General features: G+C 37.2%; 28 protein-coding genes, 1 long non-coding RNA gene and 1 pseudogene across 48 annotated transcripts; 16 read left to right on the top strand and 14 right to left on the bottom strand.

Moving 5' to 3' along the window:
• Positions 1-4318: 4318 nt before the first annotated feature.
• LOC119980343 (O-fucosyltransferase 30) lies at positions 4319-6903 on the bottom strand. Its single transcript, XM_038823007.1, has 2 exons — positions 6457-6903; positions 4319-6096 (listed from the first exon to the last, which is right to left on the bottom strand). The coding sequence occupies exons 1-2, from the start codon at positions 6879-6881 to the stop codon at positions 5013-5015; spliced, it is 1509 nt and encodes a 502-aa protein (XP_038678935.1). The 5' UTR covers positions 6882-6903; the 3' UTR covers positions 4319-5012.
• Positions 6904-8140: 1237 nt separating this feature from the next.
• On the bottom strand, positions 8141-11004 carry LOC119981258 (transcription factor MYBS3-like). Its single transcript, XM_038824313.1, has 3 exons — positions 10549-11004; positions 9346-9554; positions 8141-8949 (listed from the first exon to the last, which is right to left on the bottom strand). The coding sequence occupies exons 1-3, from the start codon at positions 10820-10822 to the stop codon at positions 8419-8421; spliced, it is 1014 nt and encodes a 337-aa protein (XP_038680241.1). The 5' UTR covers positions 10823-11004; the 3' UTR covers positions 8141-8418.
• Positions 11005-14374: 3370 nt separating this feature from the next.
• LOC119981139 (E3 ubiquitin-protein ligase HOS1-like) lies at positions 14375-21213 on the bottom strand. Its single transcript, XM_038824173.1, has 10 exons — positions 20905-21213; positions 20249-20639; positions 19851-19985; positions 19541-19716; positions 18803-19207; positions 18565-18723; positions 17205-17702; positions 16174-16308; positions 15065-15780; positions 14375-14916 (listed from the first exon to the last, which is right to left on the bottom strand). Exons 1-10 carry the CDS (start codon positions 21013-21015, stop codon positions 14745-14747), a joined length of 2898 nt encoding a protein of 965 aa, XP_038680101.1. The 5' UTR covers positions 21016-21213; the 3' UTR covers positions 14375-14744.
• Positions 21214-24518: 3305 nt separating this feature from the next.
• Positions 24519-28417, top strand: LOC119980240 (phosphatidylglycerophosphate phosphatase PTPMT1-like). The gene is made up of 6 exons (XM_038822859.1): positions 24519-25171; positions 25828-25950; positions 26234-26327; positions 27232-27314; positions 27414-27503; positions 27838-28417. The coding sequence occupies exons 1-6, from the start codon at positions 24953-24955 to the stop codon at positions 28225-28227; spliced, it is 999 nt and encodes a 332-aa protein (XP_038678787.1). The 5' UTR covers positions 24519-24952; the 3' UTR covers positions 28228-28417.
• Positions 28418-29837: 1420 nt separating this feature from the next.
• LOC119980359 lies at positions 29838-32445 on the top strand. The gene is made up of 3 exons (XM_038823032.1): positions 29838-30993; positions 31204-31752; positions 31844-32445. The coding sequence occupies exons 1-3, from the start codon at positions 30013-30015 to the stop codon at positions 31952-31954; spliced, it is 1641 nt and encodes a 546-aa protein (XP_038678960.1). The 5' UTR covers positions 29838-30012; the 3' UTR covers positions 31955-32445.
• Positions 32446-40643: 8198 nt separating this feature from the next.
• Positions 40644-44795, top strand: LOC119980877 (trihelix transcription factor GTL1-like). 3 transcript variants are annotated; one of them, XM_038823704.1, is made up of 4 exons: positions 40652-40818; positions 40968-41665; positions 42191-43820; positions 43959-44795. In XM_038823704.1, exons 2-4 carry the CDS (start codon positions 41295-41297, stop codon positions 44244-44246), a joined length of 2289 nt encoding a protein of 762 aa, XP_038679632.1. In that variant the 5' UTR covers positions 40652-40818; positions 40968-41294; the 3' UTR covers positions 44247-44795. The 3 variants fall into 3 exon arrangements, with proteins under 3 accessions (XP_038679633.1, XP_038679631.1, XP_038679632.1); XM_038823705.1 differs by having other exon boundaries at positions 40644-41665; positions 43963-44122; XM_038823703.1 differs by having other exon boundaries at positions 40651-41665.
• Positions 44796-47786: 2991 nt separating this feature from the next.
• On the bottom strand, positions 47787-51362 carry LOC119980878 (probable methyltransferase PMT18). Its single transcript, XM_038823706.1, has 6 exons — positions 50869-51362; positions 49549-50254; positions 49256-49466; positions 48858-49155; positions 48237-48704; positions 47787-48141 (listed from the first exon to the last, which is right to left on the bottom strand). The coding sequence occupies exons 2-6, from the start codon at positions 50236-50238 to the stop codon at positions 47907-47909; spliced, it is 1902 nt and encodes a 633-aa protein (XP_038679634.1). The 5' UTR covers positions 50239-50254; positions 50869-51362; the 3' UTR covers positions 47787-47906.
• A 2617-nt stretch (positions 51363-53979) lies between these two features.
• LOC119981403 (RING-H2 finger protein ATL79-like) lies at positions 53980-54833 on the top strand. Its single transcript, XM_038824495.1, has one exon. The coding sequence runs from the start codon at positions 54260-54262 to the stop codon at positions 54533-54535; it is 276 nt and encodes a 91-aa protein (XP_038680423.1). The 5' UTR covers positions 53980-54259; the 3' UTR covers positions 54536-54833.
• A 2617-nt stretch (positions 54834-57450) lies between these two features.
• Positions 57451-58912, top strand: LOC119981423. The gene is made up of 4 exons (XR_005464116.1): positions 57451-57608; positions 57725-57795; positions 57898-57940; positions 58577-58912. It is a non-coding gene; the product is annotated as an uncharacterized LOC119981423 (long non-coding RNA).
• Positions 58913-60111: 1199 nt separating this feature from the next.
• Positions 60112-66327, top strand: LOC119981321. Of its 5 annotated transcripts, none has more exons than XM_038824405.1 (3): positions 60115-60326; positions 63521-63813; positions 64768-64967. In XM_038824405.1, the coding sequence occupies exons 1-3, from the start codon at positions 60285-60287 to the stop codon at positions 64796-64798; spliced, it is 366 nt and encodes a 121-aa protein (XP_038680333.1). In that variant the 5' UTR covers positions 60115-60284; the 3' UTR covers positions 64799-64967. The 5 variants fall into 5 exon arrangements, with proteins under 5 accessions (XP_038680331.1, XP_038680333.1, XP_038680335.1 ...); XM_038824407.1 differs by lacking the exon at positions 64768-64967 and adding an exon at positions 64974-65218 and having other exon boundaries at positions 60116-60326; XM_038824404.1 differs by lacking the exon at positions 64768-64967 and adding an exon at positions 65227-66327 and having other exon boundaries at positions 60122-60326.
• Positions 66328-66987: 660 nt separating this feature from the next.
• Positions 66988-70029, top strand: LOC119981317 (probable cinnamyl alcohol dehydrogenase 1). Of its 2 annotated transcripts, none has more exons than XM_038824396.1 (7): positions 66988-67186; positions 67770-67864; positions 68341-68454; positions 68535-68765; positions 69042-69327; positions 69424-69574; positions 69678-70029. In XM_038824396.1, exons 2-7 carry the CDS (start codon positions 67776-67778, stop codon positions 69872-69874), a joined length of 1068 nt encoding a protein of 355 aa, XP_038680324.1. In that variant the 5' UTR covers positions 66988-67186; positions 67770-67775; the 3' UTR covers positions 69875-70029. The 2 variants fall into 2 exon arrangements, with proteins under 2 accessions (XP_038680324.1, XP_038680323.1); XM_038824395.1 differs by having other exon boundaries at positions 66989-67194.
• Positions 70030-70156: 127 nt separating this feature from the next.
• LOC119980772 lies at positions 70157-72438 on the bottom strand. The gene is made up of 4 exons (XM_038823567.1): positions 71838-72438; positions 71428-71699; positions 70803-70850; positions 70157-70339 (listed from the first exon to the last, which is right to left on the bottom strand). Exons 1-4 carry the CDS (start codon positions 72436-72438, stop codon positions 70157-70159), a joined length of 1104 nt encoding a protein of 367 aa, XP_038679495.1.
• A 665-nt stretch (positions 72439-73103) lies between these two features.
• Positions 73104-76215, top strand: LOC119981319 (probable cinnamyl alcohol dehydrogenase 1). Of its 2 annotated transcripts, none has more exons than XM_038824401.1 (7): positions 73104-73354; positions 73923-74020; positions 74506-74619; positions 74700-74930; positions 75206-75491; positions 75598-75748; positions 75851-76215. In XM_038824401.1, the coding sequence occupies exons 2-7, from the start codon at positions 73932-73934 to the stop codon at positions 76045-76047; spliced, it is 1068 nt and encodes a 355-aa protein (XP_038680329.1). In that variant the 5' UTR covers positions 73104-73354; positions 73923-73931; the 3' UTR covers positions 76048-76215. The 2 variants fall into 2 exon arrangements, with proteins under 2 accessions (XP_038680329.1, XP_038680328.1); XM_038824400.1 differs by having other exon boundaries at positions 73104-73356; positions 73926-74020.
• Positions 76216-76953: 738 nt separating this feature from the next.
• Positions 76954-80120, top strand: LOC119981318 (probable cinnamyl alcohol dehydrogenase 1). Of its 3 annotated transcripts, none has more exons than XM_038824397.1 (7): positions 76954-77113; positions 77724-77818; positions 78293-78406; positions 78487-78717; positions 78993-79278; positions 79385-79535; positions 79639-80120. In XM_038824397.1, exons 2-7 carry the CDS (start codon positions 77730-77732, stop codon positions 79833-79835), a joined length of 1068 nt encoding a protein of 355 aa, XP_038680325.1. In that variant the 5' UTR covers positions 76954-77113; positions 77724-77729; the 3' UTR covers positions 79836-80120. The 3 variants fall into 3 exon arrangements, with proteins under 3 accessions (XP_038680325.1, XP_038680327.1, XP_038680326.1); XM_038824399.1 differs by having other exon boundaries at positions 76963-77103; XM_038824398.1 differs by lacking the exon at positions 76954-77113 and adding an exon at positions 77128-77242.
• Positions 80121-95250: 15130 nt separating this feature from the next.
• On the bottom strand, positions 95251-96496 carry LOC119980771 (annotated as a pseudogene).
• A 328-nt stretch (positions 96497-96824) lies between these two features.
• On the bottom strand, positions 96825-98895 carry LOC119981496 (60S ribosomal protein L9-like). The gene is made up of 3 exons (XM_038824642.1): positions 98433-98895; positions 97537-97659; positions 96825-97170 (listed from the first exon to the last, which is right to left on the bottom strand). Exons 1-3 carry the CDS (start codon positions 98802-98804, stop codon positions 97084-97086), a joined length of 582 nt encoding a protein of 193 aa, XP_038680570.1. The 5' UTR covers positions 98805-98895; the 3' UTR covers positions 96825-97083.
• Positions 98896-99581: 686 nt separating this feature from the next.
• Positions 99582-107835, bottom strand: LOC119980551 (nuclear pore complex protein NUP98A-like). Of its 3 annotated transcripts, none has more exons than XM_038823291.1 (13): positions 107661-107835; positions 107141-107189; positions 106241-106534; positions 104354-105109; positions 103983-104207; positions 103216-103880; positions 103046-103133; positions 102905-102965; positions 102656-102794; positions 102329-102445; positions 102029-102206; positions 101193-101234; positions 99582-100580 (listed from the first exon to the last, which is right to left on the bottom strand). In XM_038823291.1, the coding sequence occupies exons 2-13, from the start codon at positions 107157-107159 to the stop codon at positions 99904-99906; spliced, it is 3261 nt and encodes a 1086-aa protein (XP_038679219.1). In that variant the 5' UTR covers positions 107160-107189; positions 107661-107835; the 3' UTR covers positions 99582-99903. The 3 variants fall into 3 exon arrangements, with proteins under 3 accessions (XP_038679219.1, XP_038679218.1, XP_038679220.1); XM_038823290.1 differs by having other exon boundaries at positions 99582-100589; positions 107661-107834; XM_038823292.1 differs by lacking the exon at positions 101193-101234 and having other exon boundaries at positions 99582-100589.
• Positions 107836-119300: 11465 nt separating this feature from the next.
• On the top strand, positions 119301-120995 carry LOC119980795 (WAT1-related protein At3g30340). 2 transcript variants are annotated; one of them, XM_038823588.1, is made up of 7 exons: positions 119301-119556; positions 119665-119727; positions 119861-119977; positions 120078-120347; positions 120432-120489; positions 120564-120715; positions 120794-120995. In XM_038823588.1, exons 1-7 carry the CDS (start codon positions 119360-119362, stop codon positions 120960-120962), a joined length of 1026 nt encoding a protein of 341 aa, XP_038679516.1. In that variant the 5' UTR covers positions 119301-119359; the 3' UTR covers positions 120963-120995. The 2 variants fall into 2 exon arrangements, with proteins under 2 accessions (XP_038679516.1, XP_038679515.1); XM_038823587.1 differs by having other exon boundaries at positions 120078-120489.
• Positions 120996-121361: 366 nt separating this feature from the next.
• LOC119980770 lies at positions 121362-121826 on the bottom strand. The gene has a single exon (XM_038823566.1). It carries the CDS (start codon positions 121824-121826, stop codon positions 121362-121364), a length of 465 nt encoding a protein of 154 aa, XP_038679494.1.
• A 1367-nt stretch (positions 121827-123193) lies between these two features.
• LOC119981186 lies at positions 123194-123765 on the top strand. The gene has a single exon (XM_038824239.1). It carries the CDS (start codon positions 123429-123431, stop codon positions 123600-123602), a length of 174 nt encoding a protein of 57 aa, XP_038680167.1. The 5' UTR covers positions 123194-123428; the 3' UTR covers positions 123603-123765.
• A 3491-nt stretch (positions 123766-127256) lies between these two features.
• On the top strand, positions 127257-128947 carry LOC119980828 (heavy metal-associated isoprenylated plant protein 30-like). Its single transcript, XM_038823624.1, has 3 exons — positions 127257-127634; positions 128246-128321; positions 128570-128947. Exons 1-3 carry the CDS (start codon positions 127464-127466, stop codon positions 128890-128892), a joined length of 570 nt encoding a protein of 189 aa, XP_038679552.1. The 5' UTR covers positions 127257-127463; the 3' UTR covers positions 128893-128947.
• Positions 128948-152113: 23166 nt separating this feature from the next.
• LOC119980434 (B3 domain-containing transcription factor NGA1-like) lies at positions 152114-153660 on the bottom strand. The gene has a single exon (XM_038823132.1). It carries the CDS (start codon positions 153387-153389, stop codon positions 152172-152174), a length of 1218 nt encoding a protein of 405 aa, XP_038679060.1. The 5' UTR covers positions 153390-153660; the 3' UTR covers positions 152114-152171.
• An 8526-nt stretch (positions 153661-162186) lies between these two features.
• LOC119980326 (caffeic acid 3-O-methyltransferase) lies at positions 162187-164429 on the top strand. Its single transcript, XM_038822990.1, is given in 5 exon segments — positions 162187-162705; positions 163258-163273; positions 163276-163570; positions 163661-163725; positions 163980-164429. Coding segments are annotated over 5 exon segments (1071 nt in total). The 5' UTR covers positions 162187-162307; the 3' UTR covers positions 164277-164429.
• Positions 164430-164739: 310 nt separating this feature from the next.
• Positions 164740-167446, bottom strand: LOC119980211 (metal tolerance protein 1-like). Of its 2 annotated transcripts, none has more exons than XM_038822824.1 (2): positions 167289-167446; positions 164740-166254 (listed from the first exon to the last, which is right to left on the bottom strand). In XM_038822824.1, the coding sequence occupies exon 2, from the start codon at positions 166252-166254 to the stop codon at positions 164995-164997; it is 1260 nt and encodes a 419-aa protein (XP_038678752.1). In that variant the 5' UTR covers positions 167289-167446; the 3' UTR covers positions 164740-164994. The 2 variants fall into 2 exon arrangements, with proteins under 2 accessions (XP_038678752.1, XP_038678753.1); XM_038822825.1 differs by lacking the exon at positions 167289-167446 and adding an exon at positions 167158-167243.
• A 5589-nt stretch (positions 167447-173035) lies between these two features.
• Positions 173036-173689, top strand: LOC119980769 (agamous-like MADS-box protein AGL62). Its single transcript, XM_038823564.1, has 2 exons — positions 173036-173353; positions 173441-173689. The coding sequence occupies exons 1-2, from the start codon at positions 173036-173038 to the stop codon at positions 173687-173689; spliced, it is 567 nt and encodes a 188-aa protein (XP_038679492.1).
• A 1568-nt stretch (positions 173690-175257) lies between these two features.
• LOC119981464 (alcohol dehydrogenase-like 3) lies at positions 175258-179109 on the top strand. Of its 4 annotated transcripts, none has more exons than XM_038824587.1 (12): positions 175258-175343; positions 175586-176273; positions 176543-176691; positions 176808-176944; positions 177036-177085; positions 177166-177494; positions 177595-177677; positions 178033-178108; positions 178200-178261; positions 178348-178443; positions 178532-178693; positions 178793-179109. In XM_038824587.1, exons 3-12 carry the CDS (start codon positions 176658-176660, stop codon positions 178901-178903), a joined length of 1140 nt encoding a protein of 379 aa, XP_038680515.1. In that variant the 5' UTR covers positions 175258-175343; positions 175586-176273; positions 176543-176657; the 3' UTR covers positions 178904-179109. The 4 variants fall into 4 exon arrangements, with proteins under 4 accessions (XP_038680515.1, XP_038680517.1, XP_038680513.1 ...); XM_038824589.1 differs by having other exon boundaries at positions 175258-175359; positions 176808-176881; XM_038824585.1 differs by having other exon boundaries at positions 175258-175359.
• Positions 179110-184032: 4923 nt separating this feature from the next.
• Positions 184033-186013, bottom strand: LOC119981463 (NAC domain-containing protein 12-like). The gene is made up of 3 exons (XM_038824584.1): positions 185718-186013; positions 185368-185639; positions 184033-185095 (listed from the first exon to the last, which is right to left on the bottom strand). Exons 1-3 carry the CDS (start codon positions 185899-185901, stop codon positions 184409-184411), a joined length of 1143 nt encoding a protein of 380 aa, XP_038680512.1. The 5' UTR covers positions 185902-186013; the 3' UTR covers positions 184033-184408.
• A 12072-nt stretch (positions 186014-198085) lies between these two features.
• LOC119981465 lies at positions 198086-198964 on the bottom strand. The gene has a single exon (XM_038824590.1). It carries the CDS (start codon positions 198906-198908, stop codon positions 198261-198263), a length of 648 nt encoding a protein of 215 aa, XP_038680518.1. The 5' UTR covers positions 198909-198964; the 3' UTR covers positions 198086-198260.
• A 6097-nt stretch (positions 198965-205061) lies between these two features.
• On the top strand, positions 205062-207743 carry LOC119981462 (alcohol dehydrogenase-like 3). Its single transcript, XM_038824583.1, has 10 exons — positions 205062-205402; positions 205508-205644; positions 205740-205789; positions 205873-206201; positions 206305-206387; positions 206565-206640; positions 206739-206800; positions 206895-206990; positions 207242-207403; positions 207511-207743. The coding sequence occupies exons 1-10, from the start codon at positions 205369-205371 to the stop codon at positions 207667-207669; spliced, it is 1188 nt and encodes a 395-aa protein (XP_038680511.1). The 5' UTR covers positions 205062-205368; the 3' UTR covers positions 207670-207743.
• A 402-nt stretch (positions 207744-208145) lies between these two features.
• Positions 208146-212617, bottom strand: LOC119981490 (polyadenylate-binding protein-interacting protein 11-like). Of its 3 annotated transcripts, none has more exons than XM_038824629.1 (11): positions 212458-212617; positions 211656-212216; positions 211099-211206; positions 210964-211008; positions 210800-210872; positions 210577-210689; positions 210416-210475; positions 210268-210315; positions 210106-210174; positions 208607-208668; positions 208146-208502 (listed from the first exon to the last, which is right to left on the bottom strand). In XM_038824629.1, exons 2-11 carry the CDS (start codon positions 212175-212177, stop codon positions 208445-208447), a joined length of 1158 nt encoding a protein of 385 aa, XP_038680557.1. In that variant the 5' UTR covers positions 212178-212216; positions 212458-212617; the 3' UTR covers positions 208146-208444. The 3 variants fall into 3 exon arrangements, with proteins under 3 accessions (XP_038680557.1, XP_038680560.1, XP_038680558.1); XM_038824632.1 differs by having other exon boundaries at positions 211099-211203; XM_038824630.1 differs by having other exon boundaries at positions 212328-212465.
• Between the last annotated feature and the right edge of the window lie 3653 nt (positions 212618-216270).

Genomic DNA, 216270 nt, shown 5'->3' with positions numbered 1-216270 from the left:
CTTCCTGGAAGTCGTTGGGAGAGGATAACTCTCAGCTCCCAAGATATATCACAACCACGCTCAAGGCATTTGATCCTATCACGACACTCCATGAACTATAATATCAAATAGTCAAGGAAAAACTTCATCTTTATCACCCGTTGACCACTACATAAAAGAGGTTAAGTCAACCTACGGTACACATGATACTTTGCAATCGTCGAAGTGTCCCCATGTCATGAAGAGCCGCCCTCTTCATGAATCTAACAATATAAAAATTAAATTAATTAAAGAAAAGACATTAAAAATACGAATGGTCCTAAACCATTAAATGTAAGGTGGGTCAAAGGGTTTTTTTTTTTTTTAAGATACAATAGTTGAATATGTGATCCCACGGTCAAGAGTTTACAAACTCTTTATTTTTAATTTTTTGAAATTTCTTAAAAAATATTTTATAGCTTAAAAATAAAGGGAAAAAAAAAAGAGAGAGACTACTATTTTTCTAAAAGAACACCATCATGCCCCAATTTGTATAACCGTAAACAAGACCCCCAAAGCGTGTTGAATATATTAATACATGCATAATGCATGACGAAATTATTGTGTTGAATATATTAATACATGCGTCATTCATGACAAAATTGTCTTCACAACCTTTATAGTGGTCCCTTCATGGAATATGACATGAAAAAAATACTTTTTGGTTGTACATAAATATATTTTCTGAATAAAGGGTCGCAAATAAATATTTCAGTGTCAAATCTGATAGTTCTATTTAGTATTTGCGTCGTTATTGCCCAATGTATGGTCAAAAGCTTCTATATATCAATTTCCACTAGCGAAATATGTCTTTAGTCGTTTTCCTCGAGGTTGTATATGTGTGTATATATATACATATAGACTACGGGTCTCACCTACGGACGACCGTATTACTCCCAACATAAGTGTGGGGCCCGCGGGTTGGCGACCCAACCCTTGTGACTGGAAAAAGTGAAACCTGCATGTTTTAAATATACACAGGCCCGTATAGAAGCCTCTCCTCCAATATATATGACAATTCTCACACGCGGCATCCCGTAAGATTAATTAAGATTCACTTTCATCCATTCATTAAAACAATAGTCTGGCCCACACCAAGATAAGGTTGGTAGTCAAGATGGCTAAAAGTGGATCCCGCACTTCAAAAATTTTATGGGATCCCGCATGTGAGAACTCATCTATAGTTATATATATATATTTCTTTGTGGATCAAAAGTATGAATCAATTTTGTAGATTTTTTTTTAAACCATAAATGTGATGGGTCCCATAATAAATGTGTGACCCTCACTTATGTTAGGAGTTAGATTACCCAATGTTTACCGTGGGCACGATAACTGGTATACAAGAGGTGAGTCCTTCCTAGTCCTCTCGTACTAGGAAAAGATCCTCTCAATGCTCTAATGCCCACACCGGATATGGATCGAATTGTCTCACAACGTTTTGAACCTAGCTCACGTACCGCTTTAATGGCGAACAACTCAACCCTTGGAACATAGTACAACCCCAGGTGGAGAAGAGTTGACATCGAGGTGTCAAACCTTCTCGTCAATGTGAGCTGTTGGGGAAGATTAACATGTTATCCCTAGAGTAACTTTTATCCGTAGAGCGACGGCCCTTCCACTCGGCATCGTCGAATCACTAAGGTCGACTTTCATCCCTGTTCGACGGGTGGGTCTTGCAGTCAAGCTCCTTTATGCCTTTACACTCGAGGGTCAATCTCCGTTCGGCTTGAGAAAATCTTTGCACTCTGCTACCTTTTGGGAGGCTTATGCCCCATGGAAACTGTTTACCTGAGACTGTCCATTGGCCCGTAGGTCCTGACACATGGTTAGAATTCTAGCTCTTCTAGAGTGGTGTCTCATTGATGGCTCGAGTCCCCCGGAAGGAGGCTTTCTTTGCCCTCCAGCTAAGCTGTGCAGGAAAGGCCCAAAGCCAATCCCAGGGAACAGTGAAGCTGCATAGGGTCTTTCTGTCCAGGTGCAAGTAGTCTGCATCTTCACAGACATGTCTATTTCATCGAGCTTCTCTCCGAGATAGTACCCAGATTGTTACGCTTTTCGTGCGGGTCATAACTTACCCGACAAGGAATTTCGCTACCTTAGGACCATTATAATTACGGCCACCGTTCACCGAAGCTTCGGTAGTTGGCTCCCCTGTCATTAGGTCACCACCTTCCTTGGCCTTCAAGTACTGGGCAGGCGTCAACCCCCATACACGGTCTTACGACTTTGCGAATACTTGTGTTTTTGGGAAACTGTCGCCCAGGTCTGGTCACTATGACTCCCTTTGTGAGGAGATACCCCTTCTCCCAAAGTTACAGGATTATTTTGCTGAGTTCCTTAGAGAGAGTTGTCTCGCGCCCCTAAGTATTCTCTACCTACCCACCTGTGTTGGTTTTGGGTATAGGTACCCTTTTGTTGAAGGTCGTTCGAGCTTTTCCTAGGAGTATGGCATGGGTTACTTTAGCGCCTGGTACTCGAACATTGGCTCGAGGCATTTTCTCTACCCTTTCTTACCCCAAAAAATTAAGGACACCTTGCGTCATTGAACCGATAACCATCTTTCGACCAACCTAGCCTCCTCCGTCCCTCGGGATCAACAAGGGGCAGTACAAGAATATTCACTTGTTGTCCATCGACTACGCCTTTCGGCCTGATCTTAGGCCCTGACTCACTCTCCATGAACGAACCTTGCAGAGGAACCCTTAGGTTTTCGGGGCATTGAATTCTCACCAATGTTTGCATTACTCAAGCCGACATTCTCGCTTCCGCTTCGTCCACCACTGCTTGCTCGAGAATATATATATTTGGGTATGTATGAGAATGCTACAAACTCATGAAAAATCTTTGGGTCCATTTGGCGCACAATTTTGACAGTAATATATATGGTAGATAATAAAGGGTAGTAGATATGGTTCTTGAAATATTGATAGGTGTTTGGTTGTACTTTTGTTAGTAGCATAAATGGTGTTAAAATAGTTGTGTAAATTACGTGTAGGGGTATTATACATTAAAGTTGAAACACATTAAAATAAATGGTAAAATAAATAAATAATAATTAATAAAAATTAAAATAAATATATTATCAGCAATTACTTTTCAAATAATTTTTAATAATTTTTATTTAAAGAATTAAATTATCAACTAATCCAAACTAAAAATGTGGGGTAAAAAAGTTTGAGAGAGAATGATGGTATTAAAGTGAGGGTTAAAAAAAGAAAATTGTTGCAAATTGTCTCCAAATTGTCCCATATAATACCATTTGAAAATTGACAATATATTATTGTCTAGAAATTGTCTCTGTTTTTGGGATGAAAAATTATTGTTTATTTATGGTTTACAATTTATTGTTAAAAGACAATAATAATATAATATATGATGCATCAAATGGACCATTTTATCTCCAATTATCATGGAGTTGAAACTGTCAAATTATCAATGCATTTGTAAAAGTGATCACTTGAGTATTGGTAAAATCGTAAGAAATGGCCGGCATTTACCCAGTGAAGCAGCATCTTTAGGGTTTTTTGGGTTCTGTGAGCCAATGACACGGGCATGCATCCTAAGAAGGGTTAACCTATGTTATGATGTTACATTTAAATAAATAGCTAAAATCAGTGCTGGTATTGCGGCAAAGTAGCCAAAGTTGCTGCTTCGACCCCAGGGCGATAAGGGCACCATTTTTTTTAAAAAAAATTTTACATCCAATATTAGTTCACTAGTCCAAAATCATCCTTACATGAAAATAAACCCACAAAAACCCTAACAATAAAGACCAAATTTCATATTTACATTTTGGTGTAAACTTATTGATCACTTTTGATATAAAAATTATGTGAGTAACGTCTTGTAAATTTTTTTATTTTTTGCAGTGAGACATCACTACCATAGTAGTCACTATGGTAGTTAAGAGTTGGCTAAAATTGTTTGTGTACTTAGGAGTTGTTCATCGATAATATCATTTTCAACTAAATGCTCCATTATAAATAGCACTAAAAGAATTTTCCCGAGCAGCCCCCACAAGTTTTTTGGGTGGCTTAATGTGATATCATTTTAAGATTAGCTCACCCTAACATTATTTTCTAGCTCCGCCCCTGATTGTACCTGCAGCTAGAAACCACTTTCATTTATAAAAAAAATCATGGGTTACAGTCTCAAAGATGATAGGTTTGCAGTTTGCATAAGGAAACTTGGCTTCTACTCAACTGGAGTAGAAAAAGAGAACCCAAAGGCAGAGGGAAAATGTAATAATAAGCAAAACAGATAGAGCATTTGAACAAGCACTTTAGGAAAAATGCAATTACAACTTCTGCCAAGGTAGTTTCCATCAGGATATATATTGCAATAAGCTCACCATTTGCCGAGCATGGTGGAAATCTTCATAAAAATGACACAGGTATCAGTACATCACATACACAGAAAATAATCAACGCCCTAGTTATGGTGCTGTTGTGCATCTGACAAAAACTAATCACTCTCCTAACTCTCCACATATGAGCAATTTTACATCCACAACTTCATTAACTGGTTAGATACATAAATTATCTGGGCATCAACAAAAGAAATACACCCGAGAGACAGCAAATCTACCTGTCAAAGCCGGTAAGAAGTAACCACCACTTTTCCTCGTATATGTGATATTAAGACAACCTGTAACCTTGGCCAAGTTGGAACTTACACGGAAAAGTCCTCCGAGAAACATGATGCTCAATCTTTTTTATGGAGGAGATAATTGAGAATGATGATTGCATGCGACCGTAGATACCATCACCTTACACAGAAATAGCAGTGCTTAGATTCATCAATCTTGCACGGTAGAATAGTATAAATAAATGCGTCCAAACTCCTCAACATTTGACATCTGAAGAGAACTCAATGAATCAGAATTCATCATGACCAAATACAAAGGTCATGCTGCGGTCAAGCTATTAGTCTCGTGGAATGAATGAAGTAACTCAGGAAGATTCCTTTAGATCCTTAGGCTTCTGCTAGGATCATGATACCGTCACGCTATGAGTTGAACATACATCAAACTTTCTCATCAGCTCTATATTCTCAGCAACTGTCGAACCAGCAGTTCCAACAAAACCAAGTGAAGCACAACTGCATATGGCTTCCTCTATATACAGAAGTACGTCTGGAAGTTTTTGAGCTGCACAAGGTTTCTTTTGCTTGTCAACCCTATCAAGAGTTCTTCGAAAAGACTGAGACCTCAAGCCATGTCCTGCAGCTGCAATTTTTCTGGCTGTTTGAATTACAAACTCGTCATCTTCTTTCAAAGAATACAACTTGAAACTCTCTGAATCTCTGGCCAAATCCCCCAAGTAACTACCAGTCCAATTACCCTCAGGAAGATCAGTCATCACAAAAATACGAATAGGTCGAGAACCCCTTTGCCTTAAGGATTCCAGCATTTGTTTTAAGTTTATAAAAGTAGCCTTCCAGTGGTTCTTGAACTGCCCATCTAACAACCTAAGCTGAGCACAAAGGAAAGGAACCTTTATGGTTTCTAATGCAAATTTCTTCCCTGCATTTACAACTTCAGGGACAAATGGAAGAAATTTAATGTTTTCAATCAAAGACTGTACCAATGGATCCCTTCGAGCTTCATGGATATCAATATATAGCTCTGACCCTTTGTAAGGGGCTGTGAAAAGGCTTCCAAATGCCAAAACTGCAGCTGATTCAGCTACAGAACCAGGTCCAAGGGTCTTAAACACATCTTGCCGTTTCCTAACATATGAGATGTGTTTTTTCGACTTGAGTTGTTCATCAGGTTGAAATGAATCTAATACTGCATCCCCTTCGCCATTTTGGTATGTCCAGACAGTAGTTCTGCAATCTTCATCCAACGCATACAAGCAATTGTCTATGTTACCATAGATCCCAGAAAGTAGATTCCCACACTGTTTTAAGCTTTCAAACAAAGAAGACTGGGAATCAAATTCATTTAAGCAAACAAAATCAATATCTGCAACACACCACATGGATGCAAAAACCCTGAAATCAATGGTTTTAACAACAGCCGAGGGAGATCCTAAAGATGAAATATCAATTATGTCAGCAAAGGAGATGTACCTGCAATAGAGGGTAAAAAACAAAACCTTAAAATCCCATACAATTCCACAGCATAAACATGAAACAATGCAATGCAAGAATGACGTCCCAAACAACGAACTTAATATAACAAACTAGGTGGCCTTGCTCTACAAAAATAAAATTTCTCAATTTCTTCTCTCAAAATTTTCTCACCAAGCAATCACAGAAAAAATGAACTACATTACACAGACTTAAGAATTTATGTAGAACAGTAGAATAAATTTGAACAATAGATAACCAGAATTCTATGATGGGAAAAAAAAAAGAGCTCAAAAGGGGATTCGAAAAATTATAGGGAGACCGCATATTTAGAGAGAAAAAGAGACCAGACCCACTAACCTCCCAGCCCGTAGGAGCTCAATAACGTGATCCCAAACAGAAAGGCGAATCTCTTTGGGACCCAATACCCTAAACTTAGGGCAACTGCCAAGAGCAACAGCATGATGATCAAGAATCGGTGGTACAATCAATGTCCGGTTCAATATACCCGCCATCAACAGAGCATTCTTGAACTCCGAGAGCTGGTTGTTGAATCCACTGTGCGGAGCGTACAACATGAATTTCTCTCTCGCTGTTGAGATTTTGGCCCGGCATTGTGGCGGTTGATTGTCGGTTAATCGGATTGAAAAGAGAGACTTGGGGATTTGATTGTAGGATACGATGAAGAAGAAGAGGATGAGAGAAGAGATTGAGACGAGTATGAGCGAAGATCTACGTTGGTAGGGTTTTCTTTTGGCTCTGTTGAGATTAAAAAGGTTTTTCATGCTTGTAGTTTCTATCCGTCTTCTCTTCCTCTCAGAACTTCCGAACTAGTGGAAATGCTTCTGACTACTTTGGGCCTCACAAGCGTGGGCTTACTCAATCTTTGGGCCTAATTTAATAATATTAATTATTAGGACTCTAAACCTTAAATTTTTCTTTGGATCTATTGAGTAGTTTTGGCCCTTTTAGAATGGGCTCCCTCTATCTATAATTCGGCCTTTTAGACGGGCCCATTTATTTGGTAGCCGCCTTAGTTCTAGTTTCTTAAAAGAGAACAATGGGCAGCTAATTGTATTTTAGACGGAACTCACGATGTCTAACTTATTAGTTTATATTCCGTACAAAAATGAATTTTTAGTAAATTTGTATCCATGAATAATAGCCCACAAATCACACATAAAGTAAAATATTTTTTTAATACGCACTAGAAAACTTATATCCCTACACAATATCCCGCAAATCATGCATATTAGACAGACACATGAAAATTTCACATAAGAATTTGATAGGAATCGAACTTCTAATCTCTAAATAGGAAAGAGTCTCTCCGAACCGTTAGGCTTAAAATTGATTCCTAAAGCCGTCATACTTGGTTAGGCTAAGAATTAATGTGTTGACATTCGGAGCTCATTTGGACCAATTGATTGGAGGTTAGGAAGCACAGATACCTCTAAAATGGCGGCATCCCGATATCGAACACTATTTGGAGACTGACTTGGCTTGGACACATGTCAGGCAATGTCCCTTTTTAAAAAAAAAATAGACACGCCATGAGATGTTATGGACACTTTAGGACATGTCACTCATGCTTAGTGTTGCTAGCTTGTCTCTTGACGGGCTAGAAATGGTGGCAATGATAATTGATAAAGATGAATCACATGAAAATGAAAAGCATGACATAGAGGTGCACAATCTTTTCTTTACTTCACGATTTTTTAGTTATGCTGATAATTGTCTTCACTGTTTAAGAATCATCTTGCTATTTTTTCGCTTGTCGCAATGATGATAAAATGAAACAAAAGGTAACAAGATTGATGAGATTTCTAATCTCATTCTAGTTTTAACTTTGTGTTTGAATTTTATTATAATATTGTCATAATAGAGAAGTATTTGTTTATGTTAATTTCTAATATATAACTTAGATATATATTTATGTACAAGTGTCCTTGTTGTGTCCAAATTTTGAAATTCCCGTGTCAAAATATTAGTGTCATATTCCGTATCTGTTCTTCCTAGACTGGAGGTATTTTATACACAAAAATGAACATAAAGCGCAAACACCTTCCTTAAACAAGGGTTAGCATAACATTGAAAGTGTTAAGAATTCAAATAATTTCTAATTAAGTTCATACAGCCCTAAAAGCTGACTGAAACAAACTAAATTACCCTAAAATAAGACTACCTTATTAAGATGATTCCACAAACAAACATATGACTCAACCAAGACTCTGCACAAGCTAGTCTCTAATATAAACAGATCCTGTAGAGCTTACAAGCACTGACCTAAGTTGTACTCTTAATCCCAGCAGAAGCAGCCTTTCAAGCTGCATGGATTGGGCTGCCGCTCGAATTCATGCCCGAAGTATTTGAGGCTGGATTAGCATGGAAAGCCGACTGCCTAGAGGAACCTTCATGCAATTTTAGTGATAAAGAGGAGGATCCAGCACTACCAATAGAGTCGCCTAGACTAAGTTTCGACATGCCAATCAGCTCATCAACATTAATTGGGCTCTTTGAGTGGACGGCTGTTGGCTTCAGCACCTCATGTGTCTCCTGCTTAGGTGGCTCTGCACTGAAACCTGGCCAATATGGAACTGAATATGGGAAGAATGGGGAGAAATAAGCAGGATTTATCACTGGATAAGCAGGTTGTGAGCCTTCTAGTTTTGGAATAGTAGGTTCCCCATCATTGTCGTTGGAATTAGTAGAATGCATCGACTCACAATCGTCATCCAAAGGATGGGGAGGAGGAGCAGCAGCAACCGGAGGCAAAGGGTTTTCATTTTGTCCTTCAGCCAGGGGATGGTCGACTGAGTAAAATTCCTGAGACGCCATTGGAGTGTCGACTGACTGCAAATTGTGATGGAAAGCAAGGACGAGGATAAGGAATACCAACAATGGATACAAAAACACTTCACAACATAGTTACAGATATTAAAGTGTGGCAAGAAAGTTAAGTAAGAAATTGCTCAAATTCACAGTAAATGCCATTAAAGTGAACCAACTCAATCAAATAGAGACAATCCATGGAAAGATAGGCTTGTCCACGTTATATGAACTGCAGCGCCAGTAATTCATTTCAATTAACTGGGAAAACAGGACACCAGAGACACCACGGTTTTCTCCCAAGGAAAGGAGGAAAGCTTCTGCAGCATGCCAAATGCATGGGAGGCAGCAAGAGAGGAGGGCATTTATGTATGATATATCTGTACAAGTATGGAATGCAAGAAGGATCTGGGTGCTTACTGAATCTGCTACAATATCAAACAGGCTGGAACGTCTTTTCCTCCTAGACATATTTGTTTGCCTGATGAAATATTTCTGAGCATGGCTGGCCACTTGAGTAGGTGTCCTTGACATGACATAATTGCGTGCAATTCCACGCCAATCGCCTTTCCCAAGCTTCTGCAGCCCAAGTAGAAACATCCTATGCTCATCTTCAGTCCATGGAACACCTGCACAACAAGTTATAGCCCATAAAGTAAGTGAACTGCAATCAATCATGAATTAAATCTTAGCATTCATTAAATTGACCAGCTCCTGATTATAAATCTCAATTGCAAGTTTGCAACACCAAGTCAGAGATGACATGGCAACAGTATCTCTTAGCTATCTTTCTCATGTACATAATACTTCTTCTTTTTTCCACTTCTTACTGGATGACAATACCATGAGAACAAAGTATTCTAGTCTCTAGATAATTTGACTGCTTTAAGGTGCCATACCTTCTCACACGCCATCAAATGAAAGATGCCTTGAGGACTGCTTTCAGACCTTGGAAACTCTTACATTCCATTAGAGAGACTAAGCTGATAATATTTGTCTACCAGCCATGTTTGTTTGTTTTCAGATCCAAACAAACATCTTGCATCTTTTCCCAATCTCATATCAACTCAGAACCAAAAACAACAGTAATTAACCCCATATAAGCAATTAACAACATTTATCAACCACAATTCCCATATGACCAATTTATAAACAATTATATTCATCCCATGACCTAATTAATTGACTTGAAAAACTTTTTTTTTCTTTATGAAACAAGGGAAGCCCTGCGCAAACACAACTAAACGTTAGATACTTAAAACGGCCCCTCACCCCCACCAAAGAAGGGCAACCCATAGGCCATAGGGAACAAACACAGGCTTCCTTACCTATATATCTAGAAAGGACAAATGGCCTAAGCTATAAAAGCAGTGATTACTTTATTAGACTCTTTCAATAAACTATACCAGTTTCAATTTCCAATCCAATCCCTTACTATATTTTAAGGAAACAAACAGTAATGATAGCTCAAAACTGAGAAGGCCAAGTTTCCAAAAATATATTTAACGCGAATCATGTAGATTCAGATGTGAATAAAATGATTGATCACATAAACAATCAAAGCTCTCTCAAATTCAAACCAAACACCACAAATGAGAATACACCAGAAACAAATCACCGAACCTTTTTTTCTTTCACGGCTCGTTGAAGACCCAGGAACGAAATCCTCAGACGTATATCCATCGGCGGCGGAGCCGTGATCAGGGGTCTCGCTAGGAGAATTGGATCCATTAGCGAGCGAATTGGTTGACCCGGTATAGTGGCTGAGATTGCCCATGCTAGCACTCTTTCGAATCGACCCGTCAGTGAGTCTGACCCCGAAGAGCTTGACCCCGCGGTTCGGGCATGTCCGTGAGTTATGCCCGTTGTGGCTGCAATGCGAGCACCGCCGCGTCATATCAACCGAATCGGAGCAAATTCGGATTCTCTCGTCAGATACCAATAAAGTTTCGAACTTTCAACGACCCGGATCAAGTGACCCCCAGTTGGGTCCTCGCTGGTCTCTGCTCCTCAGTTTCTTCAGATGTATGAGAGAGAGAGAGAGAGAGAGAGAGAGAGAGAGGAGGAAAGAGCGATGAAATTGAAATGAAACGTTATAAATTAAAATACCCAAACTTACGTTTTATGGATAATGGGAATACATTAGTTGTGTTCGTGTTTAATCTAAGCAAATATTAATTTTGATTTCTAGCCGTCGATTTTTTGTCGACAAATCATGATCTTGTCATAATTTATCTACAAATAGGGTGACCAAAAATTGGTTTCGAAATGATTATGGTTTGGATAACATCACGTTTTATGATATATTTATATGTTCGGCCCAACCCGGATTCAATTTCTTTTTTTTTTTGAAGAGAATGTCATAGACCTCATTGTATTAGATCAATAAATTGAATAATTGAGGCCCGTAGACACTTGGAGCACCTTAAAGGTAGAATACAACCTATAAACTAAAAAAATAAGAACAAAATAATAAAACACAAATGCTAAACCGAACATTGCCAGACATTACTGGACGACACCAGATTACACCAGACACCGTCGAACCACTGTCCAACGAGCCGACTCTACTGGTCTAAGTTGGATAACAAAAACTAAATAGAAAAAAAAAAAAAAAAAACACAGATTACAACTTAGATCTACAACCAGATCTTGGCAACTCTGCAAACGAGATAGACCAAACCCCCTCATAACTGAAATCTTATTACTAAAATTCTGAATTAATGTCGTCGGAACACCGAAAACATCGATGATCGAAGATCCGCGACAACTGAATGAGATTGAAATCCGGAGAAGAGAATCCCTGCAAAATCCTTATTCAAATCACGAAAACATAACCAAAAAAAAAAAGATCTGAGTGAAGAAAGGTCATATCTAACCAATGGGAGGAAAAGAAGAGGAAAGAAGGGGGGAAGAGGGGAGGAAAGAGGCAGAGAAGAGGAAAGGGGGAGAAGGAGAGAGAGAAGATGGGGAAAGAAGGAAGAGGAGATGGAGGCAGGAAGAGAAAGAAAGAAGGAGAGGGGAAGAAGAAGGGGGACGGGAGGGGGCGCCAGAGCTGGGAGAGGAGGAGTCTAGAGGAGGACATACTTAATTAACCAAACCCAAATTGATTTAAATCTGGAGAAGTAAATCAGACAACAACTTAATAAGGGCCAAGGTCCTAACAAGTGTTTGGGCCCGTATCCAATTTTAAACTAGATAAAAATTTTGAATTTGGATCCGAATTTTAAACATATAACTTATGTTCAAACTTGATGAAATTTCGATCGAACAAATTTCATTCAGATCAGATAGAATTTTGGTACTCCTAATCTACGAAGGAAAGGTTAGACCGTCAAATGCGAGTTGGGGGCCACCACCGACCGTGTAAAAGGCGTTATTTTTATTTAAAGATGCCTTCCTTATCTATTCTCTCTCTATGGATAAGATTTTTATATATTTGAAATAACAAAAAAAAAAGTAATAAACATGTCATATTTTTTTTTGAACCAAACACACACACACAGCAATAAACATGTTATAGAAAGTAAGCAATTGAACAAAAAAAAATATTTGGTAAATATTATGATCGAAATGGAAATATTATTATAAGCATATCACAATACAATTTTTGTCTTGATGTTTGCAATTTTGTCACCACACTTAACCAATAAAAATAGTAAAATGCCACCTAATAATTTCATAAAAAGTAAAACATCATTTATGTTCTTTTTTATGTCCTAAAAAAAGGGAGGGGAAAAAAAAGGCGTGGTCAACCCTGTCTAACAATTGGATGGAAAAGAGGGTAACTGAATAAGGTCGGACACGTGTAGCCGTGTAGGGTCGAGAGTTTCCTGAAAAAATAACACAATCTCGGTCTGAATCCACATGTGTTATATGGATCGTCCACGTGGCTATGACGCATATTCGTATATAATTGCTGCTTCTTATTTTTTTCCCCCTATGGTTTGTATATAATTGCTTCTCTTTTTATGGCAAAGAAGGTCCATTGATTACGGGTTTGCCCGTTTAAGGTGTTGGATTGGGAGGGGTTGGAGAGTGTTGGAATTTTTAACTATAATATTTTGTTTTTGTTTTGAGATGTAGAGAAGTTTTATCCCAACGTTCCTGAACACCTGAAACAGTCAAGGGTTGAAAGGTGTTCGGGATGAACACCTCCTAACCTAACACCCCTGAACGATTCAAACGGATAAAACCCTAACTAAGAGGTACATTTGGTATCCCATTACAACCAGGTACGTCTTTGATCACGTGTCGAGCAGATTTTCGATAGCACACCTCGACTTTTCTTCAATTGTAATTCTGAAGTACCCTTATAATGTGCCCTAATCTTGAAATTGAAGGCACACATATGTATACTAGGCATATACCCGGAGCAACATTCTTCGAGACATTCGACCGTGTGGACAACGTTAATGTTCTTCCTTGATGTCGTAAACCCATAAATAAGGGCGGTCACAACAATGGGTGTTCTTCGACACGCGTCTCTCTGACTCTCGCTTGCTTTACCAACTTTGTCTTTTCTTTTTTCTTTCGTCTCCTTTTGACCACCTCACAATTTGATTTGACATTTGTTTCCAACTTTTACCTTAATACTTGTCACTCTCTCAAATTCAAATATGAATAAAGATGATGATGGTGATTCGCATTCTGCCTTTTCGTTTAAAAAAATATATATTTTTTGGTTACCAAGATATTATTTTTTGATTTTTGATCACCCTAAAATATTTTTCCCAAAACTCGTTACTCAAAGAATATAAAATTAAAGTAGGGGTCACTCAAATACCCGAAAAAATTAAAATAAATGCCAAAGTGGGTAAATTATCATTTTGGTCACCCAAATATATACTTTTCCCTATTTTGATCATCCTAAAATATATTTTTTTAAATAATGTTTGAGACCTCCAAAAAGTGACCCCCAAAAGATCCTCATTTAATGTGAAGTGTTGGATATGAAGTGGGTCCTATATGTGTGTTTTTAATCAATGACTATTTTAATGCCACATAGATTTGAAGGAATTTTAGGGATCAAATTTTGAGTGACTCTAACATTGTCCTTTTTTTTATCAAACTCTTCACTCAAAGAACATAACTTTAAAACAGAGACCACTTTGCCACAGTTAACATGGACGCTGGAATGAATACTTAGCAGTCCACATAAATTTAAAAAAAAAAGAAGACGACAAACTAAACATAAATTATGACATGGCTTTACCAAGCCATAATTTATGCCTCCAAAATTTAGTATGAATTCTTCATGCTCTTTTTGTTTACTTCTTTCACACATTTTTGTTTATCTTAATATTATTTGGAAATTTTAAAAAAAAAACCCAGTACCTTTGTAGATGCTTATTTTGTTAGAGCAATGCCCTTTCAGGCCCAGAAGCCAGAGAGCAATAACAAACCGCCACAAATCAACTACTAGGCAATAAGTTAAAACATAATGAACTTGATTAGACTTTCTCTAGATTTCAGCATTACTTCAAACAATACAAAAACGTGGTCAGTTCTTCCTGAGTTGATACATTCAACTCCTTTTAATCTGCATTTTACCAATGTGATGGCAGGAACAGAGAACAGGCCAAAAGCTATCAGATGTCCAAAAGGGACACACAAAAACTATAATTGGAAAGAAAGTATGCTCATATGAATAACTTCACAAGATGTGGCAACTTTAGAAGCGCATCCATCACATGAAGGAAGTTATGAGACTCTCACTTACACCTTGAAGTTTTCCTCCTTAATGTCATTACTTGGGGGTTGTGTGAGAACACAATATCAGAAATAATTTTGAAGTAAAAATGGGAAAACTGCAAGCCTCATCTTCGAGCGAACCTTCTTCTTGTTCTGCTTCTTGGAGTTGTATGAGAAGCTACACCAATGGCTCTCTCAAGACTCTGAGCCTCCTCCTCATCACTGGTTTCATCAGATCTCCATCTTGGACCACCATTTGCGTTCCCATCCTCACCGGCAGATCCCTTCTCGCCATAGCTAATTTCAGGAAATAACCATATGCATTGAGAAGGAAAAAAAATTTCAAAAAAAGAGAGAGAAACTACCAAAATGTTCTCAAACTTGCTTATAACCATGGGAGCATATGAGAAAATGAAATAGAATGATGAAGAGGTGAAGTTCTCACCTCCATGAAATATCTGTTGCATCATCTGCTGGGACCACATTCCAGCGTCTATCATCTTTATCTAGTTGAACCTTTTTAGAAGATGCATTTGGGCGTGCAGAATCTTTTAGAAGGCCATTATTGCTGCTTGGTGTAGACGCGAGATTCGCCACAACTCTTCGTGGATAGGGAGTACTGGTACTTTGGAATTTGCTTTGAGAGCCAGGTTCTTCAACTGATGGTGAGCGTTTATCGAATGGTATGCCACGAAATTTGCTACTTGGAAGAACTCTTGATGAACTTTTCTTGATATCAGCGAAGGGTGTGACATTCACAGGACTAAACCGTTTAAGTCCAGGGGTAGACATTTCATTGTTCATGAAATTATTGCCAATGCCAACTTCATTCTTCAGACCTCTTTCTTCATCAGTAAATAATCTTTCATAAAGAATTGAAGGAGAACCAGAGCTGCGGAGTTCAAGTGGGTTGCTGACAGGCAAATGTTGTCTAATTGGACTAGCAGAAGATGATAGTTTCAATGAAGTAGTATGGTCTCCTCGTAGAATAAGAGAGGAATGATTTGAAGATGGAATCAATAGACTGCTTGGTTTTGGTTCTTGAGGCTCGGAAAGAGCAGATGTTACAGGCACTTTACCATAATCAACATCAACCCCAGTTGATTCACCAGCATTCACTTGATGCTCCTGGACTTCTGGCAACAACTTCATACACTTGTCCTGTCAAAAACAATCCAATTAATTTAGCAAGTGCTTTTTTAGCTAGATTTTCTTCGCTGAATAGAACTATGTACGAGCAATGCACGCATCCACCACTGGTACGGAAGAAGTCTACTTCCATCAACCATGAAATAAAATTCACTCACAAGAAACATATTAGGAATTAAACATCCTCCAAACATACTTTGCTCGAGTGCTCTCAAGCCATGTGTAATGAGTGTTTGGGAAAGAGTTGTGTGTTTTTGCTAAAAGCCTAAAACCAAGTGAACATTGCTCTAAACATTGAAATTCCATATCCTTAAAGCTAATGGCTTGTGCAGGAAGCATAATATGATTTAGTTCTTTTTTGGGAAAATAAGTACTCAAGGTGGTATCTAAGTTGAGACCACTTACAACCAACCCTGCTCTCCAGTGGATAACTGATGTCATTCTGGAAACTATCTCCGTGGCTGAATTCCTTGAGATGAAGTCCTGCTCCACACTTTGAAGTTTACGATCAACTTGGCATGCCTCAACATATCTGTAGCGCTGAAATAATGAACAAAGACACGTTTGCAATTTGTCAATAAAGCCAGACTTGATCTTCTTCTTTTTTCCTTTTTTGCCAAATAAAATTTGAAAAAAGGAAACAACAAGCTCATGGAAGTATATTTAATTATTCACAGATCAAAGTGGAAGGATTAGGATATAGAATTTTTTCTATAATGCAAAGGAAAAGAAAATTTGAAATCAGCCACAGAGAGGATGTAGTCTACAAGAACCACCAATTCAAGTGGTTGGACCTCAAGGAGACTGATCTAAATCTCCCCATCCTAAAAAGGGCAAAAGTGAAAAAGGTTGAACCGTCAAACAATTAAAACAAAAGGAGTTTTTAAGAACACATGACAAATTAATGTTAAGAGTTATCCCATTAGAATGGTATGAAATGCAAGCCATATTAATGTTACAGGCCTCTTACGATCAGATAGTAGTCTGATACATCGGACAAGATTCAATATTATGTCTTAGATATACAGTGGATAAATCCCAGAAAAAGAAAAATAACAATGCAGCATTTCCCTAGATCCATCAATTTTGATGATGATTGTTGGAGAATGCACACCCCAAGTCCCACATGGAAAAAACGAGAGTGTGTCTGACTTTATATACAAGTGGATGGACCCAAGCTCATGAGCTATAGCTTTTGAGGTAAGATAGGCCGTCCATCCACTCGTGTCCAAAAGCCCATTTTAGGCCCATGTAATGGGCTCACCCCCAGTCCAATTTCACAAATTCACAACAATGGATCTGAAAAATAATACTCCGCAACCATCAACAGTAGAACTAGAATCATAATTCAACACTTTACTCAATTATCTGCCTACCTAAGAATTGCATCTCCATGAGGAGACGCTGTTATAGAACGATCAGGAGTTGGTAGTTACCTGTAGATAAAACACAACAAGAAGACTTCCTGTTGTAGTTGAAGGGTCATCAATAGCATGATTCAACAAACATTCATGGAGATATTTCTCCTCTTCTGAGTTCCAAGGCATTTCTATGATTCGATCAACCAAATTCCTTCGGATACAGAGGCAACAGATTTCAGTCACCAATATGTTCATCCATTCTAACCAGCTCCTGCTACCATCTTTTAATTCATTGGAGGGGTCACCAGATGATGCATACTTCAGCTTCATTTCTCTAACTTTGGTGCAGAGCATTCTCTGATGCATAAAAGCTTCAGTTAGAAGTCCACACTCCACCCTCAACCGAACACCAGTGACAGCCTCATCCAGAGTAACCAACTGTGATCCACCATCACGCCCAGACCATCGCAAGACCATGAGAGCAGTCTCAGGCATATGCCTCTCTAACAGAACTTGTGCAATCTTAGGGTGAGTAGCTGGGCCACATATCTCGGGAAGAATGTCACAAGCTTCCTATGCAACAGATTTTTGAGTCAAACAATTAGCACAATATCACACATTCAACCAACATTCTCTGAACTAGCAACCCAGTCACTAATCCTCCCTCAAAATAGTCAAAATTACTCGATTCAAATATTTTGAACTTGACAAATTCTAAGTTCTTCTAGCCAAACCTTGGTCAGTTCAGTTCTATTAAGAATAATCACTTAACCATACCAAAAAAAAATTCTCATTTCTTTTGTTTTGGTTAAACCAAAAGAATACACTGATAACAAATCAGGATTTTTTTTCTTCTTTAGCAGCAAAAAAGAGAGAATTGGATTAAACAACGCCAGGGGGTGTGAAATCAGGATGTCAAAACATACCAAAAATATAAAAAACTTCGAGCTAGACAAATGACACCTCTTAACAGTGAGTTAGAAACACGACTAATTTCATCCTTTCTTCTTCTTCTTTTTTTTTTTAAATTATGATTATGAGTAGATAATTCATATTTCTGTTAATGTAGCTTATGGTAAAAGCATTTTTTTTTTAATGTTATAATGTCGAATAACAAAGCCACAGGAGTCCATTATAACAACTCCTCGCTGCACAAGGAAAAACTCTGTAGGCAAGCAAAGATGTTGATTTGATAGCCATTCAGAAGGACAAAACCTGATTACAGACATACCAACAATGACATAAGGAGTTACATACCACATGAATGATAAGTTTTCTATCTCCTTAAACACTACTCACAATTATGAGCCCTCGAAACTTGTAGAATTCTGGATGAAGCTTTACCAGAATATAGTTAAATCTAACGCATTAACCAAAACCAACATGCAAAATGGGTTCAAATTCCAAAACCTCTCAATTCTCACGCAGAAGTTACCTGCAGAGCTTTATCTGTGTGGTCATCCAGTAGATAAAATGCAAAAGATTCAAGTAAGAAATGCCTAGAAACACCAAAGTTGGCGGCAAAGTCATCGACAATGTCTCTCCATTCTTCATCTTGCAATGTATAATGTCGATCAAAGAGGTAATAGAGAAACTGAGAGCAATTAAGGAAATAAAATGAAGATCAAACAAAACTAAGAATCCAAAATGGAAGTGAAAAAGATAAAGGATACAATTGCTTGCTTTGCGATCACCAAATCAGAGCTCCCATGTAGAAAAAGTATGTCAACAGCTGCTCTAAGATTTTCAAAAGGATAGCATCCCGACACTCCCTCTATCTGAGACCTCAAAAATAAAGAGTCCCCATCTTTCTGCAGGACAGCAAGAGCTGATTCCTCTCCCATTTCCTGCACATGCCCCAGGTCTACCTCAAGATTCACCAGAGCATCTTCAATGAACAGGGAACCTTCCCTTCTATCAGGCTCTTCTGCATGGCTTACTGCATCATACCACGAACGTTTTATGGCAGCTGATTTCCTCTCACGGACAAGAGATTCCCATGATTCAAAGTTAGTATAGCGAGACCTCACATTCTCCAAAAAATGATGTCTTATGCACCACATCATGATCTCGATATGCTGAAGATCAAAATCAGCAAGAAAAGAATATGATTATGGACCAAATGAATACATAGGGGCCATAGAAACCTAGCAGTAATAAGTAAAACCTAATTATTATTTAGTACACTCATGAATCTAATGATTAATTACTGAAATAAGGCTTGAAGTAATACGAAAAAAGTTGACAATTCATTGTATACTACATTTATATGGGACCTAATTGCTTTAAATTTATCTTACATCAAGGATTTGCGTGATTGTTCAAAAAAGACAACAAAATTAAAGAACATGAATCATAATAGCTAGATATAGTCGTGCATCAAAAAGTTAATTCTTCTTCAAAAATCTAACCTGCTTTGTCTTTAATATGCTCTCGTGGAGATGCTGCAAATCATCAAGCTTTGCTGAAATAGAATTCTTAAAAGAAGCCCCCAGAACTTCAAGTATGTTGGATATGCCAGCCAGATGTACCGAAAATTTAAGAAGTGAACTCAATCTAGAATTCATTTCTTCTACTTCAAGATTATCTAATGGAGCATGGTTAAGTAAATGGCAATGCGCATATGTTTAAACTAAGGGAAAAAAGAGAACAAAAAAAAAATTGTACAAAGACAAACTAAAATAGGCTTCTCAAGTCAAATGTTTCAAGTTTCAAGGATACATATTTGTTGGAGCTCCTTGATGATGCTTCTGAATGTCAGCTTGCACCAATCCTTGACAACCACTTCATCCAGCAAGAAAGCAATGACAGGATCACTAGAGACAGCATTTTCGTCCATGCAAACATCTGTAACATCTGTTTTCTCCTGTTAAAGATAACTTCAACATCCAATATTTATAAATGAAAAATAAACTACGATAAAGGTGAAAAATAGACTTATGATAAAGTTTCAAAACCTAGTGCTATACTGCTACACAAAGAAATAGTAATGACATAATTTGGAAGTTCTTTCTCAGGATATCCCTATTATTGCTCCTAGTGCTATACTGCTATTCAATCAGTTCACTTGCATAATTCATCACGGAATATATCACCCATTAATGCAGAAAAAAGGATACAGTGGCAAATCAAAGAAGTCAAGCCATTCTCCAAAGCAACATCAAAAATTGAATAGAGACGTTCAACATCAGCAATTGATTCATTCTCCAAATCTTCTGTCTCTTGAAACCTCTCCTCGAGCCTCCTAGAAATGAGCCCAGCCTGTATGCACTCGTAGTAAAGTCGGAGTCGAAGCCTATCACTGGTCTTTGGTATTGGGATTCTACAAATTGGGCAAACATCACACCGCTGACTGCACTCCGCACACAATGAGGCATGCCCACATGAGTTCAACACATCCTTTACATCACGCCCACAGCTTCTCAGATCCCTTGTCGCCCTACAGCGCTCAACTTTTGCTTCCTTGCAAAGGTCAATCAAATCAATAGATGCTAAGTGTTCCAGTGCATCCTGCAATTCGAATTAGCAGCAGCTTTGAATTGCCATTGACAAAAGAATAATGGAGACGTAAAACAGAGAGAGTATTATCAAGAACGCTAACTGCGTTTTTGTTTGATTCTTCAAATGCCCCATTAATACATTACTTGAGAATAAAAACAACTAGTTCTGTGTTTGGGGAAAAATAATACTGGTCCTAAAACCCTAAAAGCAGCAACTAGGGTTTTAGAACTCGATGCTTCTGTAAGCAAATCTAGACAGCAATAAGTTCGCGCACCTGTACGGCGGGGTTGCTGTAGTCGGGGGGCGGCGGTGCCGATCTAGGATTGGCGCCTGAATCGGCAGAGCTCCAGGGAGACATCGTACCGTTCATTCCCTTTCGCTCCATTGAAGGCTTGTTTAACGTTAGAGGAGCAAACAATGGAAGTTAACTTCAAATTAAACAACAGAGATGCGAATGAGTAAAAATGAAAGAGGGACTGAGCGAGCGAGCATTCAAATTGGAATTTGGGGATTCCGTTTACAAATCATGAGGGCAGGGCATACGCGAGCGGCTCGGGTCCGGAGAAAAGTTGGGCCGAGCTTTAACCTTTAGAGACTACTTGGGCCATGATAGACCTAGACTGTGACTTGGTCTAGGTCTATCAAAGCATGATAATTGGCATTTGGAAAACTTTAGTCACACCCCACCTTTTACTAAAGACACCTCAATTTGAGTTGACCATCCCTTGTAAAACTGAGTTGACGGGGTGTCTTTAGTAAAAAGTGGGGTGTGACTAAAGTTTTCCTTGGCATTTTCAAGGGAGGGATTATGGACTTACTCGTCATGCTTGGTTAGGGCAACTGTAATGGTGCCCCATTTGCTGGGCCAACGAAAATGTTGGTTAGGTCCTACCTCAATTACACAAAAAATAAGCAAATCACGTCTCATAATATAGTCACATCAGCAAAAAAACACTTCTCCCAATACAGCCACATCAGCAAAACATAAATTTCTATATATTATCCCTTTCCACCCAACATAGAGGTCAACAACATTTCATGCCTCCATGTTGTCTCCAACAAAACTACATCAAAACATACAATCTCAATACAGCCACATCAGCAAAACACGTCTCTCAATACAATCACATCAGCAAAACACATTTTCTAATACAGCCACATCAACAAAAGACAACGTCTTTGTTGACCCAACAACAATCTACCATTGCAAGTGCCCTTAGAATGACTGTTCTTAGATTAACTTTTTCGCAAGTTGGTCTAGTTATATAAACGGGTTTTGTACATCCCTAGACTGTGAGTGGCCTTTTGAGATTGAGCCCCGTGTGTGTGGATGGGCCCTGTGTAAGAATTGGACTGGGCTATTGTAAGTTCTGTTCTACCGCAAGTCTACAATTGGCCAATTGGACTGGGCTATTGTAAGTTCTATTATCCCATAGATAACTTTAGTCACATCCTGATTTTTTTCTAAAAACACTCCGTCAACTGATTTTTACAATGGATGGTCAACTTAGATTGGGGTGTCTTTAGAAAAAATCGGGGTGTGACTAAAGCTACCCTTATCCCATACTTGCATGAACCTTAACGTGCAATATGATGAGTGGAATAGGATTCAGCTGCTGTAAAAACAAATTCTTAAGTAGGGAATACTAACGCATGGAACAAGCAGCTATTATCCCATCGAACAGCTTAGCTTGGCTTTCGTTTAGGCAGTCATTGAATATGGTTACTTTCTTTCTGATATCTATATGGTACTGTGATTATCTTCATATTTTGTGCAATGGTACGCCTTGGTAATGTCAATGCAGTGTCGTTTTAATAACAGTGCACCAGGTCCTTTACAATTGTGCTGCAGTTTGGCTCCTTCTTCCTAATGGAAATCCTCCAGCTAGGTCCAGATTCTGTCCACTCTGCTGGACCTGGTGTGTCCGTCACTCCATTCTGCATGGCATTTCTTTTCTTGACCATCTTCGTTGGTTTTTAGGTTGAAAAAACGTGTTGGTTAGGAGAAGGTTCAGTTTCAGTCTCACAGAACTCAATATTGCCTTCTCTGGATTAACATATGACCCGACTTCTCAATAGGTACTCAATATGTAGAGTTTGTTGGCTCTTTGGCATACGCATTGGTTGTGTGAGAGGGTATCAACCTTTGTTTATATGTCACTCGATTGGGTTAATGTCAATCCGAGATAAAATCTTTCACGCAGTTTGAATTTCACTATATATACTGAAGTCTTCATATTTCGTTTACAAGCTTTGGTCATCAATTTCGTCATGGTGCATGAGTTTTTTTTCAACTAAAACAAAATATATTGGATTCAATATACATACATCATCATGTAATATATTACTTATTTGATCAATAATGTATTCAATGGAGATTTATTTCAAATTTAAAAAGTAAACAAATGGGAATGAAAATGATATATGGTGTGGAATTAGTGGAGAGTAGTTAAATTGCATTGCTTGTGAAAGAGAATACCACCTGCTTACACCATGGATTTTGATTTTCTTTCTGGTCAATGAATTTATGTAAACAAAAGTCAAAAATTTTTAGCATGACAAATACTTCTTGGTCAAAAAAAAAAACATAATTTATCTCATAAATTTGAAATATACATGCTAATTATTCTTAAGCAAACCTACTACCAAGAACTTAAATAAGGTGAATCATGAGAACCATGAGTAGTTCAGATGACACTTATGTATGTAGGACTGTCCAAATTAACCGCTTGGACCTAATCGACCGACCACACTGATTGATTGGTCGATTATTGTCAAAGATATGTTAGTGAGGACCGACCGAAATCCTGAAAAAATCGATCAAACCGCCAATAACTGAGATTAGTCGATCACATTTATGAAAAAAAAAAAAAAAAACCGATCGAAATTGATCGTGGACACCCTTACATGTATGCTGTATCTCAGGGGCACTTACAATGGTAAAGTGTCATTGGACCAACAAAGATGTTATCTTTTGTTGATGTGACTGTATTGTGAAACGTGTTTTGCTTATGTGACTGTAGTGTGAAAAGTGTTTTGCTGATGTGGATGTATTGACATTTTATATTTTGGTATAGTTTTGTTGTAGATAATATAGAGGAATGAAATGTTATTGACCTACATGTTGGGTGAGAATAGAAAGTGTATAGAAATATGTGTTTTACTGATGTGGCTGTATTGAAATATGTGTTTTGCTGATGTGACTGTATTAGAATAAGTGTTTGATTAACTTTTTGTGTAATAGAGATGAGATTCAAGATTAATTTTGTTGGGGACACTGTGCCCTCATACAAGTCTCGAAATTGAAGCCTTTCCGATCACTCCCATATGCTTTTGGAAAAAAGAATAAACCATCTGATGACACGTGGCGCATGTTCAACCCATATTACCCAATCCAATGATAACTACCCGTTAGAGCAACTCCAGTGGTAAAAACTATATCAAGCACTTCAAAATCATTCTCTCTCTTCTACTCTCTCCTACGTGGCATAACTTAATTGGGTGAGTGGGTCCCACAATATACACTATTCATCAACACTTCATACTTTTCAACACTTCATATTCTTCTTTATTTTCTCTCTCTTACTTTTTATCATTTCTTTCTTATTTTTCATCATCTCTCTTCCTTTTCATCACCTCTCTCTTCCTTTTTATCATCTTTTTCTTCCTTTTCATCCTCTCTCTTCACTATTCATCAACTATATACATACTTCATATTTCAAGTGTCATTTTTAACAACAACCTATATTTCAAGTGTCATTATCAAGAAAGTATATTTTCAAGTCTCCATTGTAGAACTCTAGTTCCATAAAGTTCAGTTTTCAACACTTGAAAATGTGTTATCAAGTGTCATTGGACATGCTACTATCTTTGCCTCCGGTGTCAAGAACTGTTATTTAGTTATTTGCATTCAGGGCTCCCTCTCTTTCAGTATTCGAGAGTTTGTTGAGCAAAAATTGGAGGAGTCTCTCATCTGAAGGCAACTCGAATTCTAGGGTTAGGGTTTTAAATTATTCTCTTTCATCTCCAAATCCAAATCCCGGAAGCGATTCATTACTAATCCCTGTTCCTCTCATCGCATCCGCCTCTTTGACCGACTTTTTTGTTTTTCAAAACATAATCCTGATTTTCCATATGAATCAGTTTCGAAATTTATTACGTGTTTTTCTTGTAATTAATCGTAGGTTTTCTTTGTCGATTTCGCGGGTGACTTAGGGTTTATGTGATTGGGATGTAAAAATTTGTTTCTTTTTTTTGTATATGGTTGGGTGATCGCTTGCAATTGGGTTTTTCTTTTTTGACTTCTGTCTTAAGTTGGGGCTATGTATATTGAGGAATTGAAAGGGGAGAGTGATTGGGGGGAAGGTCAAACTTCTTCTCATAAGGACGAGAGCTTTAACAGCAGAAGCATCATTCCCTCCGGTACAAAAAGGGTTTTGATTGGAGGAGGCGCTCGTGCTCTGTTTTACCCCACTCTCCTTTACAATGTTGTTAGGAATAAGATGCAGGCTGAGTTCCGTTGGTGGGATAGAGTCCATGAGGTATACTTTTATTAGCCTCTTTTTTTTTATAATAATTTGCAATAGCTTTATTTTGTGTGGGAATGTTTGGATGGTGTTTGTCATGAGTTTCTGTATGATTGAGAGGGTTTATTCTTCATATTATTATATATTTAGTTATGTTATAATTATTTATGAATTATCTTTCTATTTGCGTATCAATTGTTGGCATGGTATGCTTAATAACTGTATAGACGTATAGTATATGTCATTTAGTTTAGATATAGTTTTTTATGTCCTTATGGGATCATCGTGGTGTGTGAAATTTTAACATTGTCTTATCTTATCTCAATAAGAGATGGATGCTTTATTGATGGGCATACCTTGTAATGTTTAAGGAGGAAAAGGTTAAGGTTATGTCGAATTATATAATTATCTTCTTTTATATGATTGTGTGATTTTCATTATGTGTGAAGTTAATATAATTATTTAGAAAGGATTTTACGAGATAGTTCAATATATATGTGTATATTTATTTGGAACAGTTTTATGGCTCATAGTTCACTATGGTATGCAAGTCTGTCCAATTTAGAATGGTTAAGGGTTACAAAGTTGGCCTTATTGACAAATGGGATATGAAAACACTGTTTTTTCAGTGTTGCCCAGAATTTTATTTTTTCTAATATCTTCATTTTCAGTTTGTATTGTTGGGCGCTGTTCCATTCCCTACTGATGTTCCTCGCCTTAAGGAACTCGGTGTTCACGGAGTTATCACACTGAATGAGCCTTACGAAACATTGGTTCCGACATCGCTATATCGTGTAAGAAAAATTTTATTGTTTGCAGTATTGCATGCATTTCTGCTCTTTATGTAGAATGTTTGACTTGTATACTAGATGCCACTAATAAGTTGAAACACATCCGTCAATTAATATTTCAGCCTTCCCCCTTGAAGCTTTACCATATACAGTCATGCTTTTTTTTTCTTTGGCTTTTTTTATGCATCCTTTTGCATCAGTTTTCTATATTATATTGTTATTTTGGCTGCTATGCCATGTTGTTATTGAATTTCTCATTGTTTTTGATAAAAAAAATATTTGGCAGGCTTATGACATTGACCACTTGGTGATCCCTACAAGAGATTACTGCTTTGCACCATCCCTGAGTGATATATGCAAAGCTGTTGATTTTATTCACAGTAAGTACTCCCTTCAAATTGTATGTACTTGTTATGAAGTCTTTCTTAAATGCTAGTCAGAAACAAGTACCTTCCATCTATATGAGCTTTCTTAAATGCTAGTCAGAAACAAGTACCTTCCATCTATATGAGAGTACTTGTGACTTGATGTTTGATTGGAGGGAATCCTGACATTTGCTTAACATACAGATTTATGGTGCTTAATATGCCCCGTTGGGATCTGTCGCTCATATTCATAAGGCAATAAGTTTGAAATCAGTTTCCTTTCAGTACAAATTTTTTGAAATTAGTTAAACCTGAATATTTGGCTTGACAACTTGTGATATTCAATATTTGTTATGCAACTAATTTGAGGTGGTTTTCTCCTGTAACTGAATTTAATAACTGGAATGAGATTATTTTGGACAGTCTGTTTAGGTGTTTTTTTTTCACGAAATAAGTATAAAAAGGAAATAGCAGAAGGTAAAGTAGGAACATATGAGGGTAAAATTTTCTTGTTGGAGGTTCAAATGCTGCTTAAAACATTTTCTTTCAGTGAAACTGAATCCAATTTTGGAGGATTTTCCAGTGATAAGGTGCTATTAAAGCAATTATGTTGTGGTTTTTGCGCCTATCCTTGTATTTTTTAGTTGTAGCCTTTTACGGTTTTACCTCCTCGAGTATGGAAAGGTGCATACTCAGATGTCATTTAGGTTAACATTTTGAATGATAATAATGTTGATACTTGCAATATACAAATAAAATTTAGTTACATCTGCAGTAAAAGCAATTTTTTCCGCATAGCTTTTCTGTGTGCTCTCTTATACGAAGGGAAGTTCTATTTACTTTTTCCTATTCTGAATTTAATTTTCAGTTTTTTAATATATATCTGATGTGCATTGTTGCTCCTTTTGTCATTCTGAAGAAAATGAATCATCTGGGCAATTGACTTACGTCCATTGTAAAGCTGGTCGGGGGCGCAGTACAACTATTGTCCTCTGTTATCTGGTCAGTCCTCAAAAAAAAAGGCGAAGGAACAAAATATCTCGTCATTTTATTTGATTTCTTGATGATTCTCTTGGTTTTCTGAGAACTTCCTCTCTATAGGTCCAACACCAGCAAATGACTCCTGAGGGTGCATATCAGTATGTGAGGTCAATACGGCCGAGGGTGCTTTTGGCATCATCCCAGTGGCAGGTATCATCGGATGAGGCTTTTCACTTGGGTAGTGGTAGTCATTGCAATGTTTTGTGGACTTCATTATAGAATGTGATTTGCAGCTGCCATCACATGTTTATTGAATGATAATATGTGTCATAGGAATTTCCAAACATCATCTTGATGTTGCTATTAATTTTCTCTGGAAATTACCCACCAAAATGAAAACCTGTTTTTGCTAACTTCTAATTGGGTCATATTATTTTGAAGATTGGTCCATTTAGGTGGTCTTAACCAGTTTAGTCTGTCTAAGCAATAGTTATAGTTATTTTACCTTAGCTCTGCTGTAACCTGTAATTGGTTGCAATTTCAGGCTGTTCAGGAATATTACCATCTTAAGGTGAAGATTGGCGGTCTGCACGACACAATATCTGATATAATTCTGGAAACTCCACCTGCAGCATCTTCGCAGGATATTATGGCATTTGATGATGGCTCTGTAGTCGTTATAAGCGAAGCAGATCTTGATGGTTATAACCCGTGTATGGGGGCAGGTGCCATGGGAAGCGAGATATGGACGGACTTGAGCGCGATTTACCGTGTTAGAGTTGTTGGTAAGGCAGCCATTACTGGGATCTCCTGTCTGTGGCTCCGCTGCGGAACCCACCAAAAGATTCCCCAAGAGAAACTAGATATAGATACCAGCTGCTCAATGAGTGCTGATCGCCTTGGAGGTATTAGTGTGGACATCCATGTATATTGAGAAGGCAAATAGCTACTTGGGAGGCGCTTGACAAGTTTTTCGCTTGCCTTGCTGTTATCTTTGTAAAAGTTCAAATAATGTTGTAGCTGGCAGAACTAAAAGCTCCTTTCGTTCAATCCATCGTAAATGAAGTTGATTTCTTTCTTGAATCTCAATGGAAGAAATACGAGTCCTCTAGATGTATTAAGTATGCTTTCTGTTGAAGTCCCGTGACTGCACTTCTTCTGGTTTTGGGTCACTCTGTGAGGAAATCCACTCAGTCTAGTGTTGCTCCCCCTTGGTGTGCTTGCTCTCTGTGCACATGCCTTGTCCACCAAGAATGGCGCAACATATGTTTTCATATCACTTTACGTCTTTACGGTAGTGGAACTTACCTGCATCATCTAGGGTTTTCAGCCCAATCCAGTTCTCTTTGTAAAGCTTTTTGTGCATCTAGGGTTTTCAGCCCAATTCATTTCTCTTTGTAAAGCTTTTGTCTCTGCAAAAATCAAAAGAAAATTAAGATAAGATAACCGGGGAAAAAAAGGGAAGAAGCTTTGTCTGTAAAATTTAATCACAGTAAAAGAAAATAGATCAGATAACAAAGGGAAAAATGGGAAGAAGGGAGGGGTAGGATGTCAAAAATACTCATATCCGTCAGGTATCCGCATAACCGACCCCAATACGGACGGGTATGCCTTGCCTTGTTAATTAATGGGTATGGATATTTTAATGGGGAAAATAACCACTAGAAAGCTCAAGAACCAAAATATATTATTATAGGCCCAATTGATTAGTCTCTTTAAAAAAAAATATCATATCATATCCTTGTTAGGATATGGATAAAAGGATATGATAAATTTGTATGGGATACTAGTCAAATCCAATGAAAAGATGGAGAATATATCCTACATAAACTACAAAACAATATATACATTCTCCCTCTATAAATAGAGGAAGTTGTACAGATTAAGAGACACTACAAACATCACAACAAACATAACAAATCCCTCGTTCATTATTTGGAATTTGTGTGATGAAATCGTAGAATGTAGTTTGGTACTAGGTTATCGACCTTAGACGGTCTTGGTCTTTTGTGAGTGTTAGATTCAGTATAGTTGCTGACCTCAATGGAGATCGCCTTTCCCTTACACTACATCCTACGCCCTGTAAGAGCACCATCACTCTCATGCCGGTCCCTCCACCACTATCATTGACTTGGTTTCCTTGTTGATTTTTGGCTTCTACGCTTTCTTAGCCTAGTTTTCTCGACATGAGTCATTTCGATGAGGGAGATCTCTTCGTCAAAAAAGCGAGAGAGGAAAGTGTCTCTATTTGGTAATATTAGAGAGAAAAAGAAACTGATTATTTTTTGGCTTTTAAAATATCAGCCATTAGATTTAGATAATAGATACAATAGCATTAGATAATAGTGGGCCACATGGCACAGCAGCCACACAAAAAATCCATTTGGATATGGCATTGGGCTAAGCAGGAATTTGGATATGAAAGTGGGCTACAAAAGAATTGGGCTTTACCCTCGAATAACCCATCAGTACTTTACCATATGAGTGGGTGACAACTGACAACTGACGAGCGTCTCGAACTATCAACGTCAAGTCGTTTTCTTTTCTTGCGACAAACAAACGGAAAGAAACCACACGCTGCGTTTCGATTCTCAAAGGAAGAATAGAATAGAATAGATCGCAACTCCTCGTCCTTTTTGCCTTTTTGCGCTCTACTTTCCACACTCGTAGTCCAGCCACTTTTGGTCTCTCCGGTGGCGGAAATGACCGTTGGGGGGCCATGGGGATTAACGCCACCTTGCCTTACCATTCTATCTCCGCTGATTCCGGCTCTCCTGCCGTGAATAACTCCGGTTCCCGATCCCCGCTCTCTCCTTATCGACCGAGGAATCGACGATGGCGTCAGAGTCGTACGGCCACCGCTGTTGTGGCGGTGGCGGCTCTTCTTCTCTCCACCACCGCCTGGCTCTCGCTTGTCTTCTTCGACACCACTGCCCATTGTTGGCATCGTTTTAAGCATTGGGAGGGTAGCCCTAATCGTCTCCCCTGGTTCAGGGATCACCGTCATTTGCCTTCTTTTAATCGTCGGAGCCCTATTGCGCCGTCGCCGCCACCTCCTTTGCCTCGCAATCCCAGCCTGTCTGAATGGGAGTTACGGGAGGAGTTGTCGCTGAAGCATATAGTATTTGGGATTGCTGGATCGTCGCAGCTGTGGAAACGGCGCAAGGAATTTTTGAGGTTGTGGTGGCGTTCGAAGGACATGCGTGGCCACGTCTGGTTGCACGAGCAAGCGCCTCTCGAGGACGGTGATGACACGCTGCCCCCTGTCATGGTCTCAGAGGACACTGCCCGGTTTCGCTACACCAACCCCACGGGTCACCCTTCGGGGCTCCGGATATCTCGCATTATATCTGAGTCATTTCGTCTAGATTTGCCTAACGTTCGTTGGTTCGTCCTTGGGGACGACGACACCATCGTCAATGCGGATAATCTGGTGGCCGTTTTAAGTAAGTATGATCCTTCTGAGATGATGTATATTGGTGGACCGTCTGAGAGTCACTCTGCCAACACCTACTTCAGTCATTCAATGGCGTTTGGGGGTGGTGGGATCGCCATCAGCCGCCCACTGGCTGAGGCACTGTCCAATATGCAGGACGAATGCATTGAAAGGTACCCTAAGTTCTATGGAAGTGACGATAGACTTCATGCCTGCATTTCTGAGATTGGCATTCCTCTCACCAGAGAAAATGGTTTCCACCAGGTCTTTCTTCTATTTTCCTACATTATATGCACAATGTATTGCCTATCATTAATCAATTACTTCCCAGTTCTGCCTTTTGCATATTTACTTCTATTCGAATTCCTAATCTTTCTATTATTTTAAGCTGTTTATTTAGAAGACTCTTATTATGGAATGCTAAAAGTTTTCATCTATCTTTTTTTTGCCTATTTTGTTGATTTGTTTATGCAGTGGGACATTAGGGGTAATGCGCACGGTCTTCTATCTTCTCATCCTATTGCACCCTTTGTCTCAATTCACCATATCGAGGCTATTGATCCTTTTTATCCTGGCTTGAGCTCTTTGGACAGCTTAAAACTCTTTACAAAAGCTATGAAAGTTGAACCCAGGAGCTTTTTGCAGCAATCTATTTGTTATGATCACGCACAGGGTTTAACATTTTCTGTCTCGCTTGGTTATGTGGTTCAAGTGTTCCTAGGCATTGTTCTTCCCCGTGAGTTGGAGCGCTCAGAGAAGACTTACTCTGCTTGGAACAAAAACAGTCAACGGAAAGAATTTGATTTTGACACCAGGGATCCTTACAAATCCATTTGTAAAATCCCCACCCTCTTTTTCTTGAAAGATGTAAAAAGAGAACATAATGCTACAGTGGGCTTGTATGTGCGGGGTGGAGGCAATGATTTAAAAAGAAAGGTTTTCTGCTTTCCACGTTCACCTCCTTTGCCTTATGTGCAGAGTATCAAAGTTATTGGGTATCCTCTGAGGAAGAATTGGTATTTGGTGTGTTACTCTCGCTTGTTTGTCTTCCATTGCTACAAAAAGGAAAATAAACTTCATTTCAGTTAATTGTATCTTGAACACTCTTGGACAGGTACCACGTCGACTATGTTGCAAACAAGATCAAACTAGTGATGAACACCTCATGTTAACAGTTGGGCAGTGTGACGAAGGCTCTTTCACTTCTGTTGTTAATGCTGTGTGAAGGTTGGGTGGATTGTTGGCACTTAAAATTATTTTGGAGCTGCGTGCGAATTTGAAGGAGAGCATCGACTCTTTTATGCTTTCCATTCTTTATCAAGTGACTTCATCCATCTTAGAACTGTTGTTTATCAATTGACATTCAGCATTTTGGAAGCCTTGCTTATGGATTGCAGAAATGAGGTGGCCTTATCATGAGCATTTGGGTTGAAACAGAGCATGCAGACCTTTAGCTAAGAGATTGCATTCTTTGCCTTCTTTTTTGTACAGAAGGTAAATAATTATGCCGGTGAACTGAAAGGAGAGTACTTTTTTTTACCTCTGCCCCTTGGCATCTGTTTCTGTTAACTAAGTTTTTGTGTTCATAGCCTTTTACATCATTTATTCTTTTTATTAACTTTTAACCTTACCAATTATTTCCTTGTATCACTTCTGAAATGCTGGTTAGTTGATGAAAGAGAGAAAAACATGAATGCATATCGAGGCAGGAATCCCTATTGTGTTGTGCTGCTGATTTAGCTTAGTTTTAAATTTAATTGAAGTCACATTGTTATAATTTTAGTGTTGTCTTTGGCAACCCTCTTTTAGGTTTTCCTTAATCTCGGGCTTTACCTTTACATGCTGTAGTGAAGTTTTCCTTGAGAGTTTCCTTGAGAAATGACATAAAGATCATGTAACTCCTGTCAGTGTTGTTAAGGTCAGGCGAATGAAGTACTGAACAGAGACAAGGATAAGAAAGTGCACCAGCAGCAGTAGATTTTTGTAGGATCCAAAAATTATCTTAAATTGATGAAAACGCACAAACAATTCAAGATAAGTAATTCTATAATAATTATTTACAACTTGTGTTCAGGAACCATAGAAGAAATACTTACTGCAGTCAATATTTAGACTTAGGCCTGAAAATCATAGACATGCATAAGTTGATCCTTCTCAGGTTGGGGATAGACATTTTTGAACATAGAGTAAGCAGCATCTGACACTTACTGAACATTTTTCAGTCCCCTTCCATATCGTTTCTGTTTTGTCTCTGTTTTTACCACATAGGTCATCATTATCTGCAGTTCATCAAGCATCAAAATCTAGGTAATCATAATTCTTCTAGGGAGATTGTAAAGACTTAACTGAGCAGAATTTGGGCTCCTTCCTGAGCCTTTGATTTATCGGCAAATGTAGTTTTCTTATGGTTAGTTTCTTATCACAATGTGTTGAGTTGGCTCGGCTTTTAAATATAGGCTCTTATTGTAAAGTTAGAGTAGGCCAACTTGTTCCCATGGAAAGGTCAATGAAAGCGACAAGGCATAGGGATGATTTAGGTTATTTTTATTGATATACTGTTACTGATGGAATACAATGAGAAAAGTCAGCAAGGCTTTTGGTTCGAGCTCCTAAGATTTAAGCAAACAGGATAAGATGATGACAGAGTCTTTTCACGTTCAAAATTAGAGATTCTTGACTTATTTTTTTTGATATGTTAAAGTTGGCTTTCTGAAGTTGAAGTTGTTCGGAAAGAAGCCAATTCCTGATTCCTCTCCTAACTGAAGTCACTGGAGATATGCCTGACATGGCGGTTTCAGAATTAATTATGGAATTCAGTTCTAGACTAGTCAATCCTTATGCATGCATCTGTTTATGATTCAATAGTTGTAGTTCATCATAAGTGGTTGACTTTCATGGAGTTACTTCATCGTTTGAAATACTAGTTTGAGGATTAAGATTTGATGCTTAACGTGCTAGAGGCTATTATAAGAGATCAATATTAGTTGTTAGTCAATAGAGTCCTGCTCACTCGACACCCCCCCCTCGTCCTCCTCCTCCCGCACTGCTCTCTCTCTCTCTCTCATGACAATAGTAGAAGATGGTGTTAAAACTTCTGCTTTTCTGGCTTGTTCTAGTTCGTACAGCTGTTTGAATACTTTTCGAGAAGGGGAATCTGAATTTGTCAAAAATTAAGAATAATGATTAAAGTAGACATTTGCTGTGGTAGTTTTGAATTGTCCGCAGGAGTGTCTTGTTGTTGTTCTTTCTATATACTTATTTATTGCTAATTTTGCTTTCCAAGTTTTAAGTGTTTGGCATGGTGCTATCTTGTTGCATAGTACCCTGTATTTAGATTGCTTCACATTCTTGATCCTTGACAAATCAGCCTGTGAACTGGTAATGTATGAAATTGATTAGGATTTGACTACGGATTATATTTAGGATTTTTTTTTTAAATTTCAAAACATCTGGCATTAGTGAAATGAGCCAATGAGTGTTGAAGTGTCTAAGAATTAGCTGATTAGGATTTGACTAAGAATTATTTATTTATTTATTTTTAATTTGAAAACATCTGGCATTAGTGCAGTGGGTGTTAAGTGTCTAAGAATTGGCTGCCTTCTATCAACCAGTGGCTTCCCCCCATCTTTCTGCAGATATTCTAGTTTTCCCCGACTCATTTCACTTTTAAAATCTGTACACAGGATGGAGAAGTTTTGGAGTAGCTATTAGCTACTCTTTATATATAGTCTTCAGCACCACATGCATTGAACATCTAGATATTGGTAATGTCCATTAAATAGGCAAAAAGTAAATAAATGCAAGGGCTTTTTGTTGCAAGCACTCATTTTTGTATTATATAGTAATGATTGTTTTGGCTCTACAGTAGCCACCTCATTGTGGAGAAATGAGCTGCATAGCCTTTTCCTGTTTTTGTTACCAGCACTTATTTATGATGCTTTGATGTTTACGTGCCCTTTGAGTAGTGTCTTCAAAGTCCATACCTACTATTAAGGTTGATAACTGTTCCTAACATGTATTCTGTATACTTTCCTTTACGTGTTTATAGATCTGAAGATAAAATTTTCATTTATATATTTTTTTTTCTCATTCATTACTGAAGAAAGATATAGATATTATTTCTTTTTTAGTGGATTGTAATATTGTATTATGATATATGTCAATTATGCACCTAATACATGATATATATTATCTTTCTTGGTCTACTTACGATGATGGGGAATGGGGCCATATATATAGGCGGACCTTGCTGCATAAGTACAATATTGATATCTCTCAACATCACAATTTATGAGCATTTGAATATTTAACTACTATAATATTTATGTCCATTAACTTGTGACTGTGTTCTGGTATTTCTATTTCTTCACTAATGCTGGTTCTCTACTCTGATTTAACTTGTTTCAGCATCATTGACTATTTTGTTAAATCTTTATCCTTGTTTAAGTATGTCTTGGAACTTTTTTACAAGTACATATAAATGTAGGACACAGATTTTTTTGCTTACAATCTTTGCAAGGGTCCATATTAATTAGTCATTGCTTCCACTGTAGGGTAAATGGTGTAGACATATTGATTATCCTCTCTGAATTAGCAGCTTTTATTGACTGATATACTCTCTTTTGACTTGAGTTATCTGACTGACCGTGGTGACCCTGGTCCAAAAGAAAAAGACCTTATGTAATTGAAGGTTCGGGTCAACTAGAGAAAACCTTGAACAATGTTTGTGTTATCCCATAAGGCTTTGTGGTGGTCATGTAATGTGAATCTCTGGAGACTTGCTTGCTAATGTAGGATTAGTGCACTTTTTGTTTCTAGGTTGACATTTTGCCTGATATCTTCAGCTCCACTAGTTTGATCTGAATGAATCTTATGGAGGTCAAAACTCATATGGGAAGATCCTTTTTGGTATGGTGGTTGAGATCTTCTATGTTGGGGAATCTCTCTGGCTAATCTTCAATTAAGATTATTAACCCAAGATCCCCAGTTTTAAGTTTTAACATTTGTGTAAACTTGCAGGGAAGTTGTGGAATCTGATCAGTTCACATGGGGATGCTCATTAAACATTGATTAGTGCATTAGATATTTGATTAGTTTTGCATGGTCTCTGCATATAGAATAGAATCAATCAGCTTAGCTAAGATCCCGGTCAAGGTTTGCACAGATCTTGCTTATCTGGAGAAAAAGAAAAGAAAAGCTGTGGAGCTCATCATAATAGAGTTAACTGTTCTCTTCTTTGTTCTATTTTAGCTTTGCATGAGTTTGTAAGTTGTGGGGTGTCAATGTGATGAATTGTACATTAGCCTTTAATTTTATGGATTTATTCTTAATCAATTTCACTATGTCTGCACTTTCATATCCTAACTTGTTAATATATTGAGAACCACAAATAACTCATATGGCACTCAATTATGTGGTATCTCATAGATGTCTCGAGTTCGAGTCTCCCATCCTCTCCCCCAGTCAGGTAATTGGTGTTTTCAATATTTGGTGGTCTTCTTGATAGATTGGATGCTCAATCATGAAACTTTTATACCCCACCATGGAAGAGTGAGAAGTGAGAATATACACGCATATGTATATTTATCATGTAGGTGTATATTATTTTAATATATATATATATATATATATATATTATATAGATAAAAGATGGAAAAGACGGCGGTGAAGTGCGCATGTGCAAAAGCATATAACGGTGAGCCTGTTTGGGGGTTGGAGGTTCCACTTCCACAAAAAGCTAGAGAAGCGCTACGCACGTTCCAACACCTCATATTCTGGGGACCTCTCTGACAGCCTGTGCCAATCTGTTCTTGTCTCTCTCCTTTTCTTTTCCATTTTTTTTTAAAAAATATTATTATATAGCTTGTCTATATATGTACATATATAGATATATAGATAGATATGTGTGTGAGTACTGACTATGATTGATCTGAATACCCTAGTACATGTGTGATTAAGAGAGTAAAGCCATTGCCTTTTGTTTATTGTTTTTTCATTTTCATGGTTAGGTATGGTAGAGGCGGCTAGCATTAATGTAAAATTTAAGCATGATCATGACCTAAATGGAATTTGGTTGCCTATGACATACAAAATCCAGTTCATAAACTCATGGGGTGAGTGCAATGGCATGGAACAATAATTAAGCAGTATATACCCAATCACATGGAACAATAAATTGGTTGAAGAGGCAAGTTGTTTTAAATAAGATGAATTTTTATTTACACTCCACCGTTTATTAAGTACATCCTAAAAACATTGATTTACAGATAACCCATCTTGACCTTACCATTTCCTTCCTCATTCGGTTTCTCCTTTTTCCATTCCTTCTCCCCCTATCATCATCTCCTTCTCAACCCTTCTTTTCCATTCCGTCTTCCCCCTACCATCATCTCGTTCTCAACCCAGTCAAGATAAGATCTCAACTCACCATCTGGGAAGATATATTTTCATTACTTGACTGATTTACAGGATTCTTTGATACATCAGCACATGAGGTATTTAAACTGTTTTCCATTTCTTTCGGAGGATTGATTGTCTCCTTTATGTCTGTTTTTCTGAACCCGGCATCTTCTCCCTCAATGTTCTCAGTATCATCATCATAAACAAAGTTTGTCTCAAGCATTACAGATCTGCCACCCACAAGGAAATGCAAAAACAGATGAAATTGACTTTGTAACTTACCTTGTGGAGATTTCTTGTTTTCTTTTCCGAATCTTCTCCAAAACAGATAAAATAATTGGCTTTGTAACAAGAGGTGCGGGTTTTCCGAATCTTCTCCATTACAAGTAATCTTCCATCCGTCGATTTCCGTGCTTCAATTTAATTAATATGTTCAGACCAGTTTTGATGAAGAAGTGTAATAAATCTGGGCCCCCTTGGCCTCCCCCTAAAAGACCTATTAAGGGGAGAGATGGCTTGCTTCTATATACAAGCACTTTGCCTGGTTTTTAACCGATGTGGGACATAAGTCCTAACACTCCCCCGCACTCGTGGACTGAGTATCAAAGCCCAAGGCCCAACGAGTGGACTTTTTATCGGGGACGAGCGCACACCTGCTCCGATACCATGTAATAAATCTTGGCCCCCTTGGGCCTCCCCCTAAAAGGCCTATTAAGGGGAGAGAGGGCTTGCTTCTATATACAGACACTTTGTCTGGTTTTAACCGATGTGGGACATAAGTCCTAACAAGAAGATGAACCCCAATTCCTCTCTAGGGTTTAATGAAGAAGATGAACCTACTTTGTTTTTTGTTTTTTAATTTTTAATTTTCATTAATCTATCTCAGTCGTTGATGAGATCCAACGACTGAGATTGTGGGGTGCAGTTTATTAAATTTAAAAAAAAAACACAAATTGGGGTGTTCTCATAATTGTTATATTTTTTATTGGAGTTTATTTAGAACAAAATGTACAATAAATTATGGGGTGTAAATAATATTCATCTTAAATAAAGCAATCTGGCTCGGGATCTAAATTGATTTGATAATTTTATAAAAATAATGTAATTAATCAACAAAAGAAAAATAAAAGAAAGAAGATCGAGTTGTGTTAGTTACCACTCTTAAGAGAGTAGATCTTTTACTCTTCAATTTCAGCCAACGTAGTCTGTGGTTTAAAAACTAACCATGGTTAAATTTAACCGGAGTAGATGTTCTGATTCCTCCAATGATAATCTACTGCAAGGCTAGTAGTAGGCTTATTTTCGCGACAAATTTAAAAAAAAAAACTTAAAAACAATAAATGTAATGTTTTCCAGTAGTGTTAGGTAACTCATGAGAGTTCAAGTCTTTTAAACTAAATTTTAGAACGTTTTAACTCTCAAAATACTTGTAAGATTTTTAAAAAAATTACATATTCAGAATCAACGCGCATAAAGCTATTTCTAATAAGATCCATTGTCGATGAGTTTTGTCAGGTGGATCTTAATTTCATTGTTTTTTTTTCAATGGAATTTCAAAAACAAGGGATTCAGAACTAAAACAATAAATTCTAGACTCTGCTTTAAAAAACAATGAAATCTATATTAAAACAATAAATTTTGGACAACGAATTCTATGATAAAAGCATGGAATAAAATTATTTCATTGATTAAATCAATTGAATAAACTTGTTGGACTACATGTTATTTTCGAATGTTTTTAACGTTTAGATCATTATTATGTATTTTTAGGGGAAAAAGTGAATCCGTTCGCAAAATATTGATATAAATATGAAGTATTTTCTATCGTTGGATTAAATACCTATTTGACATTTTCAATATATTTTGTTTTTTCCCCTTAAAAAAACACATGAATGCTCATCTATGCACTAAATCCTTCCCAAGTTGTGGTATCGAGGTTGCTCCTGCTCGAAATATTACATAATAAATAATAAATACTTGCACGAAAAAGAAGGGGGGACAGAATTCAAGGCATCTCGTGGCCGGGAAAGAAAGCACGTGGACCAGTTGGACTTTGACACGTCAATAAATGCTCGAATGTTAGCTGGATACATCTCGTTTGTTATTATCTTCACCCACGCCGTTAATCCCCTCAAATATTTTCCTTCAAATAATCCCTAAAATACACACATATATATATATATATACAAAGTCTATTACATCATATAGGGCTCTTTTGGTAAAACTTATGTTGGATTTGTTTGGTAAATTTTATATTTGGAAAAAAGAAGAAGATGGTATATAAGCTATCAAATAAATTATCAAACTTTTGGTGATATTTTTAAAAATGACCGTAACTTGTACTTAATAATTTTACGATACATTAGTATACTTTCGAAAGGAACTTACATTTTTTTAGCGTATATAAAAAAAATAGTGTATATACTTTCCCTTTGTGAATCATTATTAAAAATGTGTTGCCTCATTTGTGAAATATTTTTGAAAAGGATGTGATTTTATCTTTGTTTCCCTTGTTGCTAACAAGAAGAAAAGAAAATTAAAGACTGGTTTGGTTATAAGAGAAAAGATTGAGAGATCGTATCTCCTTTCAAGATAAATTTGGTTTTGAATAAGGTGTGAAAAGTCTTGTTATATCTCAATTCCTTGCAAGTATATAATTAAATTACATATTCCTCTCAATCTTTTTCTTCTACGAAGGATTGGATAGACATCAATATAGAAGAAAGATAATTGATTTTTTTTTCAGTAAAGTACAGATACCTTGTGTGGATGACGGGAAAAAAATGTCGTACATGATCAGCACGATAGGAGACACAAAGATAAAAGATAACACAAAGATAAAAGATCTCACGGAAAAATATGCGTAGGTCAATCCAGGAAATCAAATCAAGCGAAAAGGAAGACGACATGGGATTTACACAAATCCCAATGTCTCGTGATTCTTGAAATCTCAACTTCGAGTCATGAATTCCAAAATCCAAAAAAATCTTGAAGGTATGACAATCTCAACAAATATACCAAACTCTTATAAAAGGAGCCATCAAACTTAAACGAGGTTTTCTCTAACATTTGCAACATTTAGTTCTCCTAATTATATTGGAGAAATTAAGTTTCTGGCTTCAGCGTCAGAGTATCAATAAACCATAAAAGGTTGCCCTCCTTTGTTCTTGCAGTTCTAGATATTTGCCATCCACATCACTTTGTTTGGGTCTAACTGCTGCTGTATAAGTCGCGCAAAAATTGCATCGACACCTTGAGTGATTGTCTAGATTATTTTGAGTGATTATATGCATCAAGAGAATCCCTCTTGATGAGCAGGGTTTCTTTCATGTTAAATGAAGGATTTTTGTTCTTGGAATAAAAAGGAATTCAGATACTTTTAAATTTTTGTGATGGATTATGAATTGTGAAGTTTTAACCATAGGATATAATGGACGGTGTAGATGTACATGTTTTAGAAAGTGTTTTACGGAAAACATTTGAGGGGATCCAAACCCTTCACACACAAACAGTACACACACTCTCTCTCTCTCTTAATCATCCTCCTCCTCATATCGTCATCTCCATTCATCTCTGTCTGTCTGTTTCTCTCTCCGTACATTTATCATATTGTTCTCTCTCCTCCACAACCTCTCTCACCCTCACCTTTTCGGACAGTACAGGGGTGCAGTGGTGGAGTTGACGATCATGGTAGTGGTGATTATTCTCTTATTCTTATTCTGCTAATCCCTCTCTCTCTCTCTCTCTCTCTTCTCTTTTGCTTCTTTACTGCTGGAATTCTTCTTCTTCTTCTACAAACCTATGTAAAGATTAAATCTTTTTTATTTTTTATTTATCAGAATAAAGAAATCAAATCTGAAGAGGAGATGCTGCAGCACTAACTGATAGGAATTCTCTTTCTAGTTCTCTTTTATCTTTCTTTCCAGTTGTTTAAACGTCCCCTTCTTTTTCTTTCCTTTTGTCAACAACCTATTCATCTTTCACCAATCTTTGCCTTCCCCCACCATTTCTCATCAACCAAACAGTCCTCTCAGGGTGTGTGTAGAGCCAAAAAAAAAAAAAAAACCCAATTGGTATCAGAGTCAAGCATGAAGAGAAAGCTTGTTCAGCTCCACCCCAAGTTACACTTGATTAGAACCAGAATTGTTCATTGAGGAAAAGGATTGATGCAACAAGGAGGAGGATTACAATTCCCATATGGGTTGTCTACATCGATGGCTGAGATCGCTCCTCCTGCAACCACAAGTTCTGACACCCACTTGATGCAACAGCCAGTGGAAGCTGCCTCACCCATCAGCAGCAGACCACCTGCAGAAGCCAATTTGGATGAGCTTATGGGGTTGGCAACATCAGATGGGGCAGATGAGGGTGCACTAGAAGGCGATAGAGGCGGCGGTGGTGGAGGAGGTAGTGGTGGTGGTGGTGGCAATAGGTGGCCAAGACAAGAAACATTGGCACTAATCGAGATTAGAACTGATATGGATACTGCCTTTCGTGATGCCACCGTCAAAGGCCCTCTGTGGGAAGATGTTTCCAGGTAATTAAAAAGATGTAAACTTTGACAACACCCACCTCATATTTCTTCTTCTAAATACACTGTCAAGGTTTGCTAATGTGGGTGGAACAGTACTATCAGTGTAAATTTTGTCGGGTATTCTTCATTTTTCTGTCAATTCTGTGCAAATGCACATGGTTTCTTCACCCTTCTATCCTTTCCTCAATCACAAATCACGAGTTTCGCATCTTTTCTCGTTAATTTTGCTTTCTCCAAATCCAGAAAATGGCCTTGATCCGTTGCATGACTTTCTCCCAATTCCCTTCATCATCTTACTTTATTACTTCCAATGAAAAATTGAAAATCCCGAGAGAGAATTTCAGTCTGATTCAGTGATTCTCTCTCTCCTTCTACAGTTACACTAACTCTTTTTTTTTTATATATATAAAATCAAACTAAGCTTTTCTTGCATTGGTCATTTATAGATGTGTGATTATTAGTATTAGTACTTTCTTTCTTTCCTTTTCTTTTCGATGAATTGAAGTGCTGTCTGCATCGTGAATATAGAAAACTAGCGGAGCTTGGATACAGAAGAAGTGCCAAAAAATGCAAAGAGAAGTTCGAGAACGTTCACAAATACCACAAGCGAAAAAAGGAAGGCCGAGCCGGTCGTCAAGATGGCAAGAGCTATAAATTCTTCCAACAGCTGGAAGCTCTCCACAATACCACCACCGCAACTGCCTCCACCAGCACCCACGTGTCAGCTTCGCAAGCAATGCCGGTTACCGCCACCGCCTCCGCTAGCCTTGATGTCTCTCCTGTCTCTATAGGAATCCCAATGCCGATCCCATCAGTTAGAATTACTCAACCACCTCCACAACCACCACCTACTACTTCTGCCCAGGTCTCTTTCAATGTGTTTCCTCATAATTTGAGTGCCGCCATGCCGTTGCCGCCCACGTCGCTCACTGGATCTGCAGCTCCGCCTCCGGCTGTTACGACTGGTGGTACAAATGTTGGAATTAGCTTTTCATCGAACAGTTGGTCTTCTTCTTCTCAGGGTACTGAAGATGATGACGACGACGACGATGATAACGACCAGGATGAATCTGAAGGACAACCACAGTTGAATTCAACTGGCAGAGGCCGCAAACGGAAGAGGCGGTCCGGTGGTGGCGGCAGTACGAGGATGATGGAGTTCTTTGAGAAATTAATGAGACAGGTGATGCAGAAACAGGAGGCGATGCAGAAAAGGTTTTTGGAGGTTATTGAGAGGAGAGAGCAAGATAAGATCATCAGAGAAGAAGCTTGGAAGAGACAAGAAACAGCAAGATTGAGTCGAGAACACGAGCTGATGGCTCAAGAGCGAGCCATCTCTTCTTCCAGAGACGCTGCTATTGTGTCCTTTCTACATAAACTTACCGGGCAGACCATCCAATTGCCTCAACCTGTCACCATCCCCGCATTCACTCCGCCGCCACCACAACCTGTGCCGGCAATCCACGTGACCCCATCAATGCCGCCACAGTCAGTACCTCCACAACAACCACCACAAAGCAATCAGCAGAAGCCGCGGCAGCAGCACTCCCAACCCATTTCGTCAGAAGTAGTAATGGCAGAACCAGAGCAGCAAATTCCACCCCAGGATGTTAGTGGTGGTGGGAATTACGAACCCATCTCATCGAGATGGCCAAAAACGGAGGTTCTTGCGCTAATCAATTTGAGAAGTGGGCTGGAGTCAAAGTACCAAGAGGCGGGTACAAAAGGTCCACTTTGGGAAGAGATTTCAGTAGGGATGACGAGGTTGGGCTACAAGAGGAGTTCCAAGAGATGCAAGGAAAAATGGGAAAACATCAACAAATACTTCAAGAAAGTCAAGGAGAGTAATAAGAAACGCCTGGAAGACTCCAAGACTTGCCCTTACTACCATCAACTCGACGCACTTTACAGGAAAAAAGTACTCAACAGCACCAGCGGAGGAGGCAGTATGAGCACCAGTGGCACTGCAGAACAGTGGCAGCAGCAGGAGAGCACAGACATTGAGCCTTTTCCAGCAACAAGACCGAGCAATGTACCAGTATTAACACCAGCAGAGCAAGCCTCGCCGGAGTCGCAAAACAAAAATGTGCAGGCAAGTAATGTAGGCTTGCCAAGTAGTCTTTTTGAAGAAGGAAATGGAGGAGGAGCAACGAAGGAGGTAAGTTCTGTAATTTTCAACCAATTCATCGTCCCAATTAGCTAAACAGTATTTTACACTTGCTAGCTTAATTAATTTTTGTGGTTAGATTGAGGCTTGCACCACTCATATTGATTAATGTTTGTTTTCATATTGAAGCCAGAAGACACTGTGAAGGAGTTACTGGAGAGGCAAGCGGGGTCGACACAACAACAGCAGCAATCCGATCAGCGGCAGCGACAACAGTTGACAGTTGATGACTATGAGAAGATAGAGGAAGGTGCTGATAGTGACAATACTGAAGATATTGAAGATGATGAGGATGATGAATTAGAAGTGGAGAGGAAGATGGATTACAAGATAGAGTTTCAAAGACAAAACGCAGGCGGCGGCGCCTCTAATGGAGGAGGAAATGGAGCACCCTCCTTTATGGCCATGGTTCAATAGAAGCAGCATCATCAACAATGGTGGCATTTATAGCAGAAACAGCAGCTCCAGAGCGTACCATATGTACCTACACCTGTTGTTCAGAAGCTCAAACAACCTTACATTCGTCATTTATACTTCTCATTTTCTTCTTTCTTTTTGCTTTTGCTGTCTTTTATCATCTGTCAATTGTTCTTCTCCGTCCACTTCTTTATTTTTCTTCTCTTGATGATCAATCAGATCATTCCTTTGATCAATTTGTTGATTAATTTGTTGGTGAATAAAGTACCTTCTTTCTATGAACAATGGGAAGGATTGGTTTAAGAGTAGATGGAACAAGCGTTGGCAGAACTAGCAGCAACATCCTCAATGAGAAAGAACAAGCCTGGAAAAAGACATGGCAGAAGGGAACAGAAAAATAATTCAATGTCTGTACATAGGGTGTGCTTGGATCAATAAATCATTATTATTTATCATTTTCTTTTAGTAATCATCAATGCCTTCTTTATTGTTTGTTATATATGTTGTTGAAATCAATGAATGAAAGCATCTTGGATCATAAGGTTTTTATTTATCTTTGATCATGTTGGATCAGTAATCTTTCTATTTAATTTCCACTTGGTTATTATTTATATATGGCTGCCGTTATAGAAAATTAATACCTTGACTCCTTAAGGCAGTCAATATTAAGAGCTGTGGTGATAACTCATTAGCTTTAATTACAGATTATATGTGTCTTTATGATATATGTCACTGGTAATTAAGAACTACAAATGCTCTAATTAAGTGTACTTCAATATTGTTTAATTCCTTTAACACATTCTTAAATTTTTGCATACTGTGAATAAAGTTAGTAGGGTTGTCAGGATGAAGGTATGAAAGAGAAAATTGGGAGGGTAAGCCAAGGAATGTAACAATGGGTTGTTGGCGGAGATGATGAACTGGATCGTGATAATTCTTAACGCAACCGGGAAATCATGAGTTCAACTTCAATGAGTGTTTCCATTATTGCAGTTTGCAAGATGGGTGATGCAATATGAATGCATCAATTATTTTTTGAATACTCATATTGCATCAATGGGCCCTTACTCATCCAAGCGTATGTGAATGTTACTTGCGTTATCTTCCCGTACTGAATTGTGGCGCAAATCTTAATTGGTCCATGGGGTTACGGGATTTTCCATGTAACCCGAAATTTACCAATTAATTGTTAGGTGGGTAGTTTGGTAGGTTTCACGCTACCAAAAAAGAAGGTAATCCATGGAATGTGAAACCTGCAAATTGACAAGTAGCAATACAAATGGTCTCCCATTAACTCTTAGCACATAACTTTTGCCAACTAGCATCAACATGTGTTGTTATCAGCAAAGCCTTCCCCCATGTGCATGCCTTATGTTTTCTACCCTCCTAGCTTTTTCTTATTCCAAGGGTTCCGTACCATTCATGTTCTGCTATTCTTATGTATATCTACTAATCTATGTGAGGATTTTCTATTGGGTCACTTTTGTATGATGAGACTAAAGATGTGCATATATACTATAATATATGGGTGTAACAAAGTGTGTAATAATTTATGAGGTTGTGCACATGGAGAAGAGTAGCCTGGCTGCTAGCTAGTGATATGAGGATTTGTATATAAATTAAGGATGGCCACAGGCTGTCTCTCTTTCAATTAATCTATACATTAAAACCCATTTCAATGATTTAATTTTAAAAGAGTTGATAAAGACTAGAAGGAATACATGCATTGATATGCATGTGTTTTGTGTCCTCTCTTTTACTTTGTTTAGAGTCTAGATTCTAGAAGCACTGCAAAACATGATGGGTCTAATGATTTTCAAAACTTTAACACAGTTGTAACGACAATCAAGGTAGCCTAGAACCACTTGGCAACTAGTTGGTTATCTCTCGGAATTTAGGCATATCACACTTGAGGTCGGGAGTCCGAACTAACGAGTTGTGATATTTCTTTATGGAATAATGGTTTTATGAGCTTATCTCACTTTTAGGCTCCTACTCATACAGGTTTCGGCACAGTCTTATACGTCGCCAACATGGTGTATACTATTCTGATGGCTTGAAATGTACGCCCACTCAATTGTTCAAAAGACTGCATGCTGGGTTGGATGATTTCTCGATTAAAACAAGAAATCAAAGTAACATGGCCTTGGAGGGCAAAAAATCTACAATTGAACTGCACGTCCTTGTAAGTACAAGACCACAATCGACAAACTACAACACGACAGACTCTGGGTTCTACTAAGCTAGTTTAGGACTCTTCTTACGTACAAGGCCCACATTAAGACTCTTGGGCTGAAAAACAAGCAAGGACTCACTAGGCACTAGATAGAGAGCGTAGAAGCAATTTGCTATTAAAACATACTGAAAGAATCTGGTCATAAGCCCAGAAGAAACTGGAGGGGAGGATTCTTTTGAGTTTTTTTTTATTACCAAAATAACACTCTTGCTATTGATTACTATTGATCATGCCTAACACCAACTTAGAATCCACCTCAACAACAACCCTCTTAAAACCCAAATCTCGAACCTGTCGTAACCCAATCAACACACCCCATAACTCGGCATAAGGCACAAAACATAGCCCGATATTCATAGTGAAGCCAGCTACCTAGTTCCCAACACTATCACGGATCCAACCTCTGATGGAAGCGCAATTTAGGTTAGCCCGAAAAACACCATCGGTATTAATTTTCACCCAACCATCATCTGGAAGAATCCACCTAACCACCTTCTCAACCTTAAGCCTCTTCATACCAGCCAACCTACCCACCACATTGTCTGTCAACATGAGACTCTTCACATTATGCAGAATAACATGTATGAGATGTAAAGGCACAACAAAATCCTCCTCAAAAAGACACTTATTCCTCTATTGCCATAACAACCAGCAAGTCACTCCAAAGACAATAGCCCACGGAGGTCCATAAGAGGTATTCACACGGAAAGAAAGATTAGTAAGAATCCAGTCCTTAGTAGTAGCATTAAAAAACTGACTATCAACCATGTGCAGACCGATACTAACATCAATAAAAACATACAAAATATCATATGGTCCGGTAGTCCATGTGGCGGGAGTAGTAGATGTACTAGACTAATCTCATGTCAGTTGTGAGGGATGCATTGTAAAGTCAGCAACACGGGGAACATTGCTAAAGTGTCATTGCTATTGGCGTGACCGAGCAAAAAAACAATAACGCCATTCACACTAGCGTGATTATAAAAACACTACACTAGTCATTCCATTAACATTGTGCTGAAGTGCTATTTTAGTAATAAATTTTGAACCACTGTTATACTAATATTAATTATGGCAAGGGTGCTATTTTGTAAAAAAAAACTCGATTCCCTGTCTTGATAGACAAAGAAAAACATGAAGAGGCTTTGCTTCCACTAGAGCTAAAAGGCCTCAAACAGAAGACAAGGAAACATAATTTGAGTTACGATATCTAATTAGTAACAATTTAAGAGGTTTGTGTAAGAATCTAGCATCATAGGCTCAAACTACTGAATGAACATTAGCACCAGAATTATAATGGTTAATTTGAAACTTGAAAGGAAATCTTAATTTTCATTTCAGCATCTTAAAAGAATACATGACTTAATTAGTAAACCTATCCTCTTCCCATTTAGTAGGAAAAGTATCCTTAGTTCAAAAATCTACTACTGTTGTTCTTGTGATTTTTGAGGTTCAGCAGTCCAATATGTTTTGACAGCAACAAGAATTTTCTCTGGATTAAAAGGCCCACTTTCATGGTCCATAATCTGGCTCTTCCATCTCATACCATCTGTTATACTCTTGATCTTCACAAGGATCTCTACTGTATCCCTGAACACAACTGTCCCTTCTGGCCTCAGGATTCTGTCCATCTCCAGCAAAATGTAGGTGATATCGCACCTACGATACAAAAACATCGATCCCACTCACACATTCAACCTCTCAGAAATTAAGATATTGATCATTGCAAGTATCAAACCATCTCAGATTCTTACCTGTCCTGATATATACTGAATACATTGCCTGCATGGATGAGATCATAGGTTCTTGGATAAGTTGAGAAGGCCTCACACCAGTCCTGATACGTACCGATGAATCCTCTTTCATAGATTATGCCTAGTGTGTCTTTTTCTGATTTTGCAGGAACTACATTCATAACCCACAGAGGATATTTTGCGAGAGCTGCAGCGAATCCACCAAGGTTAGCATTCATGTCCATAACATTCCTGTATCGTCCTTGGGTTAAGGGACTAACAATATGCTTGTAATGAGACACCCTCTCCTTCCACACTTGGTTATCCTCCTGGAATTTCTCAGCAGTTATGCCTGGTATTGAGCCACTGCTAATCCTTGGAGGCACCGCAAATGCACGTTCCGGCCATTTCTCCACTGCACCACCAGCAACTTCCTCTTCACTGCTTACCTCTGGCAATGGTGTGATGCAAGTTTCCATGTCTCTGTACCTTTTTTATTAGTAGAGGTCAGGCTTTAGGTTATCCGATAAGTAACAATTTGAATCCGCAAATTATGTTCCAACTAATTTGTTAAGGATCTGATGATTGTAACATAAATAAGTAATGTATCATAGTGTGATGGGACAAGGTAAGAGAAAGTACCAAGCTGCATCTGAATTATCAGACTTGCAAATGTGAGGTGTTTTGTAGACATTCCTGCTCTTAATGCACTGAATGTGGTTGATGGGCTTTTGCCAAATTGAAAGGTCATCCTTCTCAATTACTTTCTTCCAGCACAGGCGTTTCGCGACATTTTCAATGGCATCCTGCTCTTCTTTCAAATCTTCTTGTGTTCTTTCCCAGCCTCTCCAGTATTTCTTCCAGCGAATGGGAGGTCCGGAGAGTATCCAGTAGCCTCCAGGCCTTAAAACTCTGTCCACTTCAATGAGATACATACCATCTGTTTGAAAATTAAACAAAGTCTCAGCTGACATGGATAACATTTCTGCACCTCATTGATGAATAAGAAAATGAGGCAATGGTTTCTGAAAGCAACTTACCATACTTATGCCAAGGTATTAGGCAACGGGAACAGTGAGCCATGTCGAAAGCCCTGGCGGGATAGGGAATTCTCTGTGAAGCCATGATGCCAATCATGGCAGGAACTCCTCTCTCCAATGCAAATTGGACCTGTGCTTCATGGGTATCCCTTGGTGCAAAGGACATTGCTACAATGTTTCTCTTCAACAGGTATGCACCCCAACTTGCAACCTTAAACACCCAGAAACCAATTCAGGTAAATAAGATCTCTGCAGTATAAAGGACGAATTCATGGCCTATTCTATATACTTACGCCACAGCCTGTGTCAATGGCAGTTCTGATGCTTCCGTCCGTAAGAGGGATTAGCTTGTTAATGTCATCGATGTAAGCATCGGCTCCACGAGGGAACATAGTGCCTCCTCCAGGGAATCTGAATCTGTCACCTTCCACTTGAATCCAATTCTGAACAGCTTTCTCAATGCTAAGCTCCTTGTGGGGAATATTGTCATACCAAACATAGTCACGGCTCTGAGGCCATTTGAAAGGGTTCTTATACTTCGGCGGTGCAGGAATCAAGCAGAGGAGGAGTTCCTCCTTTTTGGGGCAATGTCTTTCTCTGTATTTCAACATGTTTCGATCAAATTTCCTCCCTCTAACTGGATCTTGGCAAGGAGTGTATTCACTGTATTTTATATCACATGGTGGGAACTTCTGTGCTTCACTGGTTCTATTAATCTCCACCCTATGATGGCTTTCAAAGTCCAATTCAACTGGCAACAACGAAAACGTCGTCGAAGACGACGAGGATTGATCCTCATTTGTGGACATTCCAGGCTGACAACCTATTCTGTTGTAGACCTCAGATGGGTTGGTGGGTGCAGTACTACCCTGCCAAGCTCCCAATATGTAGAACACTATGCAGAGGCCACTCACGCCCAGGATCCATGTGACTCGCTTCCTCTGGTTTTCTAACTGTTGATTCTTTGGAGATCCACCAGCCATTGAAGTTTATTTCAACCTGCCAGTGTTAACAATGATGTCATATCAGATTGGATACGGAGGATGCTGTTGTTACAGATGAAGATGTTGAAATAATATCTCAAAAGTTGCCGAAGGTTTTCAACTTTTTTTTTATCGCAGTAAGACTTTTGTGTCTTCAATTTGTCATTGGGAATGGAGAAGAGACAACAAGTGCTCAATCCCAAGTGCGGAAAGGAGAAACAAATGTGTAAAACTAGAATATGTTTGATCAATGAACACAGAAAAACAGAGCAATGGACAGAAAGGAAACAAAAAGACAAGAACTTGAAGAGGCTGAAGCAAGTACAAAAACCATATTTGAACTGTTATGAACAACAGAGCAGCACAACATATCAACACCGCAGAACAGAAGAAAAGAAATGAAGAAAGAAGGAAAAAAAAATTCTCTTCTTCTTCTTTTTTCCTCTCTTTTTGAACATTCTTTTCTTCTGATTAGCTCAACTCAAGAACCCAGAAAAAGAACAACCTTTATACCTGATCTGCAGAGAGTCCACAGAGAGAGCACCTGGCTAGTACTAAAAGGCTACAAGCAAATGGATTCGAAAAACATTCAAAATAACATTTTAGAGAGAGAGAGAGAGAGAAGCATACCTGAAACAATTGATCAAAGCTTCCTGAATTTCAAGATACAAGTTTTAGTTTTACTGAAAAAAAACATGGGAATTGTTGGGTAATTGGGTTTTTTATTATTAATTTTCAAATAATAAAATGAACAAGAACTTGGGTTGGGTACTAAGACAAACGTAAAAGGATCTAGGAAAAGTTGCAGCAGACTTGAAGGCTGAGAGAGAAGGGAGAGAAGGGAGTTATAAAAAGAGTTATTAATCGTATATAGTAAAATATAAAAATGGTTTACAAAATTACAAGTCAGGAATGGTGGAAAGTCTCCGCCATTACTGGTGACTGAGATTTGAGTAGTGATATTTATTTCTTTTTGTGTTATATATACATATATATATACCAAGAAAAGAAACCAAATACCAAAGAAAAAGAGGTAGAAGAAGATAGAGAGGAGAGGGAAGGGAAGGGTTGGATTTGGTCTAAGAAAAGACAGGGCAAGTGGCAGAAGCAGAGCATGTACAGGAGAATGACCAGCCTCTTTTCACTCCCCTCCTATATCTTCCAAAAAAGAGGAGGATTTTTTTTTTTGAAAAATGAAAATAGGAAAGCCAGAGACATTGTTTATTTAGTGGGTAAATCTCCTTCTGTAGATGTAGACCATAGTTATGCTATGATGGGTTGGATTAGGAACCTAAAAAGCAGGGGAAAGATAGTGAAAAAATTGACAACAATGAATTCTTTTTGCTAGTATGGAAAGACAAAGGAGACTAGAGAGTAGAGAGCCACTGAGCCGCATCTAATAAAGAAGCCAAAAGAGACATTAAAGGCCGTATATTTTTCAATGTTTGTAATTACCATGTAGTCTGACAGAAAGCTGTGTATACAATAATAAAAAAGGAATATGGATTCTTATTAATTTAAAATTACCACACAAAAAAAAGATATAGACAAATAAAGGGTGTGAAAATACAACGGTCTTATGAATTTCAGTATTTTTATATCATACATCTCAAATATTAAAATGGATACACATGATTTTATATGAATCATGTGTGGATGTATGAGATCTACAATTTTACATGAATAATGTGCACTTATCTCATCATTTGGGATAACTTTGGAGTTGGGATTCTTTCTATGTTGGATGGAAGTGTACATGTCAATTGAAAAGGAAACGGGAGTTGGGTGGAGAAGTGGATCTCTGTCTCTAAAGTCAAAAGGATATTGCCTTGTCGTTTCTCTTCTAAAAGACTAATTGTCAACCAATTAGTTACAGAACTTTACCTAAGAAATTCATCATTATGTTCATGGGAACTCATGCCCATGCAGTACAAACTTGTCTTGTTGTCTATCTCGTGACAGATAAGAGTGGAGAGAAACAAAACCACGCAGTAGTAGTACCTTCAATCGTCAAACAAAAAAGCTACGGATCTCAGTTATCAGTTGGAAGAGAGACGGAGAAAGATCTACGTTGAGAGAATCGTGATTGTTGGGAGAGGAGCATCTAACCCTAGGTTAAACATTGGTTGAGAGAGGATGAGTTGAAGTGATTAAGTGGGACCCATATTTTTTCCAGATCAGCCTGTCAACTAAGCACTGGGATAAAAACATGCAAACTCCACCTCATGGGATATTAACTAAGCACTGGGATATTAACTAGGACACATCTAATTGGGATCCGTAGCTTTTTTGATCATCAAAACATGCAAACTCCACCTCATGTAATGTCTGCTTTTTCTTAAGAATGAAAATTTCCTATATCACTTTGAGATTACCAATTGACATGGATAATATCTCAAATGGTTTGTAACAGTCTTATGTCACCTGCTTCTTCTATGTTTATGGATAGACCATTACAAGGTTGGGTATCACATGGACCCTAACCCATATGGTCCATGTGGGTGCTGGTCGGGGAGTGTTAGAATGAAAATGTCCAACATTGTTGAGAGAGTATCAAGTGATGTGGTTTATAAGTTAAGCCTGATATGTCAACACTTGAGGATCCTTTTAATAAGGATAAAGTCGTGCCGACCTTAGACCCAAAGCGACCAATAGCTCAAGTGATTTGGGTCAAATTTCTATATATCCTTTCTTCCTTCTACTTCTCACTTACTTCTTCAAATTACCTATGAATAGGAATTTCCATCTCATAACAAAAATACTCCCATAAACCTCACGTTTGATTGATTAAGAGCTATTATATTGTTTTATTTTGGATAAGCTTGGATGTGGGCTCATGAACAATTAGAATAAAATTCATACAGACCACGGAATCAATGAGAGGATTGTTTGCACCACCACAAACCCTAAACGCAAAAGCATTATTCCATGAAGAACAAACATATTCCATAAAGCAAAAGAAGAAAAAAGAGGAACAGAACCTACCTCACTGCATGCCTTTCTTTATCTAAGCTTACCCTAACAACTCAGACCTAACATAAGGATTTCTCTTACGTATTAGCCCAACCCACTGAGAAGAATACTGACTACTACATAGTTAAGTTGGACAAGATTGGCGGCCCATCATTCTCACTAAGGTGGTTGGGCTTTTGATGAGTAAAGTAGCCCAGGATTATTAAGCCGAACGAGGCTCCTCGTATTCGTATACTGGCCCAGTCCAGTAAGTAATGTACCAGCTGAAGAAATAAGAATGGTCCCATTCCCATAGAACAGTAACAAGTGATAGTGCTGTTGCCTTGGATTCAAGGCAAAGCAATTCTTAATTCCAGTTAGTTGTTCAGAATTTTCTCATGTTTTTTTTGTCTGGTCTGGTAGCAGAAAGTTCAAGTGGTTCCTAGCGATGCAGTGTGTCAATTCAGTAGGTACAAATATTGGATGTCTCCATTAATTAACGTGGGCCTTGTGGGCCTCAAGAATTAATCATAATAAGACTGCAGGAGTCGAGAAGAAGTGTACTTTTCTCTCCAACATACCTCACCCAATAATACAACCCAAAAAAAAAAAGTTCACTATTTTGGGGCTTCTTCAAAGCTTATCCTTCTGCAAATCCCATCACTATTTTTTTACACAAATTCAAAAAGGGCCGCCAAGTTGTTTGCTTTTTTCTTTTTATCTGTTAAGAGTTGGATTTATCTCAATATAGTTTCTCAATCTTATCATGGATAATAATAATGTAAACAATAGCTCTGTCAAATGGCATATAAAACATGGTAGAGCCACCGTTGCACTCTCTGCCTGTCTCTTCTAATAAGCAGCTAAGTAAGCAAAAGCCAGAACCAAATGCGGCCAGAGCCAGAGCCAGATACAGTGGCAGCTCCATTGCCACCATGTGCTCTTCATCATTCTATTCACAACACTGATATGTGCTCTGGTTCTCAATGCTGGAATCCGCTGCTTCTTGCGTCGTAGCAGGGAGCCTAACAGAAGGGAAGAAGATAGGGGAAAACCAGACCTGGAGGCCATGGGAGCAACCTTGGTGGTGGCTGCAACCTTGGTGTTTTCAGCTGGGATGAAGTTGGCAGGGACAGAGGTAGAGTGTGCTATTTGCTTGTCAGAGTTTGCGGAAGGTGAGGGGATTCAGGTTTTGGGAAGGTGTAAGCATGGTTTCCATATGCAATGTATTCAGAAATGGTTGTCTTCCCAGTCTTCTTGTCCCACTTGTCGTCGGAGTTGTCTCGCCGCCTCCTCTTCATCTTCGGAAGAAACTGATACCTGCTGCCCAGATGCAGATACATAGTGGTGTCAGATAGAGCACCATTACGCATCTTTGAAGGCATGTCTTCACAAATCAATAGTTGTCTTTAGGTATCAAGTTTTTTCCTTCCTCACCTACGACTACAAGCTATCCCCAGATTCTTTTTTTTTTCCTCTTGATTTGTATACAAATCCTTTGAAGCATTTGAGGCTTGATGAAGATGTGCGCAATATATTAGTTAGATAGAAAGAGACATTCAAGCAACAGTATTGGCAATACCCTCCTTTCCACCATGTCAGGCAACTACGAGTAATCGAAAAAACAAAACAGGCCAAACATATATATGGTAAACTAGATAGTCAAAGAACTTAAAAGCAAATTTGCTAGCTGAAAACTATATAGAATTCCAGTAGTCTGTATCATTTAATTGCAGAAAAGCTCAGGTGGAAATAAATCTTCAGAGTCACAAGCAGCCAATACAAGATATGCCAAAATGGTAACTAAAAACAACATGTATTCAAGGCACTCAGCTGCTGGGGAAGCAAAGCAAACTTGGTGTCATGATGACAACAAGAGGACAGCAAGTAAGGCTTGTGAGGCCAGACAACTTACAAGGCTGATATCCACAGTTGCATTCAGGGAAAACCAACCACATGATTCCAATCTAATTTGTTAAAAATGCAATTGCTAAATGCCAAAGTAAGTTCAGCAGAAACAGAAAATGAGAAGTTATCTCATGCAGCCAACAACAGAACTACTTAGCACATAGAAAAAGAAGAAATAGATCAAAAAGTTTGAGAGTCCCAACGTATCACAGACATCAGTTTGCATGCAACGGTACTAATGATCCATAAAAATAAATCAAATAATGCAAAATATTGTGCTTAAATTAGTAGTTCATAAACAGGAGTTGGCAGAATCTGAATCATGAAAGCGGCAAACATAAACCACAGATTGTTAGAAAACAAGATCAGGTTTTCTATTACCATGACGCCAGAGAGATACAACACCAAGTTATATAGTTCATGTATGCATTAAAGTTAGATGAGCTTTGAATCAGACTTGGGATAGAGTTCTCCCCAGCTTTATTTGGATGTTGACAATCCTCTTTTCTTGGGCAAAAGAATAAAATGTACAACTGGCTCAAGCTATTATGAAATGTGTTTGATTTGTGGACAATAAATGTCCCGTAAGTAATCCCATTTACCTGAAATGCAGCTCTGTTTGTTGCCATTGCCTTCAGAAAGTAGATGTCTCTCGAAGGACACTGTTCATCATTCCAACGCAGTCTACCTCTGTTGAATGAATCAATGCAACTATAGTTCTCCAATATCAAAATGAACCAATGAAACCAATAGTGTTAATACAGTTCGTCTAAACTTGAACTCGAGGCCTGGCAAAAACAGGGAATGCTCAAAAGAAAACATTTTTAAAATGCATTATAAAGAATAACTAGGGTAAGGAAAACTTACAGGTGGGGCAAAGGAAGCATCAATTATGTATCTTACCCCATTTTCAGTTGACTGCAAAAGCCCCAGAAGCTTTAACATTACAAAAGCTGCACGCGATAGACAGGAAGGAACTTCTCGCATTATATGGGTTTTCACTCCCCGGGATCTGTAGCACTTAACATTGAAAGGAACAAAAAAAAGATTATTAGGTAAAGTGGATAGTGGAAGAATAAATTATGACAAAAATCTTCAAAGGATTTAAGCATGTAAGATATTATTATGGAAGCAAGAATTTAACCAATGTTATACGTTTGCCTAAAATATATTTATACAAACAAGAAAAGGTAAAGAATAGCCAAGTACATTCAAATACTACACAAGATCGTTGTGTTCAATAAACAATCTTCAATCTGAAGTTCTGGATGCTATAATCATAAACCAACCATGAGAAAGCAGCAAGTTCAGAAAGACATACGTGACAAAGACCTGAAATTCGTACATTGGGGATGCATCTCTAAATCATGAAATTCGTATGCCGAGGATGCATCACATTGGTCACATTGGTGGTTAATTAGTTTATCATATAATAACTGGAAGCATTCATGCATGAGAAAAAAAAACATACAAGCGAAAGAAAGTGAGCAGAATACCAAGAACAAAACAAAATCCTTCTTTTGAAAGAGCCTGAGCGGTTGCAGCACCCAAACCAGAGGTAGCCTGCAAATAAAAAGCAAGCACGAGAATAATATATATTTTTAATTATAATTCATATCACCAGTGTCGATGTAAACGGGCCTAATAGCCCCTCTCATCTGAGGAAGGCAACGAGAATAAGCATCGATCTTCTGTCCAAAGAGACATGGCACAAACAACTGGAGGTATGAGGTTAAGAGAGACATTGTCCACAACACTGCCATTATCAAGAATTCCATTGAGCAGATGAAGTTCACAGCCTCCAACAACCCCTCCATTGCCATCCTTATGTTTGTCAACCTATAACGACGACAAGTTTGGATTACCCAAACACAAAGACTAACTCATTTGTAGCAAGAAATCATCTGTAAGAGATATGAGAAACTCAGTGGGTGTTGAGGGGCATAAAGATATAAGATAACAATAATAAGAATTGGGCAAACAAGGTAAGTAAAAGCATTGTGGCCACGTTCATACCAAATGCAATACAGAGTTTTTTATTCTGATTCTGAAGGTAAAGATTATTCAACACTATGTCATCTAAGAAAACGTCTCTCACTTCAAGAGGAACGCATATCCTTGTAAAACATTACCAGAAGGCAACTTGAGCAACAAATCAAATATGTCAATTGTGAAAACTCAAATTAAAAAAAATAAAAAATAAAAAAAAATGGTGAAGTGTCCGGACACCTCAAGCAAATTTTGAGCAGTTTTACACTCTGTCTCGATTTGTTCATAAAGTGTCCAGACACTTTATGAGCCGTCCGAACACTCGACGATAAATTTCGTTTTAAAACACATTGAGACAGATCTGGGTTATTATTTCTCACACATTTGACAGAGAGAACGCCAAGAGAGAGAGAGAACTAGAGAGAGAAGAAGGATTTTGGTGTGAATCAAGGAGAAAGGAGCTTGAATTGAAGCTTTTGGACTTTCTAAAGCTTGGATTGCAAGATCTTCACAAGATTGAGGTAAGATTTCCATGGATTTAAAGCTAGGATTTATGGGTTTTGTGGGATTTCGTGAAATTGGAGGTTTTGGGGTAAAAGCTTGTTGAGTAATCAAAGTTTATGTATATTGATGCTAGATTTGAGCTTGGATTGAAGTGTGGAGATAGGAGGAGTGGTGGTTGTGCTAAGGTTTGAAGAATTTGTCAAGGTGAGTAGTTTACCTTGAAATTTTGAGATGAATGTGAGTAGTTGGTTTGGAAAATAATAATTTTGGGGTGTAAATTGAGTTGTAAATGTGTGTATGGTTTAGGTTGATTGGGCATGGAAGAGTTGTGGTGTTTGGCTAAAACGAGGTAGGGATTTTCTTAACCCTAAATTTCGAACACTTTGGCTACCCGAATTATGATTAATTTCATTTGTTTCCGCCTTATTGTCCAAGGGGAAACAAACCTTTGCATGTATACTATTGTGCGTGAAATACCCTTGTTGTTAAATGATTATATGTGAGGCATTACCCTTGGACTCTCGATCACCTATCGAGTAGTCAATGCTCTTTATCATATGTTTGAATGAAATCGGGCGCAAATGAATTTAGTTGCATAATATTAATGTGTGATGTTGCATTTGTGCATGGTGGAAGTGGTGGTTTGGATTTTGGTACGTACGTCAACGTATACTAGTGGTTCCGGTTATTTGGCTCTAGTGACACGGTTGATGGTACTTGTGTGAACATGCACTAGTGGTTCCGGTTAATTGGCTCTAGTGGCATGGTATGGAGTATTTGTGAGAGCATGTGCTAGTGGTTTCGACTAATTGGCTCTAGCGACATGGCTCGGTTAGATGTACGGAATTGCATTTGTTTGACAACGTGGCATATTGTTGCATTGCGTTATTGCTTTATAATATTCCGGACTGTTTTCTTACTTAATACTCCTATTTGATATCCCTACTGAGCCTCCTGCTCACCGTTTTATTTTTCCCCTCCTCAGGTGATATAGGTACTAGCACTAGTGCTCCGACTACGGATCAGCAGGGAGGAGCGTGACGCGGATGGCCTGGACTTGTAGTGGTTTGTTGTTTTATTTTTGTGTGGTGTTTGATTAGTCTTTGGCTAAATTGTATATTGGGATATATACGTAATGTGTGGGATGAATGATGATTTTGGATGGTTAGACTTGATGCCTTGGTATGTATGTGTGTATGATGATTTATGTTTGGGATGATATGGCCGGAGGCCCTGGATATTTAGTTTGGTGGTATGGGCATTTGTTGGTTTTAAATTGCTATGTTTTATGCAGGAGGCATTCTCTGATATACGGGGAGGTGCTGCCGAATTCTTGTTTAACATTGTGTTGGTTTAATGGTGAATAAATGTTATTTGAGTCTTTGTTTTAAGTGACGGCACGTGGGTGCACACACGTGTTGCTAATAAGTCACGTTCCTGGGGCGGGGCGTGACATCAATAATGCACCGTAATGCTCTATGACAAGAATGCAAGTTTAGTTATTGAAGTAGTGCTCTGCTAACATTTCTTAAATGTCAGGGAAAACAAAATAAAAATCTATCAACCAAATTGGTGCAGAACTTCCTTCCTTTACAATTTTGAAGTTCGTTTAAAAAGGAACAGGAGACAATATAGTTAATTTCTTTTACTGCAAAAAACTATGTAATCAACACTCCTATGCCAACAAAATGATGCAGTATAAATACGTAGATGACAAATTACTGAAAAAAAAAAACTTTAATTGCTGTTTAAGTCCAATTTTGGGCAAATTCAACGCAAAATCTAAGCCATTGGAAAGAGCAGGAAATTCAAAAAATCAGTAAATAATGAAACAGAAATCAATAATAACATTTACAGAGATGAAAGCGAATAGGTATAGAAAAAGGAGCAGAGAAAAGTAAGGACCAGTACTCAAAATAGAATCGCTAATGGCTGTGGTGAGTCGTGGGTGCCGTGTCGTAAGGTTCACGAGTACTCGCACCGTGACTACTTCAAGCCAAGACAAGGCCATTCATTTATTTTTATTTTTCGAAAGTTATTGGAAACTACATTTGGTCACGTGAGCGTACGTGCTTCTTTTAGATGGGTCGGAGTTTCTGGGGTTCAAGGCTCCAGCTTTGCGAAAACCCTTGAAAGGTTTGAGTCTTTAAGAGTGTGTTTGGATTGAGAGATTTGGAGGGAAGGGAAAGGAAGAGAAATAGAGTTTCCTTCCAATTCCCTTGTTTGGATAGTTTATTAAAAATTAAGGGGAGAGATTTGAGGGGATTTGGGAGGAAGATTTCATTAAATTTTTGTTAAAATTCTTTCTCTCCAAAATGGAGTTATTTGGAGGGAATGAATTACTAATTGAGTCTTTTGTAAGTTAAATATCTATTTTACCCTTATACGAAATATTTTAATATAAAAATAAAGACAAATTAATAAATTAAAAAAATTTCATTTCCTTCTTTTCTTTATCTATCCAAACATGGGAGAGAGAAAAATAGTCCCCCTTCCCCTCCCTTTCCTTCTCTCCCCCTCCCCTCCCTTCTCTTCCCTTTCCCCCAAATCCCTCAATCCAAACACACTTTAGGAGACCGAGACAGTCGGGGTCTCTGCCTTTCTGGGGTTCAAGGCTCCAGCTTTGCGGAGACCCTTGAAAGGTTTGAGTCTTTGAGAGAGACTGAGACACTGTAGAAGCATAGAGACCCACGATGTGGATTGGTGGTCTTCGCGGCGGTGGTGGTAATGGATCTACCGGTCACGAGTCTGTTTAAGTGGCTTTGACTTAAGCGACGTCGTCTTTTGTTAGTATCTCTTTGTTGCTTCCTGGAACTGCAGCCATCAGATGAGAAGAAGCAATGAAGGGCTGCGATTACTTTATGTTGTATATGTATTGTTGTTGCTTTGTAGGTTAAGTTGTTGTTGAAGTTATTCCTGTGTTAGGGTTGTTTTGGAGAGCCGCCTCTCTCTAAAGGGCGTTACCTGTGGTCACTTGCTTGGAGGGACCCTGGATCTGTTCTTGTTATGTACTTGGAGTTCATTCAGTCATATATAGATATCCTCAGTTCTGGTTGGAGTTAACTGTGTTGGTCTTATTTATCTCCTGGTTACTTGCTCATTTATAGTTGTGTGACAAATTGGTATCAGAGGAACCTTCTTGCTCATGGTTAAGACGAGAGCGATGACGGACGATGACTCTCCTTCCACTATCCTGGCGGCTATTACAGCTCTCACAGCCCGTTTTGAAGCCCGTTTCGAGGTTCAGAACGCAGCGATTCAATCCCTCCACGAGCGCCTTGCTCCAGCTCAGGCACCTCCGGCACCAGCCCCACCACCACCACCAGACCCAGCCTTAGTAGTTCCTGCTCTTGAGCGTGGGAGGAATGAGAATGCTGGACATGTGGCTTGGCAGAACCGCAACCCACGGTTGGATTTTCCGAAGTTCTCCGGTAATGACCCAACAGAGTGGCTCCAACGAGCTAGTCAATACTTCCTTTATTATCAGACCCCGATGGAACAGAGAGCCCTGATCGCTCTTTATCATATGGAGGGCCGTGCGGCGATTTGGGGCCGGGAATTCCAAGTTTCTGGCCAACTACCGTCTTGGACTGATTTCGTTAGTGCGTTGCGTACTCGCTTTGGCCCCGGATTATTTGAGGACCCCCTGGAGGAGTTAATGCGACTCCGTCAGACTGGCTCGGTGGATGAGTATTGCCTTAAGTTTGAAGAATTGGTTGTCAAGGTCCAAGGGTTGACAGCAGCCCATAAGTTGAGTTGTTTCTTGGGGGGTTTGAAGGAGGAAATTCGGTTACCAGTTAAAATGTTGATGCCCCAATCAATTTTGGCAGCCCAAGCTTTAGCCAGGATGCAAGAAGAAACTCTTCAGATCACGCAGCGACAGTTTCGTCACCCACAGTTGGGAGCAATGCTGCATCACCATCACTATCAATCCGAACTCAGTGTGGGGTCCCTTACACCGGCTTTGCCCGCGCCTCCTGCAGTATTATCACTCCCCTACCCAGGTTATGGAATGCATCCGACACCTCCTACAACCACCCGTTCCCCCGTCACCTCCGAGTTACCCAAACCAAGTTTTTTGTCAAAAGGGCCTCCAGTCCAGAGAATTACAGACCAGCAAATACGCGAGAAGAAACGGAGGGGGTTATGTTATAGCTGTGATGCTAAATGGTCTCCGGGTCACCAGTGTCCAAACCCCAAACTCTTTTACATCGAGACTCAGGCGGATAACTTTTCTCTGGCTGAAATGGGTGGGAAGGCAGAAACGGTGGCCATTGCCGAAGGAAATGAGGTCTCTATTAGTGCTATGCCGGGGTCCTCCACCCAAGATCCTGAAATTTCTTTGCATGCACTGTCGGGGTCTTCCTCACCGCGTACCATGAGAGTGGTTGGACGGATTGGGCAGCCCATGCGTGGGTAGGAACGGGCCCCTTGCCTGCGTGAAGGCCTTGGCCACAGCCGGCCCATTAGGTGGGTGTCGGTTGGGCTTTGGTTGTAAGGAGATCCTTATCATTTGGTATCGGAGCCACCCAGCTGGGCGGCTGTGGGTTATGCATTGTGCTCCTCTGTCCCGGTATGGGCCGGGCGGGGCTGCGTTCACGGAAGGGGCGACCTGTCTTAGGGACAGCGTGGGCCAACGTGGGCGTTGGCCTTGTAAGAGCGGGGGTATGTTACGTGCATAAATCCCACATCGTCCAGATGTGGGAGTGAAGTGCAGAATATAAGGGGGAGGTATGGGCCTCCCCTTGCAACCAAGGTTTTCACAAGGGATTGGGCAGCCCATGAGTGGGTAGGAACGGGCCCCTTGCCTGCGTGAAGGCCTTGGCCACAGCCGGCCCATTAGGTGGGTGTCGGTTGGGCTTTGGTTGTAAGGAGATCCTTATCATTGTGGACAAGGTGTTTTTTGAGGGGGATGAATTGTCTTGGTTGGTGGGCTGAGTTTGACTTAGGCCTCACCTGGTAGACTTAGGCCTAATCTAGTGAGATGAATTGGTGTTTGGGTTATATCTAATTAGGCCCATCATGAGGAAGTATTAAATCAGGGTAGAAACTACGCCAATGGAAAAAGAGGAATTTAGACTGTGTTGCTTCGTTACATCTTGGAGACCGCCGATCTCGAATCTGGCAACCATCGTTGAGTGTTGTTTGCTTGAGTTATACTTGGGTGTGTAACAAATTGGTATCAGAGGCTACACTTAACCGGCCCTTTGGGCCAGGCCCAGGGACCCTGGAAAGGCCATGGAGAAGGCTACCTGTCGGGTTGGTGCCCTGTTGAGGGGCCAACAGCGGCAGAGTGAAGCTGCCATGGTGCTCGACCAACGTGGGCGTTGGTCTTGAAGGGGTGGGCTCTGTCATACATCCCACATCGGTTAGGTGGGAGAAGAGGTGCTAGTTTATAAGCGCGGTCTCTTCTCAACCTACCAGCCAAGGTTTTCGGGCCAGCCTAGAGATGGGCTCGGTCCTGGGCCTTGGTTACAGCCGGCCCGTAAGGGTGTCGGTTGGGCTTTGGTTGGCAAGAGGGTTGGGCCGTGACAATTGTCATGGCCCAAGGTAGAACTCACCCTAGAAAACCGGCTTGCTAAGGGAGGGTGCCTTGATCCATTTAAACCAGCACTCCACACCTCATTTGTTCGATGTGGGATGTGTAACAAACCACCACGCTTCCGCGACCGCGACCACGCGGTCAGGTTGTGCGCTAGCTTTACTAGCCCCGGGCGAACACTGCCATCCCGGCGTCCCCCACACACACGCCCCACGGCCCGAAGACCATGGTGGCCACAAAGCCCACAGGCCCAAACTTGGGCTTCGATACCAATTGTCATGGCCCAAGGTAGAACTCACCCTAGAAAACCGGCTTGCTAAGGGAGGGTGCCTTGATCCATTTAAACCAGCACTCCACACCTCATTTGTTCGATGTGGGATGTGTAACACCGGTATAGCGAAAGAAAGTATTGGTACGATATTTCTCTCGGGACGAGCCGTGAACGTGAGGAAGAGACCCACGATGTGGATTGGTGGTCTTCGCGGCGGTGGTGGTAATGGATCTACCGGTATAGCGAAAGAAAGTATTGGTACGATATTTCTCTCGGGACGAGCCGTGAACGTGAGGAAGATAAATCCGAAGGTACCTATACAAGAAGCTAACTCTATTGCCCAATCATCTACGGAGTCATCAAGCAGCACGGCCCTCTCACCGTCTCTGACACCTGGATTCAAGCCAAGGTTTTCTCAATCTCTCTCTACACAGACAAAAACCCATATCATTATCATTACAACTTTCATGTTTCCATGTTTCTTGTTGATTTATTTTCGGATAATGTAGACAAGTATTGCAATTAGAACTGGATATAGTGTATCAAAATGATTATTACTGGATGAGGCTTAATAAGAGCTTTTGTTAGTGATAGAAATCAATTGATCTAATCTTGTTTTGGTTATTTGTGAAGTCGAATTGGGGGTAGTTGAGCTATGTTGCTAACTGCGATTCACTAACCGCAAAAGAACTAATCAGTCTAATCTACAATGAAAGTTGTGTTCTTTTACAGAATCTGCGCTGAATGTATTTGTTGGATTTTCAATTTTGCGTTTCTTTGATAGCAAGTGTCTATGATTCTTGCTATTTACTTAGGTTTTGATTCTCATAGTTCTTTTTGATACTAAGTCGGATGAAAATTGCTTCTGGCACTTATGGTAGGGACTAGCAAAGGGCAGCTAACTTGAATTCCTTGGCCTGTCTTAATCATAACCTCTACTATGCATACTCCTTGTCGCTAAAACGCCCAAGTTTGCTGTAAACTTTTGGCACAGGGTTGTCGTAATTTGTAAACTATGTCAAATGCATTGGATTCCTATTTGTAGTGATTGAATTCCATCTATTATTTCACATTAGAATCAGAATGTTCAATTGAACTATGAGCCATGTCTATCAGTGCTCCTAAGATCTGTGGTGTTAATAGTTTTGTGGTTTCCTTGTTATATAAATTGGCAGTGCTCCTAAGATCTGGCTACCCTTGTTTTAGAATAAGTTCCAGTGCTTGATGATTTGGATAACATTTTGTTGATCTCAATGATAAAGTGATTCAGCATGAGGAAAAATACATGTGCTATGTTTCTATACAATTTTCTTTCATTGAAATCCTGATAGACGTGATTGGGTTTTCATCATTTTGGTGACAGAATGCGAGCCATTTGGACAACAATTCTATGAATGAGTAATGACATCCTAGTTTTTTTAATGGACAGACCTTCTATACCCTCAACATTACATTTTGTCTTAATGACTTGAATTGATGTTGACTTTTGGATTTTCTCTTTTGATGTATAAATATTGTTGGGAAATATATGCCTTAAAATTTGGCCTCAGATTCTGCATGTTGATGCAGGTGCACCTCGAGCATGTAGAATATAGAATAATCACTTGTAAGTCATAGAAGCGATTGGTATCTTGTCCCACTTATAATCACGGGTTGTTCACTTGTTTGTCAGCATCCTCTGTGATTTAATCATCCCTCGTGAAGAGGATTGAGGGAGGAATTGAATATGAAGATTACAAGAGAAGAATGAAATACTAAAGTCACTTTCTTTATTCAGACATATGTTTTCATGTTGCTTATTAGATTTTCCTTGACATAACAGGATTCTAGCATTAGTGGACTGCAAAGCAAAACACGTATGATGATAATGCTCAAATGGAATATAAATTGCAGAATGATGAAGAAGAAGCTATTTTTCAGATGTTATGGAATGAAGGTGGTAACAACCTCATTTTTGTGATCCCTACATTGGGGATGAGAAGAATCGGTAAAACAACTTTAGCACAGCTAGTCTACAAGATTCGAAAGTAAAGGACTATTTCGACATCAAAGTATGGGTATGTGTTCTAAAATTTTTGATGTTATCATCTTAATGAGAACAATTATGTGTTAGATAGATCCAGAGATTCGAACATTGGGATGATCAGCAAATATCCCCATGTTTGAATCTCTAGATCTACATAACACATAATTGTTCTCGTTAAGATGATAACATCACAAATTTCCAGAAAATACATGTCCATACTTTGATATCGAAATAGCCCTTTACTTTTGAATCATTGTAGACTAGCTGTGCTAAGGTAGTCTTACCGATTCCTCCCATCCCCAATATAGGGATCACAGTAATGGAGTTGTTACCACCTTCATTCCTCAGCAACATCTGAAAACTAGCTTCTTTTTCATCATTCATGCTCAGATGGCATTACTTGAAGACCCTCAAACTGAGCAATCAAACAGTCAAGGAGTAAATAAACTGCGGATTAGGAAGCCCTCCATTAAGAGGAGGGAAAAAGCTGAGTAAGAAGTCTTCAGGCAAGGGGAAAAAGTGAACTTGAGAAGATACGTGCAGTCTCCGCCGGTCCTCAAGTTCAGTGAATGTTTTTGCTCCATTTTGTTGCTATTTGGGCTTCATTCTGACTTCCGAGATGTCTGAACACCATTGTTAGGCTCTTGGTTATATAGGCCTCTTCCTATTTTGTTTTAGAAGGTTGTAGCATGTTTTTGTGTATTAGTGACTTTCCATAGTCTATTAACAAGAGTCGGGTGGAGCTGTGCAAAAGCATTAATAATCTTTGTATTGCCTTTAGTTGTCTTGGATGTTCATGTACACATTTTAGAACATGTAATGAATTTGAAACAATTGCTCTGAAATTCTCCAAATCTCCTCAAGAAATGTACTCATTTTCATTTAGGGTGCATTTGAGTTTCTGCTTCTTTTGTATGAGGCGTTTGATTGACAAGTTTGCAGAATCAAAAGGACCCTTAGCCACTGATTCTATCATTAATTTTTAGACTCTCTTGGTTTGTCTTCTCATAGGTACATTTCTTCAAGATCCTGGGCAATACAACAAAATGAGCAACTGTTGGTTTAGTAACTCAGATCTATTGCTGTCATTGGTTGAAGCCTATATCCTCAAATTGCTATAATGTTGATCAGGAAATGTGAAAAGTGAACCATTTGAGGTCTTGACATATGCTGATGCGTAATCAATAGAAGGTGAACCATTTGAGGTTTTGACATATGCTAATGCGTAATCAATAGAAGACGAAGACATGCAATTTTTTTATAGATCTGTTTTTTTGATAAACAAAACAAGTGGGAATGCGGGATAATGTAAATATTTATCTGGCTTTTTGGAGGAAAATGAGAGATTTGACATTGTTTGGAGCCCAGAAAGTCTCAGTCTCTTAATAATTGGCTTGGTTGGAGTGTGCGAAATTGTCAGCAAATACATCATGGAGCGGCTCAAAAGTCTCTGGAATACTATAGGCAAAACTCGCGACCGAGGATTATAATATGCTGGATAATTGATTTTCTGACGACTTTTTGGTGCGATTGTGTAGTCGATCCAGAACAATAATATAAAACACCGCTATTGAAAAAAGTCCGAGCAGGGACTTTTTCTCTTCGTCTTCATCCTTCCGTGGATCAGTACTACTCATCCTTTCGTGGGTCAGTCCAGTACTATAAATAATCTATCAGGCTTAAAACAAAAGGCTATCGGTAGAATCAAGAACTCCATCTGGGTATCTGCTGAAGTTCATCTCTGCCTTGCTGAAAGGTAAAAAGGTGATGGTTTTCTTGCTCTTTCGTTTAAAATCCGAATATTTTGTGCTGCTATTTCCTTGTGTTTCTATGATTCCGTATCCGGTCACTGCATTAACCTCGTTCAGTCTGTGACCGACGTTTGGCTCTCTTGTTGGTTTCTTTTCCTTCTGCCTAGCGAACAAATCACAGAAATTTTAATTGGGTGATGCTTGTGTGATCTATTGATCCTTTGTATATTGCCATCAACACCATCAAAAGTATGATCCTGGCTATTAATCTCGTTCTGGCTATGAATTATGTAATTTATATGCTAAGTTGATTGTAGTGGATTCACCCTAAATTGTTTGGAATTAAGGCTTTGATAATAATGCTTTGTTAACTGTGCTTTTGAGATTGAGCTTGTGCCTGGGCTATATTTTGCAGTAGTATAGTGTCTCTTGAGGTTGTTACTTCTCCTATCATCTTATTCTGCTTAATGTGAAGAAAGAAAAAGGTTAAATAGCTCATGTGAGGGAGAAGGATGCTTGATTCTTCAAATTTCTTTCAACTCCATGGGGTTTTACACCCTGATACTCATGTTATTTTTGAATGACCAGTTAATAATGAGCTCTGAGAGTGCAAATGAGGACTGCCTAGCATGGGCCGCAAGAGATACATCTGGAGTTCTTTCACCTTACAAGTTCAGCCGCAGGTATAGTTAATAATTTTATCTTCGAGAAAAAAAAATAAATGGAATTTATCTTCAAGAGGGAAAAGAAATCAGAGAATTTTGGTTTTCTTTATGTTGGACCTTTCTATGTGATCTGTTATACACATCAGTTAGTTTTATGTTAGTTTTCTATGAAAAGTGCTACACTGTCTCTCCTTTTTAGCACTATTTTAACTTCTAGTGTTGAAAATGAAATTACTTTGCAAGATTAGTGAACCTTTCTGAAAACGATGTGTTTATTTAAGGGAAAATAAGATTTCTGCGTTGTCGATGAGTTCATCTTGAGAGCCTCAATATTAGATTTCAAGAATGGATCCTTTTTAGTTGTTGAAATTAAGGCTGGGCTCATCAACTTTCAGAAATCATGAGATAGTTAAGGAAAATAGTATTCCATGTGTTATGATTGGTTATATAGTGATATAATGTATTATAAAGCTAATTTGGGGAAATTGGATCAGGGCTCTTGGAAGTGATGATGTCTCACTAAAAATTACCCACTGCGGAGTTTGTTATGCTGATGTTGTTTGGACTAGGAATAAGCTTGGAAACTCCAAGTATCCGGTGGTTCCAGGGTAAGTGGTCTCTGATTTTATATCTTGATATACTTTTGCATCATCTTGAGCTTATCCATCAATGATTTTATCTATTACAGACATGAGATCGTGGGAATTGTGAAAGAGGTTGGTTCCAATGTTAAGGGCTTCAAGGTTGGTGATCGTATCGGAGTAGGCACTTATGTCAACTCATGCAGAAGCTGCGAGTACTGTAATGATTTGCAAGAAGTTTGCTGTGTAAAATTTCCAACTCTCACCTTTAATGCCATTGATGTGGATGGTACTGTTACTAAAGGAGGATACTCCAGTTACATTGTAGTTCATGAGAGGTATGTATTCTGTTGTTATGCTTATCATTTTTTTTTATCCAACAGCTTTAGAATTTTTTGGATTTTCAAATCAAGTACATTTCTTTTTTGAATAAAGTACATTGCTTTGATGAATCTTTATTGGGTCATTGGTAGTGACAGCATAAATATTTGATGCCATAATTTTCCATGTTAATGGTTTATGATGTGACGCTAACGACTAGTTAACTTGAAAATCGAAAGATTTAACCAACTTTTGCTGCAACTGAAAATACAAATTGGGTGCCGAGTTTACAGGTACTGCTTCAGGATTGCCAATGGCTATCCATCGGAGTTAGCAGCACCTTTACTTTGTGCAGGAATCACTGTTTACTCTCCCATGATTCGCCATAAGATGAATCAACCTGGTAAGTCTTTAGGAGTGATTGGGCTCGGTGGTCTTGGTCACATGGCTGTGAAGTTTGGGAAGGCTTTTGGACTGAAAGTAACGGTTCTCAGCACGAGCGTAACCAAGAAAGAAGAAGCTCTGACTCTGCTTGGTGCAGACAAATTTGTGGTTACATCTGACCAACAACAGCTGATGGTAACAATGCATAGGGCTTCGAAATAATTAGTTTACTACAATCACATAGCAAAAGATAATTTGATTTTCAATTGGCATGTATGATCTTGGGTGCAGGCCGAAGCTCAATCATTAGACTTTATCATTGACACGGCATCTGGTGATCACCCATTTGATCCATATATGATGCTGTTGAAAACTTTTGGTGTTTATGTTCTCGTTGGGTTCCCAAGTGAAGTCAAATTCAACCCTGGAAGCCTTGTTATGGGTACATCAGAAATATCTACACTTTCAGCTCACTCTGAAAAAATAATGAGAATTTGGTTGTTCTGTGGACCCTGCATAATTCATCTTACTTAACCTTCTGGCAGGTATGAAAACTGTATCTGGTAGCTCAACAGGTGGTACAAAAGACACACAAGAAATGTTGGACTTCTGCGCTGCTCATAAAATTTATCCGAAGGTAGAGGTAATTTCGATTCAGTACATAAATGAAGCTCTTGAGCGGTTGATAAAGAAGGATGTGAAGTATCGATTCGTGATTGATATTGAGAACTCCTTGAAATGACTTCATGAGCGGTACTTTGAGTTTTTGAGCTGATTTTCTGTCATGTTACTGGTTTGGCTGTTCCAAAGTGACCTTAAATAAATGTATGCATGATTTTCATTCCAATGTAAACAAAATGTTGTTCAATAATATGTTGAGTGGGTTTGCTTTCTTAATCTTTGAGTTGATTCATGTCATTTATATTGTTTCCCTTCAATATTCTTCATATTTGAAGCAGAATCAACTGAGCAAATAATTTCAATGCCTGTTTCTGCCAATGATTTAATGAAAAAGTGCTAAAGATCATGAGCATGGTAATGAAGGTTTTTCCATTCGCTGGTGGTTGTAGCATGGTAGGGAAGGTTTTGTCCAATTCTCTGGTTGTCGATTGACAATGGCATCTTTCTTTTTGCCCCACAACACACAGTAAATTCCCACAATAATAACAAATGCTCCTATCAAGCTGGAAATCGCGACATTGTTTACCTGCCCAAATGAAAAGTGAATCATTTGACATATGCTATTGCATAATCAATAGACGACGAAGAAATGTAATTTTTTTATGGATTTTTTCTTTTGACCAACAGAACAAGTGGGATAATGTAGACATCATCCGGTAACTTTTGAGCAAAATTAGAGATTTGACATTATTGGCTGGAGCGTGAGAAATTGTCAGCAAATACATCAAGCGACTCAAAAGTTCCTGGATTACTATAGGCAAATCGGTGAGGATTATTGTCGTCTTCTTCTAAAAAATTTGAGTCTATTATCACTCTATCATTTAACTCTCGACCTAACGTAACCCTCCTCCTTTATTCAATTTAAGAGCAGCTCTAGCGGCTACACTAAAGCCATACTGTATCCCATTTTGGTGGAGCATTCATCAAAAAGTTCAAAAAAAAACCCACAACAGTTCCTCTATTTAACAAGACGCAGCCCTCTATAATACCGTGATGCTACAGTGGTCCGCTAGAGGTGGCGGAGCATTGTAGATCCTCTAAACAATTTTTTAAGATAAAATAATAAGAGTTATGAACCATCCAATTATATTCTACCCAATTATTTTTTATAGTTATCCAAAATTTTCTTTGTTTGTCAAGCTTGGTGGATAAATAAACTTGTTTTTAGTCTAATAAACAACGTTTTTTTTTATATTTATATTTCCTATTTAACCGATTAAACCTTAAAACAAATAACAAATTTTTATTAAATTAAAATTACTTAAAAGTTACACTTTTCTAATAAAATAATTAAAATATAATGTAAAGAGTACAAACTACGATTCACTATAAATATTCCATAAATGCTCAATAAGATCACTTTGGAGCTGAGAATGAACTTGTCTATCTCTGATTTGAAAATGTTGATCTATGAAATTCTGAAGTTTATATGCATGGTCTTCTGACACTTCTATTGGTGGAGGACTTTCATCGATTTGATCATATATGAAGGATATATTTGGTTGAAGGTGTAGATGTCGCTCGTCTTCAACGATCATGTTGTGCAATATGACACATGCAAGCATAATCTCTTTTAAGTGTTTCTGTCTCAAAGTAACGAGAAGGGCCACATACAACTGCGAATCGAGATTGTAGTACTCCAAATGCACGTTCCACATCTTTTCTGACACTTTCTTGACACCTTGCAAAATGTTTGGCCTTCATAGTTTGTGGTAGCTGGATCGATTTCACGAACGTAGCCCAGGAAGGATATATACCATCAGCTAGGTAGTGTCCCATTGTATAGTTATGACCATTGATTGAATAATTAACTATAGGGGCACTCCCTTGAGTTAGTTCAGAAAAAACATGGGATCGTTCTAACACATTGATGTCGTTATGGGACCCTGGTAGTCCAAAAAATACGTGCCATATCCATAGATCATATGATGCAACGGCTTCTAAAATAATTGTTGGTTCATGACAATGTCCAGTGTACATACATTTCCAAGTAATCGGACAATTCTTTCACTTCCAATTCATACAATCTATACTTCCTAGCATCCCAGGAAATCCACGAGTTTTGTTTAATGCTAGTAGTAGTTCAATATCGTTGTTCTTGGGAGACCTCAAATACTCAGGACCAAAGATAGAAATAACTGCTTTTGTAAAATATTTCACACTCTCAATAGCAGTACTTTCTGAAATTATTACATATTCGTCCATGAAATTTGCAGCAACTCCGGAAGCAAGAATCCTCAATGCTGCAGTTATCTTTTGAAGAGAAGATAGCCCCAGTCTACCGGCTGCATCTCTTCGTTGTCGAAAATATGGTTCATGCATTTCTATTGCGGATTGAATGCGAAGAAATAGAGCTCGATTCATGCGAAACCTCCTTCTAAACATAGCATCATTATAGACTAGTGATTCTGCAAAATAATCGTTGAAAATGAGTTCATGATCTTGCAGTCGATTACGATTAATGACCGAATGTTGTCGATGAGAACCGATACGTGATGTTGATCCTCGCTCGAATCGTTTTCTTTCATACTCCAAAAATAAAAGATCTTCAAACTCATCCTCAAAGGACAAGTTTGAGGATGAATCATCGTAAAATTTTTGTATACGCTTGAAAAGAGAATTCATTGTAAAAATATAATATAATGAAGAAAGTTGGGAGAGTTGTAAATGAAGTTATGAGACACTAGTTCTTTTATAGTAAAAGTATGTGACGGTTGAAAAGTAATGTTTAAAATATTGACCATTAGAATATGCCGTTAGAATATTATGATCATTTAAAATATGCTTTGAAATATTCTGATCCTTTACAATATGCCATTAGAATATTTTAGACCATTCGAATATCTTGTAAATATAGCCGTTCGATATATGATCGTTGGAATTTTGAGTGTTGAGAATATAGCCGTTCGAATAAACTTTTAGACTAAATTGAAAAAATCAAAATTTCTTATAAAATATATATTTAATATATTATTTTATTTTAAAAATGATATTGTCAAAAATATATTTGTTATTATATAATGTAATTGATAAAAATTAAACATAAACGACTTTAAAAGTGATTGGAGAAATGAATATTTTAAATTATAGAAGATGGTTTAAATGAACTGTTGTGGAGTGCTATTGAATTGTGATTCTGTAAAACTATAAAATGACTCATTTTACTATATTTTAGAGAATATATTAAGATGAGCTCCTATTGATACTCTAACACTAACAATAAATACAAATGGAATAAATTTGACAAAACTTTACATTAATTATCCACCTACCATAACCCTCCTTCTTTATGCAGACTTAGGACCACTCCAAGCGCTGGCAGGATTATAGACTAATATGTTGGATGGTATAAAACACAGCCATTCAAAACTTCATAGTCCGAACACGGACTTTCTCTCTTCAACTTCATCCTTTCGTGGATCAGTGCTACTACTGGTACAATAAATACTCTATCAGGTTTAAAAGAAGGCTGTCGGTAGAATCAAAGAACTCCATTTGGGTATCTGCTAAACTTCATCTCTGCCTTGCTGAAACGTAAAAAAGGTAATGGCTTTCTTGCTCTTTCATTTAAAGTTCTGAATATTTTCCTTGTGTTTTTATGGTTTCGTATCCTCTCTCTGTATTTGCCTACTTCAGTCTGTGACCGACGTTTGGCTCTCTTGGTGGTTTCTTTTCCTTCTGTATAGCGAACGAATTACAGAAATTTTCATTGGGTGGTACTTGTGTGATCTATTGATCCTTTGTATATTGCCATCAACACCATGAAAAGTATGATCCTGGATATTTATATCGTTTTGGCTATGAATTCTGTAATCTGTTTCATATATGCTATGTTGATTTTAGTGGATTCACCCTAAATTGTTTGGACTTTGGAATTAAGGCGCTGAAGATGATGTATTGTTAACTTTACTTTTGAGATTGAGCTTGTGGCTGGGCTATATTTTGCAGTAGCATAATGTCTCTTGTGGTTGTTACTTATCTTATTCTGCTTAATGTGAAAAAAAAAAGTTAAGTAGTTTATGTGAGGGAGAATGATGCTTGCAATCTTCAAAATTTCCTTTTACTCCATAGGGATTTACACCCTGATACTCATGTTCTTTTTGAATGACAAGTTAATAATGAGCTCTGAGAGTGCAAGTGAGGACTGTCTAGCATGGGCCGCAAGAGATACATCTGGAGTTCTTTCACCTTACAAGTTCAGCCGCAGGTATAGTTAATAATTTTATCTTCGAGAAAAAAAAATAAATTGAATTTATCTTCAAGAGGGAAAAGAAATCAGAGAATTTCGGTTTTCTTTATGTTAGACCTTTCTATGTGATCTGTTATACACATCAGTTAGTTTTATGTTAGTTTTCTATGAAAAGTGCTACACTGTCTCTCCTTTTTAGCACTATTTTTACTTCTAGTGTTGAAATTTGAAAACGAAATTACTTTGCAAGATTAGTAAACCTTTCTGGAAACGATGTGTTTATTTAAGGGAAAATAAGATTTCTGCGTTGTCGATGAGTTCATCTTTGAGAGCCTCAATATTAGATTTCAAGAATGGATCCTTTTTAGTTGTTAAAAATTATGGCTGGGCTCATCAACTTTCAGAAATCATGAGATAGTTAAGGAAAATAGTATTCCATGTGTTATGATTGGTTATATAGTGATATAATGTGTCATAGAACTAATTTGGGGAAATTGGATCAGGGCTCTTGGAAGTGATGATGTCTCACTAAAAATTACACACTGCGGAGTTTGTTATGCCGATGTTGTTTTGCCTAGGAATAAGATTGGAGACTCCAAGTATCCAGTGGTTCCAGGGTAAGTGGTCTCTGATTTTATATCTTGATATACTTTTGCATCATCTTGAGCTTATCCATCAATGATTTTATCTATTACAGACATGAGATCGTGGGACTTGTGAAAGAGGTTGGTTCCAATGTTAAGGGCTTCAAGGTTGGTGATCGTGTCGGAGTAGGCACTTATGTCAACTCATGCAGAAACTGCGAGTACTGTAATGATTTGCAAGAAGTTTGCTGTGTAAAATTTCCAACATTCACCTTTAATGCCATTGATGTGGATGGTACTGTTACTAAAGGAGGATACTCCAGTTACATTGTAGTTCATGAGAGGTATGTATTCTGTTGTTATGCTTATCATTTTTTTTATCCAACAGCTTTAGAATTTTTTGGATTTTCAAATCAAGTACATTTCTTTTTTGAATAAAGTACATTGCTTTGATGAATCTTTATTGGGTCATTGGTAGTGACAGCATAAATATTTGATGCCATAATTTTCCATGTTAACGGTGGATGATGTGACGCTAACGACTAGTTAACTTGAAAATCAAAAGATTTAACCAACTTTTGCTGCAACTGAAAATACAAATTGGGTGCCGAGTTTACAGGTACTGCTTCAGGATTGCCAACGGCTATCCCTCGGAGTTAGCAGCACCTTTGCTTTGTGCAGGAATCACTGTTTACTCTCCCATGATTCGCCATAAGATGAATCAACCTGGTAAGTCTTTAGGAGTGATTGGGCTCGGTGGTCTTGGTCACATGGCTGTGAAGTTTGGGAAGGCTTTTGGACTGAAAGTAACGATTCTCAGTACGAGCGTAACCAAGAAAGAAGAAGCTCTGACTCTGCTTGGTGCAGACAAATTTGTGGTTACATCTGACCAACAACAGCTGATGGTAACAATGCATTGGGCTTTGAAAAATTAGTTTACTACAATCACGTAGCAAAAGTTCTGAAACTGATAATTTGATTTTCAATTGGCATGTATGATCTTGGGTGCAGGCCGAGGCTCAATCATTAGACTTTATCATTGACACGGCATCTGGTGATCACCCATTTGATCCATATATGATGCTGTTGAAAACTTTCGGTGTTTATGTTCTCGTTGGGTTCCCAAGTGAAGTCAAATTCAACCCTGGAAGCCTTGTTATGGGTACTTCAGAAATATCTACACTTTCAGCTCACTCTGAAAAATAATGAGAATTTGGTTGTTCTATGGACCCTGCATAATTCATCTTACTTAACCTTCTGGCAGGTATGAAAACCGTATCTGGTAGCGCAGCAGGTGGTACAAAAGACACACAAGAAATGCTGGACTTCTGCGCTGCTCATAAAATTTATCCGAAGGTAGAGGTAATTCCGATTCAGTACATAAATGAAGCTCTTGAGCGGTTGATAAAGAAGGATGTGAAGTATCGATTCGTGATTGATATTGAGAACTCGTTGAAATGACTTCATGGAAATTTTCAACCAGCGGTACTTACAGTTTTTGAGCTGATTTTCTGTCATGTTACTGGTTTGGCTGTTCCAAATTGACCTTAAGTAAATGTATGCATGATTTTCATTCCAATGTGAACAAGATGTTGTTCAATAATATGTTGAGTGGGTTTGCTTTCTTAATCTTTGAGTTGATTCATGTCATTTCTATTGTTTCCTTTCAATATTCTTCATATTTGAAGCAGAATCAACTGAGCAAATAATTTCAATGCCTGTTTCTGCCAATGATTTAATGAAAAAGTGCTAAAGATCATGAGCATGGTTGTGAAGGTTTTTCCCGTTCTCTTGTTGTCGATTGACAATGGCATCTTTCTTTTTGCCTCACAGCAGCAAGTCCAGTCCCACAATAATACCTGCCCAAATGAAAAGTAAATCATTTGACATATGCTATTACATTATCAATAGAGTACGAAGAAATGTAATTTTTTATAGATTTTTTTCTTTTGATTAACTGAACAAGTGGGATAATGTAGACATCATCTGGTAACTTTCGAGCAAAATGAGAGATTTGACATTATTGGCTGTAGCGTGCGAAATTGTCAGCAGTGACGGAGGATTATTTTCGTCTTCTCTCGAGCATTCATCCTCAACATTTGAGTTGTCTATCACTCTATCATTAACTCTCAACCTAACGTAACCTTCCTTCTTTATCCAACCTGAGATTGGCTGTAAGTGTAGGTGGAATAAGTTTGAGAAAACTTTATATTAATCGTAGACCACTAACAACCCTTCTCCTTTATCCAATAAATTTGACAAAACCCTTCTCCTTTATTCGAGGTGGGTCCCACTGCAAGCGCTGGCAGGATTATAGTCATATATATGTTGGGTAGTATAAAACGCAACTATTCAAACTTCAACGTCCGAGCTCGGACTTTCTCTCTTCATCTTCGTCCTTTCGTGGATCAGTGCTACTACTTGTACAATAAATACTCTATCAGGTTTAAAAGATGGCTATCGGTAGAATCAAAGAACTCCATCTGGGTATCTGTTTCATCTCTGCCTGGCTGAAAGGTACAAAAAGGTGATGGCTTTCTTGCTCTTTCATTTAAAATCTGAATATTTTGTGCTTCTATTTCCTTGTGTTTTTATGGTTTCGTATCCTGTCTCCGTGTTTGCCTACTTCAGTCTGTGACCGACGTTTGGCTCTCTTGTCGGTTTCTTTTCCTTCTGCATAGCGAACAAATCACAGAAATTTTCATTGGGTGATACTTGTGTGATCTATTGATCCTTTGTATATTGCCATCAACACCATGAAAAATATGATCCTGGATATTTATCTCGTTTTGGCTATGAATTCTGTAATCTGTTTCATATATGCTATGTTGATTTTAGTGGATTCACCCTAAATTGTTTGGAATTAAGGCGCTGAAGATGATGTATTGTTAACTGTGCTTTTGAGGTTGAGCTTGTGGCTGGGCTATATTTTGCATTAGTATAATGTCTCTTGTGGTTGTTACTTCTCCTATCATCTTAGTCTGCTTAATGTGAAAAAAAAAAAGTTAAGTAGTTTATGTGAGGGAGAAAAGTTAAGTAGTTTATGTGAGGGAGAATGATGCTTGCAATCTTAAAAATTTTCCTTTTACTCCGTAGGGTTTTACACCCTGATACTCCTGTTCTTTTTGAATGACCAGTTAATAATGAGCTCTGAGAGTGCAAATGAGGACTGCCTAGCATGGGCCGCAAGAGATACATCTGGAGTTCTTTCACCTTACAAGTTCAGCCGCAGGTATACTTAATAATTTTATCTTTGAGAAAAAAAAAATGGAATTTATGTTCAAGAGGGAAAAGAAATCAGAGAATTTCGGTTTTCTTTATGTTAGACCTTTCTATGTGATCTGTTATACACATCAGCTAGTTTTATGTTAGTTTTCTATGAAAAGTTCTACACTGTCTCTCCTTTTTTGCACTATTTTAGCTTCTAGTGTTGAAAATGAAATTACTTTGCAAGATTAGTGAACCTTTCTGGAAACGATGTGTTTATTTAAGGGAAAATAAGATTTCTGCATTGTCGATGAGTTCATCTTGAGAGCCTCAATATTAGATTTCAAGAATGGATCCTTTTTAGTTGTTGAAAATTAAGGCTGGGCTCATCAACTTTCAGAAATCATGAGATAGTTAAGGAAAATAGTATTGCATGTGTTATGATTGGTTATATAGTGATATAATGTATCATAGAGCTAATTTGGGGAAATTGGATCAGGGCTCTTGGAAGTGATGATGTCTCACTAAAAATTACACACTGCGGAGTTTGTCATGCTGATGTCCTTTGGACTAGGAATATGTTTGGAGACTCCAAGTATCCGGTGGTTCCAGGGTAAGTGGTCTCTGATTTTATATCTTGATATACTTTTGCATCATCTTGAGCTTATCCATCAATGATTTTATCTATTACAGACATGAGATCGTGGGAATTGTGAAAGAGGTTGGTTCCAATGTTAAGGGCTTCAAGGTTGGTGATCGTATCGGAGTAGGCACTTATGTCAACTCATGCAGAAGCTGCGAGTACTGTAATGATTTGCAAGAAGTTTGCTGTGTAAAATTTCCAACTCTCACCTTTAATGCCATTGATGTGGATGGTACTGTTACTAAAGGAGGATACTCCAGTTACATTGTAGTTCATGAAAGGTATGTATTCTGTTGTTATGCTTATCATTTTTTTTATCCAACAGCTTTAGAATTTTTTGGATTTTCAAATCAAGTACATTTCTTTTTTGAATAAAGTACATTGCTTTGATGAGTCTTTATTGGGTCATTGGTAGTGACAGCATAAATATTTGATTCCATAATTTTCAATGTTAATGGTTTATGATGTGACGCTAACGACTAGTTAACTTGAAAATCAAAAGATTTAACCAACTTTTGCTGCAACTGAAAATACAAATTGGGTACCGAGTTTACAGGTACTGCTTCAGGATTGCCAATGGCTATCCATCGGAGTTAGCAGCACCTTTGCTTTGTGCAGGAATCACTGTTTACTCTCCCATGATTCGCCATAAGATGAATCAACCTGGTAAGTCTTTAGGAGTTATTGGGCTCGGTGGTCTTGGTCACATGGCTGTGAAGTTTGGCAAGGCTTTTGGGCTGAAAGTAACGGTTCTCAGTACGAGCGTAACCAAGAAAGAAGAAGCTGTGGCTCTGCTTGGTGCAGACAAATTTGTGGTTACATCTGACCAACAACAGCTGATGGTAACAATGCATTGGGCTTTGAAAAATTAGTTTACTACAATCACATAGCAAAAGTTCTGAAACTGATAATTTGATTTTCAATTGGCATGTATGATCTTGGGTGCAGGCCGAAGCTCAATCATTAGACTTTATCATTGACACGGCATCTGGTGATCACCCATTTGATCCGTATATGATGCTGTTGAAAACTTTTGGTGTATATGTTCTTGTTGGGTTCCCAAGTGAAGTCAAATTCAACCCTGGAAGCCTTGTTTTTGGTACTTCAGAAATATCTACACTTTCAGCTCACTCTGAAAAAATAATGAGAATTTGGTTGTTCTATGGACCCTGCATAATTCATCTTACTTAATCTTCTGGCAGGTATGAAAACCGTATCTGGTAGCGCAACAGGTGGTACAAAAGACACACAAGAAATGTTGGACTTCTGCGCTGCTCATAAAATTTATCCGAATGTAGAGGTAATTCCAATTCAGTACATAAATGAAGCTCTTGAGCGGTCGATTAAGAAGGATGTGAAGTACCGATTCGTGATTGATATTGAGAACTCCTTGAAATGACTTCATGGACCAGGCAATTGTTCTCTTCTAAATATATGCACAAGTAATCATCAAATTGGAGAACATATATTAAATCAGCTCATGTAGGAATTGGTATTGATTATGGGTGGATGTTATAGATTTACTTATGTTGAACCAGCTGTACTTTGAGTTTTTGAGTTGATTTTCTGTCGTGTGAATGGTTTGGCTGATCCAAAGCGACCTTAAATAAATATATGCTTGGTTTTCATTCCTATGTAAACTAAATGTTGTTCAATAATATATGGAGTGGGTTTGCTTTTTTAATCTTTGAGTTGATTCATGTCATTTATATTGTTTCCCTTCAATATTCTTCATATTTGAAACATAGTCAACTTAGCAAATAATTTCAATGCTTGTTTCTGCCAATGATTTAATGAAGAAGTGCTAAAGATCATGAGCATGGTATGTGTTATGCTGCCTGTGCAATCTACTAACTGCTAACATAGTGTGAAGTTGTTTGGTTGCTCTATGAATTCATATGAAGAATTAGTTGGAACTGATCATCACTGGAAAGAGAAGTTACAATGACGCGAACGCTGATAAGGAGAATGCGTTCCTGGGATATCGTTTATAGAAGAAATCTCCAGCGGTTTAGTATCAGTAGTGAATGTTTTCCCATTCTCTGGTTGTCGATTGACAATGTCATCTTTCTTTTTGCCCCGCAACACACAGTAAAGTCCCACAATAATATCAAATGCTTCTATCAAGCTGGAAATCGCAACGTTTTGAACACGGTCAGAGCTATGTTTCTTTAGGAATGACCGACACCAAAGTGTGTGTGTGTACTTACCCCAAGTGTAGGGTATCGTCAAGTAATAAACCGGTGAGTCCGGTATCGATCCACGAGGAAGCAATGCAAATTTGAAGTGAATGATATGTAAATGACTAGCTAACACTAATAAACACAATGAATATCAAATAAAAGCAAGTAAAAGAAATGGGCCGAATGACTCGGTAGCATGAGCGATTTTGTAATCAAAGTAAGCACAAATTGGATTTAAAACAATTAATTAAAAACCTAGTCTCTAATCCGTCCCGGTGGCTACTCGGTTCTCATACTCAAGGTATCATTGCAAACACACACAACCATACACAATGCATTGTGTGATACTATCAATCATGCATATGCAAAAAGAATTAGGATATAAGACTTCAATTCATACATGTAGGCCATCGGGTCTCTTAATCTACGATGAACACAAAGGGATAAGCACCTAATATTATGAATTAATATTCCCCCTTGGGGCTTGGCTTGGCTAACACCCTAGTTTCACACTCAAAGATCAATTAACCATAACTCTCCCATGCACATTCCTAATTTAACCCAAAACCCCATCATCAATACACATAATTAATAGCTATGCAATGAAAAACTCAATTAATTAAGGAAATCATGCAATGGGTTTAACAATTCTCAATCGAACGCATTAGATGCAATCCCTAGACTAGACAATCCAAGAATACAAGCAAATATGTCATTCCCATAGATCCAATCACACAACTATCACGAAATTAAAAGAGAGAAATCGAAGCTACGATTCTTTGAGCATACCTTAAGTAATCGAAACCGAGTACCCACCGTTTGGGACTAGAAACTAGAAAGAGAACTTAGCCACTCATGATTGTTGCAAAAAACATCCAATCTATTGTCATCTAAATCAGAGTTTATACAAAATCAAGAGAAAGCACCAAAAACAACAAAGAAAACTTCGAGAGAGAAACTAGATCTACACTACTCCTATGGTGGCTTCATGTTGGAGAAGTGAATGAATAATTCATTAAATCTCAACCTTGCAATATGTAGCCGTTGCACTTGCATTATTTTCCAAGTCTAGCTTTGCAAGATTTGAGTTGTCATGTGCACTTGCAGCCATCTTTGACCATTTGATTAAACTTGCACCAAATCTTGACCTTGGTATCTCCAACAATTTTGTCATCTTTGACCATTTGATCAAACTTGCACCAAATCTTGGCATTGGTATCTCCAACAATTTCCTTTTAAATGTGTAGCAACTTGCAGCCATCTTTGACTCCAAAAATCAAGTAAGATCTTCTTTTAAGTCAAAAATTGCAAGCAAGAATGTTGTCTTATGCACAACCATTGGATTCACCTTTAAATGATCATCTTAACCCTTCAAGTCTTGTTGTAATCTAATCCATTCATAAAACAATTCAATCTCGGCCATAGATTAGTGTACCGTTGGAGCTTGTAGTCTTCAAGAATATCTTCATAATCTAAGTCCCGACACCTCACAGCAAAAAGTGTCCAATTCAGTCATTTAAGCCCGATTTCCTACAGAACCAACGGGAAACATGTATAAGGGTAAAATTACTTTATTTAAACACAAATGAATTACTATAAGCACTAGAACCTCCTAATTAGATAGTATTAGGACCTCAAAATAGAGGTCCGGTCACACCCCCCAACTTAGACGTTGCTAGTCCCTAGCAATGCAAACACTTCTAAAAATAAAATCCTAACTTACTGACGTAGGCATCACGGTTGCATTTAGCGCATGCAACAAGCCTTTAAACCCCTAGGTCACCCTAGTGGACGAGTTGTAGTCTCGTGAGGGCTTATCAGAGCGATACCCACAAACACTTACCAAGGGATCCACTATTACTTTGAAAGCACCATAAATTATTCTTAAGTTCTCACATGCAAGAAATAGAGCTAATCCCCCAATTCCCACGTTAGTCGAAAACATGCAAACTCTTTGGAAAATCAATCTCAATCCCCTTAAAAATGACCAAGAACATTTTATACTATGAAAAATATATGTGCAATCAAACTAGCAATCAAACTAGACAACTCAACACATTCACACAAGCAAAACCTTGTTATGGACCCTTTTGGTGTTCATAAATTCCCAATCCCAAATGTACACAAAAACATGAAATCATTGTGCTAAGTGAATGACTTACACAATTGAATTAAATGTATGTGTTTATGAAAGATAATTTTGGATGGGCATAGCTTTGAGAAAGAAATCACCTACAAGAGCAACTAATGCATTCACCAACTCACTTGCTTACCTTGGATCAAATTCATCAAAAGGTTAACTGGGTTGTAATGTGGTCATGGGACAAGGTAGGAAGAATTTGGAACTAGGTGACAAGTTGCAAGGTTAAGTTCAAACATGTGAGCTAAATTCTCATTTTGTCACCCCTTCCATTGTACCACAATTTCAAAGACTTCTCCTTCTTTACACACAAAAGATTCTTTATTGCATACTTTTTTTTTTTTCTTTTTCTTTTTCCTTTTTTTTTTTTTTTTTTTTTTTTTTGAGAATAAACAACATTTATACAACAACCCTCAATTTTTTTTCAACATAAGAAAGGGTAATATCACTACCGACTTATCTTTTTCAAGCTCATACTCAACCTTGCAACCAAAGGTGGGAAGTATTTAAGGAAGTGGTTCACACAAGGCTTGTAAGTGAACTAAAAAGGCTTAAAGAAATTTAGGGCTTATAATCACTCACAAATGAATAGGATAAGCTCAAATCTCTCAACCTAGTGAATCTTTCAATCCTAAGTTCACAAGCAAGTGGCAAAATACAAAAATCACACTTCTCAGTAATCAAATGTAATGTTTACAAAGCTATTGAAGAACACGCGCTAAGATGTCAAATGAATATCAATGAAAAGAATCACCCAAAACCCAATGTATATCAATGAAGAATGGCTCAAAGGAATGAGAAGGGTAAAAAGGTAATTTTTCAGACAAAAGGATCCAAAAACGCAGTCATACAAATGCTTCAATGCCAAGATGTCTGCTCAACTACACAATTTTGATATCAAACTAGGTCCCAATCATCCAAAGAAAGATTGATTACAATTATCCCACTCAATTGCATGTATCAACTTCACAAAAGAAACCAAGAAACCTACTCTACACTTGCACGTTTGAACAAGAATAATAAATTAACGTTCAAATTGGTAGTGAATCTCAAAAGCGTCTATCCATCCCCTCCTAAAGTCCATCTAGCATGTATGAACAACAAAGCACAACACAATAGGATAGAGGGTAGGAAATCATACCATACTCTTCAAAAGTGGTTGGAATCATGAGAAACGAAGCATATCCTGAAAAAGTTAATACCAACCACACTATCCAAGCATGACACAACAAGACTTTTTATTTTTATTTTTATTTTTATTTTTTTTTCAAAATTTTCAAATTTTTGATATTCACAAAAGCACACCAAAATAAAGCAAGTTTCACAATGAATTCACAATTCCCTCACCCCCCAACTTAAATGAGATATTGTCCCCAATGTCAAGAATGGAAAACAAGGCAAGAACAAATTGTGAAATGCATTGTGAACATACAAAAACACACCAAAATTAAAGGGTAAGAAAATCAAAACATAACACACAACCATGTCACAATTCTCACCCCCCAACTTGAATAAGTGCACAAGGAGCAAAAATTGTGAAATGGATTTTGAGTATACGAGACACACAAAAATAAAAGTGATCTCTAAACCAATCCTAAACATATATGTACAAAAGTGGATCGACCATAACACAAAAGAGGGATGGGATCCTTGAGATCCCAAGAACATCCTCAAAATCACTACTCCCACTTTGAGGAACATGACGAACCACACATGATTCGGTCCCCTTTTCCCCAAACTCACCTAAAAAGAATTGTAATCGTGGTTTGGGATGCCACACTTTTCTAATTTTGGTAAAAAATTTCTGTGCAAAGTAGCATTTAGAGGACTTTTTAAATCCACTTGGCAAAGGTATTTTTTTTGGTTTTTGAGGATGCACTTGGTATGATTCAACTTTGAGTGGGGAAGGCTCTAAAGCTCCTAAAAGAGAGGACAAAAATCCCACACCGTAAATAGTTAAGGATTTCAAAACTCCTTTCATAGCATCTCCCTCAATCAAAAGTTTACTACCTTTCTCAACCAATGCTAGTATAACCTCAATTGAATCATGTGCAAGTGTCAACTTTAATTTGTCCTCAACATGAGAGTGAATATAAAGCTTAGGGACGTACTCAATTTCCCTCCCAAGGTCTAACTTGTTCCCCTCTTTTCTCACTTTATTTTCCTCTTTCTCTTCATTTCTCTTCTCTTCGCTCTTTTCCTCAACCTTTTCAACTTGATAATTGTCCTTGTCTCGACATGATCTATCTCCAACTATAACATTTTTCACCTCACCACCCACTTCTTCTACTAATTTCTCATCCTCACTTACCTTAGGAGTCATGGTATTGTCAATTACTATCCCACTCCTTGAGGTAATAATGGGTTGTTCTTGTTCTTGCACATTCAACCCCTCACTTGAAGTTTCGAATTGAAATTCTAATGTTTGAGTGATCTTTGTCAATTGGCTTCTTAAATCTTCCAAGGCTCTATTGGTTTGCTCACGAAATTCAAATCTCCTTTGATTAACCTCCAATTGAGCTTCCATGAATATTTGAAGTGTATCCTCAAGTGATCTCTCTTGGGGTGGGGTGCATGGTTGGTAAGATGGTGGAGCTATACATTGGTGTGAAGATTGTGCTTGCCTAAAGGGTTGGTGACCGACACCAAAGTGTGTGTGTACTTACCCCAAGTGTAGGGTATCGTCAAGTAATAAACCGGTGAGTCCGGTATCGATCCACGAGGAAGCAATGCAAATTTGAAGTGAATGATATGCAAATGACTAGCTAACACTAATAAACACAATGAATATCAAATAAAAGCAAGTAAAAGAAATGGGCCGAATGACTCGGTAGCATGAGCGATTTTGTAATCAAAGTAAGCACAAATTGGATTTAAAACAATTGATTAAAAACCTAGTCTCTAATCCGTCCCGGTGACTACTCGGTTCTCATACTCAAGGTATCATTGCAAACACACACAACCATACACAATGCATTGTGTGATACTATCAATCATGCATATGCAAAGAGAATTGGGTTATAAGACTTCAATTCATACATGTAGGCCATCGGGTCTCTTAATCTACGATGAACGCAAAGGGATAAGCACCTAATATTATGAATTAATATTCCCCCTTGGGGCTTGGCTTGGCTAACACCCTAGTTTCACACTCAAAGATCAATTAACCATAACTCTCCCATGCACATTCCTAATTTAACCCAAAACCCCATCATCAATACACATAATTAATAGCTATGCAATGGAAAACTCAATTAATTAAGGAAATCATGCAATGGGTTTAACAATTCTCAATCTAACACATTAGATGCAATCCCTAGACTAGACAATCCAAGAATACAATCAAATATGTCATTCTCATATATCCAATCACACAACTATCACGAAATTAAAAGAGAACGATCGAAACTACGACCCTTTGAGCATACCTTGAGTAATCGAAACCTTGTATCCACCTTTCGGGATTAGAAACTAGAGAAGAGAACTACCCACTCATGATTGTTGCAATAAACATCCAATCTATTGTCATCTAAATCAGAGTTTATACAAAATCAAGAGAAAGCACCAAAAACAACAAAGAAAACTTAGAGAGAGAAACTAGATCTACACTACTCCTATGGTGGCTTCATGTTGGAGAAGTGAATGAATAATTCATTAAATCTCAACCTTGCAATATGTAGCCGTTGCACTTGCATTATTTTCCAAGTCTAGCTTTGCAAGATTTGAGTTGTCATGTGCACTTGCAGCCATCTTTGACCATTTGATTAAACTTGCACCAAATCTTGACCTTGGTATCTCCAACAATTTTGTCATCTTTGACCATTTGATCAAACTTGCACCAAATCTTGGCATTGGTATCTCCAACAATTTCCTTTTAAATGTGTAGCAACTTGCAGCCATCTTTGACTCCAAAAATCAAGTAAGATCTTCTTTTAAGTCAAAAATTGCAAGCAAGAATGTTGTCTTATGCACAACCATTGGATTCACCTTTAAATGATCGTCTTAACCCTTCAAGTCTTGTTGTAATCTAATCCATTCATAAAACAATTCAATCTCGGCCATAGATTAGTGTACCGTTGGAGCTTGTAGTCTTCAAGAATATCTTCATAATCTAAGTCCCGACACCTCACAGCAAAAAGTGCCCAAAGAGTGCTCCAACTTGCCCAATTCAGTCATTTAAGCCCGATTTCCTGCAGAACCAACGGGAAACATGTATAAGGGTAAAATTACTTTATTTAAACACAAATGAATTACTATAAGCACTAGAACCTCCTAATTAGATAGTATTAGGACCTCAAAATAGAGGTCCGGTCACACCCCCCAACTTAGACGTTGCTAGTCCCTAGCAATGCAAACACTTCTAAAACTAAAATTTGCTAAATAAAATCCTAACTCACTGACGTAGGCATCACGGTTGCATTTAGCGCATGCAACAAGCCTTTAAACCCCTAGGTCACCCTAGTGGACGAGTTGTAGTCTCGTGAGGGCTTATCAGAGCGATACCCACAAACACTTACCAAGGGATCCACTATTACTTTGAAAGCACCATAAATTATTCTTAAGTTCTCACATGCAAGAAATAGAGCTAATCCCCCAATTCCCCCGCTAGTCGAAAACATGCAAAATCTTTAGACAACCAATCTCAATCCCCTCAAAGATGACTAAGAAAATTTTATAATATGTAAAATATATGTGCAATCAAGCAAGACAACTCAACACATTCACACAAGTAAAACCTTGTTACGGAACCTTTTGGTGTTCATAAATCCCCAATCCCAAATGTACACAAAAATGTAAAAACATTGTGCTAAGTGAATGACTTACACAATTGGATTAAATGTATGTGTTTATAAAAGATAATTTGGATGGGCATAGCTTTGAGAAAGAAATCACCTACAAGAACAATTAATGCATCCGCCAACTCGCTTGCTTACCTTGAATCAAATTCATCAAAAGGTTAAATGGTTTGCAATGTGGCTAAGGGACAAGGTAGGAAGAATTTGGAACTAGGTGACAAGTTGCAAGGTTAAGTTCAAACATGTGAGCTAAATTCTCATTTTGTCACCCCTTCCATTGTACCACAATTTCAAAGACTTCTCCTTCTTTACACACAAAAGATTCTTTATTGCATACATTTTTTTTTCTTTTTGTTTTTCCACTTTTTTTTTTTTTTTTTTTTTTTTTTTTTAGAATAAACAACATTTATACAACAACCCTCAATTTTTTTTCAACATAAGAAAGGGTAATATCACTACCAACTTATTTTTTTTCAAGCTCCTACTCAACCTTTCAACCAAAGGTGGGAAGTATTTAAGGAAGTGGTTCACACAAGGCTTGTAAGTGAACTAAAAAGGCTTAAAGAAATTTAGGCTTATAATCACTCACAAATGAATAGGCTAGGCTCAAATCTCTCAACCTAATGAATCATTCAATCCTAAGTTCACAAGCAAGTGGCAAATACAAAAATCACACTTCTCAGTAATCAAATGTAATGGGTGCAAAGCTATTGAAGAACACGCGCATAAGATGTCAAATGAATATCAATGAAAAACATCACCTGAAACCCAATGTGTATCAATGAAGAATGGCTCAAAAGAATGAGAAGGGATAAAAGGTAGTTTTTCAGGCAAAAGAATCCAAAAACGCAGTCATACAAATGCTTCAATGCCAAGATGTCTGCTTAACTACACAATTTTATATCAAACTAGGTCTCAATCATCCCAAGAAATATTGATTATAATTATCCCACTCAATCACATGCATCGATTTCACAAAAGAAACCAAGGAACCTACTCTACACTTGCACGTGTGAACAAGAATAAGAAATTAACAATCAAATTGGTAGTGAATCCCAAAAGCATCTACCATTCCCTTCCTAAAGTCCATCTAGCATGTATGAACAACAAAGCACAACACAATAGGATAGAGGGTAGGAAATCATACCATACTCTTCAAAAGTGATCGGAATCATGAGAAACGAAGCATATCCTGAAAAAGTTAATACCAACCACACTATCCAAGCATGACACAACAAGAAAATTTTTTTTTTTTTTTTTTTTCAAATTTTTGATATTCACAAAAGCACACCAAAATAAAGCAAGTTTCACAATGAATTCACAATTCCCTCACCCCCCAACTTAAATGAGATATTGTCCCCAATGTCAAGAATGAAAAACAAGGCAAGAACAAATTGTGAAATGCATTGGAACATACAAAAACACACCAAAATTGAAATCAAATCAAAACTAATCACAACCATACTATGGTACAAGGGTGGAGTCTAACCATGACACATGGGAGAATTGGGATCCTTGAGATCCCAAGAACATCCTCATAATCACTACTCCCATGTTGAGGAACATGACGGACCACGCATGATTCGGTCCCTTTTTCCCGAAACTCACATGGAAAAAATTGTAATTGGGATTTGGGACGCCATACTTTTTTAATTTCTGTAAAAAATTTCTGTGCAAAGTAGCATTTAGAGGACTTTGTAAATCCACTTGGTAAAGGTATTTTTTTTGGTTTTTGAGGATGCACTTGGTATGATTCAACTTTGAGTGGGGAAGGCTCTAAAGCTCCTAAAAGAGAGGACAAAAATCCCACACCGTAAATAGTTAAGGATTTCAAAACTCCTTTCATAGCATCTCCCTCAATCAAAAGTTTACTACCTTTCTCAACCAATGCTAGTACAACCTCAATTGAATCATGTGCAAGTGTCAACTTTAATTTGTCCTCAACATGAGAGTGAATATAAAGCTTAGGGATGTACTCAATTGCCCTCCCAAGGTGTAACTCATTCCCTTTTGGTCTCACTTTGTTCTCCTCTTTCTCTTCATTTCTCTTCTCTTCGCTCTTTTCCTCAACATTTTCAACTTGATAATTGTCCTTGTCTCGACATGATCTATCTCCAACTATAACATTTTTCACCTCACCACCCACTTCTTCCACTAATTTCTCATCCTCACTTACCTTAGGAGTCATGGTATTGTCAATTACTATCCCACTCCTTGAGGTAATGATGGGTTGTTCTTGTTCTTGCACATTCAACCCCCCACTTGAAGTTTCGAATTGAGATTCTAATGTTTGAGTGATCTTTGTCAATTGGCTTCTTAAATCTTCCAATGCTCTATTGGTTTGCTCACGAAATTCAAATCTCCTTTGATTAACCTCCAATTGAGCTTCCATGAATATTTGAAGCGTATCCTCAAGTGATCTCTCTTGGGGTGGGGTGTATGGTTGGTAAGATGGTGGAGCTATACATTGGTGTGAAGATTGTGCTTGCCTGAAGGGTTGGTACTCATGTGCATGAATGTAGTCAAAAGGAGGAGGTGCATGTAAATTTTGTCCGAAGGGAGCATATTGTGTCACTTGTGGCATTTGATAATACATAGGTGGGTAGACATTTTGTGGGGCAAATTGCGCCGCATTGTCTTGTTGAAGTGGTTGAGGTGCATTTTGCAAAGCATGCTCAACTTGAACATTTTGCAAATTTTGGGCATTGTCAATTTGGACATCTTGCCCTTGCACCGGATTCATCAACTCATCAATATTCACATGTTGCAAAAGACGACGCAATGCATCAAGATTCATATCACCCCCACGTACACTCCCCGCATCACTCACATTTATATCACCACCTATCCCATCTCTATTAGACCCATGCCCACTAACATTATCTCTAGGTTGAGACATGATGGCAAGGAACAATAGCAAGTAACACACAAAAGTAGCAATCAACCACGTCAAGTAACACAAGATTTTTTTTTTTTTTTTTTTCAATTAATGAACAACCAAGAACAATATTAAGCAATAACAAGAGCAAGGATAGGAATAGAGCAACAATCAACCTTAGGAACAATAACACACCAAGATGTAGCAAGTAGTGATAAAAATAAAAATGCACAAAGCTCTCTCAAGCAACGTATCACTACCAAGCAGCAAACAAGGTGGCATCCATCGCCCACAGGAATCTAAGTTAGCCCCATCCGCCAAGTTCTCCTCACAAAAATATTTTTTATTTTTTATTTTTTTTTATTTTTTTTTTTTTAGCAACTACACTAAATCGACTACACTACAAAGCAAGTAAAAGGGAGGAACGAAGTTACCCTTGAAGCGTGACCGTGCTCCTTCCTTATTTGATGGTGTTTAATAGCATAAAGCTAGCATCTACAAGCCACCCAGCTCCTTCTTTGACACTCGCATCCCCGGCAACGGCGCCAAAAACTTGACCGACACCAAAGTGTGTGTGTACTTACCCCAAGTGTAGGGTATCGTCAAGTAATAAACCGGTGAGTCCGGTATCGATCCACGAGGAAGCAATGCAAATTTGAAGTGAATGATATGCAAATGACTAGCTAACACTAATAAACACAATGAATATCAAATAAAAGCAAGTAAAAGAAATGGGCCGAATGACTCGGTAGCATGAGCGATTTTGTAATCAAAGTAAGCACAAATTGGATTTAAAACAATTGATTAAAAACCTAGTCTCTAATCCGTCCCGGTGACTACTCGGTTCTCATACTCAAGGTATCATTGCAAACACACACAACCATACACAATGCATTGTGTGATACTATCAATCATGCATATGCAAAGAGAATTGGGTTATAAGACTTCAATTCATACATGTAGGCCATCGGGTCTCTTAATCTACGATGAACGCAAAGGGATAAGCACCTAATATTATGAATTAATATTCCCCCTTGGGGCTTGGCTTGGCTAACACCCTAGTTTCACACTCAAAGATCAATTAACCATAACTCTCCCATGCACATTCCTAATTTAACCCAAAACCCCATCATCAATACACATAATTAATAGCTATGCAATGGAAAACTCAATTAATTAAGGAAATCATGCAATGGGTTTAACAATTCTCAATCTAACACATTAGATGCAATCCCTAGACTAGACAATCCAAGAATACAATCAAATATGTCATTCTCATATATCCAATCACACAACTATCACGAAATTAAAAGAGAACGATCGAAACTACGACCCTTTGAGCATACCTTGAGTAATCGAAACCTTGTATCCACCTTTCGGGATTAGAAACTAGAGAAGAGAACTACCCACTCATGATTGTTGCAATAAACATCCAATCTATTGTCATCTAAATCAGAGTTTATACAAAATCAAGAGAAAGCACCAAAAACAACAAAGAAAACTTAGAGAGAGAAACTAGATCTACACTACTCCTATGGTGGCTTCATGTTGGAGAAGTGAATGAATAATTCATTAAATCTCAACCTTGCAATATGTAGCCGTTGCACTTGCATTATTTTCCAAGTCTAGCTTTGCAAGATTTGAGTTGTCATGTGCACTTGCAGCCATCTTTGACCATTTGATTAAACTTGCACCAAATCTTGACCTTGGTATCTCCAACAATTTTGTCATCTTTGACCATTTGATCAAACTTGCACCAAATCTTGGCATTGGTATCTCCAACAATTTCCTTTTAAATGTGTAGCAACTTGCAGCCATCTTTGACTCCAAAAATCAAGTAAGATCTTCTTTTAAGTCAAAAATTGCAAGCAAGAATGTTGTCTTATGCACAACCATTGGATTCACCTTTAAATGATCGTCTTAACCCTTCAAGTCTTGTTGTAATCTAATCCATTCATAAAACAATTCAATCTCGGCCATAGATTAGTGTACCGTTGGAGCTTGTAGTCTTCAAGAATATCTTCATAATCTAAGTCCCGACACCTCACAGCAAAAAGTGCCCAAAGAGTGCTCCAACTTGCCCAATTCAGTCATTTAAGCCCGATTTCCTGCAGAACCAACGGGAAACATGTATAAGGGTAAAATTACTTTATTTAAACACAAATGAATTACTATAAGCACTAGAACCTCCTAATTAGATAGTATTAGGACCTCAAAATAGAGGTCCGGTCAGTTGGTACTCATGTGCATGAATGTAGTCAAAAGGAGGAGGTGCATGTAAATTTTGTCCGAAGGGAGCATATTGTGGCACTTGTGGCATTTGATAATACATAGGTGGGTAGACACTTTGTGGGGCAAATTGCGCCGCATTGTCTTGTTGAAGTGGTTGAGGTGCATTTTGCAAAGCATGCTCAACTTGAACATTTTGCAAATTTTGGGCATTGCCAATTTGGACATCTTGCCCTTGCACCGGATTCATCAACTCATCAATATTCACATGTTGCAAAAGACGACGCAATGCATCAAGATTCATATCACCCCCACGTACACTCCCCGCATCACTCACATTTATATCACCACCTATCCCATCTCTATTAGACTCATGCCCACTAACATTATCTCTAGGTTGAGACATGATGGCAAGGAACAATAGCAAGTAACACACAAAAGTAGCAATCAACCACGTCAAGTAACACAAGATTTTTTTTTTTTTTTTTTTCAATTAATGAACAACCAAGAACAATATTAAGCAAGAACAAGAGCAAGGATAGGAATAGAGCAACAATCAACCTTAGGAACAATAACACACCAAGATGTAGCAAGTAGTGATAAAAATAAAAATGCACAAAGCTCTCTCAAACAACGTATCACTACCAAGCAGCAAACAAGGTGGCATCCATCGCCCATAGGAATCTAAGTTAGCCCCATCCGCCAAGTTCTCCTCACAAAATTTTTTTTTTTTTTTTTTTTTCAGCAACTACACTAAATCGACTACACTACAAAGCAAGTAAAAGGGAGGAACTAAGTTACCCTTGAAGCGTGACCGTGCTCCTTCCTTATTTGATGGTGTTTAATAGCATAAAGCTAGCATCTACAAGCCACCCAACTCCGTCTTTGACACTCGCTTCCCCGGCAACGGCGCCAAAAACTTGACCGACACCAAAGTGTGTGTGTGTACTTACCCCAAGTGTAGGGTATCGTCAAGTAATAAACCGGTGAGTCCGGTATCGATCCACGAGGAAGCAATGCAAATTTGAAGTGAATGATATGTAAATGACTAGCTAACACTAATAAACACAATGAATATCAAATAAAAGCAAGTAAAAGAAATGGGCCGAATGACTCGGTAGCATGAGCGATTTTGTAATCAAAGTAAGCACAAATTGGATTTAAAACAATTAATTAAAAACCTAGTCTCTAATCCGTCCCGGTGGCTACTCGGTTCTCATACTCAAGGTATCATTGCAAACACACACAACCATACACAATGCATTGTGTGATACTATCAATCATGCATATGCAAAGAGAATTAGGATATAAGACTTCAATTCATACATGTAGGCCATCGGGTCTCTTAATCTACGATGAACACAAAGGGATAAGCACCTAATATTATGAATTAATATTCCCCCTTGGGGCTTGGCTTGGCTAACACCCTAGTTTCACACTCAAAGATCAATTAACCATAACTCTCCCATGCACATTCCTAATTTAACCCAAAACCCCATCATCAATACACATAATTAATAGCTATGCAATGAAAAACTCAATTAATTAAGGAAATCATGCAATGGGTTTAACAATTCTCAATCGAACGCATTAGATGCAATCCCTAGACTAGACAATCCAAGAATACAAGCAAATATGTCATTCCCATAGATCCAATCACACAACTATCACGAAATTAAAAGAGAGAAATCGAAGCTACGATTCTTTGAGCATACCTTAAGTAATCGAAACCGAGTACCCACCGTTTGGGACTAGAAACTAGAAAGAGAACTTAGCCACTCATGATTGTTGCAAAAAACATCCAATCTATTGTCATCTAAATCAGAGTTTATACAAAATCAAGAGAAAGCACCAAAAACAACAAAGAAAACTTCGAGAGAGAAACTAGATCTACACTACTCCTATGGTGGCTTCATGTTGGAGAAGTGAATGAATAATTCATTAAATCTCAACCTTGCAATATGTAGCCGTTGCACTTGCATTATTTTCCAAGTCTAGCTTTGCAAGATTTGAGTTGTCATGTGCACTTGCAGCCATCTTTGACCATTTGATTAAACTTGCACCAAATCTTGACCTTGGTATCTCCAACAATTTTGTCATCTTTGACCATTTGATCAAACTTGCACCAAATCTTGGCATTGGTATCTCCAACAATTTCCTTTTAAATGTGTAACAACTTGCAGCCATCTTTGACTCCAAAAATCAAGTAAGATCTTCTTTTAAGTCAAAAATTGCAAGCAAGAATGTTGTCTTATGCACAACCATTGGATTCACCTTTAAATGATCATCTTAACCCTTCAAGTCTTGTTGTAATCTAATCCATTCATAAAACAATTCAATCTCGGCCATAGATTAGTGTACCGTTGGAGCTTGTAGTCTTCAAGAATATCTTCATAATCTAAGTCCCGACACCTCACAGCAAAAAGTGTCCAATTCAGTCATTTAAGCCCGATTTCCTACAGAACCAACGGGAAACATGTATAAGGGTAAAATTACTTTATTTAAACACAAATGAATTACTATAAACACTAGAACCTCCTAATTAGATAGTATTAGGACCTCAAAATAGAGGTCCGGTCAAGGAACAAAGAACTATGGCCTATGTAGTTACTAACAGTCAGACTGTGAAAGGCAAAAAGCAATGAGAAATATTGTTTACCTGCCCAAATGAAGCTGCTCCGCAAATGCAATCGCTGAGAACAATCCGACGACAATAAGTAGTATTGGACTGAACATTGCCGCAAAAAACTGGCCCCTCAGTACTGATACACCATGTTTGGAGATAGTATACTAAGGATGAGATCACTACTCCCTGAAACAGATGAAGTGAAATTAAGAAGAAAACAAACTACGACAGGAAAAACGTCGTCCAGCAGCACCACCGAGGCAACGATAGAACACTCGCGCAGTATATGATGGTCAGGAGCTGCACATTCCACTCCAGCTTCCATAAGGAAGGATTTCTTCCAAAAATCAAGGCAAGGAAAGAAGATTGCAATGATGCAAAGAAGCAAATCAAGGTGTTCAATGATAAACGAGCCGGACAAGCTTTGTAGACCACAGCCTGTTAGGGCCTGTTCCATAAACATAAACAACTATGAAACAGGCTGCAATTGCATGCTTAGATATAATCATTCAATCACCTGCAGAATTAGCCACGCACTCCATGCTATGTAACTGGTCAGGATAAGTGCAGAACCTATAATCCAGTTTTCTTTACAACGCTTCATTTCGCCAACGGACGCGCTGGAGCTGTAAAAGTTTATTAGTGGCCTAGCCTCCAAGCGTTTCAACAGGAATCCTCTTTACCAGAAAGTGAAGATAAGTGAACCAGACTGCAAATGACTGTACCCAACACCTTCGCTTGACCTCTTGCACTTGTAAGCTATTTGAACAAGCACGCTTGACCTCTTGCACTTGTAAGCTATTTGAACAAGCACCATCGCCACGTATGAAGAACAGGCTTCCATGTCTACACAGCTTGACCAAAAGCTCTCATGTTCTAAATAGTAGGGAAGGATCAATCCCCACCAAGTCTTTGACAACCACCTTTTCACTTTCTACCTTATGTTGGTTAAGGGAGGATGACTACATTAACACTAATACTAATGGGATTAACAATCAGCCCAGCAATATATGACGAACTGGATAGACTGTATCCCACAGCCTGTGAATGACATTTCCATATAAAGTAAAAACAATTAAGCTTGAAAAGCTTTAAAGAATGCTTTACTCGTTTACATAGAACTATTTAATCACCTGCAGAATCAGCCAAACACTCACAAGCCACAAACATTCCAACCCACCAAGTCTCCGATTATTTTTTGCAAGCATTGCCTCCAAGGATGCACTTTGAGCATCAAGAGGCAAATAGAGAACGCTTCAGTGCAATTATCATATTCATCAGTTGCATCCAGAACAAGAGCACGTCTGCCTTTCAATTGTAGAGTAGCCACTAACTATTCCCAACTACATTAAAGACCTAATTTATACAAATCCATCACATTTATCACTGGATCATAACAACCTCTTACATCCAAAAATACCCAACACAGAAATAATCCCTTATCGCTCAGTAGTGCAGAAAACTAAATCTACGATACTTAAGTACACCAATGGTCTCTAGAAATTGGAATAATAGCTACAAGGACTGATTCTGCCATGAACCTCCAAAACCTTGGTCAATATTTCACGTGAACAGTACCCAAAACAAGTAGCTCAAAAGTAGCAAACACAAGGCAACATAATTACTGCTAATAAAATGCTACTGGCAAATATCCAATATTTCCTGCTGCCAAAATCCCATACAAGCAAACAAGAAAAAACATTCTCACACTCCAGCTTTAAAATCAAAATGACAAAAGGATAAAAAGGAAAATTGAACTTCCACATTGATATATTCTCCTCTTAATTATACTCAATCATTCCTCTTCCGCTATCTTGCCTCTCTCACTGACGTAGATACCATCAAGGAACTTTCTGATATCTTTGTTCTTCACATGGCATTTCTGTCCAAAACATTAAAGCACAACAATCAGGACATGAAAACATGATGATAACAACGTATTCACATTGAAAAAGGTGATTTTAACTTTCAGTCATGCCAAAAACATATCAAAATGTGTCAGTGAACACAAATATGAGGGTTTTTTTAAGACGGGGAAACTCTCCAAGGTTGGGCAGCCTCATTAGACTCACCTAGCACAGTAAACCACAAATAATTACAACTACCTATAAGCCACTAGCATAAGTGAAACCCAAATGGGCTGGGCCAGGGGATTCAAGTGCAAGACCTCCGAGTTGTACAGCTAGTCTTTGAAACCCCCTCCATCACCACTGGCACAAACACATAAACACAAAGGAAAGAAAATTACCTGGTTTATCAGGGCAGCTGATCGTGAGACAAGCTCAATATCATTCCCATCCAATACAAGCTCATCCTTGATCTTCTCGGACCGAACAACTGTCACACCTTCAAGCATATCCACCTTACGTACCTGATATTCCAAGCATAATAACACAATCCAAATCAGTCAACAAGACACATCTACTAAGTCGACCATCCACATTTGTCTAGATAGCTCGTAGTGCAATTTATTATGGCATTAGCTCACAGAAACTAAGTTAAACATAAATTCACATTAACCAAAGAAAATTAGGTTTAACTCCCTATACTGCAACATGATTACTAGTCATGAGATTATCCATAACTATAATATGGTCAAATTATATCCTCCGATTTATATTAAAATGACAATTTCACAATCAACCTTGTTTCTACAGATTATTATCTTACAACATAATTTTAGAATGATCATCCTATCAGTAAGGTATGGAATGGGCATATAGTATCGTAGTTGTAAAATTAATCTATCATTGCAATATAAATCAGAGTATAGATAGCCAAATATTAAATGATAATGACTCCATTCAACAGATGCTTTAACGGGCATTTAGCAGAAGTAACAAAATCAAGAAGGTGCGACATACTTTAATAAAAAGATAATTGCTTTTACAATACACTTGATTTATTGACTATAGCCATCTTAACTTAACGTTCGCAAATCCATTTCCAACATTTAACCTTAACAGTTCGAGCAGTTGGAGATTAAGAAGATTTGAGAGCATGAATGAGTCCTCTCGTACCCTACATTATCATGAACACAAATGACGAAAATTTCCATTGAACATGAAACGGATTTCTGAAATTGAAATTCACGCAGAATCCAAATGAATATTCAAAGGCATTGCATTGTTAAAATTTGAATACCTTCTTTTCTCCAAGGAAATTACGGATCTCGATGGATCGGTTAGAGTTAGCGATGGAGGCGTTGATGGGAAAATGAGCGTACACAAAGCGCATCTTGTAGCGGTATCCCTTGGTGACGCCGGTAATGAGGTTCTCGACGTGGCTGAGGGCAGTGCGGATGGCAGCACTTGTCTTGCGAGAACCGAACCAGGCGTCGATCTTGAGTTTCCTCTTTCCTTCCTCGTCGGTGATTAGCTGGAAATCCAGGTTGAGGTGCTTAAAGTTGCGAACCAGCTTGCCCCTGGGTCCCTCAACCTCTATCACCTTCGCGTTCACCTTGATCTTCACCCCCTCCGGTATGCCCATCGTCTCCGACGAAAGTATGGTCTTCATGGCGGCGGCTGCTGCGTCCTCTCACAAACTCACAGAATTCTCACTGCCCTTGCCGCTTGAAAAACCCTACGACCGCTTCGCTCCTCTATTTAAGCAAACCCTATTTAATGGTTCTTCACCTACAACCCTGAAATATCATTGGGTATTTGGGTGGGTTCAAAACAGCCCACAGTGAGGCCTGCAAAACATTAAGCCCAACCCAAACTCTAGCTGTTAAACCAAGCCCACAAACGTGTATGCTTAGTCATGCTCATAACTCATAATTTTTTTTTTTATTTTGACTGGGAAGGCCCAGTTTAATGGCCACTCTGTGACCCCCGGGTCAGTTTAACCCATGGATGGCCACCCCGTGTGCATAGTAGGCCACCAATTTAATCCTGAGCCAAAGCCTAATGTGCAAATAAGATTAGGTCAAAATCTAGAATAAAGCTCTTAACCTTTTCCAGGAAGCGAGCTCATGCCATCGACTCTTGGTTCATGGAAGCCAAAAAATACCAAGGAATTACGTCCTACTAGTTCGAACACTCGACTTGAGAGATCTTTCACCTCTAACTAAGCATGATGATATAACCACTAGGCTAATGCCAAGTTATTAAATCCACTTTTTTACCCATTCAAAGGTTTGGATTTCACTTTTGTTCTTACAGTTCTTCCTATCGTTTTACAATTTTTCTCCTGTTTTCTCTTCATTTACCTCAGTTTTATTAATTAATCTAGTATGAAGAGAACATACTGAATTGAGATATTGAAACATGCAAGAGGAATTTCAAAGGCATATGTAAATAAGTCCGCCCTTAGAACAGACTGAATTTCGAATATTGGTTTGTCCAACAAACTTTCGGCTCATCCACTACAAACTTCAAACCAAACTTCAAATATACCAGAAATGATGAATCCCACGAAAAAAAAAGCACCAGAGAAAACCCCACAACATATAAAATTTTACAACAAAGGAGGGTTTGGATTAGGCAAAGGTGTACAGTAATAATGTAATATGACGCAGTTTGGCGATCACAAAACAAAACCCTTGAAACCATGCATCACACATATTTTCTTTCAACACCAACTACCATTTAAGGCATCAAGATAACCCCTTTCCTTAGCAAACTGAGGTTGTTTGAGTACACCAGTCATCTCCATCATCGTCAAGTTTGTACGTACTGAAGTGGTTGACCCGGAACTTCCACTCCCCTTTTTTGGCATCGTAGGACACAAACTCTGCACCTTGGTCCTCAGCCTTCCTCCTAAGCATCTCCTTGTATTTCTCAATCTTAGGCCCTTCTATATACTGTTGCCCGGTCTTTTTCTCAAAGCATTTTATGTTGAGAAGGGTTATCTCAGCAGGCTTATTGAGACCTTGCCCAACAGGCGGTTTCTTGCTTTCATCCATATATACAATCACCTCACGGTTATTGAACTGAATCAAGGCCTCAAGATCAAGTCGCCTCACATCTGTCTCACCCAAGAATTTGATGCTGCCATAACCATGCCGTCCAACTGCAAAGTCCTTCACATGCCTGCAGAACCCTGGTTTAGCCCTTTCCTTGGCAGCCAATTCCTGGATCCGAGGCTCTGTGTAGTAATCAGAACGCCGAAGCTTTGGCATTAATGCCTCAATATCAGCCCCATGTTCATACACAATTGCAGCCTCACCAGCTCTGTGACCACTAAGTGTCGTATATGCATCCTCCTTCTGAACAGAATGATCATCATGGACTCCATTAGGTTTCTGGTTGACTGTACGATAAACTTGCTCCTTCACAATGCCATCTTCAACTGGATTGTCTGCAACAGGTGCAAATCAGAACAAATATTGATCAAAAGCACAAATAGTAGCAAATGGAGTCGAAATTAACACCAAAATTTTCAAATTGCTTGTTAGTTTTTTATTAGAAAAAAAATGAAGGTGAAAGTAATGGATACAGTTAGTTCCCTTTTATGTTATGATCATCAAGAGTGAACGTATAAACTAGAGAAATGTATTCACGCAATTGGTAATTGCATCAGAGGGCGACACCAGAAACTTTTTTCCTTTACAATCACAGGAAACTCCATCTCTAGCTCGAAAAGCATGAAATGGTAATTTTGACTATACTAGCCGATAAAAGAGGATGAAAGCACGAACTTTCTGTTGCACTAACATGTCCGATTCCGAGGAACTCCACCAAATGGTCATTTTAAAAGCTATACAATAATAAGCAGGACCTCTTTTTAACAAGTGAACCCAACTACTTGTGTTTTTTTCCACTTCACCTTTTCCCATTACTAGAAGGACAGAGGGTCTTGCTCAGCATTAAGATTCCCTAAATGAGAAACAAGTCTTCTCTTGCAACATAAACAGAGAAAAAAGCTCAGAGGAATGGAGTATGTATTAATAAATAGTCTTACTGTCTCCATCAGCAGGAATATTTGCCTCTCCAGAAGTTTTGCCTACATAAGGAAATTATTTAAAAAGTCAGTCTGTGATATTAGGTGATTGGGCAGTTTGAAAATACTCCGACACAATATATTCACAAACAACAAACATCTGCATATAACTATATGCATGGTAATCATTCAAAGGATTAAGTTATCTGGAATGATACATGATCTCATAATAGCATATTCACCAGCTTATGGATGTGCAAATTTACAATGAAAAGTTTTACCAAAATCCTCTAAGCCCAGAAACCTTTAACTACTAAAACACTCCCTTTATTTTAGAAAATTTTCAGAAACAACACACAACACAGCCCAAAATCCTCTCTACAAAGCGTGTTGAGTCCATATCATTTTATAGTCACTTCCATCAAACTCATTTTTGGTCTCCCTTTTATTTTTATTTTTTATAATCTTTTACTTGAACTTTAACTCTTCTTACTGTAGAATCACTATCCCTCCAATGTAAATACTCAGACGAACTCAAACTATTTTCTCCTTTGATTCCAGCTTCCCCCACCTTATATCATATCATCATCATCAACCGAGCCTTCATCCCAAAAGTTTGCGGTCGGCTACATCATTCCTTGTGTTATTGTACGTCCGACGCAACATTCTCATTTCTGCTACTTCATTCTTTGGGTATATACCCTCTTAATAGTACAATATTCATTTTTGTATATCATTGTGGGGCATATAAAATGGTACTAACTGAGTACTAACTGACAGCGAGTTTATGCACTAGTTAAGAAAATATTCTTTCTTATTCACATGCAGTCGATGGCACTAGCGGGAGATCTAATTACCATTTTCATGCACTGGGGTAGACCTATCCTTCAAGGGAGAAGCTTTCTCCGCATTAGACCTCGAAGGCCACTGGTCTATGGGACGAATAACCAACGCTCTTGGATTTTCCCTGGGAATGAGAAAAGCATCTGCCTTTGGCGTGCTTGCTGTTTCTTCATCATCATCGAAAAATGGAACCTGCATAAACCAACCACCCAAATGGAATATTAAAAAGACCAACATATGAACCTACAAATGCCCAAATAATGATAGACAGAAACGTCATGATGATTTTCACCAGAAGTAGGCATTTTTCTCACCTTTGGACCATCATTCTTAGACTGATATTTCCTTGCAGGCCACCTAATCCGCCTTTGTGAAAGGTGTCGAGAAGTCAATAAGGATGATATTCTCACAGGAGCAGGCTTTTCAACTACCTGATAGAAAACAAAGTCGAAATCGCAAACAACGAACCATTAGATTCCTTTCATAAGTCAAAAGTAAAATTTTAACTTTTTAAGTTCAGAAAAAAGATCAATAGCAAATTAGCAACCATAAAACGATACGAACAGCCCTCAGCAAACTAAACTAAATCATCTCAATGCAGAAGAATAGACAAAGCAAAAATTCAGACAGGTAATACTTACAGGCATGGTTGAAATTCCATATCGAACGGAAGGGGCAGCTCCAGCTTGACCAATTGACATTTGGGGCATGGCAGGAAGTGTTCCAAATGGATTAGTAATGGGTGCCGGTTGCATGACAGTTGAGCCTTGTGTGGCAGAACTGTAAAGGCAAGCACGACAGTTTTTTAATATAATTAATATCCAGTTCCATAAAAATAGCATAAAAAATAAGCATGCAAAGTGAGCAGGGACAACAAGAGGGAGACATACAACTGTCCCAAATTACTCTGACCAAAAAGGTTTGATGTGCCACCAAATCCACTTGCATTAGCTACAAAGGCAATATAGTAAAATTTAAAGGATATCATTAGTTTGAAAATAGTACAATCAAACACATTAAACCAAAATTACCTGCTCGTGTCTGGCCAAAGTTGCTGAAGCCAAAAGCACCAGCAGTCGGTGCAGGCTGAGCTGGTTGAAAAGGCGTTGAAATAGAAGGCTACAGATAGAGACAATAAAAACCAATTTAATTAATGTGTCAACATGAAACCCTAATATCCAGGGCAAAGCGAGGTATTTACAGTTGTTTGGCCAAAACCCATTGGGCTGCTTGAAGGAATCATTGATGGAGCGCTTGCGAAAAAGCTTCCCCCAAAACCACTAGAACCGAATCCACCCTGCTGACCAAAGGAAGGGGCAGTACTCTGTCCAAAGGAAGGGGTAGTACTCTGTCCAAAAGCCGACCCCGTCTGTCCAAGTGAAGGTGTGATGGACGGGAATAGGGGAGATGTCTGAGTGTTACCGAAATTAATGCTGGAGCCGAACCCTGGGGTTGTCGCCTGAGATGTAGAACCAAATATTGATGGTGTCTGAGATGTAGAACCAAAGATGGAAGGGGATGACCCAAATGTCGATGAGCTTGATGATCCAAAAACTGATGGAGATGGACCAGACCCAAATACGGATGTTGCTGTTGTCCCAAATACAGATGAGGTTGTTGAAAAAGGGTTGGGAGAAGAAGAAGGACCAAAAGGTGAAGAACCGAATGCAGGAGTGGATGAGCTTCCAAAGCCTTGACCACCAAAACCAGGAGGTTTTGAAGCAAATAAGTTGGAGGAAGTCGAGCTAGAAAATGGATTTGCAGATGTTTGACCAAATGTTGATGATGAAGCAAAAGGACTGGACTGTGGAGCCAGAGCACCAAAGCCAACCCCAGCAGCAGGTTGACCAGCAGGGAGTGGTCCACCTGAAATTTGAGATTATAACACAAAAAATCAGTCAACAACTCAACATACGCAACTGGCTAAATAATTCTATAATCTTCGAGAAAATATTTAATAAGAATTACCTTTATCTCCCACTTGATAGTCTTCCCATCTCAACTCCTCATGGCTTTTATCTTTGTAGACAGGCATGGCTGATATCGACTCCAACTTCCCAGCAGGCTGTGTACCACTACTGTCTGTCTCAGTTGTTGGCGTATAAGGGGCTACCCTGCTTCCCACGCGTGGAGTTCCACCGGCAGACTGCACAAAGGTACTGCTCCCAAATGCTGATGTTGTAGCCTGTGTTCCTGCAACACAACTCATGTTTGGATACAATTAAACGACCAGTAATATTATTTTTTTTTTCTTTTTTCCCTGTTTAGAAGGAAGTAAAGCCTCCACCCAATAAAAATTATCTTGAGAACAGCCAATTATATAAATCAAACAAACTTACCAAACGGGGAACTCTGAGCTCCATAAGGAGCAGTAGCAGTTCCAAAGGGGCTACTACCAAATGCCGAAGCTGATTGCCCAAATGCAGGGGAGGACCCAAAGCTGAAGGATGGGGTACTTGAAGCCCCAAAAGCGGGAGTGCTTGAAGCCCCAAAAGCGGGAGTGCCCGAGGCCCCAAAAGCGGGAGTGCCCGAGGCTCCAAAAGCGGGAGTGCCAGGGGCCCCAAAAGCGGGAGTGCCCGAGGCCCCAAAAGCAGGGGTTCCCGACGCCCCAAAAGCGGGGGTGCTTGAGGCCCCAAAAGCAGGTGCGCCCGGAGCCCCAAAAGCAGGGGTTCCTGAAGCACCAAATGCAGGAGTTCCCGGAGAACCAAATGCAGGAGAGCTTGAAGCACCAAATGCTCCCCCAGATCCGAACATTGGAGAATTTGACACACCAAATGCAGAACCAGTGCTGCCAAATGCTGGAGTTGATGTTGAACCAAAGGCCGGAGTGCTAGTGGCACCAAATGCCGGAGTGCTAGTGGCGCCAAAGGCAGGGGTGCTAGCTGCACCAAAAGCAGGGGTGCTCGTGGTACCAAATCCAGGGGAGCTCGTGGCACCAAAAGCACCCTGACTTGATGCACCAAAGGGTGAGGAAGAACCAAATACACTACTGCCAAATGTAGGCTGAGACTGCTGGGTTGCGCTTCCAAAAGGAGTTGTTTGAGCAGCAGAGCCAAAACCACCAAAAGCAGGCTTCTGACCAAAAACAGAAGATCCTACAAGGGGAAAATATAGTAGGGTGAATGACATTGAGCTATGAGCGCAGATTACCAACGAAGAGGTTCACAAGATAACATAACTTTTTATGCTATAAGGTATGCCCATTATTAGATGATAAGTTTATCTGCCCGAATTTAACACCATCAAAAATGGAAAAACTACAAATAATATATTATTGTCATCAAAGACACATCTGTGTCCCCAAGAAGCTAAAAAAATCAAAAAAAGAAGCAAGAAAACTATAAAGAGAAATTAAATAAACAAGTTTCAATGACTAGAAGTAAAATAAGAATTAGCCAGAGGAAGAACAAAAGTTTCCTCCAGTAATTAACTAGTTCTCTTCGAATATATTTTTACCGGGCAGGAAAACCTAACAGCCCTCTAAATCCCACCTGAGCAACACCAGGACGTATGCCAAACATATCTTTGCAATTTAAGGACACGTGACCAGTATTCATATTAAACAATATAAGAATTAAGAACACATCCTTTCCTATAACACATGGTATATCTCTCTCTCTCTCTCTTAATGTTGCTTTATCACCTTCCACCCTTGTTTGATATGAACAAATGATCAAATTTATATTTGTCATAGAACCAACCAAAATTACTTTAATATATAGAAAGAAATATCGTGGTTGAATTTTCCTGATCTGAAGAGTTAAGTATGTACCCAACTCGTTATTGTAACAAAACTAGCAGTCCGTACAAGAAAGTAGTCACAAAAACACGATTGAGTCGTAATTCCTTTGTTCTAAAAGTCAGTCAAAATACTTTTTCTCATATCAGCCAACTAAATTATCCAATAAACATCTCAACATTAAATCCATATCATCTTAATAACATAATAAACTATCCACAAAAGCAAACATTATCCTGCCATAAATGCCAAAATGCCTGAGCAAAAATTGAAATTGCAATTAAATTGGAATTATAGCGCACTGCGCACACAAGAGTTCGATATATTAAAACCTAAACAAACTTAAATGAGTTATGAAAATTCCCAAAACTAGAGATTACGAACTATAACCCCTTTCTCAATGTCAAAAATATCCAAGAATTAGCAAGACACAAAAAAACACAGCTGAATTTGATATAACGTATTACTGATCTATAAACATACATACCACCAAAGGATGCCGATGAACTACCAAAAGCCGGGGTAGAAGAAGCTCCAAAAGCAGGTGTTGAAAAGGGAGAAGATGAAGCACCAAATGCCGTTGTCGAAGAGAAGGGTGAAGAAGATTGGGTAGGCCCAAACACACCAGTTGAAGTGCCCCCAAAAATGGAACTACCTGTTTGTGAACCAAATGGTGTTGTGCTGCCAAAAGGTTTGGGAGCAAAAGGATTATTACTCGCACCACTGTTTTGCCCAAAGACGGACTGCGTCCCGAATGGGCTAGTAGATGACTGCCCAAAAGCTGTTAAAGGAATTCCACTTATTTATTAGTATTTAAAAAATATATAAAATATTGAACCATACAATATGAAACCAATCCATAAAAATAATATCTTAATCGATTACCCAATCTCAGGCTGTCTTTGAAAAACATAGATCAATTTCCAGACCCAAAGTAAGAACCATGAAATTATGTTCCAAACGATTATATGCAGTGGAAAACTTTTTTTTTTAAAAAAAAACATGAACTTGCATAATCGTCTACATATTCTAGATGAGATACAATCACCATAAAGACAACAACGTGTAAGAATATGAAGCAAAATATACACTCTACCATGGAATGTGTTGTGCACAAAACAAAAAATTAACAATCTCTTAAACAGCAATGACTTCATTTCCATTAAAAAATCACAAATTTTCAGAATTAAAAAAAAAAAAAGTTAACCATCTTAAGTATAACATGGTTGTCAGAATGTGGATACGTAAAGAAAAAGAAAGCAATAGCAAATTCAAAGCTGTAACAAGAAAACTGGTTAATTAATACAAAATTTCCTCAGGAGAAAAAGTATATGCAAGCAACTAAGGAATCAAATAACAGCATGTGCTCGATAAAATAAACACTTACGGGTATTCGAACCAAACATTGTTCCGCACAATTCTTCAACCAATCAACCCTGAATAAAAAGTGAAACAGAAGCAAGACTGTAAGCATAATGAGGAAACAAAAAAAAAAAAAAAAAAGGAAGAAAAATAGACGCACATATGTATATGAATGCATGAATCCTCAGTCGAAAACAATTGTTAAAAGCCACCATACCAGCTAAGTAAAATTTGAGGCAAAACACAACACAACGCTAATTGTCACAGTAAGTATTCCACATTATCCAAAATCAAAATAACATAAAATCCACACTTACGAACAAACACCAGCACGACATATACATACAGATTTATATTCGAATCTAAGTTTATATGAGTAGCAGGTGAAATATCCTATCGGAGGCAATCTGAATAGCTCCGCGTATCGGATGAGCAATTCTTAAACTTCTTCAAAAATTAGGGAGATCAATTGCAAAACACGAAGAACCTCTTCATGCACCGGAATGGCAAAAAGAAACGACAAATGTTTAGGGTTTTCTCGATACCTGCAACTGATAATTTAACAATTAGGATTACTGAAGGAGCTTGTAGTCGATCTGAATCTTCATCGGAAACCAAAAGCGAGTGATAGAGATCGAGAATGAGAGAGGAAATTAACTCCACGCACGTAAAGAGCTACTTTTGGTGACTTGACTATAAGGGTAGGACTGAACCGTAGAGGATTTCTCATTTGAGCCGCGTAGCGTTATATTTAAGTCTGCTCATATATTTACTAAAAAGTCCTAAACTCAATAAATAATAAATAATTACATTAATTATAATAATTCTTAAAGAAACAAATAAATAAATAATAGTAGTATTATAGTAATAATAATTTAGTATTCATTTTTTGCATTACGTGTCGTAATAATAATTAATTAATTAATTAATCCATTCCTACCGACCCAAATAAATTTGATGTGAGACTTCAATAGTTCAATGTCGCATTTAAAGCTCATCCGATTAACATTTAAAATAAATATGCGAGTATCCTAAGGTAATGGTTAAAGATTCACTAATGTTAGGTGTTATGTACAATCTCTCACTTAATTTTTTAAATTTAAAATAAATATTTTAATAGAATTTTTTTTATATTCCAAATTACTTTTATGTCGTTTATTCAATGCCCAAATGATATTCGATAGCATTTCCCTTTAAAAAATGATGGTGTCCTCTTTTAATTGGATTTAATTCGGGTTACATTACATCGTTAATAAATATTTAATATAGTTTAAATATAGAAATTATCAAGGGAAAAAAAAAAAGAGATTCAAAGTACTATAATTATAAAGGCAATTTCACGGTGTTAATTAAATTGATTTTAATAAGACTTGTGGTAGCTAGTGTTCTAATAGCACTTGATCATAAAAGTGTTATGATTTTTTTAGTGTATTTATATGCTTGTAAAATTTTGAAAATGGTAATTTATGCATCTATTACTAATTACTTTACTTATCAAAAAAAAAAATTTCACAAAATGCTTATTCACAAGTGAAACCCAACAGGGAACATCCACTTTTCTTCATTATTTCTTGACATGGCAGGAGTCTTGGGCCGTTCTTATCAAGTCCATACTTGACCGCACAAGGCCCATTTGTGTTTAAATTAATTAGTATTCAGAGTAATCTTTCATGCAAACGTAATAAGGCCCACATGTCCTTGTCTAGCATCACATCCGGCGATTACGAATTTAACGATCAAACTCGAATATGGGAAATATATGAAAACAAAAATAAACAAGATGCAAAATTTAACGAGGTTTGACACATTTTGTCTACGTCCTCATAGGAATAACAACGAAAATTTTCACTGATATAAAGAAGATTTATAGAAAAAAAGAAAGAAGATGAGCTCTTGAACTCAAGAACTAACCATCAAATTTCTTTTCTCTCATATTCTCACACTCTCACAGCTCAAATTCCTCTCTTCCGGCCACACATAGAAAGTTGCACCAATCTTAACTCTTATAGGCTACACGAAACATAAGAGAAAGAAACTCTAATTCGTTTTGGGTTTCTAAATCAAAACCTAATAAGAATTTTACTGATTTTACAACTTTAAAATGAGATGTCCCGATGTAGATCGATTGACTTATCTAGTCACTCGATAGATGATAGGTATGATAATACCTATTGTTTTTGGTAGAAATCTCCCCCTCTTAAGCTTCCTTTTGATAAATAATTAGTGTATTTATGTGTTGATTTGTATTTTGATAGGTTGATTGCGGTTTGGATGAAAAGCGACAGAAAATGGGCTGAATTGAAGGAAATGTCCACCGATCTTCGTGTGTTCAAATACTTATAACTTTTTGTCATGTTATCAGAATCGAGCAAAATAAAAGGCATTGGAAACTAGACATCTCAAGCTTTCCGTAGACGCTAAAATCGTGCAAATCAGACGTCGTATGGAGATTTTGGAATCATTCCACTCCTAGGCGCAATATTTGTGCATGCCCAGAATCACTCCTGCACGCCCAGTCCAGGAGATGGACTTGAAATTGAAGTGGTGCACGCCTAGGATTGCGCCTAGGCGTGAATTCAACACGCCTAGGCGCACAAAGCAATTTTCTGGATGTCTTAATTCGCGAATTGCTCGAGCCGCAAGGGACTTTTTGACTTCGAACTGATTTTCTGGAGAGCGAAACCAGAGGGGGAAGGCGACTCTTGGAGCTAGGAGGAGAGATTCTTCAGCTCAACTTGGATTTACTCAACTAATTGGGTTTGTTCATGATTTTTTCATCTCTCCTCTTGTGTTTTTCTCTCATTATGTGTAACTAAACCTCTTTTGCCAAGGCTAGGATGAAGCCTTGGGTTTGATGACTTTGTTTATGACTTGATTTACATATATATGAGTTGATTTGGGTATAAATCTTGTGTTTCTATGTTTGATTGCAATTTCTTCATGCTTGTGGTGTTTGGCCAACACTTTAGGTTTTTGGATGAAATTGTTTGGAGAATTTGCTTAGACAATAATATGTCAAGTAGATTATGCTTCTTGAAACACTTGATTATGAATGTGTCTCCCTTTAATTAGGTGACAATTTGTATGAATTCTAATCTCCATAGAACTCCATGAATTCCTATGCATGTTTAGACCAATAAGATGGCTAGAATGTATTTAGGAATATCCGACCTAGACCAATAAGATGGCTAGTAATCGATTTTAGGGAGATTTGGCTTAAGTGCGCTAAAACCGACTTAGGTACGGATTCGTTATGCCCGAATTAGCAAATATGTGTGTGAATTTGTGTCATTGCAAGTCATTACCCAAGGGGGATTCCAAAGCCTTGGTGTTCATCTCATTCATCTCATTTGCATTAGTTACATCTTTATTCTAAGAAAATACCAAAAACACTTTGCTATTTGCTTGTCTTAGTTTAATTACCCAACCAAACAATCTTGAGTTGAACTTTACTTTTGTTTGCATTGTCCATACATACATACAAATATACATTTGGATTAGATATAACACCGTCCCTGTGGATTCGACCCTTGCTTATCATTGTGCTGTAGTCGCCGACTAGTACACTTGCTAGTAAGGTTAATTTAGACCCAACAATAGACTTCATCACTGACTTGAGGAGCACAACATCAAACGAGGTCGGCCGATTGACAATCCCAGTCGATTGACCGACTATGCCTCTATCTGACTTCCCTAGCCTTCAACTCTTGAGTCAAACTTCACAAATCTCCACCTTTGATCAAAGTTGAGTGTGACAGACACAAAATCAAACAGCAAAACAAACACGACGGTCTACTCTAAATTCTTCGTTCTTTATTGAGGACATACTTCATAATGTTGCTTTCTCCAACACAATCTCAAACTGTAGAGATTAACTACAACCAAGTCCAAACACCTTTTGAACTTGTCTGCCGGTTCCACAACATCAATCGATGTACTGACAAAACTCGAATATAGAAAATATATAGAAACAAAAGAGAAAGAAGACACAAGATTTAACGAGGTTTGGCACACCTTGTCTAAGTTCTTGGGCAAAGAACAACGAAGAATTTCACTAATATGAAGAAGATTTTATAGAAAAAAGATAAGTTCTTGAACTCAAGAACTAATCACTAAATCTCTTTTCTGTTGGACTCTCACACCTCAAAACCCTCTCTTCCGACCACACATAGAAAGTGGCACCAATCTTAAATCTTATAAGCTACACGAAACATAGGCAAAAAAAACTCTAATTTGTTTTGGGTTTCTAACTTGAAACCTAATAAGAATTCTACTTATTTTACAACTTTAAAACGAGAGGTCCCAATGTGGATCGATCGACTTATCTAGTCCCCCGATCGACTTTACCACTCACTTGAGGTGCATAGTATCAAACGAGGTTGATTGATCGACAATCCCAATCGATCGATCGATTATGCCTCTGTCTAACTTCCGCAACCTTCAACTCTTGAGCCAAACTCACTTACATGTCATTAAATTTGAATGTGTAGTTAGAGCTTTGCTTAAATTCTATTTTGAACAATTTCATTCCCATCTGTTGCTCTCGCATATGATATGAGAGGAGTGGACGGGATGATAACCATGACGACGTATTTAATATGGAGAAAATAACCCTCCTCCCCACTTGAACATATAACCTCCCAGAGGTGGAAAAGTGACTACCCAAATGTTTGGATGGCATCAAACGTAGGCATGTTAAACAAAGACTATTATTGATGGAAAGCTCAGCCCACCAGTATGATATTGTAGGCCCCGGACCATCTTAGCCCAAGAATCATTTTAAAACGTGTCATGCTAGTTAAGGAAGGGCTTGCCTATATAAAGCACTTCACAAGCCCTCACCCAAGCGATGTGGGACAAAGGGTCTGTCACATGAATTCACGTCAATTCCCTCACTCTGCACAAGCACAAATGGTCTATCACATGAATTCACATCAATTCCCTCACTCTGCATAAGCACGGGGCTTATGCCTACTCCAATACCATATGATGAAAAGCACAACCCACCAGCATGATATTGTCGGCCCTGGACCATCTCAGCCCACGACGCACAACCCACCAGCATGATATTGTAGGCCCTGGACCATCTCAGCCAAGGAACCATTTTAAAACGTGTCATGCTAGTTAAGGAAGGGCTTGCCAAAGGGTCTGTCACATGAATTCACGTCAATTCCCTCACTTTGCACATGCACAAAGGGTCTGTCACGGGCTTATGCCTACTCCAATACCATATGATGAAAAGCCCAACCTACCAGCATGATATTGTAGGCTCTAGGCCATCTTTGGCTAAGAATCACTTTAAAACGCATCATGCTAGTTAAGGAAGGACTTGTCCATATAAAGCACTTCACAAGCCCTCACCCAAACGATGTGGGACAAAGGGTCTGTCACATGAATTCACATCACCTATGGCACAACTACAGTAGCCGTATGTACCATAAGAACCCTCGCCATTCCAGCTTGTATAGGTAAAAATAATTCGCATAGTTACATCTTCCACCAAAGCTGAAAGCTGGTATATATATGTATATTTAATCCAATAACAAAAAGGAATAGAAGCAATTCCCATGTGTTATTGTATATTCAGTCCCTTGTTTTGATTTCTAGTTGGTGTTTTATAGTGTTCTTAAAAATCATGGCAAATACAACGACTAGTTATACCCAGACAGAGATAATAACAATGGAGGAAGAAGCAAACAATACAGGGCAATGACTATTGGTTTCTTGGTCACAATACTAGACAAGAAGAACAAGTACAAAATGACCTCTCGTTTGATTCATATGTTAATTTTATTGGCGTTCTATTGCATCAGTAAAATCTGAAAAGTATTATCAATTGTTGACAATGAGTGACAGAGGTATACTACAGTTGTGAAGTGGGGAATTTAAAGCTGTTGGCGATGTAAACAACATGACCTGCTATATCTAAGAGTCAAAATGTTGTCATCTTCTACAATGTCTGTATATGGAAGGCAAAAGATTCTTGATGTTGAGATCACCATTATATAAAAAACCAGCACCTCAGTTTTTTCATAAGGTTCGATAAGGTGAAAGGAAGTTGGAGTCGTTGAAAATGGGGGCGGAACCAAGTGAAGCTAAGCGTGGAAAGAGGAAGTCTTCGTCGAGAGGACACCAAAAGTTCATTGGTGTAAGGCAAAGACCGTCGGGGAGATGGGTTGCGGAGATTAAGGATTCTCTGCAGAAGGTTAGGCTCTGGCTTGGAACATTTGACACTGCAGAAGAAGCAGCAAGGGCTTATGATGACGCTGCTCGTGCCTTGCGTGGCGCTAATGCTCGAACAAACTTTGAATTGCCTCAGCCCGCGACGAGTGCTAGCAGAGTCAGCGTTAACATCGAGCCTTTTTCGTTTGAGGATTTTTGTAGAGGAGGAGGGACTGAGGGAGATGGACTTCTTGGTGCTCTTAAGGCTAAGTTACATGATGGGAAGCCGTCTTCGTGTGTGATTTCATCTAATAATAATACTAATTCTATCAAGCAAGTTCCAATTCAATTCAACAATAGTGCTAATAATAGTACAAAGAAGGAGGTACTATCATCACCAATCATGAATCCTGTTCAGGTTTCTACGAGTTTGGTGTCCGCGGGCAAGGAAGTACGTGTGGGAGAACATAGCCATAATCATGATCATAGTCATAGTCAGAATCAGAATTGCAGCGGTGGTGATCAGTTGGTGGTAGGTCATGGTGGGTTGCAATGGCAAAATCCGGCGCAAACTATACCGCTATGGTCTAATGAACCAGTACAGGAAGTTACATGGGGTATGATGAACCATGTTTCTGACGGTGGATTGTTATGGCCACTCTCAGGAGCAACGACACCAGCAGCAGCACCACCACCACTGGCACAAGCACCAGTTGATTTACACTATTCGGATCAGTGCACGATCGGAGAGTTGATAATGAACAATAGAATTGGAAAGTTGAATACAGTGAACATGCCAATGGCTCAGCAAAGTGTTGGTACCACAGAAGGGTTTTGGCTTTCTGATCAGCAACAAATTATGCACTGTGAGAATAATGGCTGGGTTGGCACAAATGGGTATTGGGATCCTTACCTTTACGCGTCTTCTGTGTTAGGTTGATACTAGGCAATCTCAGAGATCAATAATAATGATTTCTGGGATTCTTTTCTTTCTCATGTTTTCTTGTAATTTTTGGAAATGTTCAGATGATTCTTTTTCTAATCCCCCAGAAGTGCTCAAGTTTGGTCATAGATGTTTTAATAGAAATCCTCAGAGTATGCAAATTCTTGTCAGTATAATCGACATGATTGTATCCCTTTCTTTATACCACTATATATGTTCACATGATTGTCTGCGCTGTGCCTAAGGCCTGCACCGTTTTATCCTTAAAAATGGTCATTTAGTGTCTGAGGTTGAATTTCATCTATAAGAAACATCACTTGGCTTTCACCAAGCGACGTGGGATTTTTAGTCTTCATAGAAAATTGCAAAATGGAAAGCCTTGATTGAACCAAGTGGTAGCTTCACTTATATGTTCATTGTCAAGTTGCTGTGTGTTCTAGTGGCTGCTTTTAGTTGTTTGTTCTTGGTAGATGGACCATTGTTGGTCTTTTGTTGTTTGTTCATTTACTTGTTTTGTTATGCTGTTGCTGTTTGTTATGTATTTTTAGTAGTTGTCTTGTCTAGTGTTTGGTGAGGGTAAACAACATTCGTGCACAAGACTCCCGCAGTATTTCTGGCGTCATTATATGTCACTATCTCCTGGAAATAACTATAATCAATGTGTTCCTAGAAATCATCGTTGAACACAAACCAAAATACAAGGTTGAAGAATATTACTAGGATCAAGTTCATGCTGCTAAATTAAAAATCATGAAAAGTGACCACCATTGCATAGTTTTTTCCACCACTGAGTATTTACTTCCAAGGCTGAGTTACATCTGTCAAAAAAAAACAAGAGAAGGAAACAAGTTTATTGGCCTGTCTATTCCTATCTTGGACCATAGGGTAAGAGATAAGGGTGAGCTGACAATAAATTTATAAAAAAATATGTTTCCTGAGTTGTATCTGACTCATACGAAAACAAATGATTAAGGCTAATCAACTTTAACTTGAAAAATAACATTGGAATCCACCAAATAGAAGAAATCAATCTCAAGTTTTGATTAATTTCTCGAAAGACAAAAGATAATGAGCCTTAGAATCCTAAAGAAAAACACGAAAAATATGAAGTTACGAAAAATATTCCTAAAACTTTAGTGGTTCATTTGAGACCCTAAACAATGGAATTTGACAAAAAAAATAGAATGGGGCAAGTGGTTTAGCAATATTCATGACAACCACGTCTAAACGAGTCTCCCAATCAAGTTTCGTGCAATTCTGATAACGTGACTTTTCAACCCTACTAGTCGATTTTTTGTAATTACTCTTGCTACTAGGCCTACATTAGCATCAAAGTGATTACCTCTAGAGAATTGCCATCATTAGATCTTTATCTGTACTTAACATTAAAAGGAAACTAGATTATTTATCCGACTAAGTGTTATCATAATTGTAGTCACTATTGATAAGTTCTGCTTCTGAAATATGCGTTACATTCATGTACTACTACTTGCCAAAAGGATTCATTGCTGAGATATGTTGGAATATTGGGTCAAGTTTGTCCAATATGGGCTTGACCTAAACAATTAATATTCGCCCAATACATATTGTAGGATAAGAGATAAGATTCTATCTGAACTACGGATATGAATTAAAGGTAGTATTTAAGTCCTATTGAATGATGCAAAAGGACTAGTCGAATTCTCTTAAGCAGTTCTGGTTGGATTGGCACTCTCCTTACTATAAATAGTTTATAGAGGGTTTGTAGAGAGTTAGAGATGCACATCCTCTGGTTTTCTCTCCCTCTATTCCTACTCCATTATTGGTGAGATCGAGTTATTGATCTTCTTTTGCATATCAAGCTTCTTTGTGTTGTGAATTATTCAGTTTAGGTGTTGTCTGATACTAAATCCGAGACCTGGGTGTACCTACTAGCAAGAAGATAGTTTCTACCTGTGAATTTCTTGTTGTTCTTATTTATGTAGTGGTCAAAAACTGCCTTTGACCACTTCAACATTCAACACAACCGGTCCTAATCAGCAAACATTAGTCAAAGAGCCCATATAGACCTATGCCCAAATGGGCCCATAGGCGCTCAAGCCCATGAGCGATTAGACTCATGACCAGAACCTCAGGCGGTCAAGCCCTATACCATTAGGTTCAAAGGTGGTCATCAAACATAGACCATGTTCGCCTTAGGTACAATTGTCCAGTCCCACACTCTCATATCGTATTCATACATGTACACGATTACCCCATGATTTCGTACAATCAAACCACGATATCTCTGCTCTAACCTAGCCGCCTAGGGCAACGACTATCTACCTCTTTGTCAAACCGATCACAATGAATCAAACCTGAAATCATTGCTTGACATCGAGCCACCTGCCCACTGTACAATCTTGTCATTGACCAACCAAAATACAACACGTGTCCTGACACCCAACAACCACCTTCCCATGACCACCTGTAAACATGTACCCTTGTACTACTCCTCAGACCTGGTCGCCCAAGACCATTATAGAAACTCCCATTGATTGGTTTACTCACTTGTTCACGAAATATTGAATCTCTCTCCCCTTTCATCTTCAACCTAGAAGCTTTTATACCATATTTACATCCCAAACCTTGCACACCTAGCACATTCTCCATCTTATCTTGCACACTGATCTTATCATCCTCACATACTGACTTGATCGTCAGAGGCTCTTTGGTAGGCACCCCATCGATGCCTCATTCTTCGATCACCCACCTTGCTGTGTTCACAGGCTTGCATGTACAAGGCCCAAGAATAATATTGTTGACTGTTCAATAATTGTAGATTTGGGTATCTACAATTTCCCAACATGATACACACACTATGCAGTAAGCAATCAAGGAGAGAGAATCTTGGACCATGAAGAAATTGTGAATCCTGAACCACGAAAAAAGGAGAGAAAGGCAAAAGAGATCAAATTTATTTCATATCAGTGTAGTTCCCCCAAGGAAGCAGATTGTGTGATGTCTATTCATTTCAGTTTTCAAGGAAATAGAAGAAAGTAGGGATGTAGTGAAAGTTCTTGAGAAAGAATGGTTGTGGTTATTGTCAGTTGGCATATAGAATTTCAAGCATATGAGTGTGGAAAAAGCTAGAAATCATAACATCTTTCATCTCCAACACAAATTACGGAATAGCTAGTCAGTGCATAAAACACTATACCAGCTTATCAATCAACAAAGCGGTAGCTAGCTTTATCACAAAAGCACCGACAGGATAAGAGATTATTGATTGTACCTCACCATTGATGTTCCTTGTATCCTCCTTTTGGTTGGTTTTTTTTTAAAGTTTTCTAGAGATTATTAAGTGTGCTTTTGTATATAATTTTAGTATTGATGTTGGGTTCATGTGTTTCTGAGAAATTGAGCTTAAAATGAACAAAACAGATGGAAAGTTTAAAGGACAAAAAAGAACAAGTTTTGAAGACTATCGGAATTTCCAGTCAATATATACATCAACAATACTGTTCGCTTTGGGTTATCCGGTTTCTGTGGATCCCAGGAGGTCACTCATCCTAATAGTTACAAAATGATGTTTTCTTCCAGAAAAACTCGTTGTTGATGGTTAGGAACTGAAATTATCTATATATGTTGACAAAGACATTTGAGTTGAAATGTTTTTGCGCAACTGAGACATTATTTTGGCTCTAACTTTCTCATACAACATTGGATTTCAGTGAATCAAGTTGCGTTCAATAGATAACTTCATTATCTACAACTTTCTATTGAATAATAGTTTTAATATTCTTACGTTTGGGGGGTCAAATCGAGCATACAAGATAGATGACAGAGCTGGATGGATGAATATTTGACGACATCTCATGCACCTGGGAGAGCATCTTTCTTTGGAGGGGAGTCAGTTAAATGGCTTTCAAATGTTGAGTATGGTTGGAAGAATATCTTAAGGATTACAAGAAAAAATGGTAATTCCCTTTCTAGATAAGGCTGCATATACAAGTTAAAGGGACGGTTGGAAAAAAAAACTTTGCCTCGCTTTGTTGAAATAGAAGATCGACTGGCTTTCTTAAGATTTGACTTGTTGTTCTTGCTTCCCATATTCTATACGCCTGCTGCCGCATTTGCTTCAAGGACAAATATTTGATGCTATCAGCGTATAGTGTATAATGAATCACTTGACGATAGCCTAATTGGTTATCTCTTCGGATTTAAGGTGTACCACGCTCGAGGTCGGGAGTGCAAGCCAACCAACTGAGATATTTCCTCATGGAATCTTTGTTCCGTTGGCTTGTCCAATTCCAGGCTCCTACCCACATGAGCACACTCAGCTCTTCGAACCACATACTGGGCTGATTGGTTTCTTGGATAAAAAAAAAGGGTACAGTGTGTAATGGAGCAGGAAGACCATCAATGTATAGGCACTTCCACTCAAAAGATGCCGATGAGGTAATAAGCTTTTTGCGGCAAGATTGATTGGAAGCCAGGAAAAAAGTTAAAGAGTGGCATAAATAAAAGACCCATTATTGCAAATGGGAAACTCATGGCCAATGTGGACGAGATCATGCATTTTGATGCTTCAGAATTTCGCATTAGCCTGGAAAAACAGATTCCCAAATAATTTCATTTCTGTCGAGAGGATCAGTCAATAAAAATGCAAATAGTAAAAGTATATATTAAACTAATGTCAAAGTTGGTTGCTTAAAGCATCCACTTATTCCGAATTCAGTTTAAACGTGCATGTATTATGTGTGTTTTTGCGGCAAGATTGATTGGAAGCCAGGAAAAAAGTTAAAGAGTGGCATAAATAAAAGACCCATTATTGCAAATGGGAAACTCATGGCCAATGTGGACGAGATCATGCATTTTGATGCTTCAGAATTTCGCATTAGCCTGGAAAAACAGATTCCCAAATAATTTCTTTTCTGTCGAGAGGATCAGTCAATAAAAATGCAAATAGTAAAAGTATATATTAAACTAATGTCAAAGTTGGTTGCTTAAAGCATCCACTTATTCCGAATTCAGTTTAAACGTGCATGTATTATGTGTGTGTATATATATATATATATATGATGGTCTCTGCTGTGCTGCATAAGTAACATAAGAGAATTCTTAGCAAATATATAGAGCTGTAGGAGAGGCCTTTCTGTGCCTCCGAGAGCAGTTTGGATGGCTAATACAAATACAAAGGGCTGTGATGAATGGAAACTTTTTATGGTAATGATAGCAATCGACTTAGCATTTGCTATTTTGAACATTCTTCTACAGAAAGTCCTTGATCAAGGCCTTAATCACTTGGTACTTATCACATACCGGCTGTCGGTTGCTACCGTTTTCCTAGCACCAGTGAGCTACTTCTTGGAAAGGTAGGATTACTCGTATTCCTCCTCGAAGTTATTTCTTGATTCGGGAAGTTATCTCTTTACTTTATGATTGAACAATTTCAGGTCTCATAATTGTTTTCTTGCTTGCAGGAAGAGGAGACCGAAGCTCACACTTAGAATACTGTGTTACCTCTTCTTCAGTGCGATTGTTGGGTTAGTAATTTCGCTTCTGCTAATACTCTCTGAATTTGTTCTCTGTATTCCCTTTTCTCTACAGGCGAACAAGCGATACATATTGCATGTTCCCAACTCCGCCCACTAAATAAGAGTGAAATTCTTTTCATAGGACATCACTGGCTCAATACTTCTTCCTTCTTGGAGTTCAATACACATCTGCTACATTCTCTTGCGCCTTCAACAACATGGTTCCTGTGGTCACATTCATGATGGCATTGCCATTCGGGTATGAACAAACGACTCGCTCCTCATTTTCATGGCACTGTCAAAGAAAATTGAAAGTTTACGTATGCTAATTATGTTGTTATCTCCTCATTATATTTCAGTTTCGAGACTCTGAACATAAAAAACAGCAGTGGGAGAGCCAAAGTCCTTGGCACACTAATCAGTGTTGGCGGCGCCATGATGCTGACTTTGTACAAAGGAATGCCTTTGTTCAACCATCCACATTCACAATCCTTTTCTCCAATCAATCATGGCCTCGAGTTGGGCTCGAGTAAGAGGATACGGAGATGGACAGTTGGGTGTGTTGCTTTAATTGCTGGAACCGTTCTGTGGTCTTCATGGTTTCTCATACAGTCATTTATAAGCAGAAGGTACCCCTGCCAGTATTCCAGCACTACCATTATGTCCTTCTTCGGGGCCCTTCAGTCGGCTTTAATAAGTTTGTGTACAAGCAGGAAACTTTCTGTCTGGGTTTTGAAGGGAAAATTAGAAACCTTAACCGTCCTCTATGCAGTAAGTCCATGTTCCTTACCGCATTGCTTCTTTGTAAGTTTTCGACAAACAATGTACTCTTCTTGGTTATGCAGGGAATGGTTGGATCGGGATTGTGCTTCGTGGGGATGTCGTGGTGTGTCCGGAAAAGAGGTCCAGTCTTCACTGCAGCATTTAGCCCTCTAATTCAGATAATGGCAGGAATGATAGATATTCCTCTGCTGCATGAAGAACTACACCTTGGAAGGTGATTTCTTTTAACTTCTGTCATTGCTTCCAATTGCCTTCTGTTGCTAATTATCTCTATTTGCATTTTAATGGACAGTGTTTTGGGATCTATGATTGTGATTATCGGAATGTACATTCTTCTGTGGGGTAGGAAAAAAGAAATGCCGGATTTCGCAGAAAAACTAACCCAAGAAGCAGTAGAAATCAAGGGACAGGAGGCAGAGCTGCCAGTTGCTTCAGTCTCTTCTGATTCAAGGTGTTCTTGAAGGTCAAGAAGTTCATTTCAAAGCAATTACTTTTTTTTTGTAAGTAAACGGAACAGGGGATTCGAACTTGAGTATCACCAAGTCGAGTATATGTCATAACCACCACGGCTGAGGGGTTGTTGGCAATTAACTATATCCCCTCTTATTGATCATCCATTTTTGTATTTTGGCAGTTTTTTAAGAAGTTTCCATTGCTATAACTCACAATATCTCCTCTTTAACAAAACCATTATTCTATTTTCGTATAGAATAGATAATTCAAGGAGAGTTGATAAGAATTGAAGCACATTCTACATAACATTGCAAATTCACTTATTAACCTCAACACTTCAGACAAAATAAAAACATAAACAACAAACCAAACCCAGAGTCACTTGATAATTGCCTTATTTCATATCTTCAATCAGAATGGCCAGTATGCTGATCACTTTTGAAAGCCTCATTGTCCTTCTTCTTGCCTTTCTTCCCATTCCTCTCCGTCTTACGACCACCGTGCTCCTGCTCAAAGATATCGGAGACCTCCATATGAACACCAGGATCATTAGTGCTATAGCTGCTATCCATCATAATTGAATTGTTCACAGCTTGAAAGTTGCTGTTCACATAAGTATTCATTGGTTCAGGCTGATCACCCAGCGACGAGTCCTTGTCGTCCTGCAGTTCACTTCTCATGGTTGCACCAGTATTTGTTCCAGCAAGTGTGACGATTTTCACTCCATGCCCATCTTCTTCCTCATGATGCTGGTGGCTTGAACCAGGCTTGTGAAGACCAGAAATGTGGTCAGTTATTGCGGAGACCATGTCCTTGACCCCCCGATCGAAGTTTTTGGGCTTTTCGGTGTCGGATTGTGTTGTTGGAGCCATTGTTTTGTGGATACGAAGATGAGATTCTGCAAATGGTGAGTTAGAACAGATGGAGTTGGATGGTTTGGAGTTTTGGGGGGGTAGATTTGCATTTTAAGAGGAGATAAAAGATGGGGTTTGGAATAAATTAAAAGGCAAAAGGAATGACTTCCTGGCAATGCAAGAATTTAAACCATTTTTTTGAAAGATGAAGAGATTGCTTGATAATTGGTTCATCTTCTAATCCAATCTTGTGCCTTTTGTGACTCTTACTCTTTCCCCTCTGTCACTTATAAACTAATATACATACATTATCGCGTAATAAGGGCTAAACCTGGATTAGTTCGATTTTGATATTGAAAAACACAAGTAGGATTGACCATATTCATATGACCTTGTACATCTCCGAAAACGACCTTGATATTTGAACCCATCCCTCTCCTGACAGCAAAAACCTTTATCCCATACATCTTTCCGTCAAATCCGTTGCGTCAAACCTTATTTCTGATACATGATACTTGCACCCATCATGTCCCCATCACCAAACGAGGTGACCAGCCCTAGGACTGTTAGCCTCTATCACAAATGACACTCTCTCTAACGGTAACATGAACCAAAGGCTGTTATAAAGAGAAAATATTCAGTGGTTTCTCCACACCAAGTCATTTTGCTGACGTGGTGTGCATGCACCACTAAATGATAGCTTTGTCTAGCGTAAATTGCATTTTCATAACCATGCCTAAATTTAAGTGGATATCCTGTAACATGCTGAACCACCTTTTGTTTTCTCCGTCTATGTAGCCCTGTTCCCATGTTGTGCGCAATAATGAAAACATCATCAGGAGATTATATATATATATGTATGGCTTGCATTTGTCTTTCAAAATTGTCCTTGTCCTTGTCCTAGTTCAAAGTGTAATGGTGCCTGAATTAGACTAGTTCTGCTCTTCACACAGTTTACTCGGTAATGTGTTTGGGGTGTTCTTGGGCTCTCGTCATTCAATAGTGGGCCTACGCTGATTAGTTGGGTGAGCCCGATTAAAGACCGCGGTTGTTAAACAAGCCCGGCCCATATCGTGCTCATCTGGTCCACGGTTGCAGACAGGAGTGCTAGTGAAGCAGTTGAGTCGGAGCAAACCAACCTAGTTACAACTTACAAAACAAACAAACATAAATTTGTTGTCCATTTGCACATAAAAAACAATAAAAAAACAAGCGAAGTCTTAAAAGTGAAAATGATGGCATAAATTAATCAATAATGAAAATGAAAGGTAAGAAGAGGATAAGGATAAGAGAGAAAGCACATTGCATAGTAGTTTCCATCTTTTCCTATGGGCTCCATACCATATAGATCCAAAGCCTGAGCAAACCATGACACATGGAAACCGAATCCGCACACTGAAATTGCTACTTTTCCTTTGGGGTGGTAAGTGTTTTATAGATTATTTTTCTTTTTGTAGAAAACCAGAGTGGTGGGCTAGAGGTTTTGAAGTTTGATGGTTGTTGAACGATCAATCGAGAAAGATTCAGAGAAACCAGACCCACTTGGACCTCTTTGACTCTTTCCTTTCACATATATATATATAAGTAGAAAAGCACGGAACAGAAGTGAATTAAAGAGAGATGATATTGGTGGCAATGTTAGCGGAGCTATTGGAAGAGTACACGGCGTTGCTGGCGAGGGTGCTGGAGCATATTGTGCAAGACGCTCCTTTCCCAAGGAGGGTTCGTTTTCTCATTAGGCGTAGCCTTCCTTTTGCTTCTCATCCTCCTCTGCTTCGTGTCCCTGCAACCTAAACCCTAAACTAAACCCCCATCCCTTTACAACCCTCTTGTCCTCTTCTTCTTCTTCTTAGTGTAACTTTTGTATTTGTAGAGGCTTGCATTTGTTTCTTTAATTTGGGTGTAAATTCTTTCTGTTGAATAAATCCAATCAAGTCAATTTTACTTTGTGATGAAATTGTTTTTCAATTTCCCACTTAAATTCGCTTTGGTTTTTGATCCAAATTCATGTCTCTAATCATTCTAATCAAGAGATAAGACATTAGTTTCATTAAAGAGAGAGAGACAAAGGCATTATTGGTGGTATGCTTTTTGTCTAGTTAGTCGTCAACTTAATGGTTCTTGCCGAACGAACTTAACTTCATTACATTTTAAGCCCGTTTAGGAACTCATCAGGCCCATAAAAATGGGATGAAGTTAAGGAAGTCCAGCGGGCCCAGTAATTTGAAGCTTTTGAGGTGGGTTTGTCTTGTCCCATACAACTGAAAAGCCCATTGAAACCAAGTTTTGAAAACCAGACCGGTTATCGAACCGAAAATTTTTATCTATTCAAGGTTTAATGGTACAACCGTCCATTGAAACCAAGTTTTGAAAATTGGACCGGTTATCGAACCAAAATTTTTTATCCATTCAAGGTTTAATGGTACAATCGCGGTTCGAACCGGTCAATATAATAAATTATTAGATATATTTGTTAAATATAAATAATAATTAGAATATTTTTACAACCCCATAATACTCACAATAATATAAAATATTTTGAACAAATATACGAATATATGTTTTGCTATTTTTTTGGTTGGAGAAAAATTATGTAGGAGAGGTTGGAAGAAATAATTAGGGGGAAATTAGGGGAAAGGACAATATAGTAGTTATATATTTAAGGAAGGACAAGGTGGGAAAAACATTAGAAAAAAGTATATTTGTATTGTGTTGACAAAAATACCCCTAAATATATCTCAAAAATCCATCTATAGTCGTCACACGTGTGATGTCATTCTTCTTCTTCTTCCTCCTTTTTTTTTTCTCCCTCTTCTTCTCTCTTCTTCTTCCTTCATGTCAACAACCGAAAATTTACCATCCGATCACCATTTTCGACGAACAAACTACTGAAATAAATCTCTAGGTCAGCTCGATCAAAGTCCAATCATCACTAGCCATCAATTATCACTTGATTCGCCAAAAAAGTTTCTTGAAAAAGAGCTAGATCCGGCCAATACGGCCAACTCCGATGACCATCAACACCACCAATCAACTCCACGGACCCAGACGCATCACCTTTGAGGTTTTATTGTTTTTTTGAACTTTTTTTTTTTCTTCGAAAATTGGATCTGAATCTGCAGATAATATATTTGTTTCATATATGTTCTTATATGTTATCTGTTTTAGAGCTTCAAACAGATAACATTTCATTAAAAACAGATAACATTTCAATAAGATAGATAACATTATGACAGATATCAAATTATGTGAAATAGATAACATATCACCTGCAGTTTGCAACAAGAATCAGAAAAAAAAAAATACAAAAAATCACCACAGAAACTTTCGAAAATAATTATTGATGACAAATCGAAGGAAAACTACAAGTTCCATGGTGAATATGATCAGATCTAGAAATTCAAACACCGAGAATATCCAAAATCAATAGGATCGCAAGGTGAATCATTATAGAAATTCAAAATTGATGCAAGATTCATATTAGAAAATTAATTTCACGAAGAAAATTGGAAAGAAAAAATATTCCCTGCAACTATAGTCGTGAACGAGGAGCTTTCGTAAGTGAGAGAGGAATTTCTATAAACTTTATGATTAATTTTTAAAATTTAAATAATTAAACTGAGGTTATTTTAGTCATTTAAAAAAATTAGGATAAGAGTTTGTCCTTTTTGGAATATTAGTTTAAAGTACATAGACTTTATGGAATAAGAGTTTTAAGAATGTCCTTATTGGAACAAAGCTCTCCCATAAAGGACTTATATTTAATTTTCCCAATAATTAATAGAATTATATGTATATTCCAATCAATTTTTAGTTTAATAATTAATTTACTAATTCAATACGTTTTCTCGTTTTATCGACATTTTATAAATTAACATTTTTATTATTTTAATAACTTTAATAGTTGAAATATGTGTGTACATATAGTTTTAAAGCTCATTATAATATATAGTAACTACATACTTACCAAAAAACAAAAATTAAATACACTTTTGAAAAATATAATATATTCAATTAATGTCTTAATACACTTTTGAAAAATATAGAAGTCAAAAGTTGGCTCATTTTTTTAGATAATTAAAAAATTAACATAAATATTGTAGAAATATTATCAGAATCAGAGGTGCATATAGGTGGATGAATTAATTAAAGTAATTAAGAATCAAAAACATTTCCATTAAGTGAGAATAATTAGGTAAGCATGAAATTCCTCTGACGTATGAACATATAAAAAGAAAAATAAATCAATGTGTAGAACATATGCGTCGTATATATCTATAACAAACAGAAGAATAATTAACATTTTATATAATAGATATGTAAAGAGTAATGTGTCGATAATACTCTTTTGATCAGATGTAATTATATGGGCCATAAGGCCCATATGATGACTATAACTATACTAATATTATACTGATAAAAAAAATCAAAATCCTCTTTTGGTAAACTTTTTATTTTTTAAAAACAATAATGATTGTAGCTAGTATCCCAATTATCTCAGATATTTAAATTGTACGCACATGATTTCATCGAATTCACTTAGATCTTATGCGTTTAACTCGATCAACAGTCAAAATCTTTATCGTTTTCGTTCTTTAAAAATATAGGAAGAAGAAAAAAGACTAAAAACATGCAAGTTTATATCTATTATTCTATTTTGTATCTGGACCAACTAGAAATTCTCATATTCTTTAGTATTGGTGCGGTTGTTGCCGGAGAATATATATAATACCCTAATATGTATATATAATATATAGTGCATTGTTCCTATTCTATTGTTATTATTATTATATATATATATAGAAAAAACATCCAAAATTTTTATATTGTCAAAGCTGCTATTTAGAGAACCCAAAGGTTCCTTTCTTAATGCCTTGGAGCAAAAAATATGTTAAAAGAAAAATAGAGAATTAATTTATCTTATCTATAAGTAGCTTATTCAAAGCCTGACAAATAGCAATGTGTGGGAATATTAACTTTGTCAAGGACGAACAACAGGGTTTGTGTAGTGATTTTCAAAGAGAGAGAGAGAACTAGATCATAAAAAAAAAAAAAGATCTTTTTTCAGAATATATGTACTCCCTTTGCATCAAAACCTAATTAGATAGCTTTCCTTAAGCCCATCCATATCCCCATAAGCCAGATATTCCTTTTAAGTGCATGTCTACATGTACATGTCAGCAACAACATATCTATATATATATATATATATATATATAAAAGAATTCTCATATGTGCACCAACTATACGCATCAATTTTGGGCACTTGAGATCCAATGACGGTAATAAAACACAACAAAAGTGGGCACCACAAATTTGCTGTGGGACCCACTACATCTATGATTGAAAAACAAGTGCGTAAATTGTTGAGTATAGTTGGTGCGCATGTGAGAATTTCTTTATATATATATAGAAACACATATATGTAGATATCTTAGCCTAGCTTTACCCACATTAGAAGCATCAATTGATAAGTGTTGATCAGAGAGATACCATTCTCCCCGCCAAAAGGGGGTACTTGATTATAAGCACCAAGAAACTTAGGCATATCAACTCATCACTCATGAATTTAATTACTTGTTCTCTCTCCTTCTCTCTATTTACCTTGTCTTGCTATAGTCTTCATATATTTTTTAAGGGGAGTTAGTATCATCCATGGCTCCTAGTACTATTATAACGAGAACGTTTGGTGCTATTGTATCTGCCATAGCTTACTACTGCTGTTACTTTCGCTTTCCAAACAAAACCACCCAAAAAAGCAGCAGCAGCAGCATCAACCACCACCTCCACAACATGCCCAAGCAGGGTCGTCCACTTTCTTTGCAGGTTCACTTTCATCATCATCATTGTATATATATATATATTTCCTTCCTTTCATTTTCGTACTCAATTGTTTAGGTCTCTTTTGTTTGGATTGAGCTTCACCATGCTTTCTATGTTGAAACAATTTGAGACCTCTCTCTCTCTATATATATATAGAAAGATGCTCACCCACGGGCATCCGTTTTTCCTAAGTCAAGAGTTTAACTTTTGGTTTTGTTATGCGGCACACTGTTTTGAGCCTCACAACAAAGAGTGAAAAAGTGTTGCCCGTAACTTTGTAAGTTACAAAGTTACGGGCGTGCGTATGGAAGCTGCTCTCATATACATATATATGACTCTAATGAACCGAAATTAGGGTTTTGTTGATATTATTCGTTTAATTTGATCAAGTTTGGCCGGAGGAAATATTGTTAGGAATCTTAATTAGGTTTTGATTTAAAGCAAACAGGGTTCTTCTTATCTACTATAAGACTATAACATCCTTGTTAAGAAGTATAAAGGTATGATAAAAAAGAGCAAAAAGGAACAAAAGGAATAAACAGAAAGTTCAATGAAAAATTAACCTTAATAACACTTTGCTTTGTATGCACCCTTAATTTGTTCAAACTTTACAGACTGTGGAGCTCAAAGTCAGGATGTGCTGCCCCGGCTGCGAAAGGGTTGTAAAAAACGCCATCTACAAGCTTAGAAGTATGTACCTAAATTATAAGTATGACCCAGTATGGAGTTGTATGAGTACAACTTATAGTTCACAAGTTCAATTCCTGAAAACAGTCCCTCCACATATTATGTGGTGGTAAGATCTGCGTACATCACACATGCCCCCGATCCCGCTCACAATAGGAGTCATATTCCTACATTTTAGAGGGAAAAAAAATAGTTACAAGATTTTATTCGTTTTTCTCATAAGAAATTAATAATTTTATTGTATCAATTAGGGATTGATTCAGTGGAGGTGGACTTAGAGATGGAGAGGGTGACGGTGGTGGGGTACGTGGACCATAACAAGGTGTTGAAGGCGGTGAGGAGGGCAGGGAAGAGGGCTGAGTTCTGGCCATACCCTGACCCACCTTTGTACTTCACATCTGCTGAAAACTATTTCAAGGATACAACTAAAGAGTTCAAAAAGAGTTACAATTATTATCGCCATGGCTACAACATCGGTCACCGCCACGGAAATATTCCGATCAATCGCCGGGGAGACGACACGATTAGCAACATGTTCAACGACGACAACGTTAATGCTTGCTGTCTCATGTAATAATCTTACCAATTAGATGCCTACCATCATCAAATATTTATGATTGTTCTTGTCATACTGTATATATATGTGTGTGTATATATAAAGCATTTGTATTGGTAATAAGTGGGGGAGAGGAGGAGGTAGTGGGGGCGATAACTGTCTCTTCCTTCCAAATATTGAAAAGTGGGTGTGGGTAGTTTTTTGAGAGAAGGCGGAGAGAATAGTTGGGAGAATGAAAGGATAGAGAGTAAAGATAGAGTAGACTAACAAATTTTCATCGCAAAGAAAGAGTCCTTGGAATTACTGTTACATTGAATATATTCCCACTCTCCTACAATCAGCATATACATTAAAAGCTTGAAAATTAAGCTTTTAATTTGCACATATTTGTTTCAATAATATGGGCATAGGGTGGGTTTCTCCCCTGGATCTCCATTTGGAGATGATTTGGTTTCAAGACTGGTGTATGATTGGCGGTCCATCAACACACATTCTGGATTTCAAGCAACAAGTTTAAGCATAGATAGACATGATTTCGATAGATCTGGATCTACCTCGATATATGTTTGGAGGATTGTCCAAATTGACAGACGTATGATCTATATGTGCAAATTAAAAGATCAATGTATATATATATGCTGATTGTGGGAGAGTGGGAATAGATTCAATGGAACAGTCATTCCAAGGACTCTTTCTTTGCATGTAGATCTAGAATCAACAAGTTAAATATCTCAGGCTACATTTATATAACAATCTTCTTTGGAGTGGATTGAGAATCGTATAATTTTGAAGAATCATTCATCTGAACAACTGGTAGGTACTGAGCTGTGTGCTTGCTGGAACCTATATTGGAAAAAGTTTATGGAAAGGAAAAACAGTTAATTGAGGAACTGTGGCCTCTGAACAACTAAGAAGTTGAACAATGAAATTGGTTAGATGCCTTTATTGATATCTCGTGCACCTTAAAAAGGTGTAACAATAACTGACAATCTTTAAGAGCAGTGAAAATAGGAAAATAATAACCACTAACAATAATACTCCTACTAATTAGCAACTACCAGAAGTGGACTATGACTCCTGTTTATTAGGAACTAATAGCTGACTGAATCAACACAACAACTTGCGCACGTAACAACTCTCCCCCCTAAAAATTGGCCTTGTCCTCAAGGCCACAGAACTGCTCTTTCATCACGCTTAGATCTTCCCAAGTAGCCTCAGCCGAAGATAAACCACACCAATGAATAAGAACTTCATCTTTTCCCTTTCGAACTCGTCGATCCAGAATAACTTGTGGCGTTGGGAGGAGAGACTCATCATCTTCTCTTGTCATGGGCAGCTCTGTCTGAACCTGAGTATGCTCTCCAATTTTTTTCTTCAATAGGGACACATGGAAAACAGGATGAATTCGGGAATTTCGAGGCAAATTCAACTCATACGCCACTGCACCAACTCTCCTAACAACTTCAAATGGCCCATAGTATCTTGGTGACAGCTTCACATTCTTCCGTAGGGAGAGTGAAACTTGCCGATATGGTTGAAGCCTTAAATAAACCCAATCACCTTCCACAAATTCTCTCTCTCGATGGCTACTGTCATAAACCTTCTTCATTCTTGCTTGAGCTTCTTGAATAGTAGTCCGCAACTCCTGAATTACTTGATCTCGTGCCATCATCTCCTTCTCTACAGCGTCCACCTTGGCCATGCCTGGAATGTAAGACAATAGAGTAGGGGGTGGTCTGCCATATAGCACTTCAAAGGGTGTAGTTCTGATTGTGGAATGTAAACTCGTATTGTAGCAATACTCAGCCCAAGATAACCACATACTCCACTCCTTAGGCTTTGAACTTGTAAAGCACCTCAAATACATTTCAAGTGTGCGATTGACAGCCTCAGTTTGACCATCCGTTTGAGGATGATAACCTGAACTAAAGTTGAAACGAGTGCCATTCAGCTTAAATAACTCCGACCAAAACAAACTGGTGAAGGTTGAATCACGGTCACAAACAATAGACCTTGGCATTCCATGTAACTTAAAAATGTTGTCAAAAAAAATTTGAGCAACGCCAACAGCAGTGTAAGGATGAGATAATGAAAGGAAATGTGCATACTTGGAGAGCCTATCAACGACAACTAGAACTGTAGTTTTACCCTTGGACATGGGCAAGCCGTCAATGAAATCCATGGATATGTCCTCCCAAACCTGCATTGGAACTGGAAGTGGTTGTAATAGACCTGCAGGAGCAAGTTGTTCTGACTTATGCCTCTGACACACATCACAAGCTGCAATGAATTCCCTGACTTTGCGTCGCATTCCTGTCCAATAAAAGGCTGCTCTAATTCTTTGGAAAGTCTTATGATATCCCTCATGAGTGCTGTTGTGGAATTCTCCCAGAATATCATTAATCAAAGAAGAATTTTCAGGAAGATAAATTCTGTCCTTGAAAATGATAATGCCATTGCTAAGTTTCCATGGCCCCAATGCTTCGCCCTCCTTGATGCGTTGGATCAGAGTTTGCAAATCTGAGCTGGATTGTATCTCTTCCTTAATGGCTTCTACAAAATCAGGGATGGGTTGACTAACAGCTGCAAGTTTCATTGCCCCTTCCACAGCTTCTTTTCGGATTTCTTCTCTTCTGGAGAGAGCATCTGCAACAATGTTTTCCTTGCCACTTCTATACTCAATGACAAAATCAAAACCCATCAATTTATAAAGCCATCTCTGTTGAGCTATGGTGGTAATAGTTTGAACCCACAAATATTTCAAACTTCGTTGATCAGTTCGAACCACAAATTGCCGACCCATCAAATATGGACGCCATTTTTGTACTGCCAATACCAATGCCAGAATCTCCTTCTCATATGTAGACAACAACAAATTTCTTCCTTGCAAAGCTTGACTAAAAAATGCTATTGGTCGATCTTGCAGCAAGACAGCTCCAATACCTGAACCACTCGCGTCGCATTCAACAATAAATTGTTTGGAGAAATCAGGTAACGCTAATACCGGAGCTTGAGTCATGGCTTCCTTCAATTGGACAAATGAATTTTCAGCTGCTGGTGTCCAAAGGAAAGAATCTTTCTTCAGCAATTGAGTGAGTGGGGCAGCTATTTTTCCAAAATTCTGAATGAATTTTCTATAGTAACCCGTCAACCCCAAGAATCCCCGCAATGCTTTTAAAGAGGTTGGTTTGGGCCAGCTCATCATCACCTCAACCTTCTCCGGGTCTACTGCCACTCCTGAAGCTGAAATGATATGCCCCAGATAATGGATTTGGCTTCTACCAAATTCACACTTTTCTTGCTTAACAAAAAGTTCGTTAGACTTCAAAACAGAGAATACAGCCTCCAAATGTTGCATATGTTCATTCCATGATTTGCTATATACTAAAATATCATCAAAGAAAACTAGGACGAATTTCCGTAAATAAGCTTGGAAGACCTGGTTCATGAGAGCTTGAAATGATGAAGGTGCGTTGGTAAGGCCAAATGGCATGACCAGAAACTCGTAATGGCCATGATGAGTTCGAAACGCAGTCTTTTCAATATCGCCGGGGTGGACTCGAATTTGATGAAATCTAGAGCGGAGATCTAGCTTTGAAAAATATATAGCCCCATTCAGCTCATCTAGAAGTTCATCAATGACAGGGATTGGAAACTTATCCTTGATAGTAATGCTATTCAATGCCCGATAATCGACACACATTCTCCATGATCCGTCATGCTTTTTCACTAAAATCACTGGAGAAGAATATGGGCTGTTGCTTGGTCGGATAACCCCTGTAGACAACATCTCAGCCACCAGCTTTTCAATTTCTGTTTTCTGAAAATGAGGGTACCGATAAGGCTTAACAGAGATTGGCCCTTGATTAGGCTGCAAGGGAATTTTGTGATCGTGCAAGCGCCGAGGTGGTAGACCATTGGGTTTCGCCAACACGCCTCTATATTTTTCAAGTAATTGTTTCACATCTGAAGGAGGCTCCTGTTCATGTGTCATCCCATTTAAAGGATATAATTTCAATAGTATGCCCTTGTCTCTACTGGCTCCATTTAAGATTTGTATGTTGCTGATAACTTGGTTCTCCGAAATTGTTAAACCGCGTAATAACACTTCTTTTCCATCCAAAGTGAACTTCATCTGTAGTTTGGAGAAATCCCACTCAATGGGACCCAAGGTGCTCAACCACTGAGTACCTAGGACAACATCATAGCCTTCAAGGGGAAGTATATAAAAATCTACTACTATTGGAGTACCTTGCAGGTTTAGCTGAACATGTGAGCATTTTCCAGAGCTGGCCAATCTATCCCCTGAAGCTACCATTACTTCCAAGCTGCCAAGAGAATTCGGTTGCAATCCAAGCCTCCTTGCTACTCGTTGACACACAAAGTTGTGTGTACTTCCCGAATCAATAAGCACACTGACTGATTTACTCCCCAGACTCCCCATAACTCGCATTGTATCTGATGTGCGAGTTCCTAAAATAGCATGTAATGAAATCTCAGGTGTTCGATCTTCTGTATCTCCATCAATCTCCATTTCTTCATCACCGTCACTATCCCCTTGGGTGGCCTGAATAAGGAATAACTTCTTGCAGCGATGTCCTGGTACAAACCGTTCATTACACCGGAAACAAAGGCCCTTCCTCTTCCTTTCATTCATCTCCTCTATTGTCAATTTCTTTACTGGTGGCACGTAATTACTAGTATTGGCAGCTGTGCTTCGAAACGGCAAACCGGTGCTTGAAGTAGTGCCTTGTTTCTTTGAATGAGACAACTCTCTGGCTTCATAGAGTCGGGCTAATCCAATTGCAGAGGACAAGGTGCTAGGCCTGTTAGCTTGCACATCAGTTCGGATGGAGTCTCGAAGCCCACTGATAAAGCAACTTACTTGTCTAGCTTGCGGTATGGGACCGACCTTAGCTAACAACTTCTCAAATTTGGATTGGTAATCTTGCACCGAACCAGTCTGTTGCAACCTAATGAGTTCCCCAAAGAAATCAAGGAAATTATTAGGTCCATACCGAACATCAAGCCCTTCCTTGAAGCTCTCCCAAGATACATCATTTACTTCCTGCTTCAAAAGCTGGAACCATAATTGGGCATCTCCCTCAAGATGAAAAGACGCAAGGGAAACACGATCCGTCCAGGGTGTGTCATGAAGTTCAAAAAATTGTTCCACTCGGCATAACCAGCTTGTAGGATCCTCGCTGCCATTATAGCGAGGGAAATCAATCTTCACCGTTTTGGGCACAAAGGAGCTGTTGGAGCGTTCTTCATTGGGGCTAATTCTTTTGCCTCGACCAGCATTGGTAGAGGTTTCAGCATAAGTTTGGGATGCGTCACGGCTGGCCTGGGCTGCAATTCCCTCCACTCGAGTGCTTAGCTTCTCTAGCATATCCGTAATTTGCTTCATTTGGGACTCCATTGATTTCTCCAGATTTTCCACCCTTTCGTCCATTGCCAGGCTCCGATACCACTTTGGTAGGTACTGAGCTGTGTGCTTGCTGGAACCTATATTGGAAAAAGTTTATGGAAAGGAAAAACAGTTAATTGAGGAACTGTGGCCTCTGAACAACTAAGAAGTTGAACAATGAAATTGGTTAGATGCCTTTATTGATATCTCGTGCACCTTAAAAAGGTGTAACAATAACTGACAATCTTTAAGAGCAGTGAAAATAGGAAAATAATAACCACTAACAATAATACTCCTACTAATTAGCAACTACCAGAAGTGGACTATGACTCCTGTTTATTAGGAACTAATAGCTGACTGAATCAACACAACAACTTGCGCACGTAACAACAACACTAAATATCAACTACAGATGGATAAATTAATATATATATGTATATATATATATATGAGGAATTTTTTTACGAGTTCCTAAAATGAGATCCTAACTTTTAGGGTTCAAAACTTCTAAAAACTTTTAAAAAAAACTGAAAAAAATATATTTGAATGTTGTTCAGTTTTACGAATCCAACGATAGTTTTTGTTCGAAACAAAAATCAAATTCAACATGAAAAGTGCATAATTCTGGATCGTTAAATATAAAACAAAAAACATTTCATATATTTTTCAGGTTGCATTTGATTTTTGTTTCGAACAAAAAAAATATCGTCGGTCTCATAACTATTGAGTTTATATATATATATATATATATATATATATATATATATATATATAAGAGTTTTAATTCATAATTAAACATGAACTGAAGGGTTGGGCAGTGGTCAAAGTTTTGGGAATTGTGCCCTAGACCCAAGTTCAAATCCTACTATATTATATATATATATATATATATATATATATATAAAAAGATGGGCATTGGGGCTCTTTGGGCCTTTGATTTCTTCACAATTTATTATTTTTCCTTTCTTTTATTTAATAAAACTGAAAAATATTTTTCTGTATTTATTTAAATCGAAACATTGCGATGATACTTAGAGTCGCATCTTCTATTTTTTTGGTGAAGGGATGTATTTTTCGAGTTTTATAAAAGGGAAGAACGAGTCTGTGAGATATACAATTGAGAAAAACAGAGAAAAAATACTTGCAATTCTTGATGTTCTTGTGTGTAAAGAATATTGATAGAGGTTTTGGGTTGTTTTATTCTGGGACGACATTGTTGTGTACTGCTAGCACAAAATTTAGAGGCAGAGCCACTAAATTGTCCTAAAGAGAGCGGCCTAGTTCGTGACTCAATCATCTTGTCAAATTTGATTCGTTTTGTTCTTATTTGTAGATTTTTGAGGTAATATCAATCAGTTTAATGTGTTACTGTTTCAACAATAACAATGATCAAAATACAAATATGAAAGTATTTTGAACCCTAAAAGTGAATTCTTAAAACCAGGACCTCATCTTAAGATCTCATTTTAGAATCTCATTGGAATATATATATATATATGAGGAATTCTTCTATATGGAACAAAAGTGTGAATAAACTTTGTGTTTTCAACCATAGATGCAGTGTGTTCTATAACAAATATGTGGCACCCACTTTTATCGTATTTTATTACAATTATTGGATTTTGTGTTCACATTTGGTCACATACGATAATATATATATATATATATATTCAATGCTTTGTGGAGGGTGGGTCCTTCATAATAGGTTTACTTCGTTTAGAAGAAAATAGAGAAGTTGATTAGGGATATCATAAAAAAAAATCTTTGGAATCAGAAGTTCTTCATTGGATACGGTTTTGAATTTTCATATTCTATATGGACCCCACTTCGTAAAACAAATTACAATGTTACGTCCTTCTCAAGGATTTCCTACTTTGTTTTTGTAGTTATCCTGCCACGAAAAGCAACATGAACCCCCAGTGACCACCTCCACCTTGTTTTGGACTTTTAGTTTAGGTAGCTCATTTTCACCATGGCCCTTGTTTTTACACAATTTGCTAAACTTAGTCCATTTTCAAATTTTATTTTTCGTATGTACCCCATATATCTTTCATATGTAATATTGATTCGCTTTGTTGAAAAAATTAAAATTTTTGTTAATTTACAATATTATGTGCTCTTATTTTGTTAGAGTGTTATTGTTTAATTATTGAAGTACCAGGCTGTTTTATATTTAGGAGAATTTACCCATAAGGAAAAAATGGGAGAAGTTTGTTTCAATAAGGACATGTCAGAAAAAAACTTTTGAACTAAAGTAAAAAGTTACAAATCCAAAAATTCAAATATATCATAAATAATTCGAAAAATTCCTCAAAATTCATCATAGGACATGTCGATTATGTGATGACAATTGAAAGATAATAACAAAATCTACAAGTCTCGTGGTGAAGATGAACGTATCCATATTTGATGACATCAAATAGGCATGTGAAAAACAAAAAACGGAAAGAAATATAGGATAAAAAGTTGTTCACCATCGATCGGATCTCATTCTCTCTCCATTTCTCTTTATGAAAGTTTAGATTTACAAGTCATTTGGGGAAGATGAAGATATTTTAGACAATAAAACAAGTTATTTTAATTTTTTGTCATTTATGAAATAGTGTTTTAAATTTTATGTACTTATTGAAACAAAACTTATTTGGCTGTCTTCATTGGTACAAAACTTTTAATCGAGGGATTTATCTGTAATTTTCTTTTATTAGAGTGCATAATTATTTAATTTACAATAAATATGGTTGAAAATTAGCCTTTTCCCTCATTGCACCTTTTCATTTGACCCTCACAGTACTTCCCGCTATTTACTATGAAAAAAATTCATAATAATTTTAAATACTTATGGTGAGTAAAAGTTGGCCAATTAAATTTTAAAATTATAAATTCGGATTAAGATAAAAAAATAAATTTAAATTGGAGGGAAATTTTAAGCAATATGTGATAGATTAAGGACTCCAGCGTAAAACAAGGATAGGAAAAATAAGCGATTAAAATTCTACTACCTCTCGATCGCTCTGTATTCTCTCCGACACCAAAGGGTAGTCGGAGATGACGAAGCACCCAATTCCTTGTTGTAAGTCAAAGATTAGTTTGAGATTTCAGAGTTGGGGTTATGTAAAGAATGGAGAAGGAAGTAACAAAATTGGGTATGAGTAAATCATCTTCATAATTACCATATTCACGACTGTACCATCGGCTATATCCGTCACCTTTAACAGCTCTCAGACCCATCAAAATTGGGGTTTCAATCTACTGGGTACGTACTACGATTGTAAGTATTATGATGATCAGATTGAGCCACAATATTCGCTTTAGGAATGTCACCGCTCCATATAATTGAACCATTGGTTAGTGAACTAGATTTATGTTTTGATGCAAGAGTTATGATGTAAATTCTATTTCCGCATTTAAATTGAGTTTTCTTTACATTACATCATAGAATGCATATACTAAAATGTCTATATTGATTACAATTATGTTTTACCTGGTTAGAGTTAAGATAATCAAACAAGAATAAGATGGGTAGTTAAGATTCTCTGATCTAGTCAATTTATTTATACCTATCGGTACAACGTCTCCCAACACACGTAAAATATGGTAGACATTATATCGAATAAAATGAAGAATTCCAAATAATCCCTGAAATCGATTTCGTATACAAGTCTAGGATCCAATGTTCTTCATGGATCAACATGGCCCACTCCATGACTAAATGTATTATATTTTTTGGAAAATGACATATTAATACCACTTTCAAAACTATTGGACATCTAGGTCCACTCCAAAAAATTTTATCCCTCATAAGTCCATTTTTATTTTTTATAATATTTAAATCATTTAAATTTTATCTTATTCATTTTCTGACCTTTTTCAAAGAGGATTAAATCTAATATGGTTTTCTCTCTTGTTATATGATACATCTCTCTTATCTCACTACATATTCTCTTTCTACTGCATCTCTCTCTTATCACAATAACTTTCTCTCTCCTACTGCGTCTCTCTCTCATCACAATAACTTTCTCTCTCCTACATAATCTCTCTCTCTCTCCACTATATCTCTCTTTACTAAGTCGTTCTCTCTCTCTCTCTCATCTCTTTTTTATGGCTGTCGTTTTGGTCCAAATATGATTGGGCATTATGTGTCTCTATGAGGGGAGTCTAATGGTGATGGTGGTATTGCAAATTGTCGTCAAAATTGGCCGGATTTGAATTTTTTTCCAAATTATAACACTGGCCGACCAATGTTACTGTTTTGAAACACTAACATTGGTAACCTGGGCGACCAATGTTACTGTTTTGAAATAGTAACATTGACCGACCAATGTTACTATTTTAAAATGACCATATCTGGTGGCCGTTTTGGACCGTACTTGACTGGGCATTGTGCGTATCAGTGAGGGGATTCTAATGGTAGTGGTGGTATGACGAACCCCGCTAAAATCGACTGAATCTGAAGTTTTTTCTAAATAGTAACATTGGCCAACCAATGTTACTGTTTTGAAATAGTAACATTGGTAACATTGGCCGACCAATGTAACCAATGTTACTGTTTTAAAACGACCATATCCGATGGTTGTTTTGGGCCGTACCTGACTGGGTATTGTGTGCTTCAATGAGGGGAGTCCAACTGTGATGGTGGTATGGTGAACCGCCACCGAAATAGATCAGATCTGAAGTTTTTTCCAAACAATAACGCTAGCTGACCACTGTTACTGTTTTGAAACAATAACATTGACCGATAAAAAGTCTTACCTTTTTTTGGTTTTTTTTTAAAAAAAAAGTACGTTGTTTTCCCACGACTCTCTTTTCCTTCAATACGGAAATCAAGTGACAAAGTTCATGTGAGTATAGAATTTCATTGGCTAAAGTTTATTGATGAAAATCATCCCCGATATTTTCAAAGTGAAGGATGAACATGGAGATGATGACTTGATGGATAAGACAAGGGTAAAAAAGTAATTAACATACTAATGGTACCTTAGAGGGATAAAGTTTTTTGGACTAGACTTAAATGTTCAAAAGTTTCACAAGTGGTACCGGCTTGGAATTTTCCCTATATTCTTCACCGGTTATAGAATATTCAATTTTGTTTCCATAACACTCATTAACTATGACCTCAAGAGTGAGATGGGTAGTTAAGATTCTCTAGTCTAGTAAATTTATTTAGACCTATAGGTATAACGTCTCCTAACACACGGAAAATATGGTAGGCATTATATTCAATGCAATGAAAGAATTTCAAATAATCCCTCCAATGGATTTCGTATACAAGTCCAGGGTCCAATGTTTTTCGTGGATCAACATGACTCGCTACATGACTAAAACAAAATTGGTGATCAAGTTAAATTTACACTTTTTAATAAAGCAGCAATACCATAATCTTGTGCACACTGTTATGTATCCTACATGACACCAAATACCATGCCTGGCAGCAAAAAGAGCTCTAATTTATGTCATTCACATCATATGCGGAATCACTATCATATCACAATGAGATACTGATAACATCGACATCATTAATAACTACTCATAAAACTCGTATTGGAAACCAAAGAATCAACTGCTATTGATGCCACATGTGACTAATGACCATTATAGTTTCGAGTTCATTGTCGTTCTTCTTCACTCTTGAAAGACTTTCCATTAATTATTTTCCTACTAAAAACTCTAGCCACCTTTTCACATGTTCTCTTCCATCTCGTTGGCACATTAGACAATCCATAATCAGAAAAACCTTAATGCTTCGACCATTACTCTTCGTGTTTCTCTTCAATCAATTTCATATACAAGTCCGAGATCCAATGCTCTTCATGGATCAACATGCCACACTTCATGACTAACTGCAGTAAATTCTTTATCGATTGCAGAATTGATAATGTTGTTCTCAAAATCATCTATAATAAATGAGCAACAATGTTGTTCTCAAAATCATCTATAATAAATGAGCAACGCTAAAACATGCGCATATGCCATTGAGATTGTCTAAATTATATTAAATTTGACTATCCGTGGATCAATATCCAGTATGAAGATGAAATACAACAACACCAACACCTAATATATCAACCGAATGATCACGATTAGAAAATTTTATAATTCTTGGAGAGGATGAATTCCAAAATAATGTTTCTGGAAACTTAATTTTTGTCGTTGGGTTTAGATCAAATCTTATATAATCTAGAATATAACCACCTGAAATTCGATCGACCATGTGCAAGGTATAACTCTACATTAATACTTGACTTTTCTAGATATTTTTAGACAATCTTAATCCTTGAAGTTTGCATGAACTAATGGATCATGTTTGTCATTATTAAGAAGAAAAAGAAACTACGGTTATTGTTTAATGTACTCACAAATAGCATTATTGTGTTCCCAATTGAACTTGTTTTCTACAAAACCCTATTAAGACCAAAAACAACATGGACACTATTTATCAATTAAACTACCTATGAAATACAGCTTATCAATCTCACAATTCCATTAACATTTCAACCTTTTCACAATACGTTTGTATACATACATATAGATATATAGGTAAACAACTCCCCACAGTGGACAGGAACGGGTACCAAGGACAAACATCCTGTAGTACCCGGTTTTCGTCCGGCCCAAAAAAAATAATAATAAAAAAATAAAAAAAATAAAAAAAATAAAAAAAATAAAAAAATTAATTAATTAAATTAAAAAAATACAATAATAATAATAATAATTCAAAAGCCCGTTCTGGAGCCCGTAATTTCACAAAAAATTCAAAGCTTGTTTCTTGGACCCATAAGCATACAAAAATCCTAAAGCCTATTTCTTGGACCATAAGCCCATAAAAATTCCAACCAAAGCCCAATATAACTAAACCCTAGAAAATATCTAAAAATAGGACATTTAAATAAATAATAAACAAAAGAAAATCCTTAAGAGAGAAAGGTGGTTCCTTTATTAGGGTTTCACAAAAATAAGGAAAAGACAAAAATGTAAGTCTTGAGGGTTTTAGAGAATGAGAGGTAAATAGGGTTTTTGGGGGCATTTTGGGATTTTTTGAAATAAAGATAAGTTAAAAGGGAGAGGGTAGCCGAAGTGAAGAAGGGAGGAGAAAAAACAAAAAAAATTGTGAGAGGGGAGAAAAGGAGAGACTAAGGCGGCACAAGAGAGGGGAAAAAAAGAAAAACAAAAAAGAGAGAGAGCAAGAAAAGGGGAAGCAAATCGGCAGAGCAAAAAGAAAAAGGGTTTTAGAGAATTGGAGAGAAAAAGCAAGGGGGGCCGCCGCACAAGAGGGTAAAAGAGAAAACAGAGAAGATAAAGGAACAAAGGGAAGTGTTATTGGGGAAGATTCGGCCGTTACGCAACCTTGAGAACAAAGAGAGAAAGAGGGTTTCGTTTGTTCCTATTTTATTTCTCTGAGAAGGTAATAATCGGCTATTTCTTTGCTAAGTTTTACTATTTTCTGAATATTATGGTGCATGTTCTTGGATTGCTTCTTGGTTTCTGTTTCTGGGTGTGATTTTCTTGGCTTAGGATTATGTTGCTTGCTATGTTGATATCCGGTGTTGGTTTTCTTAGCATGAGTCTTGTTCGCTTACTATGTCGAATTGGGGTTTTTGATGCCTGGTAGATGTCTGGGTTTGATGTTTCTTTTAACTCATGACGTTTTATTTGCATATGTGTTGATGCCGGGACTGTTCTATGTTCCAATAGATGGGTTTGAATGTTAAGAATCGCGTTTCATTTTTCAGGTCTATTTTACTCATATGCTGGTATTGATTTATACCTTGAAGAATATCCGATATTGATTTGTCTAATATGAAGTGCTGATTGGATCATTGTGTTGTTGCCGAGTGTTTGATATAAGACTTTGATATTTGATTTTGAAGCTACTGATTACTTCTTGCATTGATACTGGTTCGGATCTGGTTTGTTTATGATTGTGAGATCTGGTTCTGCTCATTGGTATTGATATTCGGTTGTGACATCTGTTTTTTCCTTGATTCTTCTGAGTGGTGACGCAGAAGTAGTGAGAAATAGGCCAGGTTTTTATCTTGGTATGAATCTGATTTGAAAATTGGTATTGGTACATAATATGAAATTTGGTGTTGATATATGCGGATGTAGATATACATGTGGGTATTTAATTTTAACCTTTCTCTTGTTGATTTTTGAATATGGACCGGGCTCGACTCTACTTGGGCTGGATTTGACTTCGTTTGGGGCCGGAGAGTCCATTGAGAGATTGAACCGGGTTTGAGCAATTAACGGGCTCCATGGGCCATATTTATATTTGTACTTTTATCTTTATATTCTATTATTTGTATATATTTTTATTTGGCATGTATATCCTTGTAAATGTAAGCCATGTAATAGGGTAGTGGAAATAATGAAAAGTAGTATAAAGTAGTATAGTTTAGTTTCATTTATTTTTAACATGATTAGTATGTATGTTTAGGGGTTTAGTTTTACCAATCCATCAATTCAATAATCACGTTTTTACCAACTCTTCATAAAAACAAATTAATGGATATTACATTAAAGTCAACTAGGAGGAGGACTTGATGACATTCAGCTCCTGCCTAGACTTTAATAGTGCTATTCTTATTTAAACAAAATGTAAATGGTAATTTAATTTATTAGATACCTAAATTAAAGTTCATTAGGAGGAGGACTTGATGACATTCAGCTCCTGCCTAGGCTTTAATTATGTTATCTTTTCAAATTAAAGTGTCATTTGTATTTCTAAACATAATGATAAATTAATTTACTAGATACCTAAATTAAAGTTCATTAGGAGGAGGACTTGATGACATTCAGCTCCTGCCTAGGCTTTAATTATGTTATCTTTTCAAATTAAAGTGTCATTTGTATTTCTAAACATAATGATAAATTAATTTACTAGATATCTAAATTAAAGTTCATTAGGAGGAGGACTTGATGACATTCAGCTCCTGCCTAGACTTTAATTATGTTATCTTTTCAAATTAAAGTGTCATTTGTATTTCTAAACATAATGATAAATTAATTTACTAGATACCCAAATTAAAGTTCATTAGGAGGAGGACTTGATGACATTCAGCTCCTGCCTATGCTTTAAATATGTTATCTTTTCAAATCAAAATATCATTTATATTGGACAATCAACTTTTCAAGAAAAAGCACATAGATCAATCTAGGTAACCTTTTAGGGAGTTGTGGGGTGCCTAACACCTTCCACACACTCAATAGACCCCCTTACCTATTCTCTGGTTCGTAGACCATTTTTAGTGTCCAATTGCACTTATATCAATTGGTGGCGACTCTAAACATTTTTTTTTCATCCTTTCATCGCCGGTCCGCGTCGTGACCCCGGTTGCGACACATCCACTTAGACTTCTCCAAATTGATGATTCGATCTTGACTCAATTCTTACTTCTGGGACTTGAAACTCCAAATTCCCCTTTGATTTTTCAATGGGTTACAAGCATGAATAGGATAGAGTAAAAAATTCTTAAACAATCATATCTTTGAAACCATAAGGGGAATCAAGTCTGAAATTACTTTGGGGGTGTTCTTAGTGTCTCGGCTTGTACTAGAAGAATGGAGAGGGAAAAGTGAAGATGATGTGGAGAAGGACTGATTTGGAAATTGGGTAGGTAATAATTTTTAAATAACATTATTTTGTTTTAAAATTATTTCAAAGTTTTACAAAATTTATTTAATATTTGTTTTGTGCCGATTTAAGTAGAAGATTTTTTAAAAATTATTTAAATCAAATAAAAGTATTTTGATTTAATTAAAATTCTTCGTAGACCTTAAACAATATTTTTAGAAAAATAAATTATTTTCTAAACTAGTTTTTATATCGTTTCAGGTGCATGAAAAATTATTGAAAATTCATGCATCATGATTGATGATTGGTTGATTGACTGGTTGACTTGGATGGATAATGATTGTGGAGTTGGTTGGATTATGATCATAACGCGCATTATTGTTGTTGTCTGGCTGATTGTGAATTGTTGTTGTTGGTTGGATCATTGAGTTGTGAATTGTTGTTTGTTGTTTCATATATAGTATTTGAATATAGTGATTGAGCTACTTTGCGATGGTTGAGTGCTAACTACATACCACCTTGAGATGTTAGTCTGAAATTAGCTCCCCTATATTCGTTGCTACCCAAATGATGATACATGGTATTTCTTGACTCTTCAGGTTAATCGGTTGAAACTTTAAAAATTATTGTCACGTGTTGATGCACAGATCGATTATGATAACACTACTCTGAATTACTTATCTCCTCGGTCTATCAGTGAACTCTCTCTCTCCGAGACTTGCATTTTCAATTTAAATACTGTTTTTTAAGATTTGAAGTTGCAAGGGCCCAGTTTTCTCGTACAGATTGTGGACCATTGATTGTTGGGTTGGGCCGTTTTGCCAATGGGCTTCAGGTCAAGAAATTGTTTGCTATAGCCTAAAGGTTATATATTAGGACCATGTCTACCTAGAGCATAATTTATTTATTTATTTATTTTTTGCAGGAGAGAGTGGTACCACACGAAACATCACGAGATTAGAGGGTTGAGTACCCCAGTTGGGAAGTACAAGGACAGGCCACGTAGCCCATTCGCCCACAACAAGGACAAAAGTGACTAGTCATGGTGATGTAGGGTGGGGGACCTTTAAAGCTTTGGCCAATTTGACAGCCCTACATATTATGCTTTGCAATGAAAATTTGTTTTCTAATGTAAGAATTGCCCTAACAAAAAGGAAAATGACCCTATTCATACATGTTAGAGTGACCACACTGAATTCCAGATGTGAATGCTCAAAAGCATTGGTCCATATCTATGGCTCTGTTTCTGGTCCATACCCACTAACTATGACCACATCAGCAGCCAAACCAGACCAAAATTGTTGTGTTAGGATTCCTAATCTGACCCAAAGTTTCCTTCTTATCCCAACTTGACCGCCCAGATAAACCTATTCAGATAGATATAAAGTACTGATAGGGACAAGAGTTCGATCATTGCATCATGTGTGGGACACGTGGAGCTCATAAATTCTTGTGCATCCAACTCAGTCGATCGTCATGATAACTAGGATACCAACTGAAGCGATAAAGATCATTTCCTTTGGATAAAATACATAATCACTAATGAATTTTTTTTTTACAAATTGTGCATATTTAGTTGGAGAGAAGACAGCAATATTGGAGTAGAGAGAGAGAGAGAGAGAGAGAGAGAGAGACAGAAAAGGAGGTGTGTAAGGCAAGAGGGATGGGCAACTACTGATGAGTGTGGGTGTGAGAATTGGGATTTGATTCCTTAGCACAAATCAGGGTATGCTCAGCATTGAATAAGGGAGAACCAAAGCTATGTGACAAAAACCCAGGTGGGGTTTCTCATAATATTTGCAGTCAGTCACTAGTCACATATAGGCAGCCAAGCAGGCCCACCCTACCATTGCCACCAAGCTTAAATCACTTTTTCTTCTTCTTCTTCTTCACATTTATTGAGTTGCATTAACATAACATAATGCAATATACACAGAAATAGAATCATAAATCAGAGTATTTCACATAAATGTGTCTTCACGGCTAAATTTGTTGTGTGTTATGGCAGCCCATGACCTGTAACTGTCACACACACATATACATATACATATATATATGTAAATATAATGGCAGTAGTTTTTATGGGATCTGCTGTCCCCCTTTTGCACTGTCATTGTTAAATGCCCTGTATCATTACAGTGTAACCGTCTAGCTAGCTTTATTTTTTTTTTCCTCATTTATTCAGCTTTATCACTTTTGTTGTTCTTATCTACTACTTCAACTGATCTCTTCTTCTATTGTTTCTTTTACTGTTGTTGCTTCTTTTCTCTTCTTTCTGCATGAAACATGAAATAAAAGTAATCTACACGTACCATATGCACTGTTTAATCAAATCACAGCCGTTGGTTTTCTTTTTTAACTTGTAAAGCAAAGCAAGTAAGCGTGCCACACTGTTACTACGTACCCTATCTCTCTCTCTCTCTCTCTTTCTTTTCTTTTCTCTCTCTCTCTCTCATGTTTTCTTTGATTTTTCATCATGAGTAACCAAAGCAAAATAGGTTTTGAAATAAAGTAATGAATAAGAAGACTTTGCCCTAATATATCCAAAGCAAAGATGGACAGATAGTGAGTGATAGAGAGAGAAGGGGATCACGGGAAATTTGGAGCATTAGAAAAACCAAAGGGAGAGAGGAAGGGGGGGGGGGGTAGAGAAAATATCAAACGTGGTCCATGCAAGTATTATAGAGGGGACTTCATGTACATATTCCACGCGTGACGCGTCCTCTATCAATAATGAACACACGTACACACACACTTTCTTTCTTTTTTTTCCCGTGGAACCACCCAGCCGAGCACGTCCTTCGAACAGTTGAATAGGCGTAAATCTCGGGACACCAAAATAGTCCACACCACACTGATGACAGGTAAGACTGGACCAAAACCTATGTGGGAGAATGAGGCTCCTAACCCCTTCCCGGAAGTGTGCAGACCCACGAAACCAAAAAAAAAAAACCCGAAGAAAATACTTTTAACGGGTTCGAACTTCCGATTCTAGCGTCATCCGCCTTAAGACTAGAGATATAACCAACTGAGTTATTGCTCCATGGTTGACACCCTTTCTTTTTATCATCATCACTGATTACGCCTAATAATTAACCCTAAAACTTCTATTTGTATGAACTTTCTAGGGTGGGGACTAATTAAATTTTCTAGTTCTGGTTATGGAGTTGTGGTCTTGTTTGGTTCATTGTATTGTGTTTTGTCCTTATTTACTACATATAGTTACGTGCATTCATTAAAATTAATCAAGGAATATCAGTACTAGTGCACGCATGTACATTAACAAACAAAGATTTGGTGTTTATTAATTAATTACCACACTAACTTACAAAGAATAATAAATATAATATAAGCAACCCACATGTGTACATGTACATAGAACCACCGGTTCTTTATTTACCATTTTTGGGCAAGCCAAAATGGGTTGGTTTAGTCCTTCACAACCTGTATATACCCAACACAAGTATAAGTGTATATATATATATAGGGTTTAGGTTAAGCACCTAACTAGTAGCTATTTGTCCCCATCGACATAGAACAAAAAAGAAATAAGTAATAAACTAAGATTCGGGTTTATTAGAAAACACCACATAATTGGGAAAGGGAGGGGGAGGGGAGTTCATTGAGGCATTTCGTCGAACGGTTTAAACTGGCCATGTGTAGGGCTCGGCATCGGGCCGGGCCGGGCCGGGCCGGCCCTACTTTTTTGGGCCCAGGCCCGGCCCCGGCCCAGGCCCGGTCTAGTTGTTCGGGCCTCGGGCCGGGCTCGGGCCGGGCCAAACTAAGAATAAGAGGCCCAGGCCCGGCCCGGCGCATAAATCTCGGGCTTCGGGCCCGGGACTCGGGCCGGGCTCTCACGGCCCGTCACTATTCATCTTCTTTGAAAATTATAAAATTAATTTGTTCATCATAGGATTCGAACTCAAGACGTTTAGATAGGAGAGTAATGAACTAACCAACAAGCCAAAGCCACTTTCATGTTATACTTTTTAACTAATTAAATTATTATCTTTACATACCACCTGTTATATTTTTAACACAATTAAATAATTTTAGTTTTACTTAATGAGTATTGATTTTAAATTTTATATTATACACATCTATAGTTTTAAATAGTTTAATTTTATACTTATTTTATAAAATATTAGGATTTTAAGATTTTATCAACATTTATGAGTAGATAGTCATATTATGGCTTTAAGGTTAGTGCTTAGGTTTAGGGTTTAGGATTTAAGATATTTAGGGTTTAGGGTTAAGGGTTTAGGGTTTAGGGCCTTTAGGATTTTGGGGTTTAGGGTTTTGGGGTGTATAATATATATATATATACATACACATACATTGCAATAATATATATATACATACACATATATATTATATATTATATATTATATATACATATATATTACATATATATATGTATGTATATATATGCAGACAGTGCATGCACTGTCTGCATATGTATATATATATACAAATACACAGACAGTGTGCACTGTCTGTGTATGTATATATATATGTATGTGTGTGTATGTATATATATATATGTAAATATATACATATTATATACATATAAAAATAAATAATGTCGGGCTTGGGTCGGGCTCGGGCTCGGGCCGGGCCAAAATTGGCCCGAGGTATCGGGCTTCGGGCCGGGCCCGGCCCAAAAAATGAGGCCCAGGCCCGCCCAAGAGATCGGGCCGGGCTGCCCAGGCCCGGTCTACTTTCGGGCCGGGCCGGGCTTTGGCCCGCGGGCCCGGGCCGGGCTCGGGCCGGGCCTAGGCCCGCGGGCCAAATGGTGAGCCCTAGCCATGTGAATTGTCGGTAAGGCAAGACATGTTGGCTAAGGATATGGACCACAGAGAGAGAGAGTTTCTAATTACATTGAAAGTAGTTCATGGGTTTTGGGATTTCACAAAAGATATCGTTAGAGTTGTCTGGTGACTTTAGTCGATCTGTTGTGTCCAAAATGTATATATAGAATAGACCCCATACTATATCAATATCTATAGATATATATTATTTATTATTGATTGAAAGGTCTCTTTCCGGCTGAATATATGGCTGCAAGACTATAGATTCTAGATGCTACATATTATGACAGTATATATGTGTAGGCCCTAATCTAATGAATCTGTAATTCTATGTATATCTATAATCTATATAGTCGTGCATTACATTGCGTCCGTGGAAAGATGTGTCAATATATCTATATATATATATATATATACACATGAGAAGGGTGAGGTTATATGTTGCTGCGATTGTTGCAGTGGGTTGTCTTTGTAAAGGATGACAACCCAACAACTATAATGATTATTTTTTTTTATCATTTTGACACACATTGAGATTAGTTTTCTTTCTGTTTTTCTCTACCAGTTCCAAGGTCTACAAAGGCTGCTGCTTAATCACTTTATTCAAAGGACGGTTCATAGCCAGTGGTAACATTGATTGTAGCAGGTGATCATTACCAACAACTATTGTTTTTCTTTGTAAATAATACTTCTTCATTTTCATTTGAAATTTAGTCAAGGAAACTTAATATATAGATGTATTCTTTTCAACTCTTGTGGATTAATTGATGCTGATTGATCATGTGAAGGTTGGCACAAATTTTCTTCGAGCATGCCTAAAACTAGCTAACTTGCTTTTATTGCGTGGATTAATCAAATTGAGTTTCGGTAGACGAAATATATATTTTCCTATGTTTAGGAGTTTCAACCAACCATTGAGTAATAGCTTAATTGATAAATCTGTTTGAGTCAAATCATATGAACTCGAGACGTACTTGTTTGTTCGATTCTCACTAGAATCAATACCCTAAAGATCACGTATCGGGTTTTGGTCAAACTTATCACGTTTTCAGTAAAAAATCGTTCTTGGTTAAAAATAAAAGGAGTTCCAATGAATTTTTGTGCATGGTTTAAAATGTACATATATATAGGTTACCAGATATAATTAAGTACATGGTTAATTTAAATATCCAAATAAAAAGTTTCGAGTATATGAACCAATGAATTTTTGTGCATGGTTTAAAATGTACATATATATAGGTTACCAGATATAATTAAGTACATGGTTAATTTAATATCCAAATAAAAAGTTTCGAGTATATGTTCATATCCAATCTAACAAATGAAATTACCACAAAAGGTATATACTAGAGTGTGTGTGTATATATATATATGTATGTATTAAATCTAATAAACGATCCTTCCCATGCTGTATTTTCAAATTGTAATCCAATAGAGACTGTAATCCACATATACTAATTAATCTAGAAATTAGAAAGTAGTGCAAAACATATACCTCTACAAAGTTACAATTCATTGCAATAATTAGTACAGTACTGTAAAACCTACATACATACATACATACATACATACATACATATATCAGAATTTAGGAGCTCGAATGCCAGAACTTGACAGCGAAAAATCAAATGCAGCAAATGAAACTTTAAAAATATCACACATATACAACACTAAAGGGAAGAAAAAGAGCAGAGCTCATCAACACATGTAAAAGATAAAAAAAAGATAGATAAGTTCCTGCATATATATTGATCTTGTTCAAGAATAGTTAACTTGAAACAGAAATAGTAACTGGGAAGATGAAATATCATGTAAACCTGTATGAATGATAACCTTACATTTATACATATACATGTGTTTATATATATGTATATATATATGCTCTTAGAATCCAAATCAACTAAAGCTGTTAATTAACATGTGGATTCATTTCTATCTATATATACACCAAAACGTGTATTATATTTCAAGTGCACAAATACTTACTTTATCATTGGTACTGAAAAAACAAACTACTTTCCTTAACAAATACGTACGCACTGAAGAAAAAAAGTACTGAACCATTGTAGAAAGCATGTAAAAATTATGATCATCCAGAATTTTTTTTTTGCTAGAGAGGACTGTAGTTGGGGTGGAATATTGATGATGATCAACGTATGTGTCCAACATAGAGTGTTGTGTATTTTATTTCAGGAAATGATCTCACGTCCCACACTTGAACTTATGATCTCGTGGACGTGGGAAAATAAGTACCCAAGTACCATCTAATATAGTATAGTTGATCACTTGAATACTCACTTTTGCACCTCCATGAGGTATTGGGTTCAATTGGGGGATACGAGATCATTTCCTGAAATAAAAAACACAATAATTTACGTTGGACATATATATCGATCATCTTCCGTATTCCGCCCCAACAACAATACCTTGAGAAAGATGGAGAAGAAGTTTAGTACATAATTACAAAACGATGGCGCTCCCTGATCGGCATGCATGTATATTTTGCTTAAACAAGCATATGACTAGTGAAAAACATTCTTCAGAAAATCATAACATCTATCCATGTGATGCTGCTGTTACCAATAACGGCTTTGTTAAAAACAAAGCAAGCATTATTACAAACAGCGACATTGTGCTATTTTTCTAATAAATTCGTAGTGGGTGTTATATGCCTAATTAAATAAATTATACAAAAGTGTTATTTTCAAAAAAAGCTCCAAACACAATTAACGTAAAGTTGGGATCAAATGGCTTAGGAAGGGATTGTCGCCAACAAACCATTAATATGGTTATATAGTTGCTATATATATAGAGAGTCGTCTTCAAAATGGATAGATGGTATATGTATAGAACAAAGCTTCAAAAGGTTTGGTTCAACACACAAGAAAACTTAATTGAAATCAAACATATATAAATAAGGACCATGCAATATACATTACTATCCACTTTTATCAAAACACAAACAAATTAAGAAGGAACGTGTATTTTATCACCCAAGTACTCCTAATCAAGCAATTCCATATCCTATTCTTTGTGAGGGCTTCAAATTATTTTCCATAGAAGTTGCTCCCAACAAGTAATAAATAAACACTTCATAATAAACAAGAGAAGTCCAAACTCCAAAGAGGGTTTAAAGAGACAAAGAAAATAAACTCTGACCTTAATTTTTAAAGCTTCTGAACCTTTGGAACCTGCTGGGGAATTCCCAACGAAGCTAGCAGCGACAACAACCACCACCTACCAATGCATAAAACAAACACAAATACCATCCAAAACATAGATTTTAAAGAAATTTCATCAGTCACTCACAATTGCTAGAATAAACCATAGCTTCCCATCATATATATATATATATAGATATATATATATATATATATAGATAATTAAAGAGGAAAATCTCAAAATTAGCCAAATTAACTCTATATGTAACTAATTATGTGAAATTTAAAATAAAATAAAATAATATCATATATTAGTAAAATTGTTTATACACATTTGGGTAGCTCTAGATATCCAAATTCAAGGAACCAGAAGTAGCACTACTCCCTTTGTTGACAAATTCAATAGTATTAGGACTAGCCATGGTGGCGGCCGCTTGTAGTGGCGTGCCATTGTAGAGCCTGAGTTGTTGATGAGTTAAAATCGAGTTTACTATTGTGTTTGTAGGCGGCGGAGCAGCATGAGATATTGAAGTGGAGGACAAGATGTCATCGTCTCTGATGGTAGTAGTAGTCTCCATGTTAACCCCAAACAGCCTCAGCCTCTTGGCTGCCGCTTTCCCTTGGACCACCGGCACCGACTCGTACACCATTGGCTCCACCTCATGATTATGATTATGAATATGCTGACGCTGATGATCATGATCATGATCTTGCTGCCCCCATTGCATTCTCATCATTCCACCCTGTACTCCTACTCCTCCAGATCTCATGTAAACCCCTCCAGGGCTACATCCGTAATTATACCCGTATCCGCCTCCACCACCACCAGTGGAGGAGCAGTACTGATTTTGATACAGGTGGTTGTGGTTGTGGTGGTGGTCCCGGGGCGTAGGTGGCATCAGCTGACGAGGAGGAGGAGGGGGCATCAATAACGGACTCCAAGGAATTGACCGAAAATGAGTGATTTGGTTGTTGGCGTGAAGAGGCAGGTGGGGATGAGTTTCTTGTTGATGAGGGCGGCGGCGCCAGTCGATGTAGAGCTGGTCTTTACCTAATTCACCAACGCCACGCTGGAACGAGACAATGTCACCGGCGTCGAGCTTCTTCTCCTTCACAAACCGGCTCCATCCTTTGGTCATAACGTAGCTCTGGCTGCTATTCCAGTAGGAGTACCTGAATCTCCACGGCTTACCGTTCCGGTCCTCGAAATTCAACAAAAGCCCCTTCTCGTTGGTCCTCGAATCGAGCGGGAAGTACTTCTCCGCGTGTTGTTTGGGAATCACTAGCCGATTCAGCTTACCCACATCACTCGGTGTCACAACTTTGTCAAACATGTGTTCCTTCTCAGTCGGAGGCGGTGGTGGTTGTGGTGGTGAGAGTTCCATAAGATCCTCTTCCGGGTCATACTTGTTTGCCAACCAAGAACCCATTTGGGAATTCAAAGAAGAAGACGAAGCAGATGATGAGGAGAAGGACGTGTATGAGGAATTAGACGGAATCATGAGCTTACCTTTACTAATAGCACCCATTTGCTCTTCTTCTTCTTCTTCAACAAAATCCATGGATTTTCAATCCAGTTTCATTACTGGATCTAGAAAGAGAGAAAGAAAAGCAACACCTTTTGATTTGTACTTGTTCTTCTGATTAGAATGACGCGGTCGGTGCCTGCCTGATCTTTTGTTCGGGTTCTTTGACCAGGATGCATGACTCAAAACACAACCCTCTCACATTCACTCCATAAACGTTTCAAAAAAGATTTCAAATTCTTCTTGCTTGCTTTGACTCTTGAAGTGAGAGAGTTGTAGCTATAGACAGAGAGAGAAAGAGAGAGAGTGTGTGTAAAAATCTTGCATATGGTGGTAGCACCCGGGAAGCTTCTGAAGTTAGGCAAGTTTGCTTTTTTCTTCCTTTTTTTTTTTTTTTCTCCTTCTGAATAAATTATTAGTTATGATAAGGATCTTAACAGTTTATATCTAAGTTATCTCAACTGTTGAGTGATACTCACAAGATTTCATGTGAATCAAGTATCCCGGTTATCCCAATTGTTGAGTGATACGCACAATATTTCATGTGAATCAAGTGTCTCAGTTATCCCAGCAGTTGAGTGATACGCGCAAGATTTCACATGAATCATGTGGAACATGTGTGGAGACCACAAATTCACTCACATCATGTACGTCCAATAACTCAACAGCTACGATAACTGGGATCTCAAAGACCATGAATTCACTTGAATTGATCTGTACATCTAACTCAATAGTTAGGATAATTGAGATCCCAATTATTGAGATATTGATCATTTTCTTTGTAGTTGGGAGATTAGATTAGATTATAAGGTAGTAGGGACCTCAAGTAACATCTGGTTGTGGCTCATGTGAGCTTGTCATTGTCATCATCCTGGGGGGTATTCTATTTCTAAATAAAGTAGTTGTTAATGAAGACGTAACATTAAAAATGGCATCTAAATTTTAAATTAGGGTTTTGACTTTGCTTTGCCTATGTGCATGAATGTGATCCCTGTAATATTTAATTGGTACGGACCACCCTCCTACTCTGTGGTGCCCAACCAGATGTGTAAAATAATGAGCATTTCAGAGAATTCAGATGAGAGAGGTACCCTATATATATAAGACTTCCCTTTGCAGGGACCTTAATTTATTAAATTTAACAACCAAACCAAATGCACACATATATATTGTTTTGTTTTTTGCATATAGTAAAAAAAATATTCTTTCTATGTAACCACAACCATTTAATTTGACACATTTTTTATGGTACAAAAGTGGTTCATTCACTTCATTTTATATATGTAATTAATGTTCTCCAAAATCGATAACCACCCATTTGTCTTGTATTTAAATCAATTAATTAGAAACAAATTGTTTGACTTTTTCTTTTTTTTGGGTGTGAGTGGACATTTTAATGTGTAATTTAATTTTATTACTTCTTAGAATGCATAACCCTCCTACTTTTGTTTTATATCTTTCTCCAGTAGTGTTAGATAGTCCATATAGTGATAACCCATGTGAGTCTAAGTCTTTGAAATGAAATTTTAAAACGATTTAACTTTCAAAATACATGATAAAAAATTTTTAAAAAATTTACATATTCAGAATCAGTGCATAAAATTCCTTCTAACAAGATCCATTATTGATAAGTTTTGTCGGGTAAATCTTAATTCCATTGTTTTTTTCAATGGAATTTCAAAAACAAATGAATTCATAAGTAAACTAATGAATTCTAAACTGTGATTTTAAAAAACAATAAAATCTATATTAAAACAATAAATTTTGAATAATGAATTCTGAGATGAAAGAGTGAAAATAAAACTATTATATTGATTAAATCAATGAAATAAACTTGTTGGACTCCCATGGGCTACCAAACAGATGGGTTACATGTCATTTTCGATCTTTCTCAGCTATTAAGCTCTATATCACTCATTTAATGCTATTAATTATGATATCCCCTCTTTCTTCTTCTTCTTTCTTTCTCTCTTTCTTTTAGCTTATTTAATCTGTTCCATCTTCCACAACATGCTTTGTTTTTGTTGTGCATTTTGCTAGTTGGTTAATAACACTTGCATCAGTAGCTCTGTTTGATATATATATGTACATATTGTATACACACTTTGAAACCTAACTTCCTCATTTAATATCACTTTGAAATTCATGAAATAATGTAAACAATGAGTAATAAAAGAAGAAAGAAACTAATATTTTAATACGATAGAGATTAGAATAGATACTCTGATGTGGGTCCTTTTGCATAAAGATGATGTAAATTATTTAAGCAGGGGTGACCTTCAACATGACCATAGAGTACTTAAATGCTGTGAAATGTTTGGTTTAAAACATAACTATAGTTCAAAGGACGAGTCTATCACTAAAACCCAACAGGATATCAGTTGACAATGAATCCTTCTCCACTGGTATTTATGAGCGCGTAAAGTACTCCTCTCAATCTATGCAGAAAAAATATGCACAAAATTTCATGGGTCTTGAACCGTATGCCATTCAAATACAAAATTTAGTCCAGGATTCCAATTCTATCTAATCACATCTAAGTCATATGGGGAGCATAATAATATTCAGCAATAATCGAGACCTATGGGGCATCTCAAATATTGTAGCCTACTCGGTCCATCATACTATATTAGTCATTGTTCCTCTACGATTGCTAACATAGATTTGTTACTTTTATACAACATATATATATATATATATATATATATATATATATATATATATATATATATAGACACACACAGTGATGCGTCCCTTCATGACTTACATGTGAGATTCTGCGTCTTCCTTAACCAGTCACCATCCACCAGCCTTTAATCTCCTCCAATTCACATACTCTCATATATATATATATATAGGTAGGAAAATATACGTTTTAAATTGGCATGTACAATAAATACCCTAATTAATATATATCAACTGGCAAATAAATTAAGATTCGTCAACAAGAATTTTCGGAATACATGGCAGATTCATGATACATTAACAATAATTAATTCATCAATTTAAAAATGTTTATGATTAATTTTTCCCAATTTGAGTCTAAACGTTTGTGAGTTGTCCTAATTGCGTCACATCTCCCCTAATTGGATGACGTTCATATTAATGTAATTATCCAACATGGAATTAAGTGTACTATGATTATAGTGTAAGTGAATAATTATTGATACTTAATGATTTGTTTGACTTTTTTGATAATGTAAATGCATGTTAAGACTCAAACTTAATAGTTTGCTTGATTAATTTAATTTTCTTTATAGCAAAAGTAGCATTAGTTCGGAAAAAAGTGTGGCTGTAATTAGCCCCAAATCACTCCAAATAATTTTTAAATTTTTTGTTATTAAGATTTAAGGATTGCAAAATGATTTAGTATTTAGGATTTAGATTAGTATTTAGAATTTAGGATTTATGATTTAGAATATGAGATTTACAAGGCATTTGGTTCATAATTGTGTGAGGTGAGTATGAGATGAGAAGGAGATGAGTGCGAGGTGGGTGTGAGATGAGCATGGTCATGTTTGGTATAAAATAAAGAGTAAGCATGAGTGTGAGAATATTAATAGTACAATTTTCATGGTACCCTTTTTTCTTTATAGAAAACAAAATATTATTTATAACAAGTGTAAAACAGTCTTTTACACATCAAAACTCATTCTCCATTGTGGAGAATAACCAATCTCACCAAAATAGTAAGAATGGCTATTCTTCACAAGGGAGAATAGAGGGTGGAATGAATTTGAGATTCCACCCTCCAAAACTCAATCGAATAAGAGAATATATTAATCTCACCCTCATTTCCCCTCAAAACACCAACCAAATGCCTCATTATTATTTCATATTTAGGATTTACGGGGCATTTGGTTCATATATATTTGAGATGAGGAGGATATGAGTGCGAGGTGAGTGAGATGAGTATGGGATGAGCATGGTCATGTTTGGTATAAAATAAAGAGTGAGTATGAGTGTGAGAATATTAATAGTACAATTTCTATATTACCCTTTTTTTCTTTTTAAAAAATAAAACAATATTTTATGACAAGGGTAAAAGAATTTTTTACACATCAAAACTCATTTTCCCTTATAGAGAATAGTCATTCTCACCATTTTGGTGAGCTTGACTATTATTCACAAAGAGATATTAGAAGGTGAAATGAGTTCGAAATTCTACCTTCCAAAACTCAACCAAACAAAAAAATATCTCATCTCACCCTCATTCCCCCTCAAAACACCAATCAAATGCCTCGCTAGGGTTTAGGGAGATTTGGGGTAATTACGGCCCCAATCCCCATTAGTTCTCGAATCTCAAGAAACGCAGCAACCAACTTGTTTTGTTTGCTCTTCACTCCGTCTTGTTGTTATCACTTTAAAGTTTAAACGAAGCTTTTCCCCATGTTAATTAAAGCCATGATTACGACACAATCAAATACACTTTTTATGATTTTGAAGCACCAACTTCTTCAGGGAAATATATATATATATATATATATATATATATATATATATATATATATATATATGTATGTATAAATATAAAATCCTTGTCATCACGACAAACTACACAAATTTATTGCAACTTTAATCACACTAGCTTTCACTAACTTCCAAAATCATGTCCTAATCCTCCATATGTTCTTATATGAATTGACACACATACACACATATATAAAATTGCCAACACCAAACAAGCTGGTGGTCTACTTGCAGCTAGCCATGTTCTTTAGAGCTATACATACAAACATATATATATATACACACACACACACACACACACACACATATCCAACTTTCATCTTTGGTTGAAAGTATTATTAAAATTGAACAACAATGAAACTGCCCATCCTATCTATCAATGGCAACTCTATGCATAATACTTATATATATATATATATATATATATTATGTTTATGTGTGTGTGGGTCTTTTTTAATATGTAGAAAAATCATCATAAAATATTAATGATCGTGAAATATGATCCATATATAGAGAATTTACATACTTTTATAAACCTTTTTTTCTTTATTTTTTTTTTGTCGCGTTTGATGCAAATGAACACCGACACTAACATTTGAATTTTAGGTTCAAGGACAATTAGCAAGGAAAAGAGACAGAAAAATGGACCCAAGAATTGGGCAATCAATCGTTAGGAGAGTGAGATCGAACGACTAAAGAAGTAACAACATCGCTACAGTTTCAGAGACCTAACGCTCGAACACCCCACATATATAGGAGATTGAGCGACCAAACAAATGTAGCATCGCCAACATTCTAGGAACTTAGCTGCTCGAACACCATGCATGGGAGATCGAGCGGCTGAACAGATAAGGCATCACTAATATTCCAAGAGCCTAGCAGCTCGAACACCCTGTGGAGGAGATTGAGTGACTGGAAAATCTGCAAGGCAAATCTCTATTCATGTGATCGATAGTCTGTGGAGCCGATCGAGCGATTTTAACCCAGAACATTATTTGACCTTGCTCCGTTTCGTGAGAAATAACCCAAATCGTGTGGGTCCAAGCCAAAACGACAGTACACATTGAAAAAAATGACCTAGGCTACTTTGAGGGTATAAAAGGATGATGCTAGGATTTTGGAGAGTTTTTATCTTGAATTCCACATTAAGTAGGCAGCAGCCAAGAACATTGAAGAATGAGATAGAAGAGGGATTTTGCGGGTTTTAGTGTCTCTCTCTATGTATTTATGAGTTTTTGTTCTTGTGTTGTTTTCTCGTATTTAATGACTGTGAGGAACTAATCCTCTAATTAGGGTCCTAACGTAACTCAAAACATCATGATTCAATAAATTTGGTTTTTGCTTCACATGACTTATATGCTTTGTTTATTATCTATGATTGAATATTGTCAACAATTGAATAGAAATTAAGGGTTAGTAAGCCAAGGGAGTTTTTGTAGCCACACAATGAGCTTTTTCCCAACTTACCCTATTGGCAAGTAGAAAATTTCTGTGTGCGCAGGCTAACGCCCGAGTTTAAGCCCATATTGAATATCCAAAGGGTAAGCTTATATAGTGTTATTCTTGGTTACCAAAAAAAAGCCAAGGAAGTTGAATTGAATAGGTGGCAGTAAAGTTAGGTACCCTAACTAGTATCTTTGATTGCTTAATTCACATCTTTGATTTGAAATTAATATCTTTTTTTGGATAAACTAACGAAATTAATACTTTAGGTTTAATTCACATGGTCCATGTCATTTAATTTTCAAACCCCAATTTATTCGATTCTCCAAATAATGTAGAAATTAATCATAATTGGTAATCAAATATTTGTCGATCAATTTTTCGTGGGATGATAATTGACTCATTCACTTTAGTACTAGTTCGACTTGTGTACTTGCAATATATTCACAACAAAATAACAGAGGAGCATCTAATTAATGGTTGATTTAGAAACTTATTTTGGAATTAATTAGAGCATGAAAATGAGAGACAAAGAAAAAAAAAGGGAGAGAAAGAAAGAAAGAAATTTACATTGTGAAGATTGGTATTTCCATGATTTCAATCAAACCTCATGTGCCAAGAGGGATGGGCTAGCTAGTGTACCATATATCTTGTCTCACTTTTTAGAGTCACTAAAGGACCCTTCCTATTGTAATCTCTTTTCCATGAAAGTGCAATTAATAGTGCCTCTTTAGGCTTACCAAATTCATGAGAAAAACACATCATACCAGTGGTGCATACTATGTATTACAAATTGATCTTAATAATTTTATAAATGTAGCGTTGGTAAAAGTTGCTTCTTCGCAAGGGCAAAAACCCATAAAATACAAGATTTGTTCATGTTCGGTCTGCATGGATTGAGAAAAACTTTATGCCTCACATACATTTACGGAGAAGGGTTCATTGCCAATTAGTACCCTATTGAGGTTGTGGTAACAGACTCGCACTTTGGACAATAATCATGCCTCAAACTGCACATTCCACAACGAGTGAGTACTCTTATGATCACGCCCTAAGAAGATTTGCTACATTGGTTGCTCATACTCATCATTTTTTCTTAAAAAATGTACCATTAATGTTGGTCACAAATTTTCACATTAAAATTCATTTCGTTTAGTTAAAATTCCTTTTGTTGCTTGTTATAACTTCTTTGGTTTCAAGTACAATTAATGTTGGTCACAAATTTTCACATTAAAATTCATTTCATCTCATTAAAATTTATTTTGTCGCCTGTTACAACGTCTTTGGTTTCAAGAAAAAAAAAATAACATGGAACACAAGTGAATAGTAAAACTTGTTGTGGCATGATAGGTCTAGGAGTAGGAGGGACCAAACGCCAGGTGGACCACCAAGCACACCCTACCACCCGTATCCTTGCTTTTCCGGCTATATTTGTCTTTTCCTATTCGTCGTCTTTTTCCGTCTGTGTATTCTGGACTCAAAATCTTTGTTGGGCTCAATATAGAGTCTAAAAAGGACTGTCTGGATCTTCTGACAGAAATATTATGGGCCTGGACTGTAAATATTTGGGCTGAAGACAAAGAGGAGCAAGTAGTAGGTAGCAGCAATGGACTCGTGGATCAGGATTGCCTATGTCAACCGAGGATTTCATGGACCAGTTCAAGACTCAGCTTGCACAAGCCTACGTACAGGAGTTCCTCGATGTTGCCTTTCTTTCTCTCTTTTGCTTTCTCGTTCTTGGTTCATGATTTCTCTCAGTACTGATGAAAACCCTTATACATGTTTCTGCATGTCATCTGCATGTATTAGTGTTTGAGATGAGCAAGTTCTGGGCTTTAACTTTCCTGTGTTTGATTTAGCGTGTTTGCTGCAGTAGACAAGCTGTCTATAGGAGTGTTCGTTAATCTATGCTTTTGTGGGTTTTCCAGTGTTTTGGCATTTGAATGGGCATGCATGATGAGCAATGATCGATATACAAGAGAGAGCGTGCCTCATGGAGCTGTGGTGATCTGCAACAAGGAAAGAATTAATGTCAATCCCAACATTCTACTGTCCATCTCCTCATGCTGTGATTATCGGTCCGGCGCAAACTTGGTCGATGAGGATCATCCAGCTGTGTACAGTGGCTTCACATATGGAGACTGGTACTATGAGAAGTTTTGGAACAAAGGATTAGCTACTGAATGCCGCTTGGACATGTTCAAATTAAACTTCTGCTGTGTGAACATATGATATGGATTTCTTGATTGTTTCCTTTCCATTGATCTGTACATAAATTTTTCTTTGAAGATTAAAATAACATGTGATTAATTCCGTTTTTGAACGGAATTGATAGAGCAGTGTTTGACTTAAACTCTAGAGGGGAATTGCTTTGAACTTGTTGATCGTCAATGTACGCCAAATTTGACAAGTTAACAATGGGTGGGTACCCTTCTAATTAAGGAATATTGAAATTGTCTTCATTTAAGGTATTCTATACCAAAATCGTTTTCATTTAAGATATTCTATACCAAAATCATTCTAAAACCGTTTAAAAAATCATTTAAAATTTCAAAACCAAAACCATTCCATAACCATTGAGTATCTGTTTACCATTTAATTTTTAATATTTTTTTTATTTTTCATTAATAGTTGGATAACCGTTAAATCTACAAATTCGAAGCCTAATCCGTCCTAAACCTAAACCCGAAATCTAAATCATGCATTAAAACATAACACAATAATCTAAAACAAGTCCACAATAATCTAAATTTTTTTATTAAATGATACAGGTACTTTAAACCCGACATCAAAAATCAAAACCAATTCGAAACCGTGAGGGGTTTGACATATACTATTTTTTTTTTTACCATCCCGACCAACTCCTTCGTTGATTAGTCCAACCCGTGTTAAAAAAGGATTTCTTGAGGAAGTTGAACCGGAAGGTTGATGGCTTTGAAAAGTAGTGTCTTGTGAAGAGGTTTAAATTTCCGCAATCAGGTTTCTAATCATCATCAACGCCCAACCTTTGATTCTGTTCCGATAACATTAAAAAAACCCAGATGAATTCCAACGAAGGCGAAAGCCATATCCAAGAGTATGCGCTGCAGTTGGCGAGTGCATCGGTGCTTCCCATGGCAATGAAAGCAGCAATTGAGCTAGGTGTGTTTGAAATCATAAAAGAAGCAGGCCCTGAAGCCTTTCTTTCCACATCCCAGATTGCCACCAAACTTCCCATCAAAGACGACAACCCGGATTCCCCTGTTTTGCTCGACCATATCCTCTGACTTCTTGTCAGCCATTCTGTTCTCACTTGCTCTGTTTCCACCAGTAATGGTCAGGTTCACAGGCTCTATGGCTTGGCCCCGGTTGCCAAATATTTCATTCGAAGCAGCAACGGCGGAGGATCATTGGCAACTATTCTTCAGTTGATTCAGGATAGGGCCATGATTAATACATGGTAAGTGGTAACAAACACAGAGTATATCAAGTTCATGTTACTGACCACGGGGGATAGCCTCGTTAGTTATTATATGGCAGGGCTTAAGGTGGTTGGATCCCTTAGGTCCGGAGTTTGAACCAGTGGGAGATATCTCCCTCGGGTTTTTCTGAGTTCCATAGGGCAAGGGCCGATGACACGACCCTACTTCCTTGGAAGGGGTTAATAACCTCATTTTGCGCATTGAGTTTCGACCCATGATTAAATTGATGGCCTACTGTGAGCACGGGGTGGTTATATGTTAAGAACAAATATCCCATATCGGTTGGGTATATCCCAACCGATAGGTTTATATGAGCAAAACCCACCATTACATGTCAATTAGGCCTTTTCATGGGTTTTAGTGACTTGGGCCTAGGGCTCAGTTGCTGAACCTATGAAGAACAAACCTGTAACGGTAATCCGATATATCCATTGGAATTGGAATCTCAAAGCAATTCCCATGTATGGGGTCTGGATTTTCTCAACAAAAGAAGTTCATGTTACTATAAGTTGTCGTTGGTATTTTTTTAGGTACCACCTAAAAGATATGCAGTTCTTGAAGGTGGGCTGCCCTTTACAAAGGCATATGGGATGACAGCAGTCGAGTATGTCGGAAAGGATGCTAGGTTAGGCGAAGTGTTCAAAACCTCCATGACAGACTACAATCTTTTGTTCATGGAGAGAGTCCTGGAGATTTACAAGGGTTTTGAAGGTCTAAAGTGTTTGGTGGATGTTGGTGGAGGAGATGGTTCTATCCTTAACATGATCATTTCCAAGCACCCAACTTTGAAGGGTATCAACTTTGATTTGCCACAAGTTATTGAGAAATCACCTGCTTTTCCTGGTAGATAACTATTTACTGCTCTGCATAACTGAATTCAATAGACTACATGAAGTTCAAAAGTCTTACCAGTTTAAATGAGCTTGATTGCAGAAGTTGACAATGTTCCTGGAGATATGTTTGTAAGCATTCCAAATGGCGATGCCATCTTCATGAAGGTAAAAACAATAGACTCACTTGTCCCAAACTTGACTATCGTTATACGATATTGTCCGTTTTCCCAAGCCAACCCATCACCAGGGCTTTTCAGGTTTCACGACTTCGAATCACTTACCATGAACTTATAATAACCAGTCATTGTGAGACTTTTCTCAACATGAAAACTGGTTTTTCACTTCGCAACCAAACAACTTCTATACTTCCTTGTCTGCATAGAATTCCTACTAACACACAAATTCTGGTGGTGTAACAGTGGATACTCCATACTTGGGATGATGAAGACTGCTTGAAGATACTTAAGAACTGCTATAAAGCACTGCCACTAAATGGGAAAGCGATCGTAGTGGATATGGTAATACCAGAAGCCTCCGAAGCTACTCTATCCCTCAGAAGCTTATATCAGTTTCATCTATTCATGATGAACATGAACCCCAAAGGAAAGGAGAGGACAGAGAGAGAGTTTGAAATCCTGGGCAAAGCAGCAGGATTTTCTAACATCCAAGTCGCATGTTCAGCTTTTAATTTTTCAGTTGTGGAGCTCCACAAGTAAATTCAATTAACATCTTCCTACTAGATGTAATACAGTGAAAAGAAAATAAATAAGACCAACAAGGTTTTTCTCCTGAACCTTGCACAGTCATCTGTACTTAGTGTTATAAAGAGAGAGAGCTCTGCTCCCAGGATTACTTTTGGTCACTCGTTATTGATTTCTGTCTTTGTTCAATGACCTAATCTATTATTCTGAGAAACTAATGTGCAAAAAGAATCCAACCAAAACAATGCCACCAATACCCCTAAACAGAATAAGGCACCAACTCAATTATCTTAAGAAACAAGATATCTTCCCCATTCATATTTTTCAACAAAAAATTATATCCATGAATGAACTACCAGCAAATTTCAGTAAAACTCAAACTACAACTTGCCTTTTCATAATATACAAATCCAGTATAAGTATCAAGTTAGAATGGCCTCAATCACGCTTCACCGTATCAAACAGGCTAGTGATGGAAAAGATCAATATAAAAACTGCCTTTATTTGAAAGACAAGAACCACGTAAGGATAAGTAAAGAAAGAAAACTGACTTGCTAGATATAAAAAGAAGGAACTTCTAAAACAACCCAATATGTATCTATTGATGAAATATAAACCAGCTGAATATATAGATGATGAGATCTAACCTTTCGAAAGAACAAGAACAGAAACATAAACAGAGCCCCAAAGAAAATACATCCAGTGTAATATCACTGAAATTCTCTCTCCTGATCTATTGGCGCTCTATTTGAATTGTCACATGACTAATATTGTATTCTCTTCGAATGTAGTCAATAACCTTGTCTAATACCATGTCAGCATCAGCTTCGGGCTTTATTTTCACATGACAAGCCAACAACACTTTCCCAACAGTTATTGCCCAAATGTGCAATTCATGAATGGCAACAACCTCATCCATCTCACATAGACCTTTCTCGAGTCTGGTGGCATCAATCTCTCTGGGCGTGCTCTCCATCAAAACCCCTAAAATGTTCCGCAACATCCTGATGGTTGTACCCAACACGACCACTGAGAATAAGAGAGTGCATATTAGATCAATGATCTTCCACTGGGGCTTATACCATATAATTGCTCCACCGATCATCACCCCCACACTTTGAATCGAATCCCCCAATACATGAAGATAAGCCCCTTGTACATTGATGTTCTGCTGCTTCTTCTGCTTTGGTCCACTGTTGGAATTATTTTCTACCTCTGAACAAGTCCCAAGCAATGGTTCACTATGATCTGCTTCGTGTGCATGGTGATGATGCTCACGATTTGCAGCTTCAATTGACCCGTGGTTATGTGTGTGATCCTGATCCTCATGGCTATGACCATGATCGCTATGGCCATGCCCATGATTATTCCCACCATGTCCATGATTGTGATCATGCTCATGACCGTGCGCATGACCATGATCGTGACCGTGCGCATGACCGTGATCGTGACCCAATAAAAGTGCCATGGCAATATTAACCACTAACCCAAATGCAGAAACGAGAAACATGAGAAAGCCCTGAACTTCGCCTGTCTGATGGATTAGTCTAGCAATAGCTTCATAAACAAGGATTCCAGTAAGAAGCCAAATCAACTGGATGGAAACAAGAGCCCCAAGTATTTCAATCCTGAAGAAGCCATAAGATTGGCGGGGTGTTGCCTCCCATCCTGATGCCCAAAGTGAAAACAAGGATATCGCAAAGGCAGCAACATCTGACAATAAGTGAGCAGCATCTGTCAAAATTGCAAGACTATTGGCTTTGATTCCTCCAACAACTTCTACACTCATGAAGATGACACAAAGCACAACTGCAATCAAAAGTTTTCTCATAGAGGCTGCACGTTCTTTTGCATCTTTAGAGCTGGATTTGGCATCTGAGAATCCACATGGTGCTTCCCCACAGATCTTATTCCCTCCCAGGCTTGGTCCCATAGGTGGAACATCTCCACACACCTCAATTATGTGCCCATGTTCAGAAATTTGAGCCTCCATCTAAATTCGGCAGCAATAACACACATGAACATAAATGTTGATCTAGAGCATTTAGGAGAATGGAAGCATACTTTTCTTACAATAAATGTTTTGAAATGTAAGAATTATCACAGACATTAGCAATTTGCACATAACATGAGGTCCCGAAAAATCATTGTCAAGAAAAGAACAAATACATAAAAACAAAGTACGATATCATATAAATAGGCTAATCATCCCCTCCCATCTAATGACATCCCCGCCCATCTAATCATATCATTACACTTCACTGTAATAAGAGAATAAAGACAAGACTTGTTTTTCTAGTTTAAGAGTAAAAGAACAGTCGACATAATAGTAAGTTCATCAAAGAACAAAGAAACAATTGCGAGCATCAATTGCTTGACAAGCTCCATAAGGGATATTCTTTCAGATTGATGATGATCAAGAATATCCTAGTAATACAATTATTTGTGATTCAAAACAAACTATTTCTTAAGCAACCGACAGAATAGCACCGAACCCATCGAACAGTCAATGATGAAACTTAGAAGATACTAGATATTAAAATACAACAGAGGAAAAGCCTCCAATACAATGCGCTACTCAAGGATACCGATCCTTCAAACCGTAATGAACTCACAATCCCGCAGAAAACCATAAACCCAGAATCCACCATAAACACAGAAAAAATTCACAAATAAAGCAATTCAATAAATAAATAATAGAGATAAAATTAAAGTGCAAATCCAGTCTTCTCTACATAAAGAAGACAAAACCCAAGAGGTAAACGGAAAAATCACGAGACCCATCAAGCAATATCACGTCAGAAACATGGGCAACACTTAAAAAGACAAAAAAGAAAAAGCAATCAAACACGAAGTGCGTGTACGTTTTATAATCTCAACAAATACGAAAACTTACAGCTAAAAGGGAGAAAGGATTCTCTTTTACGAACTGGGTATCTTGAAAAAAGCCATTGCAATTTAAAAAGCATTCAAACACAGTAAACAATAGTTCACAAAAAAAGTAGAAGATTTGAAATAGGAAAGTACCTGTAGTTCGCGTAGCAGCCACTACAGGAGCCGATTTGTTGACTGTTGTTCTCTTCGGTCGTTCTGTCTCTTCTTCTTAACGGGTTCTTTCACAAGGAGATTCTCTCCTTTAAAAAGTTGTTTCCTTATTATTGATCACCGATCATGGTAAACGTTAAACTACCAATGATGGAGCTCTGACTTTACCTTTCTATCCCCTTTCGGTGAGTCACTGACCACCTGTCTACTTGGCTTTTTGGGCCAAAACTTAAAACTTTCCTATTTCAGTTGGGAGAATTTTTATTTCCTTAATACCTGGGGAGTTGGAGTTTTTTTTAGTATACTTTTAATTACCAAAAATAACATATATTTATTTTTATTTATCAAAATAACATAATACCTTACCGACAGTAGGAAGAATTCTCACATACGCATTAACTATGCGTATCAACTTTACGTACTTCAAATCTAAATGTTATACTAAAGCATAACAAAAATAGGGATCACACATTTGTTGAGGGATCCGCTGCACCTACATTAAAAAATAAATACATAAAATTAGTGCATATATGAGAATTCTTGATAATCGTAGTATGAAAAAAAAAATTAAAAATATATTAGTACGAAAAAAACTCGAGGGGTTGAGCTGGGCTCATACAAATAAAGTCATTCTCCATCCCACCCCTAAACTTTTGTACTTTTTGTGTCGACTAATCATTCCATTATAAATTTGAAAGCAAATTTGGAGCATGCTTGGTAATAGTAGGGTGTACAGGGTTGGTTTCAATCAATTTTTTGATATAAATTTAATCGATCAATCGGTCGATTATTGATGGTTTGATCGATTTTTTTGGTTTTTCAATCGGTCCTCATTAGTATAAGTTTACAATAACCGACCAATCGATCGGTTTGGTTTGACTCAATTTTTTTGGTCAATCCTATATAATACTATAGGACAATCAGATGGGAGCATTAAATTAAAATGGCTTTTGATAAAGTGAGTTACTATTTGTTGTAATCTATTTGGATTTCTGGTAATCACTTACTTATTATTTGCAACTACGTAACTTTTGAAAAAGTAATCATTATTTAGATATGTTGTTTTCCTTCTGTTCTTGTGTCGAATAAGAAATGTTTCAAGTGGTTTCTTCACCACATCATTTTTCATTGAGGTGAAATATGGATCTTCTCATTCATTTGTCGTGGATTCTTCACCACATCTTGTGTGTTTCAATGACACATATCTGATGCACAGTGATAAGGCTCCTAGATCTGGTGGAGATTAGTCCTTTTTTTATGAAGGGAAAGTCATTAACCTAGATCCAGTTTACTTGTGTTATTTCTATTTTATGTTTGTTGTTTAGTTTGCTTGGGTTCATCCTGGGACAATGTCGTTTTAGTTTGTTTGGTTTCATCCCAGAACAGTGTTGTCATCCCGATGTTTTTCATTGTTTGTTTTTTTGTTGTTCTTGAGTCCTAACATCTACTTTCTTTGGTTTCAGTGTGTAACGTCTTAGGATGTTATCGTGACGTTAGATCTAACTTTATTTTCATGGAATGAATGATTGGGACTTAATACATTTTTGATAAGTACCCTTTTTGTGCTTGAGAAACAACACATCATTGTCCACATGAATTTTCAACTTCTAAATTGATGATGTTGATGAAGCTGATTAATTTGTAGAATATTTTTGAGGACTCATTATTTGTTAGGCATGGATAACAGATTCCAACAGAAACTAGTGGGCGGTGCATGATTGCTTCTTTTGGCTAAAGCATATAGGGCCATTACCATAATCCAGGAAGATTCACATTCTCCTTTTCCCAGCTTTCTATCCAAAAAAAAAAAATCTAATTCCATTATTGCTTGTCTTGTATCATCCATGTGCTTTAGAGTAGTTGGATCTATTGGGTAAAAAAGCCTGTTTGGCAACAGAATCAATCATCACTATCAAAAAGCTAAGACGCATAGAGTTTAACCATGAATTACCTTGTATAAATTTTGAAGGCCAAGACAAGAAGCTAAACAGCTCTTCCACATGATAATTACCAATACTCTTTGCTGCATTGATTTCAAATACAATAATGCAAAAATCTAACACGTACAGTCCACACTTATTGAGTTTGACATAACTTGACTCACAAGTGTAGGGAGTGTAAGAAACCAAAGCCCCACATCAAAAGATTGTGGACAAACAATCTAGCTTATAAGCACATGCCCCTCACCTTTTCACAAAGAGACACTTTTTCTAATAAAAGGATAAATCCAGGTGGATCCGATGTATTTAGGGAAACAGAATAACCCAAATCAGACAATACCTTTAGTGGATTGGGTTGGGCCAAATTATAAGATTAGGATAATGGATTAGTTGAAATACATAAATTTACTTCTCCTTATGTCTTATGAGTCATGCTGGAGCTTCAAACCAATTCACTCAAGCTCTGACGATATGAATATAGCCATTGAGTTTGCGCTATTAAATCTTAGAGGAGTCGAATCAACAGTTCTGAAGATAACGAAGAACAGGACTGTTATATCCTAGATGAGTCGAGCCAACAGAATTTTGATACACCGATTCTGAAAATAACGAAGAAGTGTAGAGGGCTCGAATCTCTTTGAATAGAGCGAGATACATGTTCCTCAGTCTACTATTGTCAAATTTCAATTTGTATGTTTTCATTATTATTATAATCCTACAGTTATATAGATTGAGAGGCAACAAAATCACCTTGAGTATGGCTGGAGTAATGGATGGCCCACCAGTGTTTTAGATTGGCTCAACTTTGCTATCGGAGACCTGCCTATTCCAACTCAAACACGGTTTCAAGGGTCAGCATTTTAGATTCCCAAATCTACAATCATTAGACTAATCAACTTAATTTATCATGAGCCACCTACAGTTGGCTCTAAAAAACAAAGACGGGTTGATGGTAGAAAATACTTGGTCATCGGTGGGGTGCCTATCAAAAAAACTCCAATGATCAAGTAAGTAAGCAAACTCAGGCAAGACAAATAAGCAAGTAAGATGCATAAAAATTATTATATATTTCTCAATAGAACATATAATTTATCTGCAGAAAATATAATTTATGTGTAATGTATATAATTTATCCGCAGTGCATATAATTTATCTTCAGTGTAGATAAATTTATATTCAGTGCATATAAATTTATCTATAGAGCATATAATTTATCTTAAGTGTAAATTTAGTGTAGATAAATTCCAATACATATTAATCATAACAAACCACAACAGACAATGTGTTGTCACCAAAAATGGCCCAAGGTGATAATGAGTTGCAGGTGTGCTAAGGCTTTGAGTTTCCTACACTAATTTGAATGAAATGCACCGAATGTAAATAAAACTTCTATCTAGACGATTGAACGAACTATCTTAGGATCTCAATAGTTCTAGGTTCCCCAACTCCATTGTAGTGCGCTTTGTTGAGATTGGAATGAAGAAAAATAGATAGACACCAAGAATAATTTACACAACGATAGTTGGCATTGGAACTTGACAAGGAATAAATACAAAGGAATTTGGAATGAACAACATGATATTTGCTCGAAATTGACAAGGATTTGAAAAGTAATTAGAATGCTAGAATGCTCGGAAGCTTGAAAGTGCCTTTGGGCTTGAGTTTTTTGTCTGTCTAACTGTTTGTCTGTTCTTGTTGTTGATCTATCAGCTTTTATACTTCCTCTCCTTTGCACGAAAATCTCCATGAAACCATGATCTTACTGTAGTTAACCTTGATTTGCTCCATGTTCTGTCAGTTGAAAGTTAATACCACCTTCTCACAACAACTTCCCTCACTTCTCTCATGTGCTGCCACCTGGACCACCTCCCTCTAACTGTCACAACTTCTTCCACTTTACACGGGCCACTTTCAATACAACTCTACCTGGGCCATTATTCTCAACAATTGGGCTTCTATTGTTCAATAATATGGGCAGTAAGTGAATGGACCCTAATAGGCCGTGTGGCTCGTATATGCTGCTCCTTGGCGCATGTGGTTAGGTTGCTCCATGAGCTTTGTACATGGACTAAGCCCATTAGGCCCAACATATATTTGGTGCCAACACAATGTTTATAAATTAATGTAGATAACTTTGTGTCTATACGATTCACAATCCGATGTGCACACTTCATGCCTTAATTTGACATCAAATGTTTGAATCTTCCAAAATGTATTAGACAAAATTCTTTGGGTCTTAGAGTCCTATTTCGAATGATCTCAATCAGAGCTCAAACGAGTGAGTTATGATGTCCAAACAAACTGACAATAGACCTATAAAAGGTTTGAATATCTAAATATTTATTAGACATAATTATGTATGTCTTAGAGTCTTCTTTCGAACACCTCAAAAATCGTCTAAATTGGGTCTCAAACGAGTGAGTTATGGTTATCCGAACACAACTCCGATGTGTAAACTTTGAGTTTCGATTTGACCTTTAAAGTATTCAAATCTTCAAAGATGTACTAGACACAATTATATGGGTCTTCAATTTTCTTTCAAATGCCATAACAATTGTCTCAATCGTACTCAAACGAGTGAGTTATGACTGTCCAATCACACCGATGTCAGAAAAGATATTTAATTGTTAAAATTTGGAAGTAAAACAACTGTTGAGGGTGGTATGATCAATAAAAAAATATATTTTAAATCACTTGTCCTTAATGAAATAAATCTTATCTACTTATGAATCTTATGGGTTGAAAAAAAATTGAATGAACCTATTGCTAATTAACCCTTAATAAATTATATGTGATCGATAATTTCTAATCAATTTCATTCAGACGAGTGTTATCATTACGCCAAGAAGACTAACTTATCAAATAAATTCAATGTGATCGATAATTTCCAATCAATTTCATTCAAACGAGTGTTACCATTACACCGAGAAGACAAACTTATTAATAAATTAGGTGGTCGATAATTTCCAATCAATTTCATTGAAATGAGTGTTACAATCACTCCGACAATGTTAATACATTAATAAAATAGGTGTGATTGATAATTTCCAATCAATTTCATTCAAACGAGTGTTACCATTATGTTGACAAGAATAACTTATTAATAAACTAGTTGTGATCGATAATTTTCAAAAAATTTCATTATTTATCATGTTGGCTCATCTGGAAGGGGAGAAGACTATTTAAAAAAGATTAAATCCTAACCATGATCCTTGGATAGTTATTTTTAGAATGTGATAGAATTCGAACCTTCAACTTGTTTAACATTCTAACGAGTGTTACCATTATGCCGACAAGATTAGTTTATTAACAAATTAGGTGTGATCGATAATTTCCAATCAATTTCATTCAAACAAGTTACGAGTGTTACCATTACACCGACAAAACTAACTTATTAATAAATTAGGTGTGGTCGATAACTTCCAATCAATTTCATTCAAATGAGTTACGAGTGTTACCATTACGCCGACAAGAATAACTTATTAATAAATTAGGTGTAATCGATAATTTTCAAAAGATTTCATCATCTATCATGTTGGCAATGACGTCGTAGCTACATCCGATCTTTAAATATTCATTATTTTCCTACTATATAATATATATTATGTAACATCTAATTGAAGTATCTATATGTAGTAATAAATTAAATTATTTAGAGAAACCAACGACCAATATAGTTTTGTCTCATTTAGACTTCCCTATAAATTTCTTCACCATTTCATGACATGAACGCATCACATATTATATTTTTTAGTTATTCTACAAACCTTTTCGTTGTGCGAAGTAGCTATGGTGAGACACACTACGGGTCGCCGAAAGCAAGAAATGAAGAAGATGACCAACGAGAAGAATCTCCAAGTGACATTTTCCAAGCGTAAAAATAACATTTTCAAAAAGGCTAGTGAACTTTCCATCCTCTGCGATGTGGAAATCGTTATCATAGTGTTCTCTCCAGCGAACAAGGCATTCGCATTCGGCAACCCTTCAGTCGAGTCTGTACTCAATCGTTACCTCAGTGAAAACCCGCCCCCTATGTCGGGAACTTTGCAGCTTGCTGAGGCATATCGTAGGTCGAATGTTCGCAACCTTAATTCAGAACTCACTCAGGTATATATTAGTTAATTATAATGTGCGTTCATTTTTGAAGGATAAGGATTTTGGATCTAATTAGATTATTGTGTAAGCAAAATTCAGGTGGTTAACGAATTAGAAGCGGAGAAAAAGCGCGCAGAGGATTTGAGGAAGATGAGATTGGCTAGCCAGGCAGAGTGCTGGTGGGAGAAGCCAATTGAGGAGCAAAGTGTGGAAGAGCTTCAGCGGTTTAAGCGCGCGCTGGAAAACTTGCGGGAGAATATTGCACAAGAAGCTCAGGCTTTGGAGTTCCAAAGTTCTCCACAATTTGGGACTAAAAATGATGAATTTGATGCTGGATTTGGGATTTGATTTGTAAGCTAAGGATTATGTTAAATTTTCAATAAGAGTAGTTTATTCAGAGATCAAATAATAAGCATCAAAATCCCTTTGCAGCATTTTTAGTCCATGAAATTTGATCACCTCACTACATATTTTTAGTGACGCGTTATAACACATTTTTTTTTATCACAACACCACAATAGTACATCAACACAAATACACAACACACTGTCAAACAGACCCACAGTTACATGAGCCTGTAGTTTTTTGATGACCGCAGAGATGGTCTTATTTTCTATACGGTTTTCTTAATTGTTACTTTGCGTGTGTTTGACAGAGTGGTAGTGTTGATTTTCAACGCTAGTTGTTAAGTTGTGAGAAAAAAAAACTGAGTTTAAAGCTGTGAGGTGTTTGGTGAAACTTTTACTGTTATTAGCGGTTAAGTTGTGTAAAAAATTTATTGTATTATAATTATTATGAATGAATAAACATAATAATTTATAAGTATAATTATAATTATTAATTTAAAAGTATATTTTATTTGTATTTTTTTAATTTTAATTATTTTATTTCAATATTAATATTAATAATTATAATTATAAATGAATAAATATAATTAATTTATAATTTTTATTAAAATATAATTATAATTAATTTATAATTACACCGTTAAACACAATTTTTATTAAAAAGTTATTAGGTATAATGCTAAAACTTTAATTTTTAGATGGGTCCCAAACTTAAAAATAACAATACTTTATATTAAAGGTATGAGACCCACAAAAAAAGTTAAAAAAGAGAGCCGTAGCTTTTGGGCATGGGATCCATGTCTAAAAGCTGTACAACAAACTCCATTTCTGATCTTGTTGCTTTTGGGGCATTATTGCCTAATTTAATGAAGTGTTTGGTGGGACGTGCTGGGAAAGCGAGCCCACCCAAACCAACGTCCCACCAAACCTGCGTTGCGGTTTGCTTGACCGCATGCTATTCTATTCCTGCATTACATGTGCCCGCGGTTTTTGATGACCGCAGGAATTGTCTTATTTTTGTCTGACGGTTCTCTACTTTTCTTAACCGCAGAAATAAGACGACGTCGTTTTAATTCGAGCAGCACAAAATTGGCGCAAAAGTTCCTTGTTCTCGTTCAACGTGGCTCTCTCCCTCAATCAGAAACCCTAGCCGCCGTTACCAGATCCCTCGTGGTCGTTTGACAATGCTCTCCGCTCATCTGGCGACTGCTGCTGCTTCTCTTGTCGGCTCCGAAGAACCTTATTCTGTCGTCGTCCACCCATTATTCGTCTCATCTCAGACCATGGTCCAACATCCCCTAACCTCAAGGGCGCCTTAACATTCTCTGTTTCTTTTTCTTTTTGGTTTTTTTTGATGGGTTAGTCTTTTTAAGCAGTATAGGGAGCCAACTCTTCAGAGATGATGATAATTGCGATGGCTCTGATTTTGGGTGTCTTATTTTAAGGATTCATTCTGATAACAATCTGGTACGCTTGACTCTATCTTGCAATTCTGTTTGGCCAGAACAGTTGTAGCAAACACATTGAGTGTATATGCAGTATTTTTTATTAGTGAAAGTGACTTTCTTGCTGATCAGACCGAAGTTTGTTCAAATGATAGCAATAATAAGATGCTTGGTGTGATGAATTTATTTGGAGCTCCCTAAATTACTTGTGTGCGTTCATTTCACTGTGAGTTTTTTTTTCGGCTTTCGATATGTATGGATTATGTTTGTTTGGTTATTTCTATCATCTGATTAGTAATAGACAACCAATTTTAGGGCGATCAAGTGTTTTTGAAACATACAACTTATGTATGTTAGTTTAAGATTTAGCTAGGGAGAAAGGGGCTTTAGTTAATGATAGGCCTAAGAATTTAAAAGCAAAAAAATTCTAATACACATGATATCCAATGCAGGATATTCAAGGAAAACTTCCGGTTACTCGTACCCTATTCCCATGGCACACTACTTTACAATTCAGTCTGACAAGAGATATCCAAAAGGAACTTGGAATTGGCAAGTAAATAGAGAATGACGAATGATCGAGCTGTTATTTCTTGAAACACAAAATTGGACTAGCGAGATTCCACCTGTTGTTTCTTTTCCATCTGTTTGTTGAGTGTATAAGTTCTCCCGTTTTTGTTCCGTTCTTGTAGATTCCAACAATGTATTCTCAAAATATTTAATTTTAATTATGAGAGTTGAATATGTTTTTGGTAGTTCTTAACTTCTTATTTCTTAACAATATATTGTTGTAATGTTTAATTTCAATATATAGTTTGTTTGGTATTGATTAATTTTTTTAGATAATCATATCTATAAAAATAATAATTGGATAAATATAGAAAAAGAATAAATAAAAATAAAAAATCCAATAATGTGGCTAGTAATGTCTATTTTACGGTTCAGGGTAACTTTTAACTGTGTTTTCAAAATATTTTTACTAGCGGTTATATAAACCACGGGTGAACTTTTAGCCGCTGTTTTGAAACTGCGGGTAAAGGTTTCATTGCAACCGTGGTCAAAATATTTTTACCAGCGGTCACATAAATCGCGGGTAAAAACTTTCCGACGCTTTCATAACCAGCGGATATCCAACCACGGGTAAAGTTTTCAATTTTCACTCGCGGTTTTTTTTATTTATTTATGTATACCGCTGTTAAAACCGCAGGTATGTCATTGTAAGCGGATGAATACTCCTTATAAAAAGAGAGGAAGTTATAAAAGTATAAAACTAATTAATATGACAATTCAAATGCTTCATCAGCTGTTCAGCCAAAAATTGTCTGCTAATCTTGTTACCTCAGAGCAAGTTTAGATCAATGACCGTTTGATTAACTGTAGAGTTGACAACTTGTCTTTCTGCATGCCAGCACTTGTATGCTGATATACATAGCTCTCTCTATTTAACTTAAGTCCCACCTATGGAATTTTGGACAAACTAGCCAATCAAGTTCAAAGCATTAATCAAGAACAAAATACAAAGATATGGAGACGACAGGGAAGGTCATCACCTGCAAAGGTAAAGAGAATTTGAAGTTTAATTTTCTTCTTCTTTCGTGATCAAAGTCTGTGTCTTTGTAGTCTCTATTGAGCCTTTTTTGTGATTTTTTGTTCCAATGTGGGGGAATATCTTAGCTGCTGTTGTCTGGGGTCCTGGAGAGCCTTTTGTCATTGAACAAATTCTGGTTGATCCTCCTCAAAAGATGGAGGTTCGTATCAAGATTCTCTTCACTTCAATTTGTCACACTGATCTTGGTTTTTGGAAAGGCGAGGTAAATCAAATCATCCGAACCAATTCTAAATTGTTGCAAATATTGTACTCAAATTCCTAACACAACATTCTTGTTATTGTCAAATCAAAAGAATGAAGCTCACCGTGCATTTCCACGGATTCTAGGCCATGAAGCTGCAGGGTAAGACATCTTTAATCACCAAATTGATTGAAAATTCGTCGAACATTTGCGTAACAGTTGATTTAATTTCTTGGATGTAGAATTGTTGAGAGTGTTGGAGAAGGAGTGAAGGACATGAAGGAAGGGGACAATGTTGTACCAATCTTCAATGGAGAGTGTGGGGAATGCAAGTTTTGCAAGAATGACAAAACTAATATGTGCAAGAGTTTTGGTGTAAACCCAATGAAGTCGACTATGTTTAATGATGGAAAATGTAGGTTCTCTACAAAAGAAGGGAAACCCATCTTCCATTTCCTCAACACATCCACTTTTAGCGAGTATACGGTGCTCGATTCTGCTTGTGTCGTTAAGATTGATCCTCAAGCTCCCCTGCACAAGATGAGCTTGTTAAGTTGTTGCCTTACATCTGGTAAGATAATAGTCAAATAATCTTTTGCATCAGATATGGTGTTAGACCTTGTCTTTAGATGCTTAATTTGATTGTCATGAAATTTATGAACTGGAAACAGGTGTTGGAGCTGCCTGGAATACTGCTGATGTACAAGCCGGATCGAGCGTGGCAATCTTTGGCTTGGGATCTGTGGGGCTTGCGGTAAGTACTTCTCTTTCTTTTCATTTAGGCAAAGATAGGTAAATCACACGTTTGATACTGCAAACTCAAATTGCATGAATCACAAGGCTTTCAGCAGATGTGTGACACTTTTTTTTTTTCCTTTTTCTTTTACTTGTTCTCTGACTTTGAAGTCAATAAGAGATCACATCCTCAACTGCAAAGGCAAGTAGAGGGGAAACCTACACATTATTAGCAAGTCACCAAACCTAGAAACTTTTAAGACTCACTATTATCAGCACAGAAGTTATTAATGACAGTCTTTACAAAATTATTGCAGCAATCATAAAAACATGTGTTGGATAATCTGTAAGGAAGAGTGTCATATTTGTTGCAGGTTGCGCAAGGAGCACGAGCAAGAGGAGCATCAAAGATTATAGGGGTTGATCCCAACCCTGAGAAGTTCATCAAAGGTATTTGCACACCAGTAATCATATTTTGTATTCAGAATTATATAACATAACATTGAGTTGCAGTACTTAGAATCTATTTTCCTCTATACAGCTCAAATGCTTGGAGTAACGGATTATCTGAACCCAAAGAATCTCTCAAAGCCAGAACATGAGGTTAATTAGTGCATCTCAAATAAGTTAACATTAAAGGCATCAAATTATATTTAATGTTGTATAAATTGTTAGACTATGGGTTTCAGGTAATCAGGGAAATGACAGGAGGTGGAGTAGACTACAGCTTTGAGTGTGTGGGGAACTTGGATGTTCTCAGGGAGGCTTTCTTGTCTACTCATGAAGTAAATTGAACTCAAGAACATTTGTTCTTCTTGCTTTACCCGTTGCTTTCAAGGTTTTTAAATAATTCAGTGTGTTTTGCATTATCAGGGCTGCGGATACACAGTCATATTAGGAATCTATCATTCTCCAAGAACGCTGCCTCTACACCCAATGGAGTTATTGCACGGCCGGTCAATCGTAGGTTCAATCTTTGGAGGCTTCAAAGGGAAGACACAACTGCCTTGTCTTGCCAAGAAATGCATGGCTGGGGTTAGTACCTAAATCTAGACAGCCTCTCTTTGTCTAGTCTCTGAATATGACATAAAGAAACAGACTGTTCTCATATGATGTATCTGGGTTCGATTTCAGGTGCTGAATCTTGATGAGTTCATTACACACGACCTCCCATTTGAGAAGATAAATGAAGCAGTGCAGCTGCTCATTGATGGGAAATCCTTAAGATGCCTTCTCCACCTTTAAGCACTCTGGCATGCAGGCAGGAACACTTCTAGAAGTGTATTGAGGATTATGATGGATTGGCATATGATTTGATATTCTTACTCATATTTGTCACACTTTTGGTGTATTTTAGCTTGATTCCTTAACTAGGTTGAATGTTAGTTGACAATGAGACATGCATGAAATATTATTTTTTGAGAAGACTAATTACATGAATAATTGACTGACTTTGAAGATGGATTGAGTGCGGTCCTGTGATAATCAATCTCTAAATCAGTTTGAAATTCTATGTAAGATGTGACTAGATGTGATTAGATGCTGCTCATATGAAGAACAACAAATCTATGACAAAATTAGATCATGTAAGGAACAATACTAAGGGTCCGTTTGGTAAAACGGAAAGATTGATTTTCAATACTAGCGGAAAAATTGTGAAAAAAAAAACTAAGTTTAAAGTTATGAAATATACTGCGAGATGTTTGACGAACTAAAATTTGACGCTAGCGAAAAATTTATTGAATTAAAGTATTATAATATTAATAATCATGATTTTATATTAAAATTTGTTATTAAATTTAATCTAATAAATATATTTTTTTATTAAAATTAATTTTAGGTATAAATTATTAAATATTTTTATATCAAAATTAAAGTATTTTATATCAAAATTAAAATGATTATTTTAAATATTAGTAATCATATAAATTATTTTTTCATTAAAAAACGTTAAGTAAAATAATAATATACATTATATAAATAAAAATATTAAGTAAATGATTGCTTAGTAGAATAATAAAATAAATAATAAAAAATGTTAAAACAAACTTGTGGAACAAAGTCAAAACGTGGGTCTCATCATATTGTACACTTTATCAACTTTAAGTGGGACCCACGTGAATTTTTTGAAAAAGAACAAATGAAATGGGAAACGTCATCCAGAAGCTCTTATCCAGAATTATTGGAATGTCAACAGATCCGTTGTCATGAGCACCTTGTTTGGCACAGAGGAAGCCGGAAGCGGCTCTGCTATGCCAAACAAGCACTAAGTCAAATGCTTGTAAACTCTATCCCAATTAAATCCTATCTTCTTCTTTCTTCAAATGAGATGGAGATTCGAACCTTGGTCACCAGAGTGATGCACACCATTCTTATCGCTCTAACTAGTGACGGGTATAGTCGGATCCTATATTTGAAGCATGTTTAAATGTCTCAAATTAACTTTTTATTACTGACATTCTGCGAGGATTATTGGTCAATTCTGCTAGATCGGCAGTTAAAGGTAGGGTACCCTATTTTACTATGTGATTCTGTGGTGGAGGAGTCTTATGTGTTTGGTGTTTCGAGTTTGTGGAATGATTTACTGTCCAATCTGAGCTATGATTGTTTGGTAGGGGATGTGATTTAATTCTCCAAAAAACAAAACCCATTACAATTACATTGCTCTCTTTGAGAGTTGGCCCTCTTACCATCTGCAGAGCTAGAGGTGTAATGTGGGCCGGACCGACCTACATGGTGGCCCGCTGCCTTGGTGACAAGAGCCTGAGTCCGTGAATGAATGGCCATACAATGGACTTTGAAGGCATAATAATAATAGAGAGAGAGTATAAAGTTATAATCGATTGTAGAGTTTGTTGTAAAAAATAATGTAATTGAGTGTATTGTTTATACATATCATATGGACCCAGCCCGTGAAGGATAAATGGGCCGGGCCGTTCCGGGTTAACGGATCTCCGGCGGTTTGACACCTCTATGCAAATTGCAAAGCAACCCCATAACTCATGGAAAAGTATAAAGTTGAGTGATTGAAAGAAAAAAATTTGTCCTTTTTGACCTTTGATCACATCAAAACATTCAGGATATAAGAAAAGAAGAAGAGATTCCAACCGGTGATATTTTGTATCATTTTTCATGTGATAGTTTAATTGTACCAGACTGATCATATTTGTTATGGAAAGAGACAAATAATTGACAAAAGATGATCGGTCATGTAATGGAAAATTCTTCCACTAAAATCATATATGATTAGCCAATACCAACTTTTTTAGCGTAATTTTTAAGCGATGTAAACTAATTAATTGTTTCGGTGTGTGTATATATATATATATATATATATATATATATATATATATATATAATGTTTGTCGGAAAGAATGCTTACTTTTATTTTATTTATTTGTTGGACTATTTTGAGAATTTTATTTTTTCCCCCCTGATGCTCTACCAACCATTGATGGGACTTGTTGGGCTAAAATTGTTATCAGTCCAATCCAATTTCTCAGGAAAAAAAAAGAAGAAGATTCTATATACGTGCTCTCCAGCACATATTTAATAATTGTTCAATTTTAATTTATCATTGCCTGATGATTTCATTAGGTTGATAGCTTTCTTCTATTATTCTTGATGGCTGTGCTATTTTGATTGTCCCCGATATGGAATTTTAGAGTTTGCTTGGTTAAATTTATATGCTTAGCAAGGGTGTTCGATAGCTAAGAGGCAATTTTTCACTACAGAAAGTGCAACGTTTTTTTTGTTTAATATGATTTCAAAGTCTTGCGCAAATACTTGGTTCATGTGTTTCAATGACATTCAAAATTGTATTTGGTTTCGCTGATGTATCAGGCGATAGGATTGTTGTCAGATGATATCCTAGATGATCTACTGATCTTAGGCGGATCTGCAGAATGGTGAATCTTATCACGATTCTTTTTCTAAATGGAGTCAGTCTCCTTAATTTAAGACATTTTATTTCCTTTTGTTGTTTGGTCACCATGAAATACTGAGGATCGATCTATGCTCGGTATTACACCGAGGGAGCCTCTCGGTCATGCCGAGATGCTCTCTATTCGAATATCATGCCTTATATTGACTCTTCAGATGTTTTCTCATCAATTGATGTCCACGGTTTTACTTTTATAGCCCCCTATAGTTTTCGTTACATAGATCTCTCTCTTTTTCTTAGGAATTTTTTGGGTAATCCGCTCCGATGTTGCAAATAGTCTCGATAACCGAGGATGCTTCTTTAATTTGGTGGGAGCCTAATTTTACGTGTCACTTGTCAAGATCTCCGTAGAGGCTATTGTTTTGGTACTCTCAATTTCATTTGTTAGGCCATTCATTACAAGTTCGAACTACGAGTGATAGAAAGTGTTAGATAGTTAAAAGTTGAAAAATTCACCTTTTAGAAGGAATCACTTATTACACTCATGATTATATTGATTGTAACATCTGTTGACATACTTATGTCGTTCAATCTATTGTCTTTATATTTATGAATTGGTTCTAGTGTATACAATTTATCACAATCATAAACATATCTCAATAGCTCATTAAACATAAATTGTCATTGTACGTATAGGAGGACTTCAATTTATGCATGGTAGAGATTGAGCATGCATATAGAATCATGTGCATGTCTAGCTATATAGATCAACTTGTCATCATCTTATACGTCAATAGGATGTAACGTCTAGCTAATTAATCACTCAAAGCATCTTAGACAAAGAATGTCTCTTTCAAATTAGGGAAACTTGCCTGTTATCTTCACATTAGGGAAACATGGCTACGGCTTCATGTTTCTCGTATTTAAGTAACATTTTTTCGTGTCTACGTTTAGAATCTCACAAAAATTATTAAAAAGGAGAGAAATTATCAAGAACAATCAAACTACAAATATGTATATTTTTTAAATTTTTTAAAAAATTGAACTTAAAAATTAGGACCTCATTTTGGGAATTATAGGAGAATTCCCCCATAGCATATATATATATATATAGAAGAATTTTCACATGCGCACCAATTATACTCACAAACTTTACACAATTGAAATTCAATGGCTGTAATAAAGAAGAACAAAAGTGGGAACCACACATTTACTGTGGATCCGTTGAATCTATTATTGAAAAACAAGTGCGTATAGTTGATGCACATATGAATACTCCTTATATGAGGGCTTCTCAGGTGCGGGATCCCGCACTTTATTTAAAGTACGGGATCCATCTAACACCATTTATGCGTGGACCCCATCACATGTGGGGACCACACTTACACATAATGAATGGTGTTAGATGGATCCCTCATTTTATTTAAAATGAGGGATCTCTCACATGAGAATTTTCACTCCTTATATATATGCTTAAAAGATGGTCACCTTTTTATATATCTTGATTGGTTCGTAATCAAGTTATGTATGATCACACCACACCTAAAAAGTTACATAACAGAACCCCTTTCTTCTTTTTTTGAATGGCATCTTTTCAATACTACCAAGCGAAGTGGGTACAATGATTTCAATGAGGAGTAAGACTATTTACACTCCATGAGTTACTAAGTACACCCCAATTTCTCTCTAAAAAGCCCACTCTCAAAACACTCTAGATACCCATTTCATCAAACACCATCAGAACGCAAATTTTTAGCTCTGAATTCATGTTTCGATCAAAACCCATTTTCCGATAACAATCAAAACAGTAATTTCAGCGGAAAATTTTTGGACTTGATTAACAGCCATATGCTCCATCATTGAAGTGAGATCGACAACAAAAATAGGAGAATTTGGTGTTTCTTACGATGGGAGCTGAGAAGAAATGGCTATTCACTCTCTTCTCCGCGACATTCGTCTCTCTTCTCCTTCTATCACTCTGTTCCATATCCACTTTTTTGTTTTCTTTGTTTTAGGAGTTGTTGATTGTTGTGTGTTTTAAGGTAGGATCATCTGAGCTTTGATTTCTGCAGAAGTTTTAGTTCAAGAATTTTTATGATTTCTTTCTTTTATTTTAGGTAATAAGATTTGATTACTGAGATGATCTTACTTTTGTTGGTGTTGCTGCTCCTGTCGAGTTCATGTGGCAAGAAGAAGAAACCCTAGGTACAGGAGGAAAAAGAGTGGTGCAGAGGGTATTTTTTTGACAAAAATTGAAAATGGGATGTAATATTAAATGTTATGTTTTTAACTGGGATATAATAAAATTGGGGTGCACATATGAAGATTCCTTTTTTATATATATATATATATATATATATATATATATATATATATATATATGCTTAAAAGATGGTCACCTTTTTATATATCTTTATTGGTTCGTAATCAAGTTATGTATGAACACACCACACCTAAAAAGTTACATAACAGAACCCCTTTTCTTCTTTTTTTGAATGACATCTTTCCAATACTACCAAGCCAAGTGGGTATAATGATTTCAGTGAGTGTTTTGTGACAACACTGCACCTTCAAGTCAGCGATCGCTGTTCCCCTACCATTATTAACTACTTTATTTTTGTCTAGCCAGCTTTTTCTCCATTACATAGTTGCTCATGATCAGCATATATATAATTGCTCGTAGAAAGAGAGAGCCATCTTATCTCCATTACATATATATCACCCTCATTATATCATTATTCACCAGCTACGTACACATATATATTATATATAGCAAATATATATGTATAGATACCAGGATTCTCTTTGTCTGTCTTTGGAATCTAAGGAAGTCTGTCCTTTCCCTTCCATCTTCTTCCTGTTATATGTTATACTGACAAGTGGCATAATGGGTCTGATGATGATGAAGGAGATATGGATGATGATAATGACTTAGTGAAGCTCCATAGATCATTCTCGTTGTTGTTGTTGTAGAGTACTGACCTGTCTGAATGTAAGTCATCTTCGTCCGGACAAAGAGTGAAACTCACATTTTCTACTTGTCCATTAAGTTGTGAAGCCACTAAATGGTCTAGTGTGGCCCAGTCATGGAGAAGTCCTGTTTTGTTTGGTATTTCATTGAGGATTTCGTTGAACGGTTGGTAACAAGACTGGAAAACGCCCTCTTGGTCGGAGTTAATGGGGAGCACTGATGGGAAAGTAGTAGGATTTTCGAGACGTGGGAGATGAAGGAATCTTTCAGTGAACACCTGATGATCATGATGATCAGTACCATTGATGCCAAATCTGGTGTTTTGGTTGGTGTTGGAGATCATATTGGTCATGGCGTTGAGTGATTCTCTTTCGAGTTTGCTGTTTCTCCCCATGTAGAGAAGGATTTGATCAAGAACTCCATCATTATTGCCTGAACTTAGCATCATTTGTTGGGCCTTTGAATCCATGGAGTCGGATGAACCTTTTGGACTATTTAGGGTTTTCTGATAGTTCTTCTTCCTAAACACTCGGCAAACTACCCACCCCTCTTCAGTCATCGATTCTCCAATCGAATTTGTAGCCTGCATTCAATGACAAATATGATGTTCATATTATATCCAGAAGTGATAGGGATTCCAATAAAAAGCATCTCAATTATCCAACAGTAGATGTGTCACGCTCTGGTTCAATCATCAAGTTTTGTGGGCCTCTACACTTACATCCATCAAGGGACAAGATCCACTACTGGGATGACTGAGATGCTTTTTACTGGGATCCCTAATTTTTTTGTATTATATCAATGCAAGTACATATATATAATGACTATTTATTAACGAGGTTTTAGACGACTTACTGTGGTGGTTTCAGTGGTGCTTTCATCAAGCCTATATTCATGCATAATCCAATCGGATTTGTGACCATGTGGAGCTCTTCCTGTGTAGAAAACCAGAGTCTTCCTCAATCCAATCCTTCTAATCCCACTGTAGATGATCTTATCCCGGCCGGTCGCCTTCCAGAACCCAGCCGCCGTTGCACGATTAGTCCTAGTCCCCGTCGGATACTTCTTGTCCTTGTGACTAAAGAAGTACCAATCATTCTGTGGAGTTGATCCTAACTTGCATTTCTCTACAATAATAACACAAATCTCACTACCCACATAGAAGATTTATACACATATATAAAAGATTAATGTTGAAGACATACCTTGAATGTCCCAAGGCTCGAGCTTATTAAGATCAACCTCACGAATAACATCAACATCTATCTTCTCATAGTTCACCTTCTTTCTAAGATAGTAGTGAAGAAGCTCCTCTTCTGTTGGGTGAAACCTAAATCCAGTAGGAACTTGAGACTGGCCATTAATGGATAGATTCATAACTTCGGACATTAATATGACCACAACAATGATAAAACCATCAATGAGAAAGCTAAGAGAGAATGATCATTAAAGAAGAGATGGCACTACCATAAGTCTAAAGTACATATAACAAATTAAGAGAATCAAAGTGTGCGTAAAGGGTACTGCAGTCTTATGATGATTTATAGTGGTTAGTAGCAGCTGGTAGGGAAGATAAGAGGATCCGTCCAAAAACATGCATGAAAAAGTAATGGTTTGCATTTCTAATGGGTGCGGGTGTGTGTGTTGAGTTGTCTTTACTTAGTGTGGGGTCCAATAAATGGCCCTTCGAGAAGACTCAACCACCTAAAGCTCAAAGACTATAGAGAGAAAGAGGTAGGGTTTTGTCATTTGTTGGTCCCCCATGGTATAAGGTAGTATCCATGGTCACCACTTTAGTCAAAAAAAAAAAAAACACCAAAATATATACCATTAGATTCAAATCGTAAACTCTATAATTTTAAACAAATTGTGGAGCTTCCGGATCGTTAAAAGCAGATGTTCTCAAAAACATGAGTTGAATGTTAGTCAGTACTGTTATACATTTTTATATTTAAACACTGCAACATCCCAACTGCATCTATGAAAATGATACGACGTCGTACTTTGTTTAAAGGGTAATAATCTTGATACTTTGAAAGAGTTTATATATGTGTCTACAAATCATAAAAAAGTTAAAGGGGTTTTACCAAATGAAAGGGAAGAATTTTGGCCTTCTGACAAACGTGAGGAGCAATATATGTGTTTTCTTTTGCTTTAATACCAACAAGAGGAGGAACGCCCACATCTCAACTATGACTTCTCACCTTAATATCTATTTGAAAACCACCTCTAAAAACGAATCTCTCTCTCTCTCTCTCTATCTTTTTCATTTTTGAATTTTCACCTCAAATAATCACTCGTTTTACTTGTGCAACCACCTCAATGGGGTCTCAGGCTCCTAGGTTTCATGGCCCACCCAAAGACCATGGAAAAACATCTTTTTTATAAATCAAATAAACTAGTTGAGAGCAATATTAGTAAATTTAAATTTTCAAAATATTACTATATAAAGTAAATTTCTAATATATATATATATGTTATGGTAATAGAAATCATAATGAAGTTAGTATTATCATACATATGTGATGGTACCGTATTTGGACTACCAATCCGAGAAGTGCTAGATTCGCCCGTCATCAATATGTTTACATAGTCTAAATATAATTACAATACAAATCACAAAAAAAAAATTATTTTTTAGTTTGGTTTAAAATTTTTATTGACAAGTGTTACGTGACCCAAAATGATATGTGTCCATAATTTTAGTGTCCATAATCTAGGTGGCATGAGAAGAAGTATGGGAGACCATTTAAGTATTAAAACAAAAGTATAAAACAAAAAGTATGGACATCAAAAGTATGGACATGTAGTGCTTCCGTTACATAACGAGATGTATAATTTATTTATTTTTTTTTGAAAAACTAAGGTTGTGTTTGGTATCACTTCTAAAAATTTTGAAAACAAAAGTAAAAAACAAAAACATAAAACATAAAACATAAAATGAAAATATAAAATTGAAACTTATTTGGTTGAACATTTAAAACTGAAAACAAAAACTGAAAGCATAAAACTGAAAAAAAAAAAAAGAGTGTGTTTATGCTTTTATTTTCATAATAACGGAATATATCCACACCACCTATATTTTTTATAACTGTAGCATTTACTGTGTTTCACCATTGAAAATATCAGCAAAAAGAAAAAAAGATAAGAAATAAAACAATAACCCAAAGTATGTTTGATCATTGTCTTCATATCTCTATGCAATTTGAAATCTTAAAGAAAGTGCAATCTATAATAAGTGTAACTAGTTCTGTTTCCAAAACTTTTAAAAACCTTTTTTCTTGTTTTCAAAAATTTTAAAAACTTGTTTTTGGTTTTCATAAAAACCAAAATAGAAAATACAGACAAAAAATATTTTTTGTTTTTATTTTCTATTTTTTGAAAACTAAAACAAAAAATAAGAAACAAAAGTGATACCAAACAGACTCTAAACTAACTATAAGTATAGATATGAGGGCGAGCAACCGTATAAATTTAAACGTTTCAAGTTTTGAATATTGTGTATGGATAAAATAGTTACATCTCTATATACTATATTTATGTAGTTGATCAAGTTTCTTTACAATGAGGGAGAGGTATACACAGTATTTAGTAAATTCAATGTTAAAAATGTGAGTTTGGACGTGATACATGTGTAGCCTCACTTATTGACCAACTATATATATATATAGCTATCTAGGAAACTTTTTTTCCTTCTTTTCCCGACACTTATTTTTATCGATAATTTAATTTTTAGCGTTACGTACATAATATTATTGATCTTGTAATAAGATTTTGGGAAACAAAAATCAACAACATGAGTGTCTCTACGTACAATGCATTGTGACAGATCCTGATGTCAGCCTGAGGAGAAAAAAACATATACATGCATGCACATTAACTAACTAATAAAATGGTAATCACCTAGTGACCTAACCTAGAGAGGGTCCATATTATACGAAATCAAATCAATACACCTAACTAATAAGTGTAAGTTTTAAATTCATGAACGAAATCATATGTATTTGAATTTTGTCGAACGCATAAATAAAAAGGACACTAACCATTATAACAAGATCGATGTCGTATGTCGACAAGTGCGACATGTCGAATATAATATTTGCTAACATAATATATATATATATATATATATATGACAACTTTTAAGGTATCATCAATCATATACAAAGACCCAAAAGGAAAATATATAACAAACATATACGGATCGGCACCTGTTGCGCGGGTAGTTTCTGTGATATTATGTTTTAAAAAATCTAATCTTAAAAACTCTATTTAACAACATACACACACCCACATATATATATATATATATAATGTTCATCAATTTATTTTTGTACTAAATATAGAAAGACTTTAAGATATTACAAAGTGTTTTCTAAACTAAAGCTGTGAGAATACCTAGCAAGCAATTAATATGTTTTACATACAAAAGCGAGATAAATTTAAAAACTAAACGTATACATTTCACACAATGGGAGTTTTCTTCAATTAAAGTTGGGTTTCCTAAAGGAATAAGGATGCACGCAATAGAGACATTACTTGCCATACTTGTGACGTATACTACTTTAATCTTGACCATTCTAGTTTATGAAAAAAAAAATCTTGACCATTCTATTAATGAAAAATCGTATACAAAACAATGAAAAATAATTATAATTAATTAAGAAGGGTAGTAATAAGCAAAAAATCATTGGTTCAGATGTTAAGTTAGTTGTTTCAACCTCTTAGTACATGTGAGTTCTAACACCCACTTTGGTGTTATTTCCGCATAGGGTTTCAGTCCAGGACTTAACCGATCCATATGATTTGCGGGTTTTTGCATGTGACCCATAGATTTATCATTAGGGTGGAGTCTCGTGGATTGTGTTTTTGGTGGGTTCCCTCATCACCAAACAATAAATAATATTATGAACAACTACTAATACTGCCATATTAGAATGTGGTAAAGCGTAATGTTATTGATATTTCTATGCAAGTAAATATTCCACATTTAACTAACTCTAATCACACAATACAACAATAAGCACTTTATATGTGGACACCACTTGTGCATTACGCACACACATGTGTATATGTGTGTGTGTATATATATATATATATAATATACTTAGCCAAATTTGATGATGGGTTTTTGAGTATATGCATAGATATACAGTTTTAGCCGACATACTTTAGCCACTTGTCAACTTATAGTGGTTGGTTAATTATCATTTATGTAGTGTGTTAGATACTAAGATCTCTCTCTCTTTCTTTCTCACATAACGGTACCACTAGATAGTTCTCTATAGATATAGCTATAGCACTGCATATCATGTTTTCGTTATGAGGTATCTCTTTGTTGTCTAAACCCTAATCATGATCGTTATAAATTCCTCAAAAAAAAATATTTTTCTGTTATCCTAATCATGGTTTTTGGCCAACAATTGATGGAGCAACCACTTGCTTACTGACCTGCACTGGACATCAAACTTCCTTATCACCTTACATGTTTGTTGTGTGTGGTTGTCGTTGTAGTTTAATATATATATATATATAATTTTCTCCCCAATACATATCAACAATCTTGTTCGCTTTGGGATTGTCCGGTTCCCTTGGATACATCGGGCCCGCATGACTTTACCTTCTCAGGAGGTCACTCATCCCAATAATGCTCTTGCAAAAGCATACTTAATTGCGAAGTTACTACGGGATGTTTTCCTCTAGGAAAACGCATTGTTGATGGTTAAAATATGAAATTATCCATATACGTTAACACTCCCAGCACTTGTGGACTACGTTATACCAGACTCAACAAGTGGACTTTACGAATTAGGGTTACTTGTGGGTGATCTGTTCGTTGGACATCCGAAAGGTCCTACAAGTACCCGTCGCATGTGGGTGATCCGTCCATAAAGACATCCGAAAGGCCCAATAGGTGACACAAACGGGTGGAGCTTGCTCCAATACCATATTAGAGATCCAGTCCAATACACATCAACAATATTGTCCGGTCCCCATGGATACATTGGGCCCACACAACTTTTACCTTCTCAAGAGGTCACTCATCCCCATAGTGTTCTCACAGAAGCACGCTTAACTGCGAAGTTACTACGGGATTTTTCCTTCAGGAAAACATGTTGTTGATAATTAACAACTGAAATTATCGATATGTGTTAACATATATACATCTCAAAAACATATTATCTCTACATGACCCCATTTGTGTAGAGAAATTATGGTTATTGTGCTTGTGTGTGTATACATGTGAGGCTTTGTATTTAGTTAAATAGGAGAATCAATCAATTTCCTAGACCGCAAATTAATCAAGAGTTTCTAAATATAGAATGTTCTTGGGTTGTTTTGGATATCAACCACAAACTAGAAAACTTCATTATATCCTAAAAGCATTTTTTCGTACACTCGATACACTTGTGATATCCATCAAAGAGAGAGAAATTTCTCTAAAAGAAATCGATTATGCGCATTGAAGTTGTTCTAATTTTTCATGTTCTATTATCTCCATTTACTTATACCTTTTTCCAACAATTTTAAGTAAATCTTTATCCTTGATGGTATACTAATTTAAAAAAATGGGGTGATTGGTGGAAAGTACATATGAGGGAATCTTATGTCATGTCCTGCTGTAAAAGCACAACTCCTAGCAAGCTACGTAATCAAAACCTTAACAGTAATCTCATAGTTTTAGCCATTAATCTCTCATAAAATTTGCTAATAAGAATTGAATGAATGAGCCGAGTGAATTTTTAGATGAATTATGCATCTTTAAAAGTTACATGGACTTTTGAAGTATATTGTGTCAATTGCAACATGTGCTATTTAGCTTAAATTCTGGGTTTCCCCTTTTATCAATTCCAACTCTAGCTAAAGAATATATGTTTCAATTGAGAGATTTGGAGGGAATGGAAGAGAAGGAGAATGAGAATGAGAACGAGTTTCCTTCCAATTTCCTTGTTTGGATAGCTTACAAAAGAAATAAAAAGAGATATTTGAAGAGAATTGGGGGAAGATTTCATCAAATTATATATTGTCAAAATGCTTCCTTCCCAAAATGTGATCATTTGGAGGGGAAGGAAGGATGAATTAGTTTATCTATAAGTTCAAAATATATTCTACCCTTATAGATAAGACTTTAATGTACAAATAATGATAAGTTAGTAAATTAAGCTAATTTCATATTCTTTCTTTTCTTTTATGATGGTTATGCAAACAAGATAAATAACAAATTCTTTTCTTTCTTTTCTTACCTATCTAAACATGGGAGAGAGAAAAATATTTTACCTTCCATTCTTTCCCTTCCATTCTCTTGTCTTCCTCCTTAATCCCTCAATCCAAACACGTCTTCAGTGTTTCACATCGGATGAATGCAAATAATGTGTAGAGTAATAGAGCTGGGGGCTACAATTTTTTTTGGTTAGAATTGGCTATAATCCTCCCCTCCCCCTCAAAAAAAATCATGTTAAATCATAATTTTATTTTCGAAAATGGCATATTTGAATTTAAGAATTAGGATTTAGGATTTAGCGTTTGGGATTTAGGTGCCAACAACCACTCAATCGAAGTGGTTAAGACATATACTCGACTTGGTGATACCCAAGTTCAAATCTCTGACCCCGCTTACTTACCAAAAAAAAAGTTTAGGTTTTAGGGTTTATAATTTTTTTTTTTAAAATCTACTATATTAATCTAACATTATGAGTACCCAAAATACTTAAATAATATATGTTAAAACATATTAACATGGTTTTAGGGGAATTGTAGCCAATTATAGATAAAAGAATTGTGCCACCCATCCCAAGTGATTAATAAATTGATTCTCAAAATATTATTTGAGATTTTAGAATAGACAAATTTTATTTGTACACCACTAAAATACGAAGTCTACACCATTTACTCTAATATTATAAGTTTATACACAAAATTTAATGAATAGATCAAAATGTCCTTGACTCGTAAAATATTAGATAGGATGTTGTTAAGTTTACACACATTTTAACCAATACCCACAATTATCCCTTCCACTCCCCTATCGATTTCAAGATTACCAGGCAAAAACACCAACCGTTTCTACCCACCAGCATCGACATAACATTCCAGCCACGAACCGTTTCTATTTTGGCATTATTGCACTTGTCTGAATTCATCTGCTTGTATTGTAATGGCAGAATATGCTTACACAATGAGGGCCACCATGGCTGGGAATTTCTATAGCTTCGGTGTTCTTCTACTAGAATTGCTGACCGAAAAACCTGCAGTTACAAGGGAACTGAATTGGCAAAATGGGTATCGAGGGACTCGGTCTCGACGCAAAAAGATAAAGTTTCTTCAGAATATGACGTGTCTGTTATAACCCTCCTGAGTAAACCCTCTATGCTCCTATGTATTAATTGCATTGATGTATGGCTAAGCTGATTTTCATAAATCAAGTCCTGCTTCATTTATGCCCACAAAAGCTGATTTTCATAAATCAAGTCCTGCTTCATTTATGCCCACAAAAGAGGACGTTGACTAATACTTGAAGCCAAGTCATTACTTGCCGTTATTGTTTTTCATTATCAGACCTTTTTGTTGGGCAGTCACAAATTTCTCCAGTCATGAAGTGCCTTTCCCTGAGGGTTTCTGAATTAAGATGTGATTAATGATTTGATTAGAGGCAGTGATATATATATATAGCCCCCTCATTAGAATTTTTGCCACACATAATATCTATTTTCAGGATATTTAAGCTACATGATCAAAGCCTTATTGAAACATAAAGCAAGCAGATATTTATATGTGTGTGTGTGTCTCTATTATTGGATTTGATGGTTCATATATATTAATCATTGGTGAATAAAGGCTCATTCAAGATGGTGATTAATGAAAAAGATGATCCACCAAATGGTGATTTGAAGTAAAGGCTCATTCAAGATTATGATTAATGAAAAAGATGATGCACCAAATGGTGATAAAAAGTAAAATTTGATTCCGATTTGACAGAGAAAAAGTGTGATGACAGCTTAACGACAAGGAGTTTTCATATCATCTTTTCTTGTTTTGAAATTTTCTTAATTCCAACGTGCAATTCGTGGCCTGCTAGTGTTTTGTTTTTTAAATATAAATAAAATTTGATGCTATTGATTTGCTACAATAATCAAAGCATGACAAAGAAACTATACAACCCTTTTTCCTTACTCTTTTGCGCTCGTGGATTGGATTTATATCCAAGTCCATCACAACAATCCATGTTGTGTTCTTTCTTATTAAGTGACATTTACTCCCTTAATTTTTCAATGTGTGACTTTTTCCCATTGAATTTAAGAGTTTACAATTAAGAAGTTAAATATGATAATAAATAATACAATTGATTACATTAACATATATTCTTTATTTTCTAGTATACACCCAATAAGATGTCAACAATAACACGATCAAATAATCAACTCTTTCGCTGAAGCTTTCAGAAGGGAGAGACTGTGACTCGAAAACAGAAGAAAATTGTTGTGGGTTTTGGTTTCAATGGATCGAGACCTAAGTAGAGAGGGAGAGACCATGACTCGAAAATGGAAGAAAAATCATTGTGGGCTTTGGTTTTAGTGGACCGAGACCTAAGTAGAGAGGGAGAGACTGTGACTCGAAAATGGAAGAAAAACCATTGTGGGCTTTGATTTCAGTGGACCGAGACCTAAGTAGAAAGGGAGAGACTGTGACTCGAAAACAGAAGAAAACCCGTTGTGGGCAGCAATGGCTTGAGAATTGTGAGAGAGAACAAACTTGTGAGATGGAGTAGTAGCTTGAAAGAAAAAAATGGTTACTGATATAGAAAAGTCAGGGCTGTGCAAATGAAACCGAAAATCGGATCAAAACTGGTAACCAAACAGGTCGGTCCGGTTTGAATCGATTAGTTGACCAAGTTTGGTCAAATGGTTTCAAAAACTGAAACCAACCGAGTTAAGTCGGTTCGGACATGGTTTGGAATTTTTGTAACCACCGACTAACCGGACCGGATCGGTATATATAATATATAATATTAATACTATAATGTCTTTTAATGTGGACCATTGATATATAATATATATTATTACTAATGCTATCTATCATTAGATTAAGTGATTAACTATGAAATATTAATATAATATATATTATTTAGAACGTTTAGTTGTTTACTACTTTACTACTCTGTCTCTTTGCATCTGTCCTTATCCATGTTGGAAACATGCAACTTGAGGAAGCGTCGAAACATGCAACTTGCCGAAGCGTATAAGGACCTCATAGACATAAACGATAGCTAGACAGGTTTCAAAACTTTCTTATCAAATACTAATCACCATAACATAAACCATATATCAATTAATTGCAAGTAGATTATTTACCTTGAGATCTCTCTGATTTGATCTCTAATAATTAGGAACGAAGGATGGAATCACCAAGTTTGATACTAAGCTCAAACTTGCGGATCTTCCACCGTATGCAATAATTCCCAAACTTGGATTGAGAGGGTGGTCCCTTTTTTTCAAGAACCTAAAGAACACAAACCAAAACTAGTGGAAACGATTAGAGAGTAGAGAGGTCAACTGATGTCTCAAAACTTGTGTTAACAAAACACACACTATGTGTGTATTTATAGGGTCGGCCACACCTAGGGTTTTCTCCCTAGGTGGGCTGGCCCCTAAGCCTCTCCTTCTCCTAATTCCGGTCCGTTTTGATTTTCCTGTATCTTCTAGTATTGGGATTCTGGGCTACAGTGGGGACCAACTAGGAAAAATAAAACATGGGCTTCCTATAAATTTAATTATCAGTCCAAACCCATGGACATAATTATAATTGCACTCCCCGTTTTATCTCAAATTAAATCTGAGCATTTCATTATACTTGTTCATAAAATTCCTCACGTTAAGTTACAGATACCGGTCAATTAAATATGCCACTGACATATAATATTTAATTAACATCTTTAAATATTTCCTTGTACTTACCGCTTAACTTATTTGAATGTGTCGGATTAATTAAAATCCACCTGTAGGGTTTTGACACAATCTCAAATCCTATTAGCATTATCAAGAGGGTATCATCAATCCATAATTGGAAGTGAATTTTATTAATAGATTATTTTTCATCGTACATTTAATGCGATGACCCAACTCACTTGGTGTTTGTTGGCCTATACAAAAAGACCTCACCCTTTAGTAAATCAAAGTCTCGTACATTAAATGCACATGTACTAATAATCTTTAATAAATTAAGAATATGAACAATTCTATAACGTCTGTGTGAGTATATAATTTTTCATATGGTTAGACTGGGAAAATTTACTCACACATAGTCTTGATCAATACACTCCGAGTGTACTGGTATAGTAAGTTCAAGCTTTGCCGCTCTCCGTAACCAAGATAGATATACTGAAATACTATACCACAGCCATGCCGACTGTTTATCCAATTCCATCTTAGCTGTGATCGCTTTCTTATATTCGATAGGAACTTATGAATTGATCTTCCATGTGCAAGCTTAGACTCTACACGCCAATTCATATACCATATAGAATAAAAGACACTGATGTCAATATGTCTTTTCACATTTTAAATGCTAAATATATTTTATTCAAATAAATAAATCGAGTTTGAATATTACATAAAATAATGACCTTTAGCATACTGTTCCTATCAATCCACTATGGACTTTCTTCTCCCCTTTCCTTCTTACTCTCTCCCTGTTCTACCCTTTCCTTTCTTACTTTGTCCCGTAACCTTAACTTCATCTGTCGTTCGTTCGTCTACTTCTTCACCCTCCTCCGTTTGCCTTTCCAACACCAACTCAATTTATTCATGTAGAACACAGACACTCAATCAACTCCAGCAAACACAGACACTCCAATCTGTCGCAAATGCTGCAAAAATCTTTCAAAACCCACTTCTTGGTCTTATTCAAAACCCATCTCAATATGGTAACAATTTATTTACCTTGCCTTTTTTTTATGATGTTTATTTGGGTTTGCTTTTGAGTTGAAAAGACTCAAGCGAACGTGCCGTTGTTCGGAAAGAAATACCATTCCTTGAGATTTTATTTTGAAACATTTTATCAATCCTTTCAGATTTGCTTACAAAATGGATATTTTACTAAAAATCATAACCGGACAGGATCGAACCGAATCGATTAGTCAGTTAACCGTAGTAACTGGTTTTGGTTTTAAAAAAATACAAATCCGTAATTTTCGGATTGGTGATGATTTGGCCTCCATGGTCCGATTAACCGGACAATGCACAACCCTAGAGAAGTGACCTTTGAGGCTGGCATGCTATTAATAAAAGGCTAATTATGGCATATTTTCATAGGCACTAGCAACAGCTATTAGATGAAATATTTCAAATTCATCAATTAGAACACCCTTCTCCTCTACAATACATTTTATCCAAACAAAGCTTTTTTTTCCCCCTCAAGATCCAAACAAAGGATTTTCAAGTTGAATTATGCGAGTGATTGGGGGAAAACCAAAAAAAAAATTGATTATTGCTTAAATTTTCTCCGTTATTTCGACACGTAGCGTGGATGGGCTTTGTCTTCACCCGAAAAAGTACAGTCCAATGGCATTGGTGGGCTTTATCTAGACGTGGATGGATACCAAAAACTCAACAAGGCCCAATCAAGCCCATAAGTAAATGGACTCATTGCAATTTTCTTGATCACTGATTCGCTCCACGTTTTCAATTTTTGTGAACAATGTGGCTCCGATTGATTCGTTGTATTGCGGTGGTAATAGGATCTCTATTACAAGTACTGGAATTGCTCAACTCTCTACATGGATGAACTTTTCACTTTTTTGTCCAATTTCGAACAAAAATTGGTCTTTTGGCATCATTTTTGTACGAAACGTTCTACAAAGTTTAAACTAACAAGTTAGACACTAAGAACACTACATAGAGTGCAATGGTCTTCTTTGATAGTTTGGAAGTGTTCAACGCTCTCTATGGATGGATTTTTCATTTTTTTTTGGTCCAATTTCGAACAAAATGTGGTCTTTTGACATCATATTTGTACAAAACATTCAACGGAACCTAAACTACAAAGTTAGACTATGATAAATATAAAAGCATGTACAATGATCACCTTTGACGATTTTGAAGTGCTCAACTCTCTACATGGATAAACTTTTCACTTTTTTATCCAATTTCGAATTAAGTTTGTTTGGTTGATAAAATGTAATTGTATGGTGATATGTGTTATTTCTCAAGATTGTCCCTATATATATGAAAGGTGAATAAATAAATGTGAAAGTAAGAAAGATGTGTATAATATAATATAAAAGCTATACATATAATCATATGTTAAAACTAAGATTAAGATTGAGGCATGTGTGTGTATATATATATAACATATCTGGAAATTTTTTTTTGATAACCGAGAATTCCTCAACCCAACACTCACCGAACAGTTGGGCAAACTCTAAACTTAGGCTGCCAACTTAACCCGTTTTACATTGACGACAGGTGAGACCGAGCCGAAGTCTGTGACAGGAGAACAACACGGATAATATATCTGAAATTGATATATACGTATATATATTTACATACCTAAAATTCAATTTGGGGTGTTGATGACAGAAACCAAAATTCAACTGCGAAATAATTTGATTTAAACAACTTTACTCTTCACTACAAGTATAATATTAATAACATTGTACATATAAGCCCAACACAAGAAGTCCCATCTTCAAAATAAGACATTAAAAACTAGAGGGCTATTACTTTATAGTCAACAAAATGAAATTATGCCAATTAATGAAATGTTTCCAGCAAGTCAACTTTGTTGCAGGAAGCATTTCTACTGCCACTAGAGAGGCTCCATTCATCAGAAAACCCAGAAACAGAAATGGAATTTGAAGAAGACCCATGATTGCCACACTTGGCAACAGCACTTATGCTCTCAATCAAGTCCTGTGTTGGACCCTCTTGTGACAAAATCTCCAACAATTGTTCAGGACTTATCACCAGCTTCACTTTCCAAATCCCACCACCACTATTATAATTTCCATACCTTGAATTGAACACATCTGTGTATGACCTCTTCAACAATCTCTCACAAACAAATGACATCCGATACGGCGCGACGACCGAGGATGACGATGGAATGCTATTAGACCTGACGTGCCCGTGGCGGACGACCTGGCCGTGGAGGCTTGTGGTGGTGTTGAGTGGGAGGAGGTAGTAGGAGTTGCCTAATTGGAGCTCTTTGTGGTTTGGGAGGGGCTTCCAGAAGAGATCATGACTTGGGAAAATTGCATGGTTTGGGAATTCTTTGGATATGGATCCTGCGGTTATTGGTGTAGTGAACTCCATGATCCCACCGTTCGATGTGATGACTTTGATTGATGAGGATCTTCTTCCATCTCCATCTCCAAACCCTCCCAAGAGGCAGTTCCCCATAGTTTTTCTTTTCTCAGTACAACTTTGCTTGGTGTTGTTTGTTTGTATAGTTATTAATAGATGGAGAGAAATGTATATATGAAACCGTCGGTGGGATTCTTCTTTAGGGTTTCCTCATACCTACCAATAAAATAAAAAAAAAATTAATAAAAACAAAAGGAAAGATAAAGAAAAGTGATACCGACCACCACTAGCTACCAACACTATTTGTACTTTTTAGTGTACATGTATTCTTTTGTTTATGTATAATGAAAGAGTGGTCCATCTAGAGGCTAATTTTACGAAAATGATAAGCAATTGATATCCTAGTTGTTGAATTTGACGCATAAGATTTAAATGAATTCGTATGCTTCACATGTCTCATTTGATGTGCATGAAGTCCTGTACGCACAACTCAGTAATAGAGATAACAGATGATGATGTCCCTATCGTTACTGCTAATTTAATGGAAGCTAAAACATGGACAATGTTTGACGGCTTTTACGTTGTTAGTGTCTTACTGACATGGATACACACGGTTTGGCCAGTCAACACTAGTACTTGGATAGAAGGAAGGAAAGAAAGAGAGAGGCAATGGGCTTCTTCTTCTTTGTACTTTTGTCTTTATTAAATTTGGTCCTTTTTTCTTTGTTTTTGACTGCCATTGGCACTAAATTTAAGAGACAAATCTACCTTATCCTTGCTTTTCATAATGCCCTTGATTAATCAATATAATAATCTCAAACTTTACTCATCACATTTTAAACCAGACTTAGCTTATGCTTCCCATGGTGTCACACAGGTTTGTGGGTGTTGAGAAGAAAAAGATTCACGGGAGGATAATAATTTTTTTTTTCCTTTTACATGAAAGTCGTGTAACCATTATTCTTTTACCCATGATTTCATGTTAGGGGAGACAAGCTTAAGTTTAATAAATATTACACCTAGGTTCCGTTTGACAGAGCTGATAAGATTCCGTATAATATAAAATTATCCTTTAATGAATTTATCGAGTAAGATTAAAACACTCGGGATAATATAACTTTATATAAAAGTGGTTCTTATACGATGCCGATCATATAAGATTAAAACACCTTCAACTCGTTTACAGTGTTATATGTCTAATATAACCAGTGTGAGTATGTAAAACACATACTCTGCCAGCAAATCTTTTAAGTAAGTGGTGATATTGGAGTTTCTAGTAAATCTGTATATTAGACACAATTTCTTTTTCTAATATATAGTGTATATAGGTTTAGTCACATAGGCCCCCAGCCAAAACATTTCAGGCCCATAATCCATCCAATTCATCTCCTCATTGCCTAAGCTCAACTTCCAAATCTAAGCAGTCCAATCCCCAATCAACCTGTTTCAATTCAACTATCCAAGTCTAAGCCCTTAGCCCTCCCCTTGTTTAGTCGTTTGCACTAGCCAACCACAATCGAGTAAGAGGTCAGAGCTAGACTTAGATAGTTAGATCCATGATTTGGAGATTTCGATTGAGAGCCTGTTGTCGCCGCTTTCGTCCGACACTCTAAGTTAGTTGAAGGGGTTTGGTGATCTTTCTAAATTGGTAGTGTAAACAAAGAAGTATCTCTATTTTCCATTGGTGTATCAGCTTTTGAAGTACGCATTGGTTTTGTCTGTAGTCGGGAAGTGTTGAAATACATTTTTCAAGAATGAAAATTGTCAAGATGGATTTTCACAGTCGGATGAGTGACAAGTTTTTAAATGATAGTTTTGTATGTTTCATAGAAAAATAGTTGCTTGGAACAATTACTAACGACGTTATAATGGAGCATTTTCAGAATATGAAAAACTTGTAGAGAACAATTGTGATAAATAAAGATATACTGTTTTATTACTTGAAACTATGATTAGTGATTATTTTCATCCCATATAAATAACCAAAAAAAAATTATTGACCACTGTCCCCAAACCCCTACTGCTTAGTTATGTCCCCATGCCAATTCACCCTCCTCCTTGTATTGAGCTTGATCCTTCCAAACCTTACTCATTTTGAATTATCATATCCCATTGCACTATTTCAAATATGCTGCTACGGCTTCAAGCTACGATTTCGATCTATGATAAGGACTCACTCCTAGGAATCTTTCCTAATACGAAACACTTTCTTAATGTGTCCGTTTCGGCTTGTTGTGAACTGTTGTGCGGGGTTGTGAGGTCTAAAACTATGGTGCTATGAGGTTAGTTCAAACGCGAAGCTGTTTGGTGCATCACTTTTAAAAATGTAGTGCAGTGTTGTGAAGTGCGTGTGACGTATCTAAATTACGGTTATATTAGATGACTAATAATATTAATATAAAATCACTTAACGTTTACATTGTATATTAATCTAAAATAAAATAATTTACCTAATTTGATTACGTGGGACAATTCAACATACATTGTACCCGTTTGGGAGTGCTGTGAGGTGAGGTGAGGTGTTGCGAGATAAAAAGCTGTGGTGCTGTGAGGTGAGTTCTGCTGACAAAAAGTGTTTGGGCTGTCACAAAAAACTGTAGTGCTGTGAGGCGAGGTGTACTTAAACGCAATGCAAACACACTGTCAAACCAGACCAATATCAAAACATGGTGATCTTAACAAAGGAAATACTTACATGACTTAAATAATAAAAGAAAATATGTGAACACTATTATTGACTTGATTTCATTGCTTCTGTCCAAGCTTGATCTCAACCTCCATTGACTCCTCAAGATTGTTTGCTGGCCATCATCAAGTTGTGCAGGATTCGTGCCACTTTCTCTTCACTAGCATTCAATTGGTATTGTTAGGTTTGTAGTTGCATGAGCCTAACAACTTGGGTACTGGATTGAATACCTGGTTCGGTGTTACCAGGCCTATACTTTGCACCAACTCCTCCATTGCATCACTTAAAGCCACAGAGGCAAGAAAAAGCAGTGGAGGTTTCAATCGTAAGTTAAATAAGTTTAAAAGTAATTTCAAATCAAGATAATTTGGTAATTTTAATTTTTGGAAAAAAAAAATGCATATGAATTCAATCCAAATATGTTTGCCACCCAAAGACAAGACTTGACACACCAACGCCAGTGGGACTGGGCTTAATAATCTTATGGGCTTGAGCTTCTTTAGTACTTTTTTAAAATTGGAACATTCTACTTTATTGGATTCGTTCATGCTGGATAGCAAAAAGCAGCCCACATATCAGACTGATAACAGATAAACAGAAGGCCATACCCAACTCGGAATGTAGGAAATAAAAATAAAAAACAAAAAGAAAATTCCAAGTCGGTACCACTGGTGAAACTCTTAGACACTTAAATCTAATCTAAAAACTTTATTCTTCTAAGGTACCATTGGTATGCTAATTACTTTCTTATCCTTATCTTCTTCCTCTCACAACGACTACACTTCCCTTTTCTTTATCTCTCTTCTTTCCTTATTGTTGCTCGTTGGTATCCAACTTAAACTGAAACTCACATCACCACGAAAATACTCTGACCTTCCACCACCACCAACGGCCGTCCATTTGGCTGGAAAACGATCGGAAAGCCGAGACTACAGCAAGACAAAAGCCTCAGATCCAGTCAATTCCGATGACGATTCGTTATACCACCATTTTCGTTCGACTCCCCTCACTGAGATGCACAATGCCCAGCCAAATGCAGCCCAAAACGGCCACCAAATATGGCTGTTTAAAACATTGACATTCATCAGCCAATGTTACTGTTTCAAAATAGTAACATTGGTCAACTAATGTTACTATTTGGAAAAAACTTCAGTTCTGACCGATTCTAGCGGCAGTTCGCCATACCACTATCACCTTGAACTCCCCTCATTTAAGCACACAATGCACAATCATATATGGTCCAAAACAGCCACCGACTAATGTTACTGTTTTGGAAAAACTTTAGATTCGGTTGATTTCTACGACGGTTCATCACACCACAACCACCGTTAGACTCCCCTCACAGATACGCACAATGTCCAACCATATCTGGACCAAAACGACCACCAAAAAAAGAGATGAGAGAGAAATATGTAGTAATGAGAGAGAGAGATGCAGTAGGAGAGAGAAAGATGCAGTGATGAGATAGACGCAGTAGAGAGAGAAGATGTAGTGAGATGAGAGAGATGTAATATAGAGAGAAAGTAACAAGAAAGAAAAATTATATTAGATCTAAACCTCTTTTAAAAAATGAACTAGATAAAATTTAAATGATTTAAATAATTATAAAAATAAAAATAGACTTGTAAGGGATAAAGTTTTTTGGAGTCGATCTACATGTCCAATAGTTTTGAAAGTGGTATTAATTTGTCATTTTACATAACTACCCAACCCAATGTGGATCACAAACATTTTTAAAGTGGTATGTTGTGTAATGTGGTCTCCATTTTTTTTTCCAATGATAATTTTCTTCTTATAACAAAGAACCAAAAGACCCATATAAATTTCAGATACTTAGATCACCCCACTTTTTTCAAATTTCTACAGGTATTGATGTGAAGAGTTGAACTTAGATCCCTCAATTATAACGATTCATCCCCAATTAACTTGGATTTCACAGTTTAACTTGCAATGATAACTTGGAATAAGATGTATATTCGCTAAACCCATTGGGATCCTTTTTCTTTTCCTTTTTTTTTTCTTTTTTGAGAAAAAGAAACTTCATTTACCAACAACAAAACTACAAGGTCTATATTTGCTCCCTCCTAACAAGAGAAGCAATTTTCGACAGAAAGCTATCTGTCAGAAAGACCTTTCACTAGCAAACTTAGCCATTAGCGCGAGAAAATGAGCTACCGCATGGCTTGAGCGATAAAAATGTTGATATTGAGTGATACCAAGACTACTCATAAGGGACTTAACTTCTCTAACAAAATGCCCCATTCTAGAGTCTAAATAATCATCATCTTTCAAAGCATGAATAACATTTGTAGAATCCATCTCCAGTACAAAACCCCGATAACTCCCATCCATAAGACTTTGTAATGAACAAGTCACCGTTAAGAGTTCCGCAAATGTTGGATCAACCACTCCCTTAATCAATTCAGATAAACATACCAAAGACTTACCTCCAACCCATACCGCATCCATCTCCACAAACAAAGCCCATCAACCCATTGGAATCCCTCAAAACACAATAATCGACAAATTAAATCTAAATTAACTTGCCGTAAATTAAATTCTTTGACAGCTTCACATCCAAATTCAATTTTCTAATCCACCAATAAAAATTTGAAAATCCTAAATTCTAATAAATTCAAAATTTTCGATCCCTAACATCCAAACGAACAAATAATTTAATCTTAATTGATATCAAATTTACTTTTTGAATATAAACCAACAATTACAACTTTTTCCTTGAGAGTAATAGAAAGTTGTATTAAACCAGCAAAACACAAATTACACAATGCATAGATGAGGAGCCTCCTCAAGAAGCGTAACAAAAAAAACGAACTCCTAAATCAAGAACAAAGGAAATACCCAAAACAATAACATATGCCACAAATGAACTAAAAAAGATTTAATATTCTTTTTTGAGAGACAAGCAAGGGTCTTTGAGCAGCCGTTGCATGATGAAGAATGCCTTAAAACCTTGTCAAAGAATGGAGCATGTGCTGCAACTTTAAGATATATCCTTCACAACCTTAATCAGAGTTATCATAAAATAGACGTCCCACCGCCGCCGCCGCCAAAAGCCACTAGATTTGAAGGCAAAATCCTCATATATGTGGGTCAAACCACCAGATTTGAAGATAAAACCACAAGATCTGTGAGGTGATACAACAAAGTATTATTGAATACTATAGAAAGAAACTCAGAAAGAAATAAGAGAACAAAGGAGAAAGTGGAGGAGAGGAGGAAAAGAGGGGATTTCCTTCCAAATGACACTCATGTTAGTATCTCATATAGGTCTCGAGTTCAAACCTCCCCATCCCCTTCCCATCTCATGTATTCAAACAAAATTCTAAAATTTCAAATTTGATAGGTTGACCAAGTCCATGAGTCAAACCGGATTGTCAATAACTTTGACCCAGGCTCTTCGTCAAGTTGGATAGGGTCAAGTCGGATAGGTTGGCAGTGTCTTTCCCCACAAAAACACGTATATTAATGAGACCATTTATGCTTAAATGAGGATTTATTCTTAAACAGGATTTAACCAATACGTTTGCTACGCTGATCTCTCATCATTTTCTAACAAAAAAAAGTCCGTCAGCTGTTAGCCTAAATCTGTCTGTTAATCATGTTACCTCAGAACAAGTTTAGATCAATGACAGTTTGATAAACCAAATCCCTAATTTATAGTATTTTACCCATTTCCAACATCCTGTCAACTATTAACCCTATCATTTTCATTAACTGTAGAGTTCACAGATCGTGTTTCTGCATGACAGCACTTTTAGCTCTCCCTATTTAAGTAACTCCCACCTATGGAAGTTTGGACAAACTAGCCAATCAAGTTGAAAGCATTAATCAAGAACAAAATACAGAGATATGGCGACAACAGGGAAGGCTATCACCTGCAAAGGTAAAATGAATTCTCTCTTCTTTCATGATCAAAGTTTGTGTCTTTTGTAGTTTCTGTTGAGCCTTTTCTTACGATTTTCTGTTCCAATGTTGGGGAATATCTTAGCTGCTGTTGTCTGGGGTCCTGGAGAGCCTTTTGTCATTGAACAGATTCTGGTTGATCCTCCACAAAAGATGGAGGTTCGCGTCAAGATTCTCTTCACTTCAATCTGTCACACTGATCTTGGTTCATGGAAAGGCGAGGTAAATCAAATCATCCAAAACCAAGTCTAAATTGTTGTAAATATTGTACTCAAAAAAGTCCTAACACATCGTTCTTGTTGTTGTCAAATCAAAAGAATGAAGCTCAGCGTGCATTTCCGCGGATTCTAGGCCATGAAGCTGCAGGGTAAGACATCTTTAATCACCAAATTGTTTCGACAATTCGTTGAGCATTTGTTGAACAGTTGATTTAATATCTTGGATTTGTAGAATTGTTGAGAGTGTTGGAGGAGGAGTGAAGGACATGAAGGAAGGAGACCATGTTATTCCAATCTTCAATGGAGAGTGTGGGGAATGCAAGTATTGCAAGAATGACAGAACTAATATGTGCAAGAGTTTTGGTGTAAACCCAATGAAGTCTACAATGTTTAATGATGGAAAATGTAGGTTCTCTACAAAAGAAGGGAAACCCATCTTCCATTTCCTCAACACATCCACTTTTAGCGAGTATACGGTGCTCGATTCTGCTTGTGTTGTAAAGATTGATCCTCAAGCTCCCCTGCACAAGATGAGCTTGTTAAGTTGTTGCGTTTCAACTGGTAAGATAATAAGCTTTCAGATAATCTTTTGCATCAAATATGGCGTTAGACCTTGTGCTTAAATTGGTATTGTGTCGTGAAATTTCTGAACTTGATGAAACAGGCGTTGGAGCTGCCTGGAATACTGCTGATGTACAAGCCGGATCGAGCGTGGCAATCTTTGGCTTGGGATCTGTAGGGCTTGCTGTAAGTTTCTTTTCATTTAGGCAAAGATAGGTAAATCACATGTTTGATACTGCAAACTCAAATTGCATGAATCACAAGGCTTTCAGCAGATAAATATCTGTGTCACAACTTTTTCTCTGACTTTGAAGTCAATTAGGAGATCACATGCTCAACTCTGTGGTGTGATATTTGTTGCAGGCTGCGGAAAGAGCACGAGCAAGAGGTGCATCAATGATTATAGGGATTGATACTAACCCTGAGAAGTTCATCAAGGGTATTTATTTATACACAGTAATCATCATATTTTTGTGTTCGGAATTATATGACATGATATTGAGTTGCAGTACTTAGAATCTGTTTTCCTCTATACAGGTCGACTGCTTGGAGTAACAGATTATCTGAACCCAAAGAATCTCTCAAAGCCAGTACATGAGGTAAAATATTAGTGCATATCTCAAATCAGTTATCATTAAAGACATCGACTAATTAGATTTAATGTTGTGTATAATGTTTGACTATGGGTTTCAGGTAATCAGGGAAATGACAGGAGGAGGAGTAGACTACAGCTTTGAGTGTGTGGGGAACTTGGATGTTCTCAGAGAGGCCTTCTTGTCTACTCATGAAGTAAATCAAACTCAAAAATATTAGACAATGCTAGACGTCCCAGCAATTGGGATCCAAGTTGCTAAGATGTATGGAGAGCATTTAAAGTGCACGTGGAACCCATCACATGCATATTAATTTTCGTTCATACACCTCAGCAGGAACCCAGTTGCTAGAACGTTTATCTTTTTTGCAAAAATATTTGTTCTTCGTGCTGCTATTGTCTTCAAGCTTTTTAACTAAGTCAGTGTACATGTGTTTTGCATTATCAGGGCTGGGGATACACAGTCGTGTTAGGAATCCATCCTTCTCCAAGAATGCTCCCTCTACACCCAATGGAGTTATTCGACGGCCGGTCGATCGTAGGTTCAATCTTTGGAGGCTTCAAAGGGAAGACACAACTGCCTTATTTTGCTAAGAAATGCATGGCTGGGGTTAGTACCTATATCTAGAACACCTCTCTTTGTTTAGTCTCTGAATATATAGGACATAAAAAACGGACTGTTCTGTTCTCATATGGTGTATCTGGGTTCGATTTCAGGTGCTGAATCTTGATGAGTTCATTACACAAGAGCTCCCATTTGAGAAGATAAATGAAGCACTGCAGCTGCTCATTGATGGGAAATCCTTAAGATGCCTTCTCCACTTTGATCCCTCACGCATGCAGCAACACTTTCACTACAACACTGACATGCTGTAATACATACATACATACATACATAATCTATGTTTGTCTCACGTTTCACAGCAACATGTGATCGTTTATTGTACGTTTCAATTGTTTATTAAGCCTATTTAGCATGCTCTAAATAAACTACACCAAGCCGACACCTCTACCGAATCAATCATATAAAACTGAACTCATATACGGCTATGTATATAAAAATATAGAGACCCGCACAGTTCAGACTTCACAGATACCGTCTCATAAGAAACAAAGGTGGTAGTAATTGATATTAAACAGTCCAATACCGGTCAAAAACACTAAAAAAAAACTCACTTCTTGAACCCATTCGGACTCATGGAATCAACATTAATCAGTGAGAATTGACGAAAGGTCGAATCTATTACGTCTATGAGCATTCACAACCACCATTTGAAGGAATAACCATTGCCAGAATTCTGAAAACAGCGGTAGGCTAGAAGACCAAATTAGTACTATTTAAGGATGTTAAATATCAGTAACTACAAAGAAAAGTTCAATTTGCAGAAAAGCTCAATCCACATTTGAAGAGCAATCATACAAACTATCTTCCAAAACCTCAGAGTTTCATCCAACTCTATAGATTTGCTAGAACAGGAACATAAAGCTACCGCAGAAGAAGAATCCTGGGCAAAGATGCGAAGTATATTTAACAGAGAAACCAGAGAGATGAAGAACATCTTTACATGGCTGTGTGTATGTTTTAATAAATATATAACCGGGTTGAGAACAGTCGGTAACCGGGTTGAGAACAGTCGGCTGCCAAGATGACTCAATGTGAGGGAAGGCGAGGAGCACGTGGCCGAACAGGGGTCTTTGATGGGCTCACTCTGATCATACACCAGCAGTGAACCAAAATGAACAGAAGTTCGAGCAAACTTAAGAGAAAAACAGAATTGCCGTTGAGAAAAACATGATTAGCATTCAATCTGACCTTATTGGCAATGAACCCAGAACCACACCACTGCAGTTGAGAGCAGCAATTGCACTTTCAGCCTGTAGAAGATTAAAAGAAACATTAGATATTATAAATGTACAAAGCTCCCATAGCAATCAATCTAAAGGCCGAAAAATATAGAGCCCATTTATCATATCAAACTAACACAATTTCACTACTTTGATAGCTTCTTGTCTAAGATTATAGCCTGAGGTTCACCAAAACTGATTACCCGTTGACTAACCATAACTAATTGGACATTTTATGGATTCATTAACAATTTTAACACACAAATCATCTCAAAATTTGATTAATATGGGCCACACAAATCATCTCAAAATTTGATTACTGGAGAACATATTATCTGTTGGGGGTTGGGGGAATAAACCAACAACAACAGAAAGCAAATAAACCAAAATCTTTAGCATCACACTGCCACCCACAAAATAGAAATCAATGTATCTTAAAGGGCAAACAAGAGTCGTTGGTGCCCCATCACTCACATAGAACAAAAATGCAATGAGATCACACTTGCATGAATCAAATAATGCGGAACCAGCTATGCAGAATCAACATAAGCAACTTCTGAAAGTAAGGTTGACCTGAATTACTGATACAATAAGCTTATCTAATTTCACAAATTCATAATCCATTTCTTTGAAAAACACAAAAAGAATAGTAAACTAGGGAAATAGCAGAATGGACTAATACATGAATAACTAGACGAAGTGTCACAAAATTCAGTAATATTTGACAGCTCGCAGCTTAAATCGAATATCAGTAGGAATTTACATTTTCTTGTAAAAAAAATGAGACTTCAGTTCTCATTTCAGGATTTATTTTTTTTTACTTTTAAAGGTAAATTATGAGGGACACCAGTTATTCAACGTCTCTGCTGCAAGGTGAGGCAGCATAGGGGAAGAAAAATGAGATTTGAATGCCTAGTGTAATAGTGTATACTAAAAAGTCATAGAACAGAGAAATAGCCTTGTAACCTTTAATAAACATTGTTTATTTTTCAATGTCTAGCAACTGAAAAATGAAATATCAAACATAGTGCCCATCAAAGACAGACTATGACATTTAAAATTAAGAAAATTAGTTACATTTAGAGTCACATTCGCTCTAATTTTCCACACCATTTTTTCTCTTCAACCATTTGTAAATTGTACTACTTTCTGTGTAACTTGTTTCCATGTTATTGTTCTTCCTTGGATTTTAATATTTGTTTCAGAATGACTTAGAAAAAGTATTATACTAGCTCATGAAAGAGTCTATCTAACCGACATGATGGTGTAAGCAAGAGTAGTTCGACGTTACAACTTGTAATCATTAGTTTCGAACAACATAAAACAATAGTAAACCCAGATAGATATCACGAGTTTACCACATTACGCAAAAAATAACACATGCTAAATACACATCTGACATACATTATATGCTATTCTTTGTGGTTAAGAAATAGAAGATAAGAAAGAACGGGCAAAGGAAATCACCATCACAAACTCGACGAAAGCAATGCGGGTAGAATGGTGATAGTCTCCAAGCAGCCTCAGGCGGTATACCTGCATCAGGCCATATAAATGCAGTCACTCACAAATAAAGGCATAATACTAGAAAAGAGTAAATACTGAGGGAAAAGATGGGTAAATACAAACCTCGCCACACACTGATTCAAAAAAGAGCTTAACATCAGCTTGAGTAACCTGCATATAACAAATGACATGATTGATGTCAAGGATTTTACGCTCCAAAGTCAGTAGCCTCAGTACCACGTTCGAAGAGAAATAGTACAAAAAGCCTAACCTTCTTGTCAATATTTGTACAGTAGATTGTCCTTGCACATGTCTCGCGCTCATCTTCAGTCTAATTCAGAAATACCAAGTGATGAACCAAAGATATAGAAAGAAATCATGACAAGTGATCACAATCTAGCATATCCTAAAGGCCACACCAGGCTTTCTTACCCTAGGCAAAAATGTTGGGTTAACTGGTGCAATAGCTGTTTTAGATGGCAGCACCCTCACAGGGTAGAATCCAAGCATGGTACCAGACAGATTCAAAGCAGACCGCGCACCTTCTGCATGATGGGACAAGCAAAAAGCTGTTAAGCATTATGCCATGACCTCATCAACTAATCTACAATTAACAGTATATGCAAATAATAACCACACTGAATCTAAGTAATACCTTCATCAGTGAACTCAATGAAGGCAAAACGAAGTACAGAATTAGGATCACCACATATGCGACAGTCGACAACCTTCATGAGAACAAAAAAAAGGAAAATTATTCGTTCAGGCTGTAGCTCTAATAAATGGTGTGCATAAGCAACAAAAAACACCTTTATCTACCTGGCCACAATTGACAAACAGAGCTGCAAGCTGTTCCTCAGTGACCTAAATCCCAAAAGAGCAGTTAATCAGTATATAATAAGGCGCACCCTTTAACCAGGACAAAAGATTTTGAGACGAGGAAAAGTTATATACCAGTTGATCAATGTCAGAGACATAGACAGTACGGCGAATAACCTCCTCCCGCTGAGCATGACTAGTCCTGCTGTTCATCCTCCGTTTCCCTTGACCAAAATTTTTCTTCTGAGTAAAATACACCAACAAACAATCATAAGCATGAGCGAGCGTGTCCCAAAAGCTCAATGCATTTTCATAAATCATACTAAAGCAAGAGTTTCATTACTTGAAACACGAGTGACTGATAACCATCACTCACCCTACAAAAATTATTGGCCTAACCATCCAAACAACAAGAAAAAGGTCATATCTTTTTTGTACTTTTTCAGAAAATCACAATGGGTAAACCATGAAATACGCCAATTCTCCTGTGAAACCTAAATATGAAAAATCACCTCTCTCTCAGCTTAGTCTAGCTTTGTTCCAGTAGACGTTATAAGTTCTAGAAAAACCTAATCAACCCAACAAAATAAACAAATACTGCAGCAAAAATTAAGCCCAGAAAGAAATAATTATAATGATGACACCTTCAAGAATTGAAACCAAATAAAAACTAAATGGTTCAATTTGCTTACCCGCCGACCATTAATGCCATTATCAAGTCCATCTCCGCCGTTGAGGGCATTGTTAGTATAAAACCCTCCATTGAGGCCATGGCTAGCAAACCCATTCAGGCCACCATAGCCATTAGTCAAAGAAGGCGGCACAAACTCCTCAGCCATGGGATTCAGCTTTGAGAAGAGCTCCTGCAGCTCCATCATGTCCCTGTTAAACCTTTCCACCGCATCCACATCTCCATTCCTCTGCACCTCGCTCCCACCGCTGTCCGATCGTTGATGGCCGCCCTGAGCCATATGCGGTGGTATGTTGGATGATGGCTGCTGATCATGGTGAGTCCGCAAAATGGGGACATCATCGCCGCCGCCGCTGCCGTTTTCGTTCCCGTTTCCGTTGAGTTTGTCGTTAGGATCGATGCGGGACCGCACATGGTGGCCGGGCTTGAGCTGATTCTGATCGTTGCCCACCACCACCGTCGATTCTTGAATCGACGACGATCCCACGCTCACCCCCGAATCACCATTCTCCACAACAGCCATGACTAGAAAAATCTCAAAAACAGCTCCGATAAAATTCCACTGATCATCAAACCACCAAAACAAAACCAAAAAAAAGTCAATTAATTAATCAATTGAACAAAACCCAATTGCAAAAACAAGGAAAACACAATTAAGATAACAAAAAGCCACCTCCTTGAACACCTAGAGATCAAAACGGAGAAACCGAAATGGAGAATTAATCACATAGAACCAAACAAAGTGAACTAAGAAAGAATATATAATAAAAAAATAAATGAGACAACTTTTTCAGAGTCCTTACAGTGTGACGAGTGAAACTGGGGTTTTGGGGGTTTGAATCGTAATTTTTCACAACGATTGTTGGAGAGAGAAGGGAGCGGATCCGATTCGCATATCGTCCTGGAGATTGTTTCAACTCTCAGTCGTCTTCTTTCGTGCTCAAAATGGTAAAACCATATGCGCGTTACTTATGACTGTTTGTATCCGATTACAGTATGAGCGTGCACGTGGCGTGAAATTAGTGGGTGAGGGTTAATATTCTTTAAACGAAGAGAAATTACTCTTTACCTACTACTTTACTTTTTTCACGCTCGTCAGTTACCGCGGTCGCTGGGTGCTGTACGTACTGAACGCGCGGACTTGATCAGCGGAGTAAAGTGCCGTGATGCCTGTTTGTTATGCCAAGGATTTTTTTTTTTCCTTTCTTTCTTCTTGTCTGACGACTGTGGGAGCGAGGTCATTATTGGTATTTCGCTTGGACACCTAAGAATATTATGCTTTGAGAAATCAGAAAGTCATGGAAGCAAAGGCTAAATTGTTAATGGTTACCTCAAATTAGGGGTGGGAAAAAAGATCAATTCCGAGCCGATTTCGGTTCAGACAACAGCACATCTTTACGAAATATTTACATGTTCTGGATCCTAACCCAGATTGGATTCCAGAAGTGCTTAGTTTATTAAACTCGGCTTGGTTTAAATACCAACAAGTAAATCGGACAATAAATTAATTCATATTAAGGTCCGGACAAGATTTCTGTGTTTGGACTCGGACCCGATTTTAAATCGGAAAAAATATTGTGTTTGAATCCGAATTTCTGACATATAACTTACGTTCAAACTTGATTTAATCCGGATTGGACAAATTCGATCATCCGAATCGAACAGAGTTCTGCTACCTGTACCTCAAATAGGTCATCCTGGCATTAAAAAATGTGTTAATTTTGGTGGTTAAAAAAGAATTGTATTAGTTTGGTATATATTGGTTGTTGTGATATAAATAAATAAATAAAAACAATTAGGACGTTGAAGTAGTATGGAATATGTTTATCAAAATTCTTATTATTTGGGCTCTCACCCACACACAAGAGTTTATCCACTCTGAATTCATTGGAATTGGGTTCACGTGGATTTGTCCTCCCTAAGTTATTCAGAATTGGCCACCCTAAGTTATTCAGAATTGGGTTCACGTGGATTTGGAGTTTATCCGCTCTGAATTCATTGGAATTGGGTTCACGTGGATTTGTCCTCCCTAAAGTTATTCAGAATTGGGTTCACGTGGATTTATAGTTTATCCGCTCTGAATTCATTGGAATTGGGTTCACGTGGATTTGTCCTCCCTAAGTTTTTCAGAATTGAGTTCACATGGATTTGTGATCCCTAAGTTAGGTGAGGAAGGAGTTTATCCGCTCTGAATTCATTTTCATTGGGATTGGGTTCAATTCCCTAAGTTATTCAGAATTAGGTTCACGTGGATTTGTGATCCCTAAGTTAGGTGAGGCACACACAAGAGTTTATCCGCTCTGAATTCATTGGGAATTGGGTTCACGTGGATTTGTCCTCCCTAAGTTATTCAGAATTGGGTTCACGTGGATTTGTGATCCTTAAGTTAGGTGAGGAAGGAGTTTATCCGCTCTGAATTCATTAGAATTGGGTTCACGTGGATTTAGAGTTTATCCGCTCTGAATTCATTGGAATTGGGTTCACGTGAATTTGTCCTCCCTAAGTTTTTCAGAATTCATTGGAATTGGGTTCACGTGGATTTGTCCTCCCTAAGTTTTTCAGAATTGAGTTCACGTGGATTTGTGATCCCTAAGTTAGGTGAGGAAGGAGTTTATCCGCTCTGAATTCATTTTCATTGGGATTGGGTTCAATTCCCTAAGTTATTCAGAATTAGGTTCACGTGGATTTGTGATCCCTAAGTTAGGTGAGACACACACAAGAGTTTATCCGCTCTGAATTCATTGGGAATTGGGTTCACGTGGATTTGTCCTCCCTAAGTTATTAGGAATTGGGTTCACGTGGATTTGTGATCCCTAAATTAGGTGAGGAAGGAGTTTATCCGCTCTGAATTCATTAGAATTGGGTTCACGTGGATTTGTCCACCCTAAGTTAGGTGAGGAAGGCCCGGCTTTATCGACCTCCGAGATTTACTTGAAAAATTGATTGTTGTGTCTTAGAGGAGTTGGTCACCCTTATATGTTGGACTATTAATCTACAAACTACCGATGTGGTAGTTCTAACAAAAATTACAAAGCGTAGTTATGGTTTTTATGGCCATGGAAATTCTGACATACATGTGTTGCACAAAAAAAATGTAGAGATGTGTCATAAACTGACAAAATAGGATCAAGGCCCGTGGAAGGAGAGTAGAGTAGGGACATATATGTATTTAGTAGGCCCAGTGTTAGTATACCCCCACCCTACATGAAACTAGGGCCTAGGGGAGATTAATCATTAATGGATTATGATATGTATGTACTATCTAAGTATCTAAGTAGTAGGCCCAGTTGGCTAGGCCTGGACTGGACAATAATGCTTGCTCTTTCTTGGCCCATATGTACTATCTATTATCTAATGTCCCTTTTGATGGGTCAATATAAAAAAAAAATGGGTTCCAATGGTTGAGATTTATTGTCCCAAATATGGTTGGGCCATGGAAGCAATTATGGACTTTGAATTGCGTTCTAGCTTGTTTGCTTTATTCCAACATATGGGTCTCACTCAAATCACACTAACAACAACATCAAAAATCAATACTTGACCCACCATTATTACACTAAAAAACAAGTCAACAAATTTACACCATTGTATCAATACATTTTGTTTGTCCAGTCACATCATCAAAATACTCAAACACATCAACAAAACATATTCCCCAATACATTTTATTGGTCCAAACAAAATTACACCATTGTGGTTGCTCTAAGCTTGTTGAGACAAGTTTGGTCCAGATTTAAGCCTAGTTTTCTGTTTGTCCAGGGCCATATAAAAAACACAAGGTCTCAGATCAAAGATCAATCTCTTTAAAGGTGCTTCTGAGCTCTGACTGGGCAATATGAAAACTTGAAGTTTAGGTTAAAGGTTTTTTTTTTTTTTTGGGAAAATGAATAATATCAATTTCATTATTAGTTTTTTTTTATCATGGGAGAACTGAGAAGGGTCCAAGCGTTCAATTTTTTGAGATATTTGTAAGATAATGTAGTTAATAAATTATATATAATACTATTAATCTAATCTTTTGACAATTCTTAATTTGCGTGATATCCTCTATATATCTTTTAGCCATACTCTCTATCAAACGTACCTAAAAAGTGGCTCCCTGTTAAACCAAAAATTCGTTATTGTTCAAAATATTTTGTTGAAAAACAGTTGATAGAATTTACCTACTCGAAAAATATTAACATAAATATTAAAGCTCAATAATGAGAAAACGATTTGCACAATTGCAAAAGAGGTGGATCTATTTTTGAGAAAGTCACACATTGGTAAAAATAAAATATTTAATGGACATGTTATAAGTCAAAGACTTTGGAAAGAGGCTAAGATTCATCAGTACTGAATTGAACCCATTATTTACATTCTTCGAACTTGGACTTGTCATGATTTTCTTGGAAAGTTGGAAGAAAATAATCTTGTGAAAGAATTTGAGGGACACGAGCTCGACTCGTGATGCATTGCTGGAATTTGAATGAATTCGGAGTGATTTTGAAGGAATACGACGGACATGAGCAAGACCCGTGATGTATTGTTTGGATTTTTTTTTGACTTTGATTTTTTGAAGGATTTTGAAAGGAATGCGTGAGACACGTGTAGGACTCAGGATGCAATTCTCAGAT

Source organism: Tripterygium wilfordii, chromosome 16, assembly GCF_013401445.1.
Source record: "Tripterygium wilfordii isolate XIE 37 chromosome 16, ASM1340144v1, whole genome shotgun sequence".
In the NCBI taxonomy this organism is placed as follows: domain Eukaryota; kingdom Viridiplantae; phylum Streptophyta; class Magnoliopsida; order Celastrales; family Celastraceae; genus Tripterygium; species Tripterygium wilfordii.
Note: the sequence above shows the minus strand (reverse complement) of the source record. Positions and strands in the feature narration are given on the sequence as shown.

Excerpts from the sequence above, each read along its gene's own strand:
- LOC119980359 (XM_038823032.1), top strand. The coding sequence starts at position 30,013 with ATGGGGATTAACGCCACCTTGCCTTACCATTCTATCTCCGCTGATTCC. Across the intron at positions 30,994-31,203 it reads GAGAAAATGGTTTCCACCAG|TGGGACATTAGGGGTAATGC; the intron begins GTCTTTCTTCTA and ends TTGTTTATGCAG. Across the intron at positions 31,753-31,843 it reads TGAGGAAGAATTGGTATTTG|GTACCACGTCGACTATGTTG; the intron begins GTGTGTTACTCT and ends ACTCTTGGACAG.
- LOC119980878 (XM_038823706.1), bottom strand. The coding sequence starts at position 50,238 with ATGGCTGGTGGATCTCCAAAGAATCAACAGTTAGAAAACCAGAGGAAG. Across the intron at positions 49,467-49,548 it reads CCATTGACACAGGCTGTGGC|GTTGCAAGTTGGGGTGCATA; the intron begins GTAAGTATATAG and ends TGGGTGTTTAAG. Across the intron at positions 48,142-48,236 it reads TTCAGTATATATCAGGACAG|GTGCGATATCACCTACATTT; the intron begins GTAAGAATCTGA and ends TTTGTATCGTAG.
- LOC119980770 (XM_038823566.1), bottom strand. The coding sequence starts at position 121,826 with ATGGCTCCAACAACACAATCCGACACCGAAAAGCCCAAAAACTTCGAT.
- LOC119980877 (XM_038823703.1), top strand. The coding sequence starts at position 41,295 with ATGCAACAAGGAGGAGGATTACAATTCCCATATGGGTTGTCTACATCG. Across the intron at positions 41,666-42,190 it reads CTGTGGGAAGATGTTTCCAG|AAAACTAGCGGAGCTTGGAT; the intron begins GTAATTAAAAAG and ends TCGTGAATATAG. Across the intron at positions 43,821-43,958 it reads GAGGAGGAGCAACGAAGGAG|CCAGAAGACACTGTGAAGGA; the intron begins GTAAGTTCTGTA and ends TTCATATTGAAG.
- LOC119980795 (XM_038823587.1), top strand. The coding sequence starts at position 119,360 with ATGGCTAATACAAATACAAAGGGCTGTGATGAATGGAAACTTTTTATG. Across the intron at positions 119,978-120,077 it reads ATGATGGCATTGCCATTCGG|TTTCGAGACTCTGAACATAA; the intron begins GTATGAACAAAC and ends ATTATATTTCAG. Across the intron at positions 120,490-120,563 it reads CCTTAACCGTCCTCTATGCA|GGAATGGTTGGATCGGGATT; the intron begins GTAAGTCCATGT and ends TTGGTTATGCAG.
- LOC119981258 (XM_038824313.1), bottom strand. The coding sequence starts at position 10,822 with ATGACGCGGCGGTGCTCGCATTGCAGCCACAACGGGCATAACTCACGG. Across the intron at positions 9,555-10,548 it reads GAGCCGTGAAAGAAAAAAAG|GTGTTCCATGGACTGAAGAT; the intron begins GTTCGGTGATTT and ends CTTGTTGTGCAG. Across the intron at positions 8,950-9,345 it reads TTGATATTGTAGCAGATTCA|TCAGTCGACACTCCAATGGC; the intron begins GTAAGCACCCAG and ends CACAATTTGCAG.
- LOC119981317 (XM_038824396.1), top strand. The coding sequence starts at position 67,776 with ATGAGCTCTGAGAGTGCAAATGAGGACTGCCTAGCATGGGCCGCAAGA. Across the intron at positions 68,766-69,041 it reads TACATTGTAGTTCATGAGAG|GTACTGCTTCAGGATTGCCA; the intron begins GTATGTATTCTG and ends CCGAGTTTACAG. Across the intron at positions 69,328-69,423 it reads CTGACCAACAACAGCTGATG|GCCGAAGCTCAATCATTAGA; the intron begins GTAACAATGCAT and ends TCTTGGGTGCAG.
- LOC119980551 (XM_038823290.1), bottom strand. Across the intron at positions 103,134-103,215 it reads TGGGTTTTGGCCAAACAACT|CCTTCTATTTCAACGCCTTT; the intron begins GTAAATACCTCG and ends CTCTATCTGTAG. Across the intron at positions 102,207-102,328 it reads CTAAGAATGATGGTCCAAAG|GTTCCATTTTTCGATGATGA; the intron begins GTGAGAAAAATG and ends TGGTTTATGCAG.
- LOC119981321 (XM_038824403.1), top strand. The coding sequence starts at position 60,285 with ATGTGGATTGGTGGTCTTCGCGGCGGTGGTGGTAATGGATCTACCGGT. Across the intron at positions 60,333-63,526 it reads GTGGTAATGGATCTACCGGT|ATAGCGAAAGAAAGTATTGG; the intron begins CACGAGTCTGTT and ends TGTAACACCGGT.
- LOC119981186 (XM_038824239.1), top strand. The coding sequence starts at position 123,429 with ATGATATTGGTGGCAATGTTAGCGGAGCTATTGGAAGAGTACACGGCG.
- LOC119980434 (XM_038823132.1), bottom strand. The coding sequence starts at position 153,389 with ATGGATTTTGTTGAAGAAGAAGAAGAAGAGCAAATGGGTGCTATTAGT.
- LOC119980343 (XM_038823007.1), bottom strand. The coding sequence starts at position 6,881 with ATGAAAAACCTTTTTAATCTCAACAGAGCCAAAAGAAAACCCTACCAA. Across the intron at positions 6,097-6,456 it reads GAGCTCCTACGGGCTGGGAG|GTACATCTCCTTTGCTGACA; the intron begins GTTAGTGGGTCT and ends CCTCTATTGCAG.
- LOC119980211 (XM_038822824.1), bottom strand. The coding sequence starts at position 166,254 with ATGGAGGCTCAAATTTCTGAACATGGGCACATAATTGAGGTGTGTGGA.
- LOC119981490 (XM_038824629.1), bottom strand. The coding sequence starts at position 212,177 with ATGGCTGTTGTGGAGAATGGTGATTCGGGGGTGAGCGTGGGATCGTCG. Across the intron at positions 210,316-210,415 it reads GTACAAATATTGACAAGAAG|GTTACTCAAGCTGATGTTAA; the intron begins GTTAGGCTTTTT and ends TGTTATATGCAG. Across the intron at positions 208,669-210,105 it reads CTTTCGTCGAGTTTGTGATG|GCTGAAAGTGCAATTGCTGC; the intron begins GTGATTTCCTTT and ends AATCTTCTACAG.
- LOC119980769 (XM_038823564.1), top strand. The coding sequence starts at position 173,036 with ATGGTGAGACACACTACGGGTCGCCGAAAGCAAGAAATGAAGAAGATG. Across the intron at positions 173,354-173,440 it reads TTAATTCAGAACTCACTCAG|GTGGTTAACGAATTAGAAGC; the intron begins GTATATATTAGT and ends AGCAAAATTCAG.
- LOC119980772 (XM_038823567.1), bottom strand. The coding sequence starts at position 72,438 with ATGAATTCTCTTTTCAAGCGTATACAAAAATTTTACGATGATTCATCC. Across the intron at positions 71,700-71,837 it reads GATGCTAGGAAGTATAGATT|GGTCCCATAACGACATCAAT; the intron begins GTATGAATTGGA and ends TTGGACTACCAG. Across the intron at positions 70,851-71,427 it reads TACAATCTCGATTCGCAGTT|AGGATCTACAATGCTCCGCC; the intron begins GTATGTGGCCCT and ends AAAATTGTTTAG.
- LOC119981139 (XM_038824173.1), bottom strand. The coding sequence starts at position 21,015 with ATGGAGCGAAAGGGAATGAACGGTACGATGTCTCCCTGGAGCTCTGCC. Across the intron at positions 19,717-19,850 it reads CAAGGAGCTCCAACAAATAT|ATAATCTTGAAGTAGAAGAA; the intron begins GTATCCTTGAAA and ends ATGCTCCATTAG. Across the intron at positions 15,781-16,173 it reads ACTGGAGAGCAGGGTTGGTT|GACAAGTGTATGAAGTTGTT; the intron begins GTAAGTGGTCTC and ends TGTTTTTGACAG.
- LOC119980828 (XM_038823624.1), top strand. The coding sequence starts at position 127,464 with ATGGCTCCTAGTACTATTATAACGAGAACGTTTGGTGCTATTGTATCT. Across the intron at positions 127,635-128,245 it reads GTCGTCCACTTTCTTTGCAG|ACTGTGGAGCTCAAAGTCAG; the intron begins GTTCACTTTCAT and ends CAAACTTTACAG. Across the intron at positions 128,322-128,569 it reads CGCCATCTACAAGCTTAGAA|GGATTGATTCAGTGGAGGTG; the intron begins GTATGTACCTAA and ends TGTATCAATTAG.
- LOC119981403 (XM_038824495.1), top strand. The coding sequence starts at position 54,260 with ATGGGAGCAACCTTGGTGGTGGCTGCAACCTTGGTGTTTTCAGCTGGG.
- LOC119981496 (XM_038824642.1), bottom strand. The coding sequence starts at position 98,804 with ATGAAGACCATACTTTCGTCGGAGACGATGGGCATACCGGAGGGGGTG. Across the intron at positions 97,660-98,432 it reads ATTTCCTTGGAGAAAAGAAG|GTACGTAAGGTGGATATGCT; the intron begins GTATTCAAATTT and ends TTGGAATATCAG. Across the intron at positions 97,171-97,536 it reads CAGCTGCCCTGATAAACCAG|AAATGCCATGTGAAGAACAA; the intron begins GTAATTTTCTTT and ends TGTTTTGGACAG.
- LOC119981319 (XM_038824401.1), top strand. The coding sequence starts at position 73,932 with ATGAGCTCTGAGAGTGCAAGTGAGGACTGTCTAGCATGGGCCGCAAGA. Across the intron at positions 74,620-74,699 it reads AAGTATCCAGTGGTTCCAGG|ACATGAGATCGTGGGACTTG; the intron begins GTAAGTGGTCTC and ends TATCTATTACAG. Across the intron at positions 75,492-75,597 it reads CTGACCAACAACAGCTGATG|GCCGAGGCTCAATCATTAGA; the intron begins GTAACAATGCAT and ends TCTTGGGTGCAG.
- LOC119981462 (XM_038824583.1), top strand. The coding sequence starts at position 205,369 with ATGGCGACAACAGGGAAGGCTATCACCTGCAAAG. Across the intron at positions 206,388-206,564 it reads TGGGATCTGTAGGGCTTGCT|GCTGCGGAAAGAGCACGAGC; the intron begins GTAAGTTTCTTT and ends TATTTGTTGCAG. Across the intron at positions 207,404-207,510 it reads CTAAGAAATGCATGGCTGGG|GTGCTGAATCTTGATGAGTT; the intron begins GTTAGTACCTAT and ends GTTCGATTTCAG.
- LOC119980240 (XM_038822859.1), top strand. The coding sequence starts at position 24,953 with ATGTATATTGAGGAATTGAAAGGGGAGAGTGATTGGGGGGAAGGTCAA. Across the intron at positions 25,172-25,827 it reads GGTGGGATAGAGTCCATGAG|TTTGTATTGTTGGGCGCTGT; the intron begins GTATACTTTTAT and ends CTTCATTTTCAG. Across the intron at positions 27,504-27,837 it reads TGGCATCATCCCAGTGGCAG|GCTGTTCAGGAATATTACCA; the intron begins GTATCATCGGAT and ends TTGCAATTTCAG.
- LOC119981463 (XM_038824584.1), bottom strand. The coding sequence starts at position 185,901 with ATGTCCGAAGTTATGAATCTATCCATTAATGGCCAGTCTCAAGTTCCT. Across the intron at positions 185,640-185,717 it reads CGAGCCTTGGGACATTCAAG|AGAAATGCAAGTTAGGATCA; the intron begins GTATGTCTTCAA and ends TTATTATTGTAG. Across the intron at positions 185,096-185,367 it reads GCACCACTGAAACCACCACA|GCTACAAATTCGATTGGAGA; the intron begins GTAAGTCGTCTA and ends CATTGAATGCAG.
- LOC119981465 (XM_038824590.1), bottom strand. The coding sequence starts at position 198,908 with ATGGGGAACTGCCTCTTGGGAGGGTTTGGAGATGGAGATGGAAGAAGA.
- LOC119981318 (XM_038824397.1), top strand. The coding sequence starts at position 77,730 with ATGAGCTCTGAGAGTGCAAATGAGGACTGCCTAGCATGGGCCGCAAGA. Across the intron at positions 78,718-78,992 it reads TACATTGTAGTTCATGAAAG|GTACTGCTTCAGGATTGCCA; the intron begins GTATGTATTCTG and ends CCGAGTTTACAG. Across the intron at positions 79,536-79,638 it reads CCCTGGAAGCCTTGTTTTTG|GTATGAAAACCGTATCTGGT; the intron begins GTACTTCAGAAA and ends ATCTTCTGGCAG.
- LOC119981464 (XM_038824587.1), top strand. The coding sequence starts at position 176,658 with ATGGAGACGACAGGGAAGGTCATCACCTGCAAAG. Across the intron at positions 177,086-177,165 it reads CTAGGCCATGAAGCTGCAGG|AATTGTTGAGAGTGTTGGAG; the intron begins GTAAGACATCTT and ends TCTTGGATGTAG. Across the intron at positions 177,495-177,594 it reads AAGTTGTTGCCTTACATCTG|GTGTTGGAGCTGCCTGGAAT; the intron begins GTAAGATAATAG and ends AACTGGAAACAG.